The 268,284-nt window shown below is 44.3% G+C and overlaps 2 protein-coding genes across 4 annotated transcripts; one reads left to right on the plus strand and one right to left on the minus strand.

The window, feature by feature from the left end:
* Window positions 1-4,351: 4,351 nt before the first annotated feature.
* Window positions 4,352-200,725, minus strand: ADCY9 (adenylate cyclase 9). 2 transcript variants are annotated; one of them, XM_073362784.1, is made up of 10 exons: window positions 197,775-200,725; window positions 90,449-90,621; window positions 80,176-80,280; window positions 68,978-69,195; window positions 59,662-59,764; window positions 47,851-48,059; window positions 25,289-25,448; window positions 21,740-21,888; window positions 17,912-17,953; window positions 4,352-11,809 (listed from the first exon to the last, which is right to left on the minus strand). In XM_073362784.1, exons 1-10 carry the CDS (start codon window positions 199,474-199,476, stop codon window positions 10,621-10,623), a joined length of 4,050 nt encoding a protein of 1,349 aa, XP_073218885.1. In that variant the 5' UTR covers window positions 199,477-200,725; the 3' UTR covers window positions 4,352-10,620. The 2 variants fall into 2 exon arrangements, with proteins under 2 accessions (XP_073218885.1, XP_073218884.1); XM_073362783.1 differs by having other exon boundaries at window positions 68,978-69,198.
* LOC140918425 (uncharacterized) lies at window positions 200,000-206,092 on the plus strand. 2 transcript variants are annotated; one of them, XR_012161184.1, is made up of 2 exons: window positions 200,000-200,092; window positions 205,635-206,092. XR_012161184.1 is itself a non-coding variant. In XM_073362785.1 (2 exons), the coding sequence occupies exons 1-2, from the start codon at window positions 204,655-204,657 to the stop codon at window positions 205,883-205,885; spliced, it is 654 nt and encodes a 217-aa protein (XP_073218886.1). In that variant the 5' UTR covers window positions 204,418-204,654; the 3' UTR covers window positions 205,886-206,092. The 2 variants fall into 2 exon arrangements, 1 of the variants encoding a protein (XP_073218886.1); XM_073362785.1 differs by lacking the exon at window positions 200,000-200,092 and adding an exon at window positions 204,418-205,057.
* The last annotated feature ends 62,192 nt before the right edge of the window (window positions 206,093-268,284 follow it).

Genomic DNA, 268,284 nt, shown 5'->3' on the forward strand with positions numbered 1-268,284 from the left:
TACCTTTAAGCCTACTGCAGGTTTCTGTAATCTTGTAACACTCCAACCAGTCACGATAGCTTTCTATGCACAGTAATTGCTTACATAATGTCACATCTGTATAATACTGTACACAACATGATATAGAAACAAACAAACAAAAAACAAACCAAAACCCCACATACAACTGAACTTTGGTAACAGGGTAGCTGTGTCTGAATTTAAAATGCAATTTTAACTGCCAGCTCAAAATTTACTCACATGAACAATTTAAAGAAAAATGCAGAGGGAAAAGACATTTTTACAAACTCAATGAACAATAGTTATGCTGAAGCAGAATTGTCTCCGTCAACTGCAGTGCACAGAAGCAGTACAATTACTGACCCACAACTGTCCAATTATTTCTCTCTATAGCTCTCTGCACTCTTATTGGCTGGGATGTGTGTGTCCAATTGGCATAATAACTAACTGTATGGCATACAAATCGTTGCTCTGCTTGGCTACTGCTCTCAGAACTCCATATACAGGTGACTACAACACCTCAACTAATCATGCCTTCCCCACCCTGCTACCTGTGTGCCCCTAGTCCTCCTAGCCCCTGCCCCTTGTCCTCCTTGCTCTAGAGGAATGCTAAATCCTCTCCCAAGTCATTTGTCTTTCAGTTTATATTTTCTTTAAAAGCTACCCCTCCCCCTTTAGCTTCAGCTCAGCAGCACTGACCAGGGGCAGGGAGCATGGAAGAGTCCACTCCCCCCACACCAATTTTTGCAGCTTTTTATGCTGAATGTAAAAAATAACCTTTGCCAGGACAGAGGAAGCTTTTAAAATAAATCCAATATAAAACAAATCACATTTGCTATTGGAGTGTGGAAAATACCCTTCCTGAGAGGTGCAGCAGTGGGGAAGAGCACATTTCAGTGTGTTGTTAACTTCTGGGTGTTCCCTGTTAACTCAGTAATTTTGGACACGTGCTTATCAGAATAGGATATGGTTATTATTACCTGATCAACAAGAGACACCCTCCATTTATCATGCAAATTCTACGCAGTATTCATAATGAATTTGCAACTGTGCTTTGTCTTTAAATAGTAGTTAGGACTTAAGGCTCTTGGCTTTTTAATTATTACTTATATTTCTATTTATTACTGCCGCAGTTTAAAGCTGTAATCTCAGAGGGTGTTACTAGAGCCCCTGGCTTTGCATATACAGAACCATGGCTTTAGAACACTGCAATTCAGGAAGTAAAGTTTGGGTGAAGTTTCCTCCAGCAGCTGTGAACTGCTGAATTAGTGGATGTTGAGAGAACAAATGTTTGACACTGGTAGGGCTCTTAAAAAGAATGCAGTGGTGCTGGGTGCTGCGGAAGGCATTGCTTTGGGCAATGGTGTAGAAGAGGCCACCACTTTTGGAGTCTGCCTATTTTCACTAGGTGATGACAAGATGGAATTTTTTATACAGTGAGAAAACCCTGGGTGAATGGGGTCAGAATTTCACCCCATGTGCATAGGGACACATTCAGTCAGACAACTGTTTTTCACTGTAGCACATTTTGTTTTTCTTCCTAGAGCTTATCTTTTGACAATTATAGATTCAAACCTGCCTCCAAAGTGCAAATTATTTCTCCAGTATCTTTGTTACAAATAAGTACTATGAGAGAAAAGTGAAGGGTCTTTAGACAGTCTCAGTGCTTTTAATGGGTTAGACTAGATCATCCTATTTGCCCATGGTAGCCATACACTCAATATAAACCACTTAGAATACATAACCAAAAGCTAAAATTTAAAATAACCCTTCCAATGCCAATACCTTATTTGCAGTTGTTAAGGTTTGTTGAATGCTACCATTTCTACAGGATTAGAATAAGTGTTATAGCAAAACAAAAAAACAAAGAAAGAACAAAATAAAACACACAGAAAGATGGCTGAAGGCTAAGTTGCAAAGAGAAAGCAGTCTTAAGGCATTTTCAGTAATTGCAAAACTCAAATGACCAACTCTCCTTACATGGATGTGTAACTAGGAGCTCTATGTGTAAAGCTGCCTGTTGTCAAAGGCAGTTAAATGTGTTGCATATGGAATGGTTGGCTTTAAAATGCATTGCCTTTGTTTCTTTCCCTCCTCTAGGTCTAGAACCAAAGTCCACTGAAATCAACAGAAAAATTTCCTGTTGACTTCACTGGGTTTTGGACAATACCATTGTATTAGTCAAACATGAAATGTTTAACTGATGTAACTAAGACCCAGGGACAAAGCCTTAAATATCTTTTACAATCAATTTTTCAGAATACCTTTCTTTCTCAAAGCAGTGGCAGATTAGCCACTGGGCCAACGGGGCCCATGCCCAGGTCCCCGGCCAATTGGGGGGCCCCGGTGCCCCGACCCACTCCACTCAGCATTCCTGCTGGGGAGCAGGGGAAGCCCCCGCATCCCAACCCCCTTCCCCAGCAGAAGCGTGGGGGGAGGGGTACTGTGGGCGGAAGGGGTGGGGTGGGGCCCCCACTTGCTCTGGCCCAGGGCCCCACAAACCCCTAATCCATTCTGCTCAAAGTGAGCAACTCAAACCAGAGATCTCTCTCCTCAGCAAATAATAAGTAGCTAGTATTTGTGTGCAAACCATCTAAGTAGTGAAGTACTTAGTAACCATCTGTGCAATAAGGAAATAATATATGAGAGATTTAATCCACTGGGTAAAGACTCTAAAAAAATTACCTAACACTTTCATTTCATGTTTTTTTCTTCCAGAGCTTAATCCTTTTTCCTCTGAAGATAGGAAAGTATTACCATCTTGAAACCCTTTCCCTCACCACCATTCTACATGGAACAGCTGTTAAAAAACCCATATATACACATTGCAGGTTTTGTTTGAGTCTCTTTAGAATTTCAGGTTTCAGAGTAACAGCCGTGTTAGTCTGTATTCGCAAAAAGAAAAGGAGTACTTGTGGCACCTTAGAGACTAACCAATTTATTTGAGCATGAGCTTTCGTGAGCTACAGCTCACTTCATCGGATGCATGCCGTGGAAACTGCAGCAGACTTTATTTATACACAGAGAATATGAAAAAAGGAGGTATTTTTTCATATTCTCTGTGTATAAATAAAGTCTGCTGCAGTTTCCACGGCATGCATCCGATGAAGTGAGCTGTAGCTCACAAAAGCTCATGCTCAAATAAATTGGTTAGTCTCTAAGGTGCCACAAGTACTCCTTTTCTTTTTAAAATTTCAGTAGTGTTCTCCTTTAAGCAACACTAGTAAAAACAAAGAAATCAAACTTCTGAGGCCTGATTCTCATTAAGACTGAAAGGGGGTTGTAAATATATTACATTTATACTCAGTTTAATGTCCCTTTACCCCGTCAGAGTGGTGTGAAGCAGTAGTAAAGAATCAGGCCCCTGATTTCATATCTGCCTTCAAGTTCCCTGTTCCTTCACACAAGCAAAGACAAAAAACCTTGTAAACAAGGATCAGCCTTTTAAACAACCTGACATCCAATTTTATATTTCCCTTCTCTATTTCCCAGTAGTTTTGTTGAGCTTGGTGTCTGGTGTTGTAGTGTGTATTTATACTACGTTTCACCTCTAGACTGACAGGAATTCCATTTCTTTCAAGGGTGGCATAACATTTGAAAGAACTTTAGCATGATAGCTCTGAGTAGTTAGGTGGCTGATTTCTCAGGTACGGCAAATTTTCAGATTTGGTCAATCTGTTAATGTGGCACATCTACTAGACCTTATTCCATACCTGTTGATTTAGATTATGTATTCTATTTGTATAGATCAGGGGTGGGCAAACTTTTTGGCCCAAGGGCCACCTTGGCATTGTGAAACTGTATGGAGGGCCGGGTAGGGAAGCTGTGCCTCCCCAAACAGCCTGGCCCCTGTCCCCTGTCTGCCCCCTCCCACTTCCTGCCCCCTTCAGAACCCCTGACCCATCCAACTCCCCCTGCTCCTTGTCCCCTGACTGCCCCCTCCCAGAACCCCCGCCCCCCGGGACCCCACCCCCTATCCAACTCCCCCTGCTCCCTGTCCCCTATCCACTTCCCTGTTCTCTTTACCCTGACACCCCACCCCAGAACCTCCGCCCCACCCAACCTCCCCCTGTCCCTGTCTGACTGAACCCCTATCCACACCCCCACTCCTAACCACCCCCCGGCACCGCCCGCCTTATCCAACCCCCCGCCCCCCTGGCTCCCTGTCCCCTGACTGACCCGACCCCTATCCACACCCCCACCCCTAACCACCCCCTGGAACTCCACCCCCTATCCAACCCCACCGCTCCAAACCCTATTCATACCTCTGCCCCCGACAGTCCCCCGGGACTCCCATGCCTATGCAGCTGTCCCCTGCTCCCTGACTGCCCCCAGGACCCCTGCCCCTTATCCAACCCCCTCGCTCCCTGCCCCCTTACCATGCTGCTCAGAGCAGCAGGAGCTCGCAGGCCTGCTGCCTGGCTGGAGCCAGCTATGCTGCCCAACAGGAGCGGAGAGCCAGAGAGCTGGCGGTGCGGCATGCTGAGGCTGCTGGGTAGGGGGGGCAATAGGGGAGGGGTTGGGGGCTAGCCTCCCTGGTCAGGAGCTCAGGGGCTTGGCAGGACGGTCCCGCAGGCCATAGTTTACCCACCTCTGGTATAGATATTACACTGTGCTCTGTTTGCATACATGATGAGGGGAGTTTTTTAGCACATCCCCACTCTAGTTGTTCCATTTTGTGAATGCAAGGCTAGTTCTCCCCTCTCTCAAGTTTTCTTTACCTTACTACACATTAGTCTAATAACCTTAGGAACCTTCTCCATGATTGTACAGCTGAGACACTTTCCATAAATTGGCCACTAAATAAAACTAAAGGCATAAGCTAAAATATGCCGGTAGGGATTTGTTTTGGATGAATGATTGTTTTCCTAAAACAGTTTTTATAACTGATCGTTTTTAATTTTAAAATTGATCAGAGCAGACAAAACTTTGGAGCCATTGGCCTATGTGTGTATTTATATTAATAGTGCATTAGAATTCAGATTTATTGTAACACAGTCATTGGGACACTGTCCCTGGAAAAACAAAAATAGTTCCACTACAACCTAGATAGAGAACTACAATGAAGGAAGTTGGAAAATTTTGTTTCTGGAGTAGAATGCACTGTTCCCTGCACAAATATTCTGCACATTTTGGCGGTCACAGCTATATTTAGCCCAGTTTCCAAAATGTTCGGAGGCCCAGTTTGTGTTTGTTTTCCTGGATGCATTTGTAACAGGACAGCAGTGCTATTTTACTCTATTGTTATGCTGTAGCACTGGGATTCTCACATCTTTCACCATGTGGGCCACTTACTTCCCCTCCTGTTCACAAATGTTCCACTTCCATTCACAATCTCACAAAATCCCTGCAGCATCTACAGCAGTTGCTTATGTGGGAAGGTGACATTAAGGAGTATTTAATGTATTTTTAGCAGTCTTTTAATGCAATTTAGTTGCTGGAAATAAGGAACCATCAACGTATTGCCAGCCAGCTCTCCAGAAGCAGCTGTTTAAGAACCTATAGAAAGTGGACATATGTTTCTGATGCTTTATTATATTTTCTACTACAGATGGTAAACTGAAGCAGCATTAGTCACTTTATTGTTTAGAAAGGAGGTTGGAAAACTATCCCCATAACATAATTTTAATCCATATGAATACATAAAGTATGCCTTTTCTGTGGATGTGCTTTGCTTTGTAGATCTGCCTACCAGACTCCTTGAGAAAACTTTTGTTAATATGGGCCCATTTGAACTCTGCTTCAATGGATTTCAATGGTGCTAGCAGTTTCATTTGATTTTATGTTTCACTTCCTCCTATTATGTAAGCCTGCTATGACTTAATGGCGTAGTCTTGTGTTTTTCTGTTGTGATGGCAGATTTACTCTTCATAAATTGCTGTCAATTTAACTGTCCTGATGTGTTTCTCGTCTATAACTTAAAATAAACCAGTTTACAATAAGAAAAGGAAGAGAAAGGACAGAAAACCAACAGTACACAGTAGTAAAGTTGTGAGTGGACAAATGGACCACTACGAAAGAACAAAGCAAATATCCAAACTCCATTAAATTGGAGAATACAGCCAGAGACAAACCGTAGTGAAGGAAGTCTTACAGCGTGGAGAAAGTTCTTTGACATGAAACCATGATTTGGCACCAAAGAAATTCAAATACTGCTGTTAAAACAGAAGATCTAATCCAATGATGGGGGAAAACCACCCCTCGACATATCTCATCATGCACAATACAGAAGAGTGCAACACAAAGGAGAGGGGAAACAAATAATCTTGAAATCAGGCAAAAAAATCTAGACAGCGAGAAAGTTGATGAGATTACAATCAACTTCATACTAATAATTGTTCAATGCTGGTATTTGGACATGCTTTGCAAAATAAGGTATCAGCTGGTTAAGAACAATTATTTGCTTTCAATATTTTTACATATGAACATCATGTGACATTCACTAGAAACCCAACATTTTATAAATCATTCTAAATTGCAATATCAGAGAAAGTTACAGAAACAGGAGAATTAAGCAATTTTAAAATACTAGAGTTTACAGACAACCTCAAAGATAGTTTCTCTAATCAAGATACAGTACTTCCTCAGATAAAAGCTTGCGAGTCCTTTGTTTTTGTTAATTCCTTTTATCTTTACTCATTGAACCTCCATATCCTTTGAAAAACCATGTCCTTTAGCTCCATATTCAAACTGTCAATTGTTTCAATACCCAGATTCAGAAAAGAATTTTTCTGTTTATCCCTGCCAATGTTCACAAACAACTAGTGCTAAGTAAAGTGGTAGTGAAAGGTTTGGCTACTTAGCCTTTTTTTGAGACTCCATCATCCTTCACCTCTTATGACATTTCATAGCCCTACTACATGCCAAAGTGGTCTCTCCACTAACAATTTTAGTGAATAATAGTGAATTTTAGTGAATAATAGGAATTGCTGACTGGTAGCTAGCATTCTTACCACTATCTACCCTGCTCAGAGCAAGTATTACATTCTGATTGTTAAACAAACAAACAAAACCCAACAGCCTTCCTCTAACCCCACTCTTAAAAAACCTTAAATCCTCGATAATAACAAATTTGTACTTATCTTAAAAATCTGCAGTAATTAAAACAAACACACTGGAATGTTATTTACTTATTTATGAGAAGTCAATCTGTTCAATTTTAAAGGAGTAGTGGGGAAAAATAATCAATTGTGTGTCAGCAGCAGATTAAGGAAATGTTGCAGAAAATACTCAGTATCTTCCTCACCGTTCTAAACCCTAAAATCACTCACATGGGTGAGCGGTAACAGGAGCAGAACTCCTGGGCTTGAAAAGCATTTAACAACTACATTTTTTTAAACTGTGGGTGATCTTGAAATGATCAGCATTAAGAAATTCTAAAAATACAAGAAAAGAAAAGAGCAAGCAAACAAAGCATCAATTTTTGGTAGACTACTTTTCAGGGGATAGGGCTAATCATGCTACTTTTATAAAGTTTGTGTTTCTTTAAAATTATTATGCAGAAAGCAACAGAACAAGCACAAAAGGCATTTTATAAAATAAACTCTGATACTGGCATGCAAATGTATGACATGGCCTGTCTTTGGACTCTCTGATACACTAAGAGAGATGCAGTAGAGAGCATTATACCATTAAAAACCACCACAGACTCATTACTTTTTGCAAGTATTGGGACTGCGTTTCAAAGGCACAAAAGGGAGTTTGGGGTCCAACTCCCATTGCCTTTCAGTGGGAGTTGGGTGTCTCATTGCCCCTTGCGCCTTTGAAAAGCTCCCCCATATGTTTTGTGGGGTGGGTATTCATAGCTTTGTTTCTGAATCCCTAAAGAAGAGATTCAAGACCTTTGTGGTAAGGACCACGACACCTGGTCAAAGTGAAGCTGTTAAATGTGGTTATTGTTCTGGTGGCAATAAGCAAACAGCGATACAATTCATGACTTAACTATTAGCTACTATTTACCCAGATCTAATTTGAATGCATGTAATGTTGGCTGCACTCAACTCACAAAGGTGTTAATACTATACAGAACAACTCCACTGCAAGAACAAACAGCAGCCCTTGAATTCAGAGCCCAGAAATGTTTCTGACCTCAGCCATTTTATTTCCTTAGTGAGATCAGAAAAGAGGCCATGATACTTCTAAATTTGGTACCCTTTTCAGTACTCTAATGAGATACTACTAAGAGACTAACAATACTCATGTAGTAACAGACCATGAACAGCCATGATGGCTTTATTAATTTTGTAGGCTAAAGGACTGTCTTTGTACTGAATGGTGCATTATTGCAATAATTAGAGGTAAGGTTTTCTCAATCCTGGCTCCTGTTCAAAAGAAATTGGCTTGGAATCCCTAGATTATGCCGTTTTTTCACTTTTAGTTGCAATGTGCGAACCTCTTACAGGTGAAGGGTTATTGTGGTGAGTATAACAATTGTACAGTATTAAAAGTCAGAGAAAAGATGTGGGCATATTTTGATGGATCGCGGCTAACACTGAAAAAACTCAACTGCAGAGAAATGCCACTTTATCACTGGGCATTGTAGGGGGCCATCAAATCAGAGAGAGTAAGTGAGGGGAAAAAAAGGGTTAACCACCTCAGGACACATATTTTAATGCTAGAAGGCATGTAAACAACACAGGACATACGAACATAAGAAGGGGGATGGATCACTTGATTGCCTGCTCTGTTCATTCCCTCTGGGGAACCTGGCATTGGCCACTGTTGGAAGACGGAATACTGGGCTAGATGGACCTTTGGTCTGACCCACTATGGCTGTTCTTAAAGCAATAAGTGTGACTATATTCTGCTTTCACTTTTAAGTTATCTTTTTTGGACTGAAGATGGAAAGAAATAACTAAAAAAATATGACTGTGCAGACAAAACAGCATTACATTTCCCCACAATCACCCGATTTCCCTTGGCAGATGAATTTATTTTGGGTGGAAATATTATAGTCATTTTGTTGGTACAAGAAATATTTGTTTAAATTGGAACCTTGCAATATTTAATATTATCCAAAGTGGGTCACCCACTCGGTCAAAAACTGAGTGAAAAAGGGGTTAAAATTATGGAAGAATGCAAAGGGAGAACTAGTCAGAATCTTCTCCAGGAATTGAAATTAGAGGAGGTGTTTGTTGTCTGAAGCCCTGATCCTGCAACTGCCTCTATGCAAACGGACCCCGGCACCTGTGCAGAGTCCCATTGACTTCAGTGAGCCTCTCTGCAGGCACAGGGGTCTGCCCACACAGTCAACTGTAGGTTCAGGCCCGAAATGTTGTGCTTCTCAGCTCATGGCAAAGGACCTTCCTATTTCTGCTTTAAATGGCACACGGGAAGCATGTCATTCTAATCTGTGCTGCAAAATCACAGCCTAGGGGTAAAGCCTGAAGAACGTTGTTCAGCACCATTAATTCAGTATGGGAGGGAAACTGGGATTTTCAGACTCAATCTGCATTTTGGTGGCTTTGGCGGTATCACCAACTTTGACACAAGTATTGCCTAGATAATGTCCTCACAGTGCTTGGCAGTTTGAAGAGGATGAAGCACTAATGGGCATCTTATTAATTTTAGTGACACCAATTACCACCCCTATGAATCCTAACACCCTCCACAAACATGATATTTAAAATAATAATAAATCAATATAACCCCAAAACATTTATTTAACTGCTCCTCTCTTAAATCAGAGCAGTTTTAGGGGCATCAATTCCACTCAAAACTTCACAAATCCCTTGGGGTGGGGGTAAAAGGAAAACTGCTTTTTAAAAACCTGAGACCTGGATTGTAAAAACTTTAATGGTTACTGGTTTGTTTTTGGAACCCTATCCTGAGAGTTGGTGAAATCTATCCCCACATATCAATAACTCATTGGATGTAAGGAAAGCAGTGCATCCAAAGCATACAATGGCAAATGTCTGATCAAAACACTGTCAAAGGAGGATGAAACTACAACAGCTGTGCTGCCTGCTCCATCTAACTGCTGAGCCACTGTAGAACTCAGCTCCTTCTCCAGCCCAACACAAAAGCAAAATTGTGTTACATCATCTCCATGACATTCCCTAGTGGTACATTACTGGCACTTTTTATATCAGTCTCATATGGTAGATACACGCACATCTGTCTGTGTGTTTACATACAGAAGGTCTGATAACAGTAATATATTATACACACACACACACGTATATATATATATATAAAACCCAAGGAGTTGCATTAGCCAAAAAAAAAAAGTGTTTGTGAGAAACAACAATAAAAATGATATCATGACCACAGCTTTTCTTTTAAAATTAATAGATACCCAAAGCTATGATTTTATGTGGGGCCTTTGTACCTAGACAGGGAGTCCAATGGAGTATATCTGAAGGCACTTAATATGCTCCACTCAGCTGAAAGAGGGTTACACAGGGAGCTGGGGAGTTTTGGAGAGGGCTAAAGGGCATGGAGGAGAGAGACAGATGAAAATGAGCCCTGAATAACTGTGATCCACACAGCATCAGGTGCTAACATGAAAACAAACAACCCAGGTGTTGAGAAGGTTTTTCTTCAAAAAGAAAGCAGACAATTGCAAATGTCTTTGTGTTTCTATGGACAGAGCACATCATGCAGCTCTCTGTCACTGCATCATACGCTCTTAGAGATATTTAACTTTGTCAGTTCATTGACCTCCTCCGTTTCTGCTTCCTCACAATCATTCTTTACAGCTTTGCCAAACCTGCACCTGTCTTCTGCTTTCACTGACTCTTTTTGGAGCTTCTTGTAGTATGGAAGCATATCCTTGGGTTCTAAGTTGTTATCTGAGCCCTGGGATGTCTTGTCCGAATTCTGTACAGAAGGCACCAGATTGGCAATCTCATCAGTAGGAGACCGCCCAATGCTGCCATCCACTTGAACCCGGATGTCTGGAGATATAGATAACTGGTGATGCGGCACAACCCCATTGTCCATGCATTTTGGGTAAAGGTAGGTTTTCATCTGACCTTTCCCCTTCACGTTGACTGTCCCCCTATAATCAAAGTCATATCCCATCTTATTTAGGATACGGTAGCTCTCCTCACTCACCTGTATCCGGCACTCCACTCCAGTAGTGTCCATCCTGCTAGCAATGTTCACGGTATCACCCCAAATGTCATACAATAACTTGGTGGTGCCTATGACCCCAGCAGTGAGAGGGCCATGGTTAAAGCCAACGCGTAGTTTAAAATTAAACCACAGCATATTGTTGTTGAAGTCATCCACCACTCGCATCATTTCTTTGGCAAATTCAAAAAGGGTTTGCAAATGTCCATGTGGATGGTTGTTGTCCTGACATTGTGCGGTGTTCAGTCCAGAGGCAGCCATGTAGGTTGCCCCAATTGTTTTGATTTTCTCAATGCTGCTGTAATGTGGTTTGCTTAGCAACTCATCAAAGTCCCCAATCAATTCATTTAGGACTCGATAGCATTCCTTGCCCCCCTCATAATTCTCTTCATAGAACTCACTGAAGTTCACAATGCTAGCAAAGATCACTCCACCACTATCATGGTTTTTGGAGTAGCTCTGGGAAACCTTCAACTGCTCTGCCACATGATATGGAATAATATTCCTCAGCAACCAGTCAGCTTGATCCCTCATGCTCTGAATTTTGGTGCGGTGAAGATCAGCCTCTACATCTCCATTGTAGTGGAGGCGGTAACTGACTTCAAATTCCCGATTCAGAAACCAAACCAAAAGGAGTAGGAGAAAGAAAACCAGTATCACTTCTTGGCCAATCCGGTCTGCTGGTTTCTTTATATCATTTAGCACTGAACTGTTGCATGGATTCTTCCTAGAGCTGGGGCAGGGCAGGGGAAAAGAAAAATAAAGATGGGCATTTTAAAATACAGATTCATTACTTCTTAATCTCTAAATCTGACTTGTTAAAAATGCCTCAATAAAATCAAACTGTAGTTATAAAATTCTAACTTTATTTGCTATTAAATATGCCCATGCTGTAGAACTCTCGCATGCTAAATTTAACTAGATCTAAATTAAATGGACCCCGTTGAGTTGCTGGCCTACATACTGCCCACGTTAGACAATTTTAAAGTTCTTATTGAGGAGTATATTGTCTTTCCATATATATTTATAATATGACTTATTAAAATCATAAATATATATTGTGACAGGGTTGGGCCAGATGGCTACAGGAGAGTGATAGAAGGCAGATACATTAGCTCCAGGTTAAGTAGGTCCCTTTTCCCTGGGTAAGGTAACAGGGAAGGTTCCAGAACAATCTGGAACCTTCTGGAAACAATTAAGACAGACAGGCTCATTAGAACACCTGCAGCCAATCAAGAAGCTGCTAGAATCAATTAAGGCAGGCTAATCAGGGCACCTGGGTTTAAAAAGGAGCTCACTTCAGTTTGTGGTGCACGTGTGAGGAGCTGGGAGCAAGAGGCACTAGGAGCTGAGAGTGAGAACATGTACTGTTGGAGGACTAAGGAGTACAAACATTATCAGACACATGCGGAAGGTCCTATGGTGAGAATAAAGAAGGTGTTGGGAGGAGGCCATGGGGAAGTAGCCCAGGGAGGAGTTGTTGTCGCACAGCTGTTCCAGGAGGCACTCTAGACAGCTGCATTCCACAGGGCCCTGGGCTGGAACCCGGAGTAGAGAGCGGGCCCGGGTTCCCCCCAAACCTCCCAACTCCTCATCAGAAATTGACCTGGACTGGAGGTTCATGAAAACAGCCAAACTGAGGGCTGCCGTGAATCTCCGAGGTGAGCAAATCCGCCAATAAGTGCAAGACCCACCAAGGTAGAGGAGGAACTTTGTCACAACATCTTTGTATTTATAATGACTTCTTGCATCCCTGATTCAGAAATCAAGCCTGGAAAAAAAAATTAACTACCAATAACAGAACACAAACTGCTGCCTCAGCCCATCTATATCCCTCAACCTGCCCCTTCTCCAAAGACCTGAGAAAACAGATGAGTCTTGCAAGGTTTCTTGAAGATCAATACATTTAGGCTCTGTAGGACACAGGGAGGAAGAGAACTCCAGAGCTGAGGAACTTTATGGAGAACCATCTGCCACTTTACTATGAAACGGGGGAGGATGGGGTCCTCGCTTGAGCATCTCTGCAGATTACGACCACTGAAGCTTATTATGGGGATACAGGCAATTTTCTCAACTAGCCACAATATCAACCTTTTAGGGTGTGTACAGATCAAGAGCAATATTCACAAATTCACTGGCAGCCTCTACAGATTATGGAGCACCGGTATAATATGCTTCCTCTATGAAACATTCCTGAACAAGCAAGTGGCTGCATTCTGTACAACTGTAATTTTCTGGGTGGTGTCAGGGTATAGCCCAAATCACTTTGAGAAGATGACTGATCCACATAATGCCAGTGTGTTTTCTGAAACCAGGCCCGAACTCAGACTGACTGGGGATTACCAACAGAGTCACTTCATCACAAGTTTTTCAGTAAGTTTATTCAATGCCAGAGATTCAATACAAGTGGGTAGTTGGCAAGTTTATCCAAGTCCACAGATGGTTTCTTGAGCAGAGGCATCATACCGAGTGGCTCCCTGAAAACACTTACCCTCCTGAAAAGGGGTGATGGAAATCTCTACCAAGACTGGTAGAGAGCACGATCTGACTTTTAAGAGAGAACTTTACTGCTCTCATTTCTACCTTGCTGACAAGTGGGTATCTGTTAGTCCCCAACCATTTTCTCAACTACTTGGTTGAGCTTGGTTTCCAATATGGGTGTCCCTAAATACTCGCCTCGCTTTTGTAATGACAACAATTCACTCATGATCTGAAAAGAGAATTCCCTTAAGATGACTGAATTCATCCACAAGGCAGGGAGCTGCGTATCTCAAATGAGCGGATACAAGATCTCTCCCAGATCACAAATTTTTTGATCCCACTATGACTACAGTGAGAATCAGCTATGCCAAAAACCCACAGAACTAACCTGAAGGAGGAAATTCCTGAAGTGATGCCCTCATCTTGAAAATTAAATCTCTGAAAATGTTGCACCTACTATGGTTACAACTAACACCTTTGATCTAGCATAACTATAGCGGCAAGAAGCTAATGGAACAATATTTCTTTTTTTTCGTTTGTTTAGTTTGTGTATTTGACAATACAATATGATTGGGTAATTAGCAAGAGCAAAATTCATTAAATGAAATGACCTTTATAAACAACAACTGAGAAACAGAAAATCCCCACCAAAGCCTTACAAATTTTTTTAAAGGAGCTTATACAAAAAAAATTCAGGGCTATTTAAGCTGTTTACTGTTTAAAGGGTTGTAGTAATAGAAAATGGAATTTTAAAAATTGGTCAATTTAAAAAACTCAAGCTGATTCTGTTCTTTTAACCAAATAGTTTAAATACTTGCAGGCACAAAAGCCTGAGAAGTTAGTTGGAATTTTCATCCACTCTGGGTACTGAATACAGCACTTGTGAAAATTCTTTAGATGGAGTCAGGAAGCTTTCCTTTGATTGATCACAAATCCTAAACTGTGTAACATAATGGCTTTCTCCTTACAGTAGAGGTTCTTGGAAAGACACTTGCCCTAGGAGCTAGAAATCTGGGTTTCAAATTGTATTGTTCTATATATAAAGCAGATGCGTAACAACTAGGTCTTTGGAGAGAATACAAGGGCTGAACAATGAGAAAAAGACACCAACAGAGCTGAGCATTGGAATTTTTGATGAATCATGTAGAATCTGAGATATTGTAAACGGGATGCTGCTACACATATGAGATGTTAAGCATCCTGGGGTGATGGACAGAGATGGCATGAACACTCTATTTTATACCCTGATGCAACTACAGAACATAGGAACTCCATTTAGAAAAAAATTTGGAGTGTAAAGGTGGGGAAAGAAAAACAGGGGCATGAGTTTTTTCTAAACCACAAGGCAGATTTGAGTCTCTATCTCAAAAGGCCTATCCATCATTCCATTTGGGAACTATGAACAGTGGAGAAAAAAATACACTCTACCTGCTTTGAGGCAGGGAGAGTAATGAGTGCATTGACTCTTAGTGGGAGGACACATTTGTTTAACAGCATCTTGTTTTGATTGCATGGGGCACAAGAAGAAATGGTGTGCCTTCAATTGGAAAGCAATGAGACAAATCTAATGCACTGATTTAGCTACACGGGTGCAAAAAAGCTATGTGTTGACCAAATCTTAGAAGAGCTTATGTGCTGAGACTTCACAGATGGTAGCTGTTTTGATACCACTTTAATAAAGATCTTAATTCTTGGTCAAGCAAAGCAAAAGGGGAAAGGTCCCCCTCCAGGTACACTTGTTACAAATCCACCAGCAGAACACAGGAAAAGCCTGTGTGCTGACAGTCAAGTGAGAATGGAGACAATAATAACTTCTCCTAGGACAGGATCTCAGCTTCTTATTGATTCATCAGCCTCCAATCACCTGGAGTGAGGGGAAGCCCTAATTAATACAAAATGCTAGAACGAAAACAGAAAACAAAACAAAAAATAAATAAAAAAGCTGAAAATGTAAGTAAGATTGCACAGCAGATCTGTGGCAGAGATGGTAATAGAATTAATTCACAATTCTGTATTTTTACCACAGACCACACCTAAAAACTATCCTGATTTTCAGTGACACTATTCAGTTGTGTGTCCTCAGAACAGCTGAATTTGCACTTTTGCAAACTTACTATTGCATTTATGTAGTTTTTCATATTTAAATTTAAGATGACAGCCAACCAAGCATCACCTGCTAAAAGTGTCACACACGTTATAGAGACAGCAAATATGTTCACAAGCATGCATAATGTGTCTAAGACAGACACACACACATGCACGAGCGCGCACACACTTACATTTTTCACTAAAGTAATGGTCATTTGGAAAAAAATTGAACTGCAAGTTCCTCATGGTAAGAACTTTGATGAGATTGTATAGCATACAAGTGTTAGATGTGACATGTATTTTGGTCACCGTGTCAGTCAATATTTACATCTTTAGGCTGGGACTTATCAAGGAACCCAAGTGAGTTCAGTGTCCATCTCCTGTGGAATTCCACTGGGGTTTGGGTGCCTAATTTCATTAGGCTCCTTTGAAAATCTCAGCATTATTATCTGTTCATATCTTTATCTATCAAGTAAAAGTGAAATGTTATAATTTCAAAAGTAAAATACTTTCATACTAGGATATTTTCTCTGGCTATTAGCTTTGTTATTTGTAGGGCCATTGCAAGTATAAGACCAATCATTAAAATGAAGTCATGCTTGCCCTTGATTACAGAAATCAGAATTATTTTTTAATGATTAACAGCCAGCTAGGTCTTCTAGTGCTCATGAATAGTTACCTGGAAGTCACGGGCAGTTTTGAGCTACAGAAGTGCCTGGCTAATTCCATGAACTAATAAGGAAGACCCAAGCTGAGGAAAATATTATGACATTACTTTTCATTGGTCACAATACCTTTATATTTTCTGTTTTAAAATTATGTATAGTCTGTTGTTATAGCTTGGCTTGTATCTTGTCCCAGTTACAATTCCAGTTTAAAAAGAAAGGTATATTTAATGACACTCTCTTTCTCTCTTACACACACAGACAAACAAATTCAGAATGCTCAAAAATCCCTGCAATATGAGACATAATAAATTAATCCTATACTAGAATTGGAAAGCACAACTACCATCCTCAGACCTCAGAAAAATGCCTACATTCTTTGAAATTATGACTGCATTCAGGTAGAGACAGAAGGGGGGGAGAGATAGCTCAGTGGTTTGAGCATTGGCCTGCTAAACCCAGGGTTGTGAGTTCAATCCTTGAGGGGGCCATTTAGGGATCTGGGGCAAAAATTGGGGATTGGTCCTGCTTTGAGCAGGGGGTTGGACTAGATGACCTCCTGAGGTCCTTTCTAACCCTGATATTCTATGATTCTATGAAATTGAAAAATGTAATTTTTCTATAATATATACTCCAAGGACGAGCAGTGATTTTCAGAACACACTTCTGCCTGGAGCTATTTGATAATATGTTTACATAGTCACTAGTTAAATCAAAGAGAGTGTCAGACTTTTAGAAAACCCAACCCCAGAACAAATGTTTCCACAATTACTAACTTTAGTGAAAGCAGTTGTTTTATTCAGCAACTGGCGATAAAATCATGGGAGTTGACCACAATGAAATAGAGACAAGTCAACTGCATCTTTGAAATTTTCACTTTCTAAGGGGTCATTAATAACACAGGCTTTGTTTAAAAACATGGGGCTATGCTGTCAACTGTGTTGAGTTTGGAGCTACTCTAAATTACAGCAGCTGGCTGTGGTGCCCATGGGGCCACTTGCCAACTATGAATTGGCAGACCGCAGCTGTGCTCTACACTGCCTCCAACAAATCCTCTAAACTGGAGTTGGGGACAGTTGGTGTAGGAGCTAGCTAAGGACCCCCCCCCCCCGTAGATTCCAGCCCCTATGCACTGCTGAGTGACACAAAGCAGACAGGACAGAGGGAGAGAATCTGGCCCATAATCTGCGCACAGTACTTTAAAACAAAACAAAACAAAAAAGGTTACCACTAGAAAAACAAATTCTATAATTTATCTGCCACAATAACCCTCCATTTCCTAGAAAACCATATAAATAAGGGAGCATTTCACATTTCAGCATCAACTTCGTCGATTTCCTTCTATGGCATTTGTATAGTTAGTTTGCTTTCCTGGGTACTCACGTAGCACAGACAAAATTATTTAATCCCTGTATGCTACTGTGCGCCCTAAGTTTGTTTTTTTACATACATTTGACTGAAAACACATTTTGACACAAACATTTTAAAGCTATACTTTATCTAGTTTACATAACTTTTTGTAAAAGATAATGTTGAAAAAAGGAATGCAACAAGAGGTTTTCCATAAGATAGTAGAGATGGGCACTGTATTTAAGGCTTACCTAAAGTTCTGTACTGAATCTAGGAGGGAAGTTTCAATGGAGCTGAAAAATAAAGGTATTAAAACATTAGAAAGAAAACAAGACCATTACACAAAGCAACCTGAGAATACAAACAAAAAAGTTCAACTGAACTAATTTGAAGTAAGGGACTATGATCAATAATCTGTTTTGCACCTCAATTTCAGACAAACTTTTCTTGAATGTGACTTAGCAATACCTTTTGCTTTGGAGTGGCAGAAGCATAGAGATGATGATCCAAGTTTCTCCGGCTAAGAGTAACTGGAGGTAATGTAGTCAAGGCAATGGCTGGAAAAAACCATTTTCAGATCAGTTCCAACCCGAGATACATGGAGGAGTGTGTTAAGAACACTGAAAGGTAATTAGTTCCCAGGCTTATTGGATCAACTCCATAAAAAGTGACAAAAGAGGAGAAACAGCCTCTTTATGAATATGCCATTACCGAAGAACTCCTCAAAGAGGCTTTGAATTTACTTGCATTCCAGGCTCTTCTATCAGCAATTAATATAAAGAACAGCAAGGCACACAGTGCTCAGTTACATGTGCCAAGAACAACTACCACCAGCAAGTTACTGTTTTAAAAAAAAAACGTGAAAGAATGGGTCTGTCTATAGCGTATGAAGAATTGTCAATACTGTGGTGACAAAGCATGATTAACACTGTAGATATTGCAAGAAAACTAGCTATTACTAAGGTTTTCAAATGAAAACTCTTGGCAGCTGTGATTTAGTCTTCATGTTGTTTTTCACTGTTGCTTCTAGTCATATTTTGCTAGATCTAGGATTGTATAGGGATGTGTATTATTTTGGATATGAATTTCTCTTTATAAAATAAAGTGACAAAATGTTCTGCAGTTACTGTACTTTGTTCATTAATGGTCACTGCTTTACAAAACACAGGACAAAATATACTATAATTGGGCTTGATTGTGCCTTGTAGGCATAGGCCTGTGCTGGAGGGAGCTTGGAGACAACCCATTCCAACAGAAACTCCCAGAGACATGGTGTTTCCTGGTCACACCCTAACACACCAGGGGAATCTGTCACAGACACTCTCCCCCCACCCCCTGAAGAGGATGTGTTGGCTGATATGTGGGTGGATGTCACCCCAGCCTTTTGGAATGGCTAGCAACATGAGCCTTGTGCAATCCACGTGCTCAGCTGAGATGAAGGGGGAGCAGGAGAAGGTTTCCTGTACCTTCCTTCCTCCCCACACCTGATAACTCTGCAGTGCTTGGGTACAATCTGACCAGCTATTTGCACCTGGAATTTTCTCTAGAAGTCTACAGATAATGAATTAGACATAAAATCCAGTTTCTTACTTTTTAATTTTTTTCCTGCGGCAAAATGTCACTGGTATAGACAAATGGGGTATGTCCTGACCCAGTCAATAACCCAGGAAATGCCAATAAGAATGAAACATTTTCCACTCCTGGCTAAGAAACTTCTTTTGCTTTTTGCAGGCACACTCTCCAGTGCAATGACATCTAGAGTTATGAACAAATTAGATTATCCTATCCTGTGTTCCTAACATTAACCTCTCAGCCAAAGTCAAAGCCCAGGTGGGCCTTAAGCTAAAGGGTCTGTAATAGTGCCACTGTACTACAGAAAAAAGTTAACAGGTAATAAACTTGATTTTCTCGTGGAGAGAGTGCCACTGGCAGAGATAGATGGGTTGCAGCACCCTCACCTGCTGGGAGGGAAGAAACCAATAGTTGGACTAAAGAAAGAACAAGAGTGAGATGAGATCAAAGGTGAGATGAGAAGGAACCAGAAATTAGTAACTGGATTGTTTCCAGTAAGGCTGTGAAGAAACTAAACGCTTGGGTAATGAGGAGGGGCCAAAGGGACAGTGCTTGAGGAAAGTGTGTACCAAGCCCCAGGTAACACCACGGCACAGTTTATCCATGGATATATGCCCTGTTTCTGCCCAGGAATGGGAGACAATTGATCAATCTAATCTAAGGAGAGCACAAGAAGTCTGTCGCTGAATAGGTGTACTGCAGAGTCAGATCCATCCAGAGACTGTAAAACTAGAGGCTTTTTGACCTTTATTGGGACCCTGGAACAGGATGACTAGGTAATGGAGTGACTTCTTTCTAGGCTGCACCAGAGTACAAGAAATTCATCTGCGCCTTGTGGTGAAGTCAGAAACTTGGACGAGAGATCTTGTTAATGAGAAAAGCTACAACTCAGCCAAGAAGCTGGGACAGAAGCAAAGAACTACTTTTCCCTCATAAAAAACCAGTTAGGGCAAACTACAGGAAAGGGACACTCACATCCCCACACAATGAACTGAGGTAATGGCTTCTTAAAAGCCACTTTCCAGGAGAGGATGTGAAAGGAAATGGAATGAAGTTCAACCACCACATCTGGAGTGACAAAAAACGATAAATAAGCTGCTGAAATCCAAGAAAATGGCATCAGTTGTAATGATACCAAGGGCAGATCTTGAAGGAGTGTTTGATTGATCCATCCACTAGCTATTGGGACTTGAAGAAATGTTTCCAGATTCTCCCATGCTAGCTGGAGGGCTTTCGGTAGAAACTGTTGAAAAGTCCTATAATAAAACTATACCCAAGGAACCACATTTTAGCATATTATCCACATTCCAACCAGTGACTTGCAGAATGAGAGAAAGAGAAGATGACTGCTTAATGCTGTCTTGATGGTTGACTCCAGTTCTGAGTTCTTTCCAAAGGGGGCAGACTTTTCCTCCTATGGCACTGGTGTCCACTTCTGAGCAAAAGAGGGTCTGTTAAGGAGATGTTCTTTTGTTTACTAGACCCAGATTTGAGAACCTCAGCAGAGATGTGGAGAATGCCTTAGATGCTTCTTGAGGGGATTTGCTTTGATCAGCATGTTGCCTGCCATCTGCTTCCTGCACTGTGTGGTCCAGAAAGTCTCTGAAAAGGAGGTAAAATATTTGCCTCCAGTGGGAGGTAGAATGGTCTAGAGTGAGAGGCCATCCACCATTCCTCAAGGACAAGCTGCAGAGTCAGATACAGGGATCTCTCATCACCCAAAGCCAAAAATAAATCCTTGGACAGAATTCAAGAGGGGATGAGGACAAAAGGAACCAGAGCATGCCTTGGAAATTTCTTCAGAGATTAGAGAGTTCTGATCAGGAGGGAGAAGGGAAACTGAGAAGAGCTGGCTGATAATGGATCACTTGCAAACAGATTAAAGGAAAGGGATTCTAGTAGTTGAGACTGATCTTCCTAGAAGTCATGCAGATCTCCTCCCAGATGGATCTGTAAGATGGCAATGATAGAGAAATCCTGGAGGCAGCCCGAAACATGGCAAAACTGTCTGGATTCAGACCGGCTCCCATCAGAAACTGATGGCGGTGAACACAAGCAAATCTTATATAAGTGTGGTGGAGCACACATGCAACCTAGTCCCATGATGGAGGGCTCATGATTTCCAAAGTAGGACAGAGTCTGATTTTTTTGACTGTTTTCTTCCATTTCTCTTACTCTTTCTCCATTCTGAGTAATGGCTAGGGCAAGGAAAATATAAGCCAAGATGGCCCATCAGCCAGAGACACTAGGGGCTTCTTGAAGCAAGGCAGGAAACAAACTGCAAAACCCACTTACAGGGACCAGAGAAAGGGACAGAACCATATGCAAATATGCTTCATTCAAACTGGCACCTCCCTATCTGACCAACAGAGAACAAGACCCAACTCATCTGTCTGTACCACTCTCCACAGGAATGAACATTTCCTGTTTCGGGGCTGAACTAGTTAATCCTGGGGCAAAATGCAGCTCATGATACCTTGCCTACAGTGATAACATGCAATGCTCACCTGTCTGGACATAAAGAGATGTAGAGCAAGATGAGAAGCACTGCTCCTACAATAGTAGCCAATGATGATCTCATCCAGGAGCTCAGCTGGCAGAAGTTACAGTACTGGATAATGGTGATGAGAATCGCACAACACATAAACATGGTATACTGCAATGAACAGAAAGAATGACAAGTTAGCCTTTTCTTGCCCATTAGAGCCCTTCCACAAATAGATACCAATTTAAATAAAGGCATTCAATGATCTGAATGGTGAGAACACAATTTCTACTTACATAAAAATGAGCCATACATTAACTGTCTTTTCAATTAACTCTGATACCTTTGTATGAATTTCAGCAAACAGCACTACAAGTCTAGAAAAGTTCTTGCTTCCAATAAGCAAGAAAGCTTCTAACACAGATAATGTGTCACAATTTTCATTAGCTGGAGTTCTGAGGTACAGCTTTACTTTTTCATAATTCCACCTTCAGCTCACCTTTGTAAAGGACTCAGTTCCTCCTATTCAAGCCATTGAGTTTGAGAATTTATAGATTACCATCATATACTCAATTATGCTCTGAAGGCTTCTCATTAAATCACATCTGTGTTTTAAATTGGATATCAAATTATACGTCCAGGTTGAAAACATGTGTTGAGTCCCAGAAACTCTGTCAAAGTGGCTGGCCCTAATAATATATTTTGCAGGATAGTATTATTCCACTAAGTGCTGAACTCAACATGGATAATTATTCCTTTGAGGAACAAAAGTGAGCAGAAGTTTAACATAATGTTAATTGATGCTCTGTGAAACTGGTATTTGTGCCAAGCTGAAGGGGTAGTTCTCCATTTCTCCTTTCTTCTGTTCCAAGTCTCAAATCCAAGAATCTCAGAAAACCTCCCTTTTCATGTCTTTAGTAGATAAGTAAATTGAAGTGCAAAGCAGATGCTTTCTGAGAAATATCTTAATTTCCCCAGAATGCAATAGTCAAATGCTAAAGTCCATCTTATGTAATGTACAAAGTAGGGCTGTGTTAAGAAAATCAATGAAGATCCAATGTTAAAATAGAGAACTCCACAAAATTGCACTGCAGGTCTTATTTTCCTTAGCATTAACTATGCTGCTCTTTATGATTTCTGGTGGCTATAATCTCTTTCATTGTGAGTGGAGTGGGACACCACTGCTTTGCTTTACAAGTTGAAAATTTGGAATGCTTTATTATGTTGTCTGGGGCACAACAACAGTTGAACAAAATAGCAAGGCCACATTCCAGTTAGAAAAACAGTTTATCCACAACAGGCAAATTAGTAAAACTTACATAATTTACTTACATTTTTTAAACCATGACTACAGTTTTTCCAGGCTTTAATAACTAAGAAATAGCTATGCTGAATTTAAAAAAACCTCATTTCAGGTCTCGTAAAGTGCCAGGGCAATGGTTCTGACTTCAAGTGAAGCCCCAGCATGAAGCCAGCCTCTAGAGGGTCAGTAAGTGTCGTGTTTTACTATGTAAGCATGGCTTTGGAAAGTTTTTTTTTTAAAATTATTATCATTATTTTACATCCGGGGAGGGTATATAATGCTATTAATAAAAAAAAACTTTGCAAAACCATGTCATAGTAAAATATGGCACTTACCCGACCCTCTACAGACTGGCCCCTTTCCCCAGAGCTCCATGATTGTTGCAACATCACCGAGCACAGGGCCAGCTGGAATATCTCTTGGTGATTGAACCAACAACCCAATAAGTCTGGGGGATCTGAAACAGGAAAAAAAAGGGTTGTGCATGAACAGCTGCGTAATGAATACCATTCTTACTTGCTACTACATGGGGCATTCAGCACATACGACCTGAAACTGAGAGGGGCTGAGCACCCACAAATTCCATTGTTATTGTTACTGTATTTTAAAAATATTTAGGAGGTGCTCAAGTACTACAGGGAATGGGCCTACATAAGACAAACAGAAGTCAAAAAGGGTTGAAGGTGTTCAGCACCTTTCAGGTTCAGGTCCAGTGTTGCTTGGGTTCTGTCACCTTATATATGACAGGCTGTTCTCCGCAAAAGGGTAATCCCAGGTGTCTTCGGTTCCCCTGCCTGAATTGCAGACTTTGAGTTCCTGAAAAACTCTGTTCAGGGAATTAATTCTGCCAATTCCCCAGGACTATCCACACAAAGTTAGCCAGAGCTTCCTACAATTCTTGACAGGGCCTGCCTTCTTACAGCATCCTGAAACTCTGCAAGTAGAACCACCCTTTATTTCAGGGTTTCCTTGTCTCAACTTAACTTTAATCATCATCCCCCAGACTGTGTCCATTGCTGGACAGACCACTTCCACTGCCTGTCTTACCAATCTTCCTGTAGTCCCACAAAACTGACTGGGGGTGTGAATCAGTTTACCAGTCCCTGCCATTTCTTCTATACTCCTTTCCAGTCCCTTGAACTTGAGGACCGGTGCCGGCCTGTTGCTGCTCCTTGAACACAACCAGTTGCCTCTGCATAATTCAGAAACAATGGTTGGTACCATCTGATCCTAGTCTATTCTCTGGAATACCAGTTCTATATTTCCACTCAGTTCCAGGGGTACTAGTCTGCTCTCATCAGACTCCTAACACCAAATATGTGATCTTCCAGTCTATACACAGTCTGCTGTGCCCCACTCCCTACCACAGTCTAGAATTGGCACAGTTCTCCACCTTCCCAGGGTTTCAGGCAGGCCATTGTCCCTCAATGTCTCCAGATTGTTCCTTAGGCTCATTTCCAGAGCAGACTGTCTGCTTCTCTTCCCTCCAGCCTTCTTAGCCTTTAAGAGACCCCTTCCCAGAGAGAGGGAATTTATTATATTCTCTGTCCTACCTCTCCTCCTCTCCAACTAACCTTCTATCTCCTCTTTTAAATCCATCCCCTCCGCAGGTGCAAACAGTGAGACTACCAACCCTCTCGGACTCCTTTAACTTTTTTCGTGCTGGTGTGGGCTTCACACCTCGTTACAGGCCCACAGTTCTACAATCAGTCCAATAAGGAAAAAATTCACCTTTAAATTAAAGAAAATATAGCTTTAATACACTGGAAACGTCACCAAATTACGTAGAGAAAAAGAGCTACAGGGCCATTTAGAAGAGGACTAATAATTTTTGTGTTGCTCAAAATACTCCACCTATTTTGACAGTGTGCAAACACAGCACTGCTGTTGATATGACAGACAGACACAATCCACTGCTAATACCATTACTGCTGCTGAACTTCAGCAATGAGCCACGGAAGTCCTTAAGGATATTCCGCATCTCATTGGATAAGGAGTTCCCGCTCAGAAATTATGCTTTAATATATTGAAAAATTCCTAAGATGTGTTCAAATTTATTTACATTAAATTCTGCCTAAAGGTAATGTTTGTAAAAAAAATAGATTCATTCTACTAGCAATACCATCTTACAGAATCAGACCTATCCTCTTGAGAGATATAGATCACATGGATGAAGGGAATGGGGAAGGGGAGAAGACAAGGAGGGAGCCAATCTACTCCATTAAATCTAAAAGAAAGTTAGACAGGATACATTGTCCTAAAACTTACATGTATGTTGGTTTCAAAGTCAGAGGTGAAATGTGAAAAAACTGCAAGAGCCGGGAGGGAAACTAGGATTGCACCGATGAAATGTCGAGGCAGCCAGCCAGCAATCACCTCCAGCAGGCGCTTAGTACAAATCATCACCTCCTCCAGAAAGAATGCCATTCTGGAACAAATGAAAGCACAAACCAAATTTTTTTTTCCCCCAATGCATCACTTAACGTATCTGATTTACCTATAATAATATGGTCATTCCAGTTGCTATAGTTAATGTTGCATAACTAATCAGAGCGTAACTCCATGCTATCACTTGCTTATAACTTCCTGAAACAATCAGTGTTCGGTAAAAGATGAACCATTTTTTTTTACAAAAGCTTGAAGATTTCTCTTCTATCACTTGGAAGATATGAGAGTGTGGGGAAAAAAAGCATGTTTTTCCCTGTTTACAAAAAAATTGGACTGTTTTTTGAAGTAAATGCTTTTGTACGTCAAAAAAGTTGTTTAAAATAACATTAAGAACATTGGAAAAGCGGGAGTGTGTATGGACAATTAACAACTTTGTTAATCAGTTAGCTTCAGACTTAAAGACTGTTTGGGTAGATGCTTTTCTAGCATTTTAAAGTCTTCTGAACTAGCTCTCCCAATGCCAGACAGCTTGAGAGAAAGAAGCTGCCCTCTGAAATCAACCCAAGTTCTTCTAAGGTATCAGACTCAGTACCTTCTTAACAACAAGAAATGGGAGGAGAGTGTGGGCTCATGACTGACTGGATCAGCAAGACCACAGTGCATAAAAAGAAGTCATGCTGAGCACTTTGGGAGGCCAGCTGGCAGCTCACATGCTCCTCCAGCAGCCCATTTGTATTTGTTATGGCAAACACCAGTGTAGCTGGAACTGCACAAAGCACTCTTTGGGAAGAAACAGTCCTTGCCTCAACTGCTTACAAGCTAAAGGCCCAAGCCTCTCAAGTGCTGAGTGAACCATATGGGGAAGCGGAAAGCAGTCTAGGGCGGGGTTCTCAACCTTTTTCTTTCTGACCCCCCCTGCGCAACATGCTATAAAAACTCCATGGCCCACCTGTGCCACAATAACTAGTTTTCTGCATATAAAAGCCAGTGCTGGTGTGAGGAAGTAGCAAGCAGGGCAGTTGCCTGGGGCCACAGGGGCCCCCACAAAGCTACATTGCTCAGGCTTTGCCTTCAGCCCCAGGTGGCGGGGCTCAGGGCCCTGGGCTTCAGCTTTCTGTCCTGGGCCCCAGCTAGTATAATGCTGGCCTTGCTTCACAGCCCCCCTGAATCCTGCTCGCGGCCCCCCAGGGGGCCCTGGACCCCTGGTTGACAACCACTGGTCTAGGGAAAAGTGAAGTTTATCCCCATGTACCATGGGACTCCTATTACTGAAGAATTTAATTGGAAAAAAAAAATCCAAGATAGTTCTCGGGGGGGAAAAAATGTAGTTAACACAGGAGCTAAAGTTGCACAAAACTATCCATTATTTAAAGAAACAAACCTAAAGAAACATAACTTTCAAAATCCACAAATATTAGCTAGTCTGGAAAATCACAGCTGATATTCAGTTTAAAATTAAAAAGAAAATTAGAAAGTAACATAATGAAGTTAAGGTCATCCAAACTACCTAAACTTTGGACCTGCATCAAGCTGCCCACAGAGCAAATGAAAATAAGGAAACAGTCCTTTCCACACAACACATAACTTCACAGGATCAGTGATTCTGAAAACTGAAGTGATCTAACTCGACTACCGCATTCTTGCTGATACACTAATTGTACATTACTAAAGCATTCAAACCAAAGTGTGTCTGTTTTTATATTGCTACATCAAACTACTCCTGCATTCTTTAAGACCATGCTCAATTACAGGAGAGAGAGAAAGACTTTTACAGCTTATCACCAAGAGAGACCATATTTGGGACAATGGCTTGGGAAAATGTCCCAAAAGTATATTGGATTTTAACTGTTACAAAGTTTCATGCTGTGAGACTAAGCATAAACTCATAGTTACTGTACCTGGGACTAGTCACATTTTAGAGCCTGAACAAAAATTAGGTAACCAAATCACTGGGGCAAAGGTTCACATTTAAGTATCACAGAAGTATATGTAGAGCATCAAAGCCACATACTCTTGATTTCCTTGACTCTACTGGCAAACAGTGCAAATAAAATAGATTTAGGATCCACTGAAACAGGATGAATAGCCCTTGTCAAAACTTCCTTTATAAATATGTTTTCAACCTAAATACCAGATGTGATGGACATGCAGAGTGGGGGGCTGGCAGAGAACAAAGGCAGAACTAAAGTTCTTTGGAGGACTCTAATACTTCGTTTTCATACTTTCTGAGGAGGTCTTGTTTGTTTGTCAGTGTAACTTTAATTTTGAATTTCCGGAGTAAACTTTTGTGGTTCTTGTGAGAAAACTACAATATCCTTTTAAGGGTCGAGGTTTTCTTGTTTTACTTCAGCTTAATAAAGCTTTTGTTCATCTGGGAATGCATTCAGAACTACGGAGAGAGAAAGAGAGAGTTATGGGTAGCAAAAGGATGAGGAGGGAGAAATTTGTAATATTTCAGTGCCTCACAGGAGGGAGCTAATAGGCTTTTTAAACTCCAGTGGAAATTGGATTTTCCAGTTTAGATTAACAGGTTTTTATTGAAGAAAAAAAAATAACTACAAAACCTTACTTCATATAAAGAAAAATACTTACCAACAAAGAGTCTGACAATAGAAAAAATTTACAAGGCAAAATAAAACAAAATACTCAAATTATATACAGCATTAGCTCAGCTTTGCTCTGCTGGAGTTAATGGTAAACACCCAATGATTTCACTGGAGGCAGATTTAGGCTGATGCTGAGTACCTTTGAAAATCCCACCCTAAATTTACCTCTCTGAAAGTGAAATTCACTTCCCTACATAAAGTATGAATATTAAATGTTTATGTGAGTGGAATATGGAGAGGTGGGAGCAATGATATTCAGCCCCCAACATTGGTTGCCTAGACTCGTCTCCCCTTCCCAGCTGCTTCTCCAGCCAACGTGTTACAATACAACATAAGAACACAAGAACTGACACACTGGTTCAGGCCAATGGTCCATCCAGCCCTGTATCCTGTCTTCTGACAGTGACCAATGCCAGATGCTTCAGAGGGAATGAACAGACCAGGGCACTTATTGAGTGATGCATTCCCTTTCATCCACTCAGAGCTTCTGTCAGTTACAGCTTAGGACAACCAGAGCAAAGGGTTATCTTCCCGATCCTCTTGGCTAATAGCCATTGATGAATCTCTCCTCCATGAACTTATTTAATTCTTTTTTGAACTGAGTTATACCTTTGGCCTTCACAACCACCCCGGCAATGAGTTCCACAGGTTGACTGTGCATTGTGTGAAAAAGTACTTCCTTTGTTCGTTTTAAACCTGCTGCCTATTGATTTTATTGGGTGACTCCTGCTTATTGTGTTATGTGAAGGGGTAAATAACACTTCCTTATGCACTTTCTCCACATCATTCATGATTTTACAGAGCTCTATTATTAGGGCCCTACGAAATTCACAGCCAAATGCATCATGGACTGTGAAATTTGGTCTTTTGTGTGCTTTTACCCTATACAGACTTCACAGGGGAGACCAGTGTTTCTCAAATTGGGGGTCCTAACCCAAAAGGTAGTTGCAGCGGGGGTGGTCACAAGGTTATTTTAGGAGGTTGTGGTACTGTCACCCTTACTTCTGCGCTGCCTCCAGAACTGGGCGGCTGGAAAGCGACAACTGTTGGCCAGGTGCCCAGCTCTGAAGGCAGCACCCTGCCAGCAGCAGCACAGAAATAAAGGTGGCAATAATGTACCATGCCACTCTTACTTCTGCATTGCTGCCTTCAGAGTGGTGTGGCCAGAGTGGTGGCTGCTGACTGAGGGCCCAGCTCTGCAGGCAGCAGTGCAGAAGTAAGGGTGGCAATACCATACCAGGCCATCCTTACTTCTGCGCTGCTGCTGGCGGCAGCTCTGCCTTCAGAGCTGGGCTCCCGGCCAGCATCCGCTGTTCTCCAGCTGTCCAACTCTGAAGTCAGCGCCATCACCAGCAACAGCACAGAAGTAAGGGTAGCAGTATCGCAAGCCCCCCTACAATAACCTTGGGACCCCCCACAGCTCCTTTTTGGGTCAGAACTCCTACAATTACAATACCATGAAATTTCAGATTTAAATAGCTGAAATGATGAAATTTATGATTTTTAAAATCCTACGACCATGAAATTGACCAGAATGAACCATGAATTTAGTTGGGCCCTATCTATCATATTCCCCTCCTCAGTCGTTTCTTTTAAAAATCTCTCCTCATGTGGAAGCTGTTCCATACCCTAATACTTTTTGTTGCCCTTCTCTGATCTTTTCCCAATTCTGAAGCATCTTTTATGAGATTCGGTGACTGGAACTGTATGCAGTATTCAAGGTGTGAGCGTACCACGGATTTATGTAGTGGAATTTTGATATGTTCTGTCTTATTATCTATCCCTTTCCTAATGGTTCCTAACAATTGGTCAGTGTTTTTTCACTGTTCCTGCACACTGAGCAGATAATTTTCAGAGAACTATCCAGTGACTCCTAGATCTCTTTCTTGAGTGGTAACAGCTAATTTACACCCCATCATTTTACATATATAATAGGGAATATATTTTCCAATGTGCATTACTTTACATTTATCAACATTGAATTTTGTAAGACATTTTGTTGCCCAGTCACCCAGTTTTGTGAGATCCCCTTATAATTCTCCAGAGGCTGCTTTGAACATAACTATCTTGAATAATTTTGTATCGCCTGCAAACCTTGCTATCTCACTGTTTACCCTTTTTCCAGATAATTTATGACTTGCTGAACAGCACTGGTCCCAATACAGATCCCTGTGGGACACAGCTATTTAACATTTTCCGTTTTAAAAAGACAGTTACCTTTTCCATAACTGGTGTTCTTCGAGATGTGTTGCTCATGTCTATTCCACAATAGATGTGCGTGCTTACCACGTGCACCGGTGCCGGAAGTTTTTCCCCTAGCAGTACCCGTAGGAGGGGAGTGCCCCCTGCAACCCCTGGAGTGGCGCCTGCCTGGCGCGGTATAAGGGGAGCTGTGCTTTCTCCCCACACTCAGTTCCTTCTTGCCTGACAACTCCGACAGAGGGGAAGGAGGGTGGGATGTGGAATAGACATGAGCAACACATCTCGAAGAACACCAGTTATGGAAAAGGTAACTGTCTTTTCGTCTTCGAGTGATTGCTCATGTGTATTCCACAATAGGTGATTCCAAGCTATATCTGTTGGAGGTGGATAGGAGTTCACAAGTTCTCAGGATGGAGTACCGCCCTGCTGAACCCAGTGTCATCCCTGGTTTGGGGGATGATCACATAATGCGAGGTGAACGTGTGAACCGAAGACCACGTGGCGGCCCTACAAATATCTGGATGGGGATGTGGGCCACGAAGGCAGCCGACGAGGCCTGTGCTCGAATCGAGTGTGCCCTCACGATGGGTGGCGGGGGGGGACGGACACCCACCAGCCCATAACAGGAATGGATGTACCAAGTGATCCAATTGGAAAGCTGCTGAGTGGAAATCGGCTGGCCCCTCGCACACTTAGCCGAGGCGACAAACTGTTGCAAGGACTTTCTGAACGGCTTGGTCCGCTTGAGGTAAAAAGCCAGAACTCGCTGCACATCGAATGTGTGGAGACGGCGCTCCACACTGGATGCATGAGGCTTGGGGCAGAGGACCGGTAGAAAAATGTCCTGACCCATGTGGTAGGGAGAGACCACCTTCGGGAGAAACGCAGGGTGTGGGCGGAGGTGGACCTTGTCCTTATGAAAGACCGTGTATGGCGGCTCAGAGGTCAGGGCCCTGAGCTCCGAGACTCGCCTAGCCAACGTGATTGCAACCAGGAAGGCCACCTTCCATGAGAGGTGAGACCAGGAGCACATGGTCAGTGGTTCAAACAGGGGCCCCATGAGATGAGCCAACACCAGGTTTAGGTCTCACTGCGGGACCAGGGGTCTACAATATGGAAAAAGACGGTCCAAACCCTTAAGGAACTGGCCAGTCATAGCATGGGAAAATACCGTGTGCCCTTGCACTGGCAGATGGAAGGCCGATATGATGGCCAGGTGCACCTTGACTGACGAGGGCGCCAGGCCCTGGGCCCTCAGGTGGAGGAGATAATCAAGGATAAGCTGGATCGGGGCGGCCACAGGGGGACACTGCCCACCTAGAAAACCGGGACCACTTTGCCAAATCAGTGCGGCGAGTGGAGAGCCGTCTACTTTCGAGGAGGACGTGCTGAACCTGTTCTGAGCACGTTCTTTCCTCTCCACCTAACCACTGAGCAGCTACACCTTGAGGTGAAGAGCTGCTAGGTTGGGATGGAGAAGGTGGCCCGGGTCCTGAGAGAGCAGGTCCGGGCAGAGTGGCAACGGCCACAGCGGAGCTACCGCCAGGCCCGTGAGGGTGCCGTACCAATGCTGCCTGGGCCATGCTGGGGCAATCAGGAGGACCCGGGCCTTGTCTGGCTTTATCTTCTCCAGGACCCTGCTGATTAGAGGGAATGGGGGAAAGGCGTACAGAAACCGGCCTGACCAGGACAGGATAAAGGCATTGGAGATAGCGCCCCTCCCAGGCCCCTACTGGAGCAGAACCAGGGGCATCACCAGTCCTGCTGAGTCACGAATAGGTCCACCTGAGGAGTTCCCCACCTTTTGAAGAGCCGGTGGGCCACTTCTGGGTGGAGGGACCACTCGTGTTGTGAGGAAAAATCCCTGCTCAAGCGATCCGCCCTCTTGTTCCAGGAGCCCGGTAGGTGAAAGGCCTTCAGGTGGATGTCGTGGGCTATACAGAAGTCCCATAGCTTGAGGGCTTCGTGGCAGAGGATCAGGCCCCGCCTTGCCTGTTGATATAGAACATCGAGGCTGTGTTGTCCGTGAGGACCCTGACTACCTTGTCCTCCACCTGTAAGCGGAAGGCCATACACACCAGTCGCACGGCCCTGAGCTCCTTGACATTTATATGCAGGGTCAGGTCTTGAGCCAATCACAGGCCTTGGGTCTGAAAGTTCCGCACATGGGCCTCCCAACCCAGGGCTGACGCATCGGACACCAACTCCAACAACGGAGGCCTGTCCCTGAACGGGACCCCTTGGAGTATCTTGTTTCAGGTGGACCACCACCGTGCGGTGGTGATCACAGAGTCCAGCATGGTGAGGACCTTGTCCATCCTGTCCGTGCCTGGGAGAACTTCGAGATCAAGAGCTGGAGGGGCCTCATCCTGAGTCTGGCGTGACGGACCACGTACATGCACGCCAACATGGGACCCAAGAGCTGCAGGCAAACCCTGGCTGTTGTCACCGGGAACCTTGTGACTGAGTTGATGAGACCCTTCAGGGTCTTGAATTTGTCTGGCAGGAGAGAGGCCCCGGATGATGCTGAATCCAGGAACGTGCCGATAAACTCTATGCGTTGGACCGGGACTAACATGGACTTGGTGTTGTTTACCAACAGGCCCAAGGCAGTGCACATGGACAGGAGGAGCGCCACGTGATCCCTCATCTGTGACCAGGAGGTGCCCTTGACAAGCCAATCATCCAGATAGGGAAATATCTGGACCCCTCGCCCTCTGAGGTAGGCCGCTACCACCGACCTGCATTTAGTAAACATCCTGGGGGCAGTGGACAGACCAAACGGGAGGACTGTGAATTGGCAGTGATTCTGTTCCACCAGGAAACGGAGGAAGCGCCTGTGCCCCTCGAATATGTGGATGTGGAAGTACGCGTCCTGTAGATGGAGGGCAGCGTACCAATGCCCGGGATCCAGGGAACGGATGATGGAGGCCAGGGAAACCATGCAGAATGTAGTGGTTCACCATGTAGTGGTTCAGGACACAGAGGCCCAGAGTCTGGAAGGTCGTGCAGGAGTCCTTCATGCCATGCAGGCTTGTATCTGCTGCAAACAGAGCTTTCCTGTCAATCGGGAGATCCTGCATAGAAGACTGTGCCCCGCTGGACAGCCCAGAGAGCAGGAGCCATGACACCCATCTCATGGACACCGTGGAGGCCATGGATCGTGTGGCCGTGTCCACAGCATCTGAGGCTGCCTGCAGGGACGCCCTAGCGGCCGCTGCCCCTTCCTCCACTTGCGCCTTGAACTCCTTCCTACCGTGCTCCTGGAGGGAGTCCTCAAACTTGGGTGGGGAGCCCCATAGACTGAATTCATACCGGCCCAGGAGAGCCTGATGGTTTGCCACTTGTAACTGGAAGCTCGAAAACAAATACATTTTCCTTCCGAAAGAGTCCAGTCTCCGAGAGTCTTTGTTCTTTGGTGTCAGGGCTGGCTGACCTTCCATTCCCTGTGGTTGACCGACTCGACCGCCAGGGAGTTGGGTGCTGGGTAGGTATACAAGTACTCATGCCCCTTAGTGGGTACAAAGTACTTACATTCTGCCTTCTTAGAGATGGGGGCCAACAAGGCCAGTGTTTGCCACAGGGCATTTGAAATCTTAGCCACCTCTTCACGGAAAGGCAAGACCACTCTACCCAGTGCCGACAGGGACAGTACGTTAAACAGGGATGCTGAGAGCCCCTCCATCTGCTCTGCCTGGAGGTGGAGGCTTACTGCCATCCTCTTTAAGAGTTCTTAATGGGCCCTGAAATCCTCCTGTGGGGTGGAGGGGGCGGGGCAAGGAGGCCAGTGCGGTGCTCTCAGTATCGGCTGGCACTGGAGGGTCCACCACCTGATCGGACTCCAGGCATGGTGCCGAGGACGTATGTCCCACCGACCCTTTTCTCGGGGGTCTGGAGAGGGAGGCCGACGGTGCTTCCGAAGCTCCGGCCACCGAGCGAGCTCCCACCGGGGGCTGCGCCGGAGCCCACCGGTACCATTGGGCCGGCCACGAAGCTTGGTGCCACTGCACCTGCTGTGGCACCGGTGGGGCTGGCTGTTCGGATTGGCTGGCCTGGCCCATTGAAGGATGGCTACGAATGGAGGCCGGGCGTAAGATCTGCTGCGGTTTCTGGACTGGGAGAAGCGGCGGCGCCAGGATCTACGTTGGCCACGGGACTGCGATCTCTATGTGGAGGACCGGTACCCATGGTAACAGCTGCTCCGCGAACGGCCTCGACAGGTGGACCCGTGACAGCGAGACACTGGCGATCGACGCCTGGGGCTGCAATGTCTTGGTAAAGACTTGGAGCGGGAGTCCGAGCGGGAATGGCATCGATGACCGTGCTGTGACCGACTGCGGTACCCCCTCCGAGACGAGGACCATTGGCGATGCCTGCCGCGGTCCTGTCGATATTTGCTCCTTGAGGACAAGCGGTACTGAGAGTCCCGGCTGGCCGGAACTCAGCCAGACAATCTGGTAGGCATCAAGGGCAATCCACATGGACTCTGCCCTGAACGGTCGCTGGGCGGTGAACGGCATCAGGAACGTTCCCTTGACCGAGACCAGTATCGGGACGGAGGCGACTGTGGAGATCCCAGTGGTGGCTTGCCTCTGGAGCATGGGGCCGACATTGGTGGCGCTCCAGGCACCAGCATGGACATAACGTCCCAGGCCGCCTGGAGGGCTTCAGGCGTAGAATGTATCTGGACAACCGGAGAGGCCTGTTCCGAAGGGGCCGGGCTACTCCGCTCAACGTGAGTCAGAGGCCTGGGGCCCAGTGGGGATTGAGGACTGCCCGATATGGGCCTAGCCTCTGTCCAAGACTTCCCTCGGTGCCGCTGTGAAGAGTCTTCCTGGCCCTCTTGGGGTGCCCTGTGGATGGGGAGCAGTGCAACTGGTCGATGGCACCGGAGGGTCGCCACATATCGACGCCGCAGTGCCAGGTACCGGTTCAGAGTGGCGTGCCGGAGCTGGGGTCAGCGCCGACTCCATCAGGATGGACAGGAGCCTAATGTCCCTTTCTCTTTTGGTCTGAGGCTTAGACTTGCAAATCTTGCACCTTTCGCTGATACAGGTTTCTTCCAAACAGCGCAAACAGTCTGCGTGTGGGTCACTTCTTGGCACAAAACGCCTACAAGAGCTGCACGACTTAAACTCCGGGGCGCAGGGCATGCCCTGGCCCGGGCTCACTGACTAACTCAACAGCTAACTACAGGTACTAACGCTGAACGAATGAATGAACAGTTCTGGGGACAAGCTAGAGCAAAGCTGGAACAGAGTAGTTCCGATGCACCTTCACTGGCGGCAAGAAGGAACTGAGGGTGGGGGGAGCACACACCTCCCCTTATACTGCGCCAGGCAGGGGCCACTCCAGGGTTCGCAGGAGGTGCTCCCCCGCATAGGTAATGCTAGGGGAAAAACTTCCAGCACTGGTGCACGTGGCGAGCACACACACCTATTGTGGAATACACATGAGCAATCACTTGAAGAAGAACTGACCATTTATTCCTACCCTTTGTCTCCTGTCCTTTAACTAGTTACTGATCCATGAGAGGATCAGTATCCCAAGACTGCTTACTTTGCTTAAGAGCCTTTGGTGAGGGACCTTGTCAGAGGCTTTCTGAAGTCCAAGTACACTATATCCACTGGATCACCCTTGTCCATGTTTGTTGACCCCCTCAAAGAATTCTAATAGATTGGTGAGGCATGATTTCCCTTTATAAAAGCCATGTTGACTCTTCCCAAATAAATAATGTGTTCATTTAGGTGTCTCATGATTCTGTTCTTTACTGTAGTTTCATCCAATTTGTTTTGTACTTAAATTAGGCTTACTAATTGGTGTTAAATTAGCTATCCTCCTGTCACCTGGTACAGAAGGTTATTTAAGTGATAAATTACATATCAGTTAGTAGTTCTGCAATTTCATATTTGACTTCCTTCAGAACTCTTGGACAAATACCATCTGGTCCTGGTGATTTATTACTGTTTAATCTATCAATTTGTTCCAAAACCTCCTCTACTGACACCTCAATCTGGGACAGTTCCTCAGATCGGTCATAAAAAAAGAATAGTTCAGGTGTGGGAATCTCCCTAACATCCTTTGCAGTGAAGATTGATACAAAGAATTCATTTAGCTTCTCCGCCATGGACTTTTCTTCCTTGAGTGTTCCTGTAGCACCTCGATCATCTAGTGATCCCACTGATTGTTTGGCACATTTCCTGCTTCTGATATACTTAAAAAGTTTTTGATGTTAGTTTTTATGTCGTCTTTTGCTAGTTGCTCTTAAAATTCTTTTTTGGCCTGCCTAATTATGCTTTTACATTTGACTTGCCAGAGTTTCTGCTCCTATTTTCCTCAGTAGGATTTGATTTCCAATTTTTAAAGGATGCCTTTTTGCCTTAATCACTTCTTTTACTCTGTTTACCCAAGGTGACTTTTTTAAAAAAATTTGGGGACTATTCAGTTTGAACTTCTATTATGGTGTTTTTAAATAGTTTTAATGCAGCTTGCAGACATTTCACTCTTGTGACTGTACCTTTAAATTCTGATTAACTAGCTTCCTCATTTTTGTGTAGTTTCTTTTTCTGAAGTTAAATGCTACTGTGCTGGGCTTCTTTGGTATTTTCCCTCCCACAAGGATGTTAAAATTAATTACATTATGGTCACTATTACTGAGTGGTTCAGCTATATTCACCTCTTAGACAAGACTCTATGCTCCATTTAGCACTAAATCAAGAATTGCCTCTCATCCCTTGTGGGTTCCAGGACTAGCTGCTCCAAGAAGCATTCATTAATGGTGTCTAGAAACTTTATCGTAGCATCCCATCCTGAGGTGACATGTACCCAGTCAATACTGGGATAGTTGAAATCCCCCGTTATTATTGAGTTTTCTATTCTCTAATCTCTCTCTCTCTCTCATCATTTTACAATCAACTTCCTGGTCAGGTAGTTGGTAGTATAGTCCTACTGTTATACACTTATTATTCAAGAATGGAATTTCTATCCATAGAGATTCTATGGTACATTTTGATTCATTTTAGATTTTAACTATATTTGACTCTATGCTTTCTTCCACATATAGTGCCACTCCCCCACCAGCATGACCTACTCTGTCATTCCTATATATTTTGTACCCTGGTATTACCATATCCCATTGATTATCATCATTCCACCAAGTTATTGTGATGCCTATAATACCAGGCACTCAAGTCCTCCCATCTTAGTATTCAGACTTCTAGCATTTGTATACAAGAACTTATAACATTTGTCACTTTTTAGTTGTCTGCCAGTTGCATGGGACAGTAGGGCCACTGGATGTCTATAAATGCAGATCTGCTACTCCTCTCCAGCCTACCTCCAAAGTGACCTTCCATCCTATACTCACACAGGCTGGCATGGAGGCCAGTTCTATGGCATGCAGTGTATGCAAAAACACCCCTGTTTAGCAGGTCAGCTAGTTGATCCGCCCCCACCAAAAAAAAAACAAAAAAAAGCGAAGAAAAAACCCCAATGCCAACCTACATACATACCCCATGCAGAGGGCCTTGTGCTGGACATCCACACGACGGTCAAATTTTACCCCAGCTAGTCTTCTGGCAACCATTACGATAAATCTATCAGCAAACCTGATTAGCTGATCCCATGATGATCCTTTCTTGCAGTGGTCTCCAAAGTGGGGTGCGTGCACCCCAGGGGTTGCGCAAGACCATCCCTGGGGGTGCACGGCAGGAGCAGCGCCGCCGAAGGAGCACCGCCAGCACGCCGGCGGCAGCTCGGCTCTCCCTGCTCCGTCTTCGGCAGCACACCGGCAGCAGCTCAGCTCTCCCCGCTCCGTCTTCGGCAGCACGCCGGCGGCAGCTCGGCTCTCCCTGCTCCGTCTTCGGAGGCACGCCGGCGGCAGCTCGGCTCTCCCCGCTCCGTCTTCGGCGACACGCCGGCGGCAGCTCAGCTCTCCCCGCTCCGTCTTCGGCGACACGCCGGCGGCAGCTCAGCTCTCCCCGCTCCGTCTTCGGCGACACGCCGGCGGCAGCTCAGCTCTCCCCGCTCCGTCTTCGGCGACACGCCGGCGGCAGCTCAGCTCTCCCCGCTCCGTCTTCGGCGACACGCCGGCGGCAGCTCAGCTCTCCCCGCTCCGTCTTCGGCAACACGCCGGCGGCAGCTTGGCTCTCCCTGATCCGTCTTCGGTGGCACGCCGGCGGCAGCTTTTTTTTTTTTTTTTTTTTGCTTCCTTAGAGCTGGCCCTGAGGGTGCGCAATCCAAAAAGTTTGAAGAGCCCTGCTTTATTGAAGCAAAGTATTTGAAAAAGCCACCATGACTTCCAGAACAATGCAAAATTCTACATTTGATAATAATATTTACATCTTCACATTGATCCTTTGGCATAGGATTTATCGCAATTGTACTATTCCATATTTTGGTATCAAAGCTAATTTTATTTAACCCTATTTTTCAGTCCAGTAGCTGCCAAGAAGTTGTGCTGTGCTAGATGCAGCACCTCCCTTCAAGCAGTAAAAGGAAGCACTGCACTGAATCCAGACTTCAGTGGGAGATGCAGTAAATTAATGGCTGTGGGGGCAGTATCGGTAAATGATGCAGTATCAGTGTCTGGCACAGCAGCAGAACCAAAGTGTTAAACATTTAAGATGCTTCTACAGACTGTATTTCAAATGAGGGATTTCAACAAATGGTTGATGGAGGAAACAGAAGAGAAACAGGGGAATGTTACAATCATTTCTGTATTTGTCAGTAGTTTAAAATCAGTTGTAGTCCCAATTCCTGGTCAACAACAAATTGTTACACTTCAATCCAAAACCACTTGGCATAGCAGTAACTTAGTGGGATGGTGTGAGGATCTGTAGGCCTGGAACCTCCATCCGCTTGCTCCTGGTTCTACATCACCAGCCAACAGCTCTGGTAAAGTGAGGAACAGCATCCTATGAGCCCCACAGGTTCAGGCACCACTGGATGTTCAACCCACAGAAGTCCTGACTGCAGGAGCCTACCACCTTCTGTGACTGGCCCAGGCACAATATTTAAGACTCATGGGAAACATCTGGAGGCTGTCTCTGCAACTAGGCAGATTCCTGGCTTGTTGCTGCAAACAGTCCCTGCAGCACACTCCTGATACCCTGCCTTGCTCCTGTTTTCTGACCCCAGACCTGCTCTTGATACCTGGGCCTGGTCCCTTGATTTGCTCCTAACTCTTCACCCTGCCTTAGTTCCTGCTCCCCTTCACCGCTCCTGACAACTCACATTGCCTCTGTTCCACTAACAACCCTGCTTCCGCTGACTCACTTGGCTCCAACCCAGTGTGGCTCATCAACATCAACACTGACCTGATTTTATGGCATGGCACTGCTATGGACTGAGAGAGAGATCAAAAGACAGATTCATAACAACTCCATGAAGAGACAGATCTATGTGATCAGGGATTTCATATTAAAAGAACTGATGGCCTGTCAACAGACCAGATACAGGGAACAGAAGAGTGTGCTGTCTGTCAGGAGCAAGGATATGAGATGTGAATGTGAGGATGAAGAGGATCCTGATGGGAGAGTGGAAACATCCAGTGGTTGTGCTGCATGTCAGGATGAATGACACTGCTACATTCCACCTGGAATGGACCAAAGATGACTACATTTTTCTGGGTAAGACACTTAAAGAAGTGGAAGTTCAGGTGATTTTCAGCTGAGTACTTCTGGTCCCTAGAGAAGGAGACTGAAGGCATGACAAAATAGTGAAGATCAACAGATGGCTCAAGGATTGGTGCTATGAGGAAGGTTTTGGGATGATCAATCATTGTGTGGCATTTACAGAAAGAAGACTGTCTGAAGCATTTACAGAAAGAAGACTTTCTGATGGTCTGAGATACTAATCTTATGGGATAAAGGCTGGCATGATTGATAAGAAGGGCTTTAAACTAGGTGATAAGGGGAGAAGATTGGTAGAGACTCATGCAATCGCCATGCTTGGTTCAGTACACAGGAGCAGGAAAATCAGCTAAAGGAAGATATATTAAGAGATAATAGAACACTAAAAGGTAGAAAATTGGGTAAGAGCTGAGGGAAACTGAAATGCTTGTACCCAAATACAAGGAGTCTGGGCGATGAAATGGAGGAACTGGAACTACTGGTGCAAGAGGTTAAACCAGATATTATGGGTATTAGAGAAGCATGGTGGAATAGCATTCATGATTGGAATACAGGTATTAAAAGGCATGTGCTGGAGATTAGAATAAAGGTAAAAGTGATGGGGTAGCATACATCAACAAAGCAGTAACCTATAAAGAAATACAAAGTGACAATAAGGACAAACATATTCTGCCTGAGTCAAAATCACTTCGGGGAAAGTTTGTAAAAAAACGGTTCTGTTGGGATGGTGTTAGAGGTCTGTTATAGACTGTTATGGATAGTAATCTCTTGAATATTATTAGAGAGAAATACTTTTGGGAATTGTATCATAATGGGAGACGAACTTCTCTGATATAGAATGGAGAATAAATGCTTGGATTGGTTTGAAGAATAAATGCTATTAATACTGGTAGGGCCCAGTTATTTCTGCTGTGATAAACAACAGCTTTCTTAACCACATCATCTCTGAATCAACAAAAAGTGATGCAATTTTAGACTTGGCTTTTATTAAGTAGTGAGGACATCACAGAAGAGTTGGTCATAGGAAACAACTTTGGATCAAGTGATCATAAATTGATTCAGTTTAAATTAAATGGAAGGATAATCAAAACCAACTCATCAACTATTATTTTTTTATTTCAAAAGGGCAGGTTATTTTGGAAATTAAGGGAATTAATTAATTCAGTGATCTGAACTGAAAAGCTCAAGGACTTAAATACAGAGAAGGCTTGGAATTTCGTCAAATCAACTATATAAAAACTATCTGAAATTTGCACCCCAAGTAAGGGGAAGAAACCGGTAGGGAAAGGCTCCAGACCCAGCTGGATGAATAATCACCTGAAAAAGGTTATTAGGAATAAGCAGAGCTCCTGGGAAAGTGAAAAGGGGGTGATCAGCAAAGCAAGCTATATTGTGGAGGTTAGAAAATGTAGGAATAAAGTGAGAATTGTTAGAAGTCCAGCTGAATTCGTTCTTGACAAAGAAATTAAAATCAATAAGAAAGAGGATTTTAGGTATATAAATAAAAAGAGAATAAGGAATTATGAGGGTTGGGCCGCTATGCAGCATGGATGGGAAGGAGATAAAAGGTAATCTAGCTGTAGCCCAAAAACTAGATGAATAGTTTGCCTCAGTTTTCAATCATGATGATAATAAAGAACACGTGCATGAAGGCAGTATGGCTGATGGAAATGAGTGTCTAGAAATGGAAAATACCACCTCTGAGGTGGAAGAAAAATTTAAGTCATTAATGGGCTCAAATCAGGGGGACTGGGTAACTTCCACCCCAGAATATTGAAAGAACTGGCACATGAGATTACTAATCCAGTAGCAAGGATTTTTATCTATTCAGCAGTAGTACCATATGGCTGGACAATAGATAACGTCATACTTATATTTTTAAAAGGGGGAGAAAAGTGATCAGGGCAATTACAGACTTGTTAATTTGACCTCAGTAGTATGCAAGATTTTATAACAAATCGTGAAAGAAAGAATAATTAAATTAATAGAGAAGATTACCAAAGGTAGATCATGCCAGTCTAAGATGATCTCCTTCTTTGAGAAAATAACTGATTTTTTAGATATGGGAAATACAGCAGGACTTCAGTAGAGCATTTGACACTGTGCCTAGAATGATGAATTTCAACTGGAACAGGTGCAGAGAAGAGCTACAAGCATGATCAGGGGAATGGAGGGGCCATCTTATGAGAGGGGACTAGAAGAGCTTGGCTTGTTTACCCCATTTAAAAAAAAAAGGCGCAGAGGGGATATGATTGCTCTCTGTAAATACATTAGAGGGATAAATACCAGGGAGGGTGAACAGCTATTTAAGCTTAAGGACACTTTACCACAAGAACAAATGGATATAAACTGGCCATGAACAAATTCAGGCTGGAAACTAGAAGTTTTCCAACCACCAGAGGAGCCAGGTTCTGGAACAACCTCCCAACAGGAGTTGTGATTGTATGGCAGGGTTGCTTGTGATGGTAGGGGCAGGGCTCAGTGGTCCTGGGGCTCACTTCTGGTGAATGTCCTGTATTCCTAAACTTCATAATTCAGGGTTTTCAACTTGCCACTGGTAGGGGTCAACAAGGGATTCCTGTCTATCCCATGTATTCTGGGAGGTTTTTTTTTTTTCTAAATCTCCTTCCTCTGAAGGATCAGGAGATGATCACAGGTAGAGATGGGACACTGGGAGGTGGGGTATGGGGAGTGGGCTAAGGATCTGAGATGGCACCAAGAATTCTCTCTCTCAGGTGCTTAGCTGGCTGGTTCTTGCACATATGCTCAGGGTCTAACTGATCACTACATGTGTGGCTAGGAAGGAATTTTCCCTTGGGTCAGACTAGCAGTAACCTTAGGTTTTTTTGTTTTTGTGCCTTCTTCTGTAATGTGTGGGTGTGGATAACTTGCCAGGATTATCTGTGTCTATCTCAATCATTTCCCTGCCATTGCAGGGACCTTGGGAACTGGTGCACCTCAGTCCCTCCTATTCTCAGCCAGTGGCACATAATATTCCAGTCTCCTGTGGGCTGTAATTATTTAGTCTCATTTCGGTTGTTGAGTACCTGGGTGGACTTAAATTCTGACTCCTGCTTTTAGCCTTAACCCTCTAAATTGAACTTGGACCACATCCCCTGCAACCCAGGCCCTGGATTTGACCGACACCCCATAGCTGGGATCCTGACTAAAGTACGAAAAATCAAGGAAATATGTAAATAAGGCAGAGATAATGCACCTTTTGCACCGGTGTACTGCACAAGTCATAATGCAAATAGAGCTGGCTCACTCATCTCTAGCTCCAGAGAAAACATTTTGCATATAGCCAATTCAAATAAGTAGAATATTTTTTTTAAAATCCACCTTATAAGCTATATTATCTTGACACAGTTAAGTGCATGATCAATACCTCTTGCTTTATTACTGAGGTAAGATGAAGGAGGAGATTCTGGCAGCAGGCAGACAAAACACAGCACTTTGTAGAGCCAACCAAAAGACAACTATTTTTCTGCTTCTTTCTGCTAAGGTTGCATGTGTTGTCACTTTTTAACACTAAAATATGTATATAGCTTAGAAGGGTACTGCACTCACCCCCACAAAAACCCAAACCGAAACAAACAGAAACTCTCTCTCCTCACAAGTCTGATTTTCATGCACCCCCAATTCACACCGACTTAAATGGGGGTTGAGGTGCTCCACAGCTCGTTGCCTCTGGAAACTCCAGTTAATAAGGATGTCACAGATATAGCATTCTCTCCAGCAATCTCATTCATACTGATCTTTAATTCAGAACAAGAATAGGTTGCCAAAAATACCTAGATAATGAAAGTTCCCAGGCATAATGGGCTGAATTCTACGAACAGTATTCTTGTGCAATAGTTCCACAACCCCTAAGGAAAGTGACTACAATTTCACTTGTATGCAAGCATTGTGTTGAAATGAAACTTCATGCTTACAAAGCTGTAGCTGCCCCATGTCCATTTTCTAAGACACATTACATTTTATAAAATAAAATATCAGACTCCAAGTTTCATTACACTGCACCGGGAGGCTGAAGCAGCCGTATTTCAGAGAGAGGGGAGGACATTCTTTGCATTGCATTTATGCAGCTGAAAATGACACTTCCTGTCCACTTATAAATAGACGTTTCATACCAAAAAAATCTATTTACTTATTTATTTAATTCTTATAGCACCAATTTCCATAGTAACTGCAAGTTTCACTTACAGAGATTCAAACAAGTTATTATTGGACGGGACTATAATAAATGCCGATGTTAAAAAAAAAAGGTTACGTGTTTTAGGGATTTCCTTTCCCTTCCACATGATGCTCCTTTAGCATGAACGTTCCAGTAAGTCTTGAAAGTATTAATTTTTTGTAGCTTAATAGGCACATATTGTTCAACACCATTCAACCCCTCTTCATTCCAGCTAGACTAGGCCTTGGATCACAAAAGCTGCACTGAATACTCTTGATTACTGGACTTGATAAAAAATTAGAACTATACACTAAGATACTTTGCTGAAGATATCTGGAGTAAGAAACTAGAAGCATAACAATCTACTAATTATTTACAAAAGTGAGCTATCTGTTGTGGTTATTACTTTATATAAAGAAATAGCAGTTGTACAGAAATTACGTTTCTTGATACTTGATAAATATTCTGTGAATGCTTATTAGCATAGATGGGATAAATGGTAGCATTTTGTATTGCCAGTGCATTATTTATTGCAAATCTAAGACAGCAATGATTTCTAAAGATGGAACTTCATAAGATATGCATCTCAAGGTTGGATGCTTGCTTACTGGATACCTTTTCAAATGTAAGAGATTACCTAGACAAACTCTTTTCCAAGCTAGAGTTAAGTTTGAGAGCTGGGGTAAATTTTTCAAAAGCGCCAAAGTGACTCAGGAGCCCAAGTCCTATTTTCAAAAGATATTTAGACACTTAGGAACCTAAGTACCATTGACTTTCAATTAACTGTAGGCTTGTAGGTGTCTTAATCACTTTTGAAAATGGGACATAGAATAAAATTTTCAAAAGCCCCTACATCATTTAACAGTCTATGTCAGTAACTTAGGGTAAACAAAAACAAAACAAAAAATTAAAGGTATGTTGTAGATGTAAAAAACAACAACCCCTTTTAGAAACCCAAGACATTCAGAGTTAAGGTTAAACTTAAAAAAAACCCAATAATTTAATAATATGGAAATGCACAATCAAGGCATCCAACATTTAATTTTGTCCCAATAGCAATTCTCAGAGAGAATAACACCATTATTTGTCCACATAAATTCACCTCATTAGTGACCACAAAAACTAGACTGCTTTTCTTTTAATAGCACAGCAGGTCTATTATGTCTCCAGTCATTGTTGCAGTCGTGCACGATCCAATTGCGATTCCTGATTACACAAATAGCATACTGAATGCAATCATCCCCTCTCTCCTTAATATTTCATACATCACCAATTCCAGAATATCACTAAACTCAGAATATGTGTGTCTACATATAAAGCATACACGCTCAGATCATTAATTTATAGCACTTGCATGAAAATAGCATAGATTAGTGTGGTGATGAAGAATCACATTCAGTGTTGAAAAAATTAGAACAAAACAAATAATAAACAAAAGGTCATGTGATGAATATTTTTGACACTGTACCCACAATCTGTATTAGCCTAATATTTTCTCCACATGTAACATGTCTGCAGCTTTAGATATCAGACTTCTTAAAACCTTAATGCAAAATTCACATATCTTACAAAACAGGCTTGGAAGGAAAAAAGAAAGTTTGGAAACTGGCCTCTCTACAGCATGGAGTTAAGATTGTTTGGGTGCCTTAATTAACAAATCTTGCATTTGAGTTTCTTCCAAGTTAGATCTTAATGCTGAACTTCCTGAGTTTCAAATGATGGTTTCTTGCCAGATACAATATTTGTGTAGGGTTATTTAAAAACAATATTATTTATTTTGCGAAAGTCCCCAGGTAAGAACCAGGGTTCTGCTGTGCTAGGCACTGTATTCTTAAAATGCATTTCTAACTCTGCAAAATGACTGTGTAAAAGCTTGCATCTTCTTACTCAACAGATGTCTTTCTTGTAGGTATTCATAATTTGTATACATTTATTTTAGTGACAAATACATGTTTACTGATTTTTACTCTTGTAGGACCAGCAAAGCTAATATAACTAAGAATGTGGATTGTATTCTATTCTTCTGCATCATCAACAGAATTGTTTGCTGATTTACAATTACAAGCCAATGCTGTTACACCTATGCAAACCCAACGGGTTTTCACAGATGTCAATGAGGGCATAATTAGCCCCACACTACCTTTTTTACATGCACAATCTTGCCACAAGATTAATGCCTTTTTTGCGTGAGAATTTCTTTAGGGTTTCTGTTTTGTTATGTTTTTTAAATGTCTATGACATTCACAGAGGGGCAGGGGGCAGCATCCTTGGTGGAGTTCCTAAGGCAGGGAGCAGCATCCTTGGTGGAGTTCCTAAGTTTGACAGGGCACTGTGAATGTAAGAAATAGGAACTGGTTCCTGTCTCCCAAGCCAGCCTCTTGAAGTCACCACTCCTTTTTGCCCAGCCTTTCTGCTCCACCAGGTTCCATATTTTGATTCTTGATCCCCCTCTCATGTTTGCTTCCTGCACCTTCTGAAGTCCACAGGACTTTATACAAGCTGTGGCAGATTACCAGGTACTGCAGGATTGATGTTGGTCTTACAAAGGCTCAAAAGAGGCTTCTACCTACTCTAAGTTGCACCAAAGGACAGTTTGGTTCTCAGTCAGCTGCAGGATTGAACGAAGGGGCTGGTCAAGGGAGGCAGATTCCATTTCCAAGCTGAAATCTTCTATTGTTTGTATTGTTTAATTAAACCAATAGCTAGATCTTTTTAAGAAACACATCAGAAGCATTTCAGCATAATGAATTTAGTATTTTCTTAATATGCAAAGTACATATCAGGGCAGCATAACTGAGTACACAGCCATGGGGAATAGGAAGGAGCCTGGGGGCAGAAAAGTCCATGCTTTTAGAAAAAATTCACTTATTATCTTCAATGGTTGTTAGGGGACCAAGGCTGAAGCAAAAGGAGCAAGGATCAGGGCTCCCTTGTTCTCCTAAAGTACTCAACTTTTCTTTCAGAAAAATGCAGGAAGCAGGCCCTGGGAAGTCTGTCCCTAGTTCACAGTGAGACTCTGGGTGTGGTGCAGAGCAGGCTTTCCCACTGAAAGAGTAGGGAGGAGAGACCTAGTGACTAATTGCTTTTAACATGGCATGCTCATAACAGGAGGGTCAGGAGCTTTATATAAAGAGGCTCTTCTAAGTCTTCACTGCATGCTGGAGAAAGCAGCACTATGGGAAAGATGCTGTCCTAAAGCCTCTGGATGCTATAACCTGTCAGACACATACAAGTAACTGAAAAAATCTATCGACTTTTAAGGAGAAGACCTTGAGAGACCAACAACACTTTGACCACTACACATCTTTAGGAGATTACATTCTATGTCGCTGTGTGTGTCAGTTAGTGTAATAAGAGTCTCCATATTTAAATAATTGCTCCATCCCTGTCATATTCTGTTCTTCACTTCCATGGTGCAGCATGACTTTTGGAGTGGGTATCAAGAAAGAGTTTAACTTCTCCCTCAAGCATCAAGTACAGACCACTGTTGGAGGCAGGATACCAGACTTGGCAGATCAATTATTTGATCCAATATGGTAAATCCTGGTAAATCATAATGCACTACAGCAGGCAGTGAAAGATTCAGTATGTACAACATTCTATTTTTAATTAAAAAAATACCTCAAATTATTTTATTGCTGAGTTGTAGGCAAAACAGTATCTTTCTTCTCCACACCCCTCCCCACCTTGTTCCTCAAACCCCACAGACTGGGAGAGCAAGTTCCTGAAGCTGTTTTAAAACTAACGTTTTCAAGCCAGCCACCATTTTAGTTCTTGGGGGTTGCGACCCCAGCCATTTCCCGTACTCTGATTCACTTTATTTACCTAATTGAGACGATAAGAGACAGCACCTCTAGCAGGATGGCAATGATGAACACCACAACTGCTGCAGGTGGGGGAGGGGACAAGGCCATCCCATGTTTCAGGAAACAGGTGATAGAGAGTATAAGGAAGACTGTTGTGGACAGGAACACATCCAGGAGTGAACTGAAGGTAGCACTGGCAAACGTCTTCACAGGAGCATTCTTTATTACCTGTTTGGAATATGGGGGGTGAGAGGAAGTGGAAGAAAACATGAATAAGGTTTTCTATTCTGATTACATTGTACTACACACCAGAAACATGTCTGAAAACAAAGGGAAAGAATACATAGCACTTTGCCAGCTCAGCACCTCAACATAAATACTGGATGACCACTGTGAAAGGAATTGGTAATCTCAGTCCAGTTCCTGGTGGATGAGTTCAGATCACACAAAAAAATCATCAAAATTTGCACCCTTGTTCACAGTCATATTTTTAATGGGCTCAAAGAACGTTTTCAGAATGCTAATAATATGGAAAGATTACTGTGACACTGTACCTCAGGGGAACAACCAGCACTCCCATGTTCATCCTTGTAAAATGACTGTGTGGTATCCAATGCAAAGTTTGTCATGTCGGGTATCTTTGGAAGGCTCACGATGCACGGAGCATTATTGTTATAGCAATGTTATAGGTTATAATTTCATGTATGTAGTTATGAGGCTGAAAATGTGTCCTCGGCTTAAAATAAGCCCAGGCAAAAACTCTCCAAGAGCAGAGAGGCAGTTCACACCTCATCAGGGCAGGTATGGGACAAACCCAGCCCAGCCTCACAGGAACAAAGGACGCTGGCCTAGGCAGCAACAAAAGAATCTGTTAGACTCTCAAGGGAGTCACCACCCTTACTTTGGTCAGTTTGAAACTGTGATGAGGTAATGCTCACCTGACTCTGAAGGGAGGGGGGCAAAGCCAAGCCGAGAGGAAGGAAAGGACACAATAAAAGGGAATGACATTTGGCATGCTCTCTCTCTCTTCCACCTACATCTACAGACATCACACCAAGCGACTGAAGCGCTGATCAAAGGGGAGAGCCTGGCTGAAGGACAACTAGCCAGCCTGTGGTGCGACGCATCTAAGTTTGTAAAGGCATTGAAAGTATTAAGATCAGCTTATAATGCATTTTGCTTTTATTTCATTTGACCAAATCCAGCTTGTTATGCTTTGACTTATAATCACCTAAAATCTATCTTTATAGTTAATAAACCTGTTTGTTTATTCTACCTGAAGCAGCGCATTTGGTTTGAAGTGTGTCAAAGGCTCCCCTTGGGATAACAAGCCTGGTACATATCAATTTCTTTGTTAAATTGACAAACTCATATAAGTGTGCAGCATCCAGCTGGCATAACTGGACACTGCAAGACAGAGGTTCCTAAGGTTGTGTCTGGGACTGAAGATATTGGCTAGTGTCATTTGGTTGCACAATCCAAGGAGCAGCTTACATGCCAGAGGCTGTGCTTTAACAGCCCAGGAGTGGGGGTTCTCACAGCAGAGCAGGGTAAGGCTGGCTCCCAGAGTCAAGGACTGGAGTGACCTAGCAGATCACTGGTCCGGATAACACCAGAGGGGAACGTCACAATTACACAAAAAGCATGTAAAGACTAGGTAAAAACGTTCTCAAGAACTCAAGAGGGGATAAAAAGATAGAAAATCACTTACTGCTATGCACAATCTAATTCTCAACCCATATGCATATGCATAATGCACAATCTAATTCTCAAATCAATCACTTGGAGAGTGCTGTTGGAGCAAGAGTATCAATCCCAGGACCCAAGGGGCTCTATCCAACCTTCTTGATGGATTTATTTGGCCTCCCCGGCAAAAAAAAAAAAACCAACCCACTTCTGGCTATCATGATTACAGAGAAAACCTTTTCAGTGAGAGTCTGCATGCAGTTTGAAATAATTACTCAGAGGTGTGAACTCCTTTATCTTTCCTTTTATCAGCCTTAATTCTCAAAACTAACGTTTAGGTGCGCTGTTGAGGTAAACAGCAAACTGAGTAGAGTTTATAGTTCTTGTCCCCATTAAAGTCAGTTTAGATTCTGGATCACAAGAAGCAGCTTCCATAGCAAATATCTTACTGCTGGAAACAGAAAAAGAAGGAACAAATTGTTGGCTGTATCCAGATGTGCACTGACTCACAAACATGCAAGGCTCATTCTTCTTCATCAGTGTACTAGTTCATAATGGTGTCAAATCCTCAAACACTTATTCAATCTGTACAGGACTAAGGTGCCACAAAGACAGAATGAAATGTTTGCCTGCCATATTTGGTAGTTTGTCATCCTTTACCGAATGCCTGTGTGTAAGAAAAGCCAGGATGAAAAATTATTTAAAATTAATGGCATAAAATCAAAGGTGGCTTCTTTTCTGTGTTTGAGGGAAGATTAAACAAAACAGTGGGTCAAACCTGAATAAATTTTTTTCAGGTTCATGCAGCATTTGAATAAAGCCTAATTTGCACTGCCAGAAACTCTAATGCTTACTAATTTATACACATATCATATAAATCAGAGTTCAAAATTAGCAATGATTCAAGGTCTTCACTAGTCCCATAGGGTCACCAAATCCAATTGTGCAGCCTAATGACTAACTATGTTTTGACATCAGGTTTCAGGTATTTTTGCTAGTTTTTGATATTTCTTTTCACTGAGCAATGTGACCTGCTTTTTAATTAATGAAATTAGAACAGGGAGCATAGGCTTTCCACATCATTAGCAAACAACTAACATACATTTCTGAACCAGTTTCAAACAGAGTTGACTGCTAGCTCCTAGATAAATATCAATGAATGGTAGTATCTGATATGAGGGAAAGCTCACAAAGCAGATAAATTAACTTGACTCCTTTTGGAATTCTTTGAGACTTAGGAAGTGTATCTGTAAGATCCACTGTATAGATCTTGGCAGTGGACTTGGATAATGCTGTTCATGTCCTGTTGTGCTTCCCCCAAGGGTACATACTGCTCTCAAATTCTGTGAAGTGATGTATATGCCGGAACTTCCCTAGCAATACATACAGCTTAATATTTTTAAACATATGGCGTAATGAATAAAACAGTTGTAGAGGGAAATACACAAAGCTCCACAAAACCTTTGCAAATACTTGTTCATTCAACAAATTTGAGGAATATTGGCTAGATAGTAAGGTAGACGTTTACATAATTTATTAATATCTTCAAATTAAATTAAACATTCTAGAGGTGACTGAGTCTAGATTTGAGAAACTGGATTATTGATCATGGAGTCAGTGACAGGAAAAGGAGCATGAGCAGTGGATTAAACTCCATAATAGAACAGGTAAAAGTAAGCTTTCAGAGAGGGGAAGTCCTTTACGGAAAGTGATCAGCAATTTACATTCTAAAATAGATAACGATATTTCATTTCACACTATTCCAATATAGCAATAAGCTGCAAATTTCTACTTTAGTAGAATATTTGGTGCATGCTTTCAATATGCTATAATTTCAGAAAAAGACAGGTTGGTGAGGGAAATAATGTTTAGTTCAAAAGGAGCCCTAGTGATCCCAAAATAGAAAACTACTACTAATTTTAGAGGAGGGAGTCCTTTACTTTTCTCTCCATATTTATTTCTCCCTCCTTTTTCATTTTTCCTTACTGTTCACTACATGTCAAATGTCTCAGACTGGAGGAGAGATCAATGACAGAAAAATTATTACCTGATGATTTCCTTTCTGGGACAGACTTCTCCTCTAATCCACCCCAACACAGAGGGGTTTTTCAGGTATTTCTAGAATGGCCTCTTTATAGATTAGTGTAGTTATTGTGGAGGAAAAATCCAGTAGGTCTAAACTTCCCAAGTAGGCCTAAAAACCTTTGGTCAAGCTAACTGTGTGTTTAAAAGCATAAGGAGAGGCTGAGGAAAATTCCATTGTGGGGCAGTTACAACAGCACAGCTTAAGAAACGTAACCCCACAACTAGAAATTAGGAAAGACCTGTTAACCGCAAAGAACAACCTGTCAATAACAGGAAAAGCTTGTTTTTCTATATCCCAAATAAGGAAAGCTACTGTTAGAGCTTGCACTATATGTCTAATAACGGAAAATGCTGTTAAAGGAAGTGTGCTTAACAAATTGTGGTTTTCAGCTATATAAACTCCTGTATTTTCTGCTGATGCAGAGCAGCTATGGCTGACTCTCCCTGTATACGTATACTTGAATAAAGGATCCTCAGGCGATTCTGATTTCAAACACAACACGTGGTTAATTTTCCACCACATTATATAAGGCATCACTATTAAGAGTTTTCATGTATCTAATAAGACATAAGTGTTCCAATACAGCTCTGGAAGATTGTGTCCAAGCCCAGGAACCAAGTGGACAAGCATAAATTATTTCTGTTATTGCTGGAAGAGCAGCGCAGTAGAACTGGCAGAGGACAGCACCAGAAATGAAATAATCAAGATACAAAATTTTCCATTTTATTTTAGTCTTCCTCCTGTAAAACCAGGGGTCTTAGTTACTCTGAGACCAAATGTACAAACCTCAGAGGCAAAAAAAAAAAAAGCTAAAACATTTTTAAATATGACCTAAAATAGTTATGAATCTTATAGTTTTGTATAGCACACATCACTGTAGTATCAAAGCACTTTTCTATATCTAAATCATAGAATATCAGGAAGGGACCTCAGGAGGTCATTAGTCCAACCCCCTGCTCAAAGCAGGACCAATCCTCAACTAAATCATCCCAGCCAGGGCTTTGTCAAGCCTGACCTTAAAAACTTCTAAGGAAGGAGATTCCACCCCTCCCTAGGTAACACATTCCAGTGTTTCACCACCCTCCTAGTGAAAAGTTTTTCCTAATATCCAACCTAAACCTCCCCCACTGCAACTTGAGACCATTACTCCTCGTTCTGCCATCTGCGACCACTGAGAACAGTCTAGATCCATCCTCTTTGGAACCCCCTTTCAGGTAGTTGAAAGCAGCTATCAAATCCCCCCTCATTCTTCTCTTCTGCAGACTAAAGAATCCCAGTTCCCTCAGCCTCTCCTCATAACTCATGTGTTCCAGTCCCTTAATCATTTTTGTTGCCCTCCGCTGGACACTTTATAAGAAGGATGTGGAAAAATTGGAGTGTGGGGCCCAAAACTGGACACAGTACTCCAGATGAGGCCTCATCAATGTCGAATAGAGAGGAACAATCACGTCCCTCGATCTGCTGGCAATGCCCCTACATATACATCCCAAAATTGGCCTTCTTGGCAACAAGGGCACACTGTTGACTCATATCCAGCTTCTCGTCCACTGTAACCCCTAGGTCCTTTTCTGCAGAACTGCTGCCTAGCCATTTGGTCCCTAGTCTGTAGCGGTGCATGGGATTCTTCTGTCCTAAGTGCAGGACTCTGTACTTGTCCTTGTTGAACCTCATCAGATTTCTTTTGGCCCAATCCTCTAATTTGTCTAGGGCCCTCTGTATCCTATCCCTACCCTCCAGCACATCTACCTCTCCTTCCAGTTTAGTGTCATCTGCAAACTTTCTGAGGGTGCAATCCACTCCATCCTCCAGATCATTAATGAAGATATTGAACAAAACCGGCCCGAGGACCGACCCTTGGGGTACTCCACTTGATACTGGCGGCCAACTAGACATCGAGCCATTGATCGCTACCCGTTGAGCACGACAATCTAGCCAGCTTTCTATCCAGCTTATACTCCATTCATCCAGCCCATACTTCTTTAACTTGCTGGCAAAAATACTGTGGGAGACCGTGTCAAAAGCTTTGCTAAAGTCAAGGAATAACACGTCCACTGCTTTCCCCTCATCCACAGAGCCAGTTATCTCATCATAGAAGGCAATTAGATTAGTCAGGCATGACTTGTCCTTGGTGAATCCATGCTGACTGTTCCTGATCACTTTCCTCTCCTCTAAGTGCTTTGGAATTGATTCCTTGAGGACCTGCTCCATGATTTTTCCAGGGACTGAGGTGAGGCTGACTGGCCTGTAGTTTCCAGGATCCTCCTTCTTCCCTTGTTTAAAGATGGGCACTACATTAGCCTTTTTTCCAGTCATCCGGGACCTCCCCTGATCGTCATGAGTTTTCAGAGATAATGGCTAATGGCTCTGCAATCACATCTGCCAACTCCTTTAGCACTCTTGGATGCAGCGCATCCGGCCCCATGGACTTGTGCTCGTCCAGCTTTTCTAAATAGTCCCGAACCACTTCTTTCTTCACAGAGGGCTGGTCACCTCCTCCCCATGCTGTGCTGCCCAGTGCAGCAGTCTGGGAGCTGACCTTGTTCATGAAGACAGAGGCAAAAAAAGCATTGAGTACATTAGCTTTTGCCACATCTTCTGTCACTAGGTTGCCTCCCTCATTCAGCAAGGGGCCCACTCTTTCCTTGATTTTCTTCTTGTTGCTAACATACCTGAAGAAACCCTTCTTGTTACTCTTAACATCTCTTGCTAGCTGTAACTCCAGGTGTGATTTGGCCTTCCTGATTTCATTCCTGCATGCCCAAGCAATATTTTTATACTCCTCCCTGGTGATTTGTCTAATCTTCCACTTCTTGTAAGCTTCTTTTTTGTGTTTAAGATCAGCAAGGATTTCACTGTTAAGCCAAGCTGGTCGCCTGCCATATTTACTATTCTTTCTACACATAGGGATAGTTTGTCCCTGTAACCTCAATAAGAATTCTTTAAAATACAGCCAGCTCTCCTGGACTCCTTTCCCCCTCATGTTATTCTCCCAGGGGATCCTGCCCATCAGTTCCCTGAGGTTGTCAAAGTCTGCTTTTCTGAAGTCCAGAGTCCGTATTCTGCTGCTCTCCTTTCTTCCTTGTGTTAGGATCCTGAACTCGACCATTTAATGGTCACTGCCTCCCAGGTTCCCATCCACTTTTGCTTCCCCTACTAATTCTTCCTGATTTGTGAGCAGCAGGTCAAGAAGAGCTCTGGCCCCTAGTTGGTTCCTCCAGCACTTGCACCAGGAAATTGTTCCCTACACTTTCCAAAAACTTCCTGGATTGTCTGTGCACCGCTGTATTGCTCTCCCAGCAGATATCAGGGTGATTGAAGTCTCCCATAAGAACCAGGGCCTGCAATCTAGTAACTTCCACTAGTTGCTGGAAGAAAGCCTCATCCACCTCATCCCCCTGGTCTGGTGGTCTATAGCAGACTCCTACCACGACATCACCCTTGTTGCTTATACTTCTAAACTTAATCCAGACACTCAGGTTTTTTCTGGCAGTTTCATACCGGAGCTCTGAGCAGTCATACTGCTCTCTTACATACAGTGCAACTCCCCCACCTTTTCTGCCCTGCCTGTACTTCCTGAACAGTTTATATCCATCCATGACAGTACTCCAGTTATGTGAGTTATCCCACCAAGTCTCTGTTATTCCAATCACATCATAATTCCTTGACTGTGCCAGGACTTCCAGTTCTCCCTGCTTGTTTCCCAGGCTTCTTGCATTTGTGTATAGGCACTTGAGATAACTTTCTGTTTGTCCTGCTTTCTTAGTATGAGGCAGGAGCCCTCTCCTTTCGTGCTCTCCTGCTTGTGCTTCCTCCTGGTATCCCACATCCCCACTTACCTCAGGGCTTTGTTCTCCTTCCCCTGGTGAACCTAGTTTAAAGCCCTCCTCACTAGGTTAGCCAGCCAGCTTGCAAAGATACTCTTCCCCCTCTTTGTTAGGTGGAGCCCATCTCTGCCTAGCACTCCTTCTTGGAACACCGTCCCATGGTCAAAGAATCCAAAGCCTTCTCTCCGACACCACCTGCGTAGCCATTCGTTGACTTCCACGCTTCGATGGTCTCTACCCAGGCCTTTTCCTTCCATGGGGAGGATGGACGAGAACACCGACTTGCGCCTCAGACTCCTTTATCCTTCTTCCCAGAGCCACATAGTCCGCAGTGATCCGCTCAAGGTCATTCTTGGCAGTTATCATTGGTGCCCACGTGGAGAAGCAGGAAGGGGTAGTGATCCGAGGGCTTGATGAGTCTCGGCAGTCTCTCTGTCACATTGCGAATCCTAGCTCCTGGCAAGCAGCAGACTTCTCGGTTTTCCCGGTCGGGGCGGCAGATAGATGACTCAGTCCCCCTGAGGAGAGAGTCCCCAACCACCACCACCCGCCTCCCCCTCTTGGGAGCAGTGGTCGTGGAACCCCCCATCCCTAGGACAGTGCATCTCATGCCTTCCGATCGGCGGAGTCTCCTTCTGTTCCCTTCCCTCAGATGTATCATCTAGTCCACTCTCCGCATTAGTACCTGTGGAGAGAACATGGAAGCGGTTGCTTATCTGTATCTGCACTGCTGGTACATGGACGCTCTGCCCTTTCTTCTTCTGGAGGTCACATGCTGCCAAATTTCTTCACCGCTCTCCTGTCCCCGGTGTGCAGCCTGCTCTGAATCTTCAGAACATTGTGCCCGAAGAAGCATATCCTGACATCATGCCTTAAAAGTAATTGGGATCTTATTTGGCTGGAAGGAAGAGCTACATGTCCCATTGGAAATCTGAGCTTCTTGCTTTGCCAGTAGTCTACAAACCTCATTATATCTATATGGGCATGGGATATCAGTCATTAAACCTTTTATTTACTAAAGATTCAGCACTGCATATCCCAAGACTATTGTAATTTTGAGGGGAATGAAATATTTTGAAAATACTTTTTCTGCAACCTGTGAGGAATATAAAGAACATATGAAGCTGTGAAGTTGGTGACAGTATTATCCGCACTCATTTGGAATATCTGCATAATCCACATGTTGTTTTGACATTTGAGTAATGCACTCATTTTAAAAATCACACTGATAAAAAACCCTTAACCCTGTAACACACTATTGCATGCTATTTATCTAGGGTTCTTATATGCCCACATCAATTTAGCAATCTGAGGGCCTCACAAAATTATGATAAACACACAAAGATGTAGCTCAGGGGCTGGCAAACTTTTTGGCCTCAGGGCCACATCGGGTTTCTGAAATTGTATGGAGGGCTGGTCAGGGGAGGTTGTGCCTCCCCAAACAGCCAGGCGTGGCCTGGCCCCCATCCCCTATCCGAGCCCCCCTGCTTCTCGCCCCCTGACGGCCCGCCCGGGACTCTTGCCCCATCCAAACCTCCCTGTTCCCTGTCGGCCCCCCTGGGGCCCCTGCCCCAACCGCCCCCCCCCCGGTCACCTGACCGCCCCTGGACCCCCTGCCCCTGACTGCCCCCCGCTGCCCCATCCAACCTCTCCTCTCATTCCTGACTGCCTCCCAGGACCTCCGCCCCGTCCAACCACCCCTTCTCCCTGACTGCCACCGAGATTGCCCCCTGCTGCTCCATCCAACCTTCCCCCTTCCTGACTGCCCCCCCGGGACCCCTGCCCCATTCAAGCCCCCTGTTCCCCACCCTCTGACTGCCCTGACCCCTATCCACACCCCTGCCCCCTGCCCACCACCCCGAACTCACCTGCCCTCCATCCAACCCCCCCGCTCCCTGCCCCCTTACCGTGCTGCCTGGAGCACCGGTGGCTGGCAGCGCTACAGCTGTGCTGCCCACAGCACCAGGACAGGCAGCCGTGCCACCTGGCTGGAGCCAGTCACACCACCGCGCCAACACAGAGCACCGGTTCAGGCCGCAGCTCTGCAGCTGCGCTGCCCGGCAGGAGCACACTGCCCAGAGCATTGCGCCGGTGGCACAGTGAGCTGAGGCTGCAGGGGAGGGGGAACAGCAGGGGAGGGCCTGGGGCTAGCCTCCCGGGCCAGGAGCTCAGGGGCTGGGCAGGAGGGTCCCACGGGCCGGATGTGGCCCATGGGTCATAGTTTGCCCACCTCTAACGTAGTTACTGCTCTTTCCTCTTCTCCTTCCATTTGGAAAGTACTGAATGTAGTGTACTATATATGGCATGTGTAAATATTATTACATATGTACACACACATAAATACATGATGTTATTAATGTCCAGTGCTCTATCGTGGTTTATAAACAGCAGCAAATATTTACTACCAGTTAAATTTTGTAGGCTTGAATTTTTTCCTTGTTTCACTCAATTTATTGACAAGAGCAGGTGCAATACTAGCATCTGAGAAATAACAGCTTACATCTATTACTTAAGCATCCACACTAGCAGAAATTAAATGTAAATTCTCTCCTTAGTATCGTGACACAGCTTTTACTCAAAGATAGAGTGAGAGTTTCAGAATGCACTAAAAACACATTTATGCTTAATTGTATTATAAGGTAAACTAGAGATGTCTGAGGGCTTGTTTTTACTACCACGCTAAATTGGCACTGCTGCATTGATGCAGCAGAGCCGATTTAGCGTGTTTGGTGAAGACACATTACGTCAATGCGAGAGTGCTCTCTTGTTGACGTAATTACTCCACCTCAACAAGAGAAGGAAGCTATGTCGGTGGGAGAAAGTCTCCCATTGACATAGCATGGTGTAGATGCTGCTTTAAGTCAAAGTAAGTTATGTTGCTCCGGGGGGTGGTTTTTTCACACCCCATGAGCGACATAACTTACATCGACTTAGGCAGTAGTGTAGACAAGCCCTTATTTATTAAGGCTGAAATTACAAGAAGATAGGGACTGTGGCCAAGGACAATGCAATCATACGGTACAAGAATTAAGGAAGAAATATCCCCATAGGATTTCTTTCTTACCAGTGATAGAGGGAAGGCTGGGGGGAACGGGATGGGGGACTTAACTCTGACATCTGAAGTTGATATTTACTAGTAAAGAATCCCTGGGTACCAGCTGATGTCAAAGATGCTAAGATACTTGCCATGTCTGAAAGTGGGACACAATGTAATAAAAAGACAAAAAATTCAGGACACTAATATTTGAAAGCTCATGCTCAAATAAATTGGTTAGTCTCTAAGGTGCCACAAGTACTCCTAATATTTGGTAGTGCAGAATTCTTAAAATGATGTGGAGTTCTTTAACTAAAGTCTTCTGTACTTCCAATTTCATACTGCAGTAGTTTTATGTAATTTACAACGAGATGAAAGCACGTTTGCATGAGGATGGGATAAACTTGGGACTGCAATAAGTATTAGAGAGCCAAGATCCAATTTTGTGAGTTTTCTTTCTGTAAGTTAAGATATTTGAAAAGGCAGTAAGGAGCACTTGCCTTCCACTATTATCTGATTACAGAATTGTGGCTTGGTGAAAGCTAAATCTAAATATGAAAATGAAGGTACAGTAGAACCTCAGAGTTACGAACACCTTGGGAATGGAAGTTGTTGGAAACTCTGAAATGTTCGTAACTCTGAACAAAATGTTATGGTTGTTCTTTCAAAAGTTCACAACTGAACACTGACTTAATACAGCTTTGAAACTTTACTATGTGGAAGAAAAATGCTACTCTCTCTTCATTTTTTTAGTAATTTATGTTTAATATGGTACGGTACTGTATTTGCGTGCTTTTTTTTTTTGGTGTGTCTCTGCTGCTGCCTGATTGCGTATTTCTGGTTCCAAATGAGGTGTGTGGTTGACTGGTCAGTTTGTAACTCTGGTGTTCATAACTCTGAGGTTCTATTGTATAGTATAGAGTCAACAGCTGAAATGTATTCTGGTCCATTTTTACTGGTGAATGAAAATAGAATGCCAGAAAGAATGTAATGTTCAAATCCTGGAAACTGATCACGACAGGTGAACTAAACTAAGGTGGTCATTTCTCAGTAGTTCTAAATATTAAGTCATATTTGACACTCCATGATCCCAGTCATCATTGCAATAAAATTTGCAAAAACAGTGAGATAATTATTTTGGCTCCTATAACCTGTACAGAAAGACTGCTGACACCCAACCCAATTCAGGGGAAAACGCACCTCTTCTTGATAGCTGGTCCTGTAAGCCATCTCCAAGTCCCCATCCAAGAAGTTCAGGCTCAGCTTGTTAATAGGTGGTTTAAAGAAATAGTCTTTCATCAGGCTAAAGAGAAAAGAGAGACAATGTGAACAGTTTTAAAAGGAGTTCACTTAGCTGTAATTCTTCTTCAAAGATACCATTTCACAGGTCTCTCACTCCTGGGTCTCTGCTTCCTGTGTGAAACTGGTGGTCTTAACAATTTTGATCTTTTGAAGTACTGATAGCTTCTCATTGTTCATCAGAAGCTGCAGTACCTACAGCGGGGTGGGCAAACTTTTTGGCCCAAGGGCCACATCTGGGAATAGAAATTGTATGGCGGGCCATGAATGCTCACAAAATTGGGGCTGGGGTTCAGCAGGGGGTGCAGGCTCTGGCTGAGGGTGCAGGCTCCAGGGTGGGGCCAGAAATGAGGAGTTCAGAGTGTGTGAGGGGGCTCTGGGCTGGGGCAGGGGGTGGGGTGCGGGCTCCGACTGGGGGTGCAGGCTCTGGGATGGTGCTGGGGATGAGGGGTTTGGGGTGCAGGAGGGTGCTCTGGGCTGGGATCGAGGGATTTGGAGGGTGGGAGGGGGATCAGGGCTGGGGAGGGGCATGGGAGGAGGCTCAGGAGTGCGGGTTCGAGGGCGGCGCTTACCTCAAGCGGCTCCCAGAAGCAGCGGCATGTCCCTTCTCCGGCCCCTATGTGGAGGCGCAGCCAGGCGGCTCTGCACACTACCCCGTCCACAGGCACTGCCCCTGAAACTCCCATTGGCCGCGGTTCCCAGCCAATGGGAGCTGCGGGGGTGATACTTGGGGGGGGTGGCAGCATGCAGAGCAGAGTGCCCTGGCTGCCCCTAGGCATAGGAGCTGGAGAGGGCCATGCCACTGCTTCTGGGAGCCACGTGGAGTGGTCCCCAACCCTGCTTCCCAGTGGGAGCGCCAGAGCGGGGCAAGCCCCAGACCCTGCTCCCTAGTGGGAGCTCGAGGGCTCGATTAAAATGGCTGGCAGGCCGGATCTGGCCCGTGGGCTGTAGTTTGTCCACCCCTGACCAACAGCATCACTCTGCATTCTTAAAGTAAAAGATGAAAATTCCCCAAAAAACATTTATAAGAAAAGGAAACACTTCACTACAATAAACAAACAAATAAACAAATACAAACAAACAAGAGAGACTCTTAAACTCTCAGGAAGACATTAAAAGCCTTTCAAAAACTTTCGAACCATAGGAGAACTGAAGAAATAAATGTCCCCAGATCAGCAAACGGTATACATTAATAGCTGCCAGACATTGACAGATACAAGAGACACAGCCTTTTTTTAACTGAAGAATATCAAATATAAAAAATGGATAAATTGTTGAAAAAAGTTATTAATAAAGTATTTTTCATTTCAGGGAACAGTACTTGCTTGTCACTGCCTTCAGAGACTAATAATAACTCTGCACCTTCCCAGGATCACACAACAACAGCACTTGACAATCCAGGCAACCAGGTAAAGGAATCTGAGACAGAGCTGGAGAGCTCAGCCTTGTTTCTGAGACAGGAGATCCAAAAACCTTTGGTAGAAGAGCCAAAGGCACTGATGAACAAAAAGAATGACATACTAGAACTGATGAGCCTGGCAGCAGATACAAGGAATATTTGTGCACTCTCTCACCTTTTCCTCCCAGTGCCTGGTGGAGGAGAAGCATACAAGAAGCCTCAATTCTGATTCAGTAGAAGGGCTTTTCTGAGCAAGAGATGGAACATTTTTAGGTTACAATGGATGTAAACAGATTTATGGCAAAAAAGAAAAGGAGTACTTGTGGCACCTTAGAGACTAACAAATTTATTTGGGCATAAGCTTTTGTGGGCTAAAACCCACTTCATTGGATGCATGCAGTGGGAAATATAGTAGGAAGATATATATACATAGAGAACATGAAAAAATGGGTGTTGCCATACTAACTGTAATGAGACCAATTAATTAAGGTGGGATATTATCAGCAGGAGAAAAAAAACTTTTTGTAGTGATAATCAGGATGGCCCATTTCAAACAGTTGACAAGAATGTGTGAGTAACAGTAGGGGGAAAAGAAAAGAACAGAACTCTTGGGGTCATTTATCAAATCTGATGCCAACTAGATGAAGATGCTGAAGGATCCCATGGAGCTGATCTCCACTTCTACTGTTTTCTCTTGCGTTGCTTACTCCTCTGCTGCTGACAAGGAAGTGTTCTGGAAGCCCCAGAAGCACAAAGTCAATGGCATAAGATAATAGAAAGGAGATTTTTCTATTGAGATGGAGGACGAGTCAATACCAGATATCTGGCCAACGACTTGGTACCAAAGTGCTTTTAATGTGTCAAGTTTTTAAGCTCAGCTTTCAAATGTCAAACTACAATCCTTGACTGGATCTCCAGAGAAAGACCAGAAGACTTCAACCACGAATAATGGTGATGATTTTAGTTCATTATCTCAGCCCTTGCTATGTACTGAAAGCATTATAGGAGGCACCAAGAAAATGACAAGTTACACTCTAACCAGATCTCCTCCTCCTGGGTTGTTAGAGCTATTTTTATTGAGCTGTCCATGAAGACCCGGGCATCCTTGCAGAGGCTAGCAGGGATTTCAGACACTCATCTGGCATTCTGATATGTCAGGGTGACATTTTGGCAAAGCACACTAAGGCCAAATTTCCAATGTATGAATATTATGAGCTTTTTTGGGTGGTTGGACTTTCTTCCTCCATGAAATCTTAAAAACAAAAGAAGTCAGAGAACATAATTTCACTTCAAGAAACAAAGTGTCAAAAAAGCCAGAATGGAGAATAGGCCTCAAAGCGCCAAAGACTAGGGTCTAGTGGAATGAAGCACCAAGTCCAGTTGACTCTAAACAAGGTCAGGAAACAGACTCAGATATCATAGAATCATAGAATAACAGAGTTGGAAGGGACCTCTGGAGGCCATCTAGTCCAACCCCCTGCCCAGAGCAGGACCAATCCCAACTGAATCATCCCAGCCAAGGCTTTGTCAAGCCTGACCTTAAAAACTTCTAAGGAAGGGGATTCCACCACCTCCCTAGGTAACGCATTCCAGTGTTTCACCACCCTCCTAGTGAAAAAGTTTTTCCTAATATCCAACCTAAATCTCCCCCACTGCAACTTGAGACCATTACTCCTTGTCCTGTCATCTGCTATCACTGAGAATAGTCTAGATCCATCCTCTTTGGATCCACCTTCCAGGTAGTTGAAAGCAGCTATCAAATCCCCCCTCATTCTTCTCTTCCGTTGACTAAACAATCCCAGTTCCCTCAGCCTCTCCTCATAACTCATGTGTTCCAGACCCCTAATCATTTTTGTTGCCCTTCGCTGGACTCTCTCCAATTTTTCCACATCCTTCTTGTAGTGCGGGGCCCAAAACTGGACATAGTACTCCAGATGAGGCCTCACCAATGTTGAATAGAGGGGAACGATCACATCCCTCGATCTGCTGGCAATGCCCCTATTTATACACCCCAAAATGCCATTGGCCTTCTTGGCAACAAGGACACACTGTCGACTCATATCCAGCTTCTCATCCACTGTCACCCCTAGGTCCTTCTCTGCAGAAGTGCTGCCTAGCCATTCGGTCCCTAGTCTGTAGCGGTGCATTGGATTCTTCCATCCTAAGTGCAGGACTCTGCACTTGTCCTTGTTGAACCTCATCAGATTTCTTTTGGCCCAATCCTCCAATTTGTCTAGGTCCCTCTGTATCCTATCCCTACCCTCCAGCATATCTACCACTCCTCCCAGTTTAGTGTCATCTGCAAACTTGCTGAGGGTGCAATCCATCCCATCATCCAGATCATTAATGAAGATATTGAACGAAACCGGCCCCAGGACCGACCCTTGGGGCACTCCGCTAGATACCGGCTGCCAACTAGACATGGAGCCATTGATCACTACCCGTTGAGCCCGACAATCTAGCCAACTTTCTACCCACCTTGTAGTGCATCCATCCAGCCCATACTACTTTAACTTGCTGACAAGAATACTATGGGAGACCGTGTCAAAAGCTTTGCTAAAGTCAAGGAATAACACGTCCACTGCTTTCCCTTCATCCACAGAACCAGTTATCTCATCATAGAAGGCAATATGCCTGTTGTAATGCCCTAACTGCTGCCTGCATGCCTCTAGTTTCTATTAATCAAATAGTGTTAGGAAAATAGAGATTGAAGGAAATTACCTGTGTAGTTAAACAGGAATCTAGTCAATGAAACAACACTAAAAGGATGAAGTGGTATGAAGAAAGGAGCTTCAAGTGAGCTGAACTGCGAAGGGTGCATATTAGGGTGCTCCTCTGCAGGCCACAGCTAAGAGAGACCTTAGAATGCACTGAAGTGCACCATAGATACTGTCATGGCTGGTATATGAGGAACAGTTACAAGAGCTGAGAGAGTTCTTGCTGACCTCACACTGGAAGTAGAAATCTCAAGAACGTGAGTCTTTAAAGAATTAAGCTTAAGCATTTCATACTCTACCATCTTGTTTATTCAGTTTTACTTTCTTTTAACAACCACAGTATTGCACATAGAGTACAAATAAATATGGAAGAGCCCCATTTCTGTAACTGTATTAGTAAAACTAGACCTAAAACTCAAAGTAATAGTACATTGTTCACCAAATATACAACACAGATCTTGGTAAAGCTCAATATAAAACAATGCAACATTTACTGTAAAAATGCAGAACTGTCACTTGCTTCAATTGGAGCATAGTAATTGTGCTCTGGTAAAAATGCTCAGGATACAGTAATCTGTGCCAAATGACACCATACAGCTCTTACATGAACAAAAGTATAAGTAGGGGCATAGCGAGCAGATCGAGGGACGTGATCATTCCCCTCTATTCGACATTGGTGAGGCCTCATCTGGAGTACTGTGTCCAGTTTTGGGCCCCACACTTCAAGAAGGATGTGGATAAATTGGAGAGAGTCCAGTGAAGGGCAACAAAAATGATTAGGGGACTGGAACACATGAGTTATGAGGAGAGGCTGAGGGAACTGGGATTGTTTAGCCTGCAGAAGAGAAGAATGAGGGGGGATTTGATAGCTGCTTTCAACTACCTGAAAGGGGGTTCCAAAGAGGATGGCTCTAGACTGTTCTCAATGGTAGCAGATGACAGAACAAGGAGTAATGGTCTCAAGTTGCAGTGGGGGAGGTTTAGATTGGATATTAGGAAAAACTTTTTCACTAAGAGGGTGGTGAAACACTGGAATGCGTTACCTAGGGAGGTGGTAGAATCTCCTTCCTTAGAGGTTTTTAAGGTCAGGCTTGACAAAGCCCTGGCTGGGATGATTTAACTGGGAATTGGTCCTGCTTCGAGCAGGGGGTTGGACTAGATGACCTTCTGGGGTCCCTTCCAACCCTGATATTCTATGATTCTATGAAAATATACTATGGTCTTGCTTACTGCACAGAAGATGGTACTACAATTGTCAACTTGAACATTGGAACTGTTCATAGCACAAAGGTCTCAAATGCATTAACAAGAGTTAGAACTGGCATTGTTGTGACAGAGTGAAGACCGCAATTATACCACAAGGACAGGGTTCTTATAACCCTATCCCAGATAAACCAACAATCTTTCAGCAGTTCATTACTGCTGAGTTCACATAAACATTTAATCAAAGCACAGTTCTGATGCCATTATTTCAAAAGCCAGGTGTCTGCAAGCTGACAAACCAAAATACATCTTGATTCTTTTGTTATATGAGAACTCACATTCACAATTCCCTATTCAGACAGAGGAGAATCCTGCTCATATAACAGTTTTATGGAGACTAACAATATCCCTTTCACACAGTGGGGGATCTGTGGTGGTTTCTCGATAAATTCTTATCAGTACATACAATTTTATATAAAGATATATTAAAATGGATGAACTTTTCAATTGGGTGAGCCAGTTTGTATAGGGCTATGTAATCAGCGAAATAATTTCTAGAAAGTTACCATTATGTATACTGAAAAGGGATGTTTCCTTTGTGATGGCTGTTAGGATATAGATATTCAGGCCTGTTTGCAAAGGCCTATACTTTAAGAATTTAGGTATATGTTTATCATTTAGCTAGTTATAGAGGTATAAAAGAAAGAATCAAAATCACTGTCTGACTGTATAAGGCCTTTTCTCACTGTGACAGTCTGAGGCCCTATTCTTAGGCTAAGGCCTCTGGCTAAGCAGCAGAGGCAGCCATAAACTGGGAAAGCGTATGGTCATATCCTTACATTCCAAACTAGTCACATTGAAATAAGGTGCTATTGGGCTGTTAGGAATACAATCCTGTCCTGATCGTGCCTATCACCTCCAGAGAAAGGGAAGTGCCTAGAAGATGTAAAAGGAAACTTAGTTTGATAGCATCCTGTCTGGCAAGAATTTACTTATCAATAGCTGGGATGTGAAATCCTCATTTCTTTGTTGTTCTATCACTGTAGTCTCCCCATTTCTCTATTGTTTGTCTGTATAATCTCTGTCTGGTTCTGTGATTGTTTCTGTCTGCTGCATAATTAATTTTGCTGTTTGTAAACTAATTAAGGTGGTGGGATATAATTGGTTAAATAATCATGTTACAATATGTTAGGATTGCTTAGTTAAATTTCAGTAAAATGATTGGTTAAGGTATAGCTAAACAGAACTCAAGTTTTACTATATAGTCTGCCGTCAATCAGGAAGAAAGGGGGGGAATGGGAAGGGGGGAATTGGAATCATGTTTTGCTAAAGGGGGGAATGGGAACAGGGACACAGGCAAGGTTCAGTGGTGTCAGAGCTGGGAAGGGGGACACTAAGGAAGGAAACTGGAATCATTGCTTGCTGGAAGATCACCCCAATAAACATCGAATTGTTTGCACCTTTGGACTTCGGGTATTTTTGCTCTCTCTGTTCATGCGAGAAGGACCAGGGAAGTGAGCAGGTGAAGGAATAAGCCCCTAACAATGGTGATATTTAATTAAGCAAAAAATCCTAATCTCTGAATGTTATGTCAAATCAGCCTTTGCCTCTTGCTCTGACTCAGAGAAAAAGAACTAATCATTTTGTAAAAGGAGGAAGAAAGCTCAAGGAATATCAGAGCCTGTGCTGAGTATCTTCAGCTACAGACAGAGAGTATAATTCTGCAATTTCAAGTTCTACTGTCGTGAGGTGTGTTTTTAACAAACAATGCACTACATCCTGCTAAACTGTCTTCTGTAAGCAATTGGTCTCACACACTAATACAGGGGTCGGCAACCTTTTAGAAGTGGTGTGCCGAGTCTTCATTTATTCACTTGAATTTAAGGTTTCGCGTGCCAAGAATAGATTTTAACGTTTTTTAGAAGGTCTCTCTCTATAAGTCTATATATTATATAACTAAACTATTGTCGTATGTAAACAAGGTTTTCAAAATGTTTAAGAAGCTTCATTTAAAATTAAATTAAAATGCTGATCTTACGCCGCTGGCCCGCTCAGCCTGTTGCTGGCCTAGGGTTCCGTTCATCTAGGCCAGCAGCGGGCTGAGCGGGGCCTGTGGCCGGGACCCCGGCTGGCAAGGGGCTGGCAGCCAGAACCCCAGACCGGCAATGGGCTGAGCAGGGCCGGAGGTAGGGACCCCAGACTGGCAGTGGGCTGAGCAGCTCAGCCCGCTGCCGCTTAGCCCGTTGTCAGTCTGGGGTTCCGTCCGCTGGCTCCTGCCAGCCACGGTCCCTGCTGCTGGCCCCGCTCAGCCCGCTGCCGGTCTGGAATCCCGGCCCTGTCCACATAGAATAGGTACCTAACTTCTCCCTGGTTCTAGCCATTCTCTTCCTCTCTCTGCACTGAGATGAGGGTGGGAGTGTGCTGAGAACAGGGCCGGGAGTGAAGGAGCAGGCTGGGGGTTGGGGTGCAGGGTCTGGCCAGGAACTAGAATAAGGGAGGGGGCTTAGGGTTGGGGCAGGAGGTTTGGGTGTGGAGCGCTTACCTGGGCAGGTCCCATTTGGTGTGAGGGGTGTAGGTGGGAATGGGGTGTGTGTGTGCAGGAGCTCCCATTTGGTGCTCAAGGTGGGAGTGGGGATGTGGGGGGTGTAAGAGTCAGGGCATGGGGGGGCTGGGGATGTGTGGGGGGTGCAGGAGTCAGGGCAGGGGGCTGGGGGTGTGTGAGGAGGGTGCAGGAGTCAGGGCAGGGGGCTGGGTATGTGTAGGGGATGCCAGAGTCAGGGCTGGGGTTGTGGGAGGGGTGCAGGGGTCAGGGCAGGGGGTTGGGTATGTGTGGGAAGTGCCAGAGTCAGGGCTGGGTGTGTGTGAGGAGGGTGCAGGGGTCAGGGCATGGGGCTGGGGTGTGTGGGGGGGTGCAGGGGTCAGGGCAGAAGGCTGGGGGTGTGGGCTGGGGTCGTGGGGGTGCTCCCAGCCCCCTGCCCTGAATGGCTCACGGCAGGGGGCTGGAGGGGATATGCCCTGATTCCACCTCCTTCCCCAAGGTCCCCAGAGCAGAGACCGCGCTGCGACTCCGCTTTTACCTCTCCCCCACCATAGCAAGAGCCATCAGCTGATTGGTGGCAGGAAAGAAGAGAAGGAGGAGTAGGAACCCAGCACGCTGAGGGAAGAGGCGGGGGGGAGGGGGAAGCTTGCCTGCCCTGCAAGGAGAGAGTGGTGGGCATGGGGTGGAAAAGAGCGGGCTGGGCTGGGCAGGATTTTTAGTGGCACACTGCTGTCTGCCCGGGTCCGGCAGGCAGCAGCGTGCCATTAAAAATTGGCTTGTGTGCCGTGTTTGGCATGCGTGACATAGGTTGCCGACCCCTGCACTAATCCCTCATCTGTGAATAGTTGAAAATAGTTAACTATTCATCACTCAACTAACTGCTTGAGAGAGAACCACAACAAAGTATATTTAGGACAATATCAGACCAATATTTTCATGACAGTCCCCTTCTATTTGTTCAGCTTCCAAGACACAAAGAGTATATATTTTCCTAAACACTTCAATGTCACCAGGTATAATTATAAGCAGATATAAAATTTTTGTAGCTCCATGTTTATAGTATAGATTTTGTCATTTTGGGGGGTATTTTTTAAGTTGACTCAAAAGTAAAAATAACTGTTCAAAGAGAAAGATTAATAAAGTTAAGCAAAAATCTGCATTGGTAGTCCTCTTAGCAAAACTCTCAGAATAGTGAGTTCCTATTGTAGTTACAGAATAGCAAGCAGACTAAAATTAGAAAACTTACAGTATGATGACCAACATCACACAAGAGCAGGGGAATAAAGATTAAAGGCATGGGGCACGTTTGCTTTCTTTCTATCACACTATTTAAAAATTATGTAGCTAGTTCCTTCTTACCTGTCTTCTTTAATCACATCCACAAAATGAGCATCTGTCTTCTCCCTGATGTTTTTGAACCTCAGTGGAAGGAGTGCTGACTGGTCTAAACTCACTCCTACCCATCTTCCTTTCTCCTGCAACATCTCATAAAGTGATGTCTGGCTGTTGCTCAGCTTCTCATCCTGTGGCGGACTCAAAAGTCCATTCTGGGTCTTTGGACTGCGTCGTCCAGGAGTCTGCTTCATAGCAAGAAGAAACGTATGAGTGAAGGATTAAATATGTGAGAAAACATACAAACAGCACAGAGGTTTGAACCTGATGATATGCTTAAAAAAATAAAAGAGCTCTCAACGATGCCTGTAGCTGTTTGCACCATTCCACACTGATACAACAGACATTCTGTACTTCAGAATGGCTCACTGACAGAGTGACAATCCTGGAATTTTATTATATAGATAAGGCCAGAAGGGACCATTGTGATTTTCTAGTCTGACTTCCTGAGTAACACACTCCATAAGACTTCCCTGAATTAATTTCTGTTTAAACTAGAGAATATCTTTTAGAAAAACATCCAGTCTTGATTTAGAAGCTGTCAGTGATAGAGACTCCATCATAACCCTTTGTAAGTTGTTCTGATGGTTAATTTCTAGTCTGAATTTGCCTTGCTTCAACTTCCAGCCATTGGATATTGCTATACTTTTGTCTACTAGACTGAAGAGCCCTTTATTATCAAATATATGCTACCCATGTAAGTATTTATAGACTGTGATCAAATCATTCCTTAACTTTCTTTTTGTTTAACTAGATTGAGCTCCTCTCACTATAAGGCATGTTTTCTAATCCTTTATTTATTCTTGTGGCTGTTCCCAGAATTCTTTCAAATTTATCAACATCCTTCTTGAATTGTGGACACCAGAACTGGACACAGTATTCCAGCAGTGGTTGCACAGGTGCCAAATATAGACATAAAATAACCTCTCTACTCCAGCATGAGATTCCCATGTTCACGCATTCCAGGATTGCATTAGCCCTTTTGGCCATAGCAGTGCACTGGGAGCTCATGTTCAGCTGATTATCTACCATGACTTTCAAATCTTTTTAGTCACTGCTTCCCAGGACACAGTCCTCCATCCTGTATGTATGGCCCACAATCTTTTGTTCCTAGATATGACCTCATATTTGGTCACATTAAAATGCATATTGTTTGCTTGAGCCCAGGTTACCAAGTGATCCAGATTGCTTTGTATTAGTGAACTGTCCTCTTCATTGTCTATCACGCCCCCAACTTTGGGTCCCCTTCCAACTTTATCAGTGATGATTTTATGTTTTCTTATAGGTAATTGATGTAAATTTTAAATAGCTGGGATGAAGAACCAATCTCTGTGGAACCCCACAAGAAACATACCTGCTTGATGATGATTTCTCCTTTACAATTACATTTTGAGACCAATCAGTTAGCCAGTTTTGAATCCATTTAATGTGTGCCTGCTAATTTTGTATTGTTCTAGTTTATTCATCAAAATATTGTGTGGTACCAAGTCAAATACCTTCCAGAGGTCTAAGTACATTACATCAAAGCTATTACTTTTATCAACCAAATTGTAATCTCCTTAAAAAAAGATATCAATAGTGGCACAAGATTAGCTTTCCTCCAATCCTCTGGAACTTCTCCAGGGTTCCAAGACTTATTGAAAATCACCATTAACAATACAGAGAGTTCTTCAGTCAGCTCTTTGAAAACTCTTGAATGCAAGGTATCCGAACCTGCTGATTTAAATTGACTATCTTTAGTAGCTGCTGTTCCACACCTTCCATAATTACCAATGAATGGAAAGTGTTATCATCATATGATACTAATGTGCCATCTGTTTTTTTCACCAAATACAGAACAGAAATATTTATTGAACACTTCTGCATTATTATTGACAATTCCATGATTTTCATCTAGTAAGGAACCAATACCATTGTTAAGATACCCTTTGTTCCTAAATGTATTTGAAAAACTCCTTATTGTCCTTAACTCTTCTGCTCATAGATTTCTCTGTGTGTTGTTTTGCCTCCCATAACAATTTTCTACAATTCCTACCTTCTGATTTATATTTATACTACCAACTTTCCCTTTCTTCCATTTGCTATACATTGTTTTGTTTTTACAGTTGCCTTCACTTCCCTCTAATCCTGGTTGGCTTTTTTAACCAGTGCAGCCTTCCTTCTTGGTTGTGGGGGGTTTTTTTGAGCTTGCTCTCAAATAAAATGCTTTTAAACAATTTCCAATAATCATTTATATTTTTCTGTTTAAATTCTTTCTCCCAACTAATTTGGCTCATAAGTCATCCTCTGCAAAGACAGACCATAGTCTCCAAAGAAAGACTACTATGTCAGATATTTAAACTGACAGAATACATGATTCTTGCCAAAAAATTATATATAATATCTTCTGAATCTCATTAGGGTTTTTTTTTTTAAAACTAATATAGCTTTAGAGACTATGTGCTATCTTGCTGAAGGAATGAGGATTGCACATACTAGTGAAGAGAGGAGGGTTCATGAGGAATGATCCCTTTCCATCTGAAGCTTTCTTGTACCTAGGGTACTTATATTTAAACATTACTTGGTTAGGGGAATTTAAATCAGGACCATCTCCATAAGGAATCCAGTAAATCAAGAACTGGTGAACAGGTAATTCCCACCCGACTTGAAGGTGTTCTTTTTTCTTTTAATTAACACTTTAGTAAGTTTCTTTGCCTGAAAATACATTAACTGTAGAAAATGTTTATATAGAAGCTAAAATATGACAGATATCTCTTTAGACTATTTTTTTAAAATTCTTTCTGCTCATCTAAGGAAACTGATGAAAATGTATGCTTCCTTGGAGTGATGTGGAGAAGCCTGATATGGAAGAACAATAGGGTATAAACAGGCCACGAAGAAATTCAGGCTGGAAATTAGAAGAGTAATTGTATCACAGGGCTGCTTGTGATGGTTGGGGGCACGGCTGGGAGTCCCTTCCAGTGTATGTGCTCTGTTCCTAAAGCTCACGGCTACATATGGCTACATATGGCCCTCTAGTCCAGGAAGGGGTGTATTTTTGTTTGTTTTTAGTCTCCTTTCTGTGAAGCATTGGAGATGGCCACGGCTGGAGTTGACACACTGGACGGGGAGGGCCAGTGTTGAGGTGGCACCAAGCATTTTCTCTCTCACATGCTTAGGTGGCTGGTTGTTACTCACTTGCTGAGGTCTAACTAATCACGATACGTGGGGTCAGGAAGGAATTTCCCCCCAGGTCAGATTGGCAGGGTCCTTGGGGTTTTTTGCCCTCCTTGAAGTATGGAGGGATGCCAGGATTATCTGGGTATATTTCCCATACTTAATTCCACACTGTCGCAGGCGCTTCAGGCATGAGTATACCTTGGTCCCTCCTATTCTCTGCCTGCTGCATACTGGTTTAGTCTTCTGGGGGCTGTAATACTTTGGTCTAGTTTTCGTGTGCAGGTGCTGGATGGTGTCAATGGTCTGTGATATATAGGAGGTCAGACTAGATCAACATTTCTCAAATGCAGCCACCAGCAGATTTTTTTTGCGACCGTGACAGCCTGCAAAACATAGATGGAGATTTTGGGGGGGGGAGCACGGAGGGGGAACAGCAGCCCTCCGTGCAGTGCCCAGCTGTTGCTCCTGAATAGCTGTCACCAAAGGCAGCGAGATGTGCCACCTTGGTGTTTGTGCTGGCGCCACCAGCAGGAATCAGCACACAGTACCACGTAGCCTCCTTGGGGGCTCTGGGGAGAGCCTCTGGAGACACGCGGTGCAAGTGTGCATGGCGCCGGAGGTGGCTCTTGTCAGTGGAGGTGGCTGCTGTGTTCGGTTGCAGGGGCGCTCCCCTGGGCAGCTCCCCCTCTCCCACCCAGCTGGGGCATGGAGAGCCTCAGGCTCCACAGGTGACTACTGAGTTCCCGACCCACCTTCCCCAGGACGGGCTCTTGGTGAAGGACTGTGGGAGGCAGGGACAGAGAGATGGGTTGGTGCTTTCCCCATCTGGGGCCACATTTGCTGTTTACAGTTGCTGTAGTTACTGCAGCAGCTCAACTGCTCCAAGCTGCTACAGGACTTGGCAGCTTCCCAGCAGGGTGAGGGGCTCCCGGTCCATTACACACTCCAAGCACAAGAATAGGAACACTGAATGGGGAGCCCTACTTCCTACTAAATACATAAATTACAATGATTTGGACATGTACATGCGCATATTTATTTGTTTTTCCTAAGGTTAAGTATTCTGGGAAAAATTTGTCAGCAAGGGGGCTGTACTCTGAAGTCACCAAAAAATTAGTTGTGAGAACCGCTGGACTAGATGATCTGATGGTCCTTCTGGCCTTAAACTCTGTGACTTCTCTGAGCCTTTTTTCTTTCAGCTCCCTGGCAGAGGCTCAAATCCCTAAGAAAAATCTTTCCTTCTGTCAGCTCAAGGTTTTTCTGGGCTATCTCCACTCTGTTAATCTTAACACGAGAAGATTAGATTTTAAAATTGCTTGTGTGGCAGCAGAAAGTCCCTATTTAATAAATGTTGCTAACTCTAGCTATACAGTAGTTTCTGATGGTCACTGGCAGTCTGACTGATGCACCCTACCCCAATTTACTCTAATAAAGAGAGATGCACACTGGAAAAGGAGGACTCCACAGTAAGTTAGGAGCCAGAAGAGTCAAGTGCCACTGCATGTTTTAGTTTTTTGTGTTCAATCTGCTTCTACTTAAAGTAGGCAACCCAGAGTCACTGGGCAGCACATATATATCAGTCTCGCTTTGTTTGGTAATATTTAACTGAATAAATGAGGCACATCTGACCTTGTGTACACTGAGAGTCAAGGAGGGTGAGGTAATATCTTCTACTGGATCAAATTCTGTTGGAAAGAGAGACAAGCTTTCGAGCCACACACAGCTCTTCTACAGGTCTCTGAACACTGTGTGGCTCAATCGCTTGGGTCTCTTACCAACAGAAGTTGGTCCAGTAAAAGATATTACCTCACCCACCTTGTCTCTTTAATATCCTGGAACCAACATGGCTACAACTACACTGCATATAACTTGTGTACTCTAGCATTTTTCTTCCAGTTATCCACTGTTGCAGCTCAAAGTGGCACGAGTGTAGAAAATACTACTGGCATTTTATCCAGTGTTCCACAGACCTCCTCTAAGCAGGGACAGATGAAACTGTGGTTAAAATGTCAACAACTAATACACACTAGTGATCATAACCATTGCTGTCACTGATGGAGCTGCAGTGGCGTAAATCTCAAAGAAAAATTCAGCCTGTGTGGAGGTACTTTGCTTTACAGAGTCTCTGGTGGTTTGTGGTTGGTGACACTTAAACAGAAGCAGAAGGGGTAAAAGTATCCTACACATACCACCTCAGCATTTTGGGATGACCAGCAACATCTTTCTTTTTACGTAACTGCCTCCTGATGAGGCCTGCACTGGAAAAAATGGTTACTCACCTTCTCGTAACTGTTGTTCTTCAAGATGTGTTGCTCATGTCCATTCCAATCAGGTGTGTGAATGCGCATGTGCACGGTAGCCGGAAGATTATTCCCTAGCAGCATTCGTCGGGTCGGCCTGGGCACCCGCTGGAGTCGTGCCTTCATGGTGCTCAGTATACAGCCCTGCCAACCTGCCACCCCTTCAGTTCCTTCTTGCTGGCAACTCCGACAGAGGAGTAGGAAGGTGGGTCTTGGAATGGACATGAATAATACATCTTGAAGGACAACAGTTACAAGAAGGTGAGTAACAGCTTTTTCTTCTTCAAGTGCTTGTTCATGTCAATTCCAGACAGGTAACTCACAAGCCTAAGTTCAGGAGGTGAAGTCGGAGTCTTCCACTGATTGGAGCACTGCTGGTCCAAAGGCCACATCATCTGTGGCCTGCTGGTTAATCGCGCAGTGCGTGGTGAAAGTGTGGATGGAGGACCACGTCGCTGCTCTGCAGATTTCCTGAGTGGGGACCTGCGCCAGGAATACTGCTGATGAAGCCTGCACCCTGGTAGAGTGCACAGTGATTGGGGGTGTGGTAACCCCAATCAGGTTGTAGCACTCATGAATGCAGGACATGATCCATGACAAAATGTGTTGTGATGACACAGGCAGACTTTTCATTCTGTCCGTCACTGCCATGAATAACTGCATCGATTTTCTGAATGGCTTCATTGTCTCAATGTAAAAGGCTAGCGGCCTGTGGACATCCAGTGAGTGAAGTCTCTGCCCCCCGCCAGTGGAGTGCAGCTTAGGGTAGAATACCAGGAGAAAGATGTCCTGGTTGATGTGAAACTGTGACAAAACCTTTGGAAGGAAAGCAGGAGGCCTGAGCTGAACCTTGTCCTTATAGAACATGGTGTAGGGAGGGTCTGATGTTAGGGCCTTGAGCTCAGACACCCTCCTTGGCCACCTTGTAAGAGAGGTAGAGCAGGGAGCATGTCGCCAGTGGTCCAAAGGGTGGTCCCATGAGCCTAGAGAGGACCAGGTTGAGGTCCTAGGAGGGGACAGGCTGACAGACGTGAGGGTACAGTCTGTCAAGTCCTTTTAGAAATCGGATGACCACAGGGTTAGCAAACACCGGGCAGCCCGCTTGCAGGTGTATTGAATGTTCCACACAGAAGTCCCACAGCACCACTTTCAACTCTCTGATGTTGATGTGGAGAGCCAGGTTTGCGTGAAATCAGAGACCTTGGGGCTTACAGTCTCCCAGATGAGCTCCCCAGCCCAAGTCTGATGCGTCCGTCACTAGCGAGAGAGATGGCTGTGGACTGATGAAGGGGACCCCTGAGCACACCTCCTGAGGGTCGAGCCAACACAGGAGGGAGTTGAGTACCGGGCAAGAAAAGGTCCCAATCCTGTCCAAGCTGTCCCAGGCTGGGTGATACACTGATGCAGCCACGACTGAAGGGGTCAAGCCTGAGTCTGGCATGCTGCACCATGTAGGTACAGGCAGCCATGTGACCGAGAAGCTTCAGGCAGTTCCTTGCTATGGTGGCGGGAAACTGTCTGATGCCTCGAATGATTTCTGTCAGGGCCTGAAATCTTGCTTCCGGTAGGTATTACGTGGCTTGGGTTGAGTCCACAGTACTGCCTCTATAGACTCTATCCTCTGGACAGGGGATAGAGTTGATTTTGCTTTGGTTAGAAGGAGACCCAGGTTGTTGAAGGTGACTCTGATGATCTGACTTGAGCTTCCACTTGGGTCCTTGAGTGGCCCTTGATCAGCCAGTCATCGAGATACGGAAACGCCTGTACTTAGAGCCTGCGCAGGAACGCGGCGATGACTGCCATGCACTTGGTGAAGACTCGAGGTGCTGCTGACAGGCTAAACAGAAGGACTGTGAATTGGTAGTGGGTATTGCTTGCCACAAACCTGAGGTACTTTCTGTGGGGCTGAGTAATTGCAATATGAAAATACGCATCCTTCAAGTTGAGGGCGGCATACCAGTCTGCTGGATCCAGCGAGGGGAGGCCAAAGAGACCATGCAAAACTTGAGTTTCTTAACGAACTTGAGTTCTTGCAAGTCCAAGATGGGCCTGAGGCCACCTTTGGCTTTCAGTATTAGGACATACCGAGAATAGAAGCCCTTGCCCTTCTGCTCCTTAGGAATCTCTTCCACTGCCCCAGTGATAGGAGTGAGTGAACCTCCTGTATAAGGAGTTGTTCATGAGGGGTCCCAGAAGAGGAAGCGGGGTGGAAGGGTGGGAGGGCACAGAATTGGATGGAGTCTGAAGTAATACGGGACTATGCACGGTAGAAAGGGGATAGTTGGGACGAAAAGGTAAGGCGGGGTGGATCCAGATCTCGCTCTGGTGCGCTGTCGTCAACTGCACCATCAAAAGGCCAGTTTGCCCCCTGAAGGTGGCTTGGATTGTTCCGAGACCTGGCCAGAGGGTTGACGCGGCCTTCTCCTGCAGCTCCGATTTCTCCTTTTGGAGTCATCTTGGCGGTTCTGATAACCGAACCATTGAGGAGGCTGCGGACGGAAGTGTCTCCGCTGCGTTAAAGGCATATAGAGACCCACGGACCTGAGAACTGGAGTCTTGAAGGCTGTTTAGCCTTTTGTCACTTTTTGTCTCGTAGGGGAGGCCAGAAACCTGGAGCCATGAGCCCCTTCTCCTAGTTGCTCCTGTGGTCATAACCCTGGTGGCCACATCTGCTTCGTCAAGTGCCACCTGAAGGGACACCCTTGAGATGGTGTCGTGGCTCTCAGCGTAGGGACTGCACACACTGAAGCAGGCACCGCTGGTGCCGAAAGTGCCATCGGTGCTGATGTCATTCTCAATGTCAGAATTGCCATTAGCACCAGAATTGCTGTCGGTGCTGAGTCGACGACGATGCTGGAGTCCCTGCTGGTGCCGGGCCCCCTGGAGGCATCAAGATGATAGTGCAGGGTGATAATAGGCCTACCCCCAACTCTGCCAGTGCTGGTTGGGGGGGGTGGGGGGGTGGGGAACAAGGCCGAGGCCACTGACATCGCCCTGGAATGAGACTCTTGGCTGCAACCTTGGCTTTGATGAAAAGCCCAGGGAGTCCAAAAGTCTACTGCACTGGGGGCTGCCATTGGCCAGGCCACTGTGCCAGGTAAGGATGCCAGTCCCGAGTTGACATGGACCGTCTGCTCCTACTCCTCTGGGACCGAGAGGAGCCCGACCCCGACCCCAACTCTGAGGTATCTGAAAACGATGCCCATGGGGGAGCGGTACTTCTAGGGACTGTGCTTTCATGCCAAGGGCTCGGGAATAGGCGTGGTTGCTGGGTCTGCTCCGGTGCCGGGGATGGCGTACCAGGGTCAGAGATCAGCTGGCCATCATAGCGGGCTTTCCTCTTGAAGGAGCCCTGTCCCATTTGGGAGGAGAGAACGGTGCCATGAGGTGAAGCAGTTCTTGGGCTGCTTCAAACGCCTCTGGTGTCAAAGGGAGGTGCAGCTCACGGCTCGACCCCAGCGAGTGAGGAGGGTCTAGACTCAACAGCCCTTCTACGTGGGCAGGAGTCAACACGAGCGTCACCGGTGGAGCAGCACTCGTGTGGCCTGACTCAGGTCTAACAATAGCAGGCTCCTTAGGCCTAGAAGGGGGAGAGCAACCCCTCTCCAGCCTCTTCATCTTTTGCAGCACCGGTGATTACGAGCGGTGCCTGCATGGGGCATGTGAGCCACAGTGGAGCAGGGACGGTGCTGTGAGTCCTTATCCTTACCTGGCACCAGTGCCTGTGCTGACCATGCCGGAGCACTCCGCACCGAGGAGGAGGTACTCGGTGCAGGATCCATTGACCCCAGGTCAGACTGGGGGCAGAGTGCTGCCTCCATCAACAGGACCTTCAGGCACTGCTCTCTATCTTTTAAAGTCCTGGACCAAAAGGTCTTACAAATGACACAACAATCCTTCTGATGGCCCTCTGCTAAACACTTTAGACACGAGGTGTGAGGATCACTTCTGGGCATACTCTTGCCACAGGCTTCGCAGGCTTTGAAGCTTGGAGACCCCGGCATGTCCCAGCATCAGGAGAGTGTAGGAGTGGATTCCCCCTCCTCCCCTCAAAGGAAACTTATGTAACCCTAACGAACTATTAACGAACAATGAAAAACTAATAGAGAACAATGTAAGAAACTGCTAAATACGCTTGTCAAGATAACAGCACGGGGAAGTTCCGGCTAACCATCACTGGTGGTAAGAAGGAACGGAGGGAGCAGCAGGTCGGCGGGGCTTTATCATGAGCGCCATGAAGGTGTAACTTCAGAGGGCGCCCAGGCCAACCCGACAGATGCTGCTAGGGAAACATCTTCCAGCTACTGTGCACGTGCGCACACCTGATTGGAACTGACATGGACACGCACTCGAAGAATGAACGAGCACTAGAAGAAGAATCAGAATTTCCTGTAGCCACTCTGTTCTAACTCCCTCAGAGTGAGCGATGGTGGAGTTGTAGTACAAGCGTAATGGACCCAACACAGTAGGCTCAAATCAGACTGCATTCACTGCATATTCTGCCCTTTCTGAACTTAAAAGATGTCTGTGATTCATAATTCAAGGACTGTGTTAAGATGATGGGAGGTAAGCAAGAAAATGTGTCTGGAAATTAATGGTGTATCAGAACTTAAGCCTAATTGGTGGATAAAATAACGTGGAATAGGCTGTTCCACCCACCATTCCCTCTGTGGGTCCTAAAAGAACAGACAGAGGGAAAAGAGGAAGAACAGACGGAGGCTACTGGGGCGAGCTTTGCCATCATGGCTGCCACCCACACTGGGACCCTAGGCCTTCATCATTCTGATTCTGAGAGATCACCTGAACCAGACCAGACCAGAGAGGGATCCAGATGACATTGCCAACCCCTACCAGGTTCAGCTGAATATCAAACATCCCTGAGATGAAACAAGATCAAACTTTAGCAGCAGCAGCACTAGCTATAGCCCATCTCAACTACCTTCTTCTCTTCTAACCCAGAGCTGTTATTACCATCTTTGATACCATCTAAGAGACTGTCAAGCAAGAAGGGGTTTCCTTCTAAAACTCTCAAGCTAAGTGAAAGAGAACCAGGGATGTTGTTAAAATGAAAGCCTTAACTAATACTTCACATTTCAATGCTTTAACTGTTCTTCCTTCTTTTCTTTATCTTTGATAAAAGGATAAAAGGATTTTTAATCGTGTGTATGCCATGGTACTAAGCAGGCTGAGTTCTCTGTATACAAAACCCAGCCCTTATTTAACACTGTTTAATATTGGAGAGTGACTGGGTTATGTTAACACTTTGGGTCATATATTTCATTCAAATAAATACAACAGTGCTTCTGCTGTGCCTAGCTATTATTTGAGGCAAAGGTGTAACTAAGAAGAGAACATCATAGGTTGAAATATTTTAATAAAAAAGTGATTTTGACTGCATCAGTTTTTGGGTTTCCAACTTGAGATATTTTGAGGGAGTCAGACATTCAGAGGTCAGGTGCTCAGCAATTTCTGAAAATCAGGTCCTCTAAAGTGTCCAGTTGGGCACTAAAAAATTGAGGCATGCACAATGACTAGTCACTTTTGAAAACCTTGGCCAGAATGACTAGAATTTGGTGCCCAAAAATTCGGAATTCTGAAATTGGCTCTGCTGCTTGCCAGTTATATTGAAGCGAGGAGGAACCCAGTACAAAAATGAGGCTATTAAAACTGATGTAGGGGAGTCAGGAGTGAGAAAGCTTAAGTTACCTTGGTATTGTTTTTATGTTCCTCCTGACAGCCATTTTGGATAGCTCCTTCCTCTATACTGACATCACTGTTGGGAGCAAATGTAACACTACATGAAGGACACGTCTGCAAGAAGACAAAAAATTGAAAACAGAAATATTCAGATATCATCAGAACATTATGTATTTCACAACAGACTCATTTTCACTGCCACAAGTAGACTCTCAAAACTGTCCATATTCCAAGATTCCCTTTCAATAAGAATTGCATGACAGGATGTCCAACCATACTGCAACTTTAGCTGGATACTGCGGAAGGCCACAAAATGCTATTGTGAATAACTGCTGTGTGGTTAAGTGAAAACTAAACAGCAGAACTGAAAACAGTGAGCAGAAAGGGGAATGCCAGTGAACAATCCCAGATGTTCTTCTTACTTAAGAGTTTTATGGGTAATATTTACCTGAAATACTGAGTATAATAGGTTATTATGCACTGTATTTAATCCCTGTGAATTAATTTATAATGTATGGTTGTAGCATATTTATACAAATGAGACATGCCATGCACATTCAGAACCAGATTCTCCAATGTGGTGTAGCTACTTTGTGCTAGTACATCCTGCTTCTGGAGAAAGCCCTACCACCTCATGCAATGATACAAACGGACACTGCCACCTACCCGGGCTGCTAGTACAAAGGCCAAGGCTGGGATAACCTAAAACCATAACAATCCTTGGTTGTAGTTTCAGCTCGTTAGGGCTGTTATTGTAGCCAGCATAAGTAAAAGCAACCCTCAGGCTGCTCTAATCTATGTTGGGGAACCGACTGCACACAACAGCCCTGGGATTGGGAGAGTTCAACGGTAAACTTTGCACTCCACTCACCCCCATCTCAATCCATGTTGTGTGGAGTCTGGCTCCATCCAAAGAACTGCCCCAAAGCTGTCACAAAGGATATTAAAAATCCTGTTTTGGTTGGTGTAGAAGTCATAGTCCACAATTTAAAACTCTGTATATACTGTACAGTATTGTATGTCATCTTCACACTAAAATAAAGTTAAATATGTATTAATATGTCACCTATAAGTTAGTGCAAGTGGCTCTCTACTCAGTGGCCTTTTCTTAAAGGACTCCTTGCCTCTAATGTGGACTCTGGATCAGCAGCATGACAGGGGACTTGCAGGTGGAATACAGATAATAAACAGGATACTCTCCAATGGAACATATTAGAAATATTGTGTTGGACTGCATTTTTGCCATCTGTGCTGTGAATTACATGCCAAATAACTGTTAGTGCAATGTTAAGACTATACAGTTTAAAAAATCACAAAAATAAGAAAATATAAAAGTCAAGGCTTCAACAGGAAAGCAACTGGATTATGCTGAAATCCTGTATAAACAGGGATACTGATTAGTCACCATTCCCTCCATTCCCTCTCCCCCGCTTCCTCAAGGCCTCCCTCCTCTCTCTGGCTTCATCCTCCCACTCAGTATTGAAACAATAATTAAAAATAGAATAAGAGCATCTGGAAAATCATGAGCTCTAAACAGCTCAGTTTCTGCAAAGGAAAATCATGTTTCACTAATGTATCACATTTTTTGAACAGGTCAATAAAATAGCAGATAAATGAGAAACAATTGACATAATTCATTTAAACTTTCAAAAGAATTTAGAAAAGGTCCCACACAAGAGGCTACTAAAGAAACAATGCAGTCATGAGGTGAAAGGCAAAATACTGTCCTGGACCAAAAAGAGACAGGAAACAAATGGTCGATTTTCATCATTGCAAAAGGTTATCAATGGGGTGCCTCCCCCCATTGTTTCACACTAGGTCCAGTGTTGTTTAATATATTTAACAACAGTATGGAAAAGGGAGTGACCAGTGAGGCAGAAACATTTGCAGATGACACAAAGTTATTTAGGTTAGTAAAGTCCAGAAAAGACTGTGAGGAACTTCAGAGAGACCTAACCAAACTAGGTGAATGGATAACAGGATGACAGATTCAGATCAATGTTGATAAATGCAAAGCAATACACATTTGTATGATAAAATTCTGAACTACACTTACACCTTCCAGGGTTCTAAATAACTGTATCTGCATAGGTAAAGGATCTGGGCATCATTATGAACAGCTCACGGCCTTAATGTAGTGCTGGGCAGCCCGCGGGCCGCATAAGCCCATCAGGGTAATCTGATTGCGGGCCGCGAGACATTTTGCTGACGTTGACCGTCCGCAGGCACGGCCCCCCGCAGCCCTCACTGGCCGATAACAGCAAACTGCGGCCACTGGGAGCTGTGAGGGGCCGTGCCTGCGGACGGTCAAAGTCACCAAAATGTCTCGCGGCCCGCAATCAGATTACCCTGATGGCCGCAGGTTTCCCACCACTACCTTAATGTGTAGATTTGAAAAAAAAAAAAAAAAAAAGGATTGTTTACCTCAAGAGAGGAGATAAATGAGGGGAGGGAGAACATGATAAAAGGATACAAAATAATGAAAAGTAGAGAGGAGATATGAGATTAGAAGTCTTATCTATCCCAACACAAGACTAAGGGGGCATTCAACAAAACTTAAAAGCAGATAATTCAAAACTGATGAAAGGAAATACTTTTTCACACAATATGCAATATTAAAGGCACAACATCAAACTATCCTGATGACAAGGAAAGATAGGAAGAATTGTAAGAAGCCAATATAGCTCCGTCAGGAGATGGAAATAAAAAAGGATGCCCACAAAAAGTGGAAATATGATAAATTGCTAAGGAGGAGTACAAAAGAATTGCACAAGTAGGTAGGAACAAAATCAGAGATGCTAAGGCACAAAATGAGTTACTCCTAGCAAGGGACAAAAAAAGGCAATAAGATGATGTTCTATAAATACATTGTTCAGAGTAACAGCCGTGTTAGTCTGTATTCGCAAAAAGAAAAGGAGTACTTGTGGCACCTTATAGGCTAACCAATTCATTTGAGCATAAGCTTTCGTGAGCTACAGCTGAAGTGATGAAGTGAGCTGTAGCTCACGAAAGCTTATGCTCAAATAAATTGGTTAGTCTCTAAGATGCCACAAGTACTCCTTTTCTTTTTATAAATACATTAAGAGCAGGAAAAAGATGAAGGAAAGCGTAGGTCCTCTATTTAGCTGGGAAAGAGAGCTAATTAGTTATGATATCAAGAAGGCTGAGGTGTTTAATTCTTATTTTTGCTTCAGAATACTCAACCCAATTAATATTAATAAAGGGGAAGGAAAACAAGCCAAAATAGGGAAAGAACATGTTAAAGAATATTTAGGCAAGTTAACTGTATTCAAGTCAGCAAGTTCTGATGAAATGCACCCCAGGTACTTAAGTTAAGTACTTAAGAAACAATCTCGGAATCATTAGTGATTATCTTTGAGAACTCATGAAGGATGAGTGAGGTCCCAGAGGACAGGAGAAAGGCAAACATAGTACCTATCTTTAAAAAAAGAAAACAACAAGGAATAGATCATTCATTTTGGTTACTGGCCTTGCAGATAGGTGGAAGCTGTAGACATGACATATCTTGATTTTAGTAAGGCTTTTGACACAGGCCCACATGATATTCTCATAAGCAAATCAGGGAAATGTGATCTAGATGAAATTACTATAAGATGGGTGCAAAACTGGTTGAGACACCATACTCAAAGAGCTATTATCAATGCTTCACTATCAAATTGAGTGGACATACATAGCAGAATCCGAAAAGGGTCAGTCCATGGACTAGTACTATTCAATATTTTAATTAATGACTTGGATAATGTAGTGGAGAGTAGGTTTATAAAATTTGTGGATGATACCAAGTGGGAGAGGTTGCAAGCACTTTTGAATTCTAATTCTAGCCACCAAACTTGACAAATTGCAGAAGTGGTCTGAAATCAACAAGTTTAAATTCAATAAAGACAAGAGCAAAGTACCACACTTAGGGGGGAAAATAAATCAAACGCACAAGTACAAAATTGAGAATAACTGTCTAGGTGGTAGTACTGCTGAAAAAGACCTCAGTATTATAGTGGATCACAAAGAGAATACAAGCCAACAGTGTGATCCAATTGCAAAAAAAACCCTAGTATCATTCTAGGGTTTACTAACAGGAACTTTGTACGTAAGACATGGGAGGTAATCGTCCTGTTCTACTAAGCACTGGTAAGGCCTCAGTTGAAGTACTCTATCAAGTTCTGGGTATTCATACTTTAACAAACATAACGATAAATTGGAGAGCGTCCAGAGGAGAGCAACAAAAACAATAAAAGGTTTAGAAAATTTGATCTATGAGGAAAGGTTAAAAAACCGGAGCATGTTTAGTCTTGAAGACAGTGGGGAGACCTGATAACACTCTTTAAATATGTTAAGGGCCTTAAAAAAAGAGAACAATTACTTTTTCTTCATGTCCATTGAAGATAGGACAAAAAATAATTGACTTAATCTGAAGCAAGGGAAATTTAGATTAGATATTAAGAAAAACTTTCTAACAATAAGGATAGTTACACACTCGCATAGGCTTCCAAGGGAGGTTATGGAATCCCTGTCATTTCAGGTTTTTAAGAACACTACATACAAACACCTGTCAGGGATGGCTTAGGTATACATTGTCCTGCCTCAGTGCTCTCTCAAGGTCCTTTCTCAAGGTCTCAAGGTCTCTCTCTCTCAAGGTCCTTTCTCAAGGTCTCTCAAGGTCCTTTCCAGCCCCATATTTCTACAATTCTTTGCAATTAGACTATGGAATTCATTGCCACAGGATGCCATTGAGGTCATAAATTTAACAAGGTTCCAGGAAGGATTGGATATTTATATGGTGTGACAAAGTTCCTCCTCTGCCTTGGTGGGTCCCGCTCTTATTGGCAGATTTGCTCGCCTCAGAGGTTCACGGCAGCCCGCAGTTTGGCCACTTTCGTGGCTCAAATCTGCTGTTCACTTACTTAGCCTCATCACTGGCCAGCATGGGGAAAAGGAAGAAGAACAATTCCCCGCAGTCTCTGCTGATCCACCTAGTGGATCGGGGAACAGGCCAGAGACCTTCCCCTCTGGTGGAACCCACAGTCCAGTTCAGCTCCTACGGTATCAAATAGGGAGTTGGGGGGATGGAGGAAACCCGGACCCGCCCTCTACTCCGGGTTCCAGCCCAGGGCCCTGTGGATTGCAGCTGTCTACAGTGGCTCCTGTAACAGCTGCGTGACAGCTACAACTCCCTGGGCTATTTCCCCATGGCCTCCTCCCAACACCTGCTTTATTTTCACCACAGGACCTTCCTCCTGATGTCTGATAATGCTTGTACCTCTCGGTCTTCCAGTAGTACGCCTTCTCACTCTCAGCTTCTTGCGCCTCTTGCTCCCAGCTCCTTGCATGCACACCACAAACTGGAGTGAGCTCCTTTTTAAAACCCAAGTGCCCTGATTAGCCTGCCTTAATTGATTCTAGCAGCTTCCTGACTGGCTGCAGGTGTTCTAATCAGCCTGTCTTAATTGTTTCCAGAAAGTTCCTGATTGTTATGGTCTATGTTTAACTATCATGAATGTCTTTACATCACTTTCATTGATGCAATGCAAAAAGGCTTTGAAAAGTGATTATTACGAACCGATCAACAAGCCCTGTGCACTCCCAGATTATTAGACAATATCTTTATCCATTGCGAAAGTTAGTTAACACTGAGATTCAAATAACTATTATTCCACGTTTAATCTCGCTAATAAGCCACTGAGATCACCACAAATGGCTGGTTCCTGGGGTTAGATCATAAGAGAAAATCTCAAAAGGGAAGCACAAACCTTTTGAAAACAGACAGCAGTTTATTTGAACTGCCCCTATGTGGGCAAGTCAGCATCATCAACTTCATTAATAACTGTAAACACTTATAAATACTTAGTGAGTGTGTGTCCTGGACATTCTGAATAGTAGATTAATGAACTTTCAATTAATACCAGTGCAAGTAAAACCACATCCTAATTTTGTGTTAAAGAAGTGATACTAATATATTTTACAGTAGTTTATGATTTCTAATCATAGTAAAATATGAAACTTAACAAAATACAGTATAAAAAACTTGGTACCAAAATAAGTAAGCAGATTACAATGTTTTATACAAAAGAGTCATCTGCTTGACTCAGTAATTGCTATGTAGAGCCCTGCATGGATACAAAATGTGTATCTGCATCCAATCTGCAATCCATATAAATGGTCCAAGGATATCTGCAGATTTGCAGGGCTCTAGCAATATACAGTAAATTTAGTTAAATTTTTCTGCATCTTTCTTTCACCATCCTAACTCTGTACAAGTCTCACTTCCTGACAGAACTGGAATTATAACACTATACTGTAACTAGCTGCACTGTGAGGTTTTGCATTTGAACTACAGCGTATTTATTATTGAGGGGAGGCGAGTAAGATGCTATTGAAATGTTGTAACAACTTACATACTGCAAGGTATCTTTTCCCATTCTCAGGTGAAACTGAGAAGAGCCTTCCAGCCCCGCTGCCAGAGAAGCAAAGAGACTTGCGTTCTCAGCCCCCATGCCTTACTCCCAGCTCCAGTGGGCCGGGGCATTCTGCTTCTCAGGCTCCTACATCTGGGGAGGTAGATGGGAAGGCAGAGAGGCCAGGGATCTCAGTTTGGCAGCCTTCTGAGAAAATTTGTGTCAATTTCACTTAAAAGTGAAAGTGAAAAGGCATTTTTAGTCAGAAAATCATTCTGAAGAAAATTTTTCTACCAGCTCGTCCCATACGGCCCATGTTGCCCACTTTGCATTTAAAATAGTAAGAGTTGGATTGATTTACAAATTACATTGCCAGGCCCTGAAAGACTATAAACACACATGGGAGAGAAGCCATCTCCCTGCTAAAATCAAATCATGTTTGCAGCAGTAGCAAGTAATTAAATTGTAGTTTATTTTACTATAAAGCCTACTCTGACTTGCTTGGCAAATTAAGCAATCACTTACTTTTCTGGTAAAAATAACTGACTGAACCACCTGACTGTATCTCCAGTCACGAAAAACCTCTGATGAGAGCACTAACAGACAACACATTCAAAGCTACAACTCAGGCACACTCAGTAGTGCACTCTCCATGATTTCATTCTCCTCCCTGTTAAGGCTTTACTTCTGTGCCAAAGTCAGCCAGGCCCAAATTCGTCCCCTCAGTTTGGTGGCTCAGTTCTATTGCTCCGCTTAGTCCCTTCTTCCCCACCCCCCCCACTCTGCTCTCATTGGCAGTTCAGTTCTTTTGCTCTTAGTTCTTTCTCCTCCTCTCATGCCTGAAACAGCTCCATTTTTTGAACCTCTCTCATTAGTCTCCTCTAGATTCTGTCCCTTCCAGCTGTTAGCACAAAACTGCTGAGACGGATAACACTCAGTGGTCCCTCTGTCTCACTGTCATTGTATGGCAGACAGAAAACCTAATACTTGCTCTGTTTTATTGTCCTTGGTTTTTAGTCAATATGATTTTCCTAGCCTGGCTGCTACAACTTAGACTGAGATACAGTAGGAGACAAAAACTTTACAAAAGTTTACAAAAAGGAGACAAAAACTGGCTAGGCAGACTATATGAGAGAGAGAGAGAGAGAGAGAGAATAACAAAGTTAGAATGGCCATACTGGGTCAGACCAATGGGCCATCTAGCTCATATCCTGTCTTCCAACAGTAGCCAGTGCCAGATGCTTTAGAGAGAATGAACAGAACAGAGCAATTACTGAGTGATCCTTTCCTTGCCATCCAGTCCCAGGTTCTAGCAGTCAGAAGTTAATGGACAACCTCGTGCATGGGGTTACATCGCTGACCATCTTGGGCCATTAATGGACCTATCCTCCATTAACTTATCTAATTCTTTTTTAAACCCAGTTATAGTTTTGTCCTTCAAAACATCCTCTGGCAACAAGTTCCGAAGGTCAACTGTGTGTTGTGTGAAGAAGTATTTCTTTTTGTGTCTTTTAAAGCTGCTGCCTATTAATTTCATTGAGTGATCCCTGCTTCTAGTATTATGTGAATGGGTATATAAATAATATATAGAAAGAGGGGTTTTATGTCACCAAAAGACTTGGGATAAACCAAACTGTACACAGGTTTGGAAGAGAAATATGCTAAACTCATCTCTGCACTGCCTTAATCCTGGGGCTTCTGTGTGAAGGCGTGGTCTCCTAGGTGTAGGTGAGGATAGCCTGAGGGCTGCTCTAAATTTTGCAGGCAGCTAGGCCACCTGAGGGGCCAGAGCTATAACCAGGAATACAGATGATATAGAGGTGCCTCAGCTATGCCCTCCTTGCTCTGGTGACACCACCCCCCTTTACAGTAGCAGCTAAATGGGGGGTGGCATAAAGGCTTTTCTGTCAACTCTACTCCACCGGAGAATGCATTTTGCATTGAGGAGCTGCTCTCAGGGCTAGATACATTGGTTTTATGACAGGTTTCAGAGTAGCAGCCGTGTTAGTCTGTATTCGCAAAAAGAAAAGGAGTATTTGTGGCACCTCAGAGACTAACAAATTTATGGTTTTATGTATGACTGCAATCTGCTGGCAGTGCAGCCCAAGTGGCCATATCACTCTGGAAGATCTGGTCATTAATGGTCTAACTCCATCAGCTGGCTAGAAGGAACCACAGCTGGCTAGGAGGAACCACAACACAAGTGAAAGGAGAGAATAATAATTTGTTCTCTATCAGTTTAGTTTTGAGATGAAAGAATACAGAGTAACAATAAACAGAATTTCCACATTTCCCAGGCTACCTTTTCTTTCTTCTTAAGAATGTTTGTCATTTTCAATACTCAGAAATTAATCCATACAAACTACTGCCCTTAGCTCTAGATAATTTGAACTGAGTTTTTAAAGCAAGCAGCTAAGTAAAATATAATGTCATAGCCTACCAGAGCACATTTATCTATTTTACAGCAACTGACACTGAGAGCAATTCACGCAGGCCAACACTGCAATCATTGGCTGCACAGGGAGTATTGTCTTCCCTGGATTTCCTGATGTCTATTGCATATTCATGAGCAGAATGCTAGATTACTAGATTGCACATAATTTGAAGGCTCTTGTGGGAGAGAGAGAGAGAAAGAGGAAGAAACAGGAGAGGGAGCCAGTGTCAGCTAAGAAAGGAGAGAATTTGAGGGTGTCAAGTCTGAAGCATGAGTAGTGGTATTCCGATCCCACAACAGAGAACAGAAAAGTAGTAGCCCAGGAGTTAGAAATGAGCTAATGGAGTGTGCCAAAGTACCTATAGCAAGCACAGATATATTTTCTTTTAACATTCAGTTGAGACTGTTGAAAGAGGAATTTGTTAATTTGTCTATTCTGAACTACAGATATTTTAAAAATTATTTGTTCAGCAGCAATCTGAAAATTAACCACGTTACTTCAAGGCTGATTTGTCAAGTGCTTAGATAAATCTCTTTGCATTTTTTTTTCTTTACTCATAGGCCAAACTGATGTTTTGAATAAAAAATAAACAAAGCACGTAAGCAAGCAAGCAACAGAAGGTCTCTGTGATGGGGTGTGCATCTCACACAGGATTAAAAGGGGTTAAATTAACTGCCCAGGCTACACATGGAGTAGTAGCCAGGGAGCAGGGAGTTGATTAAAGGAGGCTCAGCTGGGTAGGAATAGGCTGGGCCTATAAAGCCCAGGGGCTGAGACCTGACAGGGCTTTGGGGAAAGGGCAGTGACTCCCTGGGAAGGAGGAGTGTTTGGGGGCTGCATGGAGATAGTTTGAAGTCTCTCCCTGGGAAGAGGGAATGGGTTTGAAGCTGGTACTCCCAGAGAAAGGGGGGCGGTGGGGGAACCAGGAGGAGTAGAAAGCAATTCTCAAAGGATCAGTGAGGGTTAAGAGGGCAGAGCCCAGAACTACAGAGCTGAGGTTCCCTGTACTGGAACCCAATGTAGCGAATGAGCCTGGGTTCCTCTACTGGTCACTGGGGAAGTGGCACCATAAGGGCAGCAAAGGAGAAGACTGCTTGGGACTGTCTGCATAGAAGGACTCTGGGTAACCCCAGAAGGGGAAAATATGGAGGCTGAGTCATGAAGAGGAGGCAGCAGTTCCTGGAGTGAGATGGGTCCACAGGGTGAGAGGAAGACAGGAAAGGCACCACCTGAAGAGGGTGCATCAACTGGCAGAGCTAATCCCCAGGAAGGCCAGCAAGAGGCACCATTGTAGTAAGTGAACCCCATCACTGCCTCTCTTATGCCTATGCCCATACTTGTTTCATACCTCTAGGGTTCTAACCATACTTTGCCTGAATTAAAAAAACAAAACAAATAACCCCAACAACAACAACAACAAAAACCAACAACCCTAACCTTGGGTTTCTCTGAGTGTTTGAGAGTCTTTGCCAAGTCACCAATATTCTCAGCTGATGATGCTCCCTGTATCTTGGTTCCATCTCCTGCCTCCAGACCAGGAACCAATGTCTGTGAACAGCTGCAATGGGACTCCTTCACTTTCTGACCAGATATCAGGTAAGTCTTCAAACCTATGGAAAAATTACACAATTAAAAAGTCACTTATGGAAGCAATTCTTAGTTTTTCATTTTTTGATTTCTTAGATATACAATATGGATAATAGATTTCCAGACCTGATGAATATCAAGACTCAGTGATACAGTAGAAATAACTATCATTTGTACCCAAACCTCAAAAGTTTGGATAATATCAGCTTTAAGGTATTGGGAGTTACCAGGGGTGAAAGTGAGCCGGTACTGGCCGGTACGGCGTACCAGTAAGAACCGCAGTGGCCCATACCCAGCCACCGTCCCATACCCAGCGCTTTAATGTCCCTGCCCCTTTTGCCTCCCCTGTCAGCGGCCCTGCTGGTAGGGTCCATACCGGCAGGGCTGCCGACATGGGGTGGGGTGGGGGGGAAGGGGCAGCAACGTTAAAACACTGCCACGGCAAAGGACTGTCCTTAAAGCAGTGCTGCGGCAGCGCTTTAACATCGCTGCTTCTTCCCCCCGTCAGCTGCCCTGCTGGTAGGGTCTGTACCAGCAGGGCTGCCTACAGGGCAGGAAAAAGGGGCAGGGACATTAAAGCACTACTGCGGCAGCACTTTAAGGACCATCCTTTGTTGTGGCAGTGCTTTAACGTTGCCCCATGGGGGGCACAGCAACATTAAAGCGCTGCCGCGGCCAAGGACCCTGCAGCGCTTTAATGTCCCTGCCCATTTTGCTCCCTCCTGGCTGCCGACAGAAGGGTGGGGGGCAAAGGGAGCAGCTGCCCTGGGGTTGGCGATTTAAAAGGAGCAACACAGGAGCTCCGGGCGGTGCAGGCCAGGTGGCCTGGAAGGGCTGGCTGGGGGATGCTGACCCCCGCAGCCCCGCTCCTTCTGCGGGCCACAGCCGCCTCGGCCCCGTACCAGTAAATGTCCTAACTTACTTTCACCCCTGGGAGTTACATTTTTCTATTGTATCTGGAAATACATGATCCTAGGAAATCCTAACAAATTGCAACAACTGTAGAGATGGTTTGAAGGATGCATACTTTATTCTGCTCTCCCTCTTGTACTCATTTATGCAAAGCTATGGCCTATGCATGGGACTAGAAATCAAGAACTTCATCATTCTAATCCAAGCTCTGTAACTGACTCCTTCAATGGGCTTTGGCAAAATATTTATGGCCACCTTTTCATAGATACTGAGGACATATCTACTCTACAATATTAAATTGCTCTAATTTACATCAGCATATAGCCACTGCAGTAATTACATCGCTTGTGCATGTCTACACTTTGCTTCTTGTGTTGGCAGCGTATGTCCTCACTGTCAGTGTGGGGCTTTGTGAGACAGCTTCTGAAAGCCAGTAACAGTTCATGTAAGCAACACACCATCTACACTGACACTGCATCGATCTAACTACATGGACATTGATTCTACACCGCTCGTGGAGGTGGAGTTATTAAGTTGGTGTAACGGGCGTGTTACCTCAGCAGGAGTGAAATTTCAGTGTAGACATTTACAGAATAAAGTTGACCTAAGCTGCCTTGCGTTAACCTAATTCTGTAGTGTTCTTAGGGTCACAGATGGGTGCTTAACTCCCTCCCACATCCAATAGCTACACTGATTTAACTAGGGGTATGTCTACACTGCAAATGAAAGTGTGATTGCAGCATACCTATGCTATCTTAAATCTAACTAGCAAGGCCAAAAACAGCAGTGAAGACATGACATCATGGGCTTCAGTATAGGATGGGGTTTATGCTGCCACATATTCACTAGCCATGCTAACTAGATTAAAGCTAGTGCAGGTATGCCTACTTAAGATGCAATCATACCTCTGATTGCAGTGTAGACATACCCTAATTTATAAGCTGAGAATTGGCAGAGATGCACTGGCAATTGATGTTTTTGCCATTCAAGTGTTGGGTGTTTGGAGATGTATATATTTTTAAAGAATTGTATGTGATACATGCATTTATATAGTTTGTCCAAAAACTATTTTAAAAATAAGCAAGAGAGGCTTAATAGTCTCTCCATTTGGTGTCTAAGAACATAAGAATGGCCATACTGGGTCAGACTAAAGGTCCATCTAGCCCAGTATCCTGTCTTCTGACAGTGGCCAATGCCAGATGCCCCAGAGGGAATGAAAAGAAGAGGTAATCATCAAATGATCCATCCCCTGTCACCCATTTCCAGCTTCTGGCAAACAGAAGCTAGGGACACAATCCCTGCCCATCCTCGCTAACAGCCTATCCTCCATGAACTTATCTAGTTCTTTTTTGAACCCTTCACAACATCCTCTGGCAAACAGTTCCACAGACTGACCGTGCGTTGTGTGGAAAAAATACTTCCTTTTGTTTGTTTTAAACCTTCTGCCTATTAACCAGCACTTCATACATTTCACTACAAAGACTATTTGATATCCATATTCTGTGAGGCCCCGATTGTTTTATCGTACCCTCAGCTACTTAAAAATCCTATGAATTTCTGTAGCCTATCTATGGATTCCGGGGCAGAACTTGTCTCCCCTCCCTCTCCAGTCAGGTGGTTCATCAGCTCACAGACAATTATGCCTTTAGAGGGGGCTCATCTGCATGGCCCCGCACTGTAATGTGTTGTCATTGATTCCCCATAAGTCACTGTGGTTTAACAGTGAGCTCTGACAGTTGCAATAGCTAACCCATAGACTGGAAAGGAAATGGCTAAAGCACATCACCACTCTGGTCTTTGACCTCTGTCTAGCTTGGATGCTTAACACAAGTGAATTAGCTTTAATTCCATTATTGACAGGCATTATGAATGTCTCACTTAATGAGGGAGGGCACTAACCATCCCTGAATACTGAGGGTCACCTTTCTCCTCAAGAAACCATCACTTGACAGTGGAATGCTTGTGCACGATTTCCCAGTTGCAAACATCGCCCGTTCGAAGGGAAGAATGATAGCTATTCAATTCCAGGATCACTTGGGACTGCAATGATATCCTAGGTAAGTTCCAGACTCGACTTGGCCTTTAAACTGTGCTCATGACGACTGTGAATGATCTCCTTCCGGTTTTACATCAGGGTCAGCTAGCCATTTTGGTCATAGTGGACCGCTGAGCAACTTCTAATATGACTGACCACAGGCTATTGCTTCAGCAATTGAGAAACATTACTAGTGCGTCTGGAATTGTCTACCAGTGGTTCTAATTATTCCTAGAAGATAGAAATTAATCTGCAATTGTGCATACTCACTGAGAAATGTGGTGTCACTAAAGGGTCTGTCTTATTTTACTTTTTGGTCAAATAGATAAAGGCTCTTAATGAGATCATTTTCTGAAACCTGAGCTAAAGTATCATTTTGTTGACAAACAGCATTGTATTTCTCTTTCCCTGAGGATCCTGCAACTGTTTCTCTGCTCTGGAAGAATGCTTCAAGAATACTGCCAGCTAGATGCACTGGGGCTGGCTTATTCTCAACCATAGGAAGACAGGAATCTTACTTTTGGATAAAATCTGTCTTATAAGAAGGTTCACTCCCCTTCATGTCCTCACTTGTTGGGCAGATTTTCTTCAGATACAGAGAATTAGGTTAATTTTAGCAATTTTGGACCATGCCTTTCAAATGGAAAATCATGACTCTGATGTGGTAGAGAAGTGTTATGGTTTTTTTTCTTCTATCATGCCATTCAAATCAGTTGCACTTTTATTTATTTCATGACAGTTTTACACTATCAATATATCTGCTTTTGATAATGATTTAATTATTGGTTTCAGAGTAACAGCCGTGTTAGTCTGTATTCGCAAAAAGAAAAGGAGGACTTGTGGCACCTTAGAGACTAACCAATTTATTAGAGCATAAGCTTTCGTGAGCTACAGCTCACTTCTGTAGCTCACGAAAGCTTATGCTCTAATAAATTGATTTAATTATTATAACTCCATGCTTATTTGACTGTGGGGAGGGCTGTTCTGTTACCTGCAAGTTGATAAAAATGTAGGACTTTAAAGTCCTTCTTCAAGCCCTTACCTATGTTTGGCTTGGGCTGGCTACTGTATATCTGACACCAGCTCCTTGAGCCTTGTACTGACGGGAGTGCACTTACATGCAGCTGTTTTAAGGAACCCACCACAATAATCAGTCAGCAATTACACTTTTATTATGGGGGCTTTGCAGCAGGAACTCACTATCCACTGAAATTTGTTTTCTCCCCCATTTTTATAAGTCCCCTTAAAGTTGCTGGGACCATTTATTATCTTTCTGTCCAATGTTTTTCTTTCCCTTTTTAAAAATTTGCTGCCCCCTCTTTGTTTTGTATGTTAAGGCAGTATTTTATTCTGTTTTTATAACATTTGTGGCAAATTGCTGGCACTACTATGATGGGCCTCGCGCTTTCTCTACTTGAGGGGGTGGGGGAGATTCAGGACACTGGTTTTTGCCCCTGAACTGGGATATTAACTGCCCCACTAGTGTCCTAAAGGAGGGGAGTGGAGAGGGAGGGACCCGGGCCCACCCTCTACTCCGGGTCCCAGCCCAGGGGCCCTAGGGATAGCAGTACACCACTAGAACTAGAGGTTCCTTCCCCTGGGCAACTTCCCTCTCCTGCCCTTCAGCTTGTGGGGCTTCCTGCCCTCCCTCTGCACAAACCAGGTGTCCCTTTACCTAGGGTCTTGGTCTTCTTAGCCCACCGCAGCACTTCTCCAAACTCTCCTCTGCTTCCCTCCAAACTGCTCTCTGCTCCAACACCAATCCACTCTGCTTCAACTCCCCCTCTTTTCTGATTGAAGCAGAGGTCTTTTTTATCATGTGACTGGCTTCAGGTGCTTTAATTGGCTTCAGATGCTTTAATTAATGTATAGCAAACTTTCTTTCCCCTACAGGGAACAAGGTTCCCTTCTAACACTATCCTGCTAAAGTGAAGGAAGAAGCAGCTGGAGGAAGGGCAAAGAAAATGGGAAGAACAAGAAGAAGAACACCGCTTAGCACGAGAACTGATGCAAAAACAGTTTGAAGAGGATACGCTCAAACAGAAACAAAAGGAAGAAATCATGACTCTTAAAACAAATGAGCTCTATCAGACAATGCAGAGAGCACAAGAACAGGCACAGAAATTAAAACAGGAACAACGTATTCGAGAGTTGGCTCGAAAAGGACATGACATTTCAAAACTGCAGAAGAATCTTGGTGGTGGTGGTGGCGGCAGCGGTGATAAAATATGTGGCCTTTCAAATGTAAATCATGATCATTGTTCTGATGAAGTGAGCAGTAAGATGCATCAAGATATAAAAACCGTAACCTCTCCTCGGAAAGATACTGCTGTGCAGACAGGTATACATTCCAAAAAAATAATATGATTTAGTAGGGTATCATATTCTATTAGAAAAAAATAGTGGAATAGCTCCTTCATTAGCTCAGGCTATCGGTAGAGGCAAATCTTGTTTATACAGCACTGAGTAAAACTAGAAGTGACTGCTTAGACAGATTAGAGTATCAAGAGTAAATAAAATAGCAGCAATAGGGAAACTAAGGCCTTGTCTACATTAGAGAGTTTTGTCAGTGCAAGTTATGACGACGTACAGCCACTGTTGTATTAAACCACTGATGCATTTCCAAAAAACAAACAAACACACACTCTCCTGCTGCCCTCTGGCCATGCTGTATCACACATTGTATTTGTTTCTGTTCTGTTGTATAGCATTTGAGCTCTTTGACAATATTTTTGTATGTGTGTTATGTAAATAAAATTATCTCCAGTTTGAGTTCCGCATCCAACGAAAAAGTGAAAAGCCTGTACTGAAGTAATTGAAAACTTGTTTGGAAAAGCAGCTTCTCAATGCTCCACAACCTTTAACTACAATGGATTGTGATTCCTCCATCACCATTCCACCCTTCATACTTCCTATAAGTGGCAAACCCTACTAACCAAAAGAAGTTTTTGTAGCATTTGGCACCAAGAAGTATTCTCACATATATGGCTTTGTCCCTTATGTTTTAGTTCTAGGGTCTAAGTTTGTTAAAATAGCTGATTATTGGCCCTAAGAAGGGGAAGCTAACCTATAAAAAAACGGAGTACTTATGGCACCTTAGAGACTAACCAATTTATTTGAGCATAAGCTTTCGTGAGCTACAGCTCACTTCAGCTTATGCTCAAATAAATTGGTTAGTCTCTAAGATGCCACAAGTACTCCTTTTCTTTTTGCGAATACAGACTAACACGGCTGTTACTCTGAAACCTATAAAAAAACACCGCTTATCACCTTCTCTGTCCTCCTAACCCACATCACACACACTAAACATGAAGCATAAACCAAAATGTTTGATTCAATAGACACACTAACACCACCATTCTGCAAATCAAAATTAATGGTACTACTCATATGCTTAAAGTGAAGCATGTGTGTTTGCAGGATTAAGCCTTAAGGAAGCAAATTAGATGGAATTCTTGTAATTGTTTGAAAATTAACAAAAATGTTTAAAAATCTTTAATCATCATAGTACTTTCCTAGTTCACCTTTTCCACATATTTATTTTTATTGTTTTTGTTATTAAATTTCTATTACCCTAGCATAACGATACGTACTTGGCTCTATTTTGCCAGTGATTCCAATTAAAATGCTTAGCAAGAGAGCTTCTGCAGTCAATCTAATTAAAGATTTTTTTACATAAACACTGACAAACAATGCTTGTTCATTTTGTAAAGCTTGTTAGTTATTATTTCTTATGATTGATAAATTGATTAAACTCTCTCAAACCCATTATAAAATGGCATCATTTTCTCCTTTTTTCCCCCAATTCTAGCAAGTAACTACAATTAACATTTTATTTTGTCACACTGAAGAAAAAAAAGGATAGAATATCTAAAATATTCAGACCAAACAACCCACAGCAGGCTTAATCAGTTAAGTACTGTAGCAGTATTAAATTAGTCTGCTACCAATAGGGGGCAAGCCTGCTATTTTATGTATAACACAGCAAGCATTTGGTGCAGTATTTGTATATCTTGCTGCCCAAACACAGCATATATGAATCAGTCCATCACAGTAAAGAAAATTCTATGATATGCTAGCATTATTACATTCATAAAAGAAACCTCAATCATTTTTATTAAAAAATGTCTCCTCTCTAATTTACTCTGTTCATTTCTTCTCTACCAGATGTATTCCAATTCACTGTTTAAAACAGGGATCGGCAACCTTTGGCATGCGGCACACCAGGGTAAGCACCCTGATGGGCCAGGCCGGTTTGTTTACCTGCCGTGTCCGCAGGTTCGGCCAATCGAAGCTCCCACTGGCCACAGTTTGCCACTCCAGGACAACGGGGGCTGTGGGAAGCGGCGTGGGCCAAGGGATGTGCTGGCTGCCACTTCCCGCAGCCCCCATTGGCCTGGAGTGGTGAACCGCGGCCAGTGGGAGCTGGAGTCAGCAGAACCTGGCAGGCCGCGTGCCAAAGGTTGCTGATCCATGGTTTAAAACAATGCCATTTAATGTGGTTTTACAGTGAAAATCTACATTACCAAGCCTTGTCCAGCAGCTTATTTTACTTCTGTATTAAGAAAGGAATATTATTTCATAGAGACCTCTCTGGGATGTCAAATATTTGGAAATCTGTTCATCTCTATATCAGATATTGCACATCTAACTGAAAGAACACCCTGCTCTAATTTACATATTATTTTATCCTCTGAAGAAAGGAGTACCTTCAGCTACTATCTTTGAAATATACAAGGCGTTTCCTTCACTTGTCTTCATAGGGGCTGGAACTAGGGGTGCTGCCGTACACCCTGCTTGAAGTGGTTTCCATCATATACAGGGTTTACAGTTTGGTTCAATGGCTCTCAGAACTCCCGCTATACAAAGTGTTCCATCACCCCTGCTTGTCTTCAAGTTATAAGAGTTTGAAAGTATAGTGAAGAGTAACAGTTTCTCCTGTAGTCCACAAAAGCTTATGCTCAAATAAATTTGTCAGTCTCTAAGGTGCCACAAGTACTGCTGTTCTTTTTGCTGATATAGACTAACACGGCTGCTACTCTGAAGCTTCTCCCCTGTACCCCTTGAAAAATCCATTAATAATGACTGAGACATTTTTGCTGTCAGCTCATAGGTGTGAACATTTCAAGACTAGGTGGCACTTCACTTGTGGAACTAATTCCAAAAGATGACCTGCTGCAGTCTTCAGGGCATGAAATAAACTTGATGATTTGGTCAGACTTTTGATTAAAACAACTTGATCATGAAAGAGCAATTGGGCTGCAGGTGTTTCCTGGTAGCACTAATTATCATGAATTTCAGGCTATTCTTTTTGGGTAATTTACTATCTGATTTTTGTAGGACGTTACTACTTTTGTAAAGAGCCCAGATATTAAATTTAGAAAGAGAGAGAAACTTTAAAGGCTCACAACTGTCTAGCAGTAGCATAATATGCTCACAAGAAAGGGATTACAGTTCAGAATTTCTCGTGATTCTTGGTTCGGAGACTGGGTTGGAGGCACTCTAGGGTTTTGTTTTGGGGATGAAGTTTCTCCACAATCTTTTATTTTTCTTTCAAAACAAAACATCCTAGATCATTTACTGCTACCTCTAAAGAAGTAGTTTTAACCTTTTTTCATTTGCGGACCCCTAAAAAATCTCAAATGGAAGTGCAGACCCCTTCAGAAAATCACTACTCTAAAGTATCCGTATATCATTCCTTCAGTCTGCCAATCATCAAAGAATAACAAACAATTGTTTTATAACCCCAGTTCAGGGAACAAGAAAACTAGAACCCAAATTTTGATTCCCCCATGTAATGAAATATGTTGCCATCAGACCTCTCTGGAGCAGTCTGGAGTTGCTCTTTAAGGTCTCTAATGTACAGACATTTTTGGACATAAATATGAGATGGAAAACAGTGGCAAAAAATTACCTTCAGGACACAACTACTCCTATCATTAATTAATGAAACTATTTGTTTTCCATTGGTATTGAAGGTCTCTCTTTTACCGGCCAATCCAGGTTTATTTAAGTTTTTCTTTTTAAACCTGAATATTTTCAGGTTTTTTCAGTAACAATTACAGATGTTTGTAATGAACAATATTATGCCTGCTATCACTTCTATTAATTTGTGTGTCCTTTGAATTTTGATATTTAAATCTTTCTTACTGTTCCTGCTGTGTCTGAGAAGATTATCAGCTCTGTCTGAGCCTCAAAATCCAATAGCTGCTAAATCTCTTCAAATTTACTTGAAGTGTCCCCCTAGTGTAATGTACCCGTACTCCAAAGAGTACTGGAACTCCTTTCTATCAGACAGATTAGTGGTAATTCAGCAGTACATATTCTTCTGATATTTATTATAATGGACACATATCAATATTTTAGAAAGCTTACTATTCAGGGAAAAAAGATATGAAGTGCCCAATTAGCCAGCCAGTCATCATTTAAATACATTAACTAGTTAAAGAGAAGTGGACATAGAGTATTGGCTTTACAGAAACCATAGTGCCATCAAAAAAGACAGATACTACTTTTTCTAGTGATAAGTGACACTTGCAGGCAATAAACACAAACCCATGAAGAAACACATCCAAAAGAAGCTCTATAAACCCACAGCGCAGAATCTTGCTTGAATCTGCAATGACTAGAAGATGAGAGAGAAGAACTTTTACTTCCTGTAAAATAGTTCTCAGGATGTTTCTGGATTTTTCTGGGACTACACAATTAACCTTCTGATCAACAGGCAGAGACAGAAAACAATGATTACCTTCTTGTAACTGTTCTTTGAGATGTGGTGTTCACATCCATTCCAATCAGATGTGTGCATGCCGTATGTACCATCGTCGGAAAGTTTTCCCTAAGCGGTACCCATCAGGTCAGCTGTGGAGCCCCGTGGAGTGGCGCCTTTATGGAGCTCAATATATGACCCTGCTGACCCAACCCCCTTTAGTTCCTTCTTGCCGGCTCCTCTGACAGAGGGGAAGGAGAATGGCTACTGGAATGGACATGAACAACACTTCTAGAAGACAGGTTTCAGAGTAACGGCCGTGTTAGTCTGTATTCGCAAAAAGAAAAGGAGTACTTGTGGCACCTTAGAAGAACTAGAAGAACAACAGTTACGAGAAGGTGAGTAACTGTTTTTTTCTTCTTCGAGTGCTTGTTCACGTCAATTCCAATCAGGTGACTCCCAAGCTGTACCCTGGAGGAGGGCTCAGAGTCAAGGAACTACTGATTGGAGCACCGCTCTGCCGAAGGCTGCATCATCTCTGGAATGATGGATGATAGCATAGTGAGAGGTAAACATATGCACCAATGACCAAGTAGCTGCTCTGCAGATCTCCTGTACTGGGACTTGGGCCAGAAATGATGCTGAAGAGGCTTGAGCTCTTGTGGAGTGAGCCGTAATAGGCGGAGCCGGGGTCTTGACCAGCCCATAGAATGTGAAGATATAGTCTGTGATCCAAGACGAAATACGCTGAGAGGCGATTGGGAGTCCTTTCATCCGATCTGCCAGTGCCACAAATAGTTGGTTTGATTTTCTGAAAGGCTTAGTATGCTCAATGTAGAATGCCAATGCCTTCTGGACATCCAATGAATGAAGCCATTGTTCACGGGCACCGATGTGAGGCTTGGTATAAAACACGGGCAGGAAGATATTTTGGGGATAAAACACGGGCAGGAAGATATTTTGGGTTGTATGAAAATGAGACACCACCTTGGGCAGAAAAGCCGGGTGAGGCTGGAGTTGCATCTTGTCCTTGTGGAAGACCATGCAAGGTAGATCAGAGGTTTGTGCTTTCAGCTCGGACACCCTTCTAGCTGATGTAATAGCGACTAGGAAGGCCACCTTCCAGGACAAATAGAGCAAAGAGCAAGTTGCCCGTGGTTCAAAGGGCGGGGGGGAGGGGCATAAACCTGGATAATACCAGGTTAAGATCCCATGCTGGTACTGGCTGATGAACACATGGGTATAACCTTTCCAGCCCCTTCAACAAACGCCCCACCATGAGATTGGTGAATACGGAACGGCTGGGTGCTCCTGAGTGGAAGGCCAAGATGGCTGCGAGGTGTACCTTAATAGAGGATGGTACAAGGCCTTGTTGTTTTAGGTGTAGGAGGTAATCTAAGATGAGTGGAACTGTTGCCTGTAAGGGAGGTGTATGATGCTCCTCACACCAGCATGTGAACCTTTTCCACTTGGCTAAGTAAGTGGCCCTGGTGGATGGTTTCCTGCTGTCGAGAAGGACGTTCTTCACAGGACTCGAGCACAGGAGCTCTGTCGGATTTAACCATGAAGCTTCCAGGAGGTGAGATGGAGGGACTGAAGGTCTGGGTGGTGAAGGTGACTGTGGTCCTGTGTGATTAGGTCGGGGCAAAGTGGTAGAGCTATCGGGCAGTCCACTGACAGCTCCAAAAGTGTGGCATACCAATGCTGACAGGGCTGTGCTAGAGAAAGAAGGATTACCTTCACCTTGTCTCTGCGGATCTTGAGCAGTACCAGGTGCATGAGAGGGGGACAGGTGGGAAGGCATACATGAGGTAGTCTCCCCAGGGTAATAGGAAAGCATCCAAGAGGGAGCCCGGGCTGTGGTTCTGAAAGGAGCAAAATATTGGGCATTTCCTGTTGTTCCTGGTGGCAAACAGGTCAACCTGGGGAAATCCCCACTTTTGCAAGATGGACTGAATGACATCCAGTCAGATGGACCACTCATGATTGTGGAATGATCTGCTGAGGTGGTCCGCTAGTTCATTCTGCACTCCTGGGAGATAGGATGCCTCCATGTGAATGGAGTGGGCTACGCAGAATTCCCAAAGTTGAAGGGCTTCTTGACAGAGGGGAGAGGAATGCACTCCCCCCTGCTTGTCGATGTAAAACATGGCAGTAGTGTTGTCTGTCATCCTTGCCACAGACTGGTCTCGCAGTATGGACAGGAACACTTGGCAGGCCAATCGTACCGCTCTTAGCTCCCTGATATTGATGTGAAGAGAGAGCTCATCTTGCGACCACAGCCCTTGTGTTTGGCAGTCCCCCAGTGTCCCCCAACCGAACGATGAAGCGTCCATTACTAGGGTCAAGGTGGGCTGTGGGCTGTTGAAAGGAACTCCCTCACACACTGTACGGGGGGGTTGAGCCACCACTGGAGGGACTGGAGTACTTGTTGTGGCAACATAAGTACTGAGTCCAGCCAGTCACGCCACGGGCGATATACAGAAGCAAGCCACGCTTGGAGTGGTCTGAGCCTGAGTCTGGGCGTGCCTGACCACGTAACTGCAGGCTGCCATGTGGCTGAGGAGGGCCAGGCAACCGCAACTCATAGTGGTGGGGTACTGCATGAGGCTCTGAATGATGCCCCCTATGGCTTGAAATCATGTCTCTGGTAGGCATGCTTTCGCTTGTACTGAGTCCAGTACTGCCCTGATGAATTCTATTCTCTGGTCGGTGATAGGGTTGACTTGTTCACGTTGAGGAGGAGTCTTAGTCTCTGAAATGTGGATTTGACTAGTCAGATGTGAGAATCCACCTGCTCCCTGGAACAGCCCCACAGCAGCCAGTCATCTAGGTAAGGCTACACCTATACTGCCTCCTGCAGAGGAAGGCTACTACTACTGACACGCGCTTGGTGAATACTCAGGTGCAGTCGATAGGCCGAATGTGAGGACTGTGAACTGGTAATGTTTGTGGCTGACCACAAACCGCAGAAACCATCTGTGCTGAGGTCGAATGGCTATGTGAACGTACACTTCTTTCATGTTGAGGGCAGTGTACCAGTTGCCTGGATCCAGGGAAGGGATAATTGTGCTCAGGGAGACCATGCGGAATTTCAAATTTACCATGAATCTGTTGAGTCCACGCAGGTCCAAAATGGGTCTGAGACCCCCCTGCCACGATGCTCGTGAGAAGGGTCCCTGAAGAGGGACAGGGAAGGGGGGTGGGAGGAAGGGGAGGAGCAGAACTGGAGAGAATATCCCACCTCTACCATGTGAAGAACCCAGCCGTCCAATGTTATTTGGGACCACGCACAGTAAAAGTAGGATAAGCGATTCAAAAAGAGAGGGGGAGGATCCAATGTCATGGAGGGTACGCTATCCTCAGGCGACCCTTCAAAATGCCTGCTTTGAGCCAGACGATGGTTTGGTCGGGCCCTGGCCTTGTCCTGACTGGGAGTGGGTGGTTTGCATCTAGAATTTCTAGGCTGCCATCTAAAAAAGTCTTGTCTAGGGCAAGGAGGGTAGGACCGTTGCTCTTGGGGCTGAGGCTTGAAATGTTTTCGCTGGGGTATGCATCCTCAGCGATTTCATTGTTGCCTAAGAGTCTTTTAGGCTGTGCAGCTTAGAATCAGTCTGGTCTGAGAATAACCCTGAGCCCTCAAACGGGAAGTCCTGCGGGGTTTGCTGCACTTCTGGAGAAAGGTTGGATGGCTGCAGCCATGCACCCCTTCTCACGGGTAGGCCAGACGAAAGTGTGAGGGTTGCAGAGTCCACTGCATCCAGGGAAGCTTGAAGGGAGGTCCTCACCACCAACTTCCCTTCTTCAACAATAGTCTGATGGTATAAACTCCTTATACTTCAACATCGAGGCCTGCAAGTTGAAGTTATATCTGCTAAGGATAGCTTGTTGATTAGCTATCCTTAGCTGTAGGCCTCCAGTTGAATAGTCCTTCCTGCCAAATAGGTCCAACCATTTTGACTCCTTTTACTTCGGAGTTGGCCCCCGTCTTTCTTTCTCATTAACCACAGCAATCACCAGGGAACACAGCTGCGGATGAGAAAACAAATACTCATATCACATGGACGGGACAAAGTACTTATGTTCGACACCCCTTGCAAGGGGGCGGGATGGACGCCGGGGTCTGCCAGGGCTTTTTTACTTTGCTCTGTATAGTTTTAATTGGGGCAGAGCGATACTGGACAGGCCCTCTGGTGTTAAGATATCGACCATAGGTCCTCAGGTTCGATAACCTCCTCTGTCTACAACCCCATGTTGTGGTCCTGATGTGCCCTATGGTCTATTGGTGGAGGTCCAAAAGGGCCATTGTGGCTGAGGCTGCCAGCGCGGAGGCCAAGTTACAGGTGCCTCACTCCTGTATCTGTGGAAACGGTGCCCACTGTGGCAGGAGTAGAAGGATTCCGCATCTGAGTCTGATGACCCCAGTGTGGACTGGAATGACCATGGTGGCCCCGACTGGTACTCTGCAAGGGATAGGTGCCGATGCTCCCTCACCGGGGATCAGTGCTGAGAGCTGGGTGCTGGAGATCGGTGCCGCTCCGATGGTGCCGGAGATCTGGATTGCCTGGCCAACGCCGGGGATAAGTGTAAGGGGTCCCAAGATAACTGCCAGTGCCTGGGCGATTGCAAGCAGGAGCGGTGCCAAGGAGAAGGGTGCCGTGCAGAAGAAAGAGAACGCCGCATCATAGCCAGCTCTCCTCTAGATGGTGCCAGGCGCAGAGGCACAGGGGGCTTGTCCCTGACCGCCAAGGGTTGTGCTGCCATAAGTTCTATCAACTCCCTGGAAGCTTCGAAAGTGTCTGGGGTGGAGGGGAGCTCCAATTCCTCCATCTGGCACTGCCTGGGAGTCGGACTCAACAGTCCCCCCCTGGGGAACTGAAGTCAAAGGTGCTGACTCCTGACCCTTGGGCGCCGAGTGCTCCTTGGGACGCACTGCTGATGCACCCGGAGGCTGAGACACCTTTGGCATCGGTGAGCAGCCTCTGTCCGTTTTCTTCTGCTTGTGTGGTACCAGTGAGTGGGAACGGTGCCGGATAGTCTGCGGTGCTGGGGAGTGGTGTCGAGGGTCCCTGGACTCTTTCCTTGGTGCCGTATTGCGCACCGAGGCAGAAGCGCTGTGCACCTATTTGCTCGGTGCCGGGACCCCACGCTCCGAGGCGGGTTGAGGACAGAGAGCAGACTCCATCAAAAGTTGTTTGAGATGGAAGTCTTGCTCTTTTTTCGTCCTGGGTCGAAAGGACATGCAGATTTTTCACCTGTTTGGTGCTCTTCTCCCAGTACCTTCAGGCACGCGTCGGGGGGATGCCCATTGGCATGGGCTTACTGCAAGTCCCACACGGTTTAAACCCTTGGTCCCGAGCCATGCCCCGGAGGCGAGGGAAGGAAAGGGAAAGGGTGGAACCCCGGTCCCTAACCAAAACTGTAACGCTTAACTATGCTGAACTAAGAACAGAAACCTAAACTGAACCTAATGAACAAGCTAAGGGAAGCACTTTCGAGGCAAGCAAACGCTGTTTCAATGACCGTCACAGGCAATAAGAAGGAACTGAAGGGGGGGAGGGCCGGGTCGGTAGGGTCATATATTGAGCACCATAAAGGCGCCACTCCAGGGCACGGCTGACCTGATGGGTGCTGCTAAGGGAAAACTTTCTGATGATTCGTGCACACCTGATTGGAAAAGACGTGAACAAGCACTCAAAGAACAACAAAATCTAATCACCGCAAAAAACCTCTGAATTCAAACTCACTTTTTATTCTAGAGCAACAGAATGCTCCAATTTTGAAAAATTAAATACATGAACAAGCGAAAAAAATCCTCCTAACTCAATGACTGGAAAATCAGCCTAAACAACTGGAGGGTACCCAGGTAACAGGTGAATAAACATCATAATTAAAATATATATATTTAAACTAGGTTTGATAGTTACATGTTTCTTGTTATTTACTTTCTTCCCATTTTTATAGTATTAAGTTGCTAAAGGGGAAGTTTTGCACTTGTTTCTTTAATTAGTTTCTTAACTGTACGAAGAGTTTCAGACTTTTCAGAGATTTAATCTACTTCAGAGATGCTCATCCTCTGTGGAAGAGGTAAGCCCTGGACCTGTTTAATATCCCTACTGTGATAACACAAAATGGATATGCAAAAAGCCCATGATATATTTGCAACCAACATTACCTTCCAATATAACAAACTGCCACAAGTAAAAAATGCTGAATTGCTTCAATCAGGCTATACTCCTTTGTCAGAGTTTCCAGTCTGAAGTCAATAGGATTTAGAAGCACAAATTTAAGCTCCTATTTTTGAAAAATTTAATCTGTTCATATTTTAAAAGTTCACCATAACTTTTTTAATGTATTGAAAGTCTAAATATCTTTTCATTGTTGACACTGTGACAAAAGTTTTGACACTGAGAAGTTTTTAATAAAAATACAATTTTAGCCCCTGATAGTACAAACAATTATGTACATGCTTAACTCTAAACACATGAGTACCACTGAAGTAAACAAAACTACTGATGTGAGTTAAGTTACACATCTGCTTAGGTGTTTGCAGGATCAGAGCCTTGACTTTCAATATTTTGGTTTTTTGCCTATAGCAGTTTTGTAATATTCAAAAAGATAACTTAACACCAGCTGTGACATGTTAAAAAAATGTAATTCAGCTCATTACACATTTTAACCTAGGGATAGAACAGTACAAATTTTCTAATTAGCTCTAAAAAAACCTGAATACATCTTTCTTTTTTTTTTTAAGTTTCAAGCGATTTAAATCAGTGATATAAATTGTCTTACTTTAAATTACATCACCCAGAAAGGTACTCACAGGGAACAATTTTTTCTGATAGTAAAATTCAGCTTCTAATTCATTCTTTGTATCAGCTCTTGACTACTGGGACTAACTAGTGCCGAAAATTTACAGAGTGGGATAGTGACAACAATTCCTTGCAGTACCTTCCTCCCAAAAGAGACATGGGCAGACAATCAAACATCTGGTTGGGTAACTTTTAACAAAAGAGTGTACAGAAAGTCCAAGTCCTAGCTTACAAATTTCCTACACCAAGGCATCATGCCCAGGATATAGCGCTATTAGAATGATCTTTAATTGAAGGAGGAGGGGCTTTTCCAGCAAGTTTACAGGACACTCATACAGCTGAAACAATCTTCTAGACAAGCCTGCCAGCTGGCCCTTATTTGCTGTGCAAAAGCAAGTTTTTATCTGATTTCCTGAAGAAACTACCCATAGTCCTAGTTAACTAATATTTTCAACATAAAATCTAAAGACTGCAATTTTCTCTCATTCTTTGAGAACAGGTTGAAGGTCCAAAGGATATAATCTGCTACTCCATCTCTGCATTTAATCTGTTACTCCAGCGCTGAGGTTGCATTGTAATTGTTGTCTCATACTGCTCCCACTATGTACATCTTTTGCCTGATATTAAATTTTAATAGGGCCCTAGCAAATTCATGGTCCATTTTCGTAAATTTCACATCCATAGCATATTAAAAATCTTAAATTTCATGGTGTTGTAACAAACATGAATATGTATTTGAAAACAGCAAAATATAAACGTGTAAAGACCTTAAGACTCAGCGTTTCTCAACTTGGGGGTCCTGACTCAAAAGGGGGTCGCAAGGCTATTGGGGTGGGGGGGGTCACGGTATTACCACCCTTACTTCTGCGCTGCCTTTAGAGCTGCTGGCTGGGTGCCCAGTTCTGAAGGCAGCAAGGCCACTAGCAGCAGTGTAGAAGTAAGGGTGGCAATACCGTGACCTCCTACAATAGCCTTTTGGGTCAGGACTCCCCAGTTTGAGAAACACTGTATACTTGTACCCTATAGTATTGGGTACTTTTATAGTATAGGTTAAAAGAAAATACAAGACCAGATTTGACAGTCCATGACATGTTTTTCATGGTCGTGAATTTGGTATGACCCTAAATATTGAACAGCTCTCAAGATGGCCATGCTTACTTTCCTGCATAATCTCACCCTTTTCCCCAAATGCATGGAAACACACACTAAAAATTTCACCCAGGAGATGTGGAGCTGGTTCCATAACTTAAAGAGTAGCAGCATTTATTCCACTCTGTTAGGAAACATGCCTATAGTACAGTACATTTTTACTTCCCTCAGCTGCCTGGGTATAAACCAGGTTAACACAGTGTGGCTCTCTGTCCCCCTCTAGTGGCTAGACCACATACCAAGCTTTGACTACTGCATTTTAACTCATACACCTGATCCTTTAGCGTAAGCTGTGAAGGTTCATGTCTTTAGAGCTAGAGGTCCTGGGTTCAGTCCTTACAGAACACCATGGTCCAGAGTGTTATTACACAGGTCCCTCACCTTTGTCTCTGCATCACACTGCCGAATCGGGTCCTTCCCGAGCAGTTTCTTTTCAGCCAGCAGCACAGACTTCCTTATGTGCAATTCAGCGAAAGAGATATTTAACGATGAAGCTAATTTAGACAGCCTATCTACTGGCTTACTGGTAAATTTTTCATTGTTCCTTAGGCTATATACTTAATATGTAGTTGTGACAATGTATATTATTATGTCCATCACTTTTACAAGACTCTGATAAATTCTGTACAAGGTATGCCTTGTGAGGTATCATTTAAAAACACATAATATGCTGAACATTATTGTCTTTGTATAATATGTATGGCAACACTGGATGTAAAGTTACAAGATTCTACTGTATAACACTGTTATAACATTCTGCAACATTAAGAAAAGCAGGCCCCGACCAGTTTTTCAGAGACAAAGATGCATGGGCACCCCAGCCAGGTGTTAAAGGGCTATCACCTGCTTAAGCAGCCATTCTCCAGCAACAGAAAGGTGTGAACAAGAAATTTACATTTCATCTATGGGATGGTTGGAAGTTCATGTCCAGAAGAGACAGGCTGTCACCAAAGGACTCAACTGAAAATTGAAGATCTTTCTAGCACAAAGGACTGAGATATAAAAGGGTAAAAACCACTCCTCCCTTTACCTCTGCTGATGACATCATCAACATCTGAACAACAAAGAAAGGCATACAAACTGCATTGGGGAGTCCTGGCTGGAAAGAAAATCCAGCCTGTTATAGCATATAGGTGAAAGAGACATATTTGCTCTGAATCCATTTTAGTTTGTTAAATTGAATGTCAGTTGCACTTTATCTTTTATTTCTTTTCTAATCAATCCTGACTTTTATGCATCATTACTTGTAGTGACTTAAAATCTTTCTTTTCTTTCTGTAGTTAATAAACTTATCTTATTGTTCTATCTTAACCAGCTTGTTTGGACTAAAGTAGGTGGGAAACTCCATTTGGGATAACAAAGCTGGTGCATATCATTTTCCATTGATGAAATGATGGACTTTAAAAGAGCTTGCATTGTTCAGCTGTGCTGGACAGTATAAGGCACATTTTTAGGAGTAAATCTGGGTCTAGACAACTTGCTGGTGTTGCTCTGCAGTTTAAGTCGCTAGCTAGTAGCACTCAATGCTGTGTAACTGGAAGCAATTTACACGCTGGAGACTGTGCGTTAACTAGCGATATAAATACCATTTAAAAAGTCAACCGCTTAAATGATTTTAAAAAATTTAGTTTAAATGGTTAATCAATTAAGCGGTTGGGGCCATTCCTGCTGGCCAATGTGGCTGGGGCTGCTCTGGCCAGTGCTGGAATGGCTGGAGCCACGCCAGCCGGGCGGCGCTGGGGCTGCTCCAACCAGGCGGCGCTGCTGGGTCTGCTCCAGCTAGGTGGCGCTGTTCTGGCCGGTGGCGCTGTTCTGGCCAAGTGATGAGGCCAGGCCCGCTCCAGCCGGGCAGCACAGCTAAGGCTGCTCTGGGTGGCACGACGCCGCTGGGGTCGGCAGGCCATCCAGCCGGTATGGAGCTGCTGGGGCTGGCCAGCTGGCCAGTCCAGGAATTAACAGATAAGGCAGGTTAACCGATAAGACTACTGCTTACCGATTAGCTGGTTAACATTTTACATCCCTAGTATGGCTGGTCAGGAGTGGCTGTTCTCACAGTAAAGCAGTATAAGAGACACCACAGGTTGGAGAACTGGGGGGACACAGCAGTTCAACAGCCCAGATTGTATCCTGCGTAATGTCACAGTAGTGCTCTGTGTGAGAATGGCTTATTGTGTACTTATTTTATACAAATGACTTTAAAGCAGTATGTCTCACATACACAGTACTACCAGTTTTTCAACATGCGTATCCAAGGAGGTAGAAACAAAATCCTTGTATTTTATTATACTAGTCAAGAAGTTATGTTACCACATAATTAAAGACTGTATTATAACACATAAGCACAAAGGGACAGAGTTAGAGTTGCTAGTTTTACATTAATTTTCTCATTTCCTAATTTATGAAATGTTACATTTCTTAACATAGCTGGTATTTAATGGCATTTTTTACTTTTAAAGAAAAAGCAAAATATGAAACTGTTTGACTGAACAGCATCAGAATGCTTTGTCTTGTGCAACTGAGGAGAGCCACAGGAAGCATCTCTCTTCCTGCCCACCTATCACAAACAAAAAGGAGAAAAGTGGACAAAGTGCACTTTCCAAGAGCACACAACTTGGACAAATCAAACCAAATGTTCACACCCCAAATTACTCTTCCATGTTATTGCAATGCTATATTTCAGTTTTTTACCTCCAGATATTTCAGCACTAGAGCTGTTTAAGCACAAGAATATTATAATAAGGAAGACACTCTCTTCTCTCATACTGCAAAATGGCTGATGTGTTTTTGCTTCAATATTACAAAAAATAAGCCATATTTCTGCAAAGATCCAGCCTAGAAAATTTCCATCCAAGGAGTGAACTCTTTGTTAAATTATAAGTGCAGGGGAGGGAGAAGGGACTGTTTATGCAACCTTAAGTACAGTAGTCACCACTACTCTCAGTGTAATATTAGGTTGGGACTGCTTCTCAAGAAAAAGATTAGAGGATCTATTCTACGGAAATGTTGCCTCACTCTCTGCTCAAAAGGTGCAATTATTTTTCAAGGGAGATGATATGATTAACTCAAGAGGCATATGTTTCAGGACAGTATATATGCTAATCCATTTTGACAGCATGTTTGTACGGGCCTGTGCCCTTTCTTCAGTCCCTCACAGTAAATGAACAAACTCCCAAATCGGAAGTCTTATGATCTATTTTGAAAGAATGTCATTGTCCTTCTGTCATTTAGGATGAGTAGACAGATCTCAGGCTCACTGTAAGGAGAATAGCAAAAATGAAGTAACTAAAATATCCTGATTCTGCTGAAACACAGCATGAATAAGTGTCCTGAAATACAAAGGACAACTTTTTTATTATGTAAAATTAATAATGGATTTGTAAGAAAAAATTGCTGCCTCAGAAGCCTGGAAAGCAGACATTATTACTGTTAGAAACAATTAATGATTAAAAACACAAAAAGACGTCCTTCATAATCTCAAAAGGAGGACTACAGATCCTGCAAAACCAGAGAGTTAGTCTCTCTGTGGGAAACAACATTTTAACAGTTTTAAATTTGCCACCTTTCAGGTTCATTCTGTGTCCCCTCAGTTCGTGTGTTATGAGACAGGAAAAAAAAAAAAAAGACGCTCCTGATCTATCTTCTTTGTAGTGTCCATTATTATGTACACTTTTATCATGTCCCCTCTTATTCATCTCTTTCAAAAACAAACTGTCCCAAACTTTTCAGTCACTTTATCTCAGAGTTTTCCAGTTCCCTAATCATTTCTATTGCCCTTCTCTGAACCCTATTTTAATTCTGAAATAGCCCCAAATTCTGAAATGAACATAGAGAGCAACAAAAAATGAGTAAAATAAATTTTTTACAAACTGTTCTAATCTTAGTAACTTTCTTGACTTCCTTCTCCAAAAAAGTTACTGTATACTCTTGTAGATAATGTATGAAGCTAACGGCAAGAATTACGGTGGCAATAAAAACAGTAAGCATGCATGAATGATGAAAGTATGTTTCATAATTTGATGTTCTGCAGGCATGCTTAGACATTTGGTAAACTGAATTAACTCAATTTTAGGCACACAAACTGATTTAAAGTGTATCCACAGAATAGGGATGCACCAATTTAACTAAATCAATTTAGTAATCTATTTACTTAAATTGTGCAATTTCTGTGTGTTGACAGCGCCACAGTAAAGCTGAATTCTTTCCATCATATGGATCACTGGTAATGAAAATCCTGCATGCCAAATCAACCTTTCAAGTTACACCATTGCCTTCCGATTATGCCCTGAGTGACACCTATGCAACTTCACTGCTTTCAGTGGCCTTGCACAGGAGTAATTGACTGGGAGTTTAATAAACAATTCTGGAACAGACTCCAAAGTTCACTCATTATTAGCTATGTTGGCTTTGCACATATAACGAGTAAAAAGCTGTAAATTTGTTTTAAATGGTAATATCTGCAACACCGACTGAATATGCAAAGGAAGACAATCTGCTGAGTTAGAGGGTGCCATTTTTACATAGTTACTTTTTACAGTAGAACTGTATTTTATGTAACCCACCAAACAACAATAATGAACACATACAATAAAAGCCAAAATTTTCACATAGGTCATAAGTGACATTCTCAAAATATCTGGGTGTCTTCACTTATTACATGCAAGAAATCTCTGCCCCTTCTGTAGCAATTTCTAGACATGCATTAACAACTGCTAAAACTACACCTGTACATTCAAACCTTATCTCAGTAGTGGATAATTGTTTGCATATTAAATATTTGTGTTAACCTGTCACTTTTGTACTACAAGAACCCATAGTGAGATAAAGATATTGTTTGGAAAGGTATGGAAGTACTTTGGCAAAGCTGCTAGTGTACATTTCTAATTATCATCCACATTTCATATTATATGTAATGTTCACTGCAATACATAAGTCAGCTTTTCGCCATAAACATTTCATAGAATCACAGAATATCAGGGTTGGAAGGGACCTCAGGAGGACATCTAGTCCAACCCCCTGCTCAAAGCAGGACTGATCCCCAATTAAATCATCCCAGCCAGGGCTTTGTCAAGCCTGACCTTAAAAACTTCTAAGGAAGGAGATTCCACCACCACCCTAGGTAACGCATTCCAGTGTTTCACCACCCTCATAGTGAAAAAGTTTTTCCTAATATCCAACCTAAATCTCCCCCACTGCAACTTGAGACCATTACTCCTTGTTCTGTCATCTGCTACCACTGAGAACAGTCTAGAGCCATCCTCTTTGGAACCCCCTTTCAGGTAGTTGAAAGCACCTATCAAATCCCCCCTCATTCTTCTCTTCTGTAGACTAAACATCTCCAATTCCCTCATGACTCATGTGTTCCAGTCCCCTAATCATTTTTGTTGCCCTCCACTGGACTCTTTTCAATTTTTCCACATCCTTCTTGTAGTGTGGAGCCGAAAACTGGACACAGTACTCCAGATGAGGCCTCACCAATGTCGAATAGAGGGGAACGATCACGTCCCTCGATCTGAGGGCAATGCCCCTACTTATACATCCCAAAATGCCATTGGCCTTCTTGGCAACAAGGGCACACTGTTGACTCATATGCAGATTCTCGTCCACTGTAACCCCTAGGTCCTTTTCTGCAGAACTGCTGCCGAGCCATTTGGTCCCTAGTCTGTAGAGGTGCGTTGGATTCTTCCATCCTCAGTGCAGGACTCTGCACTTGTCCTTGTTGAACATCATCAGATTTCTTTTGGCCCAATCCTCCAATTTGTCTAGGGCCCTCTGTATCCTATCCCTACCCTCCAGCGTATCTCCCACTCCTCCCAGTTTAGTGCCATCAGCAAACTTGCTGAGGGTGCAATCCACACCATCCTCCAGATCATTTACGAAGATATTGAACAAAACCGGCCCCAGGACCGACCCTTGGGGCACTCCGCTTGATACTGGCTGCCAACTAGACATCGAGCCATTGATCACTACCCGTTGAGCCCAACAATCTAGCCAACTTTCTACCCACCTTATAGTGCATTCATCCAGCCCATACTTCTTTAACTTGCTGACAAGAATGCTGTGGGAGACCATGTCAAAAGCTTTGCTAAAGTCAAGGAATAACAGGTCCACTGCTTTCCCTTCATCCACAGAACCAGTTATCTCATCATAGAAGGCAATTAGATTAGTCAGGCATGACTTACCCTTGGTGAAGCCATGCTGACTGTGCCTGATCACTTTCCTCTCCTCTAAGTGCTTCAGAATTGATTCCTTGAGGACCTGCTCCATGATTTTTCCAGGGACTGAGGTGAGGCTGACTGGCCTGTAGTTCTCAGAATCCTCCTCCTTCCCTTTTTTAAAGATGGGCACTACATTAGCCTTTTTCCAGTCGTCCGGGACTTCCCCGGATCACCATGAGTTTTCAAAGACAATGGACACTGGCTCCGCAATCACATCCGCCAACTCCTTTAGCACTCTCGGATGCAACGCATCCGGCCCCAAGGACTTGTGCACGTCCAGCTTTTCTAAATAGTCCCGAACCACTTCTTTCTCCACAGAGGACTGGCCACCTCCTCCCCATGCTGTGCCACCAGAGCTTCTTGGGCATGCTTACTGACCTTTGCATTCTGCAAGGGGCCTAAAAATAGTTCTTTGGAACAGTGTCAGCTTGTCGACAATATGAAAGTTTCTTGACATTTAACTGCTTTCCACTTATTCATATTAGTTTGAGTAAAACTTCATTAACTGAAAGAATAGCCTTAACAAGGTTTATAAGCATTCACGCTAAATGAAAACAAAAAGCCCACAAAGCTGATCAAACCAAAAGCAGTCATTTTCAAGACAGAGGCCATTCCCATATTCGCATACGGCTCCTTTATTTTTAACATATCAGTTTCCAAAGTAGAGAACAAGGTCACTGTTTTCTCACCCATCAACAGCACATCTGAGCACTGTTTGAACACTTACTGTATTGATCAAGTACTCTAATTTATTTGAACACGTCTTATTAAATCAGTTAATAAGGAGAAGCTACTCACCCTCGGCCACACTCCCAAATAAATGTGCTTGGAATGCTATCCTGGCTCTCAAGTATCAGGGGGGAGCCGTGTTAGTCTGTATCCACAAACACAACAAGGAGTCCAGTGACACCTTCAAGACTAACAGATTTATTTGGCCATAAGCTTTCATGGGCTAGAACCCACTTCATCAGATCATCCCACAAAGTGGCTTCTAGCCCATGAAAGCTTATGCCCAAATAAATCTGTTAGTCTTGAAGGTGCAATTGGACTCCTTGTTGTTATCCTGGCTCTGTTACTCTATATCTAGTCAGGACTTAATAGCTGGTTTATGGACAAGTGCACACTCCAGCAAAATTGTAAAGATGTTGCTCATAATCTCATTGTCTAATTAGACAGAATATATTAAAACAGCAATACTAGTTTCTGTATCTTCTTCACTGTAGTAATTGTATAAGTGGCATGAACATGTTTATTCCATTAAACTGGGATGCAAAAAAGTAGTTAAGTAGAATTGATGTTGCAGTATATATCAATATCATGTATTGCATTTTGTAAAGCCCTATGGACATTTATAGTGCTATGTATGCTATCGATAATATTTTCAAGTAATATATAGATAATACTTGTCTGACCATTGTTTGTTGTTTTGTACAACCACTATACTAACTCAGATTCTGTACACAAAATAACATTAATGCACATAAAAAGTCTCAAAGTGGCACTCAAACTATAGTGATGAGTGTGGTGTAAACATAGTAGAGAATAGCAACAGAAGTGCCCAGAATCATCCAGTTCTCCAGTAAATGGTGAATGAAGAGGGGATCCTATCTGTATGTACATCTCCCACCTTCTAGTTAGTTATGGTTGCTGGGTAAGATGTCTGTTACTGTATCTATCAGACTAGTCTTCAAGTCCTCCTCCCCTGTGAATAATCCCTGCCTCTGCTGCTACTCAGAACTTTTTCAAACTGCAGCAGCAGGAGCATGAAATGGACAATATTCTTGAGGGTATCACTGCTCCCATGGGATTCTGAGTACCAAATGTGAAACTGACCAGATGCTTGTTGTTTTCATAATGGACCTGGGAAAACTATGAGTAGTAAAAGAAGTACTGAACTGTAGCTCTACACAATCAGAAACACTAGGCTGTACTGGTTGAAACCTGGGTTCACCTTTGGAAAGTTACTGTTGCAACTATAAGGACTGGAATTTTTTTTTTTAAATGAAAGCTAAAATTATGTAGAAACGGACGGTTTAGTCCCTCGCACTTGCCAGAGAAAACTTTTCACTCACCCCAAAGGATTGGACAAATGGATTTTTCAAGGCATGCTTAAGCTTAAAGGAGAGGAAGGTTTAATATTGCCAATACACATTGCACATAGTATGTAAAAGATAGACAACATTTTCTTCAAAATGCACTAAATTCACTTATGGCCTGATTTTGTGAGTGCCCAGAACCTCACAAGTCTCACTGAAGTCAACAGGAGCTGCAGGTGTTCGCTACTTTTGAAGTTCTGATCAGGAGAGCTCATCTTTCTAAACGCATACATTTAATATCTCACCAAATTTACATGCAGCACCTACCAAAAATATTTCTCAACTGAAATTTGTCATTCACCAAAGTAGTTGTGCACTTCCACAGGCTTTCATTTTTTTTTTTTTTTTTAAAAGGGGAGCTTTTCCTGTCTCTTACAGATGTGGAGAATGTAAAAGTTTTAAATATACCCACCCTTTCCCCATTCCCCTTACCATCGTCTTCTCCCACCTCATGGTCCCCACTTGCATTTCTCGATACCTTGTCCTCTCCCTCCCATCCTCAGTTCCCAAACCCATTTCTTCCCTAGCTCCATTATTCCCTTCCCCTGCGTTTAATCTGTGTGTTTCAGGGGCAGCCTTTTGTGCCTTGTCTAGATTACGAGAAAAGGTGTTTTTTAAAAAATGTGTTAGCTAACATGATTTAGTTAAGTGCTGTTTTAAAATGTTATCAAGGTTTGTAGACCAGTTGTAACAACTTTAAAATGTTCACTAGTTGTGCTCAACCTATGAGGGAAGGTTTAAAAAACTGGACATGTTGAGTCTTGAGAAAAGAAAACTGAGGATGGACCTGAAAACACTCTTCAAATATGTTAAGGGCTGTTATAAAGAGAACAGTGACCCATTGTTCTCACCGTCCACTGAAGGTATGGCAAGTAGTAATGGGCTTAATTTGCAGCAAGGGATATTTAGGTTAGATATTAAGCTTTGGAACAGACTTCCAAGAGATGTTGTAGAATCCCCATCGTTGGAGTTTTCTCAGAATAGGTTGGACATACACCTATCAGGAATGATCTAGGTTTACTTGGTCCTGACTCAGCCCAAGGGGTGGGAATTGATGATCTGAGGTTCCTCCCAGCCCTATATTTCTATTCTATATTTCCATTTAGGGTTGATCATGACCAGCTCCCACATTTTTGAAGTTGTTAAAAACTGTCTATTCTAGGTGCTAGCATGTTTTTAAACATACTCAAAATGTATCAGCTAACACATTTGGGGAGGGGAAAAAACCTGCCGAAAAAACTAGCTAGCTCTACACTAGAAACTTTTTGTTGGTATAGTAGAAGCTCAGAGTTAGACACCTAGGGAATGGAGGTTGTTTGTAACTCTGAAATGTTCATAACTCTGAACAAGACGTTATGAGATGCTCCTCAAGGCAGACTGCTCAGAGCGAGGGCTCACAGCTCTGCCTGCGAACTTCAGCGTCTTCACCTCCTACCTGTATGTGGCTGCCTGGCGAGTGGGGGTGTGCACAGGCAGCTGGTTCTAGCCCCCTGGCTGCAAGGGTGATGAGTGAGGCACCCTGGGGTACCCTAGCACAGTGCAGTCTGTGGCCCTTTAAAGCTGAGCTGCTCCTCCAGAGCGCAGATTGCAGGTAAGAGCTTGGGTCCCAGCAGCAAACACTCCAGGCCAGGTTCCAGCAGGAGCTCAGGAAGTTTCTTTCCCGGAAGGGGATGGGGGAAGAGAACTGTACCCCTGGCTTACAGGAAAGCTGCAGACCCTAGCACTGCTCCCGCTCTGCCTGCTTGGGAGCTCACAGCTGTCCCTGTGAAACTCAACATCTTCACCTCCTACCTGTAAGTGGCTGCCCCCCATGTGGCGAGCAGGGGGCAAGGGGTGGGGACAGGCAGCCCAGATATGCCTACCTTTAAGATGCAATAAAGGCACAGTACAGTATCTGCTGGTTTGGTGTTTGTTTTTGGTTTTTTGGGGTTTTTTTTCTCTCTACTGCTGCCTGATTGCTTACCGCTGGTTCCACGTGCTGTCCGGTTGACTGGTGAGTCCGTAACTCTGGTGTTTGTATCTTTGAGGTTCTACTGTATAGTAATGTCAGTTAGGCCTATGGGATTTTTTATGACATTTCTAAACTGCATACAAGTGCTTTTGCCAAGTTAGTTTATTTTGCTAATTGAATTGGTATAAATTATATATATGGGCAAAAGCAAAAGCTGTCTACACTAGGAGGGTTTGCTGGTATAGCTGTACAGGCAAAAATCTTTCTAGTGTAGACCTAGTTCCTGCCTAGACAAGGCCTTAGGGAGAAAGCTGTCTTTTTTCCCTGCAAGTTTGCTTACCACTTATACTACTTCCAGCTCTGATTCTTTCTTCCTCCCATCTAATATTAATGTCTCTCTTCCCTATTACAGTAGAACCTCAGAGTTATGAACACCAGAGTTACGAACTGACCAGTCAACCACGCACCTCATTTGGAACCAGAAGTATTCAATCAGGAAGCCACAGAGACACAAAAGAAAGAAAGAAAAAAAAAGAGAGAGAGAGAGAAAAAGAAAAAGCAAATACAGTACAGTACTCTGTTAAATGTAAACTACTAAAAAAAAAAGGGAAAGTTTAAAAAAGATTAGACAAGGTAAGAAAACTGTTTCTGTGCTTGTTTCATTCAAATTAGGATGGTTAAAAGCAGCATATTTCTTCTGCATAGTAAAGTTTCAAAGCTGTATTAAGCTCAGTTGTAAACTTTTGAAAGAGCAACCATAACATTTTGTTCAGAGTTACGAACAACCTCTATTCCCAACACATTTGTAACTCTGAGGTTCTATTGTACTATAATCACTGCTAAAGGGATCTGTCCAGTATGAAGCCCCGAGGGAAAGGGAAAGTTTATTCCTTGTAAAAGTGAAAAGGGTGGAGAGAAAGATAGAGTCCACTTGTCTGCATGAAGAACGAAGGAAGATCACATAACTAGATTTTGAGCAGGGCCAAGATCTCTAGCCCATCCTCAAGAACTCCAGGCAGACAGCTGGCAAACTGAATCAAGGTTGAATAAAGCAAACTCTCAGGTGACCCCTATCCAGAGAGTCAAAGTTTTAAAACTCTGTGAGCCTAAGATTGTGCATTGAATTTAAAGCCCTCTATCAAAATCCATCTTAATAACTTGTCAGTCACTACAGTCATACACCTGACAAACTAATTTTCATTTTTACTTAAACAAAACATACCCATTAAATGTATTCATAATACTCAGCTAATTAGTCCTTTCATGTAGCAAAATAGCAATTTGCATACTAAAAAAATTCTTAAATCTCAAATTGTCACTTGTCACTTAAAGTGGCTTGACTGACATTATGTAACGTCATTGAACTTACCTAGCATGAAGGTTACATCAAATATGATTAACTACTCATTCACTGAATACATGATATTTGTCAAGTTACTTTGGCTTGCTACTGTATATGAAGACGCATTAATCCCCAGAGCAGTCCCCACAACAGGAGCAACATGGCTCTAGTGCTGATACTCAAATCCATTTTTTAGTCCAAAGAAGATACTAAGATAGCTGTCAGCCAAAAAAGTAGAAATCCCTCAAGTGGCATACAATTGAGATGGGTACGAGAAATACTTTTGCTGCTCCAAGGTTCAGTTATTCGACAAGTCATACCATGTTATTCTCTGCATTCTATATAAACCTGGCCGTTCAGTCAGTCTGTTTCATACCAAACGAAAGTCCAACTCAAGAAGACAGCTAGCTCTTCAGTCTGTTCATGTTCCATATCTGATTTGTTCCTTCTTTGCAAACACATTTTCAGACTTGCTGATAATAACTAGTTGGTTAAATTTCAAACTTCCTGAAGGCAGAAAGCTATTACTAATGAGCCCAGGAATGTATTTGGTATGCAAAAGCAATTTATGTGAAAATCGGTGGGCCAAATTCTCTGCTGGTATAGATACGCACAGTTCTACTGAAAGCCACTTTACACTAGCAGAGACTTCCATTCTGTCAATACACAGATTATGTCAATCACATGATTAACTTTGTGGGTGTAAGAGTACTTTGTGTTTTCAACTGTAAAGAGGAAACTCTGCTTTCAATAATGACAAGTTTCAGAGTAGCAGCCGTGTTAGTCTGTATCCACAAAAAGAAAAGGAGTACTTGTGGCACCTTAGAGACTAACAAATTTATTTGAGCATAAGCTTTCGTGAGCTACAGCTCACTTCATCGTTAGTCTCTAAGGTGCCACAAGTACTCCTTTTCTTTCTGCTTTCAATGTGGCCCAACTGCTATTTAAGAGATCTTTGATATCACTTTATCTACATAAACATCATCACATTTTAAATATACAACAACGCTGAATAATCTGTTGATAAATTACTGTAATGATCAGAAACTTCATATTTCAGAGTGATTTATACCATGATTTTTATTAAACTAACTCAAATCCAGGAATATTTTATCAATGAAACACAAAGTATTTCCAAGTAATAATTAAAAAACAAAACAAAACCAAAAACCCACAAATGATCTCTACTCCTCACCTAGTTTTTTTTTTCCTTTTTAACTTTTTCTTTTGCAAGTTTAGTTGAAAGTAAATAATTACACACAACTGTTCAGAGCTTAACACTGCAGGAATGCAATATCCTCTTTTTTAATAACATAGTAAAAAATGAAGAACCCTGGTATAGGAGTAGGGACATTCACACGGACCCCATGGCACACAACACCCTCCCCCCCTCTCCCAGGGAGCAAGGGGGCACAGCACTTCAGTGGGGGGAAAACAATGGACCTTGTTCTGAGGGAAAAGAGGGCACTGGGGATAATGGAGGACACAGAGCTCCTGGCATGTGTCAGAAGGGGAAATGTGGGCACAAAGAGCCACTGGCATGAGTAGGGCCCTACCAAATTCAAGGCCGTGAAAAACACATCACGAACCATGAAATCTGGTCTCCCCCATGAAACCTTGTCTTTTACCCTATGAAAGTATACAGTGTTTTGCAAACTGGGGGTCGTGACCCAAAAGGTATAGCTATATTGGCAAAAACCTTTCTAGTGTAGACCAAGGCTACTGTAGGGGGGTGTCACAGTATTGCCACCCTTACTTCTGCACTGCCTCCAGAGCTGGGTGCCTGGCCAGCAGCCACCGCGCTCCAGTTGCCCAGCTCTGAAGGCAACACCACCACCAGCAGCAGTGCAGAAGTAAGTGTGGCCTGGTATGGTGTATTTCCAACCTTACTTCTCTACTGCTGCTGGTGATGGCACTGCCTTCAGAGCTGGGCATCCAGACAGCTACTCTCCGGCTGCTCAGCTCTGAAGGTAGCGCAGAAGCAAGGGTGGCAATACTGCGATACCCTCCCTCTTCCCCCCTCCCCACACACAATAGCTTTGCAACCACCACTTTGAGAAATGCTGACGTAAGGGCTTTACGTGTTTATATTTTGCTGTTTTAAAATACATATTCATGCTTTGTCATAACACCATGAAATTTAAGATTTAAATATCTGAAACCGTGAAATTCAAGATTTTTAAAATGCTATGACTGTGAAATTTACAAAAATGGATTGTCCATTTGGTTGAGCCACAGACATGAGGGATGGGGGAGGGAGGGGGTTTGCAGCAAGTCCCTGAAACAGAGGGGGATGGAGTATATCACACAGGGAGGGATGCAATGTGTACAATGAGCTCAATCTACAGAAGCAACAAAGCATGAGACCCCGTAGTCTATGGGAAGCCAGCACAGAGAAGGGAGGACAGGTTTGATGCACATTACTCCTGGGGGAATTCTGCGCCACTGCATGTGTGCATATTTAATGAGCCATGCAGATTTCTAAGTTTTTGCGCAGAAAAAAGCTTCTGCCAAAATGTTGCTGTAGTTCTGCCTTCCCCTTTCCGCCTCCCCCCTGGGGGCACTGTGGTGATAGAACAAAATTGCAGCTTCCCACCAGCGAGGGAAAAGAGAGACCTGCCTTCGCAGCTCTTGTCAGGCCAGGTCAGGCTGTAAGGTGCTGGGGTCAGACAGGGCTCATAAGGGCTAGTGGGGGAGGACAGACTGGAGCAGGGGCTGAATGAGAGTGGAGGCACAGGGCCATGGTGGGAGAGAGATGCAAAGACACATGGTGGTAGGGGAAGTGGGTGCAAAGCTACACAGGGACAGGGGAGTGGCTGGGTGACAGCACAGAGACATGTGGTGATGGGGGAGGGGTGCAGAGCTACATAGGGACAGGGGAGTGGCTGGGTGAGGGCACAGAGACACATGGGGACAGGGGCAGATATACCTGACTGAATGGGAGAAGCTAGGGGTCAGCCAAGGTCTGCATGGGGGAAGCTCCCTAACAATCCCTCCCCACTGCCCCCTCCCCCCTAAAAAACCTTGATTCATACTTTTCCCACCCAGTACCTAACAGCCCTCCGAGTTCACACCCAGGCTTCTTCCCAGCAATTTACTTCCCACTGTTACCCCTGACTCCTCCAAACCTTTGCACTGCTTCTGAGAGGTGTGGGAAATACGGTTCTGTATTGTAGTTTAAATGAATTATTACTCAGAGTTCTGTTTTAATATGCCTAGTAAGGAATCTACTTGTCAAAAAACATTTCCTTAATCTTTTTTGTTGTCCGTATTGTTATAGACATACTTGCTGACAAGTATTTTGAAATAAATGACAAAAAATAATTGAAACTGGTGTGACTATATTGTGTTATTTTAACAAATAAAATATGCAGAATTTTGCAGAATTTTAAAATACTGTGTGCAGAATTTTTAATTTTTTGGCACAGAATTCCACCAGGAGTAGTGCACGCAGTAGCTGATGTTGCTGAGGATATATGCTGCATAATTGGAATCCTAGAAGTGCAACTCTACTCGGAAAAATGATTACATAAAATGTTTCCTTAAAAGAGCTGCTCCTTTTGTATTACTATTTTTATTGCAGCACCACCTAGAGGCTGGTAGGCACTGAACAGACATAAACCAAACAATACCTCACATAAAGAGCTTTGTGTGTTCACATCTAATCTGCTCAACTTTAATAACAAAAGTTACTACTTTTTCCACCTGTTAGCACTGCAATGAACACAGAGCTGTGCAAGAAAGACAGGTGGACATTATTATTGCTCATACATTAGCTACAGAATTGTTAATCAAGGCCCAATTGCAGTGCCAAATTCTACCTTTCATAACACCCATTAAAAATAATGGGGCTGCATAGCTGTTATTGAGGATTGAGTGTGAAGGCAATTCAAAATAAAAATTCTTTTTTTAGCAGTACAAGCTTTACAAGGGATCTGTCAAAGTCCGTAAGAGACAAAAACCCTGGTCTCTGATAGAGGTAGGTACAATATACCAAATGTCTGCCCAGAATACAGCACAGTGTGTTTAGGAGATTATTCCCTGTTACTACTTGTCATCACTATCCATTCCTGATTTGGTAACAGGTTGTGACATAGCATGATATCTCTTCCAACTCACCCTTTTCTGCACAATCACTCCTGTCTGGATTTGTGCTGTACTTTCCATCTTAAACAGAAAAGGAAACCTTTTGAAAACTAACCTGGCTACTTTTTGAAAGATACTGCTGACATAAATTGTACCACTACTAAATAACAAAAATATAACTTCTGCATTAAAATGGCATTTAAAATCTACTACCCAGTGATGTATACCACTGGCAACACTCCAAGAAACTGATCCACTGAGAGGCGAAGATGGTTAGGACAGTTTAATAAAGTTAGAGTGTTGCAATATAACTAATGTTTTGAGAAAGTGTTCTGAGCTTCTTTTGTAAATACAGAACACTAGTTTGATTTTATTAACTCTAAGGCCATTTGGTAAGACCCATATTTCTAAATACACCTAACCGACAACTTGTAGCCACTATACATATTTATTTCCACAAAATACTTCTAATTTTATTTCAATAGTCCAGACACTCATTCATAACATTTGGTTTCCTTTCTTGCTTCCTGATTCTACCCACTTTCTACAGAGTTCTGCTCTGAACAATAAAAAACGGAACTGGCTTAGCTTATTCATATTAAAAAAACCTATCCATTAAATTGAAAAGGAATCCTGCAAAAAGTGGAAACAGTGATGAACTGCTAAGGAGCAGTACAAGAGAACAGTGCAAGCACATAGGGGCAAAATCAGAAAGGCTAAGATACAGAATGAGTTACACCTAACAAGGGACATAAAAGGCAGTAAGAAGAGGTTCTTTAAATACATTAGGAGCAAGAGAAAGATAAAGGGAAGTGTAAATCCTCTACTTGGCAGGGAAGGAGAGCTAATAACTAATTATATAAAGAAGGCTGAGGTGTGTGATAGTGAGGCCCATTGGTGACAATGTGCAAAGGATAACATGAGGGGACAAGTTCAGGCAGAAATAAAGAGCTTGCTGGAATTAGGTGTAATCACTGGGCCTAACAGTCCCTGGGCTTCCCCAGTTGTTATGAGTCACAAAAAGGATGAAAACATAAGGTTCTGCACTGATTACAGAAAATAGAATGCTGTCACACTAACTGATCCTTACCCTATGCCAAGGACTGAAGACACAGAGGGCTTTTAGTGATATTTTATCAGCCAACACAGACCTTTGTAAAAAGAATAAACTGGACAAAGTTGTTTGGACTGAGACTAGTCAAGGGGGCTTTAATAAAGTAAAAGAGGTTCTGTCAGAAAAGCCAGTACTGGCGAGTCCTAATTTTAAAAAAGTGTTTGAGCTATGTACAGATTTGTCCAATTCCAGACTGGGGACAGTTTTAATGAAAGCCGGAGAAAGTAACAAGAAACACCCCACTGCACAGAACCACAGGAAACAACTCTAGGCTGCTGTGCTGGAGCACAGTGCTACAGGAATGTGAGATGGTGATTGTGCTCATCAAAGGGAAAGTAAATATGATAACAGATGCTTTGTCTAGGTAAGAGAGCCCAGAAATGACAACCACAGAATAGCCAGTGGCTAGCCCTACTGCATCACCGTCGGGGGAGGTGTCACAAAGATGCCCATTGGTTATAATGGGCAAAGGGTTCACTATTCTATATAAGCAACTCCTGTTTCAGACCTGACAAACTCACTACACCTCATACACCACTTTCATGGCATTTATCCAGGGACGGTAACATGTGAGGTCTCTATTGAAAGCTTGTAACTTTATGATACTCATAATCATTGCAAGATGTGTACATGGGTAATACTTAACTGTAACTATATTGAAAAATCCCACCCTAAGAATCTGGTGGAAATCATAATCTTCTCAAAGAAGGGCCTAGTCATCTCCTGCCCTTCAGATGAAAACTTTGAAAGGAGTAAAAAATTCAGGCTGGCACTTTTCAATAACCTTGAACAAATGTCTTTAATAACAGTAGTATTCTGAAAATATCACTGACTCTGCTCTTAAACTCTGACCAGTGTGAAAGGCACTGTAAATTAGCCTGCCCACCAAAGGACACTCTCCAGCCACAGGATTTCAGTCTTTTCTTCAGGGCTTTCATTTGATTTTTTCAAAAACAACACTCTTAATACAAGCTCAAATAAATTTGTTAGTCTCTAAGGTGCCACAAGTACTCCTGTTCTTTTTGCAAATACAAGCTCAATATACCAATCGCCTTCCCCCACCCACACTGATAGGCTCTTGCAGAAGATGTATCTACTCCCTGCAGCTCGTATGCTCCTTACTAGCCTGCTACCTGCACTCCACAGGCCATATGCCTGGGAGTTGCATACAAACTGCGCTCTCTCTCATGACCTAGGGATTCCTACAGAAGACTACCTACTCCCTCTGTAGCTCTCCCAGCTACCAAACACTTACTGGCTTTTATGAAGATCAGCTGATCTTCAAGTTGTCACCTTTGCCAAGAGACCAATGATTAGTCAGAGATGGGGCAAAAGCCCAACTCTCCATAAAGGGACAGCCACCCTGTGACAGGCACATAAATCATACAGGGAGGGCATCTGGACAGGTATGGAAGGTCTTAAAGAAAAAAAGATACAAGGTAAGAAAAATTTCCTCTTCTATGATCTATACTAGTCCGGATTATTGTGATCTCCCAAATTAATCAATCACTTTAGAATGGGTGAGATCATCATTTGACTACCTCCTACAACACCGTTCTGATAAGGCTATGACTGCAAGACTATTTTATAATAATATATGACAAAGGTGCAAGTAAAAGACCAGGAGGCAGCCTTGCAAAATCTCTTCTAAAAAAGCTTTTCCTCTTTCTGAGGATGAAGGTTCTACTGAACAGGTAAAGCTAGCTTTAAAAGAGTGTGATGCTTCCTTTTCCACTGCAACATAAGCCCCTCTGAACAGTTCCCTAATCCATTTAGAAATGGTGGACTCAGAGGCCACTTGAGCTTTAAATCCCGACAAAGAATGAATAGACTGAGACAGTCTCTCTTCAGTGTAAACTGAACTGTACTGCATAACCATATCCTACCATGTAATTATTAGTCAAACATTGTTTGGGCATAGGTGATTAAGATGTTCATCAGCCTTTCCCTGATGCAGGAACTCCTGACTCGGACCTTGAATCTTCAGGCTGACTATTTAAAATCAGAAAGGACTTCCTGTTGTTTTGTACCTCTTCTTTGGAAATGAAAAGTTAATTCAGTTGAAGCATGCCATCTTCTTGAATTGTCTTTGGTTCTTTTTTCCTGGAAAGCAGACCCTAGTCTTCTTGGATCTGCTTTTGGTTGGACTACAATCGTATCGTTCCCATCTGGACCTATCCTGGTTTAGGCCTCTGTCCTTTGAGCAGCTAAGGTTTGTTGGATCTTCTCCAAGTCTTCCCTGAAAAGAAGTCTGCCTTTGAAAGGCCGGTCAAAGCAAGACCAATGAGGAAAAACTGGCTGCCAAATGTTTTAACCACAGCACTCTCTTGCCTGCCTCCAAGGTGAGCATGGCTCCTGAAGTCACTTGGATTTTATGTCACATAGGAACAAGAGCCAAGAAATTAGAGACCCTTGGCCAGCTCAGAATCATCATCTTTGGAGACCTGCTAGTGCCTGTAGCCACTTCACCATCCCTTGGGAGGTGCGTGCTGCCTAAACTGAAAGTTATACTGATGGGCTTGAAGCCTTGAAGGATCTTTTCAGAGATACCTCACTTTCTTCGGTGAAGAGGCTCTTTGACAGCTCTTCCTCCTTCCACAGGAATTGTTGTCCTCTCTTTGACCCCTGATATGGCAGTGGCAAATTAAGTTCAAAGTGCAGTCTTCAGGAATCTGCAAACAGATAGCCTGAAAAAAAATACCTGAGAAGTGTAAAGTGGCCCTTTCAATTCAACACAGCATTAATGCTGAAGTCAAAAGATGGCTCACTGCTCATCAGAGACATCCAGCTAATATGGCTATACACCAATCTTGTAGGAAGTGCAGTATATTGGGATGAAGGGTAGTGGGGAATCAACAGTTGAACCCCAAAAAAATTACAAATCACCTCTACTCTTGCCCACGAGGAAGAGAGGAAAAGCATCCACTTGGCCAAGTGATAAAAGCCTCACCCACCTTGTGGATACTAAAATCTCAAATCATCTCCATAGTCTTCTTAGTACCAAATTCCCTAATTGTCCCCCCTCATCATTTAACAAAACATCCAGCTCCCACATCCCCAACTTTTCCAATGCAGTTTTGCACTGTGAATAAATAAAATTGTGCAGCACATTGAAAACTGAAAGTCTGGGATAAACTCAAAATAAAACAGTCCAAGAGATGCAATATAATTGTATTATTTATTTTCATGTTTAACTAAGAACTGCCAGTTTTGAATTTACTTGACGAAGCTGCAGATTTTCCAGTTCAAAAGAACATTTAATTATTCTATCAATTTCTGCCCAGCAGATTTAGAGACTAAAGGGTGATGTATCACAGTGAAATCATATCCTTGCAAAAACATGCTGAGTCCTTCAGATATATGCAATGCAATTGTAATTTTCTTCAGAAAGTCACAAATTGTTTATGTATATGATTCAAAATTAATGTTGAAAAATACCAGGGTGGGAGAACTGAAAACATTAAAAATATATTTAAATACCTTCATGGAAAAAACAACCTTAAATTTAAATGTAGTGATGCAAATATTGCTGCCTAAGAAATTATAGTTTTAAAAGAAATATGTCCGTGGATGTAAATGTTTTGTAATTTGAAAGGCCAAAATCTCCTGGCCTTTCTAGCAGAACAGTTTAAGTTTGAACCTGTAACTCTATTTATAGAACTTGGGCTCATCACTACAATAGTTGATTGTGCTGTGCAGCTGTTTTGTATATCTAGAAGGGCAGGAAAGAACAGACTATGCTTTGATCTTTCCCTTTTTTTGGAGATTTAAAACAACAACAAAAATTGTCACCAGGAAGAGAGACAATATTTTTGGATGACAAAACATTTTTGGATGACATAAGTACCAATTCCAAAAGCTATGGTTTACATCGGGTATAGAGGGCTGGGATGAAGCCAACAGGGTCAACTACATAGCAACACTGTAAATACCAATTGAATTGTGGAAATGGATGTAAACTATTATACCTATCTCAAAAACATGTCAATAAAACTAGTTCCAATGAACCTTTGTACACAAAGCAAGCACTGCAAGTGAAACACATACAGAACTGCTACACTAGATGGCCCATTCAAACTAAATACCACATTATTGTAAAATCACATGAACTGTTCCTCAGGAAATAAAAATCAAATATTTGCTCAAGATATCCTTTGCAAGATAAGATATATGCTATAAATAAGTAGTAGTTGTACAACCAGTGGGTATTGAAGATTTTTTAAATGTATTCAAAAGGTATAATAGACAAGTGTTAACATTACTAAAAAAGAAATAGAAACATGTATTTATAAAAGTCAAATAAAAAATCACAAAGCTACCAAGTATATAAACAGTTACGAAGGTTAAAATTTCTCAGACGTGAATATGAAACCTTGTCCAATCTGTTTTTTCAGAACTCTTGAATTAAGGCAATGTCTGTTACACATTCATGCTGGAACAGTGCAGTGCATGCTGCTTTGATTATGCACTATTTGTCCTGAAAATTTTGTTGCAAAATATACTACCCTGGCATTTTAAGTGAAAAGGACCTATGATTAAGGATACAATTTAGTCACGGAGGTCATGGCAGTCACAAATTCTGTGACTTTATCATAGAATCATAGAATATTAGGGTTGGAAGGGACCTCAGGAGGTCACCTAGTCCAACCCCCTTCTCAAAGCAGGACCGATCCCCAATTAAATCATCCCAGCCAGGGCTTTGTCAAGCCTGACCTTAAAAACTTCTAAGGAAGGAGATTCCACGACCTCCCTAGGTAACGCATTCCAGTGTTTCACCACCCTCATAGTGAAAAAGTTTTTCCTAATATCCAACCTAAATCTCCCCCACTGCAACTTGAGACCATTACTCCTTGTTCTGTCATCTGCTACCTCTGAGAACAGTCTAGAGCCATCCTCTCTGGAACCACCTCTCAGGTAGTTGAAAGCACCTATCAAATCCCTCCTCATTCTTCTCTTCCGTAGACTAAACATCTCCAGTTCCCTCAGCCTCTCCTCATAACTCATGTGTTCTAGTCCCCTAATCATTTTTGTTGCCCTCCACTGGACACTTTCCAATTTTTCCACATCCTTCTTGTAGCGTGAGGCCCAAAACTGGACACAGTACTCCAGATGAGGCCTCACCAATGTCGAATAGAGGGGAACGATCACGTCCCTCGATCTGCTGGCAATGCCCCTACTTATACATCCCAAAATGCCATTGACCTTCTTGGCAACAAGGGCACACTGTTGACTCATATCCAGCTTCTCGTCCACTGTAACCCCTAGGTCCTTTTCTGCAGAACTGCTGCCTAGCCGTTCAGTCCCTAGTCTGTAGCCGTGCATTGGATTCTTCCGTCCTAAGTGCAGGACTCTGCACTTGTCCTTGTTGAACCCCATCAGATTTCTTTTGGCCCAATCCTCCATTTACTGTGCGCCCCTGACCTCCCACCCCAGCACGGCTTTGGTCAGGGTTGTGCGCCTCACCCTGCTGGCTGTGACAGGGGCTGAAGCCATAGGCATAGTTCCCCCCATGCCCCGGGTATGTCCAGGGCCGGGGCTGCCACCTCTATCCCCTTGTGGCTATCGTTGGAGCCAAGACTGTGTGCCCTTGCCCAGTTGCTGAAGCCAGGGCTAGAGCTGTGTGCCACTCCACCCATGCTTGCGGCTGGGACTGTGCCCCAACCCATGGTGGTGGGGGTCCTCCCCCGCCAGCCATGCCCCTCACCCCCACCCCCCGTTATTTTTAGTAATGTCATTTAGTGACATTACTAAAAATATGCATCTGATGAAGTGAGCTGTAGCTCATGAAAGCTTATGCTCAAATAAATTGGTTAGTCTCTAAGGTGCCACAAGTACTCCTTTTCTTTTTACAGATAGGTCACACGCTCCCATGAATTTTTGTTTTTTGCCCGAGACCTGTTTATGACTTTTACTAAAAATAACAGTGACAAGATCTTAACCTTACATATGATAAAATGATCCAGAATCTTTTACAGCATACTAATTGCTATTCAACTATACTAGCTTTTTGCTTTACACAAACTTTGTTTCAAAATTTGGGAGGAAGGAGGTTAGGGATGAGTGGAGGGGAGGGGAAGGAGTTTCAAAATAGTTCAAAACAAGGTAAAGGCTTGTGCTAGTGTCAGTTCACTGGCAGATCTTCTGGAAGAGACAACGCCTTTGGAGTTTTCACCAGAAAGAGTTCTTCAGTGTTGTAGTTTAAACATCAGAAGTAACACAGAAATTGATAACTATGTAACAATTTTATCTTTTTCTTTATTATTATATTCTTCCCCAAAGAGGAACTGTTTGATTGGGCCTCCCTTCTTTGTGTCTGTAGTCCCTTATGCCCTCCCACCCCAAGTACATATACCGCCACCCAGCTCTGAAAGCAGAAAGGAGAGCAGCGGCTGCTGGCCGGGTGCTCAACTCTGAAGGCAGCACCACACTAGCAGCAGTACAGAAGTAAGGGTGGCAATGTGAAAAGTGATTTTTGTCAATATCACTTTTCACAGCAGACTTGCCACCCCATTGCCACTCTTACTTCTGCGCTGCTGCTGCCACACACAGCTGCTGACAGCTGGAGCCCCACTGCTGCCGCCCAGTGAGAGATTTGGGCGAAGGGGGAGAAAGAGAGCCTGAGTGGCAGGGCTCCGGCTATCAGAGCCTGGGTGGCAGGGCTCCGGCTGTCCCCTTTATCTCATCCCCCACCTCTTGAATGTGCTCGGCCCTTCTGCATGAGCCCCAGTTGCCTGGTACTGACAGCCAGAGCTCGGCGGGGGGGGGGGAGCACACAGCTCCTGCCTCCCTTGACACATTCCCACACCTCCCTTGAGAGGCCAGCCACATAGTTTGAGAACAACTGTATTAGTGGATAGGGTTTCTTAAAAATAAATCCTCTAACAAAATTTTCTTATTCACCTTACAATACACCACCAGTCCTCTGCTTAAGAGAAGAAGCTAGCCGTGACTAAAACTGAGATGGAAAAGAAAAATTAAGCAAGCCTTATACACAATTCTCAAGGCTACTAACCAAATCAGTAAGATCTTAATGAAGGAAAGCCCTTAAAGATCTTTCAGCAAAAGTTTCTTCAGCAGATGGCCAAGTGCAACTAGTACAGTTACTTGATCAAGCTCAGGCTTCTGCAAATCCCTTTGGGTGCTGCACATGCCCTTATTTAGCCAGTTCCTCCACAAAACACCCTTTTACTCCTCTGGGGAGAAGAGAGACTGGTAATGCTTTTTATTATATCAAAAAAATTCAGCTAGCAATAGACCACTTGGATGCTTTACCATCTTTTCAGGTAGCATAAAAGGTAAAGAAGAGAGCTACGGTACAGCTGAAGGTATCAATTAAGTTATGGTAATTTTTTAGGTGCACTTGCACCCTTTATACATAAGGATCCTCTCTTTTAAAGGTCAGGGTGAGTAAATGACATTATTATAGTGCTCATCATCATCAATAACTGACCATACAGAAGAAGTTACTGTTGTCAAGAAATCTATTTTGAAGATAAAAAAATGTATTTCATACGTGCACCTGTCAGGATTTGGAAGTACTACATTTTGATCCCATGAACAACATTTTCTAGTCTGAATCAGATTTATTTGATTCACATTTTGCAGGAACCAGTAAAATTGAGAGTGGCTTGTTAACTGACCTTTTGACTAACATACATTTCTGGGCAGCCACCTGAACCTGAGCACATTAAACACAGCAAATGACCATCCTTTAGAGGGGATAAAAATATATTAGGTTTCCATTATAGTAACATCCACAAAGTGCTAAAGTCTTATCATACTTACACTATGTAATCCCTGCCTCCATGGCCTTGTCTAAAGCACGATTTAAAGTGTGATGTTAGCACATGTACGTGCTAACTAACATTTTAAAAGCCTAATGTAAGACAATGTACATTGTCTTTACCAAGTATTAAATTGGTTGAGTTAAAGTCTAGAAGGGGAGTCTAGGAAGAGAGTGTAGCTTTTAACTCAACCAGTTTACCATCTGCTCAAGTCAGATGTGTCTTATCTGCACTAGATTTATAAAACATGTTAGTTAACACGTATTAGGTAACAATGCACCTTCAAAATGTAGTCTAGACAAGGCCAAACTGTTCATAATCTAAGACAAGCAGGACTGGGACTCCTAAGCACTACCCCAATACCAATAATAATAATTAGGGCTGTCGATTAAACACAGTTAACTCACACAATTAACTCAAAAAAATTAACTGCGATTAAAAAAATTAATTGTGATTAATCATACTGTTAAACAATAGAATACCAACTGAAATTTATTAAATATTTTGGATGTTTTTCTACATTTTCAAATATATTGATTTCTATTACAACACAGAATACAAAGTGTACAGTGCTCACTTTATATTATTTTTGTTACAAATATTTGCACTGTACAAATGATAAACCAAAGAAATAGTATTTTTCAATTCATCTCATAGGAGTACTGTAGTGCAATCTCTTTATCATGAAAGCGTAACTTACAAATGTAGATTTTTTTTGTTACATGACTGCACTCAAAAACAAAACAATGTAAAGTAAAGTAAAACTTTAGAGCCTACAAGTCCACTCACTCCTACTTCTTGTTCAGCCAATTGCTAAGACAAACAAGTTTGTTTAAATTTACGGGAGATACTGCTGACTGCTTCTTATTTACGTCACCTACAAGTGAGAACAGGTGTTCGCATGGCACTTTTGTAGCCGGAGTAACAAAGTATTCACATGCCAGATATGCTAAACATTCATATGCCCCTTCATGCTCCGGCCACCATTCCAGAAGACATGTTTCCATGCTGATGATTCTTGTTAAAAAAATAATGCGTTAATTAAATTTGTTATTGAACTCCTTGGGGGAGAACTGTATATCTCCTGTTCCGTTTTACCTGCATTCTGCCATATATTTTCATGTTATAGCAGTCTTGAATGATGATCCTGCACATGTTTGTTTTAAGAACACACTCTCATCAGATTTGACAAAACGCAAAGAAGATACCAATGTGAGATTTCTAAGGATAGATAGAGCGCTCGACCCAAGGTTTAAGAATCTGAAGTGCCTTCCAAAATCTGAGAGGGATGAGGTGTGGAGAATGCTTTCAGATGTCTTAAAAGAGCAACACTACTATGCGGAAACTACAGTACCCAAACCACCAAAAAAGAAAATCAACCTTCTGCTGGTAGCATCAGACTCAGATGATGAAAATGAACATGCGTCAGTCTGCCCTGCTTTGGATCTTTATCGAGCAGAACCCATCATCAGCACGGACGCATGTCTTCTGGAACGGTGGTTGAAGCACGAAGGGACATATGAATCTTTAGCACATCTGGCACATAAATATCTTGCGTTGTCAGCTAGAACAGTGCCATGCGAATGCCTGTTCTCACTTTCAGGTGACATTGTAAACAAGCCGTGGGCAGCCTTATCTCCTGCAAATTGTACCCAAACTTGTTTGTCTGAGTGACTGGCTGAAGTAGGACTGAGTGGACTTGTAGGTTCTAAAATTTTACATTGTTTTATTTTTGAATGCATTTATTTTTTGTACATAATTCTACATTTGTAAGTTTGACTTTCATTATAAAGAGATTGCACTACAGTACTTGTATTAGGTGAATTGAAATATACTATTTCTTTTGTTTTTTACAGTGCAAATATTTGTAATAAAAAATAAATATAAAGTGAGCACTGTGCACTTTGTATTCTGTGTTGTAATTGAAATCAATATATTTGAAAATGTAGAAAACATACAAAAATATTTAAATAAATGGTATTCTATTATTAACAGTGTGATTAATAGTGCAAGTAATCACGATTAATTTTTTTAATCGCAACTAATTTTTTTAATCACTTGACAGTTCTAATAATAAAAAAATAGGGAAGAACACACTTTAGGACTGACTGAAAATTTTCCATCTAAATTTTTTGATGGAAAATTGGGTTTTTGACTAAGCAACATTGTTTGTGAAAAATATTTGCTTTCCATGTAAAATCTTGATTTTTTGCCAAAAGGTCAAATGCCTGAAAACCAGAATATTCTGATTCAGATATCCCGCCTCAGTGACTCTGTGGAAGTGGTAGTTTAAATTTCTCATGTTCCCGTTCTCCTCTGTTGGCCAGGCCCCCCAGCCACATGACATTTCCCATGCTGCACTACAGCCATGGGGAGACCACGGTGAATCATGAAATTTGTGGTCTAACCAGGGAGTCTGACCTACAGAGGAGAATGGGAACATGAGGCACACAAACTACAACTAACATGACAGCATTTTCAAATCAAAATATTTTGTTTTTTTGACAAAGTATTCCAGTTTTTTATTTTGGGGGAGAAAATGTCAATTTTCTGCAGAGGAAAAAATAAATTTACCAACCAGTTCTAAAAAAAACCATACAAATGGCATGAAAGAAGGCATGAATAGGGTTGTGGGAGAAGCAGACAGATAGGGGGTCAAAAGTAAATTACAAAAGAGAAGGGGTAACAATAAGAGACAAGGGTTGATAAGTACGGAGGGGGAAAACTATGAAGGTGAGGATAAGCACTTCACCTTGATAACAATGAAAAAGGAATTAAGAATATTCAGAGAGGTAGAAGGGAGGCATGGTCAGAACAATTGGCAAAGAAATGGCACATTTGTAGCAGTCTTTTCTACTGACTGGCAGAGGTGACATGAGGAAGAAGTAGCAAAGGTAGTCAAGATAGGAGACAATGAGTGTCTGGCTAAGAGCTTAAGCAGTGTGTATAGAGAGAAAAGGTTGGATCCACAGAGTATAAAACAGGAAAATTTGAATCTGGTATGGAAAAGAGGGACAAGGGAGTAAAAGATGAAGCCCACATTACAGCCCCATCTGACAGGAAGGATGAAGGCAGTGTCAGGAGTTATTGAAAATGTGGGAATGCAGAGAGTTTTGGAGGAAAGATAGAGTTCAGTTTTAGGTATGTTCAGACGACAGCAAAACACCTAGGCGAGTCACTGGCATAAGGAAGATAGCAGAAGACATTTGAGGAGAATGAGATCACTCAAGGGGAAAGAGAGAGAGAAAAGGAGAGGCAATGGCTGGAATCGGGAGAGGCAGCCAACAAAGAAAGACCAAAAGAGACTGTCATAAAGATACAGCTAAGGGTAGCATAAAATCCCTCCTTTACCTGTAAGGGGTTAAGAAGCTCAAATAACCTGGATGGCACCTGACCAAAAGGACCAATAAGGGAAGAAGATCCTTTCAAATCTGTGTGGGGAGGTTTTGTTTGTGCTCTCTTTGTGGGTGCTCTCTTGGGACAGAGAGAGGGACCAGGCAGGAAAAAAACATCTTCTAAAACTTTACCTGAAATAAGCATATAAGATTACAAAAATTGTAAGTAAAGCAAGGAAATGCATTATATTATCTTTTGTTTTAGCTTGTGAATTTTCCCTTTGCTAAGAGGAAGGTTTATTCCTGTTTTTTGTAACAAAGTTTTGCCAAGAGGAGAATGCTCTGTGTTTTAAATCTTATTACCCTGTAAAATTACCTTCCATCCTGATTTTACAGAGGTGCTTTTACTTTTTTTCCTTTATAATAAAGTTCTGCTTTTAAGAACCTGATTGGTTTTTAATGTCCTAAAAGGATCTGGTCTGTACTCACCTTGTTTACCTATTTGGTTGGTATATTATTCTCAAACTTCCCCAGGAAAGGGGGTGAAGGGGCTTGGGGGGATATTTTGGGGAAACAGGAACTCCAAGTGGTCCTTTTCCTGAATCTTTGTCTAACTCACTTGGTGGTGGCAGCAATACCGTCCAAGGACAAGGAAGAATTTGTGCCTTGGGGAAGTTTTTAACCTAAGCTGGTAGAAATAAGCTTAGGGGGTCTTTCATGCGGGTCCCCACATCTGTATCCCAGAGTTCAGAGTGGGGAGGGAACCGTGACAGAGATGCTGCAGGAATGAGCAAAGTAACAGAAGAACCAGGAGAAGATGGTGTCACAAAAGTCAAAGAGGACTAATCTCAAGGAGGAAGGTATTATTAGCAATGTTAAAGCAGCAGATTAGACTAGGATGATGAGAAGTACGGATGTAGAAGAGAGAAGCTAGACTGGAAGAGATCCAGGTTAGACTGAAGAAAAACCTCAAGCAACAGTTGTAACTGGCAAGTCTGATTAACTCAGATGTAAAACAAAGAAAGAGAATGGCAAATGGAATCAAGGATGAGGTTTTTAGTTTAGTTTTTTTGAGGACAGGGACGGTCATAACATGCTTGTATCCTGACCAGAAGAATACAGATGAGAATTAAAGATTAAGGAAGGAGATGGGGAGAGGTGAAAGGGAAGTCAGGAGGAGGTGAGATCACAGGTAGGGTGGGACACTGTACGGAATCTGGGGGACACCTTAGGATATTATGAATACCAATATTGTAAAATTGCAATGAGTTGTGCCAGATATGCTGTGTAAGATATCTGCAAAAATTTTATCATTTGCCAAGTATGATAATCTTGTTTATATGTTTGTATCATCTTTGTATTGTGAGTTATAGATATATATGGCATATCTGGTTTCAGAGTAGCAGCCGTGTTAGTCTGTATCTGGAAAAAGAAAAGAAGGACTTCTGGCACCTTAGAGACTAACAAATTTATTTGAGCATAAGCTTTTGTGAGTTACAGCTCACTTCATCGGAAGCATTCAGAAGAAAATACAGTGGGGAGATTTATATACACAGAGAACGTGAAACAATGGGTGTTACCATATATCTGTATCCAAACTTGTGCTGTGCATCTGGGTGACACCCCCAGACAGATTGGCATCAGCACTGCCTAGCCTGCTTGATGGCCCATCAAGGGACATCAACTATACAATGAATCCATTGAAAGGAACAAGGACTACCACCTTATGACTCAGCAATACATGCAGGGGCATGCCTATGGACAGAACTCTAAGGCTTCCATGCTAGGTCCTTGGAAGCTTGTGTTCGGAACAAAGGAAATACAAGCTGCACAGCCAAAAAGACCCCAAAAGACAGCTGCATCTTCTCCATTTTGTCTTCAATCCTGCTTCTTACCTCTGGAGTAACTTTTCTTCAAACTGAAGCTCTGAACAAAGGACTGAATGACCCATCGAAGGTGTGGATGTGTTCCAGAGGGACTTTCAAGCCAGTAAACTCACCAATGCTGCTAAGAACCTGATATATGGACTGTGAAGTCTTTGTATGTATGTGACTGCTTTATCATTTAACATATCTCTTCTTGTTTTCTTTATAATAAACCTTTAGTTTTAAATGCGAAAAGAACAGTTACTCACTTTCTCGTAACTGTTGTTCTTCGAGATGCATTCATAGAATCATAGAATATCAGGGTTGGAAGGGACCTCAGGAGGTCATCTAGTCCAACCCCCTGCTCAAAGCAGGACCAATCCTCAACTAAATCAACCCAGCCAGGGCTTTGTCAAGCCTGACCTTAAAAACTTCTAAGGAAGGAGAATCCACCACCTCCCTAGGTAACGTATTCCAGTGCTTTACCACCCTCCTAGTGAAAAAGTTTTTCCTAATATCCAACCTAAACTTCCCGCATTGCAACTTGAGACCATTACTCCTTGTTCTGTCATCTGCTACCACTGAGAACAGTCTAGATCCATCCTCTTTTGAACCCCCTTTCAGGTAGTTGAAAGCACCTATGAAATCCCCCCCTCATTCTTCTCTTCTGCAGATTAAAGAATCCCAGTTCCCTCAGCCTCTCCTCATAACTCATGTGTTCCAGTCCCCTAATCATTTTTAAAAAAAGAAAAGTAGTACTTGTGGCACCTTAGAGACTAACCAATTTATTAGAGCATAAGCTTTCGTGAGCTACAGCTCACTTCCTCAGATGCATATCGTGGAAACTGCAGCAGGCTTTATATATACACAGAGAATATGAAACAATACCTCCTCCCACCCCACTGTCCTGCTGGTAATAGCTTATCTAAAGTGATCATCAGGTGGGCCATTTCCAGCACAAATCCAGGTTTTCTCACCCTCCACTCCCCCCCATAAATTCACTCTCCTGCTGGTGATAGCCCATCCAAAGTGACAACTCTTTACACAATGTGCATGACAACCAAGTTGGGCTATTTCCTGCACAAATCCAGGTTTTCTCACATCCCCCCCACCCCCATACACACACAAACTCACTCTCCTGCTGGTAATAGCTCATCCAAACTGACCACTCTTCAAGTTTAAATCCAAGTTAAACCAGAACATCTGGGGGAGGGGGTAGGAAAAAACAAGAGGAAACAGGCTACCTTGCATAATGACTTAGCCACTCCCAGTCTCTATTTAAGCCTAAATTAATAGTATCCAATTTGCAAATGAATTCCAATTCAGCAGTTTCTCGCTGGAGTCTGGATTTGAAGTTTTTTTGTTTTAAGATAGCGACCTTCATGTCTGTGATTGCGTGACCAGAGAGATTGAAGTGTTCTCCGACTGGTTTATGAATGTTATAATTCTTGACATCTGATTTGTGTCCATTTATTCTTTTACGTAGAGACTGTCCAGTTTGACCAATGTATATGGCAGAGGGGCATTGCTGGCACATGATGGCATATATCACATTGGTGGATGTGCAGGTGAACGAGCCTCTGATAGTGTGGCTGATGTTATTAGGCCCTGCAGGAAATAGCCCAACTTGATGGGAGGGTGAGAAAACCTGGATTTGTGCTGGAAATGGCCCACCTGATGATCACTTTAGATAAGCTATTACCAGCAGGACAGTGGGGTGGGAGGAGGTATTGTTTCATATTCTCTGTGTATATATAAAGCCTGCTGCAGTTTCCACGATATGCATCTGAGGAAGTGAGCTGTAGCTCACGAAAGCTTATGCTCTAATAAATTGGTTAGTCTCTAAGGTGCCACAAGTACTCCTTTTCTTTTTGCGAATACAGACTAACACGGCTGTTACTCTGAAACTAATCATTTTTGTTACCCTCCGCTGGATACTTTCCAATTTTTCCACATCCTTCTTGTAGTGTGGGGCCCAAAACTGGACACAGTACTCCAGATGAGGCCTCACCAATGTCGAATAGAGGGGAACGATCACATCCCTTGATCTGATGGCAATGCTCCTACCTATACAGCCCAAAATGCCTTTAGCCTTCTTGGCAACAAGGGCACACTGTTGACTCATATCCAGCTTCTCGTCCACTGTAACCCCTAGGTCCTTTTCTGCAGAACTGCTGCCTAGCCATTCGGTCCCTAGTCTGTAGCGGTGCAAGGGATTCTTCCATTCTAAGTGCAGGACTCTATACTTGTCCTTGTTGAACCTCATCAGATTTCTTTTGGTCCAATCTTCTAATTTGTCTAGGTCCCTCTGTATCCTATCCCTACCCTCCAGCGTATCTACCACTCCTCCCAGTTTAGTGTCATCTGCAAACTTGCTGAGGGTGCAGTCCATGCCATCTTCCAGATCATTAGTGTTGTTCATATCCATTCCAATCAGGTGTGTGTGCACAGATATGCATGGCAGCCAGAAGATTTTTCCCATAGCAGCATTCATCTGGTTGGCCTGGGTGCCCCCTGGAGTCACGTCTTCATAGCGCTCAATATACAGCCCTGCTGACCCCCACCCCTTCAGTTCCTTCTTGCTGGCTACTCCGACAGAGGGGTAGGAGGGCGGGTATTGAAATGGACATGAACAACGCATCTCGATGAACAACACATCTCGAAGAACAACAGTTACAGGAAGGTGAGTAACCGTTCTTTCTTCTTCGAGTGCTTGTTCATGTCAATTCCAATCAGGTGACTCCCAAGCCCAAGTTCCAGAGGCGGGGTTAGAGTTCAGATGTCCACTGATTGGAGCACTTCTCTACAAAGGCTGCATTGTCTCTGGCCCACTGGGTGACGCATAACGGGATGTAAAGGTATGTACTGAGGACCATGTCACTGCTCTGCATATTTCCTGGGTGGGAATGTGCGCCAGGAACACTGCTGACGAAGCCTGCGCCCTGGTGGAGTGCGCTTTGAGCAGAGGGACAGGCACCTCTGCTAGATTGTAGCACTCTCGGATGCAGGACGTGATCCATGACGAAATTCATTGAGAGGAGACTGGAAGATTTTTTATCCTGTCTGCCATGGCCATAAACAGTTGAATGGACTTCTGGAACAGTTTTGTTCTTTCGATGTGAAAGGCGAACACTCTGTGGACGTCCAATGAGTGAAGCCTCTGCTCCCTGCTACTTAAGTGCGGCTTAGGATAGAACACTGGGAGGAAGATGTCCTGGTTGATGTGAAATTGAGAGATAACCTTCAGGAAGAAAGCTGGATGTGGCCTGAGCTGAACCTTGTCCTTATAGAACACTGTGTAAGGAGGCTCTGATGTCAGGGCCTTGAGCTCAGACACCCTCCTGGGTGAGGTTATCGCTACCAGAAATGCCACCTTGTACGAGAGGTAGAGCAGGGAGCAAGTCACCAGCAGTTTGAATGGCAGCCCCATCAGTTTGGAAAGGACCAGATTACGTCCCAGACCGGGACCGTTTGTTGGACATGTGGATATAGCCTGTGAAGATCTTTCAGGAAACGGCTAACCATAGGGTTGGCAAAGACCGAGCCGCCTTCTGCACCTGGATGGAAGGCAGAAATGGCAACCAAGTGAACCTTTATTGATGACATGGACAGCCCCTGCTGCTTAAGAGGAAGTCCAGTATGAGTGGTATAGAGGCGAGCATCGGAGACGAACAGTGTTGCGCCAACCAGAAAGAAAATCTCTCCCATTTGGCCAGGTAGGTAGCCCTCGTGGAAGGTTTCCTACCGCCAAGGACAACTTGTCTAACCGGGTCCAAGCAGGAGAGCTCCCTCAGGTTCAGCCATGGAGCTTCCAAACCATGAGGTGCGACAATTCGAGGTTCAGGTGCTGGAGATGGCCATGATCCTGAGTTATTAAGTCCGGGAAGAATGGCAAGGTGTCTGGGGCTTCCACGGACATCTCCAGGGGAGATGTTGGCAGGGCCAGGCTGGAGCTATCAATACCACTGAAGCTTCTTTCCTCCACATCTTGAGGAGCACCTTGTGAATGAGAGGGATGGGTGGGAATGCACAAAGGAGATGGCATCCCCATTGGAGGAGGAACACGTCCGCGATGGAGCCTGGACTGTGATTCAGGAAGGAGCAAAATTGTGTCGCATGACAAACAGGTCTGTCTGGGGAAAGCCCCAAGTTTGTGACATCTGGGCGTAGGGACTACTCATAGCTGTGGAATGACCTGCTGAGATAGTCCGCCAACTTGTTCTGTACTCCTGGGAGGTACAATGCTTGCAGGTGTATCGAATGCTCTACACAAAAATCCCACAGCCTGAGGGCTTCCTGACACAGGGGAGAGGAGCGGCCCCATCTGTGAATATAAAACATTGCCATGGTGTTGTCTGTCATAACTGATAAACATCTCCCTGCCAAGTGAGCTCGGAAAGTCTGGCATGCTAGGCGGACTGCTCTCAGCTCTCTGACATTGATGTGGAGAGCGAGTTCCACCTGAGACCAGAGGCCTTGCGTCTTGAGGTCTCTCAGATCTGCTCCCCAGCCCAAGGCTGACGCATCCGTCACTAGTGAGAGGGACAGCTGAGGACTGGTGAAGGGGACCTCTGCACACACTACCTGCAGGTCAAGCCACCACAGGAGGGAGTCAAGGACTGGGCGAAGCAGAATCACAACCCTGTCCAAACTGTCACGAACCGGCCAATCAATCATGGCTAGCCACGATTGGAGTGGCCGGAATCTGAGACTGGTGAGTTGCACCACATAGATATAAGAGGCCATGTGTCCCAAGAGTTTCAGGCAATTACTTGCTGTGGTGGTGGGGAACTGCCTGAGACTTCAAATGATATCACCCAGGGCCTGGAACCTTGCTTCTGGAAGGTATGCCCTGGCCTGTGTCGAATCCAGTACCAGCCCTATAAATTCTATCCACTGAACTGGGGACAGTGTAGATTTCCCCATGTTCAGGAGAAAGCCCAGTTCCTCAACTGTCGTTCTTATGAAGTCAACTTGTACCTCCACTTGGGCCCCTGATCAGCCATTCGTCGAGGTACAGGAACACCTGTACCTGCCACCTGTGCAGGAACACAGCCATGACTGCCATGCACTTGGTAAATACTCGAGGCGCCACTGATGACCTGAATGGGAGGACTGTGAACTGGTAGTGGTTGTTACTCACCACAAACCTCCATGGGATGGTGTGATTACATAAGAACGGCCATACTGGGTCAGACCAAAGGTCCATCCAGCCCAGTATCCTGTTTACTGACAGTGGCCAATACCAGGTGCCCCAGAGGGAGAGAACCTAACTGGTAATGATCTATTGATTTCTCTCTTGCCATCCATCTCCACCCTCTGACAAACAGAGGCTAGGGACACCATTCCTTACCCATCCTGGCTAATAGCCATTAATGGACTTAACCTCCATGAATTTATCCAGTTCTCTTTTAAACCCTGTTATAGTCCTAGCCTTTACAACCTCCTCATGCAAGGAGTTCCACAGGTTGACTGTGAGCTGAGTGAAGAACTACTTCCTTTTATTTGTTTTAAACATGCAACCCATTAATTTCATTTGGTGGCCCCTAGTTCTTATATTATGGGAACTAGTAAATAACTTTTCCTTATTCACTTTCTCCACACCACCCATGATTTTATAGACCTCTATCATATCCCCCCTTAGTCTCCTCTTTTCCAAGCTGAAAAGTCCTAGCCTCTTTAATCTCTCCTCATATGGGACTCGTTCCAACCCCCTAATCATTTTAGTTGCCCTTTTCTGAACCTTTTCTAATGCCAGTATATCTTTTTTGAGATGAGGGGACCACATCTGTACGCAGTATTCAAGATGTGGGCGTACCGTGGATTTATATAAGGGCAATAAGATATTCTCCGTCTTGTTCTCTATCCCTTTTTTAATGATTCCTAACATCCCATTTGCTTTTTTGACTGCTGCCGCACACTGCGTGGATGCCTTCAGAGAACTACCACGATGACTCCTGAACCGGTCTTTCTGGTGACTCTCCCCAAGGCACCTTAAGCATGAAGAGTGCGGGTCAGTTTAGGCATGTGCTTATCAAAGGCCTCACAAGTTTTAAAGCCCGGGGACCGCAGCATACCACAGTGCCAGGTGCGTTTTGGGGGGGAACCCCCAAAGAAAACCTAACCATTTAATATAACTACACTACAAGTACTAAAACTAACACTAACTAACAGTATGAAGAACTACATACAATGGACACTGAGGACAGCACTTGCCAAGTCAAGAGCTATGGGATGTTCCAGCTAACTGGCACTGGAGGTAAGAAGGAACTGGAGACTGGCAGGGCTCTATATTGAGCACCATGAAGGCACGACTCAAGGGGGTGCCCAGGCTGACCCAATGGATGCGGCTATGGCAAAAATCTTCTGGCTGTCATGCACATGCACACACTTGATTGGAATTGACATGAACAAGTACTCGAAGAAGAAGCAGGGGATCTCAAACTTTATTGTACCGTGACCCCCTTCTGACAAAAGAAATTACTACACAACCCCAGGAAGGGGGACCGAAGCCTGAGCCCGCCTGATCCCTGCCACCCCGGGTGGAGGGGGTCAAAACCGAACTGTCCCAGGGGTTCGGTAGCAAAGCCGAAACCCAAGGGCTTCAGCCCCATGGAGGGGCCCTGTAATCTCAGCCCTACTATCCAAGACTGAAGCCCTCAGACTTCAGCCCCAGACAGTGGGGCTCAGGCTTTGGCTTCAGCTCCTGGCCCCAGCAGGTCTAAACCATTCCTGACAACCCCATTAAAATGGGGTCATGACCCAATTTGGAGTCCTGGCCCACAGTTTGAGAACTGCTGTGCTAAAGGATTGGCTGGCAGCATGGTATTTTGGGTAAGAGCCAAACCTATACTGACCTGGTAACATGACTGACCCTTTGGAGTCAGAAGGACACTTTGTATATGCGAGCAGAGTTTTCTAAATAACTTCTCATGGTACTGGGCCTAGGTGCTGATTGGGAGCCAGAGAACGGGAATGCAATAAAGGGGGCTGAGTGATTTTTTTCTTTTTTTTGCTTCTTGATAACCAATGTGGGGATCAAAAGCGGTTTCTGACTGGCTGAAGAGCTTAACTTCAGCGTTAACCAGCAGCTAAGTTCCCTCTAAGCTGCACAGCTGTGCAGCAGCCTATCAAGAGTCGTGCAGGCGCTCAGGGCTGAAGCAGGGAGAGATGCCTCTCTCCTGGCACTAGTTCTGGAGCTGCTGCAGACGGAGAAAGGCAGGGAGAGAAGGCTCTCCCCAAGCCCCGGAGTTGCCACAGCCAGGGAGAGGCAGCTCTGCCCCAGCCCTGGAGCCCCACCCCACATCCTGAACTGCTCATCCCCAGCCCCACCCCAGAGCCTGCATCCCAAGATGGAGACCTCACCCCCACCCTGCACTCCAACCCTCTGCCCCAGCCCTGAGCCCCCTCCCACACCCTGAACCCCTCATCCCAGGCCCCACCCCAGAGCCTGGACCCCCAGCCAGAGCCCTCACCCCACCACCGCACTCCAACCCTCTGCCCCAGCCCTGAGCCCCCTCGTGCACACTGAACCCCCATCCCTGGCCCCACCCCAGAGCCCGCACACTCAGCCAGAGCCCTCACCCCTCTGCACCCCAACCCTCTGCCACAGCTCTGAGCCCCCTCCCACACTCCGAACCCCTCAGCCCCACCCCGATCACAAATCACGTCCATATTGGTGCACATAAAATTAATTCTGCGCATTCATAGGAAAAATTAGAGGAAATACTGATCACCAGTCTTTGGGAGAATCTGCTCTCCCTTTTGCAGCCTGCCCTGACTTTGGCATTTTCAGTGAAGTCCCCATTTTTTTGAGGACAGGGACAGTCATCACTTGCTTGCATTCTGAACAGAAGAATACAGATGGAAAGTAAAGATTAAGGAAGAAGGTGATGGGGAGAAGTGACAAGGGACTGTGACGGTGCCCCCCATAAGGCTTTAGGAAAATATGCTTATGAATATATATGTATGACATAACTGGAATATGTTTTATGCTACATATGCCATGTAACATATCTATGTAAAGATTACGCTATACTGAATCTATTAATCCTATTTGTATCCATGTATCATTTTTTGTGTTCGAAGTTATGAATATTGGGTGTGTACTGGCTTGATTTTTAAGTAGCCTTGGTAAGCATTTGGTCAGCTTCTTGAGAAAGGAATATCCAAGTTAAATGCCCAAACAAAAAATACTTAACGGACAATGGACCTTGAAGACGCCAATCTACATCTGAGCTTTCCCAGGAATGTGGCTTGGCTGGTAAGAAACCCAGTCATACACGGACATGTGACTTGCCCACGTGACTCCAAAACTCCATTTTGTAGCTGGATTCTACATGGGGGGAGAAGGGGATATCCACCTAAAAATCTATTTAAACCCCTGGGAGACCCCTCCATTTTATCTTCAGCTGGCTAAAGAGATAGCCTCTCCACGCCCAAGGATACCTGAAAGAAAATCGAACAAAGGAAAGTAACTACGGGGGGGTGAGTGATTGCTGGACCCAGACTAGAAGGAGTCTAGTCTGTAAAAGGAAGCTTACTGGAATTCCTCTAAGGGTGAGGTTTTTAATCTGTATTCAGAGTTCTTACTGTATTAGATATAGACTTGAGTGTTCTATTTTATTTTGCTTGGTAATTCACTTTGTTCTGTCTGTTACTACCTGTAGCCACTTAAATCCTACTTTCTGTATTTAATAAAATCACTTTGTACTTATTAATTAACTCAGAGTATGTATTAATACCTGGGGGGGGGGGGGGAGAGAGGGACACAAACAGCTGTGCATCTCTCTCTATCAGTGTTGTAGAGGGTAAGCAATTAATGAGTTTACCCTGTATAAGCTTTATACAGGGTAAAACGGATTTATTTGGAGTTTGGACCCCATTGGGAATTGGGCATCTGAGTCTTAAAGACAGGAACACTTCTTAAGTTCCTTTCAGTTAAGTCTGCAGCTTTGGGGCACATGGTTCAGACCCTGGGTCTGTGCTGGAGCAGACTGGCGTGTCTGGCTCAGCAACACAGGGTGCTGGAGCTCCAAGCTGGCAGGGAAAGCAGGGGCAGAAGTAGTCTTGGCACATCAGTTTGCAGTTCCCAAGGGGGTTTCTGTGATCTAATCCATCACAGGAACATCAGGAGGTAAAAGGAGGTTAGATCACAAGTAGGGGTTAGAGGAGGAGAGCAGGCGAGTGGAAAGAGATCACTGCAGCTCTGACTGATCTCTTTGAAAAAAAAATCAGGCAAGGGTCAAATTTCCAAAGCATTTAAGTCACTGAGCAGCCTACGTACAGTATCCTTCATGAGGCCACGGCAGACCTGGTGGCTGAGCTTTGTGACTTTGTCCTCACTCACAACCATTTCAGATTTGGGGACAATGTATACCTTCAAGTCAGCGGCACTGCTATAGGTACCCGCACGGCCCCACAGTTTGCCAACATTTTTATGGCTGACTTAGAACAACACTTCCTTAGCTCTCATCCCCTAATGCCCGTACTCTACTTGCGCTACATTGATGACATCTTCATCATCTGGACCCACGGGAAGGAGGCCCTTGAAGAATTCCAACTGGATTTCAACAATTTCCACCCCACCATCAACCTCAGCCTGGAACAGTCCACACAAGAGATCCACTTCCTGGACACTACTGTGCAAATAAGCGATGGTCACATAAACACCACCCTATACCAGAAACCTACTGACCGCTATACTTACCTACATGCCTCCAACTTCCATCCAGGACACATCACATGATCCATAGTCTATAGCCAAGCCCTAAGATACAACCGAATTTGCTCCAATCCCTCAGACAGAGACAAACACCTACAAGATCTTTATCAAGCATTCTTAAAACTACAACACCCACCTGGGGAAATGAGGAAACAGACGGACAGAGTGAGACGGGTACCCAGAAATCACCTACTACAGGACAGGTCCAACAAGGAAAATAACAGAACACCACTGGCCATCACTTACAGCCCCCAGCTAAAACCTCTCCAGCACATCATCAACAATCTACAATCTATCCTGAAAAACGATCCCTCACTCTCACAGACCTTGGGAGGCAAGCCAGTCCTCGCTTACAGACAGCCCCCAACCTAAAGCAAATACTCACCAGCAACTACACACCACACCACAGAAACACTAACCCAAGAACCAATCCCTGTAGCAAACCTCATTGTGTATTCTGTCCCCATATCTACTCTAGTGACACCATCAGAGGACCCAGCCACATCAGTCACACCATCAGGAGCTCATTCACCTGCATGTCTACTAATGTTATATATGCCATCATGTGCCAGCAATGCCCCTCTGCCATGTACATTGGCCAAACCAAACAGTCCCTACGTAAAAGAATAAATGGACACAAATTGGACATCAGGAATGGTAACATACAAAAGCCAGTAGGAGAACACTTCAATCTTCCTGGACATTCTATAACAGATTTAAAAGTAGCCTAACCTGAACAAAAAAACTCCAGAAACAGACTTCAAAGAGAAACAGCAGAACTAAAATTCATTTGCAAATTTAACACCAGTAATTTGGGCTTGAATAGGGACTCAGAGTGGCTGGCTCATTAGAAAAGTAGCTTTCTCTCTCCTGGAATTGACACCTCCTCATCTATTATTGGGAGTGGACTACATCCACCCTGATCGAATTGGCCCTGTCAACACTGGTTCTCCACTTGCGAGGTAACTCCCTTCTCTTCATGTGTCATTATATAATGCCTGCATCTGTAGATTTCACTCCATGCATCTGAAGAAGTGGTTTTTTACCCACAAAAGCTTATGCCCAAATAAATCTGTTAGTCTTTAAGGTGCCACCGGACTCCTTGTTATTTCAATGGGACTTAGACTCTTAAGTGACTTAAACAATTATGAAAATTTTAATCCCACATCTCTGAGTGGGAAGAGGGTCCCAGGATGGAGGGAGGAGTTTTTAGGAGGCACTATAGGAGTTTTAAGGTTGTGAACAAACATCTGAAATTATGGCAGGAGTCAAAGAAGAAGGAGAAGTTACATTGTTTGGCAAGGAACATGGCAGAGCTGATGGAGAAGAAAACAAGTTTGAAGCGTAGGAAGTCTGTGTGGTCATGGCACTTTGCCAAAGGTGTTCAGTGGCCCTAAAACAGGATCGGCGGAATCAGATATTGAGAACAGTCAAGGTTGAGGGTTAAGATGATACACTTTCAGTGGAATATAGGAGAAGAAAAGTCAATAGGAATTTGACAGCTGAGTCAATGGAGGAAAGAGGGGGCTTAGGAAGGCAGAGAAGTCATAGATGTTCATGGATTGTCAGTGTGCTGCCTCAGAATACATAAGTATATATTTTAGCTTTTTCTCTAAAATAAGCATTTTCCTGTTTCTTTGAAGACAGACAAGGTGACCTCATCTGCTCTTTCATGTATCTTGTCCTTTTAATAACCATGCTGTCAAGTTTTTATTTCTCATATATGAATAACAGATGGAACCTTGACTCACAGGACAGATATATAATAGGAATTGGAAAACTTTCCTTAGAGGATTCTCACCAGACACAAGTACCTAAAACTGTATTGCTCCTATCTCTATAATATGTTTGATGGCTATGGGGATAGACTTCCAAGTTTCTTGAAGACAGAGAAGGGGAAATTAGATGACCTTTTCAAAACAATTTTATTTCAAGGACAATGAAGGAAATAGTTATTTTTAAATTATTTTTATTTTTTCTTGTATTTATTTCTGCTTGTGTATTTCTGTATCTGTGTATTTATTTCTGCTTGAAGATTTTTCCCTTTCCCCCTTATTGTATTTGTCTTGTTTCTTTAGATTATAAACACTTTGGAGAAGAGTCTTTCTCTTACTCCGTTTTTGTATAGTGCCGACCACAATGGGGACTTAAGCTTGGTTGGGGCCTTTAGGCATAACCATAATAAAAATAAACAACACTAAAACAATAACAGTAAACAATAAGTGCTACTGCATCTCCCTGATTTAGGATACCGGATTGCTACAGAAACGATTTCTTTTATAAATGAAAGACTATGTTTTTATTATACAGTTCATTTCTAACAACTAGGAAATGGCTTTTTTGGCCACAAAAAGTTTACTTACATTACACATTTGTAGCCAAATATGGCTACAAACATTTTCTGCATTAAATGTATATGTTTTTCAGTATTATTTCCTAACGTGTTGATTACTAGGAGATTAGACTGTAAATGGAAGTAACTGCCTTTAGTCATTCTCTTCTTGCAGGATCTACACAGTGGTGTGTCAGCTCACACCCATGGAAGCAACTGGATGTCACAATCATTGGATTTTGAAGGAATCACTAAACTGAGGGCAGGGGAGAAGAAGAGGAAGTTACTCACCTTGTGCAGTAATGATGGTTCTTCGAGATGTGTCCCCCTGTGGGTGCTCCACTGTAGCTGTATGTGCGTCCTTGCGCCTTGGAGATTTTTGGTAGCAGTATCCATTGAGCTCACGCATGTGCCCTCCCTACCTTGTGGTCTGCCTCGAGGCTATTTAGCTTTGCACAGGTGAACCCCCCTCACTTCTTTCTCTACCGCAGAGCCCTATAGAGAACTCCAAAGTAGAGGGGAGGGTTGTGGAGCATCCATAGGGGGACACATCTCGAAGAACCATAAGGTGAGTAACTTCCTCTTCTTCTTCGAGTAGTGTCCCTCTGGGTGCTCCACTGTAGGTGACTCCCGAGCAGTACTCACCACTGGAGGCTGGGACTTTGGAGTGGAGTCTTTTACTACAGACTACTGTGGAGTTGAAGATGGTGTCAGTGGCCAAATCTTCAGAGATCAAATAATGTTCTGCGAAAGTATGGGTAGAGGCCCAAGTCATTGCTCTCTAGATTGCTGAGATAGGGGTATCCCTATGGAATGTGATTGAGGTAGAAAATGACCTCGTGGAGTGCGTATGGACTCTGGATGGAAGCAAGTTGCACCCTTGATAAGTGATTAATGCAACTAGAGACCCATTTGGATAGTCTCTGAGCAGATATCAGAGAGCTTTTGGATCTTTCTGTGGATGAAAGGAAGAGTTTAGGGGATTTCCTGAAGTCCTTAGTCCTGTCCAAGCAGAATGCTAATATCCTTCTAATATCCAGCATATGCACAATTGTCTGCCAGTTGTCACAATGTGGTTTTGGGAAAAAACAGGGAGATGGATCTGTTGATTCACATGGAAAGTGCAAAGAAAGTAGGGAGAAATTTGGGATATGGCCTTAGAGTTATTTTGTCTTTAAAAAAAGGCCGCAAACGGTGGGTGTGCCATAAGGGCTGCTATTTCTCCTATGTGCCTAGCTGAGGTGATGGCAATTAGAAATGCTGTCTTCATGGACAAGATAAAAGAGAACAAGTTGCCCTGGACTCAGAGGGAGTTCTAGTCAAAGCCCTGAGAACAAGCAGTAACAAGGATCTTTCTTGTTCTGTTTAGAGATCCACAGTCAGTGTTCCCCAAAGCGTGGACATATCTTGAAGCACCTCTGAATTCAGTACACACTCATTGTTGTGACAAAATTCCAACTGAGACTGTCAGCTCTCACGTTCTGTATCCCTGGTAGATAGACAGCTGAGATGAGCACATTGTGATGGGTGCATCAATTCCAAAGTTTGAGTGCTGTCTTGTAGAGGGAGGGAGATCTGGCAGCCCCTTGGTGGTTTATACAAAACATACAGGTCATATTAAGTCCATCATGACCTTTGCGTGTTGTTTTTGAAGAAAGGCAGAAAATTGTGCACAGGCACTCCTGACAGCCCTTAGCCCCAAAAAAGTGATATGGAAAGTCATTTCTGTGGAAGGCCATTTGTCCTGAACCTTGTGGTTGTGTGGGTGAGCTCCCCAGCATATTAGGGAAACATGTGGATCAGGGTGTTGAATGTGGATAGCGGGAGGAATGCTCTCACTTGTACTGCATCATGGTTGGTGCTGATAAAGTCCAGTCACTGTACCAGGGTTAGTATGCCACTACAATGAAGAGAACCTTGGAGAATACCCTGCGTGGAGTAGTCTGCACTGATAATGATCCTGCCTCACAGGTAAGCAGTAGGAAATCTCCTGTATGATGGTTGTATTGAGATATGGAAGTAGGCAATCTGTAGGTTCAGGGCTAGAAATTAATCTCCTTGCTCTAGAGCTGGTCCTAACTGCTGTGAAGTAGGGCAAAGTGACTTCTGAGTGGCGTGACAGGTGTATAGATGGCAGCTGGTGCTGTAAGGTATCATTGTTCAGGCCCTCTACCAGCTCATCAAAAGTGCTTATAAGAGGCAGTTTGAGAGGTCATGGACTGGGGTGCAGACTGTTCCCACTTTTGAGCCCCGGTCCTCTTACACTGTGGCTCATAACAGCACTGAGATGGTGGGTATCGAGAAGATTGTGACCTGTGGTGTGGTTGAAAGGTATATCTTCTCTTCTGTCCCACAGTCTAGATTCCTAAGGAGTGTAACGTGGTCCGAGAATCCTTCAGGATGTGGAGAGAAAATCTGTCTTCTCCTTCAAACTGGAAGTCTGTAGCTCTTTGGGCAATCTAGAGAAGTGTAGCCAAAAAAACCCACAAACACAGATGAGGAAGAGACGATTGCTCATTCTGTTTGAGGCCAAAGGCGGTAGAGAAGGAAGTGAAGGGCAACAAAAATGATTAGGGGTCTGGAACACATGACTTATGAGGAGAGGCTGAGGGAACTGGAGATGTTTAGTCTACGGAAGAGAAGAATGAGGGGGGATTTGATAGGTGCTTTCAACTACCTGAGAGGTGGTTCCAGAGAGGATGGTTCTAGACTATTCTCAGTGGTAGAAGAGGACAGGACAAGGAGTAATGGTCACAAGTTGCAGTGGGGGAGGTTTAGGTTGGATATTAGGAAAAACTTTTTCACTAGGAGGGTGGTGAAACACTGGAATGCGTTACCTAGGGAGGTGGTAGAATCTCCTTCCTTATAAGTTTTTAAGGTCAGGCTTGACAAAGCCCTGGCTGGGATGATTTAATTGGGGATTGGTCCGGCTTTGAGCAGGGGGTTGGACTAGATGACCTCCTGAGGTCCCTTCCAACCCTGATATTCTATGATTCTATGAAGTGAGGGGGGTTCGCCCGTGCAGTGCTAAATAGCCTCGAGGCAGACCACGAGGGAGGGAGGTCACATGCGCGGGCTCAACTGACACTGCTACCAAAAATCGCCAATTAGAGGCACAGGGGGCACATACACCTACAGTGGAGCACCCATAGGGACCTACTCAAAGAAGGAGAGAGACTTCGGGAGTGGGTGTTGCTGAAAAGGCAGCCCTTGGAATTGTAAAACTGGCAAGGTACCCAGGCTGCTCTGAAAGGTGCCTAATTAAAGATTCCTAGGAAAAGATGAAGAGGAGGAGGATGTTTTCCTGAGAGAAGGGAGAAGGCTCTGCAGGAAAAAACTGAGGAGAGTTATTACCTCACAGCCAGAGGCTGTTCCTGGGGATTATTATTGTGACATTCTGAGGTGCAATTCAGACCAGTGAGAGATTGTGTCACCGCTTGTCCTGTAACCTTGAGTGCCATAAAATGCTCTGTTACTGCAGCTCCATTTTTGGATGCTCCAAGCCAGCATACAAGTATGCACTGTGTTTCTATGTGTTGAGCAGCCCTGGTTCAGCAACTCTGACTCCAGCAGCCTGCTTGTTACACCACAGGCACACATTGGTCTCTACCAATCATAGTTACTACTAGCCAAGTGACCCCAACACACTCCCAGTCCCGAGTTTTCCCCAAATCATCTGCCCTGAAATGTCCAGCACTCTCCTGGAACATTCAGAGGAGCAATAAGGCCCGTTGCGCCTTTAAAAAGACACAGCAACTTGTTGCCTTAACTGGAGTTAACACTCACTTCTATTCAAACATAGCATTGGGTTGATTTAGATTAGAAGTAAAAAGTTTATTAATAAAAGAGGCAGCTTTTAAGTGAATTCCAGTATAAGGGATAAAATCAGAAATGATTACCCACACATACAAGTGAAAATGCTTTCTAGTAATTTATCAAAACTACAGTCTCAGTTTAAGGTAAGATTCTGACCACATCTCCTTCTAGCAAGATGGCTGACCACCCCTTTGGTCAAGATCTCCTATAAAGTCCAAAGTGCTTGGTTCCTTTGTCTTCTTAAGTGAAAGATCTTTGCTTAAGCAGGTTTCTCACCTATATTCAGTTCCCAGAGATGTCAACCCCTTTGGCTGAAGGGCCCACCTTTCTCAGCTTGCAAAATCTCTGGCCCCTTGTGTTTGTCCAGTAATAGATGTCAAGATGGCTTCTTCTCTCTCCTTATTTGTCCTGACTCAGGATGACCTCATTCTGTTCTTCCCTTCCTGTGTACTTCTCATTCCCCTTGTGACCTGTATGGAAATGGGGCTTCCATTGTTTTTGGTCACACCTGGCTTAACTTCACTGGAGATAGTTAGATAGATGTCTTCCTTCCTGTCAGGGAGAAAACCCTTTTTCCCCTGTTTGGTCACAGACTGTAAAGCAAAATATCTGAATATTCATAATTCCTCATATAGTGTTAATACATACATTTCACAACTGCATTAATCACCTGTGTCATTAGCTTTCATAAACGACTTTACTTGATATACTTTTATCGTACAGTAATACTGTGTACAGTTAATTCAATGACTTCTCATTTGAGGTTCAGAATCCCTTCTTTATAACCCAGTAAACCACCAAAATGTATTTTCAGATAAACTTCCTTTTCTCCTTCTGGAAGAGACGACATGTGGTCTGGTGGTTCATGCTGGTTCCGCTTCCCCTGGAAATAGATGAATCATTACCTCCTTCCCTACTTAGCATGATTGCTTTGTTTATCTTTCACGTAAATGCACCCTCATTGTCTCTATTCGCTGATCAGGCCAGTCAGAGAAATACATATTCCTTTGTCTAAAGAAGACTGCTTATACATTGCTTGTCAAACACATTTTAAGAACATAATTCTATCACATATTCATAACTTTCTGCACACATCTCATACATATATCACACAAGAATATTAATGATCAGTGAGTTATTTTTCCAATGATATTGCATGCCACCTGTTGGGTATATATCATGACAACTGTGTGTTAGATGTAGTGAGTATGGCAGGCTGGACAAGAGTTGCGGACACAGAATAGTGAACCACCAATGAGGGTTACAGTTATGCAGTGCAGCACTTCTCCTGCAGACAGTTACTGAGTTCTAGAAGGGAAAAACTGCAGAATGGCTTCTAAGCCAAAGACTGAAAAATAGGACTCGCTAGTAGTAGTAGTAACAGAAGTAGTACATACTAGGAAAATAAAATATAAGAAAGCATGAGCTGATATTGTATAAATAACAGCCCCTCCTAATGGTCTATGAGGGCAACAATTAAAGTCACAGAAGTTTATATCTACAAAATACATCATGTCAGCAGTATGGGATGAGCCTGATATTATATTAATACATTCTATGAAGATTATATTTGAGAACATTAAGAAAAAGAGTTTTCAAAAAAGACTAACATTCATATTTTGCAGTGAAGTTCAAAACTGCTGATATTCTGGATTTTTAATCAAAATGTTATAATTAAGGATACAATTTTGTTACAGAGGTCACAGATTTTGTGATTTTAAGAGACCTCCATGACAACTTTGGCTTCAGCCACACACCTTGGGGCAGAAGGGGACCCTGAAGCTGTCAGCCACTACATCCTGAAGTGGTCAGTCCCTCCCCCATGTAGCTTGGGCTTCAGCCTCCCTCCTTCCCCAACCCCACGCCACCCCAGTTATTTTTAGTAAAAGTCACGGACAGGTCACGGGCAGTAAACAAAAATTCACAGAAGTCTGTGACCTGTCTGTGACTTTTACTAAAATCTTAACCTTAGTTATAAGTCTGGGAAGAAAACCCAAGTTTTAGAAATGTATTTTTAAAAAAATCTCTCAAACTAAACCCTTTCATGCTAAGTTTCAGCCCAAACCAAGTTTTAATCTAAAATATAAACTTTTCAAAACTAAGATTTCATTGTAAACACAACAGATGCTAAGCTATACTAGTGCTACCTGATGCCATTGTAATAAACTCTTGAACGGCATAGGTGTGTGTCCTTACAATATTATTTCTACAGGGAAAAAAATTAAACATTAAGTTCAAAGGTCAGACTGATTCAGCCTGAGCTAAACTAGCTTTAAGTGGTGCACAGCTGTTATGCAATGTCAAAGTATACTGAAAGCTTCCGTTCCACTGGTTTCATGCCCAAATGGAAAACGGCCAGTTTTGACAATTTAGATATGCTGCAATAAAACTTTTGTAAGTACTACTAAACTCAAGAATTATGTTAAAATAACATTTAAGATCTTACTTAAATCCACAAAGGCAGGAAATTCAGATTTCTCTCATTCCACCCTTAATTTATGCCATGTGCCCAAATGCTTCAAGACCCTGAGTAAATTTGTCATACTTCTCTCAGACTCTTGCAACACACAGGTGCTATAGTGCACATTCCAAAGAAAGTGAGAAAAGTTAACTACACTTTTTCACTGTGACGACTAAGCTGAAAAACATTAACTCATATTAAGAGGAATTACAAACAACAAAAGAGAATGATACACTGTTTCAATTATATGCATATTATTTTCTAGTAGCAATGGGCCTGCGGATTTGCCACTTAAATGTATGCTTTTATGGTAAATATGTGTGAGGGTGGGTGAATGTGTGTGTGTTGTGCTGGGAGAGTTGATTTGTGAGAGGTTTGTGTTGTGCTGAGAGATTTGTGTGGATTTGGGAAAGTGGCAAATGAGGGGTGGGTACTGTCAGGAAGGATTGTGTGTGTTTGGGATTATTGTGTGTGCTGGTTGTGTTCTTTGGGTAATTTTGAAGAACTGTGGCAGTTAAACCACTATGGTAATCCCCCTACCATCTGTACAATCTCCCTTATACTTCGAAAAAACTGTTGCATGCAAATTAGCTGTAGAATAAGGGTTGTGGTAATTGATTGAGTTATCTCTGATATCACAAAGGTATAGGACTCTTGGCATGGCATAAATACATGCCTTGCTGTCATACAGGGGTTAATCTATAAAGTCAAAATGGCTATGAATTTAAAAACTGGATGGTAACAGACCGCAAATCGCAGTGATGATTGAACCTTGTGATATTGTGAACAAAAAGAGCTCTAGTTTAAACCATGCTTGTGTTTCCATCGTTTCAGACTGACTCAACATTCTAGGCTTCAGAATGACATATAGTGTGACAATCCTGGAATCTTATTATACAGACGTTATGGGAAAAGCCTTCTTATTACAAATGGATATGAAACATCATTAAAACTCAAGGAGTACTGGCCCTAATAGGATTTTAAATGGAATCAGTATGGCTTTTCCAATGAGCCACTTCCATGAACTTTGGCAATTTCCATTTCTCAGGAATCAGACATCACTTGAGGCAGGCCAAGACTCAGAGTATCCCTAGATCAGAGTATGGATTGAATGGTATGATTCAAAAATCTCTCTGTGCCCAATTCTCTGTGGGTCACTGGCACAGGAGACTGTAACAGATCAGAACTTATCACAGTGACTAGTCTTTTAAAGCAGTCTGAGATAGAGTACAGCCTTACTAATTAACACTTAGAACAATTTGCTGATTATTTGATTGACAGTAGCTCAAACTATAATAACTGGCTTATTTCTGAAATATTAACTTAGCTTTAAAAAATATGGTGTACAATCAACAAGCAATGTTGCACACTAAGAGAACACTGGAAATTTTTACACAGTAATTATTGCACTATAGCTACTTTTTATAACTTAATATCTTAACCATAATGTGTTTTTAAACGTTTAGCTTACATAATATGCCAACAAAATGCAAAGTAGCATGTCTTAAAGAGAAACTTCTGCAAGCACAAAAAATGAATCAAAACCAATGAGGGAAGAGGTGGATGCAAAAGGTATGTAATACGTTAACACATAGTTAAATCAATCTTTGTAATTGAGGTGAGGAAAAAAGAAAAAAACCCAGGCTAGAGACCTTAAAAACTAGAGTCAATTTTAACTGCAAAATTACCTAATTCTGGAAAGTAAGATGTTTGTGACTGTTTACTGTACAAAAGTCTAGCCTATTTTTTCCCTCCACCCTTACCTCTAGATTTCAAGTTGCTACACTGTGGTCATTTATGAGCTGGCACAACAAATTACTTTCCCTCCCCTAGGCTTCTGAAAAACTAACAATGTGAGTTAGTATAAGTAAATGTTTACTTTTTTTAATCTTTACAGCATCACAAGGCTGCACCAACAAGCCATGGGTTATTTTTCCCAACAAGTAAATGGGCTTGGGCAGCTACAGTTTTGTCAAAAAAATTGTTTCCTTTTATGGATCACAGTGTCAACGACAGTGGAAATTGGAGGAGAATACAGAAACAATCGATGTTGCATGTTAAGGCATGGCTAGTCTCTCCGGCAAAAACTAAACCATCTTCACATAGCAATCCTGATGTATTCTTTGCTGTTACTGAAAAAAAAAATGAAAAATAGATTCTTCGTAAACAATAAATCAGGTAATGACCTCATCACGAAGTAATCAAAGCATGAAACAGATGCACCAAAAAGGTGATATATTAGCTTACGAAGTTTCTCCTGTTTTAAACCCTATCACTCCAGAGCCAGTCAGAGTTGAAGCAACACCAGTTAACTTGGTATAACTTTCTGTGCTGTGCTCAGTCAATCAGAAACATCAATGGAAACAGATAGCACTGGAGAGTGAGAAGCAGAGAGGGTCACTGCAAATACAGTCTCTACATATCAACCAGAGAGTGACTACAATTCTCTAAGGGTATGTCTACACTACGGAATAAGGTCGAATTTATAGAAGTCGTTTTTTTAGAAATCTGTTTTATATATTCAACTGTGTGTGTCCCGACAGAAAGTGCTCTAAGTGCATTAAGTGCAGTAACTTGGCAGAGTGCTTCCACAGTACCGAGGCTAGCATCGACTTCCGGAGTGTTGCACTGTGGGTAGCTATCCCACAGTTCCCGCAGTCTCTGCTGCCCATTGGAATTCTGGGTTGAGATCCCAATGCCTGATGGGGCTAAAACATTGTCGCGGGTGGTTCTGGGTACATATCGTCAGGCCCCCGTTCCCTCCCTCCCTCCGTGAAAGCAAGGGCAGACAATTGTTTCGTGCCTTTTTTCCTGAGTTACCTGTGCAGACACCATACCACGGCAAGCATGCAGCCCGCTCAGGTAACCGTCACCCTATGTCTCCTGGGTGCTGGCACACGCGGTACTGCATTGCTACACAGTAGCAGCAACCCATTGCCTTCTGGCAGCAAACGGTGCAATATGACTGGTAGCCGTCATTGTCATGTCCGAGGTGCTCCTGGCCACGTCGGCCAGGAGCGCCTGGGCAGACATGGGCGCAGGGACTAAATTTGGAGTGACTTGACCAGGTCATTCTCTTTAGTCCTGCAGTCAGTCCTATTGAACCGTCTTATGGTGAGCAGGCAGGCGATACGGATTGCCAGCAGTCATACTGTACCATCTTCTGCCGGGCAAGCAAGAGATGAGGATGGCTAGCAGTCGTATTGCACCATCTTCTGCCGGGCAGGCAAGAGATGAGGATGGCTAGCAGTCGTATTACACCATCTTCTGCCGGGCAGCCATGAGATATGGATGGCATGCAGTCCTTCTGCACCGTCTGCTGCCAGCCAAAGATGTAAAAGATAAATGGAGTGGATCAAAACAAGAAATAGACCAGATTTGTTTTGTACTCATTTGCTTCCCCCTCACCCCCGTCTAGGGGACTCATTCCTCTAGGTCACACTGCAGTCACTCACAGAGAAGGTGCAGCAAGGTAAATCTAGCCATGTATCAATCAGAGGCCAGGCTAACCTCCTTGTTCCAATTAGAACAATAACTTAGGTGCACCATTTCTTATTGGAACCCTCCGTGAAGTCCTGCCTGAAATACTCCTTGATGTAAAGCCACCCCCTTTGTTGATTTTAGCTCCCTGAAGCCAACCCTGTAAGCTGTGTCGTCAGTCGCCCCTCCCTCCGTCAGAGCAACGGCAGACAATCGTTCCGCGCCTTTTTTCTGTGCGGACGCCATACCAAGGCAAGCATGGAGGTCACTCAGCTCACTTTGGCAATTAGGAGCACATTAAACACCACATGCATTATCCAGCGGTATATGCAGCACCAGAACCTGGCAGAGCGATACCGGTCGAGGAGGCGACATCAGCGCCGTCACATGAGTGATCAGGACATGGACACAGATTTCTCTGAAAGCCTGGGCCCTGCCAATGCATGCATCATGGTGCTAATGGGGCAGGTTCATGCTGTGGAACGCCGATTCTGCGCTCGGGAAACAAGCACAGACTGGTGGGACCGCATAGTGTTGCGGGTCTGGGACGATTCCCAGTGGCTGCGAAACTTTCGCATGCATAAGGGCACTTTCATGGAACTTTGTGACTTGCTTTCCCCTGCCCTGAAGCACATGAATACCAAGATGAGAGCAGCCCTCACAGTTGAGAAGCGAGTGGCGAAAGCCCTGTGGAAGCTTGCAATGCCAGACAGCTACCGGTCAGTTGGGAATCAATTTGGAGTGGACAAGTCTACTGTTGGGGCTGCTGTGATGCAAAGTAGCCCACGCAATCAAAGATCTGCTGATATCAAGGGTAGTGACCCTGGGAAATGTGCAGGTCATAGTGGATGGCTTTGCTGCAATGGGATTCCCTAACTGTGGTGGGGCCATAGACGGAACCCTGTCTTAGCACTGGAGCACCAAGCCGGCAAGTACATAAACCGCAAGGGGTACTTTTCAATAGTGCTGCAAGCCCTGGTGGATCACAAGGGACGTTTCACCAACATCAACGTGGAATGGCCGGGAAAGGTACATGACGCTCGCATCTTCAGGAACTCTGGTCTGTTTCAAAAGCTGCAGGAAGGGACTTTATTCCCAGACCAGAAAATAACTGTTGGGGACGTTGAAATGCCTATATGTATCCTTGGGGACCCAGCCTACCCCTTAATGCCATGGCTCATGAAGCCGTACACAGGCAGCCTGGACAGTAGTCAGGAGCTGTTAAACTACAGGCTGAGCAAGTGCAGAATGGTGGTAGAATGTGCATTTGGACGTTTAAAGGCGCGCTGGCGCAGTTTACTGTCTCGCTTAGACCTCAGCGAAACCAATATTCCCACTGTTATTACTGCTTGCGGTGTGCTCCACAATATCTGTGAGAGTAAGGGGGAGATGTTTATGGCGGGGTGGGAGGTTGAGGCAAATCGCCTGGCTGCTGTTTACGCACAGCCAGACACCAGGGCGGTTAGAAGAGCACAGGAGGGCGCGGTACGCATCAGAGAAGCTTTGAAAACCAGTTTCATGACTGGCCAGGCTATGGTGTGAAAGTTCTCTTTGTTTCTCCTTGATGAAACCCCCCGCCCCTTGGTTCACTCTACTTCCCTGCAAGCTAACCACCCTCCCCTCCTCCCTTTAATCATTGCTTGCAGAGGCAATAAAGTCATTGTTGCTTCACATTCATGCATTCTTTATTCATTCATCACACAAATAGGGGGATGACTACCAAGGTAGCCCAGGAGGGGTGGTGGAGGCGGGAAGGAAAATGCCACACAGCACTTTAAAAGTTTACAACTTTAAAATTTATTGAATGCCAGCCTTCTTTTTTATTGGGCAATCCTCTGTGGTGGAGTGGCTGGTTGGCCGGTGGCCCCCCCACCGCATTCTTGGGCGTCTGGGTGTGGAGGCTATGGAACTTAGGAAGGAGGGCGGTTGGTTACACAGGGGCTGTAGTGGCAGTCTGTGCTCCAGCTGCCTTTGCTGCAGCTCAACCATACACTGGAGCATACTGGTTTGGTCCTCCAGCAGCCTCAGCATTGAATCCTGCCTCCTCTCATCATGCTGCCGCCACATTTGAGCTTCAGCCCACCACTTACTCTCTTCAGCCCGCCGCCTCTCCTCCCGGTCATTTTGTGCTTTCCTGCACTCTGACATTATTTGCCTCCACGCATTCGTCTGTGCTCTGTCAGTGTGGGAGGACAGCATGAGCTCAGAGAACATTTCATCACAAGTGCGTTTTTTTTTTCTTTCTAATCTTCATTAGCCTCTGGGAAGGAGAAGATCCTGTGATCATTGAAACACATGCAGCTGGTGGAGGAAAAAAAAGGGACAGCGGTATTTAAAAAGACATTTTATAAAACAGTGGCTACAGTCTTTCAGGGTAAACCTTGCTGTTAACATTACATACATAGCACATGTGCTTTTGTTACAAGGTCGCATTTTGCCTCCCCCTATCGCGTGGCTACCCCCTCAACCCTCCCCCCTCCCCGTGGCTAACAGCGGGGAACATTTCTGTTCAGCCACAGGCAAACAGCTCAGCAGGAACGGGCTCCTCTGAATGTCCCCTGAAGAAAAGCACCCTATTTCAACCAGGAGACCATGAATGATATCTTACTCTCCTGAGGATAAAACAGAGAGATAAAGAATGGATGTTGTTTGAATGCCAGCAAACATACACTGCAATGCTTTGTTGTACAATGATACCCGAGTACGTGTTACTGGCCTGGAGTGGTAAAGTGTCCTACCGTGGAGGACGCAATAAGGCTGCCCTCCCCAGAAACCTTTTGCAAAGGCTTTGGGAGTACATCCAGGAGAGCCGCAAATGCCAGGGCAAAGTAATCCTTTCACATGCTTGCTTTTAAACCATGTATAGTATTTTAAAAGGTACACTCACCAGAGGTCCCTTCTCTGCCTGCCGGGTCCAGGAAGCAGCCTTGGGTGGGTTCGGAGGGTACTGGCTCCAGGTCCAGGGTGAGAAACAGTTCCTGGCTGTCGGGAAAACCGGTTTCTCCGCTTGCTTGCTGTGAGCTATCTACAACCTCATCATCATCATCATCTTCTTCGTCCCCAAAACCTGCTTCTGTGTTACCTCCATGTCCATTGAAGGAGTCAAACAACATGGCTGGGGTAGTGGTGGCTGAACCCCCTAAAATGGCATGCAGCTCATCATAGAAGCGGCATGTTTGGGGCTCTGACCCGGAGCGGCCGTTCGCCCCTCTGGTTTTCTGGTAGGCTTGCCTCAGCTCCTTAAGTTTCACGCGGCACTGCTTCGGGTCCCTGTTATGTCCTCTGTCCTTCGTGCCCTGGGAGATTTTGACAAAGGTTTTGGCATTTCGAAAACTGGAACGGAGTTCTGATAGCACGGATTCCTCTCCCCATACAGCGATCAGATCCCGTACCTCCTGTTCAGTCCATGCTGGAGCTCTTTTGCGATTCTGGGACTCCATCATGGTCACCTGCAGCTTGCCACAATGGCCAAACAGGAAATGAGATTCAAAAGTTCGCAGTTCTTTTCCTGTCTACCTGGCCAGTGCATCTGAGTTGAGAGTGCTGTCCAGAGCGGTCACATTGGAGCACTCTGGGATAGCTCCCGGAGGCCAATACGGTTGAATTGTGTCCACAGTACCCCAAATTCGACCCGGCAAGGCCAATTTAAGCGCTAATCCACTTGTCAGGGGTGGAGTACGGAAATAGATTTTAAGAGCCCTTTAAGTCAAACTAAAGGGCTTCATCGTGTGGACGGGTGCAGGTTTACATCGATTTGACGCTGCTAAATTCGACCTAAAGTCCTAGTGTAGACCAGGGCTTAGAGCCACAATTCTGAATTCATAGTATTACGGATTGCTACTCAAATTTGAAAAACATAGATTAGGGGAAAATATATTGTTTTATCCAGGTTAAAAAATTCTTGCAACCCTTTCGTTGAGAAACTCTGGCTTTGGAGCAGGGTGTCAGAGAGCGAGCTGCGGCAGGGTCAGCCTTCCAGCAACACAATGGACACAGCTGATCCTACACTCCCTGATTTGTGGGGGAGCAGAGTTAGATACTACTTGACCAAGTAACAGCCATGGCTTGCTGGCTGCTCAACATTTTCCATGTCCATAGCTGCACTAGGTCCTGCTTCCTGCCTAGCCTGCTCTTGTGCCCGCTTCAGTTCCTGCTCTTCTCCATTCTCGACACCCTGGCTCTGCTTCCTGACCATGTGTTCAGCTCACCCATTGGCTCTGGCTTTCGGCTTCTGATCTCTGGTTCTGACCCTGAGCTCTGCTCTCGATTATACTCCCGGGTATCCTGTGGTTCTTATTCTTTATTCTAGCTTGGCTCTGCTCTAATCTCCACACCTGGTCACCGCCATGGCTCTGACCATTAGGCCCAATACACTCTCCTGGAGACTTCCAGTCCCTCGCTAGGACATCTTGAAGAATTCATCCGAGCCATGGCAATTGTTTTCGATGACCTGAATTGAACCCACTCTGCCAAGAGTGTACTTCAGAACCTATGGCAGGGCACTAGACCAATAGCCAGGTTCACTGTGGAATTCCTGGGCTTAGCGGTCAACAGTAGATGGAACAAGACAGTACAGCACTACCATTTCCAGCATGGCTTGAATGAAGAAATCAAGGACAAGCTAGTGCAAGTAGAGGCACCATCCATCCTAGATGCTCTGATCAAGCTGTGCATTAGCATAAACAATCACCTGGCTGAACGCCAACTAGAAAGGGAATCCAGTTTTCAACCCCCACACAACGACCACATTCAACTCTGCCTTAATGATGCAGAAAGGAGCCAGCAACGAGTCTTAAACTTGTGCCTACAGTCCATGAAACTGGGCACTACAACCAAGGGTGCCCTGGTTAGACTGTCCCGGTCAGGAAAGCCCCTTTTGTGAACCGGTACCCTGGCCATAGTCAACCAATGAGCTGTCGGTTATGACATCCTGGCAGGATGTATTTACTTCCTCTCAGAACCGGAACTCCAGATGCTCTGGGAATAACTCCATGAGAAATTTAGAGAGGGCGTTTATTCGTCCTTTTAAGTCTCTGACGAGGTACCCAATCCTTTTCATGGCAAAAAAAGGACGATTCCCCACACCCGTATTGAGTACTGGACTCTGAACGAGAATTCTGTTGCCGCTTATTAATGAACTTCTTGAAAGATTTTGCTTGGCCAGGGTTTTTTCTAAACTGAACCTCTACAGAGTCTACAATCTGTATCGTACCAGAGAATGCAATGAGTGAAAGACGGCGCTCCACATTTGATATAAGCATTTTGAGTTTTTAGTTATGGCATTTGGGTTATGTAATGCTCCAGCTATGCTTCAGCATTTTGTGAATGACGTTTTCCGGAACATGCTAGACCAATTTGTTGTTATTTATTTGGATGATATTCTTGTCTTCTCTGAAAACCAAAAGATAGATAAGTAACACGTCCTTGTCCTTGACCAACTTGGCCAGAATTGCCTTTATGTCAAACCGGAAAAATGCAAATTCGACAAGGACACTATCGAGTTCCTCAGTTATACCATTTCCATCTGAAGTCCTACCAATGGACCCACGGAAAGTATCTGTCATCATGGAGTAGAGCGCCCAAAAGATGTAAAGAAGGTTCCACAGTTTCTCAGATTTACCAATTATCGGCCCTTCGTTAAAAGATTCTCCCAGCTAGCATAACTGATAACTGCACTTCTCCAAAAATGGGTTCATTTTGTCTGTTCGATGGAGGTACAGTCTGCCTTTGACCAGCTAAGAAAGCCTTCACATCAGCTCCCATTCTTGTGCATCCAGACCCATTGGTCATTTTTCTTTCCCAGGTTTGATTTCATCATTGCCTACCAGTGCCACTCTGGATCATGAAAAGGGAAAACAGCTGCTCTTTTTCACCAGGACAAATACACAAACCAAACATGGCACCCCAAAACTGTATTTGTGGAACTACAGCCCAGGATTTGCTGTCCCTTATTTGGACTCTATTCCCAAAAAACACAGGTGGACAAAATCTGTCAGACACTTGATACCTCTGACACCCATTCAGCTCAGATTTCCATTTGCATGATGGTCTACTGTATTTTGAGAAATGTCTTTACATTCTGGAAGCTCAGCCCAGGCTCAAAGTGGTAAGAATGTGCTATCAGATGCTCGTTGCCAGCCATTTTGGCCTCAGTAAGACTTAGGACTTGGTGATACAAAGTATCTGTTGGCCATGGTTCAAGTACTGACATGAAAAAATATGTTGGCTCTTCTGACCTGTGTTGTCAGAGAAAGTGCCCATATGCTAAATTGTTCCGTCTACTCCACCCCTGCCCACCTCACTTCAGTACTCATCCATGTTCTTGTTGGGCTTCATTGTAGAACTACCCTGTTCCCAACATTGGGGAGTACTGTCATCCTTGTATCCATTGATATTTTCACTAAGATGGCACATTTTACTTTCTTTTGCTCTCTCACTACCGCTCAGGTGCCAGTCAATTTTCCTAAACCATGTTTTTTGGCTCCAGAGACTGCCAACCAGACTAATGTCTCAGTGGAGCCCACAGTTCATTTCCTAGTTTGATATAAACCCACAGGGCAACACGCAGACAGAGCAGGTAAAGCAATCTCTCAGGGAAAAAAGATGATATTGCAGATTCTTAGATCCAAAACTCTAGGCAAATTCTCACGGGTGCTGCTTTGGTGCCAAATACAGGCTATATTGACAGGGGGAAACAAAAGAACGCTGAAAAGAGAAATTCCTGAAGAGACCACTGAGGTGTGGCCATCATCAGTGGCAGCTGAGGGAGTATCTTGACAGCAATTCTATTGTCCTATGCTAATAGCCTTCAGCCCAGGGGAATCCTGGGGGAGGGACGGAAGAGAAGAAACTTGCCTATTTGACTTCTGGATTGGGAAGTCAAATGGACTGGGCCACCTAGGCAAAAAGATCCTATTTACTTAACTGGAAGGTTGTCAAAGGCTGATGCATGAATTACCTTTTAGCAATTACCTTTCAGACCAAATTTGAGGACTAGCCTAAAGGTTCCAATCCCAATGAGTGGTATTGCAGAGCAGGAGAAACATACCATTAGAGAGGCCTGCTGCTAGAAGTATTAAGGTATTCTACTCCACCTGGCTCTTTGGGGAGACACTGAGTTGCATCAATACAAAGATTGTATCACCAGCCTGTACTGCTTCCCTGAGATGAAAAAATGCAAAGAGCATACAATGTTAGAGCTACAATGGCAGGGCCAACTGACGGGGTTCCGGGGAGTGGCTAGCAGCAGCAGTGGCTAAAGCAGTCCCAAAAAGCAGATTTGCCTTTTTCTGCAGTAGTAACGGCTTTCCAACAGTAGCTTCAGCTTTCCCTGACTGCCTTTTCACTTCAAAACAAAAACAATTCAATGTAAGCATCTGCCAAGGAGTCCAGACTCTACTGTGTCCTGGAACAAAACAGGAGGCATTTTCTATTCAGACGAGTAGTGAATAGGACTCTCTATGGGGACCCACCCCCCAAGACTGAAGGATGAATTTCACAGTATGTGGTTTGAAAGATTATTCATGATTTTGGCTGAATGCTCAATTTAGATCAGCTGTTCTCAAACTTCATTGCACCGCAAACCCTTTCTGACATCAAAAATTACTACATGACCCCAGGGGGGGTGCTGAAGCCTGAACTTGCCTGAGCCGCACCACCTTGGGCAAGTGGGGCGAAAACCTGAGTCCCACTGCCCCCAGGCAGAGGGGCCAAAGCCCAAGGGCTTCAGCCCCAGGTGGGGGGCCTGGAACCTGAGCCCCACCACCCCGGGCTGACACCCTCGGGCTTTGGCGCTGGCTCTAGGTAGTGGGGCTCAAGCTTTTGCTTCAGCCCCAGGCCCCAGCAAGTATAACGCCAGCCTTGGCAACCCCATTAAAATGGGGTCGCAATCCACAGTTTGAGAACGGCTGATTTAGATGATCTGCCAAGCTGTTCTAAATACCGGGAAAGTGGGAGGCTATGAGATACATTGCATTACTGATACAAAAGTCCCAAAGATCTATTGCTTCTTGACAGATGATCTGATCTGGCCCCTTCTTGTCTGTTCATGTAGAACATCCCCACAGTGTTGTCTGTTAGGATTTGTAAGGTAGCTCCATTGGTATGAGGGAGAAAAACCTGACATGCCAGGTGAATAGCCTGCAACTCTTGTACATCAACATGTAGGACGAGATCTTAATTCATCCACAGACCTTGATCTGTAAGCTCCTTAGATGAGCTCCCCAACCCAGCAAGGAAGTGTCCATAACTACAGTCACAGTGGGCAGAGGAGGAGCAAAGGGAATTCCCATACACATGATAAGATCCATCCACCCGTGTCGAGAGGCAAAGACTCTTGCAGGTAGCATGTCTAGATGGAGAGTAAAGAGACTTCAACCAGCCCTGCAACTTTCTAAAATGAAATCTGGCATGCTTAGTCACATACATGCAGGAAGCCATGTGTTCCAGAAGCCTTAGACAGCTTCTTACTGTTGTGAACAGATGGACTTTGAGATTCGCACAAATACACCGTATTGTCTGGAACCTGGCTTGTGGCAAGAATGCCCAGCCACTGTAGAGTTGAGGATTGTCCCTATAATTGTTTCCACTATACTAGAGGGGGGAAAAGATTTGTCCTCATTAATCAATGGGCCCAGATACTGGAAAAGAGACTGGATCTTCGTAAGACTGACTTCCATTTGATGTTTGGAATGATCGCAAACCAGTCTGCCATCCAGGTAGGGAAATACCTGCACCCATATTTTCCTTAGAAATGCTGCTACCAGGCATTTCATTTAAAAACTTGTGGGGGCTGCTAACAGGCTAAAGAGCCAGACTGCAAACTGATAAGTGCTGTGAACAACAAATCTTTGGAACTTCCTGTCACTCTGGTGGACAGCCACATGAAAATATGAATCCCTCAAGTCGAAGGGGATACTGGAAGCCAGGGGACTTTTGATGTGAAATTTTGTCATCCTTCTGTATTTGTTTGAATCTCTCAGGTCCAGAATGTGTCAAAGACCTCCTTTTGCCATTGGAATCAGAAGATTCCAGCTGGAATAGCAATCCTTCCCCGATGGAGAGGAGGCACCTCTACTGTGGCTCCCACTTGGAAAGAAGACTGTACTTCTTGGAGAAGAACAGACTCATAGAATTACCCCTGATGAGGACTAGGAGAGGGTTGGGAGGGAGGGATAGATATAAACTGCAGGATGTATCCCAGTTCAATCTGTGCTAATGAGGGACCAAGCATGTGGCAATTAACAAACTGCTGGAAAAAATAGGGACAGGAGAACCTGTAATATGGTCAGCTGGTACCCTGTCCTCAACAAAACATTTGAACAGCCTGCTTAGATACTGCAGCCTGTCTCAAGGAACACACATTAGAAAAAAGAGGAAGAGATGGTGTTGCTATTCTCCTGTGTATCTTGGCCCATTTTCCAAACTAATCCAGGTGCTTAAGCGGGTAGGATGAGTACCTCTGAAGAGGCTGAGGGCAAAACTGCTTCCTTTTAGGAAGAGGTGTCTAAATACCCAAGAATTTCAACGTGGCTCTGGAATCCTTGAGACTATCACCTCATCAGTCTTTTGAGAGAAGATGGTAGGACCTTAAAAGGGAAGATCCTGGATTGTCTGCTGAATGACTGGCTGAACGACTGCCAACATCTGCACATAGTTAGTGTGGACATCTTGACTCTAGACACCAAGTCAGCTCCATTCAAAGCTGCTTGCAGAGAGGTTCTAGCCACTAGTTTATCCTCTATTCTGGCCTGAAAATTATGCCTACTCTCCTCTGACAACTTGTCCAAGAACTTTAGAATGTTCTCCCACATTGAGAAATTGTATCTAGTCAATAAAGTCTGCAGAGTGGAGATATGATACTGAAGCCCAGATGTGTTCTTTCTTCTACCCCAAAGGACAAAGAAACAAAAATGTGATTCTTCATTCCATGCTAATACCACTAAGGAACCTGGCAAAGGATGAGTGTAAAAATGTTCATATCCTTGAAAAGGGACACGATACCAACTCACAGTTCACTTAGCTGTTGGGGGTAGAAAAGCACCAGTGTTTGCCACAAGTACTTTTGAAGGCTCCAGAATGGCCTCATGAGGTAAACTCACTCATCTGAAAAACACTGCTGAACTTAGAATATCCACTAGTCTGTGGAAGCTCTCCTGAACCACCTCAACTTGAATGTCAAGAGAGCTAGGTACTTTCTTTAACATTTCTTGAAATGTCTTGAAGTTGTCATGGACAAGAGAGGAATCCCCAGACATTGTGAGCTAATCCAGTGATGAGAAGGATGAGTTCAAAGAGGATTGAGTTTAAACCTTTTATAATGATAAGGCTTCTGGAGGAGCCTGTGTTTCTTACTTGATACTGATATCAATGTTAAACGCAGGAGCCTTAATGTGTTCACGGGATTTGGCTCAGAGTCTGCTAGTTGACTTTGCAGCAGAAGGAATGGGAGAGGACCATGAATGGGAGGCATGCCCCAAGAGTTCCAAAAAGGCCAGTGCTATGTCATGGAACTCTAGCCATAACTGCCCCATGAGTCTTGGTATCTGGAACATCTTCCAAAATCAGACAATTCCAGGACCAGGATCTTCCCAGGGATGATGATGTCTGTCAAAGCCTTTTATCCCAGGAAGATGGTGCCAAGGAGCCAACCTCAGACTCTGAAGAGGAACTGAAGTCGTTTACAGGCCACAGTTGTGCTGCGCTCCTTGATGTCAGAGATGGAGAACACCTGACTGGATGACACTGGTCCGAGGAACAACATACTGGGTTTACCCCTCAACTGGACAGGCGAGAAAGAGTTGGATGTTCTTAGGCCTTGACTGTCAACGGTACTGTGATCTGCTGTTCTTGCCTTGAAGTAGCATGGGACTCTTCTACTGACAATGAGTGTGCCAGAGCCTGCAGAAGGACCAGTACTAATATATCTGCCTCCTGCACAACTGTAGAATCCACACTGAGAGACAAAGCAAGGCTCTTTCTGCTACATAAGCCTCAAGTATTGTCAGCACTGCAGTAAGAGTTGGCCTTGATGGCTACGAAGCCAGCGCTGAAGCCGACGACTTGAGCCAGAGCAAAGCAGAGGCCAGTACTGGGGAGCATCACCTACCTGCCTTATCTACTGCTCTGCTGGTAGATGGCACTAGGTATCTCAATCTCCTGTCAGGATGTGCTCACCAGATCGCTTATGCTTTTTCCTCAGCAGTGGAGAAAGCCATCCTTTTGATGATCTTCTCTGGGGGAAAACAGTAATGACCAGAGGGGCATTCTTAGGCAAACCATTCTCAGCATCCGCATCAAGCAGGAAAGACACGGTGACCAGAAACAGCTCAATTCACCCAGATAGTGCTTCTCCGGTTTAATACATTAATTTTAAAATAGAAAACATGTTTTGATATATTAATTTTTTCTAATGTATCCAGTACATTTAAGGTAGTTTTATTTAATAAAACATTAAAATGCTGTTTTTGTACATTTTTAATTGAATTAGAATTTCCATCCAAATAGAGCTTGACATAAGTAGCAAGTAAAAAATTAATCATCTACTTCAACATTAAGATATACAATTGCTTAAATAAATACGTATAGATATGTTGTATCCTCCTGGTTAGCAAAACAAACAAACAAACAAAGCACCAAATGTAATGTGAAGGCTATATTTCACATTAAACCGCTTTGATTTAAATCAATGCGCCCTACCCAAAATCAAGCATTACTAAACTGAGGAAATTTAGAATGAAACTTAAAAGAAATCCAAACATGTTTACATATGAAAAAGCAAATTTACAGAAACAAACCTTCACTCCAGCCTGTAACAATGCCATGCAATAAGCATACAAGTATGGATGACTGCACAACAGTGTTTATAGTACCAGGATAGATTAACCAGATGTCTAAGAAACAAGGGTTTTCCCCTACTTTCATGGTGTAAATCTGTGTTTTTCCGTACTTTAACTTCTTCTAACTTCATTAGATGGTTGAGGATAATTCCAATGGCCCTGTAATTTTTTTACTATTATATTACAGATATATACTCGACCTTTAACACCATTGCAAGAGTTATTTAGTAATTTTCTTGATGTTTTTTAAATAAAAAAAAAAACAACCAACCATATATGTACACTGAACAACAAACCCCAAAGAGAACATTGCCATGTTTTTTATGTGTGGTACCATCCTCCCTCCTTGCCCCCGACATTCCTTCACATGACTCACTCTTGAGTTCCCTTTCCCAGCGTTTCCCAAACTTTCCTGCATACCATCCTCAAACATTCCCCCCCTCTTGCCTTCCCTGTTGAGTAACTCTGGTATAATGGATAGTTTTTTAAAAAAATGTTAAGGAACAACATTTTCCCTGAAGCAGCTTGGCTTCACTCCCATTAGAAGGCGGTGACCATTTTAAAAGGGCATTTTGCTAATGGAAGCTCTGTAGGTTCACTGTCATTAGGAAGAATAGGAGATTATGAAAAATATCAATTTTTAAAATTTACCTGCCAATGCCACAGCACTTTGAGAATATCTAGCATAGTGCTGCTACATCTAGCAATCTTGTAGCAGAATACCCAGGGCTTTTACAAAATTAACTTTATGCTGTTCAGTGCTAGGAATGGAGACTGCTGGGTCAGAGGAGACAGGAAGAGCTTTTAAAAATTTCAATTCCTGTCTTTCAATCCTATCTTTCAAACTGTTAATTCATAACATATTCCAAAGAACATTACGATAAGATCATCATTTTAACTCACAATACTCAATTACTACATCAAATTGTTTACATTATCAGTTGAACAACAAATATATACACAAATATGTAATAATAAAGTAAACAAAAAAGGAAATAGTTAAACTACAGTATTTATGTGATCATCTAGTAGTAAGTCATAAATGAAAGCATAAATAGAGTCATTATTTTTAATGGAAAAAAAAGTACAAAGTTTGTTTATACAAGGTTCTGGTTCTCCTCCAAGCTTCAGATTCCAGCCTGAAAATAACTTATTAAAACAGCTGGCATACCTTTTTTTTTTTTTTTTTTTTTTTTTTTTTTTTCAGGGGGGGGAGGGAGAAGGAGGGTTGCTCTACCAGTGAATATGATTTTTTTGCAGATGTGCACAAGTCATGGCTTGTATCCCATGTTTTTCTGAAGGAGCTATTCTTTTGCGGACATCTGAGCACTATATTCAGAAACGTAAAGGAGCGTTCAGGAAGAATCAAGTAACTAGTATTTCTGAACAAACACAGCAACACTTAACTTTTGGTTGTATTTGCATCTTCAGCTTCTGAAGAAAACAAGATATCATCAGACCTGTGCAAATAAAATAATTCCCAAAACAATCACGACAAAACAAAGCCAAGATGAGGTCAAAACGATACAGCTCCAAGATCAGATTGTCGCAAATATGTTCTTATTGTAGGATGAATGATTCCCCACCTCTAGACCCCAGTACTTTTCAAATCCAGCATTCCCTCACTGTTTTCCTTCCCCTTAGAAGATACTTTGAAATATGACTGTAAGGAAGCCTTTCTTCTGAACCAAAAGTCAATAGCCCAAGAGGTCCTATTCCTCCCCACAGGAAAGTAACAAAACAACAGCATTGATGGTCTCCACATAGCTCTAATAAAAGGCTATGTTAAATAACTATCTATTGTAGGTACTTAAATGGCCCCCCCATCACCACAGAGTATGAGTCCCTCAGAAGCTTTAAAGTATCTGTCTTCATAACACACCTGTGAGCTGGGGGAATTTTTATCATCTCCATTTTACAGATGGGGAACTGAAGCAGAGAGAGATTAAGGCCCAGATCCATATGCGGACTAGGTGCCTCAAGCCCAGATTTAGGTGCTAGTGCGATCAGCAAAACCTGCACTCAGCCGCTGCCTAACCCTGTAGTGATGGAGAACCTTAAAATCATTAAGTGCCTAAATTTCCAGATTTCAGAGTAACAGCTGTGTTAGTCTGTATTCACAAAAAGAAAAGGAGTACTTGTGGCACCTTAGAAACTAACCAATTTATTTGAGCATAAGCTTTCGTGAGCTACAGCTCACTTCATCGGATGCCTACTGTGGAAAGTATAGAAGATGTTTTATACACACAAAGCATGAAAAAATGGGTGTTTACCACTACAAAAGGTTTTCTCTTCCCCCACCCCACTCTCCTGCTGGTAATAGCTTATCTAAAGTGATCACTCTCCTTACAATGTCTATGATAATCAAATTGGGCCATTTCCAGCACAATCGAGGTTTTCTTTCCCCCCCACACAAACCCACTCTCCTGTTGGTAATAGCTTATCTAAAGTGATCACTCTCCTTACAATGTGTATGATAATCAAGGTGGGCCACAATGTCCCTCTGCCATGTACATTGGTCAAACTGGACAGTCTCTACGTAAAAGAATAAATGGACACAAATCAGATGTTAAGAATTATAACATTCATAAGCCAGTCGGAGAACACTTCAATCTCTCTGGTCACGCGATTACAGACATGAAAGTTGCGATATTACAACAAAAGAACTTCAAAACCAGACTCCAGCGAGAGACTGTTGAATTGGAATTCATTTGCAAATTGGATACAATTAACTTAGGCTTGAATAGAGACTGGGAATGGCTAAGTCATTATGCAAGGTAACCTATTTCCCCTTGTTTTTTCCTACCCCCCTCCCCTCCTCAGACGTTCTTGTTAAACCCTGGATTTGTGCTGGAAGTGGCCCACCTTGATTATCATACACATTGTAAGGAGAGTGATCACTTTAGACAAGCTATTACCAGCAGGAGAGTGGGGTGGGGGGAGAGAAAACCTTTTGTAGTGATAAATACCCATTTTTTCATGCTTTGTGTGTATAAAAGATCTTCTATACTTTCCACAGCATGCATCCGATGAAGTAAGCTGTAGCTCACGAAAGCTTATGCTCAAATAAATTGGTTAGTCTCTAAGGTGTCACAAGTACTCCTTTAAATTTCCAGAATACCCTAACCACTGGACTATGGGATATTGAGATGTGGGTCTCTCTCAATTTCTCCCGTTTAAGATGTTTCATTCTGTATAAATAGTTAAATATGCACTGGACCAGAGACAGAGTGAGAATGACTCTATAATCCAGTACTTAGGGCATTCACCTGAGAGGTGAGAAACCCCTGTTCAAACCCCTTCTCCTCATCGGGCAGACAGATAAACTGAACTGGGGTCTACCACATTCTGGGTGAGTTCCCTAACCAGTAGACTAAAGATTATAAAGGAGGTCACCACTGCCGCTGCCTCCGCTTCCTCCCCTTCCCTGATGTTTTTTCTGCAGTTAGGTGTGCGCCACCACTGCTCTTGCAAGAAATGGCTTAGGCATAGACACCTGCCCTCCAGAAAAGGGTTCACAGCTGTGGAGCTCAAGCACAGATAGACACCTCCCTCCAGTCCAGACTTAGGCATGTATCTCCATAAAAGGATGGCATCTGATTCATAGATTCCAAGGCCAGGAGGAACCTTTATGATCAGCTAGTCTGACTTCCTGTTAGACCACAGAACTTCCCCAAAAGAACTTACAATAGTGTTAAAGGTCGAGTATATATCTGTAATATAATAGTAAAAAAATTACAGGGCCATTGGAATTCTCCTCAACCATCTAATAAAGTTAGAAGAAGTTAAAGTACGGAAAAACACAATCATGGTACTCAAACTATCTTAAATCTACCCTGTAGATTTACACCATGAAAGTAGGGGAAAACCCTTGTTTCTTTTAGACATCTGGTTAATCTATCCTGGTACTATAAACACTGTTGTGCAGTCATCCATACTTGTATGCTTCCCCCGAAGCCATGTGGCCAGAAGCAGCTTGTCCCTTCCTGCCAAAGGAGCTATCACCTCCAGGCTGCTGCTGGCCACTGACATAACCCAGCCGCCTCCTGTCCCCTGGCTACAGTGGACCCAGGAAGGCATTAAGCCTTCAGGATGCATGGTGCACCAGGGCCCAGAGAACCTGACTGCAGGGGCTTCACCAAACCTGGCCAAAGAGATGGCTCAGCAGGGGAGAGTGCCTTGGGGATGGGGCAGCCCAGCACTCCTTGGAGGCAGGACCCAGTGGGGATGTGCGGGGTGGCCACGGGTGAAGAGGATGCTAAGTCCCTACCCTAGGGGCTGCTGTGGAGCCTGCAGGTTCACGCCATGAACAGCCTGGAAATTGCTTCCTTCTGCCACCACTCCACTGCTTAGCTGAGGGGCAGAGAGGCTTCTCTGTGCCAGTGCTGTGCGGGGCTCTGGCTTCTCCTGGCCAGCACCCCAGGCCAGAGGGTTTGGGGCTTTCCCGGGGTGCCAGCCCAGCCAGAGGCAGTGGGGGAAGGAAGGAGCCTGCCAGCCAAGCTGTTGGTCAGCTGAGAACACAGCGCTGGGAACGGAACGCGCCCCACGGGAGGGATATGGAGGAGCAGCGGGGCTAAAGGGGGGACAAAGGAGCAAAGCACAGAGGACAGCGAAAGGGGTAGCAGGTAAGGGCCAATGGGTAGGCAGTGGAGGTGACACATAACCAGCTGCCACCTGGCACCTGCCCACACTCACCAGCTACCGCAGCTTGCAGTGCACAGCCAATGCTGGCCAGAAATGGGACGAGGCCCTGCTGGCCAAGAGCCGGCATGCAGTGGGGGCTGCACTGACGGACTGGTGCGGGAGTGGCCAGCCCTGCACACTGCATCTTCACCACGCCACCAGCCTTGCATACCCATCCCCATCGTTGGCAACTGGACCCTTCCACTCACTGCTGGTGGGCGGGCGGCTGGCGAGCAGGGATCTAGCCAGCAGTCAGTACTGATGGGGGGGAGACAGAAAATACGGGACAATTTGCCCATTTTAAAGAAAAAGTTGGGACACTTGCAGGACGCCTTAAATACAGGACTGTCCCTTTAAAAACGGGACATCTGGTCACCCTATCTATAACAACGGTGCCTGTTGTAGCTTCCTTATAAACCACTCACTTTTTCTTGGTGTGTGTGACCTGACAAGAAGTGAAAGAGGGCTGTGATTGCAAGGTTTTCTATGCACAGAACAAATTTGAGAGTGACCTGTCCCATAAAATCTGTGGGACTATGGATGGTTGCACACCTTGGACTCTCAGGGTGCCACAGAAGAAGAGACAGAAAGAGTAAAGTCTCAGTCTCCTCTGAGGACCAGGAACCCTAAGCAGTTTACCAGAGAGAATGAGGGGGTACCTATTCTCCAAGATAAAAAGAAAAAACTATGTAGGTAGTGGAAGACTTGAAGTTTCAGGGCAGAGTGGAATTAAGAGCAGTCCCTGGACTGGAAATCTCTGTTAATTACCAAAGGGAGTAATCCGAAGTAGTCTGGAAGTATCAAGAAGGAGAGTGAGACAGGGAACTGACATTAGTGCTAGGGCCTTCCTCCCTGGAGCACTTGCAACAAAAAACTTGCCACTGAAGTTGTATAGAAGGTCTCCACATTTTCTTTTCTCTCTGACTAACCTCATCCTTCATTAGCTGAAAAGGAATTATCTGGGTAGGTGAAGTAGTGTGAAAAGTCAAGAAATCAGATCCCATCTCTGGAAAGGCCCCAAAATGCTTAAAAAAAAAAACAAACAAAAAACCTAACCCACTCTTCTTCATGCTGCTGCAGAAAGACAGGCACATGGGAGATGAGATTGCTCTTAGTGCTAAGGCCCCTGAAGCCACTGCACCACGGGGGGAGGGATAGCTCAGTGGTTTGAGCATTGGCCTGCTAAACCCAGGGTTGTGAGCTCAATCCTTGAGGGGGCCATTTAGGGATCTGGAGCAAAAATTGGGGATTGGTCCTGCTTTGAGCAGAGCGTTGGACTAGATGACCTCCTGAGGTCCCTTGGGATGGGAGAAACCTAAGAGTAGGGAAAATCTCTATCCCTCCACAACTCCTTCAGAATACAATCATCTCCCTATCAGAAACCTATCAGAAATGTTGTTAGGCTGGGGGAGAAAAATAATTCTAAATCTTGTCTGGAAACAAAGTAGAGCCCACAGGAAGAGCTCACAAGAAACTTTTGCCTTCTCGTACTGAGGCAGAAAACTAGGCTCCAAATATGAGTGCAATAACTCAAAAGTACGAAGAGTAGCTAACAAACCAGTCAAAAAATGTTTCAAGAATAATCTCGGCCACCAAAGCACAGGAAAAGGGAAAAAATGTTGATACTGTACTGAACAATGGGTACCCACTCAGGGGAGAGTGTGAAAATAGTTATTCTAGTTCTACCTGTGAACATTAGCTACCACAGTTTTAAACCAAAATTTTTAAACTTAATACTGACACTGAAAGGCATGATGTGTGCATGACTGAAAACTAGTCATTTGTGTTCTCTTTTTATCTATCTGATATTTGGTTCAGACTTAAGTTCCTCCCAACAACTGTAAAACTATAAAATATTTTCAAGTAGTTTTAAAATTAGTTTTAGTCAGGTATACATTTTACCTTATAAAACACTCTGATATAGAAGTAGCAGAAAAGAAAAAAGCACCATATTTGTCTCAAATTTTATATTAGACAAAACAGCAACTTTACACTGATTAAAGCCTACAAAAAAGGAAAATATAACTACCCAGGTTCCCCCTTCCCTCAATTTCACTGGGGAAAAAATGATGCTATATTAAGGAAACTTGTGGGAACAAAACTGGCTATGGGAAAACATCCACGTTTCAGAGTTTTAAGGAGAACTTACAAGCAAATAGTGTCCTGAAAGGGATAATCAAGCAAGCACATTATCCATATCCCATGGAAACCAAAGCAGTGTTCTAATTTTAATACTCTACATTTAGTCTATTTGAATTCATTTACACTAAAAGTTTCTAGAGTCTTCTATCTAAACTTTACACACAAAGTATTTGGAAGATCACTTTTGATATAGGTTTAATACTGTTGCTTATTAAGCACACAAAACAAGTTCAATGACATGAGCTCACCATTATATTATTGCTCAACTTTGCTCACTTCTTAGAATGAACATTAATGAATAACTGACAGACAATTTTTACTGTTATTTTATAGGATTTTTTTTGTGTCACCTGGGGGGATATGTGAGACTGTATACCAATTCTAGCTACACTGAGCAAACACTTGTCTATCAGATGTGATATTTTATAGTTCACTCCTGTAACTCTCTTTTACATAATACGGTATGCCAGCAATACTTAAAGTTTATGAAACGGGAAGCTGAAATAAACAAGACCAGTAGCATTGTAACTCTGACTGGAAAGCACTGCAAACAGGAAAGCTGAACTTTCTAGCTACAGTTATAAATGAAAATAAGTTTAATTAAACCAAAGCAGTTATCGCCTCCTCCCAGAGGTTATTTTATGGACACTTCTGAAAAGTAAATATAATTTCTAAGCATTTTCTTAATACTTTTAGATTTCTTTTTTTTTAATCTGCCACTTACCTTCCAGGAGTTGGCTAAACCAATATAGATGATAAGCATGTTTGTTTGCCTGTGAACAGCCTGATAGCAGGAAATCTAGATCAGACTTTTCACACTCAGCACCTCCTCCTCTGATGATTCTAACCACAGACCAGATTATCCATGGATGAAGAATGAAGAGTTAGTCTACCACACTAATCACTGTTTCATACAGATTGACCTTCCCAATCCGAGTACCATGTCCATAAAGGAATCCTGGTAAGAGTAATGTAAATTTTTGTGTGACTTTGCTGGTCAATACTAGATATTATAGAGTAAGAAAAGAAAGAGTAACCATCATCGAGGCTGGTAAGGGCAGCAGCTTGCACCTGGAATAACCAACCCATAATAGACTTATTTTAAGATTTCCTGGAAGAGGTCTAGAATGACTAGGAAGGGAGCGTTCTTAACTCTCAAGGCATGGCAGTCACAACAGGAAAAGAAAGCCAATAATACACAAAAGTGTAAAGTGCTCATACACTTTACAAGGTTCTAAATGAATTGTATCATCTCAGGAAAGGGACCTGGACTTCATTATTTGACTGAGTCATGGCCAAAAGGCTGGAATCTAATGTATATGCCACCATCACCTGAGATAGTGAGTGTCATAGAATATCACATTTGGAAGGGACCTCAGGAGGTCATCTAGTCCAACCCCCTGCTCAAAGCAGGACCAATCCCCAATTTTTGCCCCAGAGCCCTAAATGGCCCCCTCAAGGATTGAACTCACAACCCTGGGTTTAAGCAGGCCAATGCTCAAACCACTGAGTTATCCCTCCTCCACCTGGAACAAACTGTCTTTTAGCCATTCTATGTCTTCTAGCAGTCCTTAGTTTGCAGGTGTGCAGTTCATTAGAGACCCAATCCTAAACACTCCTCCTCATTTGAAATATCCTCACTGACACAAATATTCCCAATGAAATTAATTACACTCCTAACATCAGCAGAGACTCCTTGCATAAGGAGATTATCAATTGTCAGATACCACTGATATTGTTCAGCATACCTGGCACATAAATACCTTATAATACCAGCTAAAATGGTGCCATGCGAACACCTGTTCTTACTTTCAGGTGACATTGTAAATAAGAGGCGGGCAGCATTATCTCCCATAAATATAAACAAACTTGTTTGTCTTAGCAATTGGCTGAACAAGAAGTGGGACTGAGTGGACTTATAGGTGCTAAAGTTTTACATTGTTTTGTTTTTGAGTGCAGTTATGTAATAAAAAAAGCTATATTTGTAAATTGCACTTTCACGATAAAGAGATTGCACTTGTATGAGGTGAATTGAAAAATACTATTTCTATCGTTTATCATTTTACAGTGCAAACATTTGTAATGAAAATAATAATATAAAGTGAGCACTGTACACTTTGTATTCTGTGTGGCAATTGAAATCAGTATATTTGAAAATGTAGAAGAACATCCAAAAATATTTAATAAATTTCAATTGGTATTTTATTGTTTAACAGTGCAATTAATCTTGTGATTAATCACAATTCATTTTTTAATTGTGATTTTTTTTTTTGTTTATTGCATGAGTTAACTGCGATTAATTGATGGCCCTACTTCTTTCACCTCCAGCTCGCTAGAAAACTTCAACCTTCCCTTCCAGGTTAAGGAGTACTATAATTCATGTATCTGAAGCTGAATGTCAAGACAATGCTCTGGCTCTGTCTGGTACAGAATGCGTCTGCCCACCTCCTCCAAGGCCTAGGCCACCATGAGCATGAGGCCCGGTGCTCAAGTTCATCCACTGGCTCACAGTCAGTTTCAGATTCCTGTTTGAGGCCTCAGTCTCAATCTTTAAAGCAGTTAAAGGATCAAGTCTCAACTATATTAAATGCTGAATTTCAATCTATGAACTACAAAGACAGTTGCATTGGAACAACACATCACAAAACATGTGAGAGCTGGGGACAAACCATTCTTGGTTGAGGAGATCCAGCTAAGGAACAAAACTTCCAAAAACCAATCGGAGAACACTTCAATCTCTCTGGTCACTCAATTACAAACCTAAAAGTGGCAATTCAACAAAAAAACTTCAGAAACAGACTCCAACAAGAGACTGCTGAATTGGAATTAATTTGCAAACTGGACACCATTAACTTAGGCTTGAATAAAGACTGGGAGTGGATGTGTCATTACACAAAGTAAAACTATTTCCCCATGTTTATTTTCCCCCTCTACTGTTCCTCACACATTCTTGTCAACTCCTGGAAATGGCCCACCTTGATTATCACTACAAAAGGTTTTTTTTCTCTCCTGCGGGTAATAGCTCACCTTACCTGATCACTCTCATTACAGTGTGTATGGAAACACCCATTGTTTCGTGCTCTCTGTGTATATAAAATCTCCCCACTGTATTTTCCACAGCATGCATCCAATGAAAGTGAGCTGTAGCTCATGAAAGCTTATGCTCAAATAAATGTGTTAGTCTCTAAGGTGCCACAAGTACTCCTTTTCTTTTTGCGGATACAAGCTAACACGGCTGCTACTCTGAAACCTGTCATTATGCAAGGCACTGCATTTAGCCGTATGGAGTGGAAATCTATCAACTTCATGAAAAAATTTGTACAGATACAGACAGACATCATCTTACTTTCCAAATGCAAACAGATAGGCATCATACCAAAAGGACTGAAGGTAAAAAATCCATTACACTCTACATACCACACAGACTATGCTGACAGATTGTGCCACACACTCTCAAAGAAACTGCGGAATCACCTGATCAACATCCTATACAGCAAACAGGGAAAGATTAAGAATGAGCTCTCAAAACTGGATACTCTCATAAAAAAACCAACCTTCCACACAAACTTCCTCATGGCTGGACATTACAAAAACTAGACAAGCAATCTACAACACACACTTTGCTTCTCTACAAAAGAAAAAGGACACTAAACTATCTAAACTACTACATGCCACTAGGGGCCATGACAGTGCTTTCCTTAACCCACCCAGCAATATTGTTAATCTATCCAGCTATACTCTTCGCCCAGCAGAAGAATCTGTCCTATCTCAGGGCCTCTCCTTCTGCCCCTCTACCCCCACGAACATGACACAGTTCTGTGGTGACCTAGAATCCTATTTTCAACGTCTCCAACTCAAGGAATATTTCCAACACACCTCTGAACAACATACTAACCCACAGAGACCTTCCTACCAACACTATAAAAAGAAGGATTCTCTGAAGGTCGGAACAACAGACTGGACTTCTCCACAGAGTGCTTCCGCCGACATGCACAGGCTGAAATAGTGGAAAAGCAGCATCATTTGCCCCATAACCTCAGCCGTGCAGAACACAATGCCATCCACAGCCTCAGAAACAACTCTGACATCATAATCAAAAAGGCTGACAAAGGAGGTGCTGTCGTCATCATGAATAGGTCAGAATATGAACAAGAGGCTGCTAGGCAGCCTCCAACACCACATTCTACAAGTCATTACCCTCTGATCCTACTGAGGGTTACCAAAAGAAACTACACCATCTGCTCAAGAAACTCCCTAAAAAAGCACAAAAACAAATCCGCATAGACACACCCGTAGAACCCTGACCAGGGGTACTCTATCTGCTACCCAAGATCCTTAAACCTAGAAATCCTGGACGCCCCATTATCTCAGGCATTGGCATCCTGACAGCAGGATTGTCTGGCTATGTAGACTCCCTCCTCAAGCCCTACGCTACCAGCACTCCCAGCTGTCTTTGAGACACCACTGACTTCCTGAGGAAACTAAAATCCATGGATGATCTTCCTGAAAACACCATCCTGTCCACTATGGATGTAGAAGCCCTCTATACCAACATTCCACACAAAGATGAAATACAAGCCATCAGGAACAGTATCCCCAATAATGTCACGGCAAACCTGGTGGCTGAACTTTGTGACTTTGTCGTCATCCATAACTATTTCACATTTGGGGACAACGTATACCTTCAAATCAGCGGCACTGCTATGGGTACCCGCATGGCCCCACAGTATGCCAACATTTTTATGGCTGACTTAGAACAATGCTTCCTCAGCTCTTGTCCCCTAATGCCCCTACTCTATTTGCGCTACATTGATGACATCATCATCATCTGGATCACAGGAAAAGAAACCCTTGAGGAATTCCACCATGATTTCAACAATTTCCATCCACCATCAACCTCAGCCTGGACCGTCCACACAAGAGATCCACTTCCTGGACACTACAGTGCTAATAAGCAATGGTCACATAAACACCACCCTATACCAGAAACCTACTGACCGCTATACTTACCTACATGCCTCCAGCTTTCATCCAGACCACACCACACGATCCACTGTCTACAGCCAAGCTTTAAGATACAACCGCATTTGCTCCAACCCCTCAGACAGAGATAAACACCTACAAGATCTCTCTCAAGCCTTCTTACAACTACAATACCCACCTGCTGAAGTGAAGAAACCGATTGACAGCGCCAGAAGAGTACCCAGGAGTTACCTACTACAGGACAGGCCCAACAAAGAAAACAACAGAACGCCACTAGCCGTCACCTTCAGCCCACAACAAAAACCTCTCCAACACATCATCAAGGATCTACAACCTATCCTGAAGGATGACCCATCACTCTCACAGATCTTGGGAGACAGGCCAGTCCTTGCTTACAGACAGCGCCCGAACCTGAAGCAAATACTCACCAGCAACCACACACCAAAAACGCTAACCCAGGAATCTATCCTTGCAACAAAGCCCATTGCCAATTCTGTACACATATCTATTCAGAGGACACCATCATAGGGCCTAATCACATCAGCCACACCATCAGAGGCTCGTTCACCTGCACATCTACCAATGTGATACATGCCATCATGTGCCAGCAATGTCCCTCTACCACGTGCATTGGCGAAACCAGACAGTCTCTATGTAAAAGAATAAATGGACACAGATCAGACATCAAGAATTATAACATTCAAAAACCAGTCGGAGAACACTTCAATCTCTCTGGTCACTCAATTACAAACCTAAAAGTTGCAATTCTTCAACAAAAAAACCTTCAAAAATAGATTCCAGCAAGAGACTGCTGAATTGGAATTAATTTGCAAACTGGACACCATTAACTTAGGCTTGAATAAAGACTGGGAGTGGATGTGTCATTACACAAAGTAAAACTATTTCCCAATATTTATTCCCCCCGTCCCCACTGTTCCTCACACGTTCTTGTCAACTGCTGGAAATGGCCCACCTTGATTATCACTACAAAAGGTTTTTTTTCTCTCCAGTTGATAATAGCTCACCTTATCTGATCACTGTCATTACAGTGTGTATGGTAACACCCACTGTTTCATGTTCTCTGTGTATATAAAATCTCCCCACTGTATTTTCCACTGCATGCATCTGATGAAGTGAGCTGTAGGTCACACAAGCTTATGCTCAAATAAATTTATTAGTCTCTAAGGTGCCACAAGTACTCCTTTTCTTTTTAAAGGAGATTAGGTTAATTCAGAATCTGACCGTCTTTAGGAAATACCATAAAACTTTCCTCTTCAAAAAAGCTTTTTCCCCCATAGCAAAAATGACACTCACAACACAGACACCTCCAATTACCCAAAGACCTGCAAATTAAAATAAAAAACCCAACCCTATTAACACAAATAAATCAATAAACAAACAAACAAAATCACTCAAACAAATTACATACACACATCCCCAAGTAGAGATGTTACTCTCAAAACGGAGGAGAACCAGAAACTCCATGAAGCACCGCAGGAACTTACTATTGATTTTAATCTGACACTCAGGTACTACAGTGATGGGCAGCAATATAAAACACAAACCCAGATAGAAAGAGACAGACAGAGATTATCAATTATCAGATAACCAGAGAAACTGAAAACTGTACTGGAGCTATTAGTGGAAAGCTAATACACACACAAATAGTATGTCCCAATTAGTTTAGTTTAGGACTGAAATTCGGGGTTGCATGTGTGTTTAGGTTATTGGATTTATTTTACAATTTGATAAATTTAACAAAAAAATTAAGAGTATACATATTTACTGGAATGCAATACACACACACAAAACTAATATTATATGAGCAAACAGCAAGTAGCTGACAATATATTTTTATGTAAAAAATAGTTTTTATAAACCTTTACAAAAAGACTACCATTAGGTACCAATTTAATAACAAAGTTTCCAATCAAGGTAGGAAAACATTACTTCAGTAAACACCACGGGCCCTGCTGTTTACAATTCTGATCGCTGAGGAATTTCCAGCAGCAGTAACATTTCATAACGGATGATGACCTATTCAACTGAGCATTCTCAGTGGAAGAAATTGAATTACTGATTACTAAGGGTCCCAGAAATTCTTGTTTGATTTGTTATTTTCCCTCAGGCTCTTCACCAGCACTCTGAGATAGCCAATAGACCACTTTCTCTTACAGTATTTCCATGTAATAGAACTTCCTGCTTCTAGTGTAAAATGCTTTGTCAAGCAGCAAGAAAAACATTTAAAAAGTTATTTCCATCATATCTTCAATTACCTAAATATTAGAGAGAGAGACAAGGTGGTTGAGGTAATGTCTTTTATTAAGACAATTTTTGCTGGTGAAAGGGACAAGCTTTCAAGCATACACAGAGCTCTTCTTCAGGTTTGGGCTGGTCCAGTAAAAGGTTATTACCTCAAACACATTGTCTTGCTAATATCTAGGGACCAACACAGCTACAACACCACTGTAAATACTATATAAGTAGGCAAATGTAGTTATTATAACGGAAAGGTAAGTCATAGGAAGAGAGTGAGACAAGAAAAAAAAAGCCAAGTAAAAATTTCTATTAAATCCATTGAGAACCAGATTAAAGAAGCTGCAATATATGAGAAAAGGTTATAAAAGTCATGGAATTAAATACTATCCTCCACTGGCACAACTCAATTGAACTCAACAGAATAACATGGCCCATGATGTCTGACTTATTTTTCTTTTAGGGGGAGGGTGTTAAATCTTAAATTGACATTTTAAAACAAAAAATTCAAACATGTCAATACTAGCTACTAGGGTTGCCAACTTTCTGATTGCAGAAAACCAAACACCGTTGTGCTGCCCCTTCCCTGAGGCCAAACCCCGATCCATCCTTCTCCGAGGCCCCATCCCGCTCACTCCATGCCCCCTCCCTCCGTTGCTCACTCTCCCCCATCCCCACTCAATTTCACCAGGCTGGGGCAGAGAGTTGGGGTGTGGGATGGGGTGAAGGCTCTGGCCGGGGATGCAGGCTCTGTGGTGGGGCCGGGGATAAAGGTTTGGTGTGCAGGAGGGGGCTCCAGGCTGGGGCTGAGAGTTTTGGAGTGTGGGAGAGGGCTCTGGGCTGGGGCAGGAGGTTGGGGTGTGGGAGGGGTACGGGATCTAGGGTGGGGCCAGAAATGAGGGGTTTAGGGTGCAGGGGGGCTCAGGTCTGGGGCAGGGAGTTGGGGTGCAGGAGGGGGTGTGGGGTCTAGGGAGTTTGGGTGTAGGAATGGGCTCAGGGCTGGGGCAAGAAGTTGGGGTGCGGGCTCTGGGTGGCACTTACCTCATGAGGCTCCTGGGAAAACAGCAACATGTCCCTCTGGCTCCTAGGCAGAGAGTTGGACAGGGGGCTCCACGCACTGCCCCTGTCCACAGACACCACCCCCATAGCTTGCATTGACAGTGTTTCCCAGCCAATGGGAACTGCGGAGCCAGTGGTCGGGGTGGCACCTGTGCCACGGCAGGGGCAGCAAGTGGAGCCCCCCTGGCCGCACCCTGCACCTAGGAGCCAGAGGGACATGCCAGCTGCTTCCGGGAGCCACGCAGACCTGGCTACTGTAGCCAACCAGACTTTTAGTGGCCCAGTCAGCTGAGCTGACCAGAGCCGCCAGGGTCCCTTTTCGACCGGGCATTCCAGTCGAAAACTGGATGCCTGGCAACCCTACTATCTACCCAGTACTAACAGTAAATCTACAAACTTAGACTCAGGACACATCTACACTGCCCTGCAAGTTCAGACTACCGGGATCAGAATAGCATGGCACACCAACGTGCTGTGCTGTAATAACCCCAGGGAATGCTGCAGATATGAACTAAAAGGTTCTTAGTTCACATTAAGTTAGTCCTCTTCAAACTGGATTACATTAACACAAAGAAGGGACCTTTTAGTTTGTGCCTGAAGCATCCACATGGGGAGTTACTGCGCAACACTTTGCGGTGCACTGCTCTTCACACCCTCTAGTCCAAACTGTTGAGCAGTGTAGACATGCCCTCAGACTTCTGAAACATAGATTGCTTGTTAGCAGTACTTACTAGGAAATTGGATAATCCTTGCTGACATCCTAATGCACAATGCAGAAAAATAGTTGGATCCAATACTGTTTGGTCTCTTTGAAAATAATGGAGTGGAAGTCAAGGATAATCTAGGCATGGCCCAATATCTAAACAAATACTTTGCCTCAGTCTTTAATAAGACTAAAGAGGATCTTAGGGATAATGGTAGCATGATAAATGGGAATGAGGATATGGAGGTAGACATCACCATATCTGAGGTAGAAGCGAAACTCAAACAGCTTAATGGGACTAAATCGGGGGGCCCAGATAATCTTCATCCAAGAATATTAAAAGAATTGGCACAAGAAATTGCAAGCCCATTAGCAAGAATTTTTAATGAATCTGTAAACTCAGGGGTTGTACCGTATGATTGGAGAATTGCTAACATAGTTCCTATTTTTAAGAAAGGGAAAAAAAGTGATCCAAGTAATTATAGGCCTGTTAGTTTGACATCCGTAGTATGCAAGGTCTTGGAAAAAATTTTGAAGGAGAAGGTAGTTAAGGACATTGAAGTCAATGGTAAATGGGACAAAATACAACATGATTTTACAAAAGGTAGATCGTGCCAAACCAACCTGATCTCCTTCTTTGAGAGAGTAACAGATTTTTTAGATAAAGGAAACGCAGTGGATCTAATTTACTTAGATTTTAGTAAGGCGTTTGATACTGTGCCACACGGGAAATTATTAGTTAAATTGGATAAGATGGGCATCAATAGGAAAATTGAAAGGTGGATAGGGAATTGGTTAAAGGGGAGACTACAACGGGTCCTACTGAAAGGTGAACTATCAAGTTGGAGGGAGGTTACTAGTGGAGTTCCTCAAGGATCAGTTTTGGGACCAATCTTATTTAATCTTTTTATTACTGACCTGGGCACAAAAAGTGGGAGTGTGCTAATAAAGTTTGCAGATGATACAAAGCTGGGAGGTATTGCTAATTTAGAGAAGGACAGGGATACCCTACAGGAGGATCTGGATGACCTTGTAAACTGGAGTAATAGGAATAGGATGAAATTTAATAGTGAGAAGTGTAAGGTCATGCATTTAGGGATTAATAACAAGAATTTTAGTTATAAGCTAGGGACGCATCAACTAGAAGTAACGGAGGAGGAAAAGGACCTTGGAGTATTGGTTGATCATAGGATGACTATGAGCTGCCAATGTGATATGGCTGTGAAAAAAGCTAATGTCGTCTTGGGATGCATCAGGAGAGGTATTTCCAGTAGGGATAAGGAGGTTTTAGTACCGTTATATAAGGCACTGGTGAGACCTCACCTGGAATACTGTGTGCAGTTCTGGTCTCCCATGTTTAAGAAGGATGAATTCAAACTGGAACAGGTACAGAGAAGGGCTACTAGGATGATCCGAGGAATGGAAAACTTGTCTTATGAAAGGAGACTCAGGGAGCTTGGCTTGTTTAGCCTAACTAAAAGAAGGTTGAGGGGAGATATGATTGCTCTCTATAAATATATCAGAGGGATAAATACCAGAGAGGGAGAGGAATTATTTAAACTCAGTACCAATGTGGACACAAGAACAAATGGATATAAACTGGCCACTAGGAAATTTAGATTAGAAATTAGACGAAGGTTTCTAACCATCAGAGGAGTGAAGTTTTGGAATAGCCTTCCGAGGGAAGTAGTGGGGGCAAAAGATCTATCTTGCTTTAAGATTAAACTCGATAAGTTTATGGAGGAGATGGTATGATGGGATAACATGGTTTTGGTAATTAAATATTCATGGTAAATAGGCCTAATGGCCTGTGATGGGTTTTTAGATGGGGTAAGATCCAAGTTACCCGGGAAAGAATTTTCTGTAGTATCTGGCTGATGAATCTTGCCCATATGCTCAGGGTTTAGCTGATCGCCATATTTGGGGTCGGGAAGGAATTTTCCTCCAGGGCAGATTGGAAGGCCCTGGAGGTTTTTCGCCTTCCTCTGTAGCATGGGGCACGGGTCACTTGCTGGAGGATTCTCTGCTCCTTGAGGTCTTCAAACTACAATTTGAGGACTTCAATAGCACAGATATAGGTGTGAGGTCTTTTTTAGGAGTGGTGGGTGAAATTCTGTGGCCTGCATTGTGCAGGAGGTCAGACTAGATGATCATAATGGTCCCTTCTGACCTAAATATCTATGAATCTATGAATCTATGAAAATAATGCCTTAAAATATTTACTGATAATTTTTTAAGAACCATTGTAAATTGAACTTCCTCACTACAGAACTATTCCTGCCAGGTGCTATTTCCTTCTTATCTTTCATTAAAGTCAAAGGGAGCCGAAGATGCTCAGCACTTCACAGGATGGGCCCTATTAGTCCTTTAAAGAAAGAAAATGTGTAAAGATTTGATTTACAGAACTACCAGTAATAAAGACACATTTGAAGTCAGGGTCACTTAATAAAAACTGATCTAGTTGAGTTTTCTAAATAAAACAATTTAGTTTTTACTGGTAGCTAACAGTATGGTAGCAGTGCAATGAACTCCATTTGATATACAGTACTTTACATAAACAAAAATCATGAAAACAGAAGTTACTTAGTAAACTATGAAAAAGCACTGAGATAAAAAGAAATTTCAAGGCCACGCTTCTTTCAAACAGTAAAATGTCACTTCTACTCGTTAGTATCATGAACATATGAAGTTTTACATAAAAATTTTGGCATAGCAGTCCTTTTGTATGTTTATAACATGAAACAACTTTTGAAAGCACAATTTATTCCTATAGCACACATCTCTCAGTTACGGTGTCATTAAATACAAGTATATACATTTTAATTTGTCAGAACAGCCATAGTACATATCCATATTTACCAAAGTTGTCAACCTCTACTGCCATTGGTAATTTTCACCCCACCACCTGCTCCTCAAAGCCGCGTGCGCATGCACACACACACGCACACAGTTTGTCCTTACAAAAAAAGCAAGAAATCTATTTTCTGCTAGTTCTGCAACCAATTTGGAGACTGCTAATTAACAAGAATCCAGGAATAACTTGGCAAGGGAATTGAGTCTTGTGTATCACATTGCTTTCAACCCTTTTCTTCACACAAGGCCAGATTCTGATACTCTTTATGAATAGCAGCTTTCTCCACAAGGGGCCTTTTTACTTCCTAGGACTACCTGTAGTTTAAGTAACACCACAACATGTATAAGGGTATCACTAACTGGCACTTAATTACCCCAGAACAATACCTAAATGAACTAACTTTAACCAAATGTGTACAACTTCAAGCAGATTAGAACACAAGCAAAACACTTGGATTGGTACCAGATATAGCAAATGATAGATTTTCTTTTATTTTGCTGTCACTGCAGGGACTAGGCAACAGTATTTTAGCAAACAAGACAGAGATGACAGTGACACAGGCTACAGAAATTTGTTCCCAAATGAGGCCTCTGCAGGACAACGAAACATCCACAATACAGTATAATTTCCACACAAGATAAACTAGACTAAGGTGAAGACAAGCATGTTGCATATTTCAGTGGTTTTAATGCATATTACTTTTCAAGAATGCATAGGTTTTCCAGAGAGACAAGGTGGGTAAGGTAACATCTTTTACTGGACCAAATTCAGAGTCAAAGTTAAACTTACAAGAAACTCAAACTTACTACTTAATTTTTTTTTTTTAGCACTTCATATATCCAAAGCTCTGTACAGACATTAACTAATTGTCTCAAGGCCCTTGTGAGGCAAGTATTGTCATCTCCATCTACAGAAAGGTGAAGTAACTTGCCCAAAGACTATATACAGTGAATCAGTGAAATTCAGGATTAGATCTCAGAAACTTCTGACTCCTAACCTCATACTCAATCTTCCAGGGAACACTGCCTCAAAGCTTTTTAAGTATAGAAATTCACAATTAAGGTAGCTGATGCTTTCATCTTGTCCATTAGAAATGCCAGCCCACTCTCCCTTCCTTGAAGGTAAAATATCAAAAAAAGACCTGCCACATACACTGCTTTTATCAAGCATATCATAAATACACGCTGCTGATACTAAGTGTCATAATTTATCACCATCCTAACTTTTTCTGTTTTCATACAAGTGCTGTAATTTTATGATCTGGGTGTATTAAGTTAGCATATGGAGACAAACAAGCTGTGTGTGTAATGGCACTTGGAGAACTGGTTGCCATGAGGAATCACAGGGCCAGACACCATGAGATGCTGAGCTCCATCTGCAAAGTACTGAGCACCCTCACCAACTCCCAGAGTCAAGCCCTTAATGAAGGGTGGGGAATAATTTCTTTCATTATACTTTGTGTCTAGTCAGGTCCTCATGAAGATCTCACACACACTGAGTATGACTGAAGAAGGCTGTAAAGTAGTACACATATGGTTAAGATTCAGATATTCTAGATTTTTGGGGTCACTGATATAGTGAAAATTAAGGCTAGATAAGATAGTCTCAGTTTTTATTTTTCTCAGAGTATCATTTATGGGAGCATAGTTTAAGGCGCTTGGCTACTATAACTGTGAATTTCCATACTGTCAAAGGTTTGGGTTTCTTATAAATTTAACCTTAAATCTGAATTTCCTAGATTTTTTAACTTGCATATGGAAAGTAATAAAACCTCAAAGCACTGATACCTGCCTGCAACCTTAACTTCAATTCAACTAAAATTGTTATGTTTTGTGAGGGAATTTTCTTTGACTTTTTTAATAGCCTTCGCACAGGATTGGGAAGCAAGGGGAAAGGGATTTGGGATTTTCTGGTTTTTTTTTTTTAGGAGAGAGGGTGCAGGCTACCCGTCTGATGTCTGCAGCGGGAGAACAATTTTATTAAGATGATGTTGAAGTAAAAAGAAAACGGTACAGAGTTTAAGCATAGAAGTTTCTGGTTATCAGGGAATAAGGTACAGATTATCAAGTGGTGCGAAATTCGGTTTAGGAACGGGTGGCCTAAGGAATACATAATCTGCAATCTCCCCGATTGGGGGTAGAAGGTTAACGGGTCAAAGTACAGACATTGAGATATGGGGGTATGTTGTTCTAATGCACACTCCTAAAATCCTCAGGAGGGGAATCTGAATGCTGCAGATCTTAGCAGATACCCTGGAGTACGGCATTGCTGAGGTAAATGTATCAACCCTTAGCAAGCCTTTTAGGAGGTTTAATATGGGCTCTCATTCCCTGGAAGCTTCAGGAGGCCTATTGGCCTCCTCACGACAGGCCTTAGGCTATTAATCGCTCATTAGTCCTATCTAAGAGGCTTGTTGGAATCCTAGCCTTCCTCTTAGAAGAGGCTCAATGAGCCATCTATTGACTTCTAGAGCACCAAAGGAGATTCCCCCCAATCACTCCCCAGCCAAACCCTGCAATGCCTCTCCTGGCACCAGACCTCTCAAGGTCTCCAGGGGGCAAGGCTTTCTTCCTAAGGATTCGGGTATTCTGAAGAAGAGAAAGTATATGCATGCACGTGTGCATAGGCACATACACAGATGGATAGGGGAGGGGGAATGCAGCAGAGGAGGGACGTGCTCCCGTGACCGGCATTAGATTAATCCAATTAACTTCAACTGTCTTCTACTTTCCACTTGCAAACTAGGATCAAGAAGAAATTTTTTTAAAAAACATTTACATTCACAAAACACCTTGTCTGATTAACTTCAATTTTGGTGACAGAACTCTCATTTTCATTTGTATGTCTCCAGTGGTGACAACTCATAGGATTTTATATGTGTAATGGCATTTTATCACAGTAACATGACTGAAAAAGTTCCCACTCCAGCTTCCTAGTCATCCAAGGAGATCTCCAGCAAAAATGGGGAAAGAAAGACTTGACTGCTTGAAATTTCTAAATCAGACACATCCAGAGAATATTTTTAAGTTTACAAAAAGCAGTCTCAGCATGTGTTCCAGAAACAGAAAGTAGTTAGTATCAAACTTAACAAGCCCACCATTCCCACTATGGCACTACATACAATTAAAAGAGGCAATATAAAAAAGCAAAATAGGATTGCATTATTAAGAAAATCTTAAACTAACCTGAAGGTCCGGGGGGAAGAGGAGGAGATTGAGAAATGAAATACTGAAGAATAAATAAATCTTATGTCTGTTGTTACAGTTAGCACTACCACGCTAGAGCAGAGTGCTAATATCCTACCTAGGCTTACACCACTTCAACAATATTCCTTTTCTCTCTGTCTGCTATCAACTCATTCCCACAGAAGACCTACTCATGAGGTTAAAGAAACCTTCCTTTTACCACATCACCTCACAAACACCCATCTTGCCACTGAGAAGGTCCTGGACATAGGACAAGGGAAGAGAACAAGCAACCACTGGAGACTTCAATTCCTACTACAGAACTCTCTTAGAACTCCTGCTTAAAAATAAATCTCTCTAAAGCAGGACTGAGATACCCCACATATCTGTACAAAGCACTGCTGGTATGCTAAACTGGTATCAGTGCTGTTTCTTTATTCTGTTTTATTCATGTTCTTATGCCCACCTTACACTGTGGTACCCTGCCCCTGCAAAAAAGGTAATGAGGAGACAACACATGGCAGAAAATACGCATCATAATAGCTCTCAGCACCGCTATTATGAGGGAAAGGGACCATATCCAACACCCAGTGCATACAGGTATGATTTTGTTTTAAAAACCACATACATACACACTTTTATTTATGTTTGCATATATGTAAAGAGCAAGTAAGAAGATGTGAGATAGTTGCTGATCTATAACAAGAGAAGGGAGAAAAAAAACTTTATATATTTCACATTTTTGTCATTAAAGTAATTGTTCCATGAACAGGTTAGAGGGGGGCACAAGTGAATGGCTCTGGAGAAAATTTTATTGATTGGTACCATCTTTCACCTCTACATCCTAGTTTCAATCCAAACAACTTTAACTTGAAAACTAGTCCATTTTCAAAATTTAATTAAAAGCGGGTTCTATGCCTACTTGAGTCCCTGCCAAATTTTGTGCTCTAAAATAGTCACATTTCCTCATTTAACCTACTTCTTTTCTCTTTCACTGTTTATGCAAGTCTTTCATATTGCGACAGGTGAAACTGACTACACATGTAGTACTGTCAAAGGCACAACATACATTGAAAAAAACCCCAACGTTTTTCTTCTAATTCTTTTATAATAAGTTTAAGTAAAAAAAAATCAGAAAAATGTGATATTTAGGTTGATAACATCCCTTTAAAAGCCATTACCATCTAATCTCTGTTTGATAGGCTATGTATAAAATAGGTTAAATCCAACTCCTATATTGAGAGGGGTCCAGCTTAAGTGCCTCCACAAAATTTAACAGTAGCAATATAGCACAGAGAGGCAATGTTTCAGGCAAAAAACTCTTAAGCCATTTTAGGTCAATATTAATACCTTAAACTCTTAAAAGAAAACCACAGGCAGCCAGTACAGACCATGAAGCTCTTGTTGAATGTGCCCATAGCAGGATATTCTGGTTAACAAACAGGTTGCTGCTATTGCACTAGCTGTCAATTCTGAATGGATTTAATGTGTAACCCTGTGCACAGCACATTTTAGTAATCAAGACTGGAAGGGAGAAAGGCATGAATTAAAGAGGCATGGTCACTTTGGAAAGAAAAGATCGCTAGCTCCTAACCAGACACAAATGAAAAAAAAAAATCTTGGCTATCATGGACAAATGATCCTCCAGAGATAACAAAAGGGATTCTAATCAGACTCTTACAATGCAAACGTGTGTGACATACACAACGCACACACACAAACAGAGGGTCACAATTTTTTTTTACCATCTCTTCTTTATTACTTTTCCCCCAACCCAATAACATCACTTCTGTCTTATCTAGATAGAGCCTCAATCAATTTGCCCTTGTCCACAACCTCCTAGTCACCACCAGAAACTGTGAAAGGTACTGTAAGAGAGAGAGGAATCTATAGCTGAGTGTAATGAGCATATTGAAAATAATGCAACTGATGCTTCCTTACTAAACCTACTAACGGCCTTCTCTACTTGTGTGAAGGCAAAATGGAACCTCGAAGAAGACCACAGGACAGCAACTTCAAGGTAGAGCAATAACTGCTCTACACTCCACTTTGGAGGGAGGGATAGCTCAGTGGTTTGAGCATTGGCCTGCTAAACCCAGGGTTGTGAGCTCAATCCTTGAGGGGGCCATTTAGGGATCTGGGGCAAAAATTGGGGATTGGTCCTGCTTTGAGCAGGGGGTTGGACTAGACGACCTCCTGAGGTCCCTTCCAATCCTGATATTCTGTGATTCTATAATCTCCTCGGAAGATAACAAATTCACATAAGAGCAGCAGCATCAACTTTCACTGTCATGCACAAGTGTATGAATACCACATTGTGATCAGTGGTTCTGAAGGTAGCAGATAAACCTAATAAGACCAGCAAGGGGATTTAATCTTCATCCATTACTAGATCATCATCCATCAACACAAGGACAACTTTTGAACCATACCTAGCTCAGTACACAGTTTGACAACAATCAAGGAAACAGAGCTGTTTATCCACAACCTTTCCAATAAACTTTACCAGAAAGGCCAGAGTCAACGCAGGTCAGTAATGGGACAGTTTTTCCAATATCTGACTTTTTTAAAAGTATATTCTTGCCTATCCCTCTTTAAATGAAGATTAAAGATTTCAGTATCCTCACCTGTCAGTTGGGTCAACACTTTTTACCAGCATTAAGTAAAATAAAAAATCCCTGACCCAAACTCTGAGTAAAATAAGAAGCCCCCATTCTGCTTCAGTGCCTCTAACTGTGCCTTCAGAGCCTCCAACCACCTGTGTTACCACTTATTTCTCCCTCTAGCACCCCTTCCATCTACACTTCACATGTCATTACCTGAGCATCACATCTGTAAGGACAAATAACAATGTTCTCACCAAGAAAATGGGTAATATTTTCACCATAACAGCTGTCTGCCATATGTGATTTTACTTTGCCACTCTGCTCATCTATTATACCAACTCACTGTCACTCACTCACTCACTCTACTACCCCATTGTTTTGCACTACTCTCCTAACTTCCATATTCACTGGCCTGTCCATGATCCTTCTGACCTTACTTCTCACCTTTGTTACCACCAATAATCAACCTTCTTTCTTTCTCCATCATAGCCCACCCATATTGTTCCCACAAGTTCTGCCCCTTCATGTCCTCCACAAGCTCTTATGTACAATGAAGAAATATAAGAACTGGAAAAATCATGCTTAACCTAAACAATCTCAAATACTTTTTATTTTCTGCTACATTCCACTCCCTCGCTCATTTTATCTATTATCCAATTTCAACTGTAAACTCTGCAGGGCAAAGAATGCATCTGCACCACTCACATGACATTGTAGAAACAGAAAATGCTTGTGATGTATGCACTCACAATGGGGCAGAGTTTTAGATATCAGAAAAGATATATGTTCAAAGACAGATGCAGTTAAATCTACAATACTTCAATCATTTCTACATGAACTCTCAAGCATTCTTTATACAAAAAAAAAAAATCAAGGCTTTCTATCTAAAATGATCACCAAAGAAAAAGTAAATGTTAGACATCCATATCAACAATGAAAGATATTGGAGAGATCTATTTTTCCTCTGTTAATAGCAAGTTTGTATTTGTTGCATGTACCTGAACTTTTCTTAGAGCCACAAAGATCAGAGCATTTATCAGCTCAGTTAACCACCTTGAGTAGTTTTTTCCAACCCCAAGCTTTAACTCCACAACTGTAACAACTTGCTATCAAACTATACACACTGCTCAGTTTTCTTCTATGAATCCATGTCATTTCCCACCAAAATGCCTATTCAGGTAAATAACTAGCGTTAACTCACTTTTTTTTTTTTTTTTTACAGTGGTTAAAATACAACTTTCAGTACCAAAACCTCATAATTTTTATATATAAGCCTGCAAAAATACACATGCCTTATGTATGGCACATGAAGTTAATTAGGAAGATGTCACACTGTATTGAAACAAGAACATTTTGTTGAATAATGAAGACATTTAAGTTTACTTTCTATTATGAGACATTCCCTCAGGGGAGTTCTTAAGGAATTTTGAAGTCAGCAAATTTTGCAAGTTCTTTAGAAGTTCTTTCACACCCGTCATCCCTGCTTGAAGTGTCACATTCTGCAGTTTCTGTTATGTTGCTGAGTTCAAGCTTTTACTGGTAAATGTAAAACTTACTCAATTTGCCTAGGTCAGTAAAGCACACGTCAGTTAACAGGAAACCTTGTACATTCCGCCTCATTGAAGATTCATTACAAAATAAAGCACATACCTTTTAACTGGTCTGCTACCACACTCTGGCCAACTCGTTCGATCACCTTTCCATCCTCCATTTCGTAACGGTCATCCAAATATTTGGCAGTAGCTTCCGAAATATGGACCTTGCCAGCCACCCCTAGCTGCTCCATTAGATTGGCCAAGTTGACATCATTGGACCACACATCAAACTTAAACCTCCTCATCCCCAAAATGCCACAAAGGACTGTCCCAGTATGAACTCCAACTCTCATGTTCACCATTTCTGTTTTCTCTTGGCAAAACTGCTCAATGGCTTTAATCATACCCAAACCCATCTCAATGCAGCAATAGGCATGATCCGCTCGGGGCTCTGGGCATCCTGCTACACAATAATAACAGTCTCCCAAAGTACTTATCTTCTCACATTTGGTATCCTCACACAGACGGTCAAAGCGGCCAAACAGATCGTTCAACAGCCCCACCAATGCATGGGCAGATTTGTTTGCACTCATTTTAGTAAAGCCAACAATATCAGCAAACAAAATACTCACTTGTTCAATCTGCTGCATTTTAAAAGGACGGAATATAATGGGGGTTTTCTGTATGGAGGGTTTTTTCTTCCTGTTTTTGGGGCTTGAGGTGGAATGACGTTTGACTGAGTTCTCACTTTCATCATCCCCCTGTTTCATTAAGTCATCAGCTATTATTCTTGGCATCACAGAATGAATCATCCTCTCTTTCAGTGCTTTTTCCACTTCCAAATCTTTTCCATGCATGATTGATTGCCCCACTTTCAAGAATGTGCTCCTTGATCTGACTTCAGACATTATAAATAAATGAATACCAATAGCATGGATACAGATGTGAAGCAAGGCTTTACTCAGCAGTTCCCAGTAAATTACACTGGCTCCAAGGGGTGCGAAGCAGTCTTCATCACTGAAATGATAACCAATGGTTTCAAAAAGGACTGAGTAGGATAGTCCCAGAAACAAGCTTAAATACAAAGGTAAGTGCATTACTGTGTAGAGCAACAAGAGCACTTCAACACACATAGAAAAACTGCCTACTTGAGAAAGGCAAGTGTCCATGGCTCTCACAGGGAGAGTATGATTGGATGTGTCATCACTTCCTGAGATAGGTGTCAAACCTTGGAACTGTGGAGCCAGAGTCAAAATAAAAACGAGGAGGGTGAGGATCAGTGAGGTCCACACATAATGCTGGGCATAGGTCTTAGTGAAAGTGAACAGAAAAAATGCTACACATATTAAGAGGAAGCACAGAGCTGGCACCATGAAGACAATCAGTTTCTCTCTCATGTGGATTCCAAAATATAAACCCCAGAGGAGACAGGCCACACCTATGTAGAAAAGGGCATACCGAAACCTACGCTGGGTCTGCGGGAAGCATCTCTCCATACAGGCCTCTTCCAGATTGTTGGAGTCAAACTTGGGGTTCCACCACTTGGAGGAAGCTCTCTCAAAAAGCTGAGGCAGCTTCTTCTTGCGCAAACCTGCACCACTGCTTCCCCCTCCTCCTGTTGCTCTGCGGGCACCTCCGGACTCCCCAGAGCTGCTACAGCTGGAGGAGATACTGTACTTGCAATGCTTGGAAGAGGAACAACCCTGGTGCTGTTTGGGGTTGATTCTTACCATCACACTGTTACTGTCTCCACTGGAGTCGCAGCTCACCTCAGTGCTGTGGTGATGTAGTAACTGCTCGTGGGGTGGGGAAGCCATGTTGCCAGATTTTCTTAGGCGCTTTAGGAGATGGGTCCTTAGGACTTTAAAAACAATAAATAGAGTGATACTTTAACTTTCTGACTTGGGGCTTTTCCTAGGACAGTTGTTTTTAAATTCTTCGAGAAATCACTGCCTGTTTAAAGAAACAGCCAGGCAGGTCCACAAGTTTCAGTTACTCATCCTTCAAACAGAGCCAGACAAACAGGAGACTGGGACCTAGACAGGCCCACATATTCTAATATAAGGCTGTAGTAGATATGTCCAGCTGCCAGTCCACAAACTGGGGGCGATTTGTTCCAAGTTAGTTGCAGTTTTGCTGTCACTCCCCAGGTCCTTTCCAGTAAGTGCAGCTCACTGTCGGGAGAGTGACAAGCAGCCCCCCTCGGGAAAGGACCTCTTCCCCATCTTTTTTGCTGCTCACCGCAAAGGAAGAGGAAAAGCCCCGTGCCTCCCGAGGCCAGGCGTGTTAGCAGCGTGTGGCTCTCAGCGCGGCCGCACCATCCCCACTCCTGACGCTGACGCGGAGGAACAAGCCCGACTTGGCCCTGTCTGGCTCCCGCCCGCAGCCCGCCCTGCTCCGGCAGAGCCGAGGCGGTCCAGCGCTTGGTGCCGGGTTAGTTTCCTCGTCCCCAAAGTTCCCCCCGCGCTGGCAGCCTCGGGACGCCCAGGAGGCGCAGCCGCCACGCTGTGGTGCGGCAGCCGCCGGCCTGTGCTGCTCCCTGCCGCCCCCAGGGGCTGGCGCGGCCGTTCGCACTCGCCGGGGTGGGGGCTCCACTCCGACCGGTGGGGCCTTCGGCCTCGGAGCCGCCCCGCTCTCTCCTGACGGGCTCCCGGCGCGCAGGGACCGGCCGGGGGAAGGGGGGTCGGCCCCCGCAGTCCCGCTTCGGAGCGGCAGCCCCCTCAGCCACCGGCCGCCCGGCTCCACCAAGGCCAGGCGCAGGCGCCGCCGGCCGGGCTCACCACTTGGGGCGGCCGCCGCCTCCGCTCGTGTCCCTGGCGGCCCCGGCTCCCTGCTGGCGAGTTAATTCAATTACCCTCCCGGCGGGGAGGCGCCGTGGGCAAGGAGCTCCTCCAGGCGGCGCCGGGACCGGGGCTGCCGGCTCAGGCGCGGCCGAGGGAGCGCGGGTCCAAAGGGGTGCGGGTCGCCGCCGCCGCCGCCACCGTCTTCTGCCGCGGGCTGTCACTGAACGGGCTGAGGGCTCGCGCGGCGGCGCTCGTGCCCGTGCCACCCTCCCCCATGGCTAGAAGGCGGGCGGGCGCGCGCCCCAAAGACGGAGCAAGGGGGGGGCGAGCCCGGTCAGCGGGCGGTGCTGGCGCTAGTGCACGCGCCCGCCCCCAACCCGGGTCTCGCGCACCGCCGCCCTCGCCATCCGGGGCAGGGGCCGCTGGGCCCGGGCGGCGCCCCCAGGCTGGATGCCTGCCTGCCTCTCCTGGCGAAGCGCTTAGGCTGCGGCCCCCGGCCCAGACCCTCCGCCCCCTGTGCGCACAGCCTGCCGCAAACGAGGGGCGCCCTAGCCTCGCGGGTCCCGCCGGCCCTGCGGAGAGACTGGGCGAACTCCCGCCCGCTCAGTCCCACCGTGTCCGGCGGGGCGTGCGGAGCTCGGGTGAACGCACTGGGGTCCCTCCCGTGCCGGGGAGAGGCGCTTGGTCCTGCACAGCCCGGATGGTGAGGATAGGCCAGGAGGAAGAAATTCGGTTTGACCCTCAGATTCTAGGCTGTGTGCGCTGGGCAGTTAGAAAGCCATTTCCTTGGAAAGGAAGTGTGTTTGGTATAGTACCAGTCACAGACCCTCCACCGGGAAATCCAGGCTGCTATTTTTAGAGAGTAACATTTTGCTATAGAATCAATCTCTGAGGCACAGACCCGAGTTCTCTTCTTGGTTTAAACTTGCTGTGTGACCTTAAGCTAGTCATCTCCCTGGCCCGGATCCACAGATATGGCTAGGCTAGGCTCCTAACTTTCAGTAATTTCAATGGAAAGTATGAGTCTAAATGCCTTTCTGGAGCTGTGTTTCAGTTTCTTTGTCATTAAAATTGATACAATAAAATGCTCACCTACCTTCACAAGAGCATGGTGAGATTAATTAATTAATGTTTGTAAAGCTCCTCTTCCTAAAATGGTGACTGTTACACCATTGCAAAGTATTGCTATTTTATTTATTATGGGGGCATTCTGCAGCCTGAGTTCCCTTTTCTGTTACTCGGGCTACAACCACAAATCCTCATGCTACCTTATATACATATCTCAGTACTCCTAGCGGATTTTCTCCCACTAAAGAGAAAACAGTTGTCTTAGAACTAATAATTTATTCAACAAGAGAAAATAGATTTTATTTTTCTATTTTTAAAAATTGACTGTTCTAAGAGTGAATTTCTGCCTGACCGAGATAATAACCAGGATCTCACTCATTTTTTTAGGTGGGTTTCTCTGTCATTTTTCTTGCCTTAACCATGTTTTCCCTGTCATGTTTTCTGTTGTTTTTCTTTCTTTCTTTCTTTCTTTCTTCTCCTCTCTCTTCAGTGGAGGCTAGTGAAATATGAAAATGGGAAGGAAAATTTGATGCACAAAGGCAGCTCAGCAGACAAAGATATATCTGACTCAAATCAGACCAGGCAAAGCCTCCTCTACATCCTCCACCAACTCTTTTCCTTTCATTCACTTTCATGTCTATGACACTACTCCCCTCTCACCCTTTACCCTGATTCCTTCCTAATGATCTGTTCCCTTTCTCTTTTCAAAGGGACCCTGCCCCACTTCTTTCACAACCCCCATTTTCACTGTCTAGCTGCTCAGATTCCTACAGCTATGGAATTTTCTAGTACCAAGATTCCATCCCTTCTACTACTAATGGGACACCACTGAAAATAATGATCCTATCCTGTTAATCGTAGCTGGAACCCCAAGTCATCATACTATGTTACATAAATAACTACTTTATTAGCTGTATTTGTACCTGAACTTGTTTCACTCTCAATAGAATTTACTACCTTACAGATAATTTTTTGACAGGGAAAGAGATTGTATTTGCATAATTAAATGAAGTGTATAACAGCAAACAATTTCACTTTTCCATTTCCTCAGCACAGTGAGAGAATTAACTAGAAATTAACTTTTTTCATTTGCCCTTTCCCTTTCTTCAGCTCTTTAGAATGTAACTGACAGTGTCCTCGTCACACACACTCTACCATGAATTCTGTTATCTCTTCCTTCCTGATGGTTCACATTTTTCCCTCCCCACTGGCTTCTCTGCTGTTGTCACTGCATTTTCTTCATTTTTTTTCCTTTTCTTTCCAACTGTCCATTTTCCATCTGCTAGTCCCAACTATCACTCTCAAATCTCACTCCCAAAATGCCCAGCCCCACCTGCCATTCCCAACTGTCACTTCCAACCATCCTACTGTCATGCCTAACTTCTCAGTTCCCATTTCCCGCTCTCAAGCTGCCCAGTTCCTAACTGTTGTTCCCATATATCTAACATTCACAACTGTCATTTGCAGCTGCCTAGCATCCATCTGTTCCTCACAGTTGTCAATTTCCTACTGACCATTCCCCAGCTGTCCCCTTCCCAAATGGCCAATTCCATCTGTCAAGCCCTAATGGAACCTCCTTGTCCCAATATTCTGTCCCTGTTGCTGTTACAAGGATATCAAACAAAACATTCTCCTCATTGTTTGAGTAGCAAAGAATCGCTCTCCATGTGCGTTAATTATAATGAAGTCTTTGAAGATTAAGACAGCGAGTTTTATCTATTTCCTTTTAACTTGTTTAGCAATTGTGCAATAAAAGGATGTCACAATACTAAAATACAGTTTGCTAAAAAAAACTGCCCTTTCTGAGGCACTTATATACCATGACAGTCCACAATGAGCAATTAAGATGAAATGATTATTACTATTATAACTGGCCCTATTATTATAGATAATAGCTTCCGTGATCAATGTCTTATGATGAAGACTGGGAGTATCACTCTTATATAAGCCAAGTTATCAAGAAAGAAATCCCTCAGCTCAGGATGCAAGGGAACAATGTGGCTTTCAGAGTTTAACTGTTAATTGGTATATTTACTCAAACCCATGTGCTACCTTTAGAATTGTTTGTGTTCACATCTTTACCTCACACATGAAGGTAAATACCATTTATCATGGAACTCTCAAGCCATGGAGAAATCATGAAATTAAAAGCTAATGCAGAAACTTGGGGTAAAGCTCCTCCCCCCCAGAAAAGGTTCAGAAACTAGTGACATAGGGGTTTAAATATAAAATGTCTAATTTCCTACAGGATCTGATGGAAAACAGCTCCATTGGATGGGAATAGAAACTGAATTATTTTAAAAATACTATAAGATTTACGTTGTTGGAGAAATTAGGCGATTAGAACTTTGGGATGGAAGACATCCTGAAATTGAAACACTTTGTTAGTGGCAAGGGGCTATGCTTTGGGAGGGGTTCACATTTTGTGATAACTTTTCCAGTCTGCCCTGTAGATCCTTATTTAATTGCCAAATAGCTACTTTCAACCAAACATGGTGGGACAACTCAGCCAAGTTCAGGTATAGTAGTGGCAGCTTGGGAGAAATGGGGGGAAAGGAAGGTGATTTTGATGGGGCCAGAATTTCATACACTTTCTTTAGTTCATTGATAAAGCCCTGGTCTACACTAGGACTTTAGGTCGAATTTAGCAGCGTTAAATCGATGTAAACCTGCACCCGTCCACATGATGAAGCCCTTTATTTCGACTTAAAGGGCTCTTAAAATCGATTTCCTTACTCCACCCCGACAAGTGGATTAGCGCTTAAATCGGCCTTGCCGGGTCGAATTTGGGGTATTGTGGACACAATTTGAAGGTATTGGCCTCCGGGAGCTATCCCAGAGTGCTCCATTGTGACCGCTCTGGACAGCACTCTCAACTCAGATGCACTGGCCAGGTAGACAGGAAAAGAACCGCGAACTTTTGAATCTCATTTCCTGTTTGGCCAGCGTGGCAAGCTGCAGGTGACCATGCAGAGTTCATCAGCACAGGTGACCATGAGGGAGTCCCAGAATCGCAAAAGAGTTCCAGCATGGACTGAACGGGAGGTATGAGATCTGATTGCTGTATGGGGAGAGGAATCCGTGCTATCAGAACTCCGTTCCAGTTTTCGAAATGCCAAAACCTTTGTCAAAATCTCCCAGGGCATGAAGGACAGAGGACATAACAGGGACCTGAAGCAGTGCCGCGTGAAACTGAAGGAGCTGAGGCAAGCCTACCAGAAAACTGGAGAGGCGAATGGCCGCTCCGGGTCAGAGCCCCAAACATGCCGCTTCTATGATGAGCTGCATGCCATTTTAGGGGGTTCAGCCACCACTACCCCAGCCATGTTGTTTGACTCCTTCAATGGAGATGGAGGCAACACGGAAGCAGGTTTTGGGAACGAAGAAGATGATGATGATGAGGTTGTAGATAGCTCACAGCAAGCAAGCGGAGAAACCGGTTTTCCCAACAGCCAGGAACTGTTTCTCACCCTGGACCTGGAGCCAGTACCCCCCGAACCCACCCAAGGTTGCTTCCTGGACCCGGCAGGTGGAGAAGGGACCTCCAGTGAGTGTACCTTTTAAAATACTATACATGATTTAAAAGCAAGCATGTGAAAGGATTACTTTGCCCTGGCATTCGCGGCTCTCCTGGATGTACTCCCAAAGCCTTTGCAAAAGGTTTCTGGGGAGGGCAGCCTTATTGCGTCCTCCACGGTAGGACACTTTACCACTCCAGGCCAGTAACACGTACTCGGGAATCATTGTACAACAAAGCATTGCAGTGTATGTTTGCTGGCATTCAAACAACATCTGTTCTTTATCTCTCTGTGTTATCCTCAGGAGAGTGAGATATCATTCATGATCACCTGGTTGAAATAGGGTGCTTTTCTTCAGGGGACACTCAGAGGAGCCCGTTCCTGCTGGGCTGCTTACCTGTGGCTGAACAGAAATGTTCCCCGCTGTTAGCCGGGGGGAGGGGGTAGCCACACGGTAGGGGGAGGCAAAATGCAACCTTGTAACAAAAGCACATGTGCTATGTATGTAATGTTAACAGCAAGGTTTACCCTGAAAGACTGTAGCCACTGTTTTATAAAATGTGTCTTTAAATACCGCTGTCCCTTTTTTTTTTTTTCCTCCACCAGCTGCATGTGTTTCAATGATCACAGGATCTTCTCCTTCCCAGAGGCTAGTGAAGATTAGAAAGAAAAAACAACGCACTCGTGATGAAATGTTCTCTGAGCTCATGCTGTCCTCCCACACTGACAGAGCACAGACGAATGCGTGGAGGCAAATAATGTCAGAGTGCAGGAAAGCACAAAATGACCGGGAGGAGAGGTGGCGGGCTGAAGACAGGGCTGAAGCTCAAATGAGAGGAGGCAGGATTCAATGCTGAGGCTGCTGGAGGACCAAACCAGTATGCTCCAGTGTATGGTTGAGCTGCAGCAAAGGCAGCTGGAGCACAGACTGCCACTGCAGCCCCTCTGTAACCAACCGCCCTCCTCCCCAAGTTCCATAGCCTCCACACCCAGACGCCCAAGAACGCGGTGAGGGGGCCTCCGGCCAACCAGCCACTCCACAACAGAGGATTGCCCAAAAAAAAGAAGGCTGTCATTCAATAAATTTTAAAGTTGTAAACTTTTAAAGAGCTGTGCTTAAAGTGCTGTGTGGCATTTTCCTTCCCTCCTCCACCAGCCCTACTGGGCTACCTTGGTAGTCATCCCCCTGTTTGTGTGATGAATGAATAAAGAATGCATGAATGTGAAGCAACAATGACTTTATTGCCTCTGCAAGCAATGATTAAAGGGAGGAGGGGAGGGTGGTTAGCTTGCAGGGAAGTAGAGTAAACCAAGGGGCGGGGGGTTTCCATCAAGGAGAAACAAACAGAACTTTCACACCGTAGCCTGGCCAGTCATGAAACTGGTTTTCAAAGCTTCTCTGATGCGTACCGCGCCCTCCTGTGCTCTTCTAACCGCCCTGGTGTCTGGCTGCACCAGCAGCGAGGCAATTTGCCTCGACCTCCCACCCTGCCATAAATGTCTCCCCCTTACTCTCACAGATATTGTGGAGCACACAGCAAGCAGTAATAACCGTGGGAATATTGGTTTTGCTGAGGTCTAAGCGAGTCAGTAAACTGCGCCAGCGCGCCTTTAAACGTCCAAATGCACATTCTACCACCATTCTGCAATTGCTCAGCCTGTAGTTGAACAGCTCCTGACTACTGTCCAGGCTGCCTGTGTACGGCTTCATGAGCCATGGCATTAAGGGGTAGGCTGGGTCCCCAAGGATACATATAGGCATTTCAACATCCCCAACAGTTATTTTCTGGTCTGGGAATAAAGTCCCTTCCTGCAGCTTTTGAAACAGACCAGAGTTCCTGAAGATGCGAGCGTCATGTACCTTTCCCGGCCATCCCACGTTGATGTTGGTGAAACGTCCCTTGTGATCCACCAGAGCTTGCAGCACTATTGAAAAGTACTCCTTGCGGTTTATGTACTCACCGGCTTGGTGCTCCAGTGCCAAGATAGGGATATGGGTTCCGTCTATGGCCCCACCACAGTTAGGGAATCCCATTGCAGCAAAGCCATCCACTATGACCTGCACATTTCCCAGGGTCACTACCCTTGATATCAGCAGATCTTTGATTGCGTGGGCTACTTGCATCACAGCAGCTCCAACAGTAGATTTGCCCACTCCAAATTGATTCCCAACTGACCGGTAGCTGTCTGGCGTTGCAAGCTTCCACAGGGCTATCGCCACTCGCTTCTCAACTGTAAGGGCTGCTCTCATCTTGATATTCATGCACTTCAGGGCAGGGGACAGCAAGTCACAAAGTTCCATGAAAGTGCCCCTACGCATGCGAAAGTTTCGCAGCCACTGGGAATCGTCCCAGACCTGCAACACTATGCGGTCCCACCAGTCTGTGCTTGTTTCCCGAGCCCAGAATCAGCGTTCCACAGCATGAACCTGCCCCATTAGCACAATGATGCATGCATTGGCAGGGCCCATGCTTTCAGAGAAATCTGTGTCCATGTCCTGATCACTCACGTGACCGCGCTGACGTCGCCTCCTTGCCCGGTATCGCTTTGCCAGGTTCTGGTGCTGCATATACTGTTATATGCGTGTGGTGTTTAATGTGCTCCTAATTGCCAAAGTGAGCTGAGTGACCTCCATGCTTGCCTTGGTATGGCGTCCGCACAGAAAAAAGGCGCGGAACGATTGTCTGCCGTTGCTCTGACGGAGGGAGGGGAGACTGACAACATGGCTTACAGGGTTGGCTTCAGGGAGCTAAAATCAACAAAGGGGGTGGCTTTACATCAAGGAGTATTTCAGGCAGGACTTCACAGAGGGTTCCAATAAGAAATGGTGCACCTAAGTTATTGTTCTAATTGGAACAATGAGGTTAGTCTGGCCTCTGATTGATACATGGCTAGATTTACCTTGCTGCATCATCTTTGTGAGTGACTGCAGTATGACCTAGAGGAATGAGTCCCCTAGACAGGGGAGGGGGGGAAGCAAATGAGTACAAAACAAATCTGGTCTATTTCTTGTTTTGATCCACTCCATCTATCTTTTACATCTTTGGCTGGCAGCAGATGGTGCAGAAGGACTGCAAGCCATCCACATCTCATGGCTGCTCGGCAGAAGACGGTGCAATACGACTGCTAGTCATCCTCATCTCTTGCCTGCCCGGCAGAAGATGGTACAGTACGACTGCTAGCAATCCGTATTGCCTGCCTGCTCACCATAAGACGGTTCAATAGGACTGACTGCAGGACTAAAGAGAATGACCTGGTCAAGTCACTCCAAACTTAGTCCCCGCACCCATGTCTGTCCAGGCGCTCCCGGCCGACGTGGCCAGGAGCACCTCGGACATGACGATGACGGCTACCAGTCATATTGCACCAGACTGCTGTGTAGCAATGCAGTACCGCGTCTTCCAGCACCCAGGAGACATAGGGTGACGGTTACCTGAGCGGGCTCCATGCTTGCCGTGGTATGGCGTCTGCACAGGTAACTCAGGAAAAAAGGCGCGAAACGATTGTCTGCCCTTGCTTTCACGGAGGGAGGGAGGGAGGGAATGGGGGCCTGACGATATGTACCCAGAACCACCCGCAACAATGTTTTAGCCCCATCAGGCATTGGGATCTCAACCCAGAATTCCAATGGACAGCGGAGACTGCGGGAACTGTGGGATAGCCATCCACAGTGCAACACTCCGGAAGTCGACGCTAGCCTTGGTACTGTGGAAGCACTCCGCCGAGTTACTGCACTTAATGCACTTAGAGCACTTTCTGTGGGGACACACACACTCAAATATATAAAACCGATTTCTAAAAAAACGACTTCTATAAATTTGACCTGATTTTGTAGTGTAGACATACCCTAAGAAACAGTTGGTGATAAATAAAATGCTGGTCATTCCTGATGTAGTAAAGGATGAGGACTCTGATTTTGATTTTGTGTGTATTACTTAAAACTTGTTTGGATGACACTGTTGGACTAATCATGGTGCAGTTATCTACAGCTGGGTATTCAGTGCCCCATGAACCAAAGGGACCTAGAAAGGAGGCAGTGTGCCCTTACTGGCTGAATCCAGCCATAAGTGTAGGAGGTCTCCCAGCCCATATCTAGAACTGAGAGAGCTTTTCTGTCTTCTGTGTGAGTCCTGGGCTGGGGGTTAGGATGGGACTTGTTTTAGTTTACCAAGTATCCACCAAAGTGCCTGGGTGAGCTGATTACATTCTTCAGTTGTGCTGCAGTGACGTCACAAAGGTTAATTGTACTCACTGACCTTAATTTTTCATAGAGATGATATTCTGAGACAGGTCTGGATTTCCTGTCCACCATGACAACCACCGAATTTTCCCAGGTAGTTGTAGACTCAAGCCCTAAAATACAACTGCATTTTCTCCAATCCCTCAGACAGAGACAAACACCTACAAGATCTTTATCAAGCATTCTTAAAACTACAATACCCACCTGGGGAAGTGAGGAAACAGATTGACAGAGCGAGACGGGTACCCAGAAGTCGCCTACTACAGGACAGGCGCAACAAGGAAAATAACAGAAAACCACTGGCCATCACTTCCAGCCCCCAGCTAAAGCCTCTCCAGCACATCATCAACGATCTACAATCTATCCTGGAAAACGATCCCTCACTCTCACAGACCTTGGGAGGCAGGCCAGTCCTCGCTTACAGACAGCCCCCCAACCTGACACACCACACCACAGAAACACTAATCCAGGAACCAATCCCTGTAACAAACCACGTTGCCTACTCTGTCCCCATATCTACTCTAGTGACACCATCACAGGATCCAACCCCATCAGCCAGACCATCAGGGTCTCATTCACCTGCACATTTACTAATGTGATATATGCCATCATGTGCCAGCAGTGTCCCTCTGCCATGTACATTGGCCAAACCGGACAGTCTCTATGTAAAAGAATAAATGGACACAAATCAGACATCAGGAATGATAATGTACAAAAGCCAGTAGGAGAACAATTCAATCTCCCTGGACATTCAGTGACAGATTTAAAAGTAGCCATCCTTCAACAAAAAAACTTCAAAAACAGTCTTCAAAGAGAAACTTCAGAGCTACAATTCATTTGCAAATTTAACACCATTAATTTGGGCTTGAATAGGGACTGGGAGTGGCTGGCTCACTACAAAAGCCATTTTCCCTCTCTTGGTATTGACACCTCATCAATTATTGGGAGTGGACCACATCCACCATGACTGAATTGGCCTTGTCAACATTGGTTCTCCACTTGTAAGGTAACTCCCTTCTCTTCATGTGCCTGTATATTTATGCCTGTATTTGCAATTTTCACTCCATGCATCTGAAGAAGTGGGTTTTTTACCCACAAAAGCTTATACCCAAATAAATCTGTTAGTCTTTAAGGTTCCACTGGACTCCTCGTTGTTTTTGCAGAGTATTGGACGCTATACCTGTATCACGGACCAACTATTACCTCCTGAGCTAGGGCACATCTGTCCTATTGGGACAAGAGATTTGTGTTGATCTGTCCTCGGAGGCTAATGCAACCGGAGGATTTTCAGAGGGCTTTCAGAGAGAACGTTGTTCCGATAAAGCCCGTTTTCTTGAGATTTTGGTAATATTATTCTATTGATCTCCATCAGTACGGTAGTCCCGAGGCTTCCTGTTCCCCAGCCTTGGCACACTAGTTTAAAGATGACCTGCCGCAAATGAAATGAGACTGAAGACCCTCATTTGTTCTGAAATACCCCAAATCTGTTGACCTTATTGGCATACTAAAAAGTTCATCTGTTTGTTTTGGCTTTTGGGGAAGGCTCTTGGGTATGAATGGTATGATATATGTTTTGCTGATTTGAATTACTAGTTGGTTAAAATAATTTAATTTTTATAGGTTCAGAGATTCTAAGGCCAGAAGGGACCATTGTAATCATCTATTCTGACCTTCTCTCTAACACGAGCCATACAGCACTTTCCCAGAATAAATCCCTAGAGCATGTATTTTAGAAAAATATCCAATATTGATTTAAAAATTTCCAGTGCCGGAGAATCCACCACGACTCTTGGGAAATTGTTCCAAAGGTTAATTACTCTCACTATTAAAAATATATCCCATATTTTCAGTCTGAAATTGTCTAGCTTCAACTTTCTGCCATTAAATCCTTTTATACCTTTCTGTGCTAGATTGAAGAGTCTGTAATCAAATATTTGTTTCTCCATGTAGGTACTTATAAATTGTGATCGTCACTGCTTAACCTTTTATTTGTTAAGCTAAATAGATGGAGCTCCTTTCATGTTTCATATAGGGCAGGTTTTCTAATCCTTTAATCATTCTCGTGGCTCTTCCCTGAACCCTCTCCAATTTATCAACATCCTCGTTGACTTTTGGGCACCACATTTAGACACAGTATTCCAGCAGTAGTTGCACCAATAACAAACAGAGGTAAAATAACACCTCTGCTCCTATTTAAGATTCTACTGTTTCTGCCTCCAAGGATCACAACCCTTTTGGCCACAGCATCATCTTGGGAACTCATGTTCAGCTGATTATCCACCAGGACTCCCAAGTCTTTTTCAGAGTCACTGCTTCCCAGGATAGAGTCACACATCTTGTAAGTATAGGAAAAAAGACTGTAGACCAGATATATACATTTACATGTAGTCATTTAAAAACACATATTGTTTGATTGGGCCACGCTTACCAAGCAATCCAGATCACACTACCAGTGACCTGTCCTATTCATTATTTACTACTCCCCCAATTTTAGTCTGCAAACTTTATTGCTGATGATTTTATGTTGTTTTCTTCTAGGCCTTTGAAAAAAGGTTAAATAGTGTAAGGCCAAGAACTAATCTCTGTGGAACCTTACTGGAAACATACCCACACAATGATGAATCTCTGTTTACAGTTACACTTTGAGACCTATCAGGTTGCCAGCTTTTAATTCATTTAATGTGTGCCATATTAATTTTATATTGTTCTAATTTTTTAATCAGAATGTTGTGTGGTACCAAGTCAAACACCTTACAGAAGTCCAAGTATATTATACCAACATTACCTTTAATCAAGCAAACTTGTGATCTCATAAATGTCAAGTCAGTTTGACAGGATCAATATTCCATGTTGGTGTGATGCTTCCTGAGGTTGCCCAGGGGTCACCTCGCTACCATCTGCCCTTAACATAAGGAAGACTTGCATCAGCGTGCGCAGCACATTTCATTAGGGTGTGCACCCAGGGATTTTATTTTTTTTTAAAGGCGAACATTTATTGAATACTCAATCATAAAGGACATTATTTTTATTCATCAAACAAACTAAAGAAACTAAAACTTAACTAAACTTAATTTTTTTTAAATTAACTCAACTTTACTTAAAAAATGACACACAAAATACCAATTTTTTGCTGTAGTGATAACCAGGTTTATACAAAGATACAGTCAATTTTCATGGTCTTTATCTTTAACCAGATAATGAGCTAACCCAAATTGACCAAAACAGATTAAGGTTTCTTCATCTTCCTGTCCTAGGGAATGAGACATTGCTCACCAGGTGTTATGGACCTAAATTCCTCAATCACATCATTGTAATTAACTGACGAAGCCAATTCTTGTTCAATGTACAAAATCATGAGTGAGTCAAGGCACTGTTGGGGCATTGTACTTCTTAGTTTGTTTTTTACGTGTGCTAGTTTCGAAAAGGCTCTTTCACATGAACTGCTTGTAACAGGTAAGACCGCAAAGCATTGAATAGATTTGTAAAAGGCCTGGAACATGGAAGACCAATCTGATTCCTTTAGCCAATCAAGCCACTCTCTGGTGGTGTTCGTAGTGCTACCTTTAGGAATAGATCCATCATAACCCCAAAGCAATCTGACTTCAGTTTCCAACTTATCCAAGGACACTTTAAATTTGTTGGCAATGATTCTCATATCGTCCCTGCCAATGTCTAAGCTCAGCAGTTTTCCCATTGCAGTCACAATTTTACAAGTCTCCTGTTCAAATCGCTGGTCAGTGCCAGTAATCATTGAGTCTAGGAGTGGGTAAAATGAAGTTATTGTCTCCTGTTCCTCTTTGGCATCAAAGTGATGCTGGGACTCAAATGTGTCATCAATACGAGTGGATGGTTTTCTCTTCTTACCTGGGGGAATCGATATATCATTCTCTACACACATTTTCACACTGTCATTGAAAATAGATTGAAAATATTCTGGGCCACTTCTCATCGCAGCCAAGGAGTTACGCAAGCTTTTCACCCCTGTCATTACAGTAAGTAAGTTGAGATTTGGAGCTTCAAGAGCCTTACTCACTTTTACCACCATCTGGAGAATAGGGTGCATCATGAGAAGGGCAAAGATGAACTTGAGTGAATTTAGTTCGTGGATAAGGCCCCTGGCTTTTATTTTAGTGTCAGCAAGGCGAGTTGTTTTGATAATCTCTTGTAAAGCTTGTAAAATGATGGAGTAGTTTTGTTTTACAGCAGCCACTGCTTCTGCTCTGCATCCCCATCTTGTGTTTGATAGTGACTTCAAAGTATTCAACTGGGATCCTACTTCTTGTGAAATCTTCTCCATTACTGCATGTCGCACAGGACTCCCCTCCATGAAGGCATAAAGAGTCTGAATAACATCAAAAAAATCAAAGACAGTTCTGTTTTGTTTACTTGAAGTGCATGCATCTACTAGGATGAGGTTCAAACAATGTGCATAGCAGTGTACATAGAGTATTTCAGTTTCTTTCTTTACATTTCATTTGAACTCCTGCAGTACATCCAGACATAGTAGATGCACCATCAAAACAGAAATCACTGATGACCAGTCAATTTTAAGAATGCCAAGGATGTCATTTAACTGGTCAAAAATAGACTGAGCATCAACTGTTAATAGTCTCTGAACAGACACAAAATGTTCAACTGGACTATGTTTTTCATTGTCAAAATACCGCACCACAATCTGTTCATGGCGTCCACAGTCAGTAGTGTCGTTGGCAATTATTGAGACCATTTGAGTGAAGACACAATCTTTTGTTGCACAATGTTGTGCAAGGCCACAATTCAATCATTTGGGATGCGGTTACTCAGAGAGGTAGCGTTTCGAGGAGATTGTTGCACATGCTTTGCCATTACGGGATCATATATTTGGAGCATGTTGACAAGATTTAGAACTAAACCTTTCTCAAAAGTGTCAGCTTTTTCATTGTGACCCCTGAATGGTCTCCCACCTTTGGCCAAACACAGAACAATGTCAAGCAATCGCTCCATTACACTTCGGTTATGGCACCGTTCTTCTTCTTGTTTAGACAGATAAGCCTGCTTGCCCTCATCCAACAATACATCAATAGGTTTCCCTTCATTAAAACTTGACCATGAAGAACACATGAGATTTTGACAGTTGGTGGTTTTTAAAACATTCATTAGCCCTATGCCAGTTTCTGAATCCCTTATCAATAAATGCTGGATCAGTGTGACCTTTGTTTGCTGCATCATTAGAGGAGAAGAAACGGCAGTAAAAGCAAAATGCTGCGACCTTTGATGGGCTATATTCTAACCACCTATACTTTTCATACCAATCGGACTGAAAACTTTTTTGTTTATTCCCTATTTTACTTCTAGGAAACGTGCTCAATCTAGGCTGATAGGGACCTCTAGATAATCGAGACCAGCGTTCTAATCTATTTTTTGGAATATCACAGACCGGGTCATCAGATGGAATGTTTGATGGCTTTGAATAGGAACTACACTGACCTGAACTAAGAGACAAAGTCTGTTTCTGTTGGTCATAATAAGTTTATTGCATGCAGTGGATATTGGTGGAGGCATTATCTTCATGTAAGTTCTTAAGCGAGGAGTCCGAGGTATTTGCACTACTATCAGCACATTCATTATAATTCAGTTTGTCTGCTCCTTTTCTTAACAACGAACCGATCCATATTTTAAAATTAAAAGGGGGTATCATACGATTGAATTAAAACAAACCACAGGCTTGTTATGCTATTTCAGTAGAATACACATGACTAAGATTACAAACACTGTAGACACTGCACTAGGCAAGCCTGACTCGGCAGCTTATATAGGTCAAAGAATTTTCTAGAATAGTAGTCAGAGGGGGAGGGGAGGACCAATGGTAATGCGGAGCCACATAGTGGGACGCATGCTGCGAGCGAACGCAGGCTTTCTATACATTTCTACAACATCTATATTATGCAATTCGGCGCTTATTGCATAATACAACAATCCATACTTTAAAACTAAAAGAGCGTATCATGCGATTAAATTAAAACAAAAAGCCACTTTTTTTGAGACATTAGGGCAGGGGTGGGCAAAGGTTTTGGCCCAAGGGCCACATCGGGGTTCCAAAACTATGGAGGGCTGGGTAGGGAAGGCTGTGCCTCCCCAAATAGCCTGGCCCCCACCCCCTATTCACCCCCTCCCACTTCCTGCCCCCCTCAGAACCCCTGACCCATCCAACCCCCCCGTTCCTTGTCCCCTCTAAAGCCCCTTTCAGAATGCGGCCCTGCAAACATGCGTGGAGGACTCAGGAGGAGCAGGGGCAGCCATGCAGTTGGAGAGAAGTGGCGGTTTCCCCTTCAAATCGCCACTTCTCTCCAGCCGGCTGCGCAACCGCCATGTGCTCCTCCTGAGTCCTCTGGCCGGCGTTCGCAGCGCTCCCGCCACCTGCACCTCCTGCCTGCTCCCCTGAGGCTGCAGGTGAGCCTCCCTCCCTGCTCTCCCCTGCCCCCGCAGTGCAGGCCCACCCCCACGGGGGTGCGCCGGTGCTGAGCTGCCCTGGGGACCCCTGTTGTTGGGAGGCCCCATGCGAGGGCACCCTGTGTTTACTGGTAAATCCGCCCCTGAGCCGTGCCGCCAGCCGGAGCCAGTCACACCACTCGGAGCGCTGGTGGCATGGCAAGCTGAGGCTGCAGGGGAGGGGGGAAAAGTAGGGGAGGGGCCGGGGGCTAGCTTCCCCGGCTGGGAACTCAAGGGCTGGGCAGGATGGTCCCATGGGCCAGATGTGGCCCGCAGGCCATAGTTTGCCCACCTCTGCATTAGGGTGTGCCTGGGCACACCCAGCACACCCCGTACGCATGCCTCTGAAGACTTGTCTGTACCTGCCAGGGGTCAGCTTCCTGATTCCACCAGCTCCTGGCAACACAATCACTCCCCTCTCAGCCTACACAGGCTCCACTGTCACTAGCAACAGACACACTCCAACCCATGTGCCCTCCAAGGAGCCGCCTGCAGAGTCCAGCCCCTGATTCATTGCATGCTAACAGAATTCCCAGATCCTCTGTACCCAAAGGAACAGTAGATGACAGCTTACTAGTTACAGCAGAGAACACAGCTCTGCTTGACACATAGCACTAGATTTGTTTCCTATATAGAAAGCAAGTATACGTTTATTTAACAAAGAACAGAGATTCAAATGATAGCAAGCAGAAATATTGAAAACAAATGGGTTACATATAAAACAAAATCATAACATGCATTCTGTAGCTTAACTTACTTATCAAGATGCCCTCTTATCTAATGAGGTACTGGTTAGCAAAAGTCCTTCTCACAGCATTTTTCAACAAGGATGGCTGAGACTCACCTTTTTTGAGACCAAACCCACTGGCTGCTTATGTCCCCAGATGAAGGATTCCTACGCATCTCTCTGCACTGCGAGATATATTAGACCAGTCCTTTGTTCTTCACCTGTGAACAGGGTCCCCTGTCCCTCTGTTTACCTCTTCCTGTTAATTTCTTCTCCTGATGTCCCCAGAATGTCTTCCTTAGGACTTAACTAAGTATGCAAATAGACTTCCATCGAAAGATACACAATATACAGTGGTCAGCCAGGGAGATAAGTGTCTCTTACCTGTTGTCTGATGGAACCTGGGTCACCTGCCTTTAACGTCAAGGCTTTAAAAACAATTTCCTATAGATATATGCATATCAACTTACCTATTATCTGCACATACATTTCATAAAGATTATGAAGACAAGTGTGACACAGGCTTGTAATAGACTTTGCATGACACTCTGGTGAACTAGCATGTAGATACCAGACCCATGGGGTCTCTGGAACTATAACCTTTGGGTGGGGCTAGAGTTTACTTCACTACCCTTCTCCTAGTGCCTAAAAACAACTCCCATAGAAAAGCATATGGAGACCCAGAATTCAGTCATTCTTTTTAGCAAGGATTGCACAGGGTCAACCTTCCCTACAATCAAGTCCAAAAAGAACAAAAGGGAATTAACTTAATTCTTAAGTACCAATTTTATAAAATCTTATGATGATAAAGAAACATAACTTAATTTCAACAGCATAACATGGCTGCTTTATAATCCACATACATTACCTTCAGTTATACAGAATGTCAAGGTTCCTTCCCCACTCTGAACTCTAGGGTACTGATGTGGGGACCTGCATGAAAGACCCCCTAAGCCTTTTTTTACCAGCTTAGGCTAAAAACTTCCCCAAGGTACAAACTTTGCTTGTCCTTGAACCCTATGCTGCCACCACCAAGCGTGTTAAACAAAGAACAGGGAAAGAGCCCACTTGGAGACGTCCCCCAAAATATCTCCCCAAGCCCTAGACCCCCTTTCCTGGGGAAGGCTTGATAAAAATCCTCACCAATTTGTACAGGTGAACACAGACCCAAACCCTTGGATCTTAAGAACAATGAAAAAACAATCAGGTTCTTAAAAGAAGAATTTTAATTAAAGAAAAGGTAAAAGAATCACCTCTGTAAAATCAGGGTGGTAAATACCTTACAGTGTAATCAAGTTCAAAACATAGAGAATCCCTCTAGGCAAAACCTTAAGTTACAAAAAGACACAAAAACAGGAATATACATTCCATTCAGCTGAGCATATTTTACCAGCCATTAAACAAAAGGAAATCAAATGCATTTCTAGCTAGATTACTTACTAACTTAACAGAGTTTCTGAGACTGCATTCCTGATCTGTTCCCAGCAAAAGCATCACACAGACAGACAGACCCTTTGTTCCTCCCCCCCAGCTTTGAAAGTATCTTTTCTCCTCATTGGTCATTTTGGTCAGGTGCCAGCGAGGTTATCTTAGCTTCTTAACCCTTTACAGGTGAAAGGACTTTGCCTCTGGCCAGGAGGGATTTTATAGCACTGTATACAGACAGGTGGTTACCCTTCCCCTTATTTTTATGACACAGAAACATCAATAAAAGAAAACAAATTCAATCTAAACAGGTCAGTCCCCACAGAAACATAGTGAGAAGTAACTCAGAGCTCCCAAAAGCTTAGGTTGAGTTCACCTGAGTCTCAGAGTCTTTGATTGCTAGATGTACACAGTCTGGTGACAAGCACTTCAATAATATCTTCCCTCCTCTTGCTTGCAGAAATCTCCAACTGAAATCCATGCAGACTCTTTCTCCTCCTCTGCTGAAATCACTCAGGGCAGGTCTACGCTGGCAAAGTTACAGCGCCAGCAGTTACAGTTCAGAGAGCACAGAAAGAAAACCACTGTTGTGTGTTCACACTGACAGCTGCCTGCACAATAGCATGTTCACACTTGCGGCACTTGCAGCGCTATTCAGAGTGGTGCACTCAGGGCGGCTATCCCAGAGAGCACCTCTTTCTCTTTTGCCCCTAAGATTTGTGGGAAGGTGAAGGGGGTCGCAGGCCATCCTGGGTCCAGTCCCAAAGCCCCGTGATGCATTGCTTCACATCCCAGCAATCCCTGTGCTTCGATCCGCATTTGGCACCATCTTTCAATGGTTTGTGTACTGCGTGCCCTGCCTCTTTCGGTCTGCAGGAATGGATCCCGAACTGCTGACCAGTATGCTGCTCGCTCTGACCAACACGTCATGAGTGGCAGTGGAGTTATACCTTAAACTAAAAAGGCAAGAGAAGTGCGACATCGATCTCGCCATGCATAGTAACTACGACACATGATTGCTTGTGGCATTCACGGAGGTGCTGACTACTGTGGAACGCCGCTTTTGGGCTCGGGAAACAGGCACCGAGTGGTGGGATCACATTGTAATGCACGTCTGGGATGACGAGCAGTGGCTGCAGAACTTTCACATGAGGAAAGCCACATTCATAGGACTGTTGGATGAACTCACCCCAGCCCTGCGGCACAAGGACACAAGAATGAGAGCTGCCCTGTCGCTGGAGAAGTGTGTGGCAATAGCACTGTGGAAGCTGGCTACTTCAGACTGCTACCAATCGGTTGCTAATCCGTTCGGAGTGGGAAAGTCGAACGTTGGAGTCATGTTGATGGAAACGTGCAGGGCCTTTAATTGCATCCTGCTCCGAAAGACCATGACTCTGGGCAACGTGCGTGACATTGTGAATGGCTTTGCACAAATGGGCTTTCCTAACTGCAGAGGGGTGATAGATGGCACACACATTCCAATTCTGGCACCAGACCACCTAGCCACAGAGTACATTAATCGCAAGGGGTATTTCTCAATGGTTCTCCAGGTGCTTGTGGATCACCATGGGCATTTCACAGACATTAACACAGGCTGGTCCAGAAAGGTGCATGACGCACGTATCTTTCGGAGCACTGGCCTGTTCAAGAAGCTGCAAGCAGGGACTTTCTTCCTGGACCAGAAGATCACTGCAGGGGAAGTCGAAATGCCCATTGTGATCCTGGGAGACCCCACCCACTTCTTAATGCCATGGCTTATGAAGCCATACACGGGGCCACTTGACAGCAGCAAGGAGCAGTTCAACAACAGTCTGAGCAAGTGGAATGACTGTTGAGTGTGCATTTGGCCATTTAAAACCCCGCTGTATCAGAAGCTGGACATGGCCGATGACAATATGCCTATGCTTATAGCCGCGTGCTGTGTGCTCCATAATATTTGTAAAGGGAAGGGTGAAAGCGTCACTCAGGGCTGGACCACAGAGGCTCAACGCTTGGAGGCTGAGTTTGAACAGCCAGAGACCAGGGCTATTAGAGGGGCACAGCGTGGGGCCATAAGGATCAGGGATCCCTTGAGGCAGCAATTTGAAGCTGAAAGCCACTATTTGTTGCTATGCTTGGGATCGAAGAGCTTGTAATGCCAGGAGGTGATTGCTGCACACGATGCAAGAAAAGGGCCTTAACATAATTGTATGTTGCTTTGAAGTGCTCTTTTTGCTTTTACATAATAGAATAAAGATCGCTTTCAAATAATTCTTTTATTAAAAGACAACAACCGGAGTAGAGAATCAAATGAAAAAAATCATCAGCAGGGAGGGGGATGGAAAGGTCTCAAGAGGAGGAGGGGTCCCAGGACAACTACAGATTTGTGTATGTCCAGGGATGACACTCAACCTTCTCCTTTGAAGTACAATGCAGCGGGTGCTGTACTTCAGCAGGGCCAAACTGCAGAGGGATGGGTGTTGAGTGTAGTGGGAGTTCACAGTGCTGGACTGTGAGGAGGGAGGAGTGGAATGCTGCAGGTAGAGAGTGGAGCCAGGAGGTTGATAAGAGTGTGTTGGCAATGTGTGTGGGGCGCATGGGAAAGAGTTTTGTGACACCGGCTGCAGGGGAGGGCGGGCACGGAGCTGCTCGGTTTGAAGAGCTCATATTGCCTGGAGCGTATCCACTTGGCGCTCCATAATATTTAAGAGCTGCTCTGTGGCTTCTTTCTGGTGTGCCCCATCCTCCTTTTGGTCCCTCTTCTCGCTGTCCCACCACTCCTTCAATTCCTGTTTCTCAGTGGCGGAATGCATCATAACCTCAAGGAGAAAGTCCTCCTTCGTTCTTCTTGGCCGCTTTCTAATTCTGCGCAGCCGTTCTGCCGCCAATAACAAAGAGGGAGGCTGGCTCCCAAGGTCATCTCTGTGAAGTTTAAATGCAACATTTAACAGAAGCAGTATTGTTTGCAACACAGACAACACTGATTCAGTGCTTTAAAACACAGCCAGTACTCACACACCTGTCACTAACTGGCTGACCCCAGGAAAGCACACATGAGCCATAGGACCCCCAAAATGGTGAGTAGCTGCAGGGGCGAGTAAATCACTCTTCCCGGCCCCTGCTGTACACTGGGCATATGGCTCTTGGGGAGAACCAGCACTGTAGGGACAGCCTGAAAATCATTCCTGTCCCCACATTTTCCACAAGAGGTGATCATTATGGAAGATATCTTGCTGCTAAGGGTGAGCAGGAATCAAGGGCGGGTCTTCTCCAAGCCTGTGGCTTCCACCTGGCCCCTATGTGGCTACACTATGTGCAGCAATGGTGTCCCCCCCCCACACACACACACAGCCCATGACAGCAAAGTGGCATGGTAAAGTTACCGTCAATGGGGCAAAAAACAAAGCAGCTCTGCCGAGGAACCTGCGGAAGCAGATTGCCCAGTATCTCCACGAGAGTTTCCTGGAGATCTGGGGAGATTCCCGTGAAGTGGGGGAGTCTATCAACAGCCTGTTCCGCTGCTCAGAATAGGCATGCAGTGGGAGACAAGCCTGCTTTCTGCAACCCCCCTGCCCCCAACAACTCGCTTCAGCAATTCCCAAAATCAGATCCACTTACCAAGGGCCTCCTCTCCTGTTTTTGCTTCACCAAGATCTGTCTGCTGTGACTGGTTAGGCTCCTCCGGGGTAGAAGAGAGCTCCTAACTATGTGCATCTCTGACCTCCGAGTCATCCTCTGTCTCTGGGTCCCCCTCCCCCTCTTCGGCCAAGATTTCCTTCTCCTGGCTCAGTCCATTCTCAACTGGCAAGCAAGCCAATGAAGTATCCACAGGGTCCTTTGCAGTGGAGGTGGGGTCACCACTGAGTATCACGTCCAGTTCTTTGCAGAACAGGCAGCTCGTGGGCACAGCACCGGAGCAGAGGTTTGCCTCCCGTGCCTTCTGGTAGGCGTTCGGCAGCTCCTTCACTTTTACCCTACGTTGCAATGTGTCCCGGTCATAGTCCCTTTCTATCATGCATCATGAAATCTGTCCGTAGGTATTATAATTCCTACAGGTGGAGCGCAGCTGATACTGCACAGCCTCCATCCCAAAATGCCAATGAGGTCCAGCAGCTTGGCATTGCTCCAAGTGGGGGAACGCCTAGTGCGTGGAACAGGCATGGCCACCTGGAAAGATGCGCTGAGACCACTACATGCATCACCGAGTAAACGGGAAAGGGACTTTCAAATTTGCAAAGGAATGTACGGGGTGGGGATGATGGTTGGTCACCTGAGGGCAGGGCAGTAGAGTTCAAACGGATGGCCAGAGAGGTGAGAACAGGCATTGTGGGACACCTCCCGGAGGCCAATTGCAGCGCTGTAATCGACCACAGTGTCTACACTAGCACCGCAGCATTGTAGCCCCAGCGCAGAAAGCTCTACGCCTCTCGTCGGGGTGGGTTTTTTACAGCACAGAAACTTTCCAGTGTAGACAAGGCCTCAGTTAGCTAGTCAGCTAATTGATCAGCCCCTCAGATTAACTATCTACAACAGGGGTGGGGAAACTTTTTGGCCAGAGGGCCACATCGGGGTGCAAAACTGTATGGATGGCCGGGTACGGAAGGCTGTGCCTCCCCAAACAGCCTGGCCCCCGCCCCATATCCGTCCCCTCCCACTTCCCACCCGTTTACTGCCCCTCTCAGAACCCCCAACCCATCCAACCTCCCCCTGCTCCTTGTCCCCTGACCACCCCCTCCTGGGACCCCCGCCCCCACCACCCCCCGGGATCCCACCCCCATCTAACCCCCCCACTCCCTGGCCCCTGACTGCCCCCCCAGAACCTCTGCCCTATCCAAATGCGCCCCGCCCCAGAACCTCCGCCCCATCCAACTGCCCCCTGCTCCCTGTCCCTGACTGTCCCCCGGGACTCCCTGCCCCTTATCCAACCCCCCAGTCCCGGCCCCCTTACCATGCCGCTCGGAGCTGCATGTCTGGCTGCCGCACTGCCCAGCTGGAGCCAGACACGCTGCCGCGCTGCCCTGTATGAGCGGGCAGCTCTGCCACCCAGAGCACTGTCTGCACGGCGGTGTGGCTGCAGGGGAGGGGGCTAGCCTCCCAGGCCAGAAGCTCAGGGGCCGGGCAGGACGGTCCCGCGGGCCGGATGTGGCCCGTGGGCCATAGTTTGCCCACCTCTGATCTAAAACAAAAACCCTCTTACAAGAAAAATACAAAACTGAGAATAGCAAAATATAAATTATTCTTTCCCCATCTGCACATTTAAATAAGAAAAGAGCTGGTGGTCCAGACTGGTTGAGACAATTTAACTAAAACAATTTGGCTAAAAACAAACAAAGTATACCATTAAAATGAAAGAAATTAGTTTTCCCTTCCAATTTCCCCTTTCTGTAACTAACACTGCCAGGGCTTCCCTACTGGAAGAATAACAGTATTAGCCTGCTGCAAAATGCTTCCAAGTTAGGAGAAAACAGCCTGCATTCGACTCCTCTGACTCAGCTTCTCCCAACCCAGATAAGCTGCATGTCTTTTTCTAAAGAAACTGCCCTGACTACTTGCCCTCAATGGAGTCTGAGTCCAGCAACAGGGAATCTATTGAGCATGCCCAAAACTACCACACCCAGTTCCAGAAACTTCTGGGTGTAGAGTGTTAATTATATAGCTGCCTAACAACAATAACCCAGACCAACTTGTTCCTCCCTCCCTATCCTGCTCTAGCTCTTAAAATGATGTTTTCCTATTAGGCATGTGGGTTGCATATGCACCCCGTGCCCTCTGCCCGTGGCATCAAAAGGTCCCTGGTGTCATGTTCTGGGGTGCAATCCAGACCAGTGAGGGATTGTGTCATTGCCTGCCCTGTAACCTTGGATGCCTCACAATGCTTTGCTGTTGTAGCTCCCAGCCTGCACATTTTGAGTATCTGTGTGCAGTAAGAACAGGAGGACTTGTGGCACCTTAGAGACTAACCAATTTATTTGAGCATAAGCTTTCGTGAGCTACAGCCCACTTCATCGGATGCATGTGTGCAGTGGTTCTCAACCTTTCCAGACTATTGTCACCCTTTCAGGAGTCTGCTTTGCCTTGCGCACCTCCAAGTTTCAACTCACTTAAAAACTCAGGCTTCAGCCCCGTGCGGCTGGGCTTGGGCTTCAGCTTTAATGTATACATTTCACAATAACATTAATCACCAGTGTCATAGGCTTTAAGAAAAGACCTCACTCTTATAATAACAGTAATATTTTATACCATCAGTTGATTCAACTGCTTAGCACATGAGGTTCAGACCCCCTCCCTTTATTGACCAGTAAACCGTTGAAATTGATTCTTCTGACAAATAAAACTCAGACTGAACTTCTCTCTTCATGGTGCAGACACCATGCTGTCTTATTCCCCACTTGTTAGTGTGAGATTGGCCTCTACTCCTTGTTAGCTTAATGGGTCTGCTTACTGCTTATATGTAAACTGAGGTAAACACATACTCCTTTGTTTAGGATAGACCTGTTTAACCATTCCTCCTGACATACCTGGTTTGAGCACATTTTAGTTATTATTCCAGCATACATACCTAACTCTTAATACTCACCATGTTCATACATGACATATGATTATTAATGATCAGTGAGTTAGCTTTCAAATGATACCTCACAAGGCATATTTTCAATAAATATCACAACAGTGTGTAAGGTGTGAATACAGCTGTGCTTAGTGTCACACCTGGGTCACAACTGGCATTAGATTACTGTTCTTTAATTCTCCTTCCCATATCAGTTGCTCCATTACCTTGCCTGGGACTGATGTCAGACTCTGTCATCCCATTTACCCTTTTAAAATATTGGTACAACATTAGCTTTTTTTCAGTGTTCTGGAACTTTTCCAGTATTCCAACATTTATTGAAAATCAACATTAATGGTCCAGTGAGCTTCTCAGCCAGCTCTTTTAAAACTCTTGGAAGCAAGTTATCTGGACCTGCTGATTGAAAAGTGTTTAACTTCAGTAGCTGCTGTTTAAAATTCTCCTGAGACACTAATGGAATGGAAAGAGTATTCTCATCATTGTATGACTGACTACATCATCTATTTTTTCCCCAAATACAGAACAGAAATATTTACTGAACACTTTTCTGCATTATTATTATTGATAATTTTACCATTTTAATCTAGTAATGGACCAATGCCATTGTTAGGGTTCTTTTTGTTCCTAATATATTTTAAAAAACTCCTCCATATTGTCATTAACTCTGCTGGCTATAGATTTATCCTTGTGTCCCTCTGCTTCCCTTATCTATTTTCATGCATGTGAGTTCTGTTATGCTGCAGGATGGACTGAAAGGGTGGCTAGAGCGGTGGATAGGTATTTTTACTATATACAGCTAAATAAATAAATACATCATAAATCAATCTGAAATCCACCAGGGCACAAAGGGGAACAGAGTGATCCTCTGATGTACACAGTAAATACAGAGGGCCAGGTCTTCAGCTGGTATACATTGGCATAATCCCACTGAAGTCAATGGAGGTACACTGGTGTACACCAGCTGAGGATCTGGCCCAGAGTTATAAAATTGATAAATACAAGAGTACAGTGTAGCAAAGAGCAACTATAACCTCCGTTCCTTAAAAAAAAAACTAAAAGAACTATGTGAAATAGGCATATTTGTGTATACAAATTACAAACACATGCAACAATTGAAAACAGACGAGCTAAAATTATAATTATTTATATTCTAGTAATGCCAAGAGGCCCCAATCAGGGTCTTATAGAGTTCTCTCAGCTGTCAGTGCCTAGTATTTGTCTCTCTGGGGTTGGCAGCAGGACTCTCAGTGGAAGGCCCCTACCTTTGGAACATGTTCTCCTGTTTGTGGCAGAACCCCACTTTGACAAGCTTCCGATTATAATTATCAGATCGTTCAGTACCCTTCCTCCCATCTGGAGGCTGCCATCATGATTCCTTTCTGTACAAGACTCCCACTACCCTCCTCTTCCATCTTCTTGGTGAGACGGACTATGCTGTTTCATCACCCTTAAGCCCAGAACTTAAGGAGTGAAAGACCAGCTTCTAAGAACTAAGTTATTGCAGGGCACTGTAGTGTCACAGGCCACCAGCGCAACCATTCTCCAGCTCCTTTGTCATTATCAAGTTCTATTTATAATGGAAACATTAACTATGTCAGCAAAGTGAGGGTACATATCTTGTATTTATTTATGTTAGCTCTAGACTTCATGGGAAAAGCCTAGTGCTGCATCCTTCAAAGATTTTGCATATTTAAGATTGGTTCTTGTGTCATCTGCAATATTCTTTCACTCTGCTTTTATTATGAAAATTATTCTTTATCAGGTTTGTTTGAGAAACAGTTAAGCATATGTTAGTCAGCAGTAATCAAGAAATGCCAGTTCATTTCAACTGTTTGGGTAAAGTTTATCTTAATGGGCAAAAAAATGGTTCACGGTCATATTTGTTATTTTTCCCTCTGCAGTCTGGTTCATTTCCAGCTGGACTTTTATAACATAAACATGTTTACCCTTATGTTTTGGAACATAATACAGCTAGAGTTTTGATCATCCACACAGCTGTTTTGAATGGATAAAGTCTGCAGCATCTTTTAAAGAAAATGTCTCTTTTGGCAACTTTCTTGGCAGGCAGGGCCAGCTCATCTTGATACCACCTCAGGTTGCATCTCCCTATTGATTCTGAGCCCTGTGTCAATTTCAGTCTCTCATCTATCTGAGTTAAATGGATGCCCTTTATTTTTCACTGAGAATTCTGGCTGCCCCTCCAAAATCTCCTACAGTTATTGTCTTTCAGTGATGGAGTTATGTGAGGCAAAACTTCAGTGTGATATTTCAAAGGAATCCAAATTTAATTTTAATGTATATTTTAAATTCATGCGACCTCAATATACACTTTTCTGAGTCTTTAGGCCAAGACTGATTTATGCCTGCTGAGGATTTGGTCTTATTTTCATTTTTGGGTGTGTAACTTATTTTGTCAGCTCTTCCAATTTTTATGTATTTATTTATTTTTTAGCATTTATACATCACACTTCACATGATGGAATTAAATTATTCGGATTTGTTGTAAAAAGTGATGGAGCTAGGGTGCTCTTTGTGTCAGAATTCACAGAATCCATCTATGAAGCAGAACTTCTGTATTTAAAGTATATACCATCAGATCTGCTTAGTTCAATGGGCTAGAATAATAAAGGCATGCTGTAGTGTCGGGACAGGTAATATAATTGGGCAGAGGAAATGCCACTCAGAGCTTTATGAATTCTCTTTTACTAATACATAATTAAGATAATTATAACCTGGAAGAAGATATGGCATTTTGCACAGAGATTGCTAGTAGTGACCCATGCCCTGTTGCTCTGGAGACAGCAGGATTATAAGGGGGAAAAGTGCTGGCAACCTATTTATACAGTCCAAAGACAGCAGGATTGTGGGAAGACATTGTTGATGTTCCATTCCCTAGTTCTATCCGTTGAGAGACAGCAGGATATCACTTTCTGACTGGTCTTGCTCTCAGTCTGAAGCTTCTTTCAAATCTAAACTGCAAACCCTCAGTAAAACACTTGGTGTGATTAATAAGAAAATGTTTGTTCAGATTCCTGTTCATAAATCAGTGATTAGACATTAGAAAACATTACTACTCTCATATTTGGGAGAGACTACTACACATCCATGCCTTCCCAGATCAGTTTGATGTTATTATTAAGCAGAGGAATCATATACTAAATGCCATCATAATTATGCCACCATTCTGTAAAAGAATAGGCATAAGAACAGCACAACCACTGATTTTCACACCTTTTCTGAGTGAAGCAGAAGAATTGAAATTTGGGTGAGTTGAATAATTAATATTTTCCTTTTATTTCTTAAGATAGTCCCAGTCCGATTGTGACTGTTGTCCTAGTGGGGAGCCAGCTGTGGTCACTCAGTTAGGGTGAACTGCAAAGAATGGGGCCGACAATTCCCATAAAGCTGGTGGATATTCCAAAACTTAGATTTACCAAGACAGCATAAACAGCTTATTTATTACCTTATTACCTTACTCAGAAGTCCAAACAACACAGTTCCCTTAAAATCATCCAGCCTCAGGCCTCCGTCCTGGTACCCACATCAAATATGATGAAAATTTCTATAAATCTTATTACATCATATAAAAGAAAAGGTTCTACCAATCCCAAAGGACCAGACACATTATCTCCCAGGTTATTGAATATTCCAGATCTTACCCAAATACATGCTACAGCCAGTTCTTATTAACTAATCTAAACTTTTGTTTCTTAATAAAGAGAGAGTATGGTTAAAAGCTCAATATATATACAGACGTGAGTTCAATTAATTGAGTTGCAGATGCATAGCAGAGTTGGTGAGCTTTGTAGTTGCAAAGAGTTCTTTCAGAAATAGTTCATAGGTTATAGTCCAATGTTCAAATATCATATTCAGGGCATACCAGCATAACTGGCACCTCAGTCTTGCGACTCAACTTTCCCGATGAATCCTAAGCAGATCTGAGATGACAGAATCAGGACCCAAGGATCTTTTATACAATTTCATGTCTTTTGACAAGTTGGAGTTCAAAAGGTAATTAGCATGACTTTGAAGGAGGTCCATCACCAGTACTTAGCTATAGAATTAACATAAGGCAATTTGCTTGTTCCTCCACCATTCACAGTACATTTCAAAGAGAGATGAATACTGAGATATCCCATGTTTACAATTCATTTAAATGCTAGGATGTTCTTTTGATCTCTGAATTATCAGAATATAGCATAGACAGGGACTGTTGATTACATTTGTGACCCTATTCATACATATGTAAATACACAAATACACAATTATCTCCCCACATGTCTTTTGAGGGTTGTTTATTTTGCAGGATGTTTAACCCTTTCTAGCCAGGCGTCACACTGGTATTTTAAAAATTGCCTTGTGCAGTGAGCCCAGCTTTATGAGATTTTGAGTTTCATGTAGCTAACTCTTGCTGTACAGAAAAATGTTCTGAATGAGACTCATAGGTGTGTGCTGGGAAGGGGAAAGACGAGAAGGAGGTCAAAGATCTCTTAACACTACATTTTTCCCAAGATGGAGAAATCCTGCCAAGTCTGTCAGTGCAATGGGAAACATGCCTGTAGCTCCATGGGGCAGTCTAGAGCAACTTGCTGTGAGTTGCATTTTATTGCAGCTTTTATAAGAGACCCGTTTTCTCCTGAAGGCTAGCTCTCCCTGTGGTCTAAGTCACAGAGAATGCATTGTGACCACCACTGGTCTAAAGGTGGCATCTCTGGCAACAGAAGCTCTCTCCTTCATTACCAGCCTGTCCGTTATGTCCAGTTCATGCTTTGGTTCCACAATCCATACTTTGTGACATCACACTAGTTTCATGGTGCAAAATGATGGTGTCGCACATACGGACGGGAAATACAAAAGCAGCCATCGATGGGAAAGGAAGTGCAGAACATATGCATGTTTTCCTGAGAGTCTTGTGAATGTGTCTGTTCTTTAAAGCTTGGCTGGCTGTGGCATTCGTATTAAAAGATCAGAGAGCTCATCCTGAGCTGCACTGAGCTCATGCTGGACACAACTTGGAATGGGGGAGGGGGAAAGGTGGCTTTAAGCCACTTTTATGTTTCGTCCAACCCTTGGCCTGACTTTGGGCCAAAACAGCTCCTGCCATCACTTAGAACAGCCCCACCCTGGCCTGCCTTGACATGCTCCCTACACTGGCTTTCTCCTAGCCTAGGGAAATCTTGCTGATGCATTTGCTGTGTCTACAATTTAATGTTTCACTATTTGACTTCATATTTCAGACAGTTCACTTGGGTTTGGGCTGACAGGTACCGTGCCATAAGTGGAGCCACTTTAAAATGCGTCCTTCATACTTTGTCTTGTGCCTGACTGCAGAAACTGCACATTCCTTCTGGTGCTAGACTTGCCAAACACCAATGTCTTGCCTTGTTCAAGCCATGATGGGAGACGCAGTTACAGTTGGATGCAGCTTTTGATGGTTTTCTTCACTGTTATACCACTGGAAGTTATTTGCTTGTGCCTCAATGCTTGCTTTCATCTTGGTCAGGATATTGAAGAACTTGGCTGCATGTTCATGAGAATCTTCATGCCATTCAGATTTGACATGCTCTCTTGCTGCTGAATTAAACTCCTTGGGAGAGAATTTCCAAGGCATGTATTCTTTGCAATATCATCTCTGTTTCTGTTGAGCTGAATTGCTACAAATCCTCTGGCACAGAATCTGTGTGAATCCATCAATCATTTGAAGCTTTTTGCTTCTTGGAGTAGTCATGTGGTTAGGGGGAAGTGGTAGATGTGGTATATCTTGACTTTAGTAAGGCTTTTGATATTGTCTCACATGATCTTCTCATAAACAAACTAAGGAAATACAACCTAGATCAGGAGTCGACAACCTTTGGCAGGCGGCCCATCATGGTAATCCACTGGCGGGCCGAGAGACATTTTGTTTACATTGACCACCCACAGGCACGGCATCCTGCAACTCCCAATGGCTGCGATATGCTGTTCCTGGCCAATGGGAGCTGCGGGAAGTGGTGGCCAGCATATTCCTGTGGCCTACACCGCTTCCCGCAGCTCCCATTGGCCAGGAATGGAGAACCGCGGCCACTGGGAGCTGTGGGGGGCCGTGCCTGCGGGTGGTCAATGTAAACAAAATGTCTCACGGCCCGCCAGCAGATTACCCTGATGGGCTGCGTGCGGAAGGTTGCTGACCCCTGACCTAGATGGAGCTACTATTAGGTGTGTGCATAACTGGTTGGAAAACCAGTCCCAGAGAGGATCTATCAGTGGTTCACAGTCAAGCTGGAAGGGCATATTGAGTGGGATCCCGTAGGGATCTGTCCTGGGTCTGGTTCTCTTCAATATCTTCATCAATGATTTAGATAATGGTGCAGAGAGTACACTTATAAAGTTTGCAGACGATACCAAACTGAGAGGGGTTGCAAGTGCTTTGGAGGATAGGATTATAATTCAAAATGATCTGGACAAACTGGAGAAATGGTCTGAAATAAATAGGATGAAATTCAATTATGACAAATACAAAGTATCAGAGGGGTAGCCGTGTTACTCTGGATCTGTAAAAGAGACAAAGAGTCCTGTGGCACCTTACAGACTAACAGACGTATTGGAGCTTCAGTTCATTTGCAGATTTGACACTATCAGCTCAGGATTAAACAAAGACTGTGAATGGCTAGCCAACTACAAAAGCAGTTTCTCCTCCCTTGGTGTTCACACCTCAACTGCTAGATGAGGGCCTCACCCTTCCTGATTGAACTAACCTTGTTATCCCTAGCCTGATTCTTGCTTGCATATTTATACCTGCCTCTGGAAATTTCCACTACATGCATCTGATGAAGTGGGTATTCACCCATGAAAGCTTATGCTCAAATACAAAGTACTCCATTTAGGAAGGAACAATCAATTGCACACATACAAAATGTAAAATGATTGCCTAGGAAGGAGAACTGCGGAAAGGAATCCATAGTGGATCACAAGCTAAATATATGTCAACAGTGTAACACTGTTGCAAAAAAATGCAAACATCGTTCTGGGATGTATTAGCAGGAGTGTTTGTAAGCAAGACACGAGAAGTAATTCTTCCGCTCTACTCCGTGCTGATACGGCTTTAGTTGGAGTATTATATCCAGTTGTGGGTGCCACATTTCAGAAAAGATGTGGGCAAATTGGAGAAAGTCCAGAGAAGAGCAACAAAAATGATTAAAGGTCTAGAAAACATGACCTATGAGGAAAGATTGGAAGAACTAGCTTTGTTTAGTCTGGAGAAGAGAAGACTGAGAGAGACATGATACCAGCTTTCAAGTACATAAAAGGTTGTTACAAGGGGGAGGGAGAAAAATTGTTCTCGTTAACCTCTGAGGATATGACAAGAAGCAATGGGCTTAAATTGCAGCAAAGGCGGTTTAGGTTGAACATTAGAAAATACTTCCTAGCTGTCAGGGTGGTTAAGCACTGGAATAAATAGCCTAGGGAGGGCGTAGAATCTCCATCATTGGAGGTTTTTAAGAGCAGGTTAGACAAACACCTATCAGGGCTGATCTAGAACTTAGTCACGCTATGAGAGCGGAAGACTGGACTGGATGACCTCTCAAAGTCCCTTCCAGTCTTACAACTCTATGATTCTATGACTCTCCATGGTTAACCTGAGAGGAGAAAAATTAAAATATGCTTTAATTCTAAAAATGCAAATGGGTTCTTAATACTTTAAATGTAAACCCTACTATTCCCAAGATCCATGGTGATGACTGATTGTCACAGTGGCAAGGTCTCTCCTCAAAAATCACAAGTGAGGCACCATAAGTGGAATTTTTGCACAAGGTCAACTTCATTACTTCAAATGAACACATATGTTCAATTCATGGACTCATATATGAAATGTTACAAAAATTACTATCAAATCCTCTCCTTTCTGTTATATTCTTTCCAGGAACACCCATTTCTGACTCTGTCTCAGGATCCATATATGCCCCGTACCATATAGAATCATAGAATACCACGGTTGGAAGGGACCTCAGGAGGTCATCTAGTCCAACCCCCTGCTCAAAGCAGGACCAATCCCCAATTTTTGGCCCAGATCCCAAATGGCCCCCTCAAGGATTGAACTCTCAACCCTGGGTTTAGCAGGCCAATGCTCAAACCACTGAGCTATCCCTCCCCACAATCCCCTATCTCAAACAAATCCACGCCCAATAGAAGAAGCCCATTCTTCAGGACCCCTCTCCCATCTCTGCTCCTTCCACACATAAGAGCAGCCATACTGGGTCAGACCAAAGGTCCATCTAGCCCAGTATCCTGTCTTCAGACAGAGGTCAATGCCAGATGCCCCAGAGGAATGAACAGAACAGGTAATCATCAAGTGATCCATCCCTTGTAGCTCATTCCCAGCTTCTGGCAAACGGAGGCTAGGGACAACATCGCTGCCCATCCTGGCTAATAGCCACAATCTCCCAATGCCCACTTTAACACATTGTAAGGCACAGAATCACAGTTAAAGGCCAGAAGGAACCAACCAACCATCTAGTCTGACCTCCTGTATGTCACAGGCCACCAACTCTACCCAGCGTCTGCACACTAAACCCAACACGTGAAACTAGACCAAACACTGGCGCACACTTTCCAATGTGCCAGGGGGTGCTCGACCCCCGGCTCTGCCCCAGACCATACCCCCACTCCACCCATTCCCCCAAGACCCTGCCCCACCTCTTCCTGCCCCATTCCACTCCCTCCCCCAAGTGCACCGCATCCTCACTCCTCCCCCCCAGAGCCTCTTGCATGCTGTGAAACAGCTGATCACGGTGGGCAGGAGGTACTGGGAGGGAGGGGGAAGGCACTGATAGGGAGATTGCCAGTGGGTGCTCAGCACACACCATTTTTTCTCCCTGGGTGCTCCAGCCACAGAGCACGTACAGAGTCAGCACCTATGAGACTAAAGTATTCTGTCCCATAGGAGACTAAACCATTATGTGCCACACGCAGAGAATAGGAGCGACCAAGTAAGGGGTAGTGTTGTGTCTTCTGCTCTGTACACAGCATAGATAATATATATACGAAGGAACCACAAGGGCACAGTGGGATCTAAATAACCAAGTTGACCTACTATAGACAACAGGCAAGGCTTAGCTACATACACAGGCAGCTACTCTGGCAGGATTCTGGTGGCTTCTGTATCATAGAAGATTTTGAGAGCCACTAGAGGACTTCATTACGTAATTCCTCTACAATATACAGTAGGTAGAACAGCCACTCATCCAACAAAACAAATTGCTTTCAAGCAGCTGTTTCATTCATGTCTTGTTGAAGACACCGCTCTAGGACTCTCTGGCACATTACTGCGTCAGTTTCCTTCTATGCCATGGTATTGGAGGCTGCTTCAGGGTAGAAAATTGGCAAATGATTCATAGTAAACAATTAAACTAATTTTGCCTTTTTTCTATTCCTGAATAGTCTACAAACCCCTATGAATGTTGCAAAATGTATTTGTTAATTTGCCAAATAATTTCTGCCAATAATTCTTGAAGCTTGTTTGTGGGCAGATTGTTGCAAATATTTTATATTCAAAATCTAAGCTGCTTTGGCTGGATACATAGGTTACCGGGTATGTTTCTGATTTCTTACTAGATGAGGATAACTCTTAAAATAAAATTTCTAGAACAAATACTTAAATTATAAATTCATAATTCACTTTCAACAAATGTTTGTGGAATATTTTCTTATAATTTGTTCCTTTCATGAACATTCATGACAGTCAGAGGATTTGCCAGGGCACTGATGGCGAAGGAACACAGTCAAAGCAATTTTGTTTAAACATGAATTCACCGATTTTTTGTCCCAGCGTTTGCCTAGTTCTACTTCCAGGTTATATACCCAAGAAGGAGAAAAACATCTTTGAATCGCTACTGCATAGAATTTTGACAATGATCTTTGTAATTCTTCCTACCAGTCATTTTTATATGCATTATTGCTCTGGTGAGTATACAATGGTGTTGTAGCCATATCGGTCCCAGGATATTGGAGAGACAGAGTGGGTGAGCTAATATCTTCTATTGGACCAATTTCTGTTGGTGAGAGAGACAAGCTTTTGAGCTGCACAGAGCTCTTCCTCAGGTCTGGGAAACGTACTCAGTGTGCCACAGCTAAATACAAGGAGTACTTGTGGCACCTTAGAGGCTAACAAATTTATCTGAGCATAAGCTTTCGTGAGCTACAGTTCACTTCACTGCATCCGATGAAGTGAGCTGTAGCTCACGAAAGCTTATGCTCAAATAAATTTGTTAGCCTCTAAGGTGCCACAAGTACTCCTTTTCTTTTTGTGGACACAGACTAACACGGCTGCTACTCTGAAACACAGCTAAATACAAGATCGAACAGATAGTTTAGCATAATTAGTTAGCACATATTGTAAGGGACCATTCCAGGTGAAGTGGCCCGTTAACACCCTGTAAATAGGACAAGAAGGGGGCTTATTGGGTTACAGATGGTTATAATAAGCCATAAGTCCAGTGTCTTTATTCAGACCATGATTTAGCAAAGTTATGAATTTAAGCTCCCAGGTTCATCTTTTGAAAGTGCACTAGATGCTCCAATAACAACTCTGTGGGTGAAACCAGACAATCACTAGGCTCTCAAATGAACTCACACAAGAAAGAGATAAAAGACAAAAATACCACATCACCCTTGGGAGTGAATTCTTTTTGCAAAGTGATCACTTTATATCTGAACTCTCAGTCCTCCTCTGCAAAGGAAACCTGCACAACGCTTTCAGAAAATGAGCCTGGGACCTTACATTTATAACTTTACTTGACACTAACAATCATGGACTGAACAGACACACTGGATTTGTAGGTTATTACAACAATCTGTAACCCACAGCCTCCACTTTTTGTCCTAGGACTACAGGGGTGTTGATGGGCCACTTCACTTTGAATGGTCTCTTAGTTAGAATAAGTAGCTAGCACATATCCTAAGCTATCTGTTTGATCTTGTATTTAGCTGGGACACTCTGAGTACCTTTCCCAGACCTGAGGAAGAGCTCCATGTAGCTTGTTTCTCTCACTAACAGAAAATTGGTCCAACAGAAGATATTATCTCACCCACCTTGTCTCTCTAGTGAGTATAGACAGTTGTGGCCTTTCATAAAAATATAGTACATATTCAACTCATTTTTAGATGTGTAATAAAAGAACTTTCCTTCCCAAAATTTAGCACCAACAGGCAGTCCTCTAGACCTGGGCTCATCCAGTCTGGGCCACCCCTCAGCGAACTGGGATGTCAAATGGTTTTTTAGTGTGGTAGCAATCTGTGACAAAGTGGCCCATGTTGGTATGGTGGGTCCCATGCTTTTCTTGGCAGCGGGGGGCCCTAGGATACCACCCCTTACCCCAAGGGCACAGAGGGCCTCGCTAGTGGCCCAGGAAGATGATAGAAGAGGGCTGGGTCTGAGCCCCAGTCCCTCTCAATCCCTGTGGGTTTCCTACCTTCTTCCCCCTTGGGTAGGATTACCCTCAGTCCTTGACACTAGGAGAGGGAGTCTCCCTACTCTGCTAGGGGAGGGTCTCCCTTCCTCCGGTTCTCTAGTCTTTCAGTTCATAGCAACACACCTTCAAACTCCAGTCCTCTCTCTTTCCACACTCTATCTGCATGAAGCAGGGTTCCTGACAGGGCCTTAATTGGCTACAGGTGCTCCAATTCACCTGTAGTAACCATCCCTAGTCTACAGGGAATTATGCCTTAATTAGCCCAGGGCTTATATATCTCCCCTCTAGGACTGCTCCCTGGCTGTACTGCATCACATATCCCCCAACTGCTGCAAGACTGGCTTACCTGTCTTCTTTGGCAAGTGTGGAGCTGCTGTGAGCAGGGTGCCAGCTTGGCACTGCTAAGCTTGATCTAGCTTCTCTCTGCGCTAGGCCCACCTCTCTTGCTCCCTTGCTGGCTGGTTTGCCCCCCTGCTTGCTGCTATTGCTGACCCCTGGGGGACCCTGCTGGCCTGCTCCTCAGAGGGGGAGCGAGGGACCTCACCTCTACTGCTGTTACTACCACCTGTCCCTCCAGCCTGCTGGTTGCTGCTGTTACAACTACCTGGAAGCCTGCTGCTGCCTTGAGGAGGACCTTTGCTGCTGCTAGGGAAGTGTGCAGAAACCCTGCTGCAGGACACTGTGGAGGGGGCTTACTGCTGCCCTGAGTGACTGTTTACAATCTTCCTCTTGTAATGGGGGTAATTGCTGTTGTTGTGGGGACATGGGGGATAGAGGTGGTGGGGAGCCCTCCCCTTAGTCCATCTGCCCCCCTCCTCTCACCACCATCACTGATGCTTCCTCCACCACCCCCACCTACCATCTGCCTCAGCTCCTGGACTTAGCTGCTTGCCGTGCCACCATCTGGGACTATTACATCAGCCACCATAAAACTGAGTGTGCGGGTACATGTGCCTTCCCCTTGGACTGACCCACCTCTCCCCTGCTGTTTTTTGGCTAGTGGTCTTCCCCACCCTCAGTTTTACCTACCAGTCTTCCTGCAGCAGTTTTTTGCCCCCTCCCCTTGCCCTTGTTGCTTGCTCTCCCCAGGCCCCTGGCTGTTTGCCTGCCCACCCAAGTCCCCTGCAGTTTGTTGGTTTGCCTGGCTCCTGGGTGTTTGCTGGTCTTTCTGCCCCACCGCAACCCTTGCAGTTAGTCCCCTGAGCTTCCTGCCTTAGCCCTGGACCGTTTTTCCAGCCTGCCTTCCACTGATCCCCTACCTTTGTCCACCCCCCTCGTTCTGTGAGCCCATGTCCTCTGCATCATGCACTCGATCTCCTTCCCCCTTTATGTTAACCCCCTTTATTCACTGCACCCCTTATGATATTGTAGCCCTCCCCTTCCCAGTGCAGCTGGGTCAGTTGTTGCATCCCCTACTTCCCTGACTGATTAAGGCGTCTCAGTGCCCCCTACCCCACATTAGTGCCCTCCTCTCTTGCCCGCAGCCTAGTGAGGAGGAGTGGCTGGTCTCTCCCCTTCTCTTCCCCCTGGCCCTGCACCTTTTGCTGCTTGTCCCTGTCCCCTCTGAGTATGGTGGGGGAAATGGTGGGTGACCTCCTCCCTGGGTGGATGCTGTTGTCACCCCCTCATCTGTTCCTGCAGCTATCCTCTTGACTGCTGCTACTGGACCAGCAGTGAGCATAGGTGCGGACCCTGTTGCCATGTAGTCTGCTTCATCCAGTTCAGGGAGAGCCCCCCTGGCTGGTAGGAAAGGCTAGGGGAATAAGAAGGGCAAAGTCCCTGCCAAGGTGGCTAAGCCCTCCGTGGTAGGGGCTCTCCCCTGTGCTGCGGCCCTCCCATTGGCCGCTGCCCCCCACTTCCCTTGCCTTCCCTTCCACCAGGTCTGGGGGAATCCCTCCCTCGACCCCCAGAGCTGCAGCCCCTCCACCTGCTACCTTGTCATCGCTCCCAGCCATCGCCTCCAGTTCCATCCCTAGCGGCCGGGGTCCCTTTCCCACTCTAACCAGGAAGCCCGGTGTCCGCTGCCTCCTGGTGCCCACCTTGCCCCATGTGGAGACCTACGTGTGGGCATTGGCGAGGGTGGTGGGGTGCACGGCTGTGGTGGCAGCCTCTCAGATGTACGGGAAGGTCATCTTACTGGTGTCACAGGCTGCTGTCCAGGAGGTGGTGGAGAAGGGCCTGGCGGTGTGGGGTGTGTATGTCCTGCTCAAGCCCCTGGAGGACCTGGGCGTACGGCTGGTTTTCACCTCCATCCCACCTTTCCTTCCCCATGCTGGCCTCCTGCCTTTCCTTCCTGGGGAAACCCCTATCGGGTTAAACCTTCTACCCTTAGGCAGGTCCGGAGGGACTGCCTGCTGGCCTGGCAAGGAGGGACGCCTGGGACCACTGAGACCTGGCAAGATGCTGGCCCTGTTCTCATTGGTGACCCTGATTGCCCAGCCCCTGCGGTCGCCGCTCCTCCTTCCCAGTCTGCCATCCCCCCTCGCTTGGGCCCCGGGGGCAGTCCCCTTGTGTGTCCTGGTGAGCGAGTGGGCCCCGCAACCGTCGTGTGTGGTTTGGCAGAGCCCATGAAGGAGAGGGCAGTGGAGTCTCTGCCAGATGAGGAAGAGGGCCCACCTCAGCGGGATTTTTCCCATCCCCTCGCTGCCTCACCAACCCTAGATACCATTGCCCTTGCCCTCTGACCCCGCCCCTGCTGACCAGCCCTCCACTAACACCTTAGAGGGCTGAGTTCTCATCCAGGGGAAGCAGAAGGCACAATCTCAACCCTCCCCCCCTCAGTGTGGAGAAAAAACTAGAAAGGGGGCTGGTGTTGCCAAACCTTGCGTCCTGCCCCCTGAGGGGGCCCAACAAGTAGAGCAGGCTGGAGCAGTCGTGGCAGCAATGGGGAGAAGTAGTGCTCCCCTTCTGGAATCCCTCCCTGGGGGGGCCTCAGGTGGAACCTCCCCCCCACCCCCGCTTGTCATCTGTGTGCCCCCCATCAGCACCAAGACAAGTGTCGTCTCAGTTGCTGGCAGAGAGTCGCTAGCAGATGGGGAGTTTTGCTCCATCTTTGCAGAGAGCACAGTCCTGGATCTGACCCCCGTTACCCAGGGGGAAGACAACCCTTTGCCAGCAGGCCTCGACCTGGGCAGCGGTTCCATCACACTACCCTATCTTCCCCTCTCTCCCCTCCCTTTGACTGCTGTCCCTGCTCTTACTCCTGAGGTGTCCCGTCTCATCCATCTGCCCAGCCACAGATGGCACCTTGATTGTAGCCGCCGAGCCTGCTGAGGTGACGGCTGGTGATAAGCGGCCAGGCTCCAAGCCATTGGGAGCATCCCCTGTTGATGCAGGGCAGCTGCTACCCCATCCGGTTGGGGGCCCGACCATTGAGAACTCCCTCCCTCATGATGCTGTGGTTGTGGGCACTGAGTCTGCCCTGCTTCCCACTGCCCCTTCCTGCTCCCTCAACTCCTGTGCCCAGTCGAGAGATGCCACACCCCAGTATCCTGGCTGCTGGGGTTCCCGGTTCTGCCACTGATCCCATTCCTGATACGGTCCCTGCCTCCCGTCCCTCCGCCTCCCGTCCCTCCACCTCCCGTGCTGTTGCTACCCCCAGGGTTGTCTCATTTCCCCTTCCATTGGACAGCCCTTAGAAAGAGGCAGCTTTTGTGTTCCCTTCTCCTAATCCCTTAGGGGCTGCTGTCCTCTCTCCGCCACCTCATCCCGTGCCAAGGTCTGAGATGGGGTGTACGGCACCGGTAGAACGGGCACCATGCTGATAGTCTGCCCCATTTGCCCGTCTCCCTAGACCATCACGCAGTCCATGTATGAGGTTTTACTGAAAGAACTGGAACGGTTTAGTTTAGAGAAGAGATGAATAGGTGGCAACAATATAGGTGTATCAAATAATGAAAGGTATGGGGAAGATAAATCGGGCATTCCAGGCAATTTCTGACAGATTTCCTTTGGTGCCATTACAAGTGATTTAGGTCCTGATTCAGGAAAGCATTTCAGCACATACTTAACTTTAAGCATGTCTTAAGCAATGGGACTTCAGTGCTCTCCTGAAAAGGGAAGTGTTCCTGAACTGAGGCTTGTAGGGGTACTGAGAATATCTATAGTCACATTCAGTAGGATAAATTGAAATAAATTAGGGGTTTCATGCTTCAGAACACAAATAGGATGAGGAAGAAAACTATCCCACTGTAGATTATTCCTAATTGTCAATTATTGGTTTTCTCTGAAGTACTTGACCTGGTGCTGGCCAGTGTAACATACAGGATACTGGATTACATGGCCCCTACTCTGTTCCAACACGGTGATTCCCCCGTCCTTATTTGTGATCGTGAGACTCATGGAAATATAACACTGCAGTATGCTTTTACAATGGGGTTATAAAAGGATATTTCCTAAGGAAAGGCTGGCACAGGCCGTAAATTATTGCTGTGTTACTAGATGGGACTGTCTGTCATGACAGACATAAAACCATTCCATACAGTTTCTGTAATATGTTGTCTGGGAATGTGTCTCCTCTGAATGTACTGAAAGTAAGACACGTATGCATGTGCTGAAACTCACTCAATACATTTTTAAACGCAAAAAACCCACAAAAACAAATGATGCAACTTGTGTCCAATCAGCACACCTCTGACTTTAAATATCTGGTTCTGAGAGACTGGGGGAACCTGCTCACAAACAAGCTGTAGACCAAAAATGATTAGTAGAAAATATTCAACAAATAATTTCAGCATCTTACAGAGCAGGGCTCCTGGCCATTTCTGCTGGGCAGCAATAACAGTCTCAATCTCTTCCCAAGTAACTCCATAAATAAATTACAGGACACTCATGTGACAATCAAGATTTGCCATCATACTTATGTGTACCAAATATACAGTGTTAACTGCTGGCCTGTGTGTTCATGCGTCCCTTGAGGACTCTGTTTCCAAAACAGATTGCTGGGTTCTACGCTAAGGACACTCCAGTGAAGCAGTATAATGGTTTTAGGAGCCAGACACACTTCTCTAGAGAGAGAGATGGCTCCAGGATACCGGGATAAAGCGGGAAAGTGGACATTGAGCTAATCCCAGAGAGGAACAGCTTTACAGGGCTAAGTGGCCTTTTCCTGTCTAGCAATTTCTCTCCCTTATATTATTTGCAGTTCTTCCTTTCAAGATTTTGGGCTTTATGGACAAGTATTGAACATGATCTATACCTCTCAGCTGCCAGGTGTAATGGACACATATTGCTTTTATTAAGCCCAAAACACATGAGGTCTATGCTATATAGTTTTTCAATGTACCCATTCTTTTGTTGGATACACACTGGGCATACAACATCCTGCCCTGATCTGACCACTGGGGAGAAGAGGAGGTGGGAAGGATTAGGAAGCAATTGTGCTTCCACTTATATCCCAGTCCATAGAACTAAAAATCCTTTGCATATTTGCCACTGTGAATCCTATGGCGCCTGCCAGTTTTTCAGGGATTCTGTCTCTGAAACACTCTCGACAGGCTCCAGTGGGACACAGTCCAGCAGTGACCTATGACTGGAGTTCAGGGAGAACTGGGACTGGCCACAAGGCTATTCTCTAGGGAGCACTTCAAGCTCCCCCCCTCCCTCAGGTCATCACCTCCTCCAGTTTTTGGTTTTAATCTTTTTATGTTGCATGTTAAGTAATAAGGAATTCCAAGACAGAACAGATGACTATGGCTGGAGAATACATGTGAGAAACATACCAGCAAAGCAGCATAAACAGGAAGGCCAGAGGCCACCTAACAACATAGCCTGAACCAATTTCTATTCTGTATCACAATCAAGGATTTGTACTTACTGAGTCTCTTGCTTCATTTTGATCTATAGCTCTGGTCAAACCCTGGGAACTTGCAATATGGCTTAAAGTTTGCTCCATCTTGGTTTTTGTTTATTTGTTTTTCTGAATGACCCATCAGGCTTCATACCATCACATGTCCCATCTCTTACAGGACTTTCTCTGTGTGTGTGTGTGTGTGTGTGGAGAGAGCGAGAGCGCACGCACCTAGGTGCAACCAACAGGTGCAACCTCAGTGTGTTATTTTTCAGTGGGTAGATCTGTTGCATGCATAATAAAAACATTCATCCCTTGTGTGTAAATGCAAACAGTCTTTATTTGAAGCAAGAAATCTTGGCAGGGCCTTGGCAGAGACTAGCAGCTTCCTGATTGTAGCCTGAACACTCAACTCTGAAAACTCCCATGACCAACCTCTCCTCTCCTCCTACTTAAAAGGGAGAGAGCATCATTAATCGTACATAAACAGTCAGACACAGCCTCTAGTGAAACAACGGGATGGACTTCCCAATAGCTCTGTGCCAGTGATTTTCTCATACAGGGCAATGTAGAATAGCAATAGTTAATCATCAGTAATGAATGACTCGCCTTTCCTCTGACAGAGGGGGGGCTTCATGTTGCTTCCATCTGCTCCATCCATCTGTAAGAGGATATATAGTTATATTATATATTTTATATTTATATATTATATATGATTGATAATTATATTATAGGTTTCAAAGTGACTGACTGTTAAAAAAAAAAAAGAAGCAGCACTTTCTTCCAGCGAGAGGAGTGTATTTTTTAGCAAAAAGAGTGTATTTTTTGTTAGCTTGACATAACTCAAAAACAGTTGGAGGGATTTTGCTTAAACTTCCAGCAAAAAATATCACCTTTGGCTGAGACAAAAAGCATGGAGAATTTCAAATCCAAAGGAGATTTTTTGCAGAAAGTTAGGAACTAGTGAAAACAGGGATTATAATTTAAATTGTTTTGCAATCTTTGGCCTACTCCTGCAAACACTTTCACACGCGCTGAATTGAATGGGATTATCCACACATGTAAAGTTAAGTAAAGGCATAAGTGTTTACAGGAATGGTGCTTTCACCATAGCATTTGCTACCAAGAAAATGCTCTTGTGCCAAGATCTCTATAAATGGAACATTAATTTTGAGATTCTTTAAATCTAGAACAAACCAAGAAATTAAGGCATAAAGGTTCCTAAAGCAATCTTTAATCTGCCCTCATGTGTGAATAGGATCTTTTGTTACGTGATCCCAGGTTTTGTACAAGAGAACATACTTATTCAGCAGATATTAAAAACCACCTTAAAATAGCTTGAAACTATTGTTCATGGGAAGACGCTTTCAGGGTTTCTTTCCATTCTGAAGTATGGTGTCCAGCATGAGCCCTTAATACAAACAGACTGATTCAAGCTGAGAAATTTTGTTCGCTAGTAGAAAGCAACTGTTCATGACCATTATGTCACAGAAAAACATTCTAACTGCCATGAAACAACATGTGGGGAGATTTTGAAACTGTAATAAATCAACTCTCGTTTTAACAAACATTTATCAGCTTGTTTTTATGTACTAGCCACACTGCCATTAAGATGACTCATATCTTGGCATTTCACGTTTATATACAAAGCGAGGTTTGCTAGTAATGGGGGGAGGGAGGGAAAGCTCAGCTCTCTTTAGTTTCTTCTTCATTACTTTTGGGTGAAACTAGCGATGGTCTCCTGCAGCACAGGCTTACTGTACTAGCTTGAAAATCTGCAGCTATCTGTGGACCATGTTTGCAGATCAGCTGCGGGTACAAATTTTGTACCTGCACAGGGTTCTATATATTGGCTAGAACCCAGGCATAATGCAGGCAGAAACTATTGTCATATACCTAGACTGACCTACTGCACCCTTGTAATTCTGTGCATTTGCACTCACACAGTTCTGCACAGGCCCCTCAATCCTGACCTGCAGCCCCCCCTGCTATTGGAGTTCTGAGACAGACTCCCGTCCTAACTCAGTGCACTTGTCACAGGACCTGCATCACCACAGGGCCAGTGTGTTAAAACACAAATCTTGTAACCAGAATCTTATTTGCTCTAAAGTTAATTTTATTTTTTTCCTCCTCTTCCCTCCTATCTCTTCCTCCTAAGTCCTTTTTCTCCCAGTACTACTTTTTCCACTGTCATGTGACAATGGTAACAAATCAGAGAGGGTTACTATCTTCTAAAACTGAACCAGGAACTCCATAAAAATAAGGTAACCGGTATAATTTCTAAGTCTCTCTCTCTCTCTCTTTTGCTTTCTGCCAAGAACATACCCTATCCCGCATCCTGCTGGGCGGCCTGCTGCTAATTTAAAGAGTGGTGTACACTTCCTCACACTTATCCTGCTGTTTTTCTGTGAGACATACATATCCTGGGTGAATCACTCATGAGACCTTGTATCTTGTACAGGCTCTTCTTTCAGACAGTGCACTCCTGAAAGCATCTCTGCTAGATTCTGCATCACTATCATATCACGTGTAACATCAGCCAGCAGAGTTGAAGGATACTGACCCCCACCCATGTCAAAGGTGTGTAAACTTTTGTAACCCTGATTTGTGTCATGTGGCCAGGGCTAGGCAAGAAGACCAATCACATACCAGCATTCCGATGTGTTGCACCGTTATCACAACAGGCAGAGCTTTGAAAGGACTTTGATGGGTGCAACTCACCAGAGTCCCTAATGAAGGTAATGGGAGTCAGAGTGTGGGAATGAAAGATATTTGTGGGACCCTTCATAAAAAACAGGAGAGGAGAGGCAAAGGTAGGACAAACATGAAAGCCAAATGGAGGGGGATGGTCTCCTTGCCCTCTCTACCCTTTCCCCGCTCCCTGTTCTCCTTATCTTTCACGCTCTTCTACTCTGCCCTATCAGAAGCACCAAGGAGAGCCCAAATTAAAACCAGTCCATGGAGAAAGGACTGTCCAACCTAGGATCCCCATCGATCCAGGATTTTGTAGGAAAGTCTTGATTTCCTTGGGGCAATCTTGTGTCTTACCACTTGCTGGAAATTCAAACGAATTAATCTTTGACAGGTTGTGTTGCCTTATGATGCTGTTTTGACATACCATGATGATGTTGATGCAAAGCCATTATGTTATGTCATTGTGGGATAATGTTTTGGTGTGATGTGGTATTGTGACAGATTGTTACCACCTGGTATGCTGACTTCCTAATGCTGGAGTCATGGGAGAGACAAACACTGGAAGGTGACAATTTTAATTCAACTCCCTCTTCTTTTCTTTATAGATTACACCAACATGGGGCAAACCTGGTCTCCTAGGCCTGGGGTTATAAACTGGATAATGTCTCCCTTGATGCACCACGGTCTCTGCACTGATTTAACTGTTGCAGTGCATCCTGGGAGATGTAGTACAGCCAGGGCACCTGGCCCATAGAGGAGAATGGGGGATGAGGCACCCAAATTACAACTCCCATAAAGCATCACAACAGCTCAAGCAGATGCAGAGATTAAAGGTGAGTCAACCCAAAAGCAAATATATTGACATTTCTGAATCAAAATGTTTCAGAATTTTTGTTGTTCAAAAAATTTAGATATTTTGCATTTCTTCCCAATTTGGGACAAAAATAAGCATCAGAATATCAGAATTTCCCATAGGGTGTAAGGTCCAATTTTTGATCAGCTATGCAGGGACATCACATAGAAAACGGCAGGTGTGGTCTTTTTAACTCAACCACATTAGAATATGAGAACCTGGGTTTTCGTTCTGTCTTGTAAGAAGCAAATCCAGGCAGAGAGATGTGTGAAAAGGCAGAATACTGTTTTATTGGCAGAGCTGAAATAACAGCTTGTACAGTGTCTGATTCTACTAGCAGGTTACAACTGTACAGTGGTTTTAAAGATCATGCCAATATAGTACCTAGAGGTTAGAGGACAGTACAGTATATTAACTCAGTGTCACCAAGCTCCTGCAAAATATCTTATATCTTGTCCTGTGTGGAGTACTCTAAATAGAACTGTAATTGGGTTGCTGTCTCCTGAGCACCCCCTCATGGTTTGGGGTCGCTCTGCAGCTCCCTGCCTCAGTTTTCCTTTCTCAGGGCTTCTACGGCCTGGTTTGGCTGCTTCAGTGACTTGGTCCTCCAGCAAAGTCATTTAACAAAAGTCCACCCCTTCCGGGATATACCAATCCGAATGAGACAAATTAAAGCCCAAAGTCTTCACACCTGGCTCAAAGTGGGCCCAGCCCTTCCATCCAGAGGTTTGTCTGTTTCACACAGTCTTCAGAAAGTCTAGCCCTTCCCAGATTCTTTTCAGTCTCTTCCCTACCGGGCTCCTTTGAGTTGCTCCCTGCTCTTCTGCTGAGCAGCGACTGCCAGCAAGCAAGAGAGAGAGAGAGAGAGAGAGAGAACACCTCTAGGATCTCTTATCTTTCCCTAAGAGTCCTAGGAAGACCTGGGACCTTGCTGCTTCTCACCACCTAGAAAGATAAGCTAGGTGTGTCCCAGGTGAGTCTGGGCCTGTCACCCATAAAGAGGCTAGCTACCCAGTGACCGTCACTACCTAAATCTTCAGTCAATAGGCTGCAGGCAGCTTCTTCAGTGCATGAAAGTGAAATGAGCACAATGTGACCTCTTCTTGGCCAAAACTAAGGGTTTCTTCTCCAGCCCTCTGCTTTCCACTGTGTGGGCAGGGCAGCCAGCAGTGTCCCCTCAATTCTCTTTTCTCCCTGGGCCTCCATGGCTCAACGCCAGCTCTGTCTCCTACTGTGAGCACCTCTTCTCTCTTGCTGCTCTCGCCGCATGGAACGTGACTCCATTCCCTGCTTTAAATCCCTCCTGAAATCTTCCCACAATCCCTCACTGGTCTTCTCATTTAACAACCTTTACATATATTTTAAAGTAATTGTAAACAAACCCAAACCACAAACTAAGAACAGAAATGATTGGTGCTGTACCTCCTGCTCCAAGCAACCTCACAACCTTACTGTGTGGCCTTGCCTTTTGCCTGTCCCTTTTGTGATCTCCCACAAAGTCTGTGTTGTGGTCAGCAAAGGCACCGACTCCATGGGTACTCTGGGGCTGGAGCACCATGGGGAAAAAAATGGTCGGTACTGAGCACCCACCGGCAGCCCCCCATCAGCTCCTTCCCACCCCCCCCCAGTGCCTCTCGTCCACTGGCCGGCCCCATGGATCAGTGCCTCCCCCTTCCTCCCATGCCTCCCGCCCACTGCAATCAGCTGTTTTGCGGCATTCAGGAAGCTCTGGGGGGAGGAGCAAGGACATGGCGTGCTTGGGGCAGGGACTGGAGCGAGCGCAGGAAGGGGGGGGCTAGGGCCTTGGGGGAAGGGGATGAATGGAAGTGGAGCCGGCGGCAGAGCTGGGGGTCAAGCGCCCCCCCCCCCCCCGGCACTTTGGAAAGTCTGCGCCTGTGGTGGTCAGTGTATATCAGTGTATATTATAAGCTCTTTTGGGAAGGGATCGTGTCTTTACTTACTATGTACACTGTCATGCACACTGCTTTAGCCAACCACAAGTTATTCGGCTCACTACAGGAATAACTGGATGAAATTCTCTAGTCTGTGCTGCACAGGTTAGACTAGATCTACTGGTCCTGTCTGGCCCTAATATCTAGGGCCCTGCAAGCCCTGCTTACTTGGCGTGGTGCGTTGTCCTCTCGTGGCGGCTAGGCTACCTACAGAATGATGAGCCTGCTACAGTCTTGGCTAATTGACGTGTTTTCTGGCACATGCATTTAGCTCCCGAGGTCCCAGGTTTGATCCCCGCTGCCGATGCCCATGTGTGGGTTGGCGTTACAAATGGTGGCTGGTATGGAGATTACAAGCAATTCAACTGGGAAGTCTCTAAAGTTCTGGATGCACTTCCCTGCCCTGACGAGAATATGTGACCCCCTGCTTGCTGGGAGTGGCGCTCTGTTCCACACTCCTGCCAATTAGGCCACCCGAGAGTGGGGACTAACTCCTCTGGATTTCATGGTTCTAAACACTTGCTTGCATGGGCGTGCTAGAAGCTGGGGACAGCACTCTGTTGGTCCAGTAAATTCATCCAGCTATGGCAAGAAGAGACAGAACAATTTTAATTTGGGATCATCCCAAGCGGTACAACCCATCTGAAGACTGGAGTTGTTTTAACCAGATGTCAGCAGCCCTGGGCTCTGGTTCATTGAGAAGACAACTCTGCCTCTTCTCAGACAACCCCTTAAAGTCTCTTCACTGCCCCGCTTCTCTTGCGAGCACTTTCCCAAACAAGGGGGTTGGTTACGCATTCTGCCTTCCTTGCAGGCCTACCCCATCAGCTCTAGGCACAGCAACAGCCTCTGCCCTGGTTCCATGGAAGCCACCAAGCACCTTTGAGGCTCCCTGATCAAAGCCCCAGCAGGCTTGCAGCAGCAGCTTCTGGTATGGACAAAGCTTCAAACAAGCAATCTCAGCTCCTCTTCAAAATGGAGCCCACAGCATGCTCTCCCCGGGACAGGAAGTCGCGCTTCTTCCCCAAGGCATTCTGGGAGTTGTAGTCTCCAAGGCTGGATTGCAATGCTCAGGATCTTCCCAACTGGAACACTTCCAATTAAGTTCAGAGGCCCCAGCACAGTAAAGGGAGCCTACAGCACTGTACACAAATATAGACTAATAATAACCATGGAAGCTGAAACTGGGTGGATTGTGCGGTTCACGGTCTCTTAGACAAGTGACAGTCCCAGGACAGGGCGTGGCTTCCCAGCACACCTGCCAGTAGCCTTCAGGGCAGCAGAAGCCTAGATAGCCCCAACTCAGAACAGAAGGTCTTGCACTTTGTTCACCTTGGCACACATAAACCTAGTCTGCATAAGCAACACAAATAAGCCGTGGGACCTCAGCAAAGACCAACTGTTTTCTTTGCACTCCGCAATGATTGTTGCCTCCTGTAATGCAAACACAGTCCATTCTGTTCAGAGAAGCAGGCCTGAATCACCTTTGCTGTCTAAACAGTAACAAGCAAGTGCACCTAACCAGTGCTGAGACATCTGCAGCCACGCCCACATGTGTTTGAGAGCAGGTGTGTTTGTAATAGGGAGGGCAATGGGTGTCAGCCTTCTCTCAACAAGCAGCCGAAAACCAATCCCAAGCCCTCAGCAGTTCAAGGATCCCAACATGCTTTGCAGAGAAGCTGGCCAAGATCAAAGACTTCCTGCAGCTTTTGCCAGGGGGATGGATGCTGACTCTGCTGAGATCAAGGTGGAGGTTGTGAAATTCTAGGTGTACTGTAGCAGGTGTGTGTGCAAAGCTGCCTGCTGAGGCAGGAGAGGAGCTGCAGTAAAGGCGAGCATGCTCTGAGAACTGTCAACAGTCTGTGCCTTCAGGCCTCTGCTGCAAAAGGGCTTGCCTCAGCCACATGTGCACAGAATGTTCCAAATTGCTCATAATTAGAGGAGAATCTGAACAGCAGCTTGCTGCTAAATCCCAGGATCTTTCTGTGGTAAATTTAACTTCCTGTCTATGGAGCCTTGTAAGCACATGTACGTCACATCATTGATCACATCCCCTTATGCACATTAATGGTCCTATTGAGCTCAGATTACTCAGTGCAGATAACTGTTTGCAGGATTGGGGCCTAAACATGCAGATAAAACAAACAGGGCTGACTATGCAAAAATGTTTGCAACGTGTCCTAATAGCTACAAAAGAAAATAAGTAAAACGAGGCGAATAATTCATCGGATTATTTCATTTAATTCTCTCATTGTGGTTTATCCTCAGATTGGAATTTTCTCAAAGACACTTATCTAAGCTATTAGCTGACTAAATTTTGCAGATCATTCTTACTCCCAAGTATGTTCCTGAGCTGTTTGAAGAATTAATATTTTGCTTGGACACATCGATTACATGCATGCTTTTGTCCTGATCAGAAGAGTGTACCTCTTTGGAGTCAGGTTCACAATGTGCACACATGTGATTATAATCTAAAAATTCACTGCTGTGCCAGAATCAGGGGTTGAGTAGTAAGCACCCCCTGGCACACTGGAAAGTTGGCATCCGTAGCTCCAGCCCTGGAGTCGGTGCCTATACAAGGAGCCACATATTAACTTCTGAAGACCCGCATGTGGCTCCGGAGCCACAGGCTGGCCACCCCTGCCCTAGGGTAAAACAAAGCCATAAAGGAGTTTGTGTGGTGTGGGTTGTCTGACAGCTCCTCTGATTCTAGTCAATAGACAGTTGTAATTTTCATGTAACTTCAGCAGATTCTGAAGAAGAGAGCCAGAGTTCTTGCTGCTTTTGAACACTCTCCCTTACTCTATAGCATTGTCTTCACTAAGGAAACTAAGATCTGAGATCACCCTGGTGCAGGCCCCACTGGGTGGCAGCAATGGTGAAAGCGCTGGTGTAGACCGAGCTCGGGGGTGAAATCCCAGCTCCACAGAAGTCAATGACAAAGGTAAAACCCCATGGGGCCAGGATGTCACTTGGGAATTTAACACTGTCATTGGGGCTTGATGGCTTAGTTGAAAGAAGGGTAAGGCCGCCCATGCTGGAGCAGCCCCGAGAGATTATGAATTGTGGACTAGAACTGCCCGAACCACCGTGTTTCATTCCTGCAATTTCCTTCTGTCCTTGATGTCAAGGCAACGGCTTGTTGTGGGGGCGGGCATGGAGGTGGATTTTGCTGGGTGTTCCAAGGAATCATTTACAGGCATCCTTCCTCAGGCAGTCCTCCAGCAGCAATCCTCTTTCTGCTCCTGCCCCAGGGGAGGCCAGCTAGCAAGACTACACAGAAAGGTGATCCCCTTTCCCTCCCGCTGTGTATAACTTGTACATTAATAGTCCCCCCTTGCTCCCAACAAAAAAATCTTTGTGAAGAGTCTATTGCCCAGCTGCCTGCTGCATTCGGGGTCTTCCTCTTTGGCTAGTTTGGGTGAACAAGAAAGAGTCACAAGCCTCACCCCCTCTGCCCCTGACCAAAGAACTCTGCCTGCAGTGCTGTTTAAAACTTGCCCTCTACTCTGGGGCCCTGCAGAGGCCAAAGGCAGCAGAAAGGCATCAGAGCTTACAGTCCTCAGCTTTCTGCCTTCCGTGCTCACCTCCACAGAGATTGAGGCGCTGCACACTGGTAGGTCCATTGGCCACATCCCCACTGTACTCCCACCCTTCTTGTAGGCTCCCCAAATTCTGCCTGCCACCCTGTGCACTCATGCTGTGAGCAGTGCAGCTGTCCTGATCTGTCAAATATGAGACTCTGGCTGTGAAAATCTATTGCCCTGGATTTAGAAAGTGACTCTGGATGAGAGGTGCTGCCTGTCCGCAGCTGGGGAACAGGAAGCACTGGCCCTGAGGGCAAGTCTACACTAAAAAATTAAGTTGACTTAAGTTATGTCACCATACAAGCCACGTCCACACTGTGCTCCTTGTGTCAGCGGTGCACGTCCTCACCAGGAGCGCTTGAACTGGTTTTACGGCCAGTGTGGGGCATTGTGAAAAGCAGCAACAGCCGAGGTGAGCAGCGCAGTGTCTACACTGACAGTATGTCAACCTAACTACATCAACCTAAGCGCTACGCCTCTCGCGGAGGTGGAGTTATTAAGTCGGTGTAGTGGGTGAGTTACAGGGGTGGGAGCTACATTTTAGTGTAGACGCTTACAGAGTTAGGTAAACGTAAGCTGCCTTACGTCGATCTAATTCTGTAGTGTAAACCAGGCCTGAGACAAAGAAGTCACATGGGTGGAATATGCACAAATGCACTTTGACTTCTAATAAAAATTGTGTGTGTGTCTGATCTGAAACCCAATAGCTGAGGGTATCATACAGTGAGTGTCAGCAGCTCAGTGTGGAAGCCTGCATGGGTCTAACTCCCATACTAGTCACGATGACCCTTGCAGTCTGTGGTCATTTTCACAATGTTGGCTTTGCTCTTGGAATGCAGGATCTACCGCTAACACTGCAGAATGCTGCTGTGTAGCAGAGACTTTTGGGACAGAGGCGTGCTTCCCTCATCAGAGAGAGGGTGGATTATCCCTGGCTGCATGGGGAGAGCTGCTATGATCCAGTAGTCAGTGTACATAGAGGGTATTATCCTGCAAGATGCTGAACACTTACTTCTGTGTGGAGCTGAGCGCCTCAACTCCCACTGACTTCAGTGGGAAGTAAGGATACTTAGCACTTCGCAGGAGAGAGCTCATAGTTAAGAGCTGATGTAAAGAGCAGCCAGAGGAAGTCATCTGCAGTGCACAGCATTGAGTCATCAGGAGCAGGGATTGAACCTCTGACCTCTTGATCCTAAAGCGTGAGTCTCTACGGCCTTGAGCAGAAAGACCCAGCTCTGTTAGCCAAGGCTGTAACAGGCTCATTGAGCACTGTGTCTTAGCCATCCCTTAGAAGGGGACAGAGCACTGAGTGGGTTCCGGTTACATCAACAAGATCTATTTGCCCTGAAAACCCCCAGGAACTCTGCTGCATGTTCGTGACTGCCCTCTACTGGCACCTCGTCTATTAACTAACGAGATACATAGATGCAGAGCAAGCACTCTAGCATTCAGCACATTGCAGGATTGAACCTAGGCTGCCCGGTAAGCGCACAGTGCCATGTATCATTAAGTGTTTTTATTTATTATCTACTGGGTTATTGAATAGGGCACTAACAAATTAGAAACCAAATGACCTTTCAATTATAAACAGTGAGCCTATCATGTTTGCGTCCAGAGTATATTGTAAAAAAAGCCTCCATCAGGGCAGCCCTGCCTGCCCCTGCCATTCCGTGTTTCAGACTGACCCTTCCAGACCCATATGGATAATCCTTGTGATGAAGTAATGTGCTTTTCATGAAATCCCGCACTGTGCAGGGGGCTGGCACAAGGTCTCCTAAGTGAGACACAAGACTTGTGCTGGCTTTCTGCATAAGGAGGAATGCCACCCTCTGGCAGAGAAAGCAGGCTGCCCACTGCTCAGGAAATGCAATGAACACAAGAAATAAATCCCAAAGAAATGGAGAAAGTGCACCCAGGAGGGAATAAGAGGCAAAGGAATGTGTCTCGGGTTGATGGTACATATGATTAATTACAATATTCAATAATCAAAAATATTGCATTTCCATCATGGCATGCAAACACCCCCAAAGTACAGCACCCAGACAGTATTACTATCAACCTCTAGTTACTGATGGAGAGGCATGGAGCCAATATTTCCAAACATGGGTGCCTGTGGTCAGATGCTTGAGTCTGTATTTAGCCATTGCCAGCCCTTGTAGTTGTAGAGCATAGCCTGAAAAGTGACCTGAGTGTAACCTAAAGGCTTGGAAACTAGAAGTCACAACATGTGTTTAAGTCTTAGGAGTTTTGAAGCCAGTCTCCTGATCTTGGGATGCCGGGGGGTGGCACAACTGAAGATGGCTCGGAGGATAGGGTACCTTTCTTTGTCCATCTTCCCCACCCACTCTGGTGTATCACCAGCTTCCTCCGCCTCCCACTTCCTCTCCTCTGCTAGCTCCACTCTGCTCAGGGCTTTCCATCCAGGTTTCCCTCTGCCCCCATCCACCTCTATATTTAAGAAGCGATGATGCCTTCTCTCCCCTGGGATTAAACACCTACTGCACCAGCACATGCTCCAGCCCAGGCTGTGAACGAGTGACCAGCCAACAGTAGGAACCAACCTAACACTAGAAACCAAACCCAGGTTTTCCTGCTTGGCAGCAAGGTGTGCTATAACTAGGTCTCTTGTAGGTTATTTGGGATGTAATTAATGAGTCACAGCAAAGGCTGCAGCTCACGTGACACAATTCTGTCACTTTCCCTTTTCAACTCACATTTGGGGTGTGTTGGGATTATGTGAAAACAACACACCTTGGAGAGTGTTATGTAAGGGATAACCTGCTGTTATCCTGTGGCAATTGCTCTACCTCCTGTGAGTTATTCCACAAAGGAAAATAGCTTTATTGTTTTAAACTAGAGTAATATGGACAACTGAAAACGATTTTAAAATACCCAATGGGCCAAATCAAGCCCTAGTGTAAGTGGGGTAACTCTGCAGCCCCTCTCTGGAGTTACCCCAGGGCTGGATCTAGGCATATATGGTTTGGATTTTTATTGTGTATACCCAGTTGTGTACAGAGCATAAGTGAAAGGCCAGTGGATTGCATTACATTGTAGCATTGGCTCCATGCATGAAATAAAGGCAGCAGGACCTGATTGGTCCAGAATGGAATGAAGAGCCTGCAGGGTGTTAGCATGGTTAGTTCTCCCTGGGGGTACTTAGTGGGGGGTCTCATTCTGACCTCTCTGGGACTTCCCTATGTCCCTCCCACTTTCTCCATGTCTCTCCCTCTTGCTTGCCCTGCAAAATAGTTCTAGGAAGTGCAGAGACTCTAAGGTGTAACCTGGAAAATGAATGGCAAATTTACGTATCAGGCTCATTTCTTTGCTAATCTGCTTCCCTACATTTCCCCTGTTTCAACTGGCTCTAGGATTTTCCATCGCTGCCTGTCCTGACTTGGGGCTTGCTGCTGTCAGTCATTGCTCATGTAAATGAGCTCTTTAACAAGCAGCCCTCTTTAGCACAATTCCACTGGCTTTCCTAATGACAGGTTTCAGAGTAACAGCCGTGTTAGTCTGTATTCGCAAAAAGAAAAGGAGTACTTGTGGCACCTTAGAGACTAACCAATTTATTTGAGCATAAGCTTTCGTGAGGTACAGCTCACTTCATCGGATGCATACTGTGGAAACTGCAGAAGACATTATGTACACAGAGACCATGAAACAATACCTCCTCCCATCCCACTCTCCTGCTGGTAATAGCTTATCTAAAGTGATCACTCTCCTTACAATGTGTATGATAATCAAGGTGGGCCATTTCCAGCACAAATCCAGGTTTTCTCACCTCCCCACCCCCATACACACACAAACTCATTCTCCTGCTGGTAATAGCTCATCCAAAGTGACCACTCTCCCTACAATGTGCATGATAATCAAGGTGGACCATTTCCAGCACAATTCCAGGTTCTCACCCCCCCACACACACAATTATTATTACCAGCAGTATTACCAGCAGGAGAGTGAGTTTGGGGGGTGGTGGTGAGAAAACCTGGATTTGTGCTGGAAATGGCCCACCTTGATTATCATGCACATTGTAGGGAGAGTGGTCACTTTGGATAAGCTATTACCAGCAGGAGAGTGAGTTTGTGTGTGTGGTTTTTGGAGGGTTTTTGTGCTAAATTGGTTAGTCTCTAAGGTGCCACAAGTACTCCTTTTCTTTTTACTGCCTTCCCTAGGATCTGTTGCCTGGGGAAGATATTGCAGGATCAGGTCTCTGTTTAGTGTGGCTGCACATGGACATTGGCCTCTGCAGCTGACCCCCAAAAAGCTGTGATTTTGCTGTGAATGAAGTGACTCTAGTGTTTAATTTATAAAGTGTTGTAGGCACTTTTGCGATGAACAACATGCATATGTTATTCACCTGCTGTTTCCACTGATGAAAGCACATGGTTTTTATACCAGTATAACTTGAGGTAGAGAATGACAGGTTTCAGAGTAACAGCCGTGTTAGTCTGTATTCGCAAAAAGAAAAGGAGGACTTGTGGCACCTTAGAGACTAACCAATTTATTTGAGCATAAGCTTTCGTGAGCTACAGCTCACTTCCTCAGATGATATGCATCTGAGGAAGTGAGCTGTAGCTCACGAAAGCTTATGCTCTAATAAATTGGTTAGTCTCTAAGGTGCCACAAGTCCTCCTTTTCTTTTTGAGGTAGAGAATGTATCTTTCATCAGGAAACATTAACCTGATGTTCCAGTGAGAAAAAAAAAATTAATAATCCACTTTCACATTCTTCCTCCTCGTCCTGTGCCCTGCAGCACCTTCCTTGGCAGCCCGTAGCCGAGTTGGAATTCTATGTAGAGCTTCAAAACGAGCTGCTGGGATATTTGTGCCCCTAAACATTAGAGACATTGACAAGAATGGTAAGGCTACAGGTATGACCTATTTTAACAGGTGTAATAAAAACAGCTTGTCTTTAACTGGGTGAAACCCTAACTCCTACTTATCCCAGTTTCACAAGAGACTCTAACCTCATTGCATATTAGAATCAGGGCTCAGCAAAGCAGTTCAACACAAAGCCCATAACACAGGATGTATTCCATAAAAGGGTATTTCCTGCAATCCACAGACTTCTTCCCACTTAGGACTGCAAACTGTTTGGGGCAAGGACCCTGGCTGCTATTATGCTTGAAAGTGCCTGCTGCAGTGAAGGTGCTGCTAGAAACACCACCAGCCATAACGGTCTGTTCCGTGCCCAGCGGGGTTACCAGCATTTGTAACCCCTTTGCTCTGGGTGGAAGAAAGCTGAGACTTTCCAGTATTGAGCAACATGAGGATAAAACCTAACATGGAATTATTCCTCTTCTCTAATCCGCAGCTATATAATACTTCAGGGTGAGATCTCACTCGATCTCAAGGTTGTAACTAGTTAGAACCTGGCCAAGACGCAAGCATTGTTAACCTCCAATGAAAAGTGCCAGGGCATCTTTAATGACCACAAAGGGTCAGCCCGTCAGTGTCATGTTTCTTCGGAAATATGGCACTCTCAGCTGCACAGCACCATTGTCACTAAGTGGGGGCACTCGTTCAGTAATGACTCAGAGGAATGAATGCGACCTATTGAATTACTAGCTCCATTGCTTGTACCACCCAGGTCTTCCGTGGCGATTTCCCATCTAAGGAATGACCAAGTCTGCTGCTGCTGAGCTTGGGGTATGATGAGCTCTCAGCATAGGTTGGGCAGCAGAGGCTGCCAGGACAGTTATCACACACAGAGCTGAGCAGTCAATACTTCTGTCCTGAACAGTTCACAGTTTTCTTGAATTTATTTCATATTTGAAATCATTCACCCAGTGAGGTCAGTGCTAACTCTTGGCCTGTGGGGTGCTCACCAGAAGTTCTTGGCTAAGGCCCAATATGTAGCTTTCCCATGAGGTGTGCTCAGTTATATCCCCAGAGGCCCAGCCCTGCCTTGGAGGTGGTGTGGAGCTGCAGAAACCTTCCAGAGCTTTCAGACACTCAGGACAACAGCACCTGCTGGCCTCTCCCTTAGGGTAGTGCTGCACTAGAGTTGCTATCCTTCTAATGGCTGGTAACCAGACCCCTGAAGCCTTGCCCCATACCCCACCGCTTTTTCCCAAGGCCCTGCCCCCTGCTCTGCCTCTTCCCCTAAGATCTCATCTCTGCTCTTGTAAGGGTTCCTTCCCCACTCTGAACTCTAGGGTACAGATGTGGGGACCTGCATGAAAGACCCCCTAAGCTTAGTCTTACCAGCTTAGGTTAAAAACTTCCCAAAGGTACAAACTTTGCCTTGTCCTTGAACAGTATGCTGCCACCACCAAGCATTTTAAACAAAGAACAGGGAAAGAGACCACTTGGAGACGTCTTCCCCCAAAACATCCCCCCAAGCCCTATACCCCCTTTCCTGAAGAAGGCTTGATAATAATCCTCACCAATTTGTACAGGTGAACACAGACCCAAACCCTTGATTCTTAAGAACAATGAAAAATCAGGTTCTTAAAAGAAAGAATTTTAATTAAAGAAAAGGTAAAAGAATCACCTCTGTAAAATCAGGATGGAAAATACTTTACAGGGTATTCAGATTCAACACACAGAGGATCCTCCTCTGGGCAAAACCTTAAAGTTACAGAAAACAGGAATAAACCTCCCTCTTAACCCAGGGAAAATTCACATAAAACAAAAGATAAACTAATCCGCCTTGCCTGGCTTACCTATACTGGTTGCAATATTGGAGACTTGGATTAGGATGGATTGGAGAAGATGGATTTCTGTCTGGCCTCTCTCAGTCCCAAGAGAGAACAACCACGTAAACAAAGAGCACAAACAAAAGCCTTCCCCCCACCAAGATTTGAAAGTATCTTGTTCCCTTATTGGTCCTTTGGGTCAGGTGCCAGCCAGGTTAGCTGAGCTTCTTAACCCTTTACAGGTAACAGGATGTTGCCTCTGGCCAGGAGGGATTTTTTAGCACTGTATACAGAAAGGGGGTTACCCTTCCCTGTACTTATGGCAGCTCTACCTCTTCCCCCTCAGATTAAAAAAAACAGACATCGGGGCTTGTCAAATGGCACCTGGGCACATAAGCCAAAATCTGGACTGTCTGGGTGAAAACTGGCCAGGTGGCACCCTAGTGGTGCCACACATCCTATCTCTGTGCAAAGCCAGTGCACAGGGGAGGGGCTGTTGGCCTACCCTGTGCACGTCCCCTCTGGTGTGTCTTGTGCTCTCAGAGGCACTAATGGTCTTGTTTTTCAGAGGCACCCATCTCCCTCAGGCTGTCAGAATGCACCATCGCTGCACTCGGGAGATGTCCGAGACCGTGCCCAGCTGCTAATGGGAGGCATGCACTGGCTAGAACGCTCACATCCGCTGCCCTCTTCAGCAGCGATGCAGGGCCAGGTACAATCCGGTTCAAAGCCACTTGCATGAGGTCACATAGCAGAGCACATGGCACAGGGTAAACTGGCTGAATGACTACTGAGGCCACCAGGTCTGATTAGGAGGTGGAAGAAACGGAGATTTAAAAGTGGGGGGGGGAAGGGAGGGAAAGAGCAAATCTCTCAGCCCCAATCTGGGTAACCAAAGCGAAATCCCATTCTGCTGTTGATTGATCTAACCAGCCCCGCCACTCTCTGCAGGGACTCTGAGTCATGACAGGCTGTTGTGCTTCCTGCAGAAGAATCTGTGGGCCTCTAGCGATGACTCAGCTCTAGTGAGATGGCTGGGTCTGGCTGACATTACCAACCACCTGTGCTTTTCCCTGGAATGTATTACCTAGGTGGGGGGATCTGAATCGTCCATGGCTCATGCTGGAACCCCAAGGGCCAGAGGGAGCATCTTCATCTTTCTCTCTTATGATACAGGAGGGCCAGGGAGCAGTGGTAGAGTGGTCCAGGGGAAATATATAAACTCTAGGCTAATTAAGACGTGGTTCCCTGTAGACTACAGAGGGTTACTACAGGTTAATTGGAGCACCTGTAGTCAATTAAGCCCTGTTAGGAACCTCATAAAACCCCCCTGCTTCAGGCAGTCAGGGGAAAAGGAGGAAGGAGAGAGAGCTGAAAGAGGGGAGACACCCCCTGTGTCTAAGGACTGAGGGTAACCCCACCCGAGGGGAGAAAACCCACAGGGGTTGAGAGGGGCTGGGACTCAGAGTGAGGAGCAAACCCAGACCCCTCCCCCGCTTCCCTCCTCTACCACCTTCCCAGGCTACTAGCGGGGCCTTTGGCACCCAAGAGCAGGGGCAAAGGGTGGTGTCTTAGCCCCCTCCAGAAAAGTGCAGAACCCACCATACAAACATTGGCCATCTTGTCCCGGTCTCTGTGGTCAGTTGTCTGAGGGAAGTTCTGCCCAATAGCATAGGGAAGGGGAATCCTCTCTGTATCCTAACTAATGCACCAGATGGGCTTAAAGTAAATAGTGAAAACAGTGACTTGCTGCCCTAGAGACTTGGGTATGCCTGGGAGGGATTTCGCTGGGCAGCTCCTGCGGGATTTTTCTTCCCACGCATTTTTTCCTGACAATAAGTACTGTACATAGAACTGCTGCCCCCTGCTGGGGGTAGGCCTGAACTGTGTGACTCCGCAGAATGGATTCCCACTTTTAATTGTGTTGTGTTACTGTAGTGCCTTGGAGCCCTCGTTATGGGCCTGGACCTCATTGTGCCAGGTGCTGTACAAACACAGGCCAGAAAGGCAGGCCTTGCTCCAGAGAGCTAACACACCCTCTTGGGTAGAGGTGGAGGCTGCAGAATGAAAGGAGCCAAGAGGCCACTTGATTAGAAATGAATCCAAGAAACCTTGCACTCCCCATCTGCTCGTAAAGGAAGCTCCCAGCTTTATATCCTGTGGCCTGTGTTTAGCATCTGGACAGGCTTTGTGATCAACAGCCCCAACTGAGGCTGTGCCACTCAGGGAACTAGCTATCATTGGTCACTGTTACCACATATTGTGGTTCTGTTGGGCTTCCAGGGAATTACTGAGGCATGTGTGTTCATACAGCTACCTGTGCTAAGTAAGGGTGAGACTGCGCCCTAAGCAAGGTCTTGCCCACCCCGTATTGGATGGGAGAAAACTCAGCTGGTGAAGGAAATGGTGCTAGCATCTCTGTAGGTGGTGCTCTTCCTGCTGAGTCAGTACTGACGGGGAAGTCTTTCAGAAGAGATGTAAAACCAAGGTCCTGGTGGCTTGAGGGCACTTTAGGTCTCAGGATACTTTTAGCAAGAGTTGGAAGTTAACCCACGTGTCCTAGCCAAACTCTAGCATGGGTAACTACATTCTACCTCCTTAAAATTTCCCCTGTAGCTTCTATTGGATTCTGTATTCTTAACTTCCTGTCCTAAAAGGTTGTGTACTGTTCCCATGCACTGTTAAAGAGTTGTTGCCTTCCATCCCAGAGGTAGCTGCATTTTGGTGGGAGGGGCATGTGAAGTGGTCTATTCCTGTCACAGCGTGCTGGCATGCTGCTGGAAGTGGGGAGTGCCGGATAACTGAATTCTGATGTGCGTGCATTGTTCCTAGCGTTACTGAACTAATGATGCTGTTGTTCTAAGGATCCAGGCACAACTGCAGGGCTGACCTGCTTCCACCAGGCCAGCAAAAATCCCAAGGAAAATTTGCATTACATTTATATAAGCAAATTTCATACAAAATTTACAGCAAACTCCATACCATGCAACCATCATTCCTCCCCAGATCTAGTAATTATTCCTACACAAATGCACCAGTTCCCTCACCTCTACCTTCCCCTCAGTTTTCCACCTCCCCTGCTGGTTGTCTCTTTGGTGGAGAGGGAAGGAAGTGAGGGCAGGGAGCCAGCATGATTTGCTAGCAGAAAAGGAGGTGGGGGTAATGTGAGCAACCTGCCTCACCCCCACTGGCAGCTGGCCAAACATCAGAGCCTCTGCAGGGATGGCTGGGAAGCTAGAGAAGAGGCCGGCAAGCTGGTGGCACTGGACAAAAGCCAGGCAGGGCTGCAGAAGTGTGGCTGGCTGGCTGCTTTCCTCCGACATCTACTGTACTGAACGACCTAGACAGCACTTGGGCGTGTGTAGCGTTTCTGTCAAGAAAAATTGCTTCTGAGCTTGGAGAGAAAAGTTCCCCATGACGCTGGATTTAAGTGCTACCGTAGGAACCTATATCAAGGTTGCCTTTTGGGCTGAAAGGTGCTATGGAAACCTACATTCCCATTGTGACTTCTGACAGAACTGGTGTGGGTGGCACTTGCAAAAGCCGTGCGCCATGGCAGCAGTGAGCCGGTCTTGCCATCCTCAGAATGGCTCTGCCATCCATGAACAGAATAGTGCAAATCCACTCATACATGGAAATGGAGACGATGGGAAGTAACAACGTCCACAAAGCCCTAGGCTCTGGGCAGTTGTGGGGCATTTGTCTTTGAGATTCCCCCACCCTCATCATGATAGGGATTCCTGCTCTAAGGGAGGGGGAAATCCCAGGAGCTTTGACAATCTGCCCTGGGGGAAGGGGGAATCCTTCCTGCCTCCTAATCTGGTTACCAGTTTAATCCTGCACATGTGCCCAAGAGTCACAGCTGTGATGCATCTAATCCTGCTTAGACCCTGAGATACTATTAGGCTTTACGTCAGGTCTTCGGTCGCAACTCTGGGCCCTGTGTCCCTGCACCCTCTGGTCTCAGGGCTTCCAGTCACCTTTGTCCCCTTCTCAGGGCCTCACGCCCTCTTCCCCCATGGCTCGTAAGGAACCCAGGCCCTCCCCCTACACCAGGCGCCAGGCCAGGGACTCTACAGCCAGCAGCCACGGTCTGCTCTGTGAGACACCTTGCTGCTACCTGCCTGGACTTCTTCCCACCACAGCCTTTTTTTCAGGCCTTCTCCCCACAGTTTCTCTACGTTCACCCTTCCTTCGCGGCCAGGATATGCTGCCTGCCCCGGTGCCCCCAACACAATCCCAAATCGAAAGTACAAACTGTCCCCCTCTGCTGCCGTCTTTAGAGCTGACCTTCCACCCTCTGAGGTGGGCCTCACGTGGTTTCTCAGTGGAGCCCTCTGCCTTTCCCCCACACTGGGCTCTCTCTCCCTGGAAGTCCAGACCCTGCACTTTTATCAGGGCTCCTCACCACCTGAGCTTGCTCCAGCCTAGGAGCAGCTTCATGTCTCTCCTGGCCTCCTCCCCAGACTCCTCTACCCAGGTGAGGATTCCAAGGCCAACTCTGCCCTGGGCTTCCTCCCTCACACTTCACCCTCTAGTACCAAGAGCGGAGTCCTTTCCTCTCCCTGCCACCTCCTTCTGTGCCAGACTCCTATAGCACCACCTCTCTCCTCCTCCACCAGGCTTGGATGTAACCAGTGGGTTTAATTGGCCTTTGAGGCCTCCCTTAACCTTTCCCTACCTGTGTGACCATTGCAGGCCCTTTCTAGGATCACTACCTGAGATTTCTCACAAGGCAGACTGTAGTAACGAGCCAAAGGGCCATTCACCTACATGTCAGTTGGAGGTCAAAGGGGGTGGGGGCCAGTCTCGCCTGGTCAGGCAGAAAGGGTGCCTCTGATAGATGCACCCTGTGTCACGTTTCCTATGTCCAGGCCAGTGCCACAGTCCTCATGACAAAGGGGCTTGCTGGGTCGCCACGGCATGTCTGCAATTACCTTAGCGTGCTCTTTTAGGACCAGATGGATGGGGGACCAGCCCTTCCTTTTTGCAAAGGCAGATTTCTGGCTCTGCAGCAGCCCATACTCTACTTGTGATGAGCACCTGAACCTGCTCAGTATCACAGCGGTGAGTGGAAAACAACTGCAGCATGGCCTGCTTTTTGTGCGCGAACCACATCCCCAAGCATGGTCAGACCTCTTCCTCCCCTGCCCCCCTCCAGCTCAGAGGCACAGGCGAGTCTGATTTGAGGCACAGATGTATTCACAGACTAGGTGCCTCTCCTTTTCGTGCAGGGCGTGATCCTCCTCTTACACAGCGGGTATGTCTGCAGTTGGAGGTGGGGGCAGGGGTGAGTCCCAGCTCATAAAGACAGTCACACAAGTTCTCATGGAGCTAATGTGCTAAGAATACTAGTGTACCTGTGGTAGCACAGACAGCAGTGGTATGGGCCAGCAGCTGCTTTGAGTACAAACCTATCTGAACCCTGTGGGTAGTGCAGGGTTCCTGGGGTTCAGGCTCAGATGGAGGCCAATCTGTGTGTCAAAGTGTCAGGCAACAAACAGCCAATTAGCGGTCTATCCCTCTGGCAGGCAGAGCAGGGAGCAGATTTGGCCTAAGCCTCCTGACTAAGGCAGCCCACAAACACACAGTCTGGGCCCACAGTCTCTTGGCTGGGGCAAGCCACAAACAAAGCACAGGCCTTCTGCCCTAGGGGTCATAGGCCGCCCCCCCCCCAGAGGTGGGGTTGGTGGCAGCAGGTAGGGTCCCAGCCCAGGGCTCTAACAGTGGCAGATGATTTCACCACTGGGTCAGTGGGGATCCCTCCAAAACACACTGGTAACAAAATCGGCCTAAAGTCTGCTTTCCAAGGGCTACCTTCTACCACAGTCCAGGTTGAGGGTTCCGAAGTCCAAGAGTCCTCCATTTTCTTGGGGTACACTGTGGACAGCAGTCCCAGCAGCTCCTCTCCAGGGTTGTTCTCCTCTGGGGGCGGGGTTCTGGAGCAATGGAGACCCATCTGGCTCCCGCTCAACTGAGTTGCAGGGCCCTCTCTTTATACTTCCTGCCCTGCCCCCGTACTCCCGGCACGTGGGGCCGGACTGGCTCAGCTCCACCCACCAGGAGAGTGTAATGGTCCCTTGGGCTCAGGCTCGGAGGGAGGTCACTCTGCTTCACTACAATACATATGCAGGCAGCTAGCCTGTACTGCCACTCACTACTGCCTATGCAACCATGACTACACCTACTATTTTTAGCACCCTAGTTCAATGTGAGCTAGTGTGAATATGTCTATACAAGATGGGAATCACACCCCTTGTGCCCAGCGTAGATGTAGCTGGAGTAGATTAGGAAGAATCCACGTAAAATTCTGATAAGCAAGAGGACAACTTGGCAGCTAAATCTTTAGAGCAATGTAGGACCAGCTAGGCTGTATCAGACCTGAGGGCCATCCACACCAGGAGCCTCTCTCCTACCACGGCCAGCATCAGAAGGTGCAAGAGCCCCACAGTAGTAGATGTGAGATAATCTGTGACCTACCCCAGCTGTGTCTCAACCTGGTCTCTGCTAGTTAGTGATTGACCTAAACCCTGCGCTGTGAGGTTTAATACGCCTTCCAGAATTTGTCGTCATTAATTACAATAACTGGATATTCATAGTCTCCATATAAATACCCAGTCCCCTTTACAATCTTGTTAAATTCTTGGTCTGAGTGACTTCCTGCGGCAGCGAGTGTTACAGTGTAATCACATGTGTGGGCAAAGTGTTTCCTTTTCTGGAGTTTGAATTTCCCACCTTTTAATCTCCTGACTGTCCCCTTGCTCTTATGTTCGAGGACAGGGAGAACAGAAGTCCTCATTGCCCTTGTCTAGCCCATTCATTGTTTCATAGATTTTTATGATGATTTGTCCCTTTTCTAAGGTAATAATCCCAGCCTTTCCAGTATCTCTTCATGAGAGTTTTTCCAGGCCCCTGGTCATTCTCATCACCCTGCTCTGAACCCCTTTAGTTCTGCCCTGTCATGTGAGAGATAGGGTGACCAGTGCTGCACAAAGCCACATCACTGATTGAAGGCATTCTCTATGTTATTTTCCATCCCATTCCTTATGCATCCTGATACTGTTAGCTGCTTTGATCGCAGCTGCACGCTGAGCAGAAGTTTCATTGAACTGCCTCCAGTGGTGCCCATGGCCCTTCCTCTGAAGACTCTACAGCTCCCAGCAGTGTCCAGCGCAAACCTTAACTGGGAAAGTGTGGGTTGAATGTGTCCTTAAAGAATGCCTCTTATTCCTAACCGATGCTCCTGTACTGGAGTGGTACCAGGTGAGCCATGTCCTATGAGAGCCATTTTTTCTGCGAGGCCCCGAAAGGGAGAAGAGGCCTGGCAGTGGGTTCTTGGGTGAGGGAGAGCAAGAAGATGATGGGGGAGCTCTCCTCTGGTGAGCATGGAGCACTGTGCCAGCTGGATTGTGGTTAGGTGAGGTGCCCCTTTTAGCACATCCTGAAATGGTTGCAGGAGAGGTGAGGCAGTAGAAGCTGAGTTTGGAGGAGTGCCTCGCCCCTAAAGCTAAGATGATCCACTATGCCATGTGTGGGGAGCTATGAAGAGAGCTCTCCCCTTCTCTATGGCTCACTGAGAGGGTGTGGGTCCCAAAACATCCTTCTTTTGTAACATGGGATTGCGGTATGGCAAAGGCTGAAAGCTGGGTGTTCTGATGCTTCCCTATTCCACCATCATCTCCCCGTCCAGTTTGGGTACTGCTCTATGCTTTCTGTTAGCAGCATGAACATCAACCAGAGCCACCTGTGTGCATCTGAGGGCAACATTTCATTTCCCTTTGGAACTCAGAGGCGCAATCTGGGATTCTGTCCTTTCGTCCCCTCGTTTTGTATAAGCACCGCTCTACTGCATGGGGCCCAATCCTGCTCCCTTTGAGGCCAATTACAAAACTCCCATTGACTTCAACAGAAGCAAGTCCATGGTTCCAGCACCTCTGTGGACAGGCAAAGAAAGCAAATATAGCCATGGAATGTGTTTGAAAAATACTGATTTTATTAAACGGGATGATTTACAGGACCAACAATTTTATCCAAATGCACATTATCATGAACACCTAATTGGGAATATATTACAGCATGTAATTCCTTATAATGTGTCTGTCCAGATTCCTGTTAAAAAAGAAGCACACAACAGTGGGTTTAGGGATGTTGGGTTTTTTAGCAAAATTTAAAAAAAAAAGTCTTCAGGCTCCCTGTTTTCATTCCTGATGCATTTCCTGTAACTCAGAGACACATCACTCATGTCATGCTTTATATTTTGTTTCTAATCAAGTTAATTTTGTTTCATAGAACAGAGACGGTCAGATTGATGGTAGGAGCCTGCTTTGTAATCAGACTGGGCCAGGTGAGGTGGGCTTTGAACTACAGACCTCCTTAGACTAACAATCACTTGCTGTGGCCATGCAAGTCATTTCAAGTGTCAAGGGGCTTGGGAAGAAAGGCCATCAGAAATGTGTCAGATTCCCAGCAAGGGCTGTGGCAGCCAACAAGAGCTGAGAGTGGGCCCAGCTAGATGTGCAGTTAAACAAATGCACAAAAATCTCTCTTCAACTTCTTAGGTCCATTGTTTCTTAAGGGTCACCTTATGTCAGGCCACAGGGGGGTTAAAGTTGGAGCGCCAGGAGTGCTTTTAAAAAGAGAATCCTAGTGTAAATTTTCAGATGGGAAGGTGGTTACGATCAGTGCATGAGCCTCTATGCTGGGCTTTTGAGCCAGTACTGTGCTTGTGTCAGTCGCATGTGAAAAGGTGAACTCATCCAATTACAGGAAATTTTCTTGAGTATATGCAGAGATCTTCATTGTCAATGAATGCTTACCCAACAGGACGTCAACCAACAGGCCCAGTACCTGTAGACAACCATGCTTTACATCCTCCTCAATGCTGCTAGCATTCCTCCGTCTATATCGTGTTGGTAACACCAGCCACACCATAATCCTCACCTACACCAACACCCAAAAGGAGAGCAGTAGCTTTATGACCGGCAGGATGCTAGTGACCTAGAGGGAACTAGGAAGGAAGGACCTGGGTATAGTGAAAAGAGGATGGCAAGAAACGGAGGAAAGAAAAGGCAGGAGAAAGACTGAAGAAAAGGGAAAGAAAAAAAGAAGATGACAGCACAGCAAAGAGAAACAAAAAGGCAAAGAACAAGCAGGAAGAATAAGGCACAGAGAATTAGAAAAGTTTAACAGACTTATTTGCTTATGGTGACAATAAAACATAATGTGATGGCAGAAGCAGTGGCAAAATTAGCACAGTTTTGACAGTTTTTTTCATTCGCTCCTAAGAAAACCATGCAAAACTAGGCCAAGTGACAGGAGCAGCCGGTAAGCTTAATGGAGAACAAGAAGACGTGAGAAAGTGGGTGACCAAGACAAAGAAGGAGGAGGAGGAGCAATGGGGTAACGTAAAAGGAAGTGAGTAAAAGAAGAATAGAAGTGAATGGAGGAAGCAGCTCCAAGGCAGTCTGAGACCTCACTATATATTGACTCACCAGCATGTCACTTCTCTTTGTGCTATTTTGGATGCCAGTTTCTCGGACGCCTCTTTTTGCCTTCATTAGCTGCCCCGGTTCCTTTCGGTGCTGTGCACAAAATCCCTCGGCATGTAACCTGCCCTCTTGCAGTACTCATCGATGTGCTTGTTTCTTCTCCAGCACCCAGCCTTTGGGGACGCATTACCCATCGGATGTGTCCTCCAGGGTGACACATTTGGATCAAGTCAAGCACCCATGAAACAGTGTCCACTAGAACTCACCTGGATTGCTTTAAAAGACCATTTCTTTTAAACTCAAGGTTTCAGCAGCAAGGAAGCTGAATTCCAGACCAGTGCTAGATACGTTTGGTTCTCCTGTAGCGACAGCTCCATCTCTATTCTCACATGTGAATCAGAGAGGTGCTGCCTTTCGGACCCCATGCCAAGCTCCCAACAGGCTCTGGTCAGCACCTTCCGCTTTCTCATCTGCTCAAGTTTCTTCTTTAAAAAGCCAACATATGGCTCTTTTTCCTATTGTCTTTCTATCTTTGCCTTGCTTTGCTTGGCATTTCATTGTATTCTTGACCCCAAGCAGATAAGGCCCATAGGCATGTTACAGTGAGTACTTTCACTCAGAAGGTTCTCTGAAGACCAGCCTCTGGTCCATTTGACAGGAAGAATAATGAGGAAAGGCTATTTACCAGGTCTCGTACACCATTCACCGTTCAGGGCAACATCCACCTTTTTCTTCAGTTAGTGCTTAGCTCAACCACCAGCCATGCTGGGTCATTGCAACCAAACAATACCTGCTTGGTGAAGAGGGCTCCCATACTTCCCCTGTGCCTTAGTTGCCATCTACAATGAACTATGTCCACAAAGAGGCTAGAACTGGTTCTGATGGCATCATTTCCTGCAACTCACAATTTTGGGTGTTGGTGTGTTGGGGCAGGTGAACAACATGGCAACGCCAACAAATAAATATGACTGCTTGGCTCAGCCCAAATAAGATAGGGCCCAGATACCTTTGACTGCCTAACCTACAGCAAAAAGTTTGGAAGAGAAAACAGGCAACAGCTGTGAAACGGAGGGTGTACCTGTCTTCCTCCAAACCGAACAACAACACAGGGATCTGACTGGGAGAAAACATGCAACACTGGCATAAACAAGGTCAAAATGCAAATCGATTAACCCTTTGAGCCCTACCAAGGTTTGTGCTTGACTTGCCAGCAACTGCATGACGCTAACGGCAAATGCATACACTAAGCTCTCTGCCTCTTCTCAGGCACAGGGACAGACCGGTGCTTTCAAAGGCTTTCTTCTGAACTTTCTTGAGTTACAGCCACTGTCTTTCAAATGTAACTCAAGTGCCATTGCTCTTTCAGCTCTAGTCCATTTCTCCTTCTGAGCCAGACT

Source organism: Lepidochelys kempii, chromosome 10 (genome assembly GCF_965140265.1).
Source record: "Lepidochelys kempii isolate rLepKem1 chromosome 10, rLepKem1.hap2, whole genome shotgun sequence".
In the NCBI taxonomy this organism is placed as follows: Eukaryota; Metazoa; Chordata; order Testudines; family Cheloniidae; genus Lepidochelys; species Lepidochelys kempii.

What these genes read in the sequence shown, in the direction of transcription:
- ADCY9 (XM_073362783.1), bottom strand. Translation starts at nt 199,476, where the DNA reads ATGGCTTCCCCACCCCACGAGCAGTTACTACATCACCACAGCACTGAG. An exon ending in AACATAAAAACAATACCAAG is followed by an intron (nt 69,199 to 80,175) that starts GTAACTTAAGCT and finishes CTTGCTATGAAG; the next exon opens with CAGACTCCTGGACGACGCAG. An exon ending in GATTCAGTACAGAACTTTAG is followed by an intron (nt 11,810 to 17,911) that starts GTAAGCCTTAAA and finishes GCCCTGCCCCAG; the next exon opens with CTCTAGGAAGAATCCATGCA.
- LOC140918425 (XM_073362785.1), top strand. Translation starts at nt 204,655, where the DNA reads ATGAAGGACAGAGGACATAACAGGGACCTGAAGCAGTGCCGCGTGAAA. An exon ending in AGGTGGAGAAGGGACCTCCA is followed by an intron (nt 205,058 to 205,634) that starts GTGAGTGTACCT and finishes TTCCTCCACCAG; the next exon opens with CTGCATGTGTTTCAATGATC.